The sequence below is a fragment of the Macaca fascicularis genome, chromosome 1 (assembly GCF_037993035.2).
Source record: "Macaca fascicularis isolate 582-1 chromosome 1, T2T-MFA8v1.1".
NCBI classification, from domain to species: Eukaryota; Metazoa; Chordata; class Mammalia; order Primates; family Cercopithecidae; genus Macaca; species Macaca fascicularis.
In genome coordinates, this window is record NC_088375.1 from 52,121,958 (window position 1) to 52,410,315 (window position 288,358).

Genomic DNA, 288,358 nt, shown 5'->3' on the forward strand with positions numbered 1-288,358 from the left:
AATACTGCTGCCAGTAAGATAAATTAGAATGTGTGCTCTCTTAATTTGTCAGTAGTAAAGTCATCTTTCCCAATTATTTGGATAATAATAAGAAAAAAAGGAAATAAGAATAGCAAGGACGATTACAGATTGGAGTTTTTGAATATGAATGAGTATTATGTACTAGATATGATTCTAAATGACAAACTTGTAATTTATTGCTCGTTGTTATAATTCTGTGACATTTATTATGAATACCATTATTTAACAGGTGAAGACACTGAGACACAGAGAGGGTAACTATTTTTCTTAGGCCCATACTGGTAGTCACTGAATTGGTTTTGGCTCTTGGTAGTCTGGCTGCTGGGTTCAGGCTCCCAACCAGTATGTAATAGTGTTGGTTAGCATGTTAATAAATATTTCTGAATTAACAATTAAAATGATTTTTGTGAAATAAAATTTGGTCTTAAGGCTTCATCATCACTGACATCAGTGTTTACACACCAGATATCCTCATTTCATTAAGTGTATAATAGATTATAAAGAAAAAGATATTTTTCTCATGCCCTTAGTTTTTCATTACCCTGAGGAAACAGTCATGTGGATCATGGTCATGGATTTCTCCCTTGTCTGTCTCATGATCGTGAGTGAGTTCTTATGCTCCCTTTGTCTGCCTTGACAGATGTTTCCAACCTTTCACTCAAGTCTTTGCTCTGCTCTTCCCTGCACACACCTGTCCAGCTAGAGACTACATGCTCAGCCTCTATTCCACTCAGGCATGGCTGGGTCACTATTTGCCTACCATGTGGACATGGGCAGAAGTTCAGCAACTTCTATCTTATGTTTTAAAATAATATTTGCACATGTCATTCCCTTCTCTGTTTCTCCACCTGCATGCATCTGGGCATGATTGGAGCCCTCTTACTTTTAGGTGTGTAAGGTAGAGCTGCCCTGCTGGCCCAGATCCCTGGGTCTTTGTGTAACAGAGATTCCCTATCCATATTGATTGGCCACATTAGAGAGAAATAAATTATGTCCTGTCTGAGGCACCATGCTTAGGTGCAGTTTGTGACTATGCAAAAATAAGCAAATTTAGTAATTATCCTGACTAATGTGTAGGAAATCATGAATCTCCTCAGAGATTTCTACACATTTGAATACTTCCTCTTGCCCTTGAAATCAAAAGAAATGGCAGCTCTAGAACACCAATAGATCACGGCTTCTAAAGAGGTAGAAATATGTAAATTTTCAAGGGGCCTTCTAAGAGGAGTTCTTTTATTGCTGCACTATTGTGAGGCTCCATTTCAATTATTCAATGTAACATCTGCAATTTTCTTAATTTATATTAATGTTGTGTAAAGATTTAAGACAAGTTTTCGAAGTTTACCTTTTGTGAGGGTATTCACATTCATGATTTAAAAACAAAACAAAACAGAGTCTTGCTCTGTCGCCCAGGCTGGAGTGCAATGGCATGATCTCGGCTCACTGCAATTCCACCTTCCAGGTTCAAGTGATTCTCCTGCCTCAGCCTCCCGAGTAGCTGGAATTACAGGCATGTGCCACCATGCCTGGCTAATTTTTGTAATTTTTAGTAGAGACAGGGCTTCCCTATGTTGGTCAGGCTGGTCTCAAACCCCTAACCTCAGGTCATCCACCCACCTCGGCCCCCAAAAGTGCTGGGATTACAGGTGTGAGCCACTGTGCCTAGCCACATTGATAAATTTAAACTTAGCATTTCTTTTTTGTTTTTTTTTTGCTACATAGTATTGAATTTTTTAAATAAAGAATAGGTTTTATTTAAGCAAATCATGTCTGTCTTGAATAAGACAAGTTATGTTGATCAAATCAAAATATATTCTATACACTTCTTATTGAAACCAACTGTATTTCCTGTACTCAGAATTTTATATAATAATGTTTCATAATATATGAGTTACATTATTAAACTGTAATGTGTTTCTTCTAGGACTATCATTTTTATATTTATACAGCTGTGCAGAAAGCTACAAAATGTTTTTGGGTTTTACAAATCGGTATTAAAGTATATACTCATTGAAATATAAAACAAGGTACAGAATATAATAATTTTATTTTCATTACATTTACCAATTATCTAATACAGCATTTATCTGTTGAATAGTAGGGTTGTAGAATATGTGCTATAGTTTTACTACCAAATAAGACTTGTGGTAAGGAATTGATGTCTAGGCTTAGACTTATCAGAATTTTGTCACATCCATTACTGATATTAAAATTGAATAAGTCAAAATTGCTGAAAGTAAATTAGAATCGTTATACTTGTTATGAAAGTACATAATAAGCATGAATAACAGTAAGCTAAGAGGTTCATGTTTTTAGACTTCACAAAAATATTTCATATAATTTTAGAAATTATTTTAGTTGCCTTTGATTTTCCACCCTTACGTTCTATGTCAGGATCAGCAAGACTTTAATTAAGATAATTCATGCAATATGGTACTTATGATATAGACATGGAGTATTTATTTTTATATTTATTTATTTATTTATTGAGATGGAGTTTGCTCTGTTGCTCTGGCTGGAGTGCAGTGGCAAGATCTCTGCTCACTGCAACCTCCGGATCCCGGGTTCAAGAAATTCTCCTGCCTCAGCTTCCTGATTAACAGGGATTACAAGCATGTGCCGCCACGCCAGGCTAATTTTTCCTATTTTTAGTAGAGACAGGTTTTTGCCATGTTGTCCAGGCTGGTCTCAAACTCCTGACCTCAGGTGATCCATCCGCCTCAGCCTCTCAGTGCTGGGATTACATGCCTGACCACTGTGCCAGGTCAGCACGGTGCATTTAAACAACAAGGCTCTGAGATCTTCCTTAGATACTGCTTCTGAGAGACACGTAATGGCATGGCACAGGAAGTCCTTGGCATGGCAAAATCTGTTTTATGTTCATTCTCCATTTTTGAAAGATTTTAAACTTTGTACCCACAATGTATCATAAAAAGGAAAGTGATCCCACAGAACAAACATGTAGCTACCCCAGCAAAGGATCAAAGAGAATACAGATGTGAAAGATTCAATTTAGTTAAACTGAGAATAGTAACAATACATTATAGCCATAGAGAACATGTGGCATTACATACTGAAAGCATGGGCTTCTGAATAAATCAACTAAAAATCAACTAAAAATCAACTAGTATTTCTGTAGAAATTAAAAGGCAATGGTATAAAGCATATAACTAAGGGTTACAGAACTGGAAAATACTATGGAACCAAATCAGTGAAGGATAGAAAAACTTAATTCACTCAAGAACACAAATATTTTCATAGCTGCACTGATTAAACATCTTGGACGTTCCCTTACTGAGGAACCAGAGCCCAACATCATACCCATTGCAGAGTTTTTACACTGTCATTCATGAACATATTTTATAAGTTGTATATAATTCTTTCAACAAGTAGAGGTTCAATCATTTTAATAAATTCTTGTGTGTTTATAAAGATGTATGTTTATACTTTGTCTTCTTTAAGACTCAAGTTTTAAAAATCCCTCTAAGAGCAATTAAACACAGGAACGGCTAGACTGTGCAGATTTCTTGATTTTCAAAATAAGACATTATGTCAAAACAATACAATTTAAATACATTCCTTTTTTATCTTTTTTAATGGAACACTTTATGAATTGTACTGTAGGGATATTTAAAAGTGATAATTCTTATCTTCAAGGTGCTTTCAATTTAATTAAGAGTATGGGGTAATATTTAGTATATAATTAAAACATTTTTTTTAAAAGTGCTAGTAGTATTCAGAAAAAAAATACAGAAATTGGGCATTTTCCATGGAGAAAAATAAGATAATAGATTAGGTAACAACTGATTAAAACCTGAAAGAAATTTTGAGAATTAAATAATCAATAAGAAGAAAATTGTGAGAGTTAGAAAATGTGGTTTATCTGATCTTTCACAAAGTTTATTTTTTATTTTACTTTTGCTAGGACCTAAATTACTGAATTTTTATCATGCTGTAAACCTAAACAATTCTATTAATTACTAATAAGAAGAAGGTCTAAGAATCATGCCATTTACAAGAATATAAATCATGGAATGTACGTACTCGCTTACAAGTACAGATATTTAACCATAATGTCTTAAACCTGAAAGGATTTTTTGTCTTGTGAATGAAAATACTAGTCCATGCTTGGCATAGGGCTGTGTGAAATTGTCAGAACCCAGGCTCCTTTTGTCTATTACTTGTGATTTTCTTAAGCGTGGTTACCACAGGTCCTACTATTATGTACACTCCAGACAGTAAGAAGGAGGAAGAAAAGAAAGAAAGCTCAGTTTTATCTCCTAAAAGGTGCATTCCTGAGATTCCCACATGAATCTTTTACTTAGAGTGTATTAGCTAGGATTGAACTTTATGTCTATTTTCATCACACAGGAGTTTTAATTGTGGGCAGCAAAGCGTAATTCCTTTTTAAGTATCAATGTGTTAAGTGGGATATTGGGGTTCTTATACAAACAAAGATGAGGGGAATGAGCATTGGAAAGCTACTTGCCATTTCTGTCTGCAATAAGCCAATATCAAAGAAAATAGTTGTATCCATTTCAAGCCTATTAGCAAGAACCAAAGCCTCAAAGCCTTCAGATGGTTGACGATCAACTTGTAAGTATCATTCATGTGCAAAACTGAGGCTTGAGTGGGTCTAAAAGAAAATCCTTTTAACCCAAGTTCAGAAACAATGTAAATTTAGAGAAAGAAGCTAAATATATGGAATTCAAAATTGAACCTCAATACGGATGAAAACTATGTTGCAGAAAGGCATGAGTGTAAAATTAAATGCCTTCTATCTCTCCTGCAACTTGAGACCTTGATACTGTTTTTTTGGAGCCAGTGGTTTGTTTCACAGGACAAATATACTTTTCCTTAATTGTCACCTATTATTGGAAAGGTTGGAGTTAAAAAAAAAAACAACTCCAATTTTTACAAATCTAGGCTAAATGAGAGCTATGTAAAAGAAGAATGTGGACAAATTACTGCAATGTGTCTATTGGTAAACCTTTTAGTATAACATTCATACAGAAAACTGCATGTATATGATTCAATTAATTATCACGAAGTGGGCAGATCCGGGTCTAGAAATAGAAGATGGAAAACACTTTGTAAGTTTTCTACCTCATGTCTCTTCCTCCTCACTACCCACTTCCTCCCGAATCCTATTTATGTTCCTGTTGATAATTTTTGCCACTTTTTAACTTTATAAGAATGAAATCATTCAGTACGTATTATTTTCTGTTTTGCCATTTTCACACAATATTTTCTTTGTAAGATTCATTTATGTTGCTTAAAGCAGTAGTTTATTTGCATTGTAGTGTGCTGTTATGATGTATAACTATACCACAATATTTTAAAAATCAATTTTCTGGTTGTTTTCAAATTTTGCTATTGAAAATTACACCGTTTTGCAATTCTTACACATTTTTGTATACATATACACACATTTCTGTGTCTCTATGACTAGTTTTGGAATTAATGAATCATTGTGTACATGTATATTCAGGTTTGAACCTGGCAAACAATTTTCTAAAGCATCCTATCCATTTATACTCCCCATACACACTTGTGTATGTATACACCTCACAGATGCTGTCACTATTTTACTGACATTTTCAGTGTCTCTTGCAAACTTCAGATTGCTTGTATCTGAATTTTTATGTCTGAAGGTTTTTTAAAATGTGGAGATGGGGATGGTTAGTTGAGGGTTAGGTGGGTATTATTACCCCCCACAGCCACCTTTCACCTAATGGTTCAGAGGAGTTGGTCTATAACTCCAGTTCACTGGTCCCTTAGAGGAGTTAAAAAATTTTCAGATATGTGTTGTACCATTTTTCAGAGTTTCTTCACTAAATCAAAAGAGAAAGTAAAACATATCTGAGACTAAAAAATTACCTCTTTTAGTGACTACTTGTTTCTTACCAATGACAAGCCAGCACCCAATTTACTCTCATCTATAGTCACTACTTAATTCCTGCTTTGAAAATGGCAACCAATTCCGAACTGGTTGATCTCTGCTTCTTTTAGATGTTACTCAGAATCCTTCAGTAGAACCCAAATCTTACATAAGATGCTTCAGTGCCCCTCTTCTTTAACAGTTCTTCTTGGTTCCTCGCAAGTTCCTTCTTTTACTGCATAGACTCAATAATGTCATTTTGTCACATTACCGATTGTCCCTGTGGTCTTTGACTGATTAAATTTTACCAGGATTGAACTTCAGTTACCTATTATGGTGGCTGTCTAAGTTTATGGGCCGTCTATCAGATGTTTCCCTTCTCTAAATCACTTTCACATTCTCCTACTGACAATTCTCACCTAAAAGCACAAACATCTTTTTCTAGAATCTTTGTCTCAGGATGTGCATCTGGGAACCCAAATGAAGAAACCATGTGTTTAGATAAGAAAAGAAGAGACTGTATACCTGTCCCAATGACCTATTGAGAAGTATCCTCTTAAAACAGTAGACAGGGAGTGGATAATAAAAATCATTATGTATCTGTGCCCATGGGACTAAGATAAAAAAGAACAGCAGCTACTTACATTTTGGATACATAGGAATAGAATACTGAAATATGTATAGCATGGAATAAATAATGTATGATTAAGTGAGGTAGAATTTACATGGTTCAGTTTAGGTAAGGGAGGTTGTACATATTGCCTGTCATTTGAGAGATTCTTAGGGAAACCCCAGAGAAAACAAAACATTTAGAGGAAAGTCAGGCAGAGCTTTAAGGCCAAAATTAACAGCATGTAATCATAATATAATTATCTATTATATGATATTATAAAATCAAAATATAAGCCTATACGATTTTTTCTTCAGTTATAATAATGCAATGTAATATATAGATGGAATTACAGTTGTTTAATCAAACAAAGTGCATAAGGCATGGATTTCCTTTAGTAAATGTGTATGTATTCATTAATAGCTACATTTTTACAGCTTTGGGGAATAATCACTATCTCAATAAAAACCGTATCTCATATTCAATATTTCACATATTTTACTGAAATTAAATATATAATGCTAATCACTAACTTGTCCTGCAGCTACCACTTAATTATATTGTTTGTTAATAGTAAATAAAAATTATTAAACAACTTAAAGATAAAATTTTAAAATGTGGTAAGTGTATTATTTTTCCAAGTTATTTACTGCTGTCCCCATAAAGGTTATCTATTCCTGCCTGCTGATTTGTGACTTTCTGTGCTTTCCTATGCCGTTACTATTGAACTTGGGCTGTGAATTTTGCTTGGACTGATGAAAAGTCAACAGCACAAGGTAAGCCATGGCAAAATAGAAGTTTTAAGGGTCATTGAAATGTTTCATACACTCTCTTGGTTTTTCCCCCACTCTGGCATAGTAATGACATATATGAATTGTAAGAATTTTTTCAGTCTCGATCTGGACTAAAGAAGGGATGTAATGTGTAGCTGCACCTGCAGCAAGTCAATCAACAGGCCAAGAAAGAGAGAGAGAGAGTAAAAGAGAGACACACACACATGCTATTGAAGCCAACAGAGAGCTGGTGTTTACGTGATATAATAGCATAACCTGGAGTAAACTCAATAAGTAAATGATGTATTGGGATGAATATTTAATGATGCTAATGCACACAGATATGAAAGACATCAAATACAATTTTTATATGCACATTTCATCTAGTCAATCTTGAGGCATTTGATTTTCTTTGATATATGTGACATATAAAACACAAACAAAAAATAGCTTTACTAACCATTATTAGCTTAGCTTCATTTTATTTTCAAAAGGAAACATGTAATAGGTTGGTGCAAAAGTAATTGGCATAAAATGCAATTACTTTTGCACCAATCTAATATATAAGAAAAGTTTTGGGTTTCCTGAGTTAACATTAAAGGAAACTTCTCTGAAAACCATCTTTTCATTGTCACTTTGTTTGGTGCTTGGCAACGCACCATGGTAAGATGGCAGGTGGATAAGGAATGTGTCTTTCTTTTCTAAATGGAAAACTGTCTATTGTCAAAGGGCAAATTGTAAATATAAAAGGGAAGAGAAAATATAAAACAAGTGTCACAGAGAAAATAATCTTGACTCTTTCTCAGGCTGATAGATTTTATAACTGAATTATGCAGGAAAGTTGAATTTCTGTCAATATGTATCAATGTGTTTGTGTATGCATGTGTATGTACTTCAGCCTGGCTACATTTTGGAGTGTCTTCTCACAATCTCAGGGACATAAACACCAATTTAAGACTTCTATTCTACCTTATATATGCTTAAAAATGGAGTCTTTGGGTCAAAGAAGTACAGATCAAATAATATCCACCTATTAGTTATGTCAAACTATTTTCCACAATGATAGTCATCAGAGTAGCAATTCATGAACATACCTTTTTCTCCTAGAGGAAATTGGTTTTCTCAGTCTCCTAAGAATTTCAAAACTCTTGTTTTTAAATCAATATTTTGGTTATAATGCTGTTTTATTTTCTCCAGTACTCAAATAATGAATCTTCTTAGGAATATGGTTTATGTTGAGGATCTCCTGCCAATTGTTTGTCCTGGTTTAATTGATATGTTTTCTCAATTAATGTTATTTTTAAGTCAAGAGTTCTCAAGTTCTTTTCTGTATTATCTGGATTTGGGGGATTCGTTTATATAATTCAGAGATACAGAACTAAAATATTTATAATGCTTCTATTTTCACACCATAATTCGTTGCAGCATGGTCATCTTTAATGATATGTAGTAATAACATAAGTAGTCATTAACCAATCCATGATGCAACTTGAAACATAGAACAGTGACAATGACTTTAACGTATCTGTGTTTGTAGCCCATCTTATCATCCTACTTTCTTTCACTGAAAAAATAATTATTACTTAATTATCCTGAATTTTTTATCATGACCTTGCTGTATAAATGTGTTTTTCTCATTAACACATATACACACATTTTCATAAATATATATACACATTATGAATATATATTATTTATTACTAGTTATTTTAAACTCAAAATAAATAAAATTATAATTATTAAACTGTTCTTTCCCATTCAATATTATAAAGATTCATGCAATAGCATGTTGTTACATTTCACTCATTTTCAATGCAGTGTTATGTCCCAATGTATTCATATATATCTCTGTTTCTGGATGATATTATTGTTTCCAGATTTTTGCTATTACAGGAAACAGCAATGTGCTCCTAAATACATATTTAAATAAACAAAAACCAAAAGAGGTTGCCATTAACACTAAGATACCTTCTTGAAGCAAAATTTAAAATTTATAATGTGTTTTTGGATCTAAACATTGACATAAAATAGTAACATATTTTGTGAGTATAAAAATTCAATAGAAATCACAACTCTAGAAAAATAGTATATCAATTACAAAATTGGATGCCACATTTCAAGCATATTCTGATTAAGTAATAATAGTGATTAAAATTAGGCTTAATTAAACATTTTGTAATTTCTAGCATAATAATGAAATAAATTATAGTATAACCAGATTTCCAAATAAATGTTTTATATGATCTCCTCATAATTTATTAAATTCAGTATACTGTCGAACTTGCTCAGAATACAGATACATTCTTTGAGCTATGGGTAATATCTAGACCTCAATATAGCAGGTTTGGTCCAGGTAAGAGCCTAGTAGGGAGTAATATAATACACATTGATTTATAATCAAAATCTGTGTTATGATTTACAAAGAGAAATGCATTTTATTGGACAGCATGACTTCTCCAAAGTTTTGATCTATAATGTTTCTTTTTTTTTTTTTTTTTTTTTTTTTTTTAATTTATTTATTATTATTATACTTTAAGTTGTAGGGTACATGTGCATAACGTGCAGGTTTGTTACATATGTATACTTGTGCCATGTTGCTGTGCTGCACCCATCAACTCGTCATTTACATCAGGTATAACTCCCAATGCAATCCCTCCCCCCTCCCCCCTCCCCATGATAGGCCCCGGTGTGTGATGTTCCCCTTCCTGAGTCCGAGTGATCTCATTGTTCAGTTCCCACCTATGAGTGAGAACATGCGGTGTTTGGTTTTCTGTTCTTGTGATAGTTTGCTAAGAATGATGGATTCCAGCTGCATCCAAGTCCCTACAAAGGACTCAAACTCATCCTTTTTTATGGCTGCATAGTATTCCATGGTGTATATGTGCCACATTTTCTTTTTATTTTTTTTTTATTTTTATTTTTTTTTTTTTTATTTATTTTTTTTTATTTTTTTTTTTTAATTTATTTATTATTATTATACTTTAAGTTGTAGGGTACATGTGCATAACGTGCAGGTTTGTTACATATGTATACTTGTGCCTTGTTGCTGTGCTGCACCCATCAACTCGTCATTTACATCAGGTATAACTCCCAATGCAATCCCTCCCCCTCCCCCCTCCCCCTTCCCCCCTCCCCCCTCCCCATGATAGGCCCCGGTGTGTGATGTTCCCCTTCCTGAGTCCGAGTGATCTCATTGTTCAGTTCCCACCTATGAGTGAGAACATGCGGTGTTTGGTTTTCTGTTCTTGTGATAGTTTGCTAAGAATGATGGTTTCCAGCTGCATCCATGTCCCTACAAAGGACACAAACTCATCCTTTTTTATGGCTGCATAGTATTCCATGGTGTATATGTGCCACATTTTCTTAATCCAATCTGTCACTGATGGACATTTGGGTTGATTCCAAGTCTTTGCTATTGTGAATAGTGCCGCAATAAACATACGTGTGCATGTGTCTTTATAGCAGCATAATTTATAATCCTTTGGGTATATACCCAGTAATGGGATGGCTGGGTCATATGGTACATCTAGTTCTAGATCCTTGAGGAATCGCCATACTGTTTTCCATAATGGTTGAACTAGTTTACAATCCCACCAACAGTGTAAAAGTGTTCCTATTTCTCCACATCCTCTCCAGCACCTGTTGTTTCCTGACTTTTTAATGATCGCCATTCTAACTGGTGTGAGATGGTATCTCATTGTGGTTTTGATTTGCATTTCTCTGATGGCCAGTGATGATGAGCATTTTTTCATGTGTCTGTTGGCTGTATGAATGTCTTCTTTTGAGAAATGTCTGTTCATATCCTTTGCCCACTTTTTGATGGGGTTGTTTGTTTTTTTCTTGTAAATTTGTTTGAGTTCTTTGTAGGTTCTGGATATTAGCCCTTTGTCAGATGAGTAGATTGCAAAAATTTTCTCCCATTCTGTAGGTTGCCTGTTCACTCTGATGGTAGTTTCTTTTGCTGTGCAGAAGCTCTTTAGTTTAATGAGATCCCATTTGTCAATTTTGGCTTTTGCTGCCATTGCTTTTGGTGTTTTAGACATGAAGTCTTTGCCCATGCCTATGTCCTGAATGGTACTACCTAGGTTTTCCTCTAGGATTTTTATGGTATTAGGTCTAACATTTAAGTCTCTAATCCATCTTGAATTAATTTTCGTATAAGGAGTAAGGAAAGGATCCAGTTTCAGCTTTCTACTTACGGCTAGCCAATTTTCCCAGCACCATTTATTAAATAGGGAATCCTTTCCCCATTTCTTGTTTCTCTCAGGTTTGTCAAAGATCAGATGGCTGTAGATGTGTGGTATTATTTCTGAGGACTCTGTTCTGTTCCATTGGTCTATATCTCTGTTTTGGTACCAGTACCATGCTGTTTTGGTTACTGTAGCTTTGTAGTATAGTTTGAAGTCAGGTAGCGTGATGCCTCCAGCTTTGTTCTTTTGACTTAGGATTGTCTTGGAGATGCGGGCTCTTTTTTGGTTCCATATGAACTTTAAAGCAGTTTTTTCCAATTCCGTGAAGAAACTCGTTGGTAGCTTGATGGGGATGGCATTGAATCTATAAATAACCTTGGGCAGTATGGCCATTTTCACGATATTGATTCTTCCTATCCATGAGCATGGTATGTTCTTCCATTTGTTTGTGTCCTCTTTGATTTCACTGAGCAGTGGTTTGTAGTTCTCCTTGAAGAGGTCCTTTACATCCCTTGTAAGTTGGATTCCTAGGTATTTTATTCTCTTTGAAGCAATTGTGAATGGAAGTTCATTCCTGATTTGGCTCTCTGTTTGTCTGTTACTGGTGTATAAGAATGCTTGTGATTTTTGCACATTAATTTTGTATCCTGAGACTTTGCTGAAATTGCTTATCAGCTTAAGGAGATTTTGGGCTGAGACAATGGGGTTTTCTAAATATACAATCATGTCATCTGCAAACAGGGACAATTTGACTTCTTCTTTTCCTAACTGAATACCCTTGATTTCTTTCTCTTGCCTAATTGCCCTAGCCAGAACTTCCAACACTATGTTGAATAGGAGTGGTGAGAGAGGGCATCCCTGTCTTGTGCCAGTTTTCAAAGGGAATTTTTCCAGTTTTTGCCCATTCAGTATGATATTGGCTGTGGGTTTGTCATAGATAGCTCTTATTATTTTGAGGTACGTTCCATCAATACCGAATTTATTGAGCGTTTTTAGCATGAAGGGCTGTTGAATTTTGTCAAAAGCCTTTTCTGCATCTATTGAGATAATCATGTGGTTCTTGTCTTTGGTTCTGTTTATATGCTGGATTATGTTTATTGATTTGCGAATGTTGAACCAGCCTTGCATCCCAGGGATGAAGCCCACTTGATCATGGTGGATAAGCTTTTTGATGTGTTGCTGAACCCGGTTTGCCAGTATTTTATTGAGGATTTTTGCATCGATGTTCATCAGGGATATTGGTCTAAAATTCTCTTTTTTTGTTGTGTCTCTGCCAGGCTTTGGTATCAGAATGATGTTGGCCTCATAAAATGAGTTAGGGAGGATTCCCTCTTTTTCTATTGATTGGAATAGTTTCAGAAGGAATGGTACCAACTCCTCCTTGTACCTCTGGTAGAATTCAGCTGTGAATCCATCTGGTCCTGGACTTTTTTTGGTTGGTAGGCTATTAATTATTGCCTCAATTTCAGAGCCTACTATTGGTCTATTCAGGGATTCAACTTCTTCCTGGTTTAGTCTTGGAAGAGTGTAAGTGTCCAGGAAATTATCCATTTCTTCTAGATTTTCCAGTTTATTTGCGTAGAGGTGTTTATAGTATTCTCTGATGGTAGTTTGTATTTCTGTGGGGTCGGTGGTGATATCCCCTTTATCATTTTTAATTGCGTAGATTTGATTCTTCTCTCTTTTCTTCTTTATTAGTCTGGCTAGTGGTCTGTCAATTTTGTTGATCTTTTCAAAAAACCAACTCCTAGATTCATTGATTTTTTGGAGAGTTTTTTGTGTCTCTATCTCCTTCAGTTCTGCTCTGATCTTAGTTATTTCTTGCCTTCTGCTAGCTTTCGAATGTGTTTGCTCTTGTTTCTCTAGCTCTTTTAATTGTGATGTTAGAGTGTCAATTTTAGATCTTTCCTGCTTTCTCTTGTGGGCATTTAGTGCTATAAATTTCCCTCTACACACTGCTTTAAATGTGTCCCAGAGATTCTGGTATGTTGTATCTTTGTTCTCATTGGTTTCAAAGAACATCTTTATTTCTGCCTTCATTTCGTTATGTACCCAGTAGTCATTCAGGAGCAGGTTGTTCAGTTTCCATGTAGTTGAGCGGTTTTGATTGAGTTTCTTAGTCCTGAGTTCTAGTTTGATTGCACTGTGGTCTGAGAGACAGTTTGTTATAATTTCTGTTCTTGTACATTTGCTGAGGAGTGCTTTACTTCCAATTACGTGGTCAATTTTGGAGTAAGTACGATGTGGTGCTGAGAAGAATGTATATTCTGTTGATTTGGGGTGGAGAGTTCTGTAGATGTCTATTAGGTCTGCTTGCTGCAGAGATGAGTTCAATTCCTGGATATCCTTGTTAACTTTCTGTCTCGTTGATCTGTCTAATGTTGACAGTGGAGTGTTGAAGTCTCCCATTATTATTGTATGGGAGTCTAAGTCTCTTTGTAAGTCTCTAAGGACTTGCTTGATGAATCTGGGTGCTCCTGTATTGGGTGCATATATATTTAGGATAGTTAGCTCTTCCTGTTGAATTGATCCCTTTACCATTATGTAATGGCCTTCTTTGTCTCTTTTGATCTTTGATGGTTTAAAGTCTGTTTTATCAGAGACTAGTATAGCAACCCCCGCTTTTTTTTGTTCTCCATTTGCTTGGTAAATCTTCCTCCATCCCTTTATTTTGAGCCTATGTATGTCTCTGCGTGTGAGATGGGTCTCCTGAATACAGCAGACTGATGGGTCTTGACTCTTTATCCAGTTTGCCAGTCTGTGTCTTTTAATTGGAGCATTTAGTCCATTTACATTTAAGGTTAAGATTGTTATGTGTGAACTTGATCCTGCCATTATGATATTAACTGGTTATTTTGGTCATTAGTTGATGCAGTTTCTTCCTAGCCTCGATGGTCTTTACATTTTGGCATGTTTTTGCAATGGCTGGTACCGGTTGTTCCTTTCCATGTTGAGTGCTTCCTTCAGGATCTCTTGTAAGGCAGGCCTAGTGGTGACAAAATCTCTAAGCATTTGCTTATCTGTAAAGGATTTTATTTCTCCTTCACTTATGAAACTTAGTTTGGCTGGATATGAAATTCTGGGTTTAAAATTCTTTTCTTTAAGAATGTTGAATATTGGCCCCCACTCTCTTCTGGCTTGGAGAGTTTCTGCCGAGAGATCTGCTGTTAGTCTGATGGGCTTCCCTTTGTGGGTAACCCGACCTTTCTCTCTGGCTGCTCGTAAGATTTTTTCCTTCATTTCAACTTTGGTGAATCTGGCAATTATGTGTCTTGGAGTTGCTCTTCTCGAGGAGTATCTTTGTGGCGTTCTCTGTATTTCCTGGATTTGAATGTTGGCCTGCCCTACTAGGTTGGGGAAGTTCTCCTGGATGATATCCTGAAGAGTGTTTTCCAACTTGGTTCCATTTTCCCCCTCACTTTCAGGCACCCCAATCAGACGTAGATTTGGTCTTTTTACATAATCCCATACTTCTTGCAGGCTTTGTTCATTTCTTTTTCTTCTTTTTTCTTTTGGTTTCTCTTCTCGCTTCATTTCATTCATTTGATCCTCAATCGCTGATACTCTTTCTTCCAGTTGATCGAGTCGGTTACTGAAGCTTGTGCATTTGTCACGTATTTCTCGTGTCATGGTTTTCATCTCTTTCATTTCGTTTAGGACCTTCTCTGCATTAATTACTCTAGCCATCAATTCTTCCACTTTTTTTTCAAGATTTTTAGTTTCTTTGCGCTGGGTACGTAATTCCTCCTTTAGCTCTGAGAAATTTGATGGACTGAAGCCTTCTTCTCTCATCTCGTCAAAGTCATTCTCTGTCCAGCTTTGATCCGTTGCTGGCGATGAGCTGCGCTCCTTTGCCGGGGGAGATGCGCTCTTATTTTTTGAATTTCCAGCTTTTCTGCCCTGCTTTTTCCCCATCTTTGTGGTTTTATCTGCCTCTGGTCTTTGATGATGGTGATGTACTGATGGGGTTTTGGTGTAGGTGTCCTTCCTGTTTGATAGTTTTCCTTCTAACAGTCAGGACCCTCAGCTGTAGGTCTGTTGGAGATTGCTTGAGGTCCACTCCAGACCCTGTTTGCCTGGGTATCAGCAGCAGAGGCTGCAGAAGATAGAATATTTCTGAACAGCGAGTGTACCTGTCTGATTCTTGCTTTGGAAGCTTCCTCTCAGGGGTGTACTCCACCCTGTGAGGTGTGGGGTATCAGACTGCCCCTAGTGGGGGATGTCTCCCAGTTAGGCTGCTCAGGGGTCAGGGACCCACTTGAGCAGGGAGTCTGTCCCTTCTCAGATCTCAACCTCCGTGTTGGCAGATCCACTGCTCTCTTCAAAGCTGTCAGACAGAGTCGTTTGCGTCTGCAGAGTTTTCTGCTGCTTTTGTTGTTGTATAGTTGTGCCCTGTCCCCAGAGGTGGAGTCTACAGAGACAGGCAGGTTTCCTTGAGCTGCTGTGAGCTCCACCCAGTTCGAGCTTCCCAGCGGCTATGTTTACCTACTTAAGCCTCGGCAATGGCGGGCGCCCCTCCCCCAGCCTCGCTGCTGCCTTGCAGGTAGATCACAGACTGCTGTGCTAGCAATGAGGGAGGCTCCGTGGGTGTGGGACCCTCCCGGCCAGGCGTGGGATATGATCTCCTGGTGTGCCTGTTTGCTTAAAGCGCAGTATTGGGGTGGGAGTTACCCGATTTTCCAGGTGTTGTGTGTCTCAGTTCCCCTGGCTAGGAAAAGGGATTCCCTTCCCCCTTGCGCTTCCCAGGTGAGGCAATGCCTCGCCCTGCTTCAGCTCTCGCTGGTCGGGCTGCAGCAGCTGACCAGCACCGATCCTCCGGCACTCCCCAGTGAGATGAACCCAGTACCTCAGTTGAAAATGCAGAAATCACCGGTCTTCTGTGTCGCTCGCGCTGGGAGTTGGAGACTGGAGCTGTTCCTATTCGGCCATCTTGCTCCGCCCCTGCCACATTTTCTTAATCCAATCTGTCACTGATCTATAATGTTTCTAGTGATAAAATGCATGCATATTCATCATATTCTAAACAGTGCAAACATAGCACCTTCTATGCAAGCAACACAAGTATTGATCATACCCAGACTGAAGAAAAGGTCACATGACCATAAATGTCTTGAATTATTTTTCAAAGCAGGCTGTAAATTCATTCAAGCTTAATAGCAACTTGTTGATTTTTCCTTCAGAATTACTGAAGGAAACGTGCAAATAATAAACTTAAAATTAAAGATTGGGTGCTTGGGTTACATTTACATAATTTCAGACACATGAATTAAGCTGTGAAACTCTTCATCTAGAAACAAAGATGAATACTTTTTACACATTTTCAAAGCCAGTATAATCATATTTTGATATATTTGAATGATTCTTGGATGTTTATTAGCCACAATGGAACTCTATATATTTGTAAGCTCTTTTGACTTGATTATTTATGACTCTGCTAGAAAATTTGTAACAAAGTTATAGAACTTTCCTCTTTCAAACTCATTATTTTATTGAATTATGTGTTCTCACATATTGTTTTTCCTCAAAATGAGAATGTCAGCAGTTTGTTTCATTTTCATAATGAACTGCAATTATCCTACATTAGAAAAAGAAGATTTTTACTTTGAGATGTTAGGTTATTTTTTAAAAAATGGTTTCCAACTGAACACTAAAGGATATAATTTAGTTTTTGCTGACATCATAAACTATATAAGTTGAGCATAAGTAGTTTGTGAATAACAGGAAAACAATTAATTTAAATTATATCCTAATGATTTATTTCAACAGAATAAAAGGTTTTTACAAAAGTGTCTTCCACTGAACTTCAAATAATTGATTTTCTTCATAATGGCAGTAAAGCAGAGTATCTTCCCTACTCAGTTATTTTTTTAAGTAAGAATTAGATAATGTTAAAGATATTTACGGCTTGGCATAGTGGCTTAGGCCTGTAATCCCAGCATTTTGGGAGGCCGAGGCAGATGGATCACTTGAGGTCAGGAGTTGGAGACCAGCCCAGCCAATGTGGTGAAATCCTGTCTCTGCAAAAAATACAAAATTTAGGCGGGTGTGGTGGTGCATGCCTGTAATCCAGCTATTCAGGAGGCTGAGGCAGGAGAATTGCTTGAACCCGGGAGGCGGAGGTTGCAGTGAGCTGAGTTCATGCCACTACACTCCAGCCTGAGCTATAAAGACTCAGTCCCCCACAGCGCCCCCCCAAAAAATATTTATGGCATAATGTGAAGAATTATCACATAATTATTATGTGGTTACAGTTTCTATTTTAAATATGTATTGCCCTTTTATTAATTTTTACTATTCAAAGTCTTCCTAGAATCACAAAATGTATTATATAGTGTTCTTTTTCATACTGTTAATTACAAAACAAAAACATCATAACACTCATACTGTTTAACCTTGACATTATAGTAGATGGTAAGTAGATTACATAAGATCAAGGAAAAATTAAATCAAATGATCATGTTCTAAATAAGGAAGGCACCTTGGCTTCTTTGGGGATTATGTTAAATCTATTTGTTCTTAACTAGCAATGAACACTTTTCCATATGGATTGCATTAATTTCTCAATGTACTTACAACAATATTTTCTTTGAATGTAACAATTCAGCTCTTGCATCAAACTAGAAATCTCACTGTGCCAATGTCTTCTTATAAAAATCTTTCAATTTTACATCCTCCTCTTGATTTCAATTTCTACTACTTTAGTTTGATCCGTGACACACCTTTCCTAGGCAAATCGTATCTACTTTGTCCTTCATTGTTGTCATTTCTCTTCCTAATACACATTATCAGGTTTGCTTAATATTCATCAATGTGCCCTTTTTTCCCATGTATAAATCTAACACTTGTTAGTGGGATATATAATATAATTGAAAATATGTTTCTAATACTTATTACAAGTCTAGTCTTCAGTAGCTCCATGGAAGGGGGAAAATGCATGCTAATTACAAGACAGTCAATATTATGAGTCCTGATAACCTCTAATCAGTCAACTAGTGGGTGCTGAGTACCTTCTCTCTTCTTCTCAGGCCTGAATTAATCATGGGCATTGAAGAATGAAAGGAGTGGCCAGATAAAAGCAGTATGCATTATATCCCCTATTCTTTCATTAGGCCCTGATATGGTTTGAGTCTGTGTCCCCACCCAAATCTCACCTTGAGTTATAATCCCTATGTTTCAAGGGAGGGACCTGGTGTGAGGTGATTGGAACAGGGAGGCCATATCTCCCATGCCATCCTTGTGATAGTGAGATTGTTGTCACGTGACCTGATAGTTTGAAAGTGACAGATTCCCCCCCAAAAAATGTGACAGTTTCCCCTGTGCTCCCTCTCTCACCTGCTGGCTTGCTTCCCCTTTGCCTTCTGCCATGATTGTAAGTTTCCTGAGGTTGCCCCAGCCATTTGGAACTATGAGTCAATTAAAAACCTCTTTCTTCATAAATTACCCAGTCTCAGGTAGCATATAGCAGTGTGAAAATTGACTAACACAGAGAATTGATACCAGGAGAGTGGGGTAGTACTATAAAGATAACCTGAAAAATGTGAAAGCAACTTTGGAACTGGGTAACAGACAGACGTTGGAATAGTTTGGAGGGCTCAGAAGTAGAAAGGTAGATATGGTAAAGTTTGGAACTTCCTAGAGACTTATTAAATGGTTTTGACCAAAATGCTGGTAGTGATATGAACAATGAAGTCCAGGTTGAGGTGTTCTCAGATGGAGATAAGGAACTTACTGGGAACTGGAGTAAAGGTTACTCAAGCTATGCTTTAACAAAGAGACTGGTGGCATTTTGCTTCTGCCCTGGAGATCTGTGGGACTTTGAACTTGATACAAATGATTTTGCGTATCTGGTGGAAGAAATTATTAAGAAGCAAAGCATTCAAGATGTGACCTGGCTTCTACTAGAAGCATAGAGTTATATGCATTCACAAAGAGATGGCTTAAATTTGGAACTTATGTTCAAAGGGGAAGCAGAGTGTAAAAATTTGGAAAACTTGCAGTTGATCATGTAGTAGAAAAGAAAAACCAATTTTCAGGGGAGGAATTCAAGCCAGCTGCAGAAATTTGCATAAGTAATGAGGAGGCAAATGTTAAATCACCAAGACAATGGGGACAATGTCTCCATGGAATTTTAGAGATCTTCAAGGCAGTCCCTCAAATAACAGGCCTGGAGACCTAGGAGCGAAAAATGCTTTAGTGGGTGAGGGCCAAGGCCCAGCTACTCTGTGCAGCCTTGGGACTTGGTGCCGGTATCCCAGCCATTCCAACTCCAGCCATGGCTAAAAACAGCCAAAGTACAGCTCAGGCCACTGCTTCAGAGGGTGGAAGCCCCAAACTTGGTGGTTTCCATGAGGTGTTGGGCTGGCAGGTGCTCAGACAAGATTGAGCCTTGGGAATCTCTGCCTAGATTTCAGTGGATCTATGGAAATAACTGGATGTTCAGTCAGAAGTCTGTGCATGGGTGGAACCCTCATGGAGGACCTCTGCTAAGGCAGTGCAGAGGGGAAATGCATGTTGGGGTCCTGCCTAGTGGAGCTGTGAGAAGAGGACCACTGTTCTTCAGACCCTAGAATGGTAGATCCACTGGCAGCTTGCAAGTGTGCTTTGAAATGTTGCAGGAATTCAACACCAGCCTGTGAAAGCAGCTGCAGGAGCTGTACACTGCAGATCCACAGTGGTAGAACTACCCAAGACCATGGGAGCCCACTCCTTCCATCAGTGTGCCCTGAATGTGAGAGACAAGTTAAAGGAGATTATTTTGGAGCTTTGAGATTTAATGAGTGCCCTGCCAGGTTTCAAACTTGCATGGGACCTGTAGCACCTTTGCTTTTGCCTATATCTCCCATTTGGAATGGGAGCATTTAACCAATCCCTATACCCACATTGTTTCTTGGAAGTAGCTAACTTGTTTTTTATTTTACAGGCTCATATGCAGAAGAGACAAGTCTTGTCTCAGATAAGACTTTGGGCATTGACTTTTAAATTAATGCTGAAATGGGTTAAGACTGAGGGAGGAACCATTGGGAAGGCATTATTTGCTTTTAAATGTAAAAAGGACATGAGATTTGGGAGGGCTTAGGGACAGAATAATATGATTGGGCTCTGTATCCCCACTCAAATCTCATCTTGACTTGTAATACTCATGTGTCAAGACCCTGGTGGGAGGTGATTGAATCGGGGGTTGAGGATATTGCTGTTCTTGTAATAGTGATGGAGTTCTTATGAGATCTGATTGTTTAAATGTAGCAGCTTACTCTGGTGCTCTCTCTTTCCCCTGTCGCCATACAATGCGCTTTACTTCCCCCTTGCCTTCCGCCATGATTGTATGTTTCCAGAGGCTTCCCCAGCCATTCAGAACTATGAGTCAATTAAATCTCTTTTCTTCATAAATTACCCAGGTTCAAGTATTAGTAGTATCTTTATAGCAGCATGGAAACATACTAATACAGGTTCTAAGGTTAAAAATGTCAGATGTGCTAAGCATTTTCACATTATATCATTAATCCTGCCTTTATATTCTACATGATTAATGCAGAAGGTGTTGCAATAACATAATAAAATAAGCAGCTTTGTTTCTAATCTACATATTTGCTGTTCTAAATACTACAGATTTAGCTTCTAACCCATCCTATACTCTCTGAGGTGCACATCTGGAGCAATCTCTGCTATCTTTGTCACAACTCTCATTATTCCTTGTGATCACTTCCTATTTAATTTTTTATCTCTCTTGCTAGTGCATAAGCTTCCTGAGGCCTAAAACCTTTCATGTTTTGTCCATTGTTTTATCTCTACCACTGGACTGTGCCCGGTCTATGATAAACATCTAATAAATATTGGTTGAATAAATAAACAAGCTAAGTACTAATTATACACTGCCAAACACACTGAGCGTTTTAAATCCTGAATAAAAGATCACAAGGTCATGGTTCTGCATTCTAACAACTCATATTGTATATCAAGTATCTAAAATTTTGTATGTTTTTCCTATGTTGTAGTCTATCATTTAAGTGTTGACTGGTAATTTGGGGTGCCATACTGAGTGATGTACTCCTACCACTTGTCTAGGTATCAACTCTATAATCTCAACTGTGCTTTAGCTTATAGAATTAGCAGAAAAACATCTTGCTTAAAAATCTAAAATACAATGATACTCCCTCATATGATTTTATAAGTAGGTGATCATGTGTGTTACAAATACTCTCTTTATAAAAGCTGCATTCTAATACAATGGTTAAATATACTCATAATTATAGCTGTTCTAAATTTGTAAAAATCATTTAAACATTTAACTGACATCAGCCACATTGTGAGTAATCAGTTATTTTAATGTTAAAGAAGAGAGCAGAAAGAAAAAGTAATTTAGAGATGTGCTTCTGTCACAGAGAGAAAAGTAATGCCTGAGAAATCAAAGGGATGATTTTGAATAGTTGGAGTGAAGACCTCTTGCTTCATTCTTTCTGATTTATGTATAAATCTTATTCCTCAGTTATTCCTAAAGTTTCCCTAATTATACGCCAAATTTCATGTAAGGTATATGAACTTAAACAATACATAAGATTATCTTTTTTCCAGGGACAATACAAAATCAACTGGAAGAAGTAGACATATATAATAGTGATTAAAATAAAGTGATAAACAGAATAATAAAATGTACATTATATGATATTAAAGAATGGAAAAAAACATGACAACTCCTGTGGATATGTGGGCAAAGTTAGAGAGGGCTTTCTGAAAGAGCTGGCATTGTAGAATAACCTAAATGACACTTGACTAAGAGAAGGCAAGACATAAAACACTGGTGGCAGAGTGGAGAGGTGCATTGAGCACTCCCAGCTGCTTTACTCATCTCGTCTCTCTTCTTTCCAGGATGTGACAGAAGCCAGGGAAGAATCCCTGAGTTATGTCTAACCTTAGTGCCTGCAATTGCTGGGATGTGGATGAGTGTGTGCATAAGGGTTTGTATGTGTGTGCATGCACGTTTGCTAAGGAGTTGTGGTTGTTCCATGTTCTGACTTACGGCAATTGATTGCACTTGGGGCCTGTCTGTAAGTTACTTACATCATTGTAGTGATTTCATTCTTAACTGTGACATTTTAATCAAACGTGTGAATAAATACATAAAGATTTTTTTTTTTTTAAAAAGGCTGTTCCTTTCTTTGACAAATTCTCTGATGTATAAACTGACTTTAATATTCTGAAGCATGTCTGTGATCAATCCAATGACTGCTCAGAATGTTCTGTGTTCTTGTCTTCACTTTGCCTACATGTCACAGTTTTTGGTGGACTGCCTCTGCAGTTTTTTCACCATGACTTCATATGTCCCATCACTCACCTTTGTAAAACTTCCACTTACTGCAAAACGAAATACTCACTATTTCTCAATATTCTATGCTTTCCTTTCCTTATTGTGTTCATGCTTTTAATTTTCTCCTCAAAATGATCTTTAAATTTTTTTTACATGAAAAATCTTGATCATTCCTGATGGTCCATCCCAAAACACATTTTGTATACAATTTAATCTGATCCAATCCATTTAAAGCACTATTTCTGAGTTATTAAATGACAGCATTTGTAAATTCTTACTTCTGTAGTGTTCTCTAGTATATATGTAGATCCATTACCTCAGCTAATAGCTGTTTAATTCTTTGAGGAAAGTCATAAATTTGTTTTTTGATTTGCTATAAGAAAATTACCAGTGAGTCTCAAGTCAAGAGATATTTCTTTGTGTATCTCATCCTCTTCTACTTGTATGCGTTTTCAAAAGAACTTTGTAAGGGAATATGTGTTATTTTATGCCTCAATCATCATTATTGTAGATTTCTCATGATTATCACCTTCATACATAACATGTTTTTATGAGTGTACAATGTACTTTACTAAGTGCTTTACCTGTAGCATAACTTACAACTGCTGATTTGTTTTCATGTACTCTTTCTTTCTTCTCTTAACAAACTCGTATTTAAGCCAATAATGCTTCCTCCAGGTTTTACTCAGGTCTTGTTTGACTTTTTAGGGTAGTTTGGGGTTTAGTCAAGAGGTATTTCTAGGCATTAAGTGTTAATACTATGTTTTGATTGTTGATCTTAACTTTAAAAATGAAAAGCACATCACAAATTTTTATAAATATTTATTTTACCTATATGTTCTCTGGATTTGTCTGTTTACTATATATTAGACTTTATCTCTCTTGACAGACAATGACATAGATATGTATGTAGAGATAGACTCCATATCTATCTATATTTGCATGTATATCAATTCCTTTTTCTTGGCTGAAAGAAATAGAAATAGATGTTTCGATATTTTTTTCTTTCACATCCACTAGATTACATTTGCAATACTGTGTTTTGCAGACCATTGAGTAAATATGGCCATTTAACAAATATGGATATCTTAAGCTTCATTTTTATACAGAATCCAAAGAAGATTCAAGAGAATTTTAAAAAGAGGAGAAATAAAGTGAAATTTTAAGTGAGTCACTTAAGGCTAAGAATGTGCTGTTCCAAGCCCCTATAATCTTTTTCTAGCTTTTACTCAGGGTTCACTTGACCCAAAGGCCCAGGCAAGAGCTGCCTCTATATTGGACCCTAACGACATTCTTCATATGGCATAAAGGGGAGTATAATGTAAACCTCACGAAATAAGAAGAACTTTGTTTTAATTAGCATTAAACAATATACTTTAAGCTCAAATAAATCGATGAGGTGAATGGATATGTTACTGAGCTTCATTGAATCTTTCTATATTACATAGATAGATCAAAACATTGCACTGTGCCCCATAAATATATACAACTATTATTTATCAGTTGAAAATAAATTTTACGTGGGTGTAGTGGCTTATACCTGTAATCCCAGTACTTTGAGAGGCCAAGGTGGGAGGATTGCTTGAGCCCAGCAGTGCAAGACCAGCCTGAGAAGCATGGTGAGACCCTGTCTCTACAAAACGTTCAAAATTTTTTTAAAAAATTAGCTGGACATGATGGTGCGTGTCTATGTTCTCAGCCACTCAGGTGGCTAAGATGAGCAGATCACTTGAGCCTGGGGGGTCCAGGCTGCAGTGAGCCATGATTATACCACTGCACTTCAGCCTAGGCAACAGAGCAAAAACCTGTCTCAAAAATAAAAATAAATAAATAAATATTTTTTAAACTCAGAATTCATCTAAGTAGTCTTTTTTTTGTCTACAGTATTTTTTTGTGAACTAGTTGAGTTCTAACTTTATGTTTGTTAATTATGTTAAAGACATGTTTAAATTAATCACACCCAAATAATTATAAATTGCCAGTTTCAATAGGAATCTGGGGACACCTATCACTTACATAGTACATTTGTACAGAAGAATTGCTCAAAAATGTAAAGCTTAAAAATTACGGACTGCTTATGCTGAAGTATGAACAGTAAATGTGAGTATGGTTACCTAACAAAAAATGTATATTAAACAGGAAGAGGTTTGAAAATTTGATCTGACTTTTGTGTTTAAGTTAATAGAAAAAGTTTATTTCATGGGAAACAAAAACATGAATTTAAAATATAGCAAATAAACTTATATTTATGAAATAAGAAGGATAAAATCACAAGTTACTACATAAATGATGTGTACTTTGTAAATTTCCTAATCAGACTAACATTATTTCTTGGTCTTGACCCACTTTGTTGTGGCAAGATAGATCTGATGCAGATTAAATATTTATTGTTATTTAAAAAATACTTTCTTGTATTATTCATCTTTAGAATGCAAATTCACTTGTGGTGATCACAGAAACTCTTTTTCTTAAACTCCTAAACTCTATCACACATATACAAACACCATGAATTCCAATATCGTATTGTAGTAGAAAAGGAGTGATACAGCTTTTCAAAAACTGGAAATTCTTGTGTAAACAGAATCCTTTATCTCTGCTTAGTCTATAGGGAAGTGTTACAATGATGAATGACTTTCAATTCTCCTACTTTTTTCTTGTTAGCATTACAAATTTTCATTCAGTACCCAACTTTCCTGTCTGACATATTGTACCTCTCAGATTGAAAAGTCCCATTATGGGAATATTTGAAACTTCCTGTCAGTAGTAAATCAGAGGAAGTTTAGTCTATTTATAATTTCTGTCATTTTTTGACTTGTACATCACATTAATGTAACTAATGCTCTGACTTAAATAAATAATGTTCATATGTTCACTGTCGAAAAGTTATCTCACATTAAATGACTAATACCTCATTATGAACATAGAAAATTGCCTTTTGTGAAGTTATGAGCCCTCAAGGACTAGGAACTAAGAATCTAGAATCCTGAATTTCACTACCTAAGCTTTAATTTAAATTCAGAGTGGCGATTCTTTAGCCAATAGCATAAGAATCCCGGACAAGGCACACTTATTTTGTCAAGCTAAAACATAGATACAACAAATTTTGTCCCTTCTCTCATTTTCCAAGAAATTCAACAAGTGAAGGAGAAGAGATATTTTTTTCTTTCACTTAAAACAAGCAAAAACTAAAGATAATGATTTTTAAGACATAAATAAAAATGTGTGCTAATAATTTTAAACTATATTTTAAATTATATATTGATTTATTTGATCTCCAGCCTCTTCCTCCAAAATTAATGAGGTATATTTGTTGAGTCAATGGGGATCCTGAAAACCCAAAGTGCTTCTTGATATACCAGAAACAGAAGTTTAGGAAGTAGTCTAGTATATTTCCGTTTTGGAAAATCACTTGCGTAGAAACGAAGAAACTAGCAACTCTTAAGTGCACCGTTTCTCGCATCCTGAGAAAACGAGATTTAAAATCTTACTTACTACTTGGGAAAGGAAAGGAACTGTAAACAGCTCAGGAAATCCATGTAAGGGTAATGGTCGTACATCTCCAGCAAGACTATCACAGTGAAATTTCCGGCAATGCTGGCTTTAGCTCACAGAAACCAGAAAAAGCTCAGAAAACACACATGCACATGTAGAGAATAAATTGTCTCATGAACCAACAAAAGTGTAAAGAAAACTCATTCCTGTGATCAAGATTGTGTTATCTTCTTGGACCATGCCTAGTTTGAGCAGAATTTTCTCCATCCCGTAACTTTTTTCTCCACCTACTTGCTTCTGAAATAAATTGAAAACAACCACATGCAGAATATTCAAGAAGAAAGCAGATTATTTTGGAGCAGAAACTCATGAAGTCAGTTAGAGGTACATCAAAACTGGCAGAAAAGATGGCAATTATGATATAAACCTTTCTTTATGTGTTAACCAGAGAGATAAAATTGTTGTGACAAGACATAATAACTGTGGGGCTCATAAAAATGCATGGCTGGGTGTGGTGGCTCACACCTGTAATCCCAGCCCTTTAAGAGGTCAAGGAAAGAGAATTTTTTATGATCAGAAATTTGAGGCTAGCCTGGGCAATATAGTAACATCCTGTCTCTACAAAAAAAATAAAAAATAGAATTAACTGGGCATGGTGGCAGGCAACTGTAGTCTCAGCTCCTCAGGAAGCTGAGGTGGGAGGATCTCTTGAGCCCAGGAGGTTGAGGATGCAGTGAGCCACGATTCTGCCACTGAACTCTAGCCTAGGCAACAGAGGAAGGCCCTGTCTCAAAAGATAAAAAAAAATAATAATAAATGCATGGATATCCTAGTGAAACATGCCTACATCTCAGATATCACTGTTCGAGAACAGGCCAAGAGTAGTAGCCTCTGCAACACAGCTTAACAGTGTCATAACGTACAACTTGATTCCTTGTCTTGATCACTGTGATAGCAAAAGGTAAGGGAGAATGTTAACCTTCTTTTGCAGGTGGTAAGTCCTTCTGGAACAGGATTTATCAGACCAAGAGTTGGATGTATTTTTGTGCAGTTGATTAATGTAGTTGCAACTATAACCTGCCCTGAGGAGCTGGATCTGTGAATATCGTTCTACTTATAGCACAAGAAACAGAATTTGTAAAATAAAACAAAACCAAAACCAAAACAAAATAAAACAAAAAAATTCCCTTTAAGAACTCAGAAATGACCATTTATGTATAAGACAGTTTCAGTTTGTATGAGAAAGGCTTGCAATGGGTGATAGTTTCAGACATTTATAACTAAACAATTGATGATAATAAACACATTCTTTACAAGCAAATACTAAAAACATTTACATATTAACCTAATATAATATTTTCTCTTTTACCCAGAAAGTGTTTATTTATTATTACGCGCACACAAATTGAACAATTACCACAGCTCAGGCTGTGGACAAGGTTCAAACCCAGGCTTGGCCATTAATCTGGGGAAATTACTTACTGTATCTATCCTCCTTGCTTTTCTCATCTGTAAGTGCGATTCATAATAATTCCTCACTCACACGTTTGTTGAGGGGATTAATTTGTTTGTTAATGCATGTAGGCCATTCAATAAATGTTAACAATTAACATTGCTATTATGAACAACGTTTTGTAAAAATTATAATGTCCTCAAAATGCTCGACACAGAATACTATGTAAAAACAAACAAAATAAATGATGAAAAGCCTACCTATAATATCCATAGTATGATTTAATTATTTTAAATATGCAAAAGCATAGAATATCATGATGTTAGCAGTAATCCTGTCACTAACATGTAGTTAAATTAAATTAAAAGTTTTTTATGTGTACATAGTGTACTTGTTCCTTGTTATTCTTATAATTATGTAACAATAAAAATTAATTAAAAACCATTAAAATCAAAGACATATACTTTAGTATGTATATGTTTAGAGGTGCAAAAATACAAGAAAATCCTAGAAACTACTCAAATGCGCTATTATCATAAAAGCAGTCATAGAAAAAACCTATAGGCATGTCTTTTGGAAAAAAAGAAGAAAAACTCATTTACAAAACCAAATGTCACACTGATGTGGCCTATGGGCCAGAATTTGCTGAGTTTTAGGATACAACATGTAATGGGAATGCAGTGATAAGAGAAACATATGGAGAGGAAATCACTGAACTAGCCACTAGCATAGAAAGCCAGGGAGAACTATCCTCTCCAAGAGGTATTGAGATCTGAAGTATCAGGAGTTAGAAATGTGCTGAGGGAGGAGGGGCATTTCAGGCAGAGTAGAACATGCAGACAATGTGCTACAGTTGGCCATTTTGATTCGAAAAATGGACAGAGCACCAATGAGACTAGAGTTGAAGTCAAGAGATACAAACAAGGGAAAATCCATGTCATGAAGAGCACTGTAAACCATATTGATGGATTCTATTTCTGTTTTTACTTAAAACAATAGACACATTTGATGGCTTTCAATATTTTAAAATGAGGGTGTGTTATAATGGCTTTCTAGGAAAACATACATAGATGGAGGATAAAAGAAGAAAGTTTTTTTGTGGTGTACTCTAAGGAAAGAAGAAGGCAGGATTAGGCACAGAGAGAAGTTGAATTACCACGCAATTCCAACTGAGTCACAGCCTATTTTACAAGAAACCTTCAGTCTGGCATGGCCCTTCAGCGTTGTACTACATTCTGGCAAGAGAAAAGAGTCTTTCAGGATTGTATCAATCAGTCACTAGTCAGGGCTTTCTTTCTGGGAGAGGGCTTGTTTCCTGGGAGGTGCTGCCAAGGTTAGGGAGGCACTTCACTTAGACCAAGAGTAACTTCCTAGGTGGGACCCAGCTCTGTGCTGAAAGCAGAAGCTATTCTGTGATTGGGAATATCTCCTAGCTGTTTCATCTAACTAGAAGGTATTTGGGAAGATTATCACCAAATAGATTTATTAGCATTTTGATGAAATTATTTTGGTTGTGTTGTAGAAGATGGATTCGTAGTAATCAAAGATGGAAACAAACAAACAAACAACAACAACAACAACAAAAACAGAGGAGGAAATACAGTGGTTCAGATCAAAGCTAATTGAAGTTTGAATTAGGATAATGTTAGTAATGGGAATGGCTAATAACATCTCCTTGAGAGATTAATTTGAAGATTCAATTGTTGGGTTTGGGAATATATTAGGTATAGAGAATGAAAGAGAAAGGAAGATCAAAGAAAATCTTGGTTTCTGGCCTGCAGAATGCTGGAGTGACTGGGCCATTCCTTGAGATTTTGAATACTGGAAGAGAGACAGGTTTGGTGGAAAAATCATGAGAGTATCTGGGCATGCTGAGATTGGAGTAACTTTTGCACATTCAGAGGGTTATTATAAGTAGTATGTAAGATTTAATGAGTTCGAGTTCAGGGCTTAGGATAAAACTTAGAAATCATTGGTTTAGTCAATGACAACTGCAGTGATGTATATGAATATGGATTGCCTTTGTGAGTCATAGAGATAAGAAGAAAAACTTGGGAGATGTCTCCATTAAATGTTATGAATATTTAATAACTAAGTAGAGGGTATAAGAATAAACCAGAATAAACCAGTCTAGTTTAATGGAAGTAAATTTCAGAGAGTTTTTAAAAAATGAAGGAATAGTCAACAATACTGGATTATTACCCAGTTAATACTGAGGCAGACATCAACTGAAATATGATAGCAACATTTCAGTTGGACTTAGCAACAGGTTTCAAATACAGGCTAGAATGTATTGAAAAATTGGAGTGTATAAAAAGCTAAAAAAAGAGGGAAAACATTTGAAGAATTTGGTTTTGATGGGGGTGGAAGAACACTATCTCCATTATAGATGTACAGTACAAAAGTTTTCATATATTAAACAAACCTGTTCATCAACCAGAACATGAATCAACATACTAACAACAAATGAGAAATCTTCTCTTCTCTCTTTCAGTCACTGCTCCTACTGATAATCACTATCCTTATTTCTAAAAGTGTAGATTAGTTTTTACTATGTACTTTGTATGAAGGAAATTATATAGAACATACTGTGGTGTCTGGATTTTATTTTTCACTCAACGTTATATTTGTTAGAAATATCCCTCAGATGATGGGTGTAAGTCATTCATCCCTAATGCTCTATAGTACCCTAAACTATATATATTTTTTCATTTTACCATTGATGGATATTAGGTTAGTTTGCAGTTTGGGGCTATTTTGAAAATCACTGCATGGGACAAGCAAACATTAATCTTTAAATGAATATGTATATATTTCTGTAGGCTATACATTGAAAAAGAAAGGAAGTCTGTGTCATAACTTACACTAACGTTAAGCTTTAGTAGATATGGTCAGTTTTCAAAAGTGGTTTTACAAATTTAAATTCCCTTCAGGAGTGAATGGAAGTTTCAGTTGTTTCCTATTCTTATCCACACTTGGTAGTTTATTTATTTGGTCAGTTAGCTATTGCCATTCTGGCAGAGTGGAGTGAAAACACATTGTGGTCATTCCATTACCTGGAAAAGCACCTAGTCATATGTTTGCTAGCAACTTGAATATCTTTTTTTTGTGAAGACCTTTTTAAGTATTTTGTCAATTGTTTAAAGATGTTACCTGTCTTTTTCATATGGAAATGTAGAAATTCATTATATTTTTGAGATTTTTTTTTTTTTTAGTAAATGTCCTGGGAATTTTTGTCTCATACAACTTTAGTTGCATGTTTTTTTCTCTCTAAGCAGTGTCTTCTTGATAAATTATTGCTTTAATATAGTTGTATTTATTTTAATATAATTATATGTATTTTAATATAATTTAATTTGTAATATTTTTATAATATGGACTTTTGTGTTCATTTAATGTTGCATACTCCAAAGTCAAAAGATATTTTCCTGCACATTATACTAAAAGCTATATTTTTGCTTTTCATTTTCAGATATGCAAGCTATCTAGACTAGACATTGGGTAAACTAGGGGTCATATACATTTTTTTCATATGCTTATCAAATTCACTCAGTACTATTTATTTTAGAGGATATTATTCTCCACCCCATCCTCTACTCTCCTACCCTGACTGAGCTTGCACTTGTCGTTACTCAGGTGATATGTATGTGTGGCTCTGTTTTCATTCTCTATTCTATTCCATTGATCAATTTCTATATCTTTGTGCCAGTACGACTTTGCCTTGTTACCAATGCTTTATAATAGGGCTTCGTTTTGGTACTTTAAGTTTTGTACCTTATTTTGTTTGTTTTGTTTTGTTTTGTTTGTTTTGTTTTGTTTTGTTTGGTTTTGCCTTCAGTGTTACCTGTTTTTAACTTCATGTAAATTTTAGATTCAGCTTGCAATTTTGGACAAAACCTCCCACCCCCACAAACCCTACTTATATCTGGATTTGAACTGGGTTGAATCTGAAGGTGAATTTGGGGAAAACTATCTTTTTAAAATTATTTGGAAAGGAGTGTTTTATTTTTCATAAAGGGTTGCAGCCTGCAGGGTGTCCATTCTCATGGGCTGGGAAGCATAGCATCTCCTGGAAACAGACACTTCAAGGGAGAGGCAAAGGGATCAGGAGTTTACCTTGAACATGGTAGCTAAATACACATATTTAATAAGCTGTAGGAGTCATCATGACTATTTATGAAAGGGGAAATATGCACATGCACGATGGAGCTTCATGCCCCTTCATGGGTCTCATGTATAAAATGGCAGCATCAGCACCATCCAGGGTGGAGTCTTAGGTGCTCTGATGTCAAAAGGTGAAGCAGAGGACACAAAAACTCTTACTGCACATTCTCCATAGGCTGGCCAGAACCACCTCATGGTTAGTGGCCTCTTACCCGGCAAAAAAGGAGGGGCAGCATCAGACAGTTGTTTCATGTCAGTGGTGCAGTGTTTTGAAAGGGCTTGTTTCTATTTAGCTCTTAGAGCAGAAAGCCTAAAGGTGGTTAGTGAGGGAGGGGTATAATGAGGTATGGTTGACCTCCTATCCCATAATGACTGAGAATGCAGTTTTCAAGGTTACTCTGGTGTCCCCTCGGCCAAGAGATGGTCTGTTCAGTCATTTGGGGGGCTGAGAATTTTACCTTTAGTTTACGTTCTTCCCCTTTTAGTCAAGATGTGCCAGAGGCAGCATCCATGGTCAGACTTATTTTGTTGCATATCATTGTGGAGATGATGTGACGACCTGCCCTGAGTTAACCTTGTCCCTCAGTGGGATCCCTATAGCCAAGGGACTTAGAGCTGAACAACTTATACAACCAGTTAAACATTCTAGGCCAGATAGGAATAGAGGTGGGTGGGCACTCATCAACCCTTAAAATTTAAAGCAACATCAGATCCAAAACACCAAAGCCAAAAATCAAGGTTACAAAATTGACTTATCTGTAAGTTCTACACATGAGCTACTGCGGTCTTGGTCTTTGTTACAGACTTATAGCCGTTAGCTATATAAAAATAAGCATTTTTCTAAAACCCTTTAGGCTGAGAAATTTAGTTAATTTTCTTATGCAACAATGCTCTTTGTAGTCTCTTTAGTAGTTTGTCCTAAGTTGGCCAAAATTTTTTTATTGTATCTTTATTTGCATAAACTCCATAACTGGGAGCAATTCTACCAGAAGGCTCTGTCACCAGGTATCTTGATATCTTGTCAGCAATTCTCCTACAATATTTTCTATAGGGAGCAGAAAAATTCTTATAGTTGAGATGAATGGAAAGGGGCCACATAATGGTCCAGGAGGCAAAGTTCCTCAGTTTGCCAGCTGTTCCATTATCTGTGTACCCATTCTTGATTTGGAGTGTCTAAACGAATTCTATCCCTGAAAATTGGCCCTTATAGTCTCATATGCCGACTCCTTTCATCATAGTCCCTGGGCCCAGAGGGAAGGTGTTTGTATAGTTTTAGCAGTATGGCATTGACAATTTAAAACAGATCAGACACAGTGGGATTACAAATGAGGGAGATTCACAGGCTTCATCAAATCACATCTAGTCTTCACAATACCATGATTCTGGTTTTCTGAGAAGTAAAATAATAAATGGTAAATGAAGCTAACAATTTTATCACCAGAAAAATTTGAAAAACAAAGATTTGTATGTCATAACACAAAAATAAACCTATTCCATTGGGGCGCAAACTACAAACATCATGAAGAAAATTATAATCCAGTTCTTCTTTAGAGACTTATTGTAACCAAGAAACAATGCACGATTCAATCAGAACACAAACAGAAAGATCAGGGCTGGAATCCAGTAACAAGTGTGTTATAGTTTTCCTTTGAAACAATTTCTCTCACTAGCCCTCCTTTGCTAGCAAGAAAATACTATATTACAACCAATTTCTGTACAAAATAAGTTTTAGGCATATCGTACTTGGTCTGATTATTTGCATAAAATGCAGTAAGATTTCATTGGCCGTATAAGTTCTTTTTAAGCTGACTAGGCTGGAATTTTACCTGAACATATGTTCTTCTAGCAAAAGCCTTGATAAAATAAAGACTGTCTCCAAGTGTGTCCTGTTTCAAAAGAAAACAGATTCTTACTGAATATATATAAATAACTATATTACCATAAAATAAGCAATTGCAAAGATATGGCATCAGTTTAAGTGTACATCACCTAATGAATAAATAAAATAAAATGTTATACACACATACACAGAGACACACACACACACACACCATAGAATACTACTCAGCTATTAAAAAGTACAAAATCATGTGTTTTGTAGCAACTTCACTGGAACTGGAAGCCATTATTCTACATGAAGTAACCCAGGAATGGAATACCAAATACTTTATGTTCTCACTTATTAAGTGGGAGCTAAGCTATGGATACGCAAAGGCTGACAGAGTGATATAATAGACATCAGAGACTCAGAAGTGGGGAGAGGGGGGTGGCAGTTAGAGATAACTGACTACTTATTGGGGTACAATGTAGACAACTCTGATAACGGGTGCACTAAAATTCCAGACTTCACTACTATTCAGTTTATCCACATAACCAATAACCACTTGTACCTCTAAAGCTATTGAAATTTTTAAAAATTTCAAAGAAGAATACTTATGAATATTTTCCAAATTTTAGAGACCTCAGCCAGAGAGAAAGATAAATTCTGCTCCAAGAGTATACTTTGCAATCAGAGTAGCAGCCTTCCAAACAGAATGCTGTTCTTTCACCTTGGAACAGCCATTCACAAATCAAACAACTCTTTGTTGGTCAGCTGAGTGCTTGTTTTTAGGCACTATAGAAACCAGCAAATCCTAACACAGTTCCAGAGTCAGTCCCAGCCAAAAAGTGGCTCCCTGTATGTGAATGTTGGCTTCTTGTTTTCGTCTGGTAGCATGATCCTACATAAACTAATTCAAATTAATCATGGAACTATGGGTACTTCTGGGCACTACTATCTCCATTAGAATGTTTCTCTGACATCACCCCAGACAGCATGGGCATTTCAGGTGACAAGACTATTTTCCATCCTTCGTTCGTAGAGGTAGCTTCAGTTAGTGTCCCATAACAAGGCAGTAAATGCCATTTAAGTGGAAATTATCCAGCCTAATGTCCCGGTAGTCATCCTTGGAAGGTGTTCATAGGCTTTCGCATAAGCTGAATTTGGGGAAAACTAAACTCAGTTTTCCAATCATAAACATCATCTATATCTCCCCATTTAAGTTTTATAATTTTGGATATAGTGGTCTTACATATTGTTAAAATTATTTCTAGGCCTTCAATATTTTTTCATCCTATCATAAATAGTAACATTTTAAGACATTTTGTTTGTTTATTGATAGCATTTATACATTTTTTTCCCTATTGGCTTTATATCCACGGATATCATTAAGTAATATATTTACTTAGTTAAGTTTATTTATAACTTCTTTCTTATTATTTCTTGTTATCCAATTATGTTTTATGGTAATATTTTTTCCTTTCAAACTTCCATGATATTTATTTCTTTTCTCGGCACTATAATTATAGTGGCTAGGCCTTCCATTGTAATGTTAAATGGAAGGGAAGATAGTGGGCATTCTTGTTTCATTTTCTGTGAACATTTTCAATACTTCAGTATTTCACCATGAGTTCAAGGATTACAATAGATTTTTATACATAGTCTTAGTTAGATAAAGGAATTTCACTCTACTTTCAGTATGGTTAAAGTGTGTACTTATTTAAATTATGATTTGCATGTTGTATTGAGTCAAATTTATTTTCTTCATTTATTAAGAAAATATTTTTTTCTTTTTTTTCTGTTAATGTGGAGACTTACATAGAGTGGTTTCCAGGTGTTAATCCAACAAAGCATAATTAGAATTAAACCCCTTTTTATGTTGTAATATATATCTAATATATACTACATGTGATATCTATTATATAAATATAATATCTAATATATTAATATATCTAAGATATTGCATATAATATGTGATATTAATACATATAATGTTAATATATTAGATATATTAAATAAATATATTAGACATTAGAAAATTATATTAGAAAATTATATTAGATATATAAATATATTAAATAAATATATTAATTTATCTTATGCAATATATAATTATACCATATATTACATATTTTAATAATATTTAATCTAGTATATATTACAATGTATATTATATAATATGTATCTACATAATATATAATATATATCTACATAAAATCTAATATATATTATATACATAAAATATTTGATAGTATTTATTAAAATTCTCCAGATATGTTCATTAGAGAGGTTTTTATTACCAGAACATAATTAATAGGGCAATTATGTTCTTGGTGATTTAGAAATCCAGGTTTCTTACCAAGATTATTCCATCATCTGAACACATGACTTACAATGTCACTGTGACAGGAAAAGAGATAAACCGAGGACACACACAATTTTTAACTGATTCCAAGCAAAAGTGGCATATGTTTATCATAATACCATTCTTAATAGCAAAGATATAGACCAACCTCAGTGTCCACCAATGAAGGATTGCATAAGGAGAGTGTTATATGTGTATACACACATGCATGCACACACACACACACACACCATGAAATAGTGCTCAACCATAAAAAGAATGAATTATGTCTTTTTCAGCAACATAGATTGAACTGGAGGCTTTTATTCTAAGTGAAAAATATCAGAAAAACAAAGTCAAACACACATTCTCACTTATCAGTGGGAGCTAAACAGTGGATACACGTGGACATACACAGTGGAATAATGAACATTGGAGACTACGGACGGTGGGAGGATGGGGGGTGCAAACACTGCAAAATTATCTGTTGGGTACAGTGTTCACCATTTGGGTGATAGGTACACTAAAATCTATGCATGTAAGAAATCTGAACCTGTACTCCTTAAATATACAAAAAATTTAAAAAATGTTAAAAGCGACATATCTCAGAAGTTGGAGAGGCTATTAACCAGAAACAGTTCCAATGACCCAAACCCACCTGCAAAGAAGGATAGTAATCTAAACAGGCATCTAGTACTCAGTGAGCATTGTCTCTGTCTGAATCTTCCCACTCCCTATACTCACCCCAAACTCTGGTCAAAACACCCATTTTACATATTTCATCAGTATTACTAAATTTGCTCAGCATTTATATTTAAATTGTCTGTATCTAAAGATATAATTTTCTTAAGTAGCATAATCAAACTCATTTTAGGTGGCTAGATATTTCTTAACATCTTTACAATAACTTTCACTATATATGTAAGAAATGAGTAAAGCATTGGATGAATCTTGAACTTAAATCTTTATTTAATATGTCTTCCCTATATTACCTAGTTTAAAATCACTTTTCTTGGGCATATAAAAATGCAACATATATCTCTCTAAATAGCTCTTAATTTTCAAAATATCATACAAATTTTAAAATATTAAAAGGTAAGAGGTTGGGTGCAGTGATACACACGTGAAGTCCTAGCTATTCAAGTGATTGAGGCAGGAGGATCACTTGAGCCAAGGAGCTTGAGGCAAGCCTGAATGCAAGGCCCTGCCTGTAAATACGTAAATACAAATTTAAAAATAAAATTTAAGAGAATTATGCTCAAGCTACGAATGGCAATGCATTGATTTCATGAAATTCATCTTCAAAGGTTATTGGGGCCATGTACTACTAATAACCTTTATTTTTTCTTTATCTTAAACATTGTAATTTTTGCCTCTTTGAAATTATATTAGGGGATATTGGCTTCCTTCTGTTAATCCTAATTAGCAATATATTAGTTTCTTTAATATGAGTGTATGCCATTAAAATATTCTGTTTAATGAGCTTGCTGAATTAAAAGTTTCAATACTTTTGTAAATCATGCTTTCCTGAAGAAAATATTCCTCTTGAATTTATTTAAGTATCAAAATATGACTTAAATTAATTTACAGTATTCTGTTATGGGTATAGCAACAACTAAACAAACCAACAAACAAGAATATACAGATGTCTTGTAGATAAATGAAATCTACTCTTTAAAAATGTAATTTTAGAAATGAGCTCTTAAGAATAGCTATTCTGCTGCTTCTTGCATTCTCACACATGCATTCTGTAAAACTTTATTCAACATCTTTTAAATTCTAGGTGCTACAATGGACACTAGGGTAAATATATATAAAATATACAATCTCTCTCCTTAACCAGGTATTGGTCAGGAGAAAAATATTCAGGTTTTTCACAGAGACACTAATTCAAAGCTGCACTGAATATAGAGAGTCCATTAAAGTAAGAGCTTGGAAGAACCAAAAAGATAAACAAGAAAACACATTTCTTTTTATGACTGGTTGCATTTTTCTTTTTCTCCCTCTCTCTCTCTTTTTTTTCTTTTTTTTTTAACATTTGGTGTCTTTATGAACTTTTCCATCACTTCAAAGAACCTGAAGTTTCAGGGCAATTCTTATGATCACTTTGTAATTCCTCCCATGTACTCTATTTTTATTGCTATTGTCTGCCACTAAGTGATTAATGATTGTTCATTAAGTATAGTTACTGTGGGTAGACTTTTCATGCATAATCAGCAAAGGGGAAAATACATATTACTGTTTAAAAAATTAATTGGTTCTTCTTTTTACTATATATATGTTTTATATGTTACACAAGTTACTTAGTTTCAGTTTCTATATAGACTATGTAAATGTATATTATAAATGTTAAAAAGTAGCAAACAATTCTCAGATCAAATTGTGTACCTCGCCACTAATTTATACAGGGATCAATTTCTTCTCTATGCACTTAAATTTATCTTTCTTTAATCTGCATGCTTCCCCACAACATGTGTTGGGTTTGTTTCTATTTTTCTCTGTTATTTTTCTGCCCATTTCCAGTGGTTAGTTCATAATTCACCGTTTAGTTATTCAAAATTAAAAACTAATCTGCAGTGTATGACATTGTTCTTTCTGTTTGAGTCTCTGAATATTAGTCTTTATTATTTCCTATGTATATTCATCCAGAAAATTTTATCATGGTATTAGGAAAATTGTTAAACTCTTTTACTCTGAAAGATTAAAAATTTACACCAGGCCTTAATTTTAAAAAGAGTCAGGTTGTAAGGTCTAACAAAAATAAAGAATCTCAACAATTTTAAGTATTTTAATAATTTCACATATACAAGTGATTGCAAGACGCGGGAAAAGCGGAGTCTAGGATATTGATTTCTTCTCTCAGATCCTTTCTTGCGATGTTTTAATGGTTTCTGGCCCAGATTTAACATATGGAGTTCCTGACTGAGACATGCAACCCTCACTTACACAAAAGGGAGCTATTTCACTAATGAAACACCTCATATTTTCACTCCAATAATTGCATTGCTTACGTGAAAATTTCAGGGAGCTATGTTCCATAAATCCACAGACTCTGAGTTAGTTTAATGTAATCTAAACTAGATAGACCAGATAAGGACACTCTATAGTAAATAATATTACGTGTTTTTCAAGAGATGTATCATTAGCATCTAATAAAAGGTTGTGACTAGATCATCTTTCTTACTTTCCCTGGTTGTCCCTGATAAACACAGAGAATGGATTGCAGAGCCTTAATCCTTTTGCTCCCAAGTGTAAGGTAAGATGAAAGAATACTAACTGATCTTTAAAAACAGGTAATTACTATATTAATTAAACTAGTCAAGATTAGAGATATTGAAGGAAAGCTTACTAATTGACTTTATGAGGTGGTCTTTTATGTGATACTAACTGCTGACAAGAATATTACACAGATGAGAATACCAAATATATACATATGTGTTTATACAACATTCTAGTTGGCATAAATATTGATTAAATCATTTTATGGTTATCTTTCTTTGAGAGATAAAGAGATACAGAGAAAGTTATCAATCTGCATTCAGAGATTTTCCTATTGAAGATATATTCTAAGTATATATAGCCTAAAAAAAGACAGGATTCTGAATAATACTAATTCCATCTGGTTTAGGTATAAATTGTTTTGTTTTAAATGGATTTGTTATTAAGTATATGGTTTTATTCCTGGTATTCATTTTTAACCAAAATAATTTACAGAACTTAAGAAAATTGAAACTTCTACATTTTTAGTAGATCATGACATGAAATAAGTTAATGAGAAATGAATCTACTTTTAAAATTGTAAATGGAGCCTTTCAAGAAGTTGATCACTGTGTCAAATGCTGCATTAAGATAAGTTAAGATGAGGACTAAGAAGTAATTGTTGAATTCAGCAACATATTGCTGACTGAGACAAAACAGTTTCAGTAGAAGTGGGAGTCCAGGGAAAATATATGTATCTGTAAACCCAAGCATCCAGAGGAAGTCATTGCCCTTAGTTTAGTAAAGACTTCCCAAGAGTTTTGCTGTAAAGAGAATCAGGGCAGTAAATGGAAGAACATGCAAATTTATAGAATTTTATTTGAAAACAGGAGATGTAGGCCACATGTGATTGCTCAACCCTGTAATTCCAGCCCTTTGGAAGGCTGAGGCAGGAGGATCTCCTGAAGCCAAGTTTAAGACCATCCTGTTCAACAAAATGAGACCCCCATATCTGTTTTGTTTATTTGTTTGTTTTGTTTTTTGAGGAGATGTAGGATATTTATTTCTATTCTGAGAGAAAACATCCTGTAGAAAAAAATCATAATCTAGGAAAGAGTATAATTAATCAGAGGAGCATAATCTTGGAATTGGTGCAAAGGATGAGATCTGCAACAGAATTAAAGGAGAAAAGAGTAGTAGAAAGAATTAATCCATTTAGCTGGAGGAAAGACAGAACAAAAGGGTAGAGCTTGTATGAATGGGTAAATTATGTGATAAAATGATACTGCATATGCCTTCTCATGCTTTTGTTTTATTCAATGTAGAAGGAAGCAAGATTGTCAGCTTAATGTTGGGCCTGCGAGTTTAGAGAGTTGAGGGAAGAAAAGAAGGTGCAAATAGACTGAGTCTGAAAGTCAATTGCTCAGTGAAACAGGATAATCAGGCAGCATTTTTCATGGAAGGGGGAGAAATCTATGTATCATATTGATAGATACTCATAGAAATTTTAAAATTTTATTCTAATAAAAGGAAATAAAAATATTGAGATTTCTGGCCACCAGTTAATTGAACAACCACCCTTCCCATGAATGAGAATGAACTTTTTCTTGGTCAGCAAATAGAGTCCTTTGAAAGTGATATGATCTGGCTTTTGTGGGTAGGTAATTAAAGGTAATAAAAGTTTCCACATGCTGTCTGTAATATTTGCCCTTGAAGCTTTCAGGTGACAAATAAACAATGTAAATGTCCTAAGGATGCTCTTTCTCTAGGAAAACAAACTTGTTAATGTAGACACACCATATGGACAGTATAAGAAGACAGAAAAATCTGCCCAGGCTCCAGATAAATGCTCTTCACTGCCACCACCACTCTTGCTTCTGTGAGCCAACACTGACTGCAATTAGTGCTCTAATGCACTGAGCACTAATGCATTAGAGCTCTCAAGCCAGAAACATCTACACAAAGCTTTCTTAGATTTCTGACCCATAGAGATTGGGAAAAATAATAAAATAATTTGTATAACTTTGAACCCCTAGGTTTTGGGCAATTTTTTTATGGAACAATGAATAACAAGAACAACATCATAAACTCAGAAATAAGACAGCATTTATTAATCTTATTGTTCTCTCATTTAAACATAAGAAAAGACAACAAATATATGTATATTTATTGTCTTATATATATACATATCTGAATATAGATATATTTATTGTCTTATTTACATACATATCTGAATATAGATATATTTACTATATTATTTATAAATATGTATTTATATGTAATAAATATTTTATATATAAATCTCTCCTCTCTTGCTCTCTCTATATTCACACATATGTATACACACATGTATATATGTGTATATGTATGTGTGTGTATATATATGTCATTGAGTGTGTGTGTGTATATATACATATATATGTGTACACACACACACACACAAATATCTATAAATATCTGCTTCCATGAGTTTGGCCATTTTAACTATATATGTATAGATAACTCTATATATAGATATATCTATATATACACACACTCCTGTAGATACCACATATGTGCATATATGTGTGTGTGTATATACCATATATGTGTGTGTATATATATATGCTCACACACACATACATATATGCATATACACATATATACATGTGCATATAAATATATGTGTCTACAGAGGGAACAAGAGAGAGGAGAGAGCGAGATTAGACATAAATATTTTAATGCTTTCAAAATTTCTAACATTTTTACCTGGAAAATCCAAACAAAAAAACGAGAAAGAAAACTATTAAAATAAAAAAGAAGTTAGTAAGATTGCCAGATATAAGAAATTAAATAAATGTATATTAATCAGTGTCAATTTTCATAATTAAAAAACCTTATCACAGGATACAATGAGAAATTAATACAACAATACAATTGACAGAATATTTCAAAATAAATTAACAACAAATAAATAAGAAATATAGTAAGATAACATATCACTGAAGACATAAAATAAGACCTAAATCAATGGAAAAACAAAACATCTTTCTAAAAGTTAAGCCCCAATAATTTGATGATGTTCATCCTTAACAAATTAATGTAATTCTTCAATGTAAACTTATAATGAGATCATTTCATTCATTTGGGTTAATGAAGGCATGAACATAGTAATATTTTTAAGTAGAATAATGTGGATAGGCTTTCCCTAATAAAATTCAAATCATCCTCCTATATTTTAAAGTAAGAACTGATTCTCAAAAGACTTTATATCTTTTAATAAGTTACTTTTTTATTGTAGTAAAAACAGCATCATATAAATGCTCTTAACAGCCTTTTTAGTGTACAATATAGTATTGTTGACTATATGCATAATGTTCTACAGCAGGATCTAGAACTTATTCATCTTGCATAACAGAACTTTATACTTATTTATTAGAAACTCCCTATTTTCACCTTTGCAATCCCCCTGGAAGCCATCTTCCTTCTGTCTGCTTCTATGAGTTTGGCTGTTTCAGATACCTTAAAAAAGTGAATTCATCTAACCATTAGCCACTGACTTATTTTACTTATATTGTGTTCAAGATTCATCCATGTTGCATATTACAAGATTTCCTTTTTTATGGCTAAATAATATTCTCTAGTATGTATATGCCATATTTTCTTTAGTAATTAGTCTGTCAATTGATATTTATGTTGTTTCGACACCTTAACCATTTTAAATAGTGCTACAATAAACATGGGAGTAATATCTTTTCAAGGTCCTGATTTTAATTATTTTTGGATAAGTAACCAAAAGTTGGGTTGCTAGATTATATGATAGTCCTATTTTTAGGAATTTTTGGGAAACCTCCATAGTGGTTTTCACGGCAGCTACACCATTTTCTTTCTCACTGAAAGTATACAATGGTCTAATTTATCCATATCCTCCCAACACTTGTTGTCTTTCGTCTCTTTGAAAAAAGCCATTCCAACAGACATGGAGTGATACCTCATTGTTGTTTTGAATTGCATTTCCTTGATGATTAGTGACATTGAGGCTTGTCCCATATAACAGTTGGCCATTTGTATGTCTCCTTTAGAGGTGGAAAAATAGGATATACACATGCAAAAGAATGAAGTTGGACTGTTATCATTTACCATGCACAAAATATTAAAGCAAACTAGATTTAAGACTTAAGTGTTTAACCTAAAACTGTACAACTCATAGCAAACATCATGGAGAAAAGAACTGCAGAGTATTATTATTGGCAATGATTTAATGGATGTAACACTAAAAACACAGACAACAAAAGCAAAAATAAACAAGTGCGACTACATCAAACTAGAATGCACAGGAAAGGAAACAATCAACAAGTGCGACTACATCAAACTAGAATGCACAGGAAAGGAAACAATCAACAAAGTGAAAAGGCAACCAGCAGAATGAGAAAAAATATTTGCAAGTCATATATCAACTAAGAGGTTAATTTCTAAAATATGTAAGGAACTCTTCCAACTCAATAATAATAATAAAAATAACTAACATCTTAAAATAAAAATGGGCTAACGACTCGAATAGATATTTCTCCAAAGAAAACATTTATCTTCCTTAGGTCCTAACTCTAAAAGTTATAGGCCAAAAAAACCTTGGTATTCATCATATGTAGGTTTTCAATATACAACATACGAGATTAAATGTCAATTTGTTGAGAAACATGAAAACACATTATGTTTTACTGCAAAGTCTTATAAATAATGATCAAATACATAAACAAGACTTTAAACATTTAAGAATGACGTTCAACAGGACTTCTAAGACTGATGTTATGCACTCTTTTAAATATTCATTAATCTCTACTGGTCATTGTTAGGAAATGCTGAATGAGAAGAACATAGTTAGATATAGGAACTAAGCCATATTTCTGACTGGAGTAAACAAATCACTATATTTAATGTTAAGAAAGTGCCATACCCTTCATATTGTAGAGTATGTTTAGTTAAATTATGTGAATGAAGATTCATAAATATATTTTCATATTGATAGAAACTTTATTTCCATTTGAAGTGAGAATTTACTAATGGACTTCTTATTTCATTTTTAATATAATTTATTACATACTAATTAACAATCAAACATTCTTATTACACAACAACTTTCAGCCTTCTGAAATCCTGGCTTCTATTTATTTAATTTCATAAACATTAGAAAAATAATTTAAAGCTTTAACTCCTGTGAGGTTACATTTATGATAATGCTCCCAAGATTATTTTATTTCATGCTTCATAGATGGCAGTGGAATGTTTACTTTCAAAATATGTTTTAAAGTTAACATTGCATTTTTATTTGATTTAATCTCTTATTCTACAGTGAAGAATTTGCAATGCCCAGGAATTTGCATCATGAGTATTATGAGAATCATGAAAAAAAAAAGACATAGACTTTTCAGAAATTATGTCAGTTGAGTTATATTTTGATCCAGATGTATTCACATGTGAAGTGTTCATAAGATCAATATCCCATTATTCCGTGTTTCATAAAAGCAGATAAATCATTATATGTGCATATTGAAGTAAAAAAATCACTTTTCCGTACAGATGCACAGATTTTTATGTCAAAATTTGGATCATTTTTGAATGGAAATAATATGAATATTGTATTTGAAACTGGTGTTATCGGTACAATATTATATTGGTATAAAATTCTACTGGTAAGTTAAATCCATACCCTAGTATACTAAAGATAATACTCACTTAGCACTTCTTTTATGCTTGGCACTGCTCAGTGAGAAGGAAAAAGTGGCTATAACACAGCCCCTAATCTCTGCCTTCACAGTTATTTACTAGTTTATAAAAGAGACATATATATTATGTGTAATAAACAGCATTCTCAGCAATCCGTTTTCTTCTAAATATTGATATGTATGAAAACATGCATATGTATTTATACCTTTCTAAAGGAATATATGCAAATTATATATATGTTATACTTTATACATATAATGTGTTCAAGAATTATAAATGTCTCTGGTACATATATATATCACCATATATACACACACAATAAAAATATAAAATATATTCATTCTTTAATGATCACAAATTTGTGATTAATACTTAATGGACTTGTCATGATTTTCACTTGATCTAATATTAACTTATTTATTCATTTAACCAAATAATTGAAGAACTTATGAATAAAACAGAGTTAAATATTTTAACTCCATTGGCAAGACACACTGTTGTATCTAGAGCATAAAAAGTATTAGATTCATTTCATTATATGTAGAAGCTATTTTTTTAAATTATGATTGGTAGCAAACTCTATGGTCTTCCTTATTATAAATTACCTGACACAGGTCAGTCTAAGCACAATTAGGTATTCCTCAAAATAATACCTTATATAAAACTCAATTATAAAAACAATCATCTATTTATGAATTTACTAATAACAATATAGACAGGATAGCACCTAAGAAACATGATTTAATAATATAAATACTAATGAAAAGGAACAAAATGAAAATAAGACTTAAGAGTTAAAACAGAAAATATTAATGCTAGAAAATAAAGCCATCCCTTTGGTCAGGTAGATGCTTATACAAAATGTTTCATGGTATTCAACATTAACAATGGAGGAAGATATTTGTAAAACTAATACAGAAATCTGTTATGGACATAAAATGAACACATTAATTAAAATTTCAGTTAAAGATTTATTGTTTCTTATTTTTAAAAAAGCTTTCATTAAAATAATTCTCTCATGCTTATCTTTTTTTCTTATTTTAACATTTGAATAGTGACATTTGCAGATTTTAATACATAAGGAATATGCATGAAAGTTTCCATTCGTACAACATGTAATTACCTGGTGTTTTAAGGCAGTAATTCTGAAAATAACCTGTGGGCTTTTAAAAATTATTGCCACCTGTGATCTGTTAAAGGAAAAAATTAAACTGGAACTTTTACAGGTGTTTTTGAAAAGCGTCCCATGTGATGATTTTGTTTGCCAGGTCTGGGAGACAGGTCTGCTACACCCTCATCAGATTCAATCTACGAGCCGAACTTGTGTCCTCGTGAAACAGTCTTTTCTCAGTAGCCCCTCCAACAAACAGAGAACTATATCTTCCATCTTATTGTGCAAATCAGCAAACAGGGAACTATATCTTCCATTTTATTGTGCAAATCAGTCAGGGAAATAGTCATCATGCTTGCCTCCTCTTTCACCTCCTATATCTGAGACAACACTGAATTCACTTTACCTTCTAAATATTTTGCACATCTTGCACTTGTTACTTGTTGTGCATCTCTACCACTAACTAATCCAGCCTCTCATGACTAACTACTAGAAGAGTTTCCTTCCTCTTCTCATTGTTTTACGTGTTACCTAACAAACAATTCTGCAGACTGTATTCAGGGTTGTCCTTTGAAGAAAAATAAAACTTCTGATCATGTAACTTTCCTTGATAAAAGTGTATTTCAAACATAAATTTCAAATAAATCATTCCAATTTCATTGGCATTACAATTAAGTCGTAATTTTCATATCATGAAGCAACATATTCTTTTTCTAGAAAAAAATAGAGAGGCCTGTCTTAAAGTTATATGAGCAACTGTGCCCATCAAAACATTATCTTTAATAGAGAGCTGTGGTAGGCTACTACATTATTGCCTATTGATCCAAATGATATCAAAATGACCTATTGCATATAAATACATACATACCCTGCGTTTCTATGTTTTTAAGAGACTGGGGTCTTAAACAATTTTGATGGTTATACAGTATCATGAATAATCATCATTTAATGAAAGATAAAATTAATAGTTTTACCTTTTTTCATAAAATCAAATATTTATGTTGGATATATTCAGAGTTCCTGATGAGTTTACAGGACATAATAATTTTAGGTATATGTGAGCTAGCTCTCTAGAATTTTTTTTTTTTGTAAGAAAGATAACCAATGCTAAATGTGATCTGTTGATTTGGCTGCTTTTTTTATTTTAATAATTAAGATAATAATGCCTTAATGAAATATATGCATTTGCTCTATGTCAAATATATGCTTTCCACTCCCCTGATAGCAATTTGCCTTTATCATCTTATAAGCCTTGTGGCTTCGGAATTTGGAAAGGTAATTAAATTATATATACAGCAGAGGGTATATTTTTCTGGAGAAAGCACTTAATAATATAGGTTAATTAGCTGCTCGAATAGCAATAGAACTATAATGAAAAGCCACAAAGGAACACAAGAGCAATTAAAAACAGGATTTGGGTGCCCTTTATTTTTTTCTCTTGTCTGATTGCTCTGGCTAGAACTTCCAGTACTATGTTGAATAGAAGTGGTGAGAGTGAGCATCCTTGTCTTGTTCCAGTTCTCAGGAATGCTTTCAACTTTCCCAATTCAATATAATGTTGGCTGTGGGTTTGTCATATATGACTTTCAGTATTTTGATGTACGCCCTTTCCATTCTGATTTTGCTGAGGGTTTTAAACATAAAGCAATCCTGGGTTTGGTCAACTGCTTTTTCTGAATCTGTTGAGATGATCATAATTTTTATTTTTAATTCCATTTATGTGGTGTATCACATTTACTGACTTATGCATGTTAAACTATCCCTGCATCCCTGGTATGAAACCAACTTATTCATAGTGGTTTATATTTTTGATATGCTGTTGGACTTGATTAACTAGTATTTTGTTGAGGATTTTTGCATCTATGTTCATTAGGGATATTGGTCTGTAGTTTTCTTTTTTTTGTTACGTCCTTTCCTGGTTTTGGTATTAGGGTGATACTGGCTTCATAGAATGACTTAGGGAGGATTCTCTCTTTCTCTGTCTTCTGGAATAGTAACAATAGGATTTGCTCCAATTCTTCTTTGAAAGTCTGATACGATAGAATTCAACTGTGAATCTATCTGGTCCTGGACTTTTTTGTTGGCAATATTTTTATTACCATTACAATCTTGTTGCTTGTTATTAGTCTGTTCAGAGATTCTATTTCCTCCTGTTTAATCTAGGATGATTGTATATTTCCAGGAATGTATCCATCTCTTCTAGGTTTTCTAGTTTGTTCACATAAAGGTGTTCACAGTAACCTTGAAAGATCTTCTGTATTAATGTGTATCAGTTGTAATATTTCCATTTCATTTCTAATCGATGTTATTTGAATTTTCTCTCTTCTTGGTTCATATCAGTGATGGTCTATCAGTTTTATTTATCTTTTTAAAGAAAAAGCTTTTGTTTTATGTATCTTTTTTTTTTTTTTTCAATTTCATTTAGTTCTGCTCTGATCTTGGTCTTTTCTTCTGCTGCATTTGGGCTTGGATTTTTCTTGTTTCTCTAGTTCCTTGAGTTGTGACTTTAGATTGTCTATTTGTGCTCTTTCAGACGTTTTGATGTAGGCATTTAATGCTATGAACTTTCCTCTCAGCATTGCTTTTGGTGTATCTCAGAGGTTTTGATAGGTTGTGTCACTATTATTGTTCAGTTCAAATAGTTTTTTAATTTCCATTTTGATTTCATTATTGACCATTATTTATCATTCAGGATCAGGTTATTTAATTTCCATGTATTTGCATGGATTTGAGAGTTCCTTTTGGAGTTGATTTCCAATTTTGTTCCACTGTGGTCTGAGAGAGTACTTAATATAATTTCAATTTTCTTAAATTTATTGAGGCTTGTTTTGTCACCTATCATATGGTCTATCTTGGAGAATGTTCCATGTGCTGATGAATAGAATGTATACTCTGCCATTGCTGGTTGGAATGTTCTGTAAATATTGTTAAGTTCATTTGTTCTAGGGCATAGTTTAAGTCCATTGTTTCCTTGAAGAGGAGTATTGAAGTCTCTCACTATTATTGTATTGCTGTCTATCTCATTTGTTAGGTCTAGTAGTAATTGTTTTATAAATTTGGGAGTGCCAGTGTTAGGTTCATATATATTTAGGATTGTGATATTTTCCTGTTGGACTAGTCTTTTTATCATTGTGTAATGTCCCTCTTTGTGTTTTTTAAACTGTTGTTGCTTTAAAGCTTATTTTGTTTGAAATAAATGTTATAAATGGCAGTGGAATATTTACTTTCAAAATGTGTTTTAAAGTTAACGTTGCATTTTCATTTGATTTAATCTTTTATACTACAGAATAACTATTCCTGCTCACTTTGGTGTGCATTTGCATGGAATCTTTTCTCCACCCCTTTACCTTAAGTTTATGTGAGTCCTTATGTGTTAGGTGAGTCTTTGAAGGCAACAGATACTTGGTTGGTGGATATTTATACATTCTGCTATTCTGTATATTTTAAGTGGAGCATTTAGGCCATAACATTATTATTGAGATGTGAGGTACTATTCTATTCACTGTGCTATTTGTTGCCTGATACATTTTTTTCCATTGTGTCATTGTATTATAGGTCCTGTGACATTTATACTTTTAGGAGCTGCTATTTTGATGTATTTTGGGGATTTGTTTCAAGATTTGAAACAAATTTTAGCAATTCTTCAGTGCTGACTTTGTAGTGATGAATTATCTCAGCATTTGGTTGTCTGAAAAAGACTGTGTCTTCATTTACAAAGCTTAGTTTTGCTGGATAGAAAATTATTGACGATAATTGTCTTTTTAAGGAGGCTAGAGGCAAGACCCCAATCCCTTCTAACTTGTAGAGTTTATGCTAAAAGATCAGCTGTTAATCTAGTAGGTTTTCTTATAGGTTACCTGATGCTTTTGCCTCACAGCTCTTAAGATTGTTTCCTTCGCCTTGAATTTAGATAACATAATGACTATGTGCCTAAGCAATGATCCTTTTCTGAAGAATTTCTCAGGTGTTCTTTGAACTTCTTGTATTTAAATGTCTAGGTCTCTAGCAAACCTGGGAAAGTTTTCCTTGATTATTCCCTCAAATATGTTTTCCAGATTGTCATATTTCTCTTCTTTCTTAGGAATGCCAATTATTCTTAGGTTTGGTCTTTTAACATAATCCCAAACTTCCTGGAGGTTTTGTTCATTTTTCTAAATTATTTTGTCTTTGTCTTTGTCGGATTAGGTTAATTTGAAAGCCTTGTCTTCAAGATCTGAAGCTTTCTTCTACTTGTTCTATTGCTGAGATTTTCCAATGTATTTTGCATATCTGTGTGTCCTTCATGTCCAGAAGAAGTGATTGCTTTTCATTTATGTTATTTATTTCTGTGGAGATTTTTTCATGCATATCTTGTAACATTTTTAAAATTTATTTAAGTTGGTATTCACCTTTCTCTGGTGCCTCCTTAAGTAACTTAATAATTCACCTTCTAAATTCTTTTCTGGTGACTCAGTAATTTATTTTTGCTTTGGCTCAATTGCTGGTGAACTACTGTGATCTTCTGGGGGTGTTAAATAACCTTGTTTTGTCATATTACTGGAATTGTGGTTCTGGTTCCTTCTCATTTGGGTAGACAATGTCACAGGGAAGATCTATGGCCCTGGGTTGCTATGCAGATTCTTTTGTTCCACGGTGTGCTTCCTTGATGCGGTGCTCTCCCTCTTCCCCTAGGGATAGGATTTCATGAGAGCCAGACTGCAGTGATTGTTATTTCTCTTCTGGATCTCTCCACCTAGCAAAGGTACCCAGCTCTGGGTTGATACTAGGAGTGTCTGCAAAGGGTCCTGTGATATGAACTATCTTCAGGTCTCTCAGCTGTGGATACTAGCACCTGCTTCAGTGGAGGTAACAAAGGAGAGAAGTGGACTCTCTCAGAGTCCTTTGTTGTCTCTGTGTTTAGTTTGCAGGTTTTGTGTTTGTTGGCCTCCAGCCAGAAGGTGAGGCTTTCAAGAGAGCATCAGATGTGGTCACATAGAAAGGGTACAGTCTTGCCCTAGGGTCACCTGAATAAGTTTCTCTGGCAGTGGACAGGACCATAGAATTCCCAAGAGATTATGTCCTTTGTCCTTGGCTACCAGGGCAAATAGAGAAAGACCACTACGTAGGGGCAGGGTTAGATGTGTCTGAGCTCAGACTCTCCTTGAGTGGAGTTTGCTGAAACTGCTGTTGGGGATTGGGGTGTGGTTTTCATGCCAACGGAGTTATGTTCCCAGGAGGATTATGGCTGCCTCTGCTGTGTCATAGGGGTAGCCAGGAAAGTGGGGGAAAGTCTCACTAGCTCCCACGCACCTAGCTCCTACGCACCCCAAAACGACAGCCTCACTCCCACTGTCCTCCCTCAACAGCACCAAGTTAATTTTCAGGCAGCCAGTGAGCACAGCTTAGAACTTGCCCCAGGCTACCAGCCAGTGTGCTGAAACAGCAAGCAGGGCTTTCAAGTTTTGTGTCTTCCCGCCAGCCATGGCTTCTGTGTTGTATCTGCACTCCCGGTTTGCCCTTTCCCCCAGATTCTGTCCAGGAAACTTCACATTTGGTTAAAATTGTTACAAAGCTCAGCTGGAAGTTTCCTCCTTTCTTTGTTCTTTCCCCAATTCCACTGGCAGCCCTCCCCAAGGATCCCTGCGAGTTCAAAATGGCTTCCCTGTGGACTGAGAGTGCCCACAGGCCTTTTCCTCCTGCTTCCTCTACCCCTGTATTTGCTCGCATCTCTAAATTCATCTCAGCTTCAGGTAAGGTCAAATCCTTCTCCTATGATCTGGACCTTCAGGTTCCCAAGTAAGGATGTTTGTTTGGGGGTCGATGTTCCTTCTTTCACCCTTTGGGCACACAGTTCTCGACTGTCATAGTATAAAGTTTTAAACTGCATTTTTTCTTTTCTTACTGATGCAGGAGTTTTTCCTCCTTAGTTCAGCTAAATCTGTGTTCTTGTATCACAACCAGGAAATAATTAGGCATGCAGACCCATTGAAGGGTGAGGAGGACGGAATGTATGAAGTGAAATGAAAGCTCTCAGCAACGAGAGGTCCTGCACGCAGACTTCCACCGCACAAATTGAATACCACGGCCACCACAAATGAGTTGAAGACAGCAGGATCCTCCCCTGCATAAGACGCAGATTTCTGGTGGCTCCACCTAATTCCCCCAGTGCATGTGGGCCTCCAGCCTGCTGAGAGCATGCCCAGGCAAGCTCCCTGTGCAGGTTCTCTTATCTGCACAAAACATCTGATGTAACACTTGTGAAGCTGGTCAGAGATTCTCCGGAAACCCTTCCCTATTTGCCTAGGCATTTGGCTGTCTCCTGCCTCTATCATTATTATTGTATCGATTCACTGTGTCTTTCTGCAAGTGAACCACCAGATTTCTATAATGAAAATTCACAATGGTTTAAATTACTTCTAGTACTCTTTAACTAATACATGTATAATTCTTAAATATCAATAGCTCTGTTGTAACTTATTAGGTGAAATAGAATTCTTAGATTATTTTTCTTAAATTTATCAAAATGAAACTTTGTACTGACAGTTTAATAACTAAAAACAAAAGAACATCATATTCTAACTAAAGGTGTAATTTAACAGAAAACCAAATTTGCAAGAATATCTTGAAAGCAAATGTAAAAGAAAGATAAGCATAAGAAAATTGTTTTCAAGAGGTTAAGAAATAGAATAAAAAGTAATGTAATCTTATTTTTAAGTTAATTTATTTCCATTTTTAAAGAAACTTTAAATTTTTAAGGCACTTGTAGATTTTCAGAAAAATAGTGAAAATAGTGGAGAGGTCCTATATGCTCAACATCTAGTTTCGTGTAGTATGAATACCTTATGATAGTATATGTTTCATACAATTAATGAACCTATATTGACATACTATTATTAACTAAAATCTATAGCTTTTTCAGATTTATTTTGCTTTTAACTTATTTTTATTTTTACTTTATCATTTTACTTGTATTGTTTCAAGCTTCAATCCAGGATACTGTATTACATTTAGTAATTACATCTCCTTAGGTACCTCTTGGCTATGACAGTTTTTTAGACTTTCCTTGTTTTTCATGACCTTGAAAGTTTTAAGTACTTTTCAGATATTTTGTAGAATGTGCCTCAATTGGGAATTTTTCTGATATTTTTCTCAGAAAAACTATGGGTTTTGAAGAGAAATACCACAGAGGTCAAGTGCTATTTTCATCAAGTCTTATCAAAGATACAAACTATCAAGTGTATTTATGTTAATGTGTTGGTGTTGACCTTGATCATGTGGCTAAGACAGTGTTTGCAGTCTTTTTCTGCTGTAACATTATTCTTTTCTTCCTTCTTGCCACACTGTACTCCTGGGTAAGACATCAGTATGCCTGCAATTAAGTATAAAGAGGGTCCCTCACCTTAAGAGAAGAGTACCCACATATTTTGTTTTTATCTTCCAAAGGAGACTTGTTTTTTATTATCCATTTATTTATTTATTAAATAATTTATGTTAGTATTAAATAACAGATATTTATTTATACTTTGGGTCATAATAGAATACCACTTTACTTTGTGAAATTGTTTCAGTTTTGTGCATTGGGAATTCTTTCACTTTGCTTCTGTGTTCCTTTGACATGTGTATTCGATCTGTGTGTGTGTGTGTGTGTATGTATCTGGTTTATGAATACTGCCTTACTTTCTGATACTGTAAGATACTCTAGGCTGGGTGTGGTGGCTCATGCCTCTAATTCTAGCACTTTGGAAGGCCGAGGCGAGTGGATTGCCTGAGGTCAGGAGTTTGAGACCAGCCAGCCCAACATGATGAAACCCCTTGTCTACTAAAAATACAAAAATTAGCCAGGCGTGGTGGCGGGTGCCTGTAATCCTAGCTACTCGGGAGGCTGAGATAGGAGAATCGCTTGAACCCGGGAGGCAGAGGTTGCAGTGATCAGAGATTGCACCATTGCACTCCAGCCTGAGTGAGGAGAAACTCTCTCTCAAAACAAACAAACAAACAAACAAAGATACTCTAGGCTCATCTAGTATCATTCTTGCCTCAGTCCTAAGATCAGCCTTCTCTAGCCCCTGGCTCTTTTTCATAAAGAATGGTATTGGAAGCCAAAGTCTTGGTGCTAGGTGTGTTTGTTTTACTGGATTATCACTGATTTTCATTGCTCTAAGTTGACAGAACAAGGAAATACATGTGTATACTGGCCTCTGTATATACACACAGTTTTAAACATTTCTATATATTACCCTTTGTAACTGTATGAATCTAAAAATGACTTTATAATGAGGTCTTCAAATCTAATAAATCACCACATGGATCACTCTACACTCTTACCCTTGCTTATTTGTAAACTCCCATTCCTATAGCAAGAAACCTGGCTTCCACCATCTGCTGTTTATTAAAGTGTTCAATTCCAGAATTTGTATAGCAGTATCAGTATTGTTAAGCTGTACCTAGGTGAAATAAAACTTCATTAACTAGAATACAATGCTCTGTAGACGTCTCCATTCATTTTTAATGTTACTTAGGTAAGCAACTCTTCTCCCTACTCCTGTTGATGAGATTGTTTTATACATTTTGCCACACTTTGCATCACATCCTGATACTCTCCAGACCTCCTAATTTTTTCTTTAGTTTGCCCACATATGGTTTCTATCTTTATAATTTAAAGTTGTATTAAGGGAGGAGACCACCCCTCATATCGTCTTATGCCCAATTTCTGCCTCCAAAGACAGAAGAAGTAAAAACTAAAAGGCAGAAATGAAATCCACAGGCAGACAGCCTGGCGCCACACCCTGGGCCTGGTAGTTAAAGATCGACCCCTGACCTAATTGATTCTGTTATCTTTAGGTTACAGACATTGTATAGAAATGCACTGTGAAAATCTCTATCTTGTTTTGTTCCGATCTTAATTACCGGTGTATGCAGCCCCCAGTCACATACCCGCTGCTTGCTCAATCAATCACAACCCCTCTCACACACACCCCCTTAGAGTTGTGAGCCCTTAAAAGGGACAGGAATTGCCCACTCGGGAAACTCAGCTCTTGAGACAGAAGTCTTGCCAACACCCCCGGCCAAATAAACCCCTTCCTTCTTTAACTCGGTGCCTGAGGAGTTTTCTTTGAGGCTTGTCCTGCTACATTTCTTGATTCCCTGACTGGGAAGCGAAGTGAATGGTGGATGGTCAAGGCAGCTCCTTAGGCAACTTAAGCCTGCCCTGTGGAACATCCCTGCAGGGGACTCTGACAAGCCCCAGCTACGCGGATTCTGAGAGCGCTCCCGGGTAGGCATTTGCCCCGGTGGGATGCCTCACCAGAGCAGTGTGTGGCAGGCCCCCATGGAGGATCAACGCGGTGGCTGAACACGAGGAGGGAATGGGCACTTGGAGTCTGGACATCTAAAACTTGGTAACACTAGTCTTTGAAACTTGCCCACTCCGTTTGAGTGGAAGCGTGGCTTGATCACCCATGGTGTGCCTTTACTGGCACTTTGGTTTTGGTTTTGATTTGGTTTGAATTGCTTGACAGGACCGGTCTTGGGAACTTGCCCACTCCATTTGAGTGAAAGCGTGGCCTGATCACCCACAGCGTGCCTTCATCAGCACTTTGGTTTTGGTTTTGACTTGGTTTGAATTGCTTGACAGGATTGGTCTTGGGAACTTGCCCACTCCATTTGAGTGAAAGTGTGGCCTGATCACCCATGGTGTGCCTGTACCGGCACTTTGGTTTTTGTTTTTGACTTGACGTGGATTGCTTGATACTTTAGTTTTGGTTTTGACCTGGCTTGGATTTCTGGATACTCTGATTTTGGTTTTGATTTTGGTTTGGTGTAAACTGCATACATAGGTATGCAAATCCATCTACAGTCTCAGTCCTGCAATGTCAACATTCATATTTACATTTTCTGCAATTAATAAAGTCCCATTTTCTGCTAAATGAAAGAATAAGTGACTGGTAATAATCATGACTTAGAGATAAAAAATCACATCAAATCAAAGCTTTTCTTAGTTATTTAACGTTATTAACTCCTCGTCTAAGATTTTGACATCCTATAGAATAACAGGAACTGCAAGAGTAATAATACTAGTATATGAGTTTTTTATGTATTTTGTGAAGTTATTTATTAAAAAAAAAATAAAAACCCTGCAAATAGCAAACAACTATTGTTCAACAATGGAAAGTTAATGTTTTATGTTTATTCACCTCTTTACTTTTATGCAGGGTGTAAAAGTATTATTCGTTTTTTAAAATAGCTTTAGCTCCATTGTCAGCTAAAGTTTTAAATAATGCAGTTATAAATTACTTCATTATCTTCTTAAATTATTTTCTTTTCTGATATGAAGTCCAGATTAAATCACAAACAGCACAATTGCTTTCTCTAGTCATAGACTTGCAAATATTCATATCTCACAAAAATATTCTATTTGTTAACAAAGGGTATGGTTGTGTGGATTAAGATTGCTCAAGGAAAAATGTTAACTTTTACTGACAAAACAACTAAGGGTGCTTGCCCAGTTGATGGCTGATAAATAAAGTCATCTTGATATACAAAGGCAAATCATTAATATACAGATAGAATTGATATAGCACAAATAAAAATGATTATTGTTTTAAAGAGTAGAACTAGCATAGGTATTTTATATATATATATATATATATATATATATATATATATATGATGTTTGCAGAGAACTTCATTAAAATGGAAATTGGATTTTCATTGAGAGTAGAAAAATAATAATTTCAGGCAAATTCATTGTTGCATATATCTATGATGTGTGTTTGCAGCATTATTTTAGCTACATAATTGGTTTTCTTCCCAAGTCAAAGGCCCCAATTTTCATTCAGTACAAAGCAAATAAAAATATATATATTATTGAGAGTTGTGAAAAACAAATGCATGTAGCATACATGTTGTATGTATGTATGTCATGTGTGTGTGCATGTAGCATTCATGTTGTATCCGTGTTGCATGTATGTAGCATGAACATAGTATTCATATAGCATGCATGCAGTATGCATGTAGGATACATTTCAAATGTACTATGCATGTAGTGTATGTGTAGTATACATGTCGTTTGTGTGTAGAAGCAAGGGTGCATATAGTAAACACATAGAATACACATAGCATACATGTAGCATGTGCACAGTATGAATGTGATATGCATACTGCAAACATGTTACATGCATGTGGCTTGTATGCAGCTTGTATGTAGTATGCATGTTTCTGTAAATAAAATTTCTTATATTTATTAATTTTTCTACCATTATTTAAATAATCATATTAAGTCTCCTTTCACCTATTTTAAGGAATAATAATTATATATTCCAAATTACATATTTTTAATTCAACTCACCTGATCATGGCTATTAGATTATTAATGGATAATTATACCTTAACTATTCCCTAATAGTTTGTTAGAGATTTGTGCAACTGGAGATGGTCAAGTTCAATAGTGGCTCATGAAAAGCAGGTAGCATAACTATTCATTCAGGGTCATCTCTGTAAAAAGGGACCACCAAGTAATCTTATCAGTTCAGGGGCTATGAAAAGACATTCTGTCTTCAGTATTAACAGAGCGAAGAGAATAGACATGTTCCCAATAAATATTTCTTGAATAAATGAATAAAATGAGATGTATACACTGATGCATGCAATTTGCGGTTCTGGAACACCTACCATGCCTTACTTCATTTAGAAAAGCAGAAATACTCTAAGCTGAAGGTCAGAACAAAGATTGCACACTAATAATTATCTGGCATTACTAGACCCAAAGTTTTTCCCTTTTTTTTTTTTTTTAAGTTCTGGGATACATGTTCTGAATGTGCAGGTTTGTTACATAGGTATAAATGTGCCATGGTGGTTTGCTGCACCTATCAACCTGTCATCTAGGTTTTAAGCTGCATGTGCATTAGGTGTTTGTCCTAATGCTCTCCTTCCCCTTGCCCCCCAGTCCCCAAGAGGATCTGGTGTGTAATGTTCCCTCCCTATGTCCATGTGTTCTCACTGTTAAACTCCCACTTATGAGTGAGAACTTGCACTGTTTGGTTTTCTGTTCCTGTGTTAGTTTGCTGAGGATGATGGTTTCCAGCTTTATCCATGTCCCTGCAAAGAACATGAAACCATTATTTTTTATAGCTGAGTAGTATTCCATGGTGTAAATGTGCCACATTTTCTTTATCCACTGTATCATTGATAGGCATTTGGGTTTGTTCCAAGTCTTTGTTGTTGTAAATAGTGCTGCAATAAACATATGTGTGCATGTGTCTTTAGAGTAGAATGATTTATAATCCTTTGGGTACATACCCAGTAACGGGATTGCTGAGTCAAATGGTATTTCTGGTTCTAGATCCTTGAGGAATCGCCATACTGTCTTTCACAACAGTTGAACTAATTTACATTCCCACCATCAGTACAAAAGCATACCTATTTCTCTGCATCCTTGCCAGCATCTGTTGTTTCCAGACTTTTAATGATGACCATTCTAACTGGTGTGAGATGGTACCTCATAATGGTTTTGATTTGCATTTCTCTAATGACCAGTGATGATGAGCTTTTTTTCATATGTTTGTTGGCAACATAAAATGTCTTCTTTTGAGAAGTGTCTCTTCAGTCACTTTTTAATGTGTTTGTTTTTCTTGTACATTTGTTTAAGTTCTTTGTAGATTTGGCATATCAGACCTTTGTCAGATGGAAAGATTGCAAAAATTTTCTTCCATTTTGTAAGTTGCCTGTTCACTCTGATGATAGTTTCTTTTGCTGAGCAGAAGCTCTTTAGTTTAACTAGATCCCATTTGTCAATTTTGGCTTTTGTTGCCATTGCTTTTGGTGTTTTAGGCATGAAGTCTTTGCCCATGCCTATGTCCTGAATTGTATTGCCTGTGTTTTCTTCTAGGGTTTTTATGGTTTTAGGTCTTATGTTTAAGTATTTAATCCATCTTGAGTTAATTTTTGTATAAGGTGTAATGAAGGCATTCAGTTTCCGTTTTCTGCATATGGCTAGTCAGTTTTCCTAGCTCCACTTATTAAATAGATAATCCTTTCTGCATTGCTTGTTTTTGTCAGGTTTGTCAAATATCATATAATTGTAGATGTGTGGTGTTATTTCTGAGTCCTCTGTTTTGTTCCATTGGAGATGAGAGAGGGCATCCTTGCCTCGTGCCAGTTTTCAAAAGGAATTATTGCAGCTTTTTTCCATTCAGTATCATATTAGCTGTGGGTTTGTCATAAATAGCTCTTAATATTTTGAGATATGTTCCATCAATACCTAGTTTACTGAGAGTTTTTATCATGAAGGGGTGTTGACTTTTATTGAGGGCCTTTTCTGCATCTATTGAGAAAAGTATGTGGTTTTTCTCATTGGTTCTGTTTATGTGATGGATTACATTTATTGATTTACATATGTTGAACCAGCTTTGCATCCCAGGGATAAAGCCAACTTGATCGTGATGAATAAGCTTTTTGACGTGCTGCTGGATTCGGTTTGCCAGTATTTTATTGAAGATTTTTGCATCGATGTTCATCAGAGATATTGGCCTGACACTTTGTTGTTGTTGTTGTGTCTCTGCCAGGTTTTGGAATCAGGATTATGCTGGCCTCATAAATGAGTTAGGGAGGAGTCCTTCTTTTTCTATTGTTTAGGATAGTGTCAGAAGGAATGGTACCAGCTCCTCTTTGTAACTCTGGTAGAATTCCGCTGTGAATCCACCTGGTTCTGGGTTTTTTTTGATTGGTAAGCTATTAATTACTGCCTCAATTTAAAGAAAAAAAGAGAAGAATCAAATAGACTCAATAAAAAAATGATAAAGGGGATATCACCACTGATCCCACAGACATAGAAACTGCCATCAGAGAATAATATAAACAAATAAACTAGAAAATCTAGTAGAAATGGATACAATCCTGGACACATACACCCTCCACGACTAACCCAGGAAGAAGTCTAATCCCTGAATAGATCTCAAGTCTTCAAATAAAACTTTGAGAATAGTTTGCAAACATGGGATAATTTTTCTTTAAAATAAAAATAAATATTAAAAATATATACATCAATTCCTTTCCTTTTGACCTGTACCATTAAAAAAATGGTCATTTAACTAGTCAACTATAACCCAGGAGAAGAAAAAAATCTATAAAATAGTTTGGATTATTTTAATATTGGCTGTTAAGTAAACTTATTCCTGGGACTGTTGAAGGCAATCAGGGACTGTGGCAGCAAGTCATTTCCCGAGTGAGACCTCAAAATTACTTTGCTACTATTCCTCCAATTTCAAGTGTGCACACTATATGGCTGGTCTAAAAAACAACTAATATATTTTTTGTCCTTTTTTTTATTAAAAATAAATTAAGGGAATGATCAACAGTGTCAAATACTGTTGAAAGGGAAAGCATCCAGTCACTAAAATACATCCATTTCATTTACTTACATGGAATTAATTAGTAAGCTTTTTGAGGCAATTAGGGATGAAAATAAAACAAATTTGTAAAGACAGAATATAGAAAATAGAAACTTGAGTTTAGCCAGTTCTTCCAAGGATGACTGTGAAACTTAGGAAAGGAATAGAATTCCAGTTACAGGAAGTTTTGTTTATGTGTTTCTTTTATTTGTTGTTTATATGTTACATTTATGTATTTTTTTTAATTTTTAGGATTTGTCAGTATCTAGTAGGTGTATGTAATTATGGGGTAGATGAGCTATTTTGATACAGGTGTACAATGCATGATAAGCCCATCAGGGTAAATGGGTAGCTATCACCTCAAGCATTTTTCCTTTCCTTGTGTTAAAAACAATTCATTTACATTCTTTTAGATATTTTTAAATGTACATTAAATAATTGTTGACTGTATTCACCCCGTTGTGCTGTCAAATACTAGATCTTATTCATTTTAACTAGCTATATTTTCATACACAGTAACTATTCATACTCCCCTGACCCACCCCTGACTACATTTCCTATTCTCTGGTAACCATCATTCATTCTATTTTCTCCATGAGTTCAATTGTTTTAATTTTTAGCCCCCAGAAATAACTGAGGGTTTGTGAAGTTTTTCTTCCTGTCCTTAGCTTATTTTATTTAACATAATTTCCTCCATTTCCATCCATGCTGTTGCAAATAACAGGATCTCATTCTTTTAATGGCTGACTAGTACTCCATTGTTTATCTGTACCACAGTTTTTTTAATCCATTCCATTGATGAAGGACATTTACGTTGCTTCCAAATCTTGACTGTTGTGAGTGGTGTTGCAGTAAGTATGGGAATGCAGATACCTCTTCAACACATAATTTTCTTTCTGCTCAGTACATACCTAGTAGTGGAATTTCTGGATCTTATGGTAGATCTAATTTTAGTTTTTGTGGAATCTCTAAACTGTTCTTCACAGTGATCGTATTAATTTACATTCCCACCAAAACTGTTCAAGATTTCCCTTTTCTCCACTTCCTCATTTGTTATTGCCTGTCTTTTGTATAAAAGTCATTTTAACTGGGGTGAGATGATATTTCATTATAGGATTGATTTGCATTTATCTAATGATCTATGATTTTGTATCTGTTTTTACATATCTGTTTTCCATCTGTAGATCTTCTTTTGAGAAATGTCTATTCAGATCTTTTGCCTATTTTTAATTGAATTATTATATTTTTCCTATTGAGTTATTTGAGCTCCTTTTTTATTTGGGTTATTAATCCCTTTCCAGGGGGAGAGTTTGCAAATATTTTCTCCCATTCTGTGGGTTGTCTCTTCACTTTGTTGATTGCTTCCTTTGCTATGCAGACTCTTTTAACTTGATGCAATGCCTTGTATCCACTTTTGCTTTTGTTACCTGTACTTGTTGGGTCTTACTAAAAGAATTTTCACCCAGACCAATGTTCTGGAGAATTTTCCAGTGTTTTCTTTCACTAGTTTCAGAGTTTGAGGAACTTGAGTTGAGATTCAATTCATTTTGATATGATTACTGTATATGATGAGAGATATGGATCTAGTTTCATTCTTCTGAATATGCATATCCAGTTTTCCCAGCACCATTTATAGAAAAGAGTGTACTTTCCCTAATGTGTGTTCTTGGTACTTTTGTCAAAAATGATTCACTGTGAATGTGCGAATTGATTACTGGATTATCTATTCTGTTCCATTGGTCTATGTGTCTATTTTTTATGCCAATCCTATACTTTTTGGTTACTATAGTAGGAGAAGGATTTCTTGAAAAACAAGGCACTAATGATAGAACAATTGATTTAAATTAATTCATAAAGAGTATGAAATTACAAGCCATATAATAGTATGAATTGAGATTGTAAAAAAGAATAAACACATAAACACCCACACACACACGAAGTGTTTCTACACATTTACAAAACTACTATCAATTTAGTGGAATTCATGTTGCTTTATATTCTTGCCAATAGTTGATATTTTTATTATTCATTCTACCTATATATTATCTATTATCTATCTATCTATCTATCTATCTATCTATCTATCTATCTATCATCTATCTATCTACTATCATGTTCATTTTAGCCTTTCTGAAGGGCATGTAATTTTTTTATCTTGACTTTAATTCACACTTTGCTTACAAGTAATGATTAGTAGCACATTTTCATATGTCGATTAGCCATATAAGCCATTTTTTCTTCAACATTCTGCTGTGTTATCTTTCTTATAACAAGTATACATATGGGTAGAGGTCTGTTTCTGCCTCTTTATTGTATGTCATTCTTCTATTTGTCTGTTCACTCTGATGATAGTTTCTTTTGCTGTGCAGAAGCTCTGCAATTTAATTAGATCCCATTTGTCAATTTTGGCTTTTGTTGCCATTGCTTTTGGTGTTTTAGTCATGAAGTGTTTGTCCATGCCTATGTCCTGAATGGTATTGCCTTAGTTTTCTTCTCGGGTTTTTATGACTTTAGGTTTTACATTTAAGTCTTTAATTCATTTGAGTTAATTTGGGTATAAGGTGAAAGAAGGAGTCCAGTTTCTGTTTTCTGCATATGGCTAGTCAGTTTTCCCAACACCATTCATTCAATAGAGAATCCTTTCCCCATTGCTTGTTTTTGTCAAGTTTGTCAAAGATCAGATGGTTGTAGATGTGTGGCATTATTTCTTAGGCCTCTGTTTTGTCCCATCGTTCTATATATTTGTTTTGGTACCAGTACCATGCTGTTTTGGTTACTACAGTCTTGTAGTATAGTTTGAAGTCTGGTACTGTGATGCCTCAGCTTTTTTCTTTTTGCTTAGAATTGTCTTAGCTATATGGGCTCTTTTTTGGTTCCTTATGATATTTAAAGTAATTCTTTCTAATCTGCAAAGGAAGTCAATGGTAAGTTGATGGGGACAGCATTGAATCTATAAATTAATTTGGGCAGTATGACTATTTTCACCATGTTGACTGTTTTTATCCATGAACATGGTATGTTCACTAACCTAAATATATATGCACCCAATACAGGAGCATCCAGATTCATAAAGCAAGTTCTTAGAGACCTACAAAGAGACTTAGTCTCTCCACACAATAATAGTGGGAGACTTTAACACCCCACTGTCAATATTAGACAGATCAATGAGACAGAAAATTAACAAGGATATTCAGGACTTGAACTCAGCTCTGGACCAATAGACATCTACAGAACTCTCCACCTAAAGTCAACAGAATATTCATTCTTCTCAGCACCACATCATACTTATTTTAAAATTGACCACATAATTGGAAATAAAACACTCCTCAGCAAATGCAAAAGATTGGAAATCATGACAAGCAGTCTCACAGACCACAGTGCAATCAAATTAGGACTCAGGTTTAAGAAACTCACTCGGCCAGGCACAGTGGCTCACGCCTGTAATCCCAGCACTTTGGGAGGCCGAGGTGGGCGGATCACAAGGTCAGGAGATCGAGACCATCCTGGCCAATATGGTGAAACCCCATCTCTACTAAAAATACAAAAAATTAGCCAGGCGTGGTGGCGGGCACCTGTAGTCCCAACCACTTGGGAGGCTGAGGCAGGAGAATGGTGTGAACCCGGGAGGCAGAGCTTGCAGTGAGCAGTGATGATGCCACTGCACTCCAGCCTGGGCAACAGTGAGACACTGTCTCAAAAAAAAAAAAAAAAAAACCTCACTCAAAACTGCACAACTACATGGAAAGTGAACAACCTGTTCCTGAATGACTGCTGGGTAAATAATGAAATTATGACAGAAATAAGTAAGTTATTTGAAACCAATGAGAACAAAGACACAATGTACCAGAATCTCTGGAACTCAACTAAAGCAGTGTTTAGAGGGATATTTATTGCAATAAATGCCCACAAGAGAAAGAGGGAAAGATCTAAAATGGAAAACCTAATATCACAATTACTCTTTTTATATATTGATTTAACATGGGCTGTTTCCATTTGCATTTATTGTTTTATATATATTTCAGACTATTATATAGGACGTATCAGATTTCTAGTTGTTTTACATTCTAGAGGACTGACTCTTAGAATTACTAATTTTTATTTTTTTGTTAGTGATGCCTTCACCTTAATGTTGACATTGTTTCACAGTAATATGGCTACAATAGCTTTCTTGTATTTTATGTTTTCAGGGCATTTATTTTTTATTCTTTTGGTTTTGAAGTTTCTCATATTAAAAGCATGTACCCTGTAAGAAACATAGAATTGTTTTAATTTACTTTTGTATCTATTCTGACAAAGGTTGTCTTTTAATTGTAATATTAATTAAGCGTATTTTTATTTATTTCATATTTCTATGCTTAGATTTTCTATTTGCTGCGATTTTCTATTAGCTACTAGTTTCTATTTCTCCTGTTTCTAGTTCTATTTGGTTTTCCAATCTGAAATTTATTTTCAATTAATTATTATTAATAATAATTTATATATGTATACCTTTTCAATGTTTTTTCCTATTAACTTGAAACTTTAGTTTCAAGTATCACTATAATATGTCAGCAGTTCTGAAAAATTTGCCTGCATTTTTTAATCTAAGAAGTGCATCTGTTACATTCTCTTTCTTCTGTATTTTAAAAACTCTCATTATATGTATGATTGTAATTTGCCGTTTTCCATACACTTCTCATGCTTTTATGCTTTTTTTCTCTATTTTCAATTTATTTCAATATGTGCATAACCATCTACATTTTTTATTTACCAATCTTCCAGTTGATTAAATTTTTCTTTAGCTACTTCTAATATAATATCTATCTACTGGGTTAATAATTTCAGTTATTTAATTACTTTTTAGAACTTCCAAATTTCTTCTCAAGTTCTCAATTTTATTCTTTATTTACTAGAACAATGTAGTCACAATTATTTTTATCACTTCATGTAATTCAAATATCTAAATTTCATGTGGGATTATATTATCTGTTTTTCTTCTTTTATCAACTCATGCATTTTTATGAAACTGGTTAGTTTTGATTAGACATGTAGGATGAAACATATTTGCTATCATGTATAAATCTATAGGGAAAATTTGAAGTGCAGATAATTTTTGAATTAGGTTATCTTCAACTAGATCACAGTTTTTCTGATTTTAGAAAAATAATACAAGTGGAGACAAGTAATATTCAATCAAATTTTTAAATGAATTTGTTAAAAACAGTTTTAGTTTTATGATGAGTTGGCCTATGTTGCTTTCCCCTTTATGGTCCAATTAAGAATCCTGAAGTATTTATCAGTTATCTTGTTCCTTAGTGGGTCTTAAACTCCAATTTTGTTCCTATGAACCTATAGAACTGTCAAACATTTTGCTGAATTTCTCAGACTCTCCTCAGTCTTTATATAATTAGTAAATACAGTGAAGATAAACTGAAACCAAATATTTTTCTTATCTCAGTGTCTTTCCTTTATCTTCAGGATTTTGGTCCCTGAAATACTTGTTATGCTGGTGGTTTACTGACGACTTCAAAGAAAAATATCCTTTTTTTCAGTTTTTCTAGTTTTATTGATGAGTGAACTCATGAGATGCAATGTTGTTCATTATAGGCAAAATTTAAAGCCTTCTGTACTACTCTCGCCTATATATATATTCTAGATCATTATATTACAGATGTATTTATAATTGAAATCATAGAGGTTTATTTTAAATTTTACTTAAAGTTATTTCATTTTAATGGGAAACTTAAATTTATTTTAATCTGTTTGTAAAGCATGTATATTACTTGCACATCATAATATTTTGGTATATTTCTATGTTTTTTATTTTGCTTTTCTTTTATCACATATAACATATGTTCAACAATTGATTTAATTTTAAAAATCCAACAATTTAGGAAGTATTCAGCATGTTTTTGCATTTTATTTTATTTAAATTTAATGACAGTAAAAATTAAAAACACTTGAAATTGATTAACAATGTCAAAAAATGTGCAAGCAGATTGGCAAAACAAAAAATCACAAAGTTTATTTTTTAAACTGTTTTCTATTATATTTCTCCAGTAATATGGAATATATTATATATATATTTATAATTATACATGTAATTATTATAAATATATATTATTATATATAATTTATATGTATAAATTATTTTAGTTGTGAATATGTTTAGTTTCAAGTACTAAAAGAAAATACTGATGGTGGTGTCTCACCTGTTGAATATGGATTTGTAGGCAAAAATCAGATGTAAGCATACTATTTCAGAGCCATCAACATATTCTAAGTAAATATCAACATAAGTTTGAATTGACCCAGATGGCTAAAACCTGAGAAATAGGCAAAGGAAGGAACATTAGGAAACATCAATATTTCAGAAGTGTTCAAGGATAATTGGTTCCAAGGAAGAAAAATGAGAATGGGAGGTAGGAGAAGCTAGAGCGCATGACCTTACGGAAGACAAAGATCTTTCCTAGAAGAAAGGAAATGCTAATATTTTGGAGTAGTGTTTGATTTATGTATCAGACACTGCCTGAATATAGATAAGGTAAAAGCCAGAAGAACCTCATTGGACTGGGATATAGGAATGTTACTGAACACTAGCAATTGAAAATCACATTTCTATATTTCAAGTAGTAGATTTACAATTTAAATTATTGTACCTTTATTTACATAATTTTAGTGGCAAAGAAAAGCATATCTGTAGGTAGTCACGTATGCATTTTCAAAACCTCTAAGTTCTTTATTTCCTATGCCCTTGTAAAACTCTTATTTATTGGCAATATGTGAGACATCAAAAACACATTGCAATATTAAATTTTTATTTCGTTTGACATATTTTTATTCAAAAATTATGTATGACTTTTCTATTATGCTTTGTTTCCACATTAATGGCATGTATTCAGATATACTACAATGTTTACTTCTTTTCAATGGTTACTGTATGTCTTTTTATACTATAATTTTTCCATTCTAAAATTCTTTAGTATTGCCTACTCTTATAAACAGATGAACTAAATCTTTATTTTTTTCCTCTGAAGAAATGTAAATAGGGGCTATGTTTCTTCAATTATTGAATCTATTATCATATATTTCTTTTGTTTTATTACATATGAATGGCATATGGTTAACTTTAAAACCTAGGGATCACACATCTTTATTCCAATCACTCTATACCAGTATTTTCTGATATTTAATATTTAGAGGTAAGTGATGAAGTGTCTAATTTTTAAATTTTTCAGTAATTCTCTTTCCATTCAAAGATGCTTGAATGATTTTTTTGCCTATTTTAATTTCGACACTTTTAATCTCTAATTTAGGAGAATCACTTTTGTCAGATATAAATGTGAAAATTATAGCAATTAATTTTGATAGCTATTCTCTTGAGAGTCAGATTTACTCTTTATTTTTACAGCATCCTCATAAATTTATTTGAAATAATGATAGACCTAGCTAGAAGAATTCAAGAAACAGTATTAAATACTGAAAATAAAGTGATGTCTTAACAAAGGACAATGAAAGACTCAGAGAATTTCTCTCTCCTTCTTCATGACTTACCTTGAATTGTTTCCATCATAAAAGTGGAAGTTAAATTCTAGCACTAATATTGGTTGTTGTTGCTGTTGTTACTTTTAGGGCCTGTAAATGAGGTCTCTCTTGAATGAATTCTATGTTGCCTTGGGCTTCATGCAAGTAACACTATTACCGCACTGCCTTGCTATTGTGAATTCCTAAAGTTGGAGTCTTCTTTCCTTGTATTGTGATCCTAATTTCACTTATTTTGCTAGCATTCAGTATATAATCTAATTTGACATGTGAAAAGTGTTATAAAATATACGATATTTTAAAACAACTATAGAATGCTCTCTCTCTCTCTCTCTCTCTATATATATATGTATACGTGTGAATGTTAAATTTTATTTTTAAAACACTTTTGTATCCTTTATGTTGCTAAGGTAGTTATTGGGCATATATGTGGACTCTAATGTTTGTGATAGACAGACTTTAAGGCTGTCCCCAAAGATCTTCTTTTACTGGGACCCTTATAATTCCCTACGACCTTAGTGTGGGTTAGACTCTTCTTTCTTTCTCTTTCTTTCTTTCTTTCTTTCTCTTTCTTTCTTTCTTTCTTTCTTTCTTTCTTTCTTTCTTTCTTTCTTTCTTTCTTTCTTTCTTTCTTTCTTTCTTTCTTTCTCTCTCTCTTTCTTTCTTTCTCTTTCTTTCTTTCTTTTTCTTTCTTTCTTTCTTTTTCTTTCTTTCCCTTCCTTCCTTCCTTCCTTCCTTCCTTCCTTCCTTCCTTCCTTCCTTCCTTCCTTCCTTCCTTCCTCCCCTCCCTCCCTCCCTCCCTCCCTCCCTCCTTCCTTCCTTCCTTCCTTCCTTCCTTCCTTCCTTCCTTCCTTCCCTGCTTCCTTTATTTTTGAGTCTCAATCTGTTGCCAAGCCTACAGTGCAGTGGTGAGAGCTGGGCTCACTACAATCTCCTTTTCCCGGGTTCAAGAGATTCTCCTGACTCAGCTTCCCTAGTATCTGGGATTACAGGTGCATGACACCATGCCTGGCTAATTTTTGTATTTTTAGTAGAGATGGGATTTCGCCAGGTTGGCCAGGCTGGTCTCAAACTCCTGACCTCAAGTAATCCACTCACCTTGGCCTCCCAAAGTGCTGAGATTAAAGGAGTGAGCCACCGCGCCCGGCCTCATTGATTCACTTCTAACAAATAAAACATGGCAGAAATTACAGGATATAATTCCAAAATTAGGTTATGCAAAAATGGCACTTTCTGTCTTGGCTGTTTTCTCTTCTTTCCCTTGCATTGCCTGTCTGAGGGGAAGTCACTTGCCCTGTCATTAGGCAACCCCTGGAGATGCCCGTATGATGATAAATCAGGGCCTGCCAATAACCACATGAATGAACTAGGGTGCAGATTCAGACTACCAGTGAAGTCTTCAGCAAACATGCAAGCCCTAGCTGACGAATTACCTGAAACTTCATGAGAAAACTTGAGTCAGTGCTGTTTAGCTAAACTGTGTCTAGTTTCACATTTCACAAAAACCATGAGCAAATGATGTTGGTTATTTCAACCTGCTGTGTTTTAGAGTAATTTTTCCACAACACTAGATTTAAAATAAAGTATTTTTCTTACTTATATTGTTCTTCTCTCAAACTAAGTAATCGTACTAATCTTATACGTTGGGTTTGGGGAACCTATCAGAATACACAATTGCTGATTTAATCGTTAATAAATTATACCACAGAGAGAAATGTTATACTTTAAAAAAAATGTACAATTTCAGGAGTGAGTTCCACAGAATAATAAAGGCAAAATGACACTTTTTAAAGTCAAAATCATTATTCAAATGAATCATGTCAATAGATGATATCATGTAGCAAAAATATTCTAAATTCAATTCTGAATACTGCCGTGAATCGACTTTGTTCTTGAGTTCCCTTTACCATTTTAAATATCGCGTGTTGTTTTTATTGTTGTGTTGTTATTCAACTTTATAGAACTTCATCAGAGGCTATGCTTTTTTCACATAATTAAAAATAGTTACAGTTTACTTAAGTCCTCTTTATTTCTAGCTTTTATAAACAATGAAAATGTTTATACTAATACATTTCAGGATGCATTTTTTGTTTATTGTTAATAAGTGTAAAAATATTTGATTTGCATATATTTTATGTGTCATTTTGGGGGGTCAGTTACACAGGCAGCAGCTAAATCAATCTCTTTATGAAGCTACACTGGCACTTTGAAGTCATTGCCAAGACTATCACGTAGTGTCAAAGTAAAAAAAAAAAAAAAAAGAGCACTAATTGTGATTTAGGATGATTCTGTGTTTCCAAATTTATTTTTATAAATAATTTTTATCCTATATTACCCTTGAAAGACAGAATTTTTCAGTGTTTATGCTGTTGCTTTAAAACAACCCAGAAGGGTATTATCATAACAGCTTTCAAAATGTCATAAACTTTTCAAACAATATGTCAGATAGGAAGCTCATGATGTCAAAAAGGTGAGGAATTTAAAAGCTGCTAGACTTACTACGTGATACATGTTACAATGTTGAGTGAAAAAAAATCCTTGAAGATTTTTAAAATTTAAATTGGTTTTAAAATACATACATTATTAATTTTCAATTTCATTGGAACTAGAGTAAGTTAGACTACGTAATACAAATAATTTTTCTAACCACATGATTTTATAAGGAAAGCAGATCTTAATTTATGTTGAATTTCAAAACTTCCAAGGCTTGTTGCATTCTCTTAAAAATCTTTAGGAAAGGTTTCAATCACTGAATAGTTTTTAAGTCTTGGAAACATGTATAGTACTTTGACTTATCCTGATATAAATCACTATTACACAAGAGACCAATGTTTTTATGTGCAACACTAAGATGTAACACATGTAGATATAAAATATTATTAAGGATTCCTCTGCTCGCTACATACTAAAAATGTTTGATCATTATTGAGCTAACTATGGTAACTTACCTAAAGTCACCAACATGGTCAGTTCTGGGCAGAGAGATACATGGAATTAAAAAGGAATGCAATTTAGTATTCATCATCAAGGATATTTTCCACACTTGCTGAACAGGCATGGAATTGAAACCATTTTCACAACCCTTTAAAATATTTTTTTAAAAAGTGAAGATATTATTAATCCAGTGTCAGTCCGTTGTAAAGACATCCTCATATCAAAGAAAGAAAATTAGAGTTAGATCTGGACGGGGCCTGAGAATGTCTCAGTATTCCACAAGTGGGCTAATTTTCCACTTGATTACTGCTTAAAACAAAGTTTGTATTAGTTCACTAGGGATGCCATTACAAAGAACCACAAGCTGAATGCTTTAAACAACAAAAATTTACCGCTTCACAGTTCTGGATGCTAGAAATCCAAGATTAAGGGTTGGAAAGCCTGGATACTTTTGTTGTGAGGGAGAGTGTGTTCCTTCTTCCTCTCCTAGTTTTTACTGTTTGCTGGTGATCTGAGTGTTCCTTTTTTTTTTTTTTTCTCTGCATCAACCCAATTTCTGCCTTAACCTTCACACGGTGTTCTTCCTGTGTGTGTGTCTATGCCCAAATGTTTCATTTTTATGAGGTCACCAGTCATATTAGATTCAGGGTCTATTCTTCTCCAGTATGACCTCATATTAACTATTTACACTAGCAACAGCTACATTTCCAAATAAGAACACATTTTTGGATACTTGACTATCAGAACTTCACCATATGAACTTTGGGATTGCACAATTAAACCAATAACAGTGTTCTCATTGCTTTAAAATCTCATTGAATAAATGGAAGAGGAGACGTTTTGACTACACCTGAGTTATAAAGGAGAGTTTTAGGTTATTAATGGGCAATGAGGTGGTAAGGCAGCCACACAGGAAGACCCTTAGATGCTTAGAAGACCCTTACATCTTGTCCATTTTATTTTTTAACCTTGGAGAGCGAACATCTTTCTTTATATTTAGGCCTGAAGTCTCTCCACTTTTGAATGTGAGTTTTCCACATTTATTTCCCTTCAGCTTCACATAATTCTAGTATAATTTAGTTTCAATAATTAAGAAAAAATAAACAAAATAACCATAATCTACAAAATGAAAGTAAAAATATAAATTCTGTGAACTCTTATGGAAATCTTTCTGTGTTGCACTTGGTGAAGACTGAATCTTGATCTCACGGAGGTTTTATTACTGTCGAGACTTTATTATATTGCATTACTTTTTCCTTATTTTGATCCAGATAGAGGTTAGGGGATATAAAAGACTGACTTTGGATTACCAATGAGAGAACAGAATGTGGTGAAAATGTAGAGAAAATGCATAGATTATGTTATAAACAAAATGTGCCTCCCCAAAATTCATATGCTGACGCATTAACTCCCAATGTTATAGCATTATAAAATAAGGTATTTGGGAGGTAATTAAGATTAGATGAAGTTAAGAGGGTAAGGCTACAATGATGAGATTAACATCCTTAGATAAGAGTGAAAGACACACCAGAGCTTTCTCTCTCTACCTTGCAGGGATACAGAAAGAAGGCAGTGGTCTACAAGCCAGGAAGAAGAGCCCACCCCACAAGCTGACCACGCTGGAGTCCTTAGGCTATGAGATATAAATGTTTCTTTTAAGCCACCCAGTTTATGACTTTCTTTTTATAGCATTCCAAACTGACTAAGACAGATTAATACTTCAAGTACAATACAATCAACATCAGCATTTAATCACATGAATACGTTTTCTGAGAGATCTTCCTTAGGTTCGCCACACATAATTGTGATTGGCAACGTGTGTTCTATAGAACGGAAGCAGCACAGCTGCACTAAAGAGCCTTTCAATCTAATGTTGGGTAATGACATCAGATCATAGTATCAATATGAAAAAGACACTAGAGAAAATTATTTCTAAATCTGTTGGGTTTACTCAGGAATAGAAATAAGGATTATAATCTAGAATGCATGAAATGGCATGCCACTAGTGCATTTGGTGAGGGAAGAACAAAGGTGATTTTTCATTAGGAAAAAGAGATTTACACAAGCTGCTTAGAAACTGAGTTCATTGGTTTCAGAGGTTGAAAGCCAGAGTTGTCAGTTTACGAAGATGCCATGAATGGGCAAGCGTTCTTCAGAGGACATTTGATCTGAATTACTGCAGTCCTGAAGAATGTCTAGTGATAAACATTATCAAAGCAGGAGGATGCCAAAGGGTTTTAGAAAATCCTTGGAAACAGTTCTTAAGAAACAGTTCTTATCTCACACTAGTAAACCGAGCATCCTCTCTTTCAAAACTTCTTGGCCCCATTATATCTAGGTCTAAGAAAGGTGCTTTCATTTGGTATTTGCAATTTTCACAAGAGCATAATAAATATTTCATTTAATATTTAAATATTTCATTTAAAGACAAGTACCTGGGATTGTTGAAACCGAGGCCATTATTTCATGACGTCCTATGCATTGAACTATAGTAATGTCTTGCTGAATGTCTTGAAAAACAAGTATAGCTTCTGTGTCTTTTTTTTTTTTTTGCAGGGTCTCACTCTGTCACCCAGGCTGGAGTGCAGTGACGTGATCTTGGCTCACTGCAACCTCCACCTACTGGGTTCGAGAGATTTTCCTACCTCAGCTTCCTGAGTAGTTGGGATTACAGGAGCATGCCACCATGCCCGGCTAATTTTTGTATTTTTAGTAGAGATGGGGTTTCACTATGTTGCCCAGGTTGGTCTCAAACTCCTGATCTCAAGTGATACACCCTCCTCGGCCTCCCGAAGTGCTGGAATTACAGGCATAAGCCACTGCACCCGGCAGTGTCATTTTTTAAAATTATAAAATAGATGAACTATGTTTACAATTATGATGAAAGAAGCATAATAATGCTTCATTTGTAAATGGAAACCCAATTAACCAAATACAAGTAACATCTGAATAATTACTTCTAAAATTTAAATAATTATTATATAATTACATAATTTCAAATGGACTAAACTGCATTTTATTAAGCCCATCAATAAACAAATGGCAAAGCATCTTCACATGTATAAATATAGCACTGTATAACCTTTTTGTTTTATTTATAGACAATTACATGACAAGTATTTTACTTTAACTGCATCTATCAGTTTATAGAACTAGTTCTTGATGTCAACAGATAAACTCTCTAATGAGTTATGATCAGAAAAAGGAATACAGATGTACTGTACATCAGATTCTCCTTTCCTCATTAGTACAGCAGCTGTTTGGCTGACAGTTTGAATGATGTTTTAGAGCTTATTCTAGATCTCTTTATAATTTATGGAAGTTTTGGTGAAACCTTCTCACATTCATCTTTAGTTTACTGTCTAAAAAATAAGATAAAATTATCGTAGACAAATTACCTCTTATATTATTAAAGCATGATTATCCACACAAGGACCAAATAACCAAATAACCAAATAGCATGAGCGATATAATACAAATGCATCCAAAACATATAAGATAACAAATTATATTTCAACATATAAATGCAGTACAATTGTGAAAACTCACATGAGGACTATCATAACACTTCACAGAACACGAAGAGAACCTATATATCTTATTTTTTTCAGGTGTAATTATTTTTTAATTTTATTTTTTATTGATGAATAATAACTATATATTTATAATATAAAATATAATGTTTTGATATATGTTATAATGTAAAATGATTAAATCAAGCTAATTAACAAATTCATCATTGCATATATACTTTTGGTAAAAACATTTAAAATCTACTTTTTTTAACAATTATGAAATATACATGCATTATTACTTATTATAGTAACTGCAAGAAGCAGTTAATTTTGTAAGAAGACAGCCATGAAAAATAGGAAAAAAATAGGTGAACACTTGTCAGGATTCATTAGCTTAATTTTTTTTTAAAGAAAAAGATAGAAAATGGGAAGATGTGACCAACAGGAATTTAGCATTTCCCTCAGCTTGACTTTAGACAAACATCTCCTTTACAAAATAGCCCACCGATCTACTTTTCTTAAAACATTTACTTTAGAAAAAAGTGTAATACAATTTACAGAATCTCCAGAATAAACAGCTTTAAAATGTATGTGATATAATATGCATCTATATATGTAATATATCATATAACATATAATATATTATTTGATATATTATATGATATATTACATATATAGATAATATACCTATATTACATGATATATTACATATATAATATATCAGATATCATGCATATGTTATATATGACATACATGTTATATAAGTTATATATACCACAGATGACATATATGTTATATAAGTTATGTATACCACAGATAACATATGTGTTATATGGTATACATGTTATATGTTACATATACCACAGATAACATGTGTTATATAAGTTATATATACCACAGATAACATGTATTATATAAGTTATATATATCACATATAACATATGTGTCGTATAGGTCATATATCACATATAACATGTGTCATATATCGCATATAACATATGTGTCATATAGGTCTTATAGCGCATATAACATATATGCTATATAGGTCATATATCGCACATAACATATAACTATGATGTATATCATATATTACATATATATCATATGTTTTGAGACCTTGTCTCAAATATATTTGTATATAAAAATACAATTTTATACACAAATTGATATACAGTATAAATAATGATATAGATACATTATATACATTACATTTTTGTGTTTATATAATGATTTTATATATACATAAATATGTGTATATAAAACCATTATATTCTTAACATAATATCCTTAATCTACCTCATTTTATATATTTACATATGCAATATGAATAATAAAACACGTAATAAATATATCTCATCACAGCACTTTATAATGTATTTCAAATGTGGAAGAAGGATACAAATGACTAGGAAACTCTATGTTCCTAGAAAAACGACACACACACACATTTACATACATTTCCTGGAGTAGCAGAGGAAGTTGCAATTGGCCTGAATATCCGTACTACCCTGATCACTTCTTTAAAGGCTATTATTCAGAACTTATTTTTCTTCTTCTACAGGACATGCAGTTTAAATAATAAATGTACTTATTCTAGAAAAAAACTCAAAAGGAACTCAAAGTTATGTCAGTATTTGTGGGAAAGTGTGTGTGTGTGTGTGTGAATTATATCTCTAGTTGACTTATTCACATTTTGGCTGAGCAACAAAAATCTGCCCTTGGCACAGGAAAGGACTACTCATATTTGTATAAGGGTGGATTCTCTCCAAATATAATTTGTTATTTGTCCAGTATACTGGCTAACTTGGAATTTCTGAACTCTTCCAATGGGGAAAGGGCTATAAAAGGAAAGTGTATGAAATGTTAAATGAGAAGATGAGAGTTGGAGTGTTTTTTCAGGAAAATGAGAATTCTGAGTTTTGGAGATGGTCATATCTAGGTTCCTAATTTTTCCCCAGGGACAGATGTATGGAAAAATTTGATGCTAATATGAAAAGCAGTTTGTCAAGGTGGAAACAGTTGTGAATTAGAAATCAGATGGCCTAAAATCATGTCACCTATTGGTTAGTCAGCCACAGAATTTGGGGCAGCTTTATTTTATTGCTATGCCTTTTTGTTTAGGTGTTTGTGTTTATTTTTTTACATGACAATTATAAGATATAACTGGATGTAATGTTGTCTCAAGGTTATGGAATAGGAATTAGAGTGAGGGAGAAGTAAAAAGCTTTATTTCACCAGAGTCTGGTAGAAATGCAAAGTGCTCCCTGCTTCTCGTCTCCAAGAAGTTGCCAACAGGTAATGATAACGCTTAATGCTACTGGAGAGTATTTAAGTATCTGTGTTCCTTCCCTACATAAGCATCTGTGTAAGGAAAGTGTTGTCTGTTGCCTCTGTCTAATCACTGTATATCTTTGTCTGTTGAGTCAACCAGACAATAATTTATTAGTAATTGGAAATAATTACATTGTAGGTCTAACCTGTCATCTATGACTAGTTCCATGTGACTAGAAAACCAGCTATAGGTGAAGCTCCCTTTTCCTTTCTCATCTTTATTTGGTCCCTTTTCATCTAGAAGAATTTTATTAAGCTGCTGGCAGATGGCAGTTACTGGGGTAGGTGCTGGAGATTCAATAATATGCAAGACAGATCTGGCCTCCCAGGGATTTTTATATTCATGTGGTCATGCACAGCTCCCTTTTTTGGAGTGTCTGGTTATGTGCACACAAGTGCAAACAATTGTTACTGTCCCCACTTGTTGAGTGCTTTCCTGAAAGGCAGAGCTACTTGAAGATGATTTTCTAGGCTGACCAACTCGCTAGCCTGAACAGGTGACTTCTATTCCTTCAGCTATGATTCACAGAGGTGTGAACAAATGAAATTGAATGACAAATCTAGATAAATCTTCCATCTAAAGCTAAAATAAATGTAAAATAAGTTAAAGGCAGGGGAAATGTAATGTATACATTGATTAAACAAGTTGGATGGAGGCTGGTATAATAACGAACGTGGATTGACTAAGTCTATTACAAAAAATACTCTTAAACAAATAAACTCTATATGTGTCATAATTATGCGCTAAGCTTAAACTTATGACTGACAAATTTCTATGAGAAGCACCTTAACTGTTCAATTGCTTTAGTTAATCAGACTTCAATCTTAAAATAATAATAGTAATTCTTCAAGATGTTTCTTTCAGAATATTTATCTAACACCAGGCAATGATAAGTAGTCATAATACCTTATTAGACTCCTAATAAAAAATCACAGCATCCCTGTTTGTTCAGAAGCCATGGGTAATTCTTATGTGAATGAATACCTATGAATATACTTCTCAGATAAAGTGCTATGATAGCATTCTTTCTTCTTCACTTTATACATCTTATAAGACTCAGACCACTTTTTTCATTAATAGCTTTATATACAGTAGAAGCAAATACATTTCTATACCATGATATTAAAATACTGAAATACTTTAATTCATTCTAGGAAAGGGAGATTCAATGACTCCTCTTCTGCCAAAATTTGCAATTCTATTTCAACATACTTAGTACACTGCATCTTTCAAGTATTATGACAGAAAATTAATCGTATTCATAAAAGAATAAAAAGTGAAAAATTTCTTGAATAGTCCCTTGAGGAATCGCCACACCGTCTTCCACAATGGTTGAACTAGTTTACAGTCCCACCAACAGTGTAAACGTGTTCCTATTTCTCCACATCCTCTCCAGCACCTGTTGTTTCCTGACTTTTTAATGATCGCCACTCTAACTGGTGTGAGATGGTATCTCATTGTGGTTTCGATTTGCGTTTCTCTGATGGCCAGTGATGATGAGCATTTTTTCATGTGTCTGTTTGCTGCATAAATGTCTTCTTTTGGGAAATGTCTGGTTCATATCCTTTGCTCACTTTTTGATGGGGTTGTTTGATTTTTTTTCTTGTAAATTTAAGTTCTTTGTAGATTCTGGATATCAGCCCTTTGTCAGATGGGTAGATTGTAAAACTTTTCTCCCATTCTATAGGTTGCCTGTTCACTCTGATGGTATTTCTAGTTCTAGATCCTTGAGGAATCACCACACTGTCTTCTACAATGGTTGAACTAGTTTACAGTACCACCAACAGTGTAAAAGCATTCCTATTTCTCCACATCCTCTCCAGCATCTGTTGTTTCCTGACTTTTTAATTATTGCTATTCTAACTTGTGTGAGATGGTATCTCATTGCGGTTTTGATTTGCATTTATCTGATGGCCAGTGATGATAATTGGAATCCCAAATAAACTTCAGGGTTTATTTCCATGTGAAAAGGGGAGAATAACTATTGGGTAGTCATTGAGGCCCTTTGTCTTAATAGTGAGTTCCTGAAACTTCCATCTTCTCTTCTCCCCAGATTTAAATAGCAGAGATCCATGAGCTAAATAGAGAAATAGAGATTGAGACAAAAACAGAGAGATAGACAGACGTAAATAGATATGTTGTAATTTAGAGATGGACACCCAATCTCAGATTGATAGAGGTAAAAATTGGCTTACTCATTATTTGGACTTCGGATGAAAATTGCATGTCTATCCTGAAAATGTTTTACCTCAGGCCTTCTCTCGCCCGAGTTTGGACTAGGAAACTCAAAGTTCATGTAGAGACAAAGATAGAAAGAACATGAGGAACAAAAATATGAAGGTTGGAACATGAGTGCCTAGACATGTATCTAATTAGTATTCCAAAGGGAGTAAATAGAGAGAATGGGTAGAGTCAGTATTTTCAGTTACATACTAGTACATTTCCCAAAGTAGAATGTCATAATTACTCACATGAAGATCCCTCAAAAATCAACAACATACAAAATATAAAAATCCTGCACTTATTTTTTTCTAACTGCAGAACACACACATAAGTGAACATAAGCACAAACATATGCACACGATAAAGGAAGAATATATTATCAGAAAGCTAGAAAAAACATTTTAACTAATAGGAATTAACATCCAAAAATTAGATAACTTCTCACCAACAAAAATGAAAGCCCCAAAAGTGTTCGATACCATAAAATTTTTGATAAAGTTACGGTCAGCCTCTATATAATCAACAAAAGTAACTTTTAAGGATGAGAACAAGTAAAGACATTTTTAAATAAAAAAGATGCATTTTGTCCAAAAATACAGGTTCTAATAGAAATTCTACAGGTCTTATTTTCAGAAGAAAAGTTGTCTCAAGAGAGATTCCTCTGAGATGCAAAAAGGAAAAGCCAGTAAAGAAAATGTGAATAAGCTAAATAAATATTGCACATTCAAAACAATTTTGACTAAAAGCCTGTAATTCCAGAGGTGTTATAAAATGAAACTAATGGAGAAACAATTAAATAACAACATTAAATATAGAAGTGGGAAGCAATGGTATGAAGACGAGCACACCAAGTTTCTTTAGTTATTCAAATATATGATTAACTGCAGAGTTTCAAAACTACCACCACAAAAGTTAACTTTTATGTAATATAATACAGTATTTAACTCCTGCAATAATAGATGGACAAACAGAAATAATAAAAAAAAATCACTCCAAAAAATGTGAAAAATGAGAAATAAATTCCAGAGAAAATCTAAATATAATGTTCAAAATAGGGGACTTGGCTTACTGTACAATCTGTCCCCTGGGTTCAGCAGTTCTTGAGCATCAGCCTCCTGGGTAGCTGAGGCACAAGACACAGGTATGTACCACCATGCCCAGCTAAGTTTTATATTTTTAGTAGAGACAGGGTTTCACTGTGTTGGTCAGGCTGGTCTTAAATACTTAGACTCAAATAATCCACATATTTTCTAGTTTATATAAGTGTAATTTTTATTGAAAGTTTCAAAGATAATTTGTTAGTTTATTTATCATAAGGTTTTATTTGATTATACATATTGACAACCTGATTACCTGAAATAAACACTTCAATTTTTAAAATTCTGATTATTTTTTCTTAGTTATTTATTTTTTGTACTATTTTTGCTTCCCTTGTTTTATTGTAGTATCTATTTCATTAGCTCACTCAGAATCATCCATGAAAATAATATCTAGAGCACTGACATGCCATCAATTATTTTTATTATAACCTCCTGCATACTTTCTAGCTTGGCTCAACATTGTTTCTCAACCTCATACTATTGACAGTTTTGGAACGGATAATTTTTGTGGGAGCCATTCTGAACATTGTGGGATGATCATCCATATCTCTGGCCTCTATCTACTAGATGCCAGTAGCAACACCTTCAGTTCTTATTCTCTCCAAAGCTTTCAGTGCCTGGAAAGAGGAGGTTAGGAATTGAGAATCATTCGTGGTTGTATGAAATTCTCCGTTCTGTATGATAGCCGGTCTCCAATAGGGCTCCCAATGATTCCTGTCTTCTGCTGTTCACATCTTTGTTTAATTCTCTCCCATATTGTACCATAGTTATTTGTGACCAATAGCGTTTGGCAGAAGTGATGGTATGTCTACTACCAGGTATGAAAAGAAAACTTTCATTTGGATTCTCTCTATTTCCCTTTCTTGGAGCTGTTGCTCTAAGGGAAGCAAGTTGCCACGTAGTAAGCAGCCCTATGGAAAGGCTCACATGATGAAATCAGAAGACTCAGCCAAAATTCGACGAGGAACTGAGGACACCAACCACTGTGGAAGTGAACAAAGAAGCAGATTCTCCAGTCCCAGAAGAACCTTGAGATGACTGTAGACAAGGCAGCTTAACTCCCACCTTGTAACAGACTCTGAGTCAGAATCATTCAACTAAGCTGCTCCCCAATTTCTAATCCACAGTAACAATGATATAATAAACACCTGCCATTTAAAATTGTTAAGTAGTGGGATAATTGCTAAGTAGTGGGATATTTCATTGCACAGTAGTAGATAACTAATATTAGCAACATCCCTAATTCGCAGAGGCATAGTTTTTCAGATGTCTTTGCCTTTACTCAGTTTACTGCTTTAATGTCTTATGTTCTATTTCTGTCTGTAGTTATTCAAGCTATTCTTCAAGATCAAGATTTAATGACAATTTTTCCATGAAGACTACACCCCATGAAGAAGCCTGTTTAAACTTCTATTATGTAACATCACAGTTATATTGTTATTTTAATATATTTGGTTGTTATTTTTATGCATATCTGTCTTCACACAGACCTAATTGGTGAATGTGTAAGAATTATAAATTAGTATATTGTGAAAAATTACATAAAGGAAAACATATAGTAATCTCAAATTCTGAAAACAAAGCAATGGCTCTGCCAGAAAATATAAATCACTTTATAATCACAACATTCTATTTTAAATGTAAACACAAGTAATAAGTCAGTAGCTTGAGTCAGTAGTAAAACCAGAATAGCAGTTCACAGGTACACAAGCAAGTACTGAACCTAGATTGGAATCTCAGTGCAGGCAGCCACTTCTCAGATGTGTGGGCTTGGAAGATGCATTTAGATTTTAGTGATAACAATAAACAACCCTACAGGAGTAATACATTGCTTGGGATAGTAGGTGTTGCTCAACAAATTTAGTTTGCTTTCCCTGGAGTCTTTTTGTTAAATCATATTATATACTTAACATTGTTCTTCAAATATCCTTGGCCGAATGCAGTGGTTCATGCCTGTAATCCCAGCACTTTGGGAGGCCAAGGCAGGTGGATCACGAGGCCAAAATTTCGAGACCAGCCTGGCCAACATGGTGAAACCCTATCTCTACTAAAAATACAAAAATTAGTAGGGCGTGATGATGGGTGCCTGTAATCCCAGCTACTGGGGAGGCGGGGGCAGGAGAATAGCTTGAAACTGGAAAGTGGAGGTTGCAGTGAGCTGAGATCATGCCACTGCACCCCAGCCTGGGCAACAAGAGCGAAACTCATTAAAAAAAAAAAAAAAAAAGAAATAAAGTTCCTAACACTGAACTTTTTGCTATGCATTCGTATTTGTTTGCTCCCAATATAAAACAGTCTCACTTTCTCTGCCTAGTTCTAACAATTTGCAATGTTCCAAGTATTAATTTTTACAGTTATTTCAGCCTGCATATTGTTAGCTATTCTCTGAAAGTCTAAGATCCTTGTAGACCCTTTAACATAATGTAAAGCATATTTTGGTCTTGAGTTGTTCTCCTTTTCAACTATGCTTTAAGTTCTTGTCAAGTTGTTTTATAATGCTTTTTTCTTATTCTCACCCAATAAAATGCCATTCAGCACAAGATATATAATCAATACATATAAACATTCAGTAATTTCTATTTTTTATGGTGTATGTACCTGTAAGAGGTAAGCAAGAACGGACCCTGATCATATACTTCTTTTCTTGGATCAAATACTTGATAACTCAAAAGTAAATATTTGACCAAAAAAATCATTTTACCAGAAGAATAGTATTTATGGCTCTTTTTATTTTACGTGAAATAGATTTTACTAGATTTTCTGTTGATGGTAATATATAAGCAAGAATCTAAATGTATCATTTTCTAAACATGGTAAATGTAATGTTATTCTCACTCTATACTTCAAGATTAGAATGACATTTTCAACATTCGAAGGTCAGATACATTTGGTCACTGGTGTTATTTTAAAACATCTTCAAGGGTGCCATCTTTAAAATTTGTTCGCTTTTGCCCTAATCAAAATATTCAATATTTTTCTAAAAGCAACTTCATGTAATAGCACCAGGTATAGAGCCATTCACATTGTTAAGCTCGGTGTGGTGATATTTAACACAACCTATTAAGCTCAAACAGTTTCAGAGCTTTTGTCAGAAAAAAAATATTTATATTAATCTATCTAATTACCAGGTGATTCAAAAGTTCAATTAATTCCCCTTCAAAAATGCCACTTTACTTTAGAAAGCCTTTCATCTTCTGGGACCCAATTCAGAAGCTACTTCCACCTAATCTTCACTGATTTCCCAGTTTAATAATGAACAATTTTGTCTCTGTATGCTTAGTGTAATTAGGTCTAAATTTGAGTGTTTTCCACATTTATCTTCACAAAAGTTGTTGCTGTTTATATATCCCAGCTCTCTACACTTTAACTTATATGCTTTTGTGCTTTTGTATGTGTTTTTATATGTAAAAGCAAGTTTTAATTATGCAGTATCTAATTATTATAGACTGAAAGGATTTTGAAGAAGTTTATTTTATTATTAACAGAAGATTCATTAATGTATTTTGTATTATTTGCATTGTAATACATATTACAGTAAGTCTAGAAGACATTTAAGAATAGGAATTGAAATATGAAAATATCTGCATAATATTCAAGTTAATAAAGTTTACTTAAAATAGATATTTTTTTTAATTTATTTATTATTATTATACTTTAAGTTGTAGGGTACATGTGCATAACGTGCAGGTTTGTTACATATGTATACTTGTGCCATGTTGCTGTGCTGCACCCATCAACTCATATTAACAAATACAAATTTTGTACATAGATTCAGTGGATTTAAAGGAAATTTTTATTTATATATTTATTATTTGTACAATAATTATACATGTTTATGGGGTACTACATAATGTTTTTTGCTTGTTTGTTTGTTTTTGAGATGGAATTTCACTCTTGTTGCCCAGGCTGGAGTGCAATGGCACGATCTCGGCTCACTGCAACCTCTGCCTCCCGAGTTCAAGCGATTCTTCTGCCTCAGCCTCCCCTGTAGCTGGGACTTTAGGCATGCGCCACCACCCCTGGCTAATTTTGTATTTTTCGTAGAGATGAGGTTTCTCCATGTTGGTTGGGCTGGTCTCAAACTCCTGATCTCAGGTGATCCACCCATCTCGGCCTCCCAAAATGCTGGGGTTACAGGAGTGAGACACCACGCTTGGCCTATGTTGTTTTAATACATGTAAACATAGTATAATAATCAAATCAAGGTAATTATCATATTCATTTATTTAAACAATCATTTTTTCTGGTGACAACGTACAACTTGTTCTCTTCTAGTTATCTTGAAATATGAACAACATTATTATTTGCTAAAGTCACCCTACTGTGTAGTAGAACACTAACATTTATTCTTTCTGGCTGTAACTTTGTGCTAATTGACTAACCTCTCTCAGTCTTCCTAATCCCTCCCCTCACTCTGGTAACAACCACGCTAGTCTCTACTTCAATGAAATCAACATTTTTACATTCCACATATGACTGAGATATGTGGTGTTTGTGTTTCTATGCCTGGATTATTTCAATTACCATAGTGTCTTCCAAGTTCATCCATGTTGCTGCAAATGATAGAATTTCATTCTTTTTTATGATTGACTAGTATTCCATAGTGTGTGTATGTGTGTATACTCTTATTTATTCATTCATCTGTTGATGGACACTTAGGTTGATTCCACATCTTGGGTAACGTGAATAGCACTGCAGAAAACATGGGTGTCCAATGTGTCTTTGAATACTCATTTCATTACCTTTGAATATATCCTCAGTAATGGAATTTTTATGTCATAAGTAGTTCTATTTTTAATGTTTGTAGGAAACTCCACAACATTTTCCATAGTAGCTGTACTAATTTACATTATCACCAAAAGAGTGTAAGGGTTCCTCTTCTCTGTATCCTCACCAGCCTTTTTTTTTTTTTTGTCTTTATGATAATAGCCATTCTAACTGGGGTGAGGTGATATCTCATTGTGGTTTTGATTTGCATTTTTCTGATGATTAATGACGTTGAGCACTTTTTCATATACCTGCTGGCCATTAGTATATCTCCTTTTGAGAAATGTCTACTCAAATCTAATCTATCTTGTCAGATTATTTTTTGCTATTGAGTTGTTTGAGTTCCTTATATATTCTGGGGGTAAAATAACCTTGTAAAATCTAGCCACTCAAAAAAAAAAAAAAAAAAAGTAATTTCCTTGAGATAGTATCCAAATATCTAAAACTCAAACTCATTGTTAAAAAAATTATTACTATAAATTATGAAAATTTTCATTGTTCTCTGGAGTATATAATGCACAATGTTTCAATGCCTCACTTATTTCAATATAATGCACAGTAGTCTGGAATTTTGTCAACTAAGATGATATAAAATTAACACGTATATTATTTTCTGAGTTATCCAGCTCTGCATTTAACTTATTACTGTGTGTTTTTTAAAATGTCTCCTTTAAAAGACAAGTTATCTGGGATTTTAATTCTCTTCTTCTCTATTTTAAGGCCTCTCTGTATTAAAATAAAAGATGTAGAAAGTTATTCTAAAGGAAATTGGATGAAACTGTAGTAAAGAAATATGTTCTCAAAAGCAATGGAGAAACCACAAAGAAATGAAGTGACTATCTGGTGAAAGAAGCAGCAAATAAAAAAGGGCGAATTTAGATAGCAACTGTTGCAAGGAAGTGGGTTATGGGGGATGCCTCTACAGCAGGCTGCTTTTGTTAGTTCTCCCACTCCTGGAGTTTATGTGGCTTACTCAGAGGGTTGACAAAAGAGGTAACAGACTGTAAGTGGTGATGTAGGAGGTCCAATGTGCAAATGTGAGTGCAAAATAGGAGGTAAAAGCAGGAAGTGTGCAGAGAAAAACTGCCAGTTAATTTGAAGCCGAGTTAAAAGGAAAATGTTATCTCTTTCCAACATTTGACTTATACCAAAATGGAGTTCAACAAATGCCAGAGTGCTTAACGTAGAACTGAATACATCTCCAGTAGTGACCATTTCCAGGAATAACCTATCAGTTGTTGTGTAGATGCAATAAACTCATTAATTGTATTTTCTGAGAATTTCTGTTTTTAAATGCAATCTTTCTCCTGACACTTTAATATGATCAAAATAATGTCTCTATTAATTAAACATGTTAACATACTTTGTGGCACAAATACTTGTTTGGCATTTTAACTATCTGCATTAGTAATGGAATGGGGAATTTTGTTTCTACTTCATAAAATTTCAAGGAAACCAGTCATTAAAACATGAATGCATTACAGGTAGTATGTTTATTAGAGTGAAATTAACATACTATTCTTCAAAATTTTTGTCTTATAGTTTCTAATTTTATAGTATATTCACAGTTATATATGTTATAAACAAATTTAGCCTCTTTGAATATGGTTGTAAAAACAGTAAAGGCTAAGCAATAACTAAACAAGGAATTGAGGATGACAATGATAACCAGAGCAAAGTGCCTGAATTTCATGTGTGGCTGCTGGCAGATCCTAAGGATATTGTTAGGGAATGTTATTTTATTTTTTTAGAAGGACAATTTTACTTGCTGCTACTTGGCAGCAAGTACATTTTCTGGAAAGATTCCAAGGATAGCAAACAACAATGACAAATTATCTCGGACAAAAATAAGTGATACCTATTAATATATTAGATTTTCATAATTCTAAGAACAACCAACATACACAAAGAGTAAAAGAAAGCAAATTAATGGGAAGAAAAAACATTGAGTATCAATTAGCTGAAAAATAAATTAAAAGTTTTTAGAAAAAAATTGAGTTGATAATGAGAAATAATATGCTAACCCAGTAAACAATGAACATTTCTTTAATGTGTATTTAGAAAGTATATTGCTTTCAACATATTTGGATCCTAAGGGTTTAAAATGCAAGCAAAGTACTTATATCCAGCATTTTTTTTTTCATTTATCCACTTCTATTAGACATTCTCTGTTCCATAATTTTGCCCATAAAGTTAATATTCAAATATATAAAACTGAATCGACTCTAGAAATACGTCAACCCAATAAAAGCACAATTGAGACCTTCAAAAGTAAATGTTATTTAATATAAGCGAGTTTGATTCCAGACCACCAAAATAAAGTAAATCTCACAATAACACAAGTTGAACAAATTGTTTGGTTTCCTAGTGCATATAACAGCTGTGTTTACACTACACTGGATTCTATTAAAGGTACAACATTATTATGTCTATAATATACATGCCTTAATTTAAAAATACTTTATTGCTAAAAAATGTGAAAAATCAACTAAGCCTTCAGTGAGTCATAATCTTTTTGCTGATGGAGAGTCTTGCCTCAATGTTGATGGCTGCTAACTGATCACAGTGGAAGTTGCTGAAGGTTGGAGTGGCTGTGACAATTTTTAAAAACAAGACAATGAAGTGTGTCATTGACTCTTCCTTTGAAGAAAGATTTCTCTATTTAGCATAGAATACTTTTCCAAGGTACTTTAGCCACAGTAGAACTTCTATCAGAAATAAAATCAGTCTCTCAAATCTTCCTGCTACTTTCTCAAATAAGTTTATGAAATATTCTAAATTCTTTGTTGCCATTTCAACAATGTTCACAGTGTCATTATCAGAAGTAGATTTCTTCTCAAGAAACAACTTCCTTTGCTCAGCTGTAAGAAGTAGATTCTTATTTCTTCAAGTTTTATCATGAGATTGGCGCAGTTCAGTCACATATTAAGACTCCACTTCAATTCTAAATTTCTTGCTCTTTTCACCCCATCTGCAGTGACTTCCTCCACTTAAGAGATCTCAAACCTCTTAAAGTCATCCATGAGCATTGAAATCAGCTACTTTCAAGTTCCTATTAATGTTGATATTTTTACTTTCTCCCATGAATCACAAATATTTTTAATGGCATCTAGAATGGTGAGTACTTTCCAGAAAGCTTTCAGTTTACTTTGCTGAGATCCATTAGAGAAATCATTATCAGTGGCAGATACAGCTTTATGAAATGTATTTTGGTAGTAGTAAGACTTGAATGTTGAAATTACTATTTAATTCAGAGGTTGCAGCATGGATGTTTTGTTAGCAGGAATGAAAACAACATTAATCTCACTGTACATGTTCATCAGAGCAACTGGGTGACCAGATGCATTGTCAACGAGGAGTAGTATTTTGAAAAGAATCTTCACTTTCTGAGCAGTAGATATCAAAAGTGAGCTTAAAATACTCAGTCAACCATGCTGTAAGCAGATGTGCTATCATTCAGGCTTTGTTGTTCCATTTCTAGAGCACAGGGAGTAGATGTGGCATAATCCTTAAGGACCCTAGAATTTTCAGAAGGGTAAATGAGGATCAGCTTCAACTTAAAGTCACCAGCTGAATTAGACCCTAGAAAGAGAGTCAGCCTGTCCTTTGAAGCTTTCAAGCCAGGCATTGTCAAGAAGCTAGGATAACTATCTTAGCTATGTAAGTCCTAGATGCCATCTTCTGCTTGCAATATAAGGCTGTTACATCTTCACTGTAAATCTGTTGCCAAGTGTAGTCACTTTCATCAATTATCTTAGCTAGATCTGGATAACTTGCTGCAGCATCTACATCAAGGACTTTTTTCTTCTCCTCACATTTTTATGTTATGGAGAGAGGGCTTCTTTCCTTAAACCTCCTGAACCAACCTTTGCTAGCTTCAAATGTGTGTTCTTCAGCTTTCTCATCTCTCACAGCCTTCATTTAATTGACAAGAGTTAGGGCCTTGCTCTAGCTTAGGTTTTGGCTTAAGGGAATGCTGTGGCTGGTTTGATGTTCTATCCAGACCTCTGGAACTTTCTCCATTATTAGCAATAAGGCTGTTTTGCTTTCTTATCATTTGTGTGGTCATGTGGTCACTGTAGTAGCATTTTCCATTATCTTCAAGAACTTTTCTTTTGCATTCACCACTTGGCTAACTGTTTGGCGCAAGAGGCCTGATATTTGGCCCATCATCTCAGCCTTAGGCATTCCTTTCTCACTAAATCATTTATAGATTTTCATTTAAACTAAGCTTATCCAACCCGCCTTATTTTGTTGTTGTCATTGTTCTGTTTTGTTTTGTTTTAGGTTTTTAGCAGCCTGAAGCCATGGTTTTAGCTTCTGTCTCTAGTGATAAGTGGAAAAGAGGGATGAGGAAGGGGCCTTATTGGCCCAACCAGGAACAGAAACTAAACACATATGACTATTCTCCCCCTTGGACACTCCCGATTTAATGTGAGAGAGGTATATTCTTCCTTTCCCTTAAACACTTAGAAGCCTTTGTAGGGTTATTAATTGGTCTAATTTCCATATTGTTGTTTTTCATAAATAGGGAGGCTTTAGGAGAGGGAGAGAGTGGGAAAATGGCTGGTCAGCCAAGCAGTTATATCACACACAGCATTTCCTATTTAGTTTACCATTTTATATGGGTGTGGTTCATGGTGCCACAAAACAATTATCGTACTAACAACAAAGATTACTGATCACAGATCACCATAACAGATACAATAATGAAAAAGTTTAAAATATTGTGAGAATTATCAGAATGTGACACAGAAACTCAAAATAAATACGCTGTTGTGAAAATGAAGCCAATAGTCTTGCTTAAAGCAAGCTTGACACAAACTTCAATGTGCAAAAAAAGCAATGTCTATGAAGGATAATAACATGAAGCACAATCTAATGAGGTGTGCCAATGTATTTACAGTCTTATACTACACAAACTTTGTATTATATGCCTAGTCTATGAGCATATTACTTGTAAAAACAGAATTAATATGGTAATGTACAAATTATTATTACCTTACTAGTACATTTCTCACTAACTCTAAAATATCTTACTATTGTGCTGCTGCATTTCTTTATCAGTTATTTTTTAAAATTTCAAATGGGTAATTATACCCATGTATTGTGAATACATTTTAAAGCTGTTTATTCTGGAGATTCTGTAAATTGTATTACACTTTCAAAAAAATGCCTAAACATAAATAAAACGGCTGTCACCTGCAGATATATAGTCTAATGAGATAATCACTGCCAACTTGCTCTGGGTAAGTAATTTTTATTATTGCTTTTATCTGTTTTTAATTTAAAAGTCTGTTGTAGAAAAAGAAAGAAATGACTTTCTCTGCCTAGCGAGATACCAGAGATTGGAAGTAACCTTCTGTCTCTCATTTTAGAGAAAATGAAGGCTTCAATCAATGAGTTTGACAATGGCAAGGTAACTAGGAACATTTTGGCAAATTGTGTATATATATGTAATGAAGATACCTGTTTAGTATTATGTATAAAATGTCATTTTAATCTGTGTGTTAATGATACAAGGATAAATCTTTATCAGATAAACAAAAATGAAAGCATAGTAGTACTTATGCTAAGAAATACCTTGATCTCTGCAGCAATATAAAAAGTTAAAAGATAAGTAGATCTTGATTTCAATTCTTTTGGAGAAACACCTGTGAAATGGGATTGTTGAATAATACAATAGTTATATTTGTAGTTAAATAATCCGTCGAACAACAATGTGAATATGCTTATCATTACTGACCTGTACAGTTAATATTATATTCAATAAGGAAAATTGAAAGCTTTTTCTCTAAGATCAGGGAAAAGGCAAGATGCTCACTTTTGCCACCACCATTCAACATAATATTGGATTTTTAGCCAGAGCAATTAGACAAGAAAAAGAAAATAAGACATACAAATTAGAAAATAAGTAAAATTATCTCTATTTGTAGATGGCATTATCTTATATGTAGAAAACCAAAAGGAGTCAACAAAAATCTATTAAAATCATTAAATAAATGCAGGCCGGGTGCAGTGGCTCATGCCTGTAATCCCAGCACTCTGGGAGGCTGAGGTGGGTGGATCACCTGAGATCGGGAGTTTGAGACCAGCCTAACGACAATGGAGAAACCCCGTCTCTACTCAAAATACAAAATTAGCTGGGCATGGTGGTTCATGCCTGTAATCCTAGCCTGTTGGGAGGCTGAGGAAGGAGAATTGCCTGAACCCAGGAGGCAGAAGTTGCTGTGAGCCAAGATCACAACATTGCACTCCAGCCTGGGCAACAAGAGAAAAACTTCAATTGCAGTACTTTTTTGCCTATACCGTGAATATTTAACTACAATATAATTTCTAGCTCAATTTATTTTTTAAATATTCTTTGTTTTTAAGGTTTTTACTTTTTTATTCTTAATCATTAATATATTCAAAATAACCCTCTTAAAGTTCTTATCTGTTGATTCTACATTTTTGTCATTTAATTGCCTCCTTTTATTCCTTCTCTTAACCAAACTTTGTCCTGATTATGGGCCATATAGTCTTGCTGCTTCTCATATTCACTATTTTTTGTTCCAGAAAAGTGTGATTTATTTACTATGATAAAATATAGATACAGATATAAATATGTTTATATATAAATATATCTCACTCCAGAAGAATGTGATTTACTTTACTAAAATAAAATATAAATATGAATTTATTATAAATTATTACTTGAAATAATACATAGATATATTATAAATACTCTATAATATAATACACTATAATATGTTATATTATATATTATTGCACATATATATAAAATTACACACTATTATACTATTTATATATAAATTTTATAATCTAAATATTTGATTCCAAGTAGTTATTTAACATGCAGAACAGCTTGATTCTTTCAAAGTGTTTTATGGTTGAGCTGGAGTTACTTTGCTCTAGGGCTAGTTTAGATCTACTGTTAAATTGCAACTTTTTTGGATTACTATAAAAGGCTTCGTATTTGAAAAATCACTACACTAGGCCAGATGCGGTAGCTCACACTTGTAATCCCAGCATTTTGGGAAACCGAAGCAGGCGGATCACCTGAGGTCAGGAGTTCAAGACCAGCCTGGCCAATATGGCTAAACCCTGTCTCTAGTAAAAACTACAAAAATGAGCTGGACTACTACAAAAGTAGTCCTAGCTACTTGGCAGGCTGAGACAGAAGAACTGCTTGAACCCAGGAGGCAGAGGTCGTAGTGAGCCGAGATCGCGCCACTGCACTCCAGCCTGGGTGACAGAGCAAGTCTCTGTCTCAAAAAAGCAAAAAAGAGAAAAAAAAGGAAAGTCACTGCTACAGATGACTTACTCTAGTTTTTTGTGGGTATCGTTCTGCATATAGTATCCCTGTAGTTTTAGTTTTCCTGATAGTCTTTTGTTGTTTTGTTTTGACCAGGCTATAGATTCTAACCCAATGAGTGCATCTACAGCTTAGTATATATCCTAAGGTGAAGTGAACCCTTATTCATACTTCATGAGTTCGATTTCTGTGTATCTTGCTTGTTTCAGGTACTGTGTCACGAAATTCTAGCCTCCTTCACCTCTCCGAACTCTGGTGTGTGTGTCTTTAACTCGGTGAGGTCAATGGGATCTTCCTGTGTTTGCCCTGCCATAGAAGGCACCATGTTTTGTAATGTGCCTTCCTGCAAAAAGCTGTGATTATATCAGTCTCAGTCTCTGCTTTTTTCCTTTCTCTCTCTCTCTCTTTCTTTCTTTCTTTTTTTTTTTCCAGGCGGAGTTTCGCTCTTATTGCCCACGGTGGAGTGCAATGGTGCAATCTGGGCTCACCACAATCTCCGCCTCCCTGGTTGAAGCAATTCTCATGCCTCAGCCTTCCAAATAGCCGGGATTACAGGAGTGCGCCACCACGCCCGGCTAATTTTTGTATTTTTAGTAGAAACGGGGTTTCTCCATGTTGGTCAGACTTGTCTCAAACTCCTGACCTCAGGTGATCTGCCCACCTTGGCCTCCCAAAGTGTTCCCTTCTCTTGAGATCATGGTCTAGTGACACCTCTTATCCAGTTTTCGAAAACAATTGTTTGATCAATTTTTGTTGTTTATGGAAGTTGGACAAGTTTGGTACCAGTTACTTTCTATGGCTAAAATAATGTTGCTGTTTTACAAGCTGTAGTTTTGTCTTTGAATTCTCAGTAATATATAACTATTCTTGAACTTATGCCATTAGGAAAATAAACTCAATCATGACAGTACATAAGCCAGAATTTCGTCAGAAGGAAGTGCAAGTTTATCAGATGATTAATCTCAAAGAATTGACCAATAGCCAAAAGTAAAGTATCACCAGAAAATGGAGAATGTGTTGGTTCATAGATCAGCATACTCCTAGCAGGTATGGTATGTGGAGAAAAGCTAGCTCACAAAGTTAATTTTCCATGTACAGTAAAGACACAAAAATGTTTTTATAAAGGTTAAAAATAATTCCTTTGGCAGTTATGCAAACGATGCCAATCTGATAAGAGAATCTTAGCTTGCTATTCTTTGAGACAAACTCAGAAAACTAAGATACTGACTTTTTTTCTGTCTTTTGACAGGAACTTATTTCAATAGACATATAACTATGTAGCCAACAGGTAGGCAGGTAGAACCATAAGTGGCAAAGGAATATTTCTGTAGACATTCAGTAAAGAAAATAAGTATAAATCTGATTATACAACCAACAGGTCATCAGGGCCTTTATTCATAAGACAATGTAAATAAACAGAACCTTGAAAGCCTCAATGAAATATCCAAAGCTTTGGTTCAGCATAATACTTGTGATGGATAGGCTGGCCTTGGATAGGCTGGGACTTGCAGACACAAACCTTATTACTCAGCCTATAACAATGAGGAGCTCAGGCAAATTTAATAGAATATTCATTTCTTTGAAAGCTCACCAACCAATTGTTACTAAAACATACGTCCTTTCGAACAGAGTTAGTTTTTGCTTATTGAAGCAATTAAGAATTTGGTGAAGTAGAGTCAGTCAATGAATAGTCCTGGCAGCGTGGCTCTGTTTGCAAATCAAGACGGTTGCTTGAACAGTAAGTAGAATCCGTAAAACAGTTAGAAATTACTATTAGATTAGTTTGCCTGTGTCATTCTAGAAATACGGCTCAGAATGCTTAAACTGGTTTAAGAATTGTCGTGCATTTTGTGATTTGGTTTAACTTAATGTTTTGTAAGTTATTGTACAGTTTGGTAAATTTTAATTTCTCTTTCAATTCTATATAAAAATTGAAGGAGAAATTCTTCTATTTTGTTCAAATCCAAGAACAATTCATATATATAGAAAGATAAATTCTTATATTTTTTGTTATATTTTATATTTTATTTGTTATTCTTATATTTGCTTGTCATATTATATACAACATTCCTACATGTTAAATAGTACAAACTTTTTATTTCACAGGATATCTCATTTTAAATATTACTAGAAATAGAATTGTTACATTATTTTGAAAATGACAAGTAGAAAAAATATCTCTAAATATACAAAAACCTTTCATCTGCTTGCACTGTCAGTGAAGGTTTCTGGTGATGGATTTTAGGCATCTTCCTCTTTCTTAACATCAAGGCATACCAGAATAAGTAGGATTATTAACTCAAACATATTATGTAAACACAGATTATATTTAAGTAAGCGTGAAAACATTGAACAACCAAATCTCTGATCCCTGAAGTAAAGAAGATTATTCAATATTGCATAGTGTGAGTAATTTTGAATATTCTGGAAAAATGATTTGGTGTGCCTTCAACTTAAAAATTATTCTCCTCTTTCATAAATTCATTTCAGAATAATACATATGTTCTACTTCAAAATAGCACAGAGAGAGAAGTCATTTTAGGCATGTATAGCAGATGCAATTTCAAAGCACATTTAAAAGAAAAGTAAACATTATTGCATGAAAGTATTCAAGATTTAATAGTTATATAATATGTAATGAGTATACATAAAATGTGTACTTTTCTATTACAGGCAAAGGTAATAATAAATTTCTACTCTTAGTAAGTATATCAGTTCTATTTAAAACCTGAGCTATTGAAATCCCAAATTACATTGTCAGCAAAGAATCCAGTGGTCATCATAATTAAAATCTGTGACTTTCATTAATAACAGAGGATGAATTTTTTCTGCTTGGGATGACCCATGTAATAGTATGAATAGAGATTCAAAAAGAAAAGATTTGATCAATTTACGTGTGTGTGTGTGTGTGTGTGTGTGTGTGTATGCATATGTGTGTGGCCTGTGCATATTTGTACATTAGATAAAAAGGTGAAGAGAGTTTCCTTGACTAAAGCCATATGATCATTTGCGAACTAGATGAATTTGTAAAGCTCCATTATTCTAGCTGTGATATAAACAATAAAGATAATGCTAGATAGTTTTAACATACAATAATAAATGAAAGAGGAACCAAACCTTATTAATATCCCAATGCAATTTACTTTATATGTGTTAATATAATTTGAAATGGATATTTTTTAAGTAAATATTTGAAAATGTATTTATAACTCTATATTTCTCTAAAAAAAATACTTGGGAATAAGTGAGGGTTTATTCGCCAGAACGTTAAAGAAAGAAATGAAAGTTGAGTCGTTTGTTATTTTCGGGAATATATTTGTATTTGTTTCTTGAAAATTATTTTATTATGTATAACAAAATATATTCTATAGAAGAAGCCTTCAATTACAAATAAATTAGAATGAATGATAATATTTCCCAGTAATTAATAAGGTATTTTAAATATGAACACATAATGAACTTACAAATTTACCTATTTTTAAAAAAATTAGTTCCATCAACAAAGAGAAAAGAATACGATTGAAGTAGCCTGCCAAAAAAGAGAGTCAAAGAGAGAAAGCTCAAAAATGAAAACCTGTACTGGTATAGATAAGCTCAAATGCAGAGGGAAAATAATAATTTGGATTTATTTGTTTCCCTTCCATTTCAAATTGACACTCTGAGATGTATTTCACCAAACCAACTGATGTGCTATAGTAGAGAAAGTAAAGCACCAGAGGAATTATTTCCTGATTATGTCAAGATTAAAAACAGCAGTTTTCAAAAATGGTCTGTGTGTATGCCAGTTTCAACATGTCAGTTTCAATATGGTACTATGGATAAAAAGGAGAGGAGAATGACATGAAGCAGCAAGTTCAAAAAATGAGAAAAATAACTAGAAATAATGAATATAAAATTTTTAATATGAAAATCTAATTATTCATATCTAAAATACACATTATCTCCCAAATATTAGTTTGTTTTATTCTGTTTTTCATAGTTTACATTAAAATTTCCAATTTAATAAGTGAAATACATATTCTTAAAAATAGATCTTATAGTTATATTAATCCTTCCATGGTTATTTAAAAGTAAACTCAAGATACTTGCATAAGGTTTAGTAAGTATTTAGCGTGCAATATTTAAATGACATAAAGGCTGACAGGTAGGATTGATTTTAGCTTTCTGATTTTTATCTATCCAAACCAGAGAAGTTAAGTCAGTGGCCCAGATAATTAATCTTATCACAATAATTTCATATTTTGTAGAGAGCACATCTAATTACTGTATTAATATCGTGTTGTATTTTACATGTTCAAATTGTGTTATATTTGGACTGTATTATATCTTTTCGGATGCAAAATTTATCTACTGAACATTGATTTTAAATATTTGTCAGTGTTTTGAGTGGAGCTTTAGAAAATTTTATGAATTACTTAGAACAACTTCTTAGAGATTTAAAAAAAGTGTTTTACATTATGGCTTTTAATTCTTTTCAATATTTTACATTTACAAGGCAGGACATATAAAACTTAATGAGTAAAATAAATGAAAATATTAGAAGTGATGTCAAGAAGAACAATATCAGACTGGCCTATATATTACAGATACTGTGGTATACATTCTTACTAATATTATTATAGAGTTGTGTTTAGAAATTAAAAAAAAAATTGCTCCCAAGTAATTTCTAAAAATTTAGAGAAAGATTTACTGAAAAGAAGAGAGCCTCTCTATTTTAGCCAATTATGTTCTTTTGGATTTTTCTTCATCTTAGCTATATGGCATGTTCTTTCACCTTCTATAAAAATCATATTCTCTGTGTTGTTTGAATCTAATATATTGCCTATCACCAGGCCATCTATTTATTTTCTCATTCAGTGTATATATATTCGGTGTCAAACATGCTTGACCTCATGCCAGGATGTACAAAATAAGTCAGACACAGATATTGAATTTGAAAATTCACTTCACCTGCTAGGAGAAATCCCACTAAGCTAAGGACCACTAAAGATTACTCCCTTTGACAAGACTGAAAAAATGTCATATCAATTCTGCACTTATTATGTGTCAGATAGGTATTAAGCAGGGTGATTTCAAAACAATCACTAGAGTGGTGGTCTGGTATTGCTTTTTATCAGGCAAACATTCTCGGACAAATTACAACTTCTCTGAGAAGTATGTCTTATTAAAAATGATCCTCCCTTTAAGGTGTTGTGAAAAAATATTTAGTTATCCATAGACTGAGGAACATGGCAGTTACATATAAAAATGTCATCTTATTACATTATGAATATAAATCTTATCACCTTTCTCTAACAAATTTCTCATAAATGCCTTAGAGAACGAGGCTGAACTACATAACCACCTCATGGTGAGAAGTACATGACTTAAACCATACCCCTAAGGCAAGTCCAAATTTGAAGAATTGTGAGAATGATTACTCACATTCAGGTGAGTTTATTTAGACTTAATTTTACTACAAGCTAACAAGAAAGCAGTGAAAAGGACATGTACAAGATCAGCAACAGATGAGGTTGGAGCAAATTAATCTATATTGTGTCCTCCTTTACATCGTTAAACACCTCAGTATCTGTGCTTTTAGCAGTCACATAAAGTTAGAAATATGCTAGGTCAGAAGAGCCCAGGGTCACCAACCCCCTGACTTTTATAGTGATTTAAATTGAGATGAGCTGTCAGCCCTCCAGGGTGTACCTTATTGCCACAAACGAAATTTCATTTTATGTATGCTTACACATTCTCAGTTTATTTTCTGTTTAACCACTGGGCCTGATCAAGGTTTCAGTGCTAACTGGTTGCAGTCTGCTCCCGTACAAATAAGTGATTTAGCTACTGGAGTGCAACAGAGAGGAACCAAGTAGACAAAAAACCTGATTAGATGCCAAGAATGAAGAAAAAAGTAAAGAGGTTGCAATGGATTGCCCCTCAAAGGGCAGGAGGGAGTCGAGGGACTGTAGGTGGAGTGGGGTTCTCTTTCTCCACTGAGAAAGAAAGATACAGAGAGAGAGAGAGAATGAGTGAGAGAGAGGAACACACAGTAGTCACTCATCCAAGTGGTAAGCCAAAGAATGAAATGAGAACATACTTAGGATGGCTGGGACACTGGAATTGGGTAACAAAGCTAAGCCAGGACAACTTATTTTTAATTTTTAAATATTTAATTGTTTGTTTGTTTATTTATTTATTTTGAGACAGAGCCTCTCTCTGTTGCTCAGGCTGCAGTGCAGTGGCAGGATCTCTGCTCACTCCAACCTCTGCCTCCCGGGTTCAAGCGATACTCATACCTCAGCCTTCTGAGTAGCTGGGATTACAGCCGCGCGCCACTACCCCTGGCTAATTTTTTGTATTTTTAGTAGAGACTAGGTTTCGCCACGTTGGCCAGGCTGTCTCGAAATCCCGACCTCAAGTGATCCGCCCACCTTTGTTTCCCAAAGTGTTGTGATTACAAGCGAGAGCCACTGCACCTGGCCCAGGACAATTTTTTTTTTTTTTTTTTTTTTTTTGCCTTGCTTAGAGTCAGTTTATTGGTATTCTTTCTTTCTTTCTTTCTTTCTTTATTTATTTATTTATTTATTATTATTATACTTTAAGTTCTAGGGTACATGTGGTGAGATCCCCGCAAGCCAGGTATTGAAAAGTGTTTCGTCAAAAACCAGAGGAATTAATACAAAAGTTACAAGCAGAAGTTTGTAAATGAGGTTTAGAGGAAACAAGCAGGAAGGAGAAGAGCAACGCTGTGTATTCACAGCTGTCAAATTAAATCCTGGCAGAGAACCGGGTGCTTTCATGTTGCAAACTCTTTTGTTTTTGATTAATACGCATGCGTATTCTGAGTAGGCAAGCACTAAAGACTTGTTAATGCTTCATTATTAACCCTCACGATTCAATGCTCTCTCAATGCTTTTCATTTTTCATAGGTCGGCTTTATCTAACAAGAGTATTATTTGTATTAAATGAGAATGTTTTCTAATCCAAAATCTTGTAAAAATGCTCTCGAAAATTACTATGATTTTTTTTTTCAAAGTAGTGGTAGGAAAAAGTAATTGATCAAGGAAAAGTTTGCTCATAGTCATAAAAGCGTATTTGTGATGGGTGGGCGCGGTGGCTCAAGCCTGTAATCCCAGCACTTTGGGAGGCCGAGGCGGGTGGATCACCTGAGGTCGGGAGTTCAAGACCAGCCTGATCAACATGGAGAAACCCCATCTCTACTAAAAATACAAAAATTAGCCGGGCATGGTGGCACATACATGTAATCCTAGCTACTCCGGAGGCTGAGGCAGGAGAATCGCTTGAACCTGGGAGGCGGAGGTGGCGGTGAGCAGAGATCGCGCCATTGCACTCCAGCCTGGGAAACAAGAGCGAAACTCTCTCAAAAAACAAGTACGTGAATAAATTTCTTTTAAAAAGCATATTTCGCATTTGTATTTGGCTAATATGTTTTAGTTATGTAATGCACGTTGCGAATGGACCTTTGTGTATGAGGTCGTCAGATGAGGAAGATTCAATATTACCTCCTCAAAGAGTTGTCAGTGGTCTGACAATAACCCCATTCAGAGAAGTGAAAATATGTCATGGTCACTTACTATGCTCTACACCTGATAGCATTACATTTAAAGGACATTAGAATGAATGATTTGTATAATACACTTCGATATAATACATTTGGACAGCTACAAATACATTAATAGTAGTAGATAATGCTTATATAAGTCATCACTTTTGTTAGGCACCTTTGTAAAATATATACATACATATATAGTTTCTCACATTTAATTTTCATTACAAATATATGGAACAGGTGCTTTTAACATCTTTAAGAAAACTGAATTGCAAAGAAATTGTTTTATCTTCACAGATGAAAACAGCTAATTTGTGTTTGAGTTGCTATTTGGACAGTGACTGTATGGCTCCATAAACCTGCTGTAAACTATCAGTGTGTACTAATTTTCTTGAAATATACATAAATCTGTAGATGCCAGTATAAACATAGACAATATGCCTGAAAATATGAAACATAAATGTACCTGAAGAAACAGATATATCGTGCCGTTCTCCTAACCAAATTGTCCAGGGTTGTCAAGAAAAGATCTATCTGAGGAAGACTCAAAATAAATGTATTAGGCCTAAGATAGAGAATTGGGTTAAATTTAGATAAATAAAAACATTTTGCAAAATCATTCACTGGCTTAGTGTGTGTATGTGTGTGTGTATGCACTATATAGATATATTTTAACAAAATTAATGATTTTAGTCAACATCAAATGAAATAGTATTTTCCTTATGTTATATAGTCAGTTGAATCATTCCTGTACAAAAATAATTAAAGCAGTGTGTTTAACATCTTGAACCTATGTCAAAACCCTTACAGAAAAGAAAAACATGTTTAATCCAATTTTGAATCATACTCAAGACAGAAGTACACCTACCCCTAGTAAAAGTATACATAATTTCTTCAAACCAAGAAACATGTATACTTTTGCCCTTTTTTTTTGAGTTTTATGAAAACAGCAGTTGCCTGCATTTTATAAATTCTTTTTAGATTCATGAGAATTTTCCCAGTGTGTTTTATAAAAATGATTTAAAATGTAGCATATTTTCCATAAAAGCCTTCTCATTTATTTTTAGATTGGACCATGTAACTGCTTTTCTAGCATAGTTTTACTGCAAACTTACTATTTTATATGCATCAAAAGAATGGGCAAGAAGTTGATTTTATTCATCACTGTATGTTTAATAGCAATAGACTTGACAATAAATAACTATTGAACTGAAGTAAGTTAATTAATTACGCTGTAAGTAAAAAATAATAATAAAAATAAAAAATCCAGGGGAATAAACAGTGTACCTGATTTTCACTTTGAAGGAAGTAGATGTCCTAAGTATGAAAATTCTGCCCAGCTGTTAGTATCAATTTAGGCTGATCCTCACTTATATGCGATCATAAATCCTGAAACATAGGAGAAAGTAAATATTTGATTATTTATTTATTCTCTAAATAGAAATGAAAGAATAGAACAGAAAATTTTAAAATATTTGATTCTTAAGCCTTATACGTAGCATATTTTGTGAAGACTATGAAAAAGTCAGGAATAACTAATGAAATACATTTTAACTTATAATCAAAATATAAAAGAAAATATATTTTATAAATGAACTCATAAGAAAACTGAAAGAAGTTCAAGTCATGTAATTTTGCATTTTAATTTAAATATAATAAATTACAAACATAAAAGTATTACCATATGTTTTAACCATTCCCATTAGGGTTTCTAATTTTCCACTAGGTTTAAGATAATGATTTTTAAAAAATAATGAGAGAAGAAAATAAAGGCATATATGTTATACAGCTAAAAATCCAAAGAAAAAAGTCAAGCGGAGTGATAAAATGTTTCAAAATCCTCTTTTATATTTTGTTATTAATAACTCAACCTGATAAAACAAGTTTCTCTAGCTACACGATATATGAGCAGTTTGATCATATACTTTCTCCTGACAAGAGCTAAAGCTTACAAAGAAAGCTTTTGCCTTAGAACTTCTGGAAGGTTGTTTTTCACAGACTTGAGCCCTGCTTAACAAGCTTATTCCAGCCTGAGAGCCTGCTCCCTGCCATTCTTACATTAGCCTCACATCGGGCACACGTTCCCCTTTTGTGCTAACTGGGTTCCTTTGATTGCTTCATTTGGGCCTGAAATCAGAAGAGTGATGCTGACATAACCCAGGAGACTCCTGTGTCATCTCACACCAGGGATAATCAGGTAAAACCAATGCAAAGGAGTCTGCTGCCCTGATGGAGCAGTAGGAAAGATACAAAATTGGTCCTTGCTCTCCCTTCATATTTTGATGTAGAAAAATGCTACCAAACTTGTAATATGCATGTGTGTGTGTACGCATATGTATATATATGTGTGTGTGTGTTTGTATATATGTGTGTGTGTATATATATATGCATATGCATACACACACACACAATTTTGAAACTGATAGAGAAAAGCAAAACTTATTTTGAAGGAGATTTTCAAAATAAAAATTTAAAAGGCATCTCAAAAACAAAAGTATTTAATTTTAACTGCCTCCTCAAGCCTCATCTTTCCGTATTTCTGCGATGTAAATATCTACATCACTTAGTCACCCAAGTTAGAAAATGTGCCTGCAATATCTTCCCTGAATACCTTCTATTAGAATTATTCTCTTTGTTAAAATGCCATTCTATTTATTTATTTTTTATTGTAATTTTTTTTTTTTTTTTTTTTTTTTGAGACAGAGTCTCACTCTGTCACACAGGCTTGAGGGCAGTGGTGTGATCTTGGCTCACCACGATCTCCACTCCTGGGTGCAAGTGATTCTCATGCCTCAGTCTCCTGAGTAGCTGGGATTACAGGTGCCCACCACCATGCCCGGCTAATTTTTGTATTTTTAGTAGAGATGTCATTTTGCCATGTTGACCAGGCTGATCTCGAACTCCCGAACTCAGGTTATCCACTGCCCAGGATTACAGGCGTAAGCCACTGCACCTAGCCCATTGTAATTTATTATAAAATTAAATTTTAGAATTCCCACACTAATCTGTGCATTTTTCATTTAGAGCCAGTATAATTCCTCTAGGGACTAAGGGTCTCATATATCAGTATTTGCATCCTGTATAATCACTTTTGCTACTATTAAATGCATGCTTTTTTTCTGTAAGAAATTCTCATTTTATTAATATAAGTAATTTAAAACTATTGCATAAGGAATAAGTCATTTTTTAATGTGTTACTTAAAAATAAACAGTGTTCTTACTCTTAGCTGCAGAAGACTCTGATTTTGCCTTTGCTGTCTTAATTTGAATATTAATAAGCGTTAGTGTTGTTTTAAATATCTTTTCTGATAGAAGTAAACAAGATAAAATTGGAAAAATGTAAAGAAGAAAACATCTAGGGACACACCGTTACAGTTAAGGAGAACTTTCGCAAGATTGGTGGTATAAAATCATTTCTCAGAATACAAAAATCAGCATTCTACCAGCAATCAATTGTTAGAAAACATAAACTTACTTAAAATGCATTTTAGAAAGGCACCAAAATGTAAATAATTTAGGAATAAATTTACTAAAATATGTTTATGGATTTTAAGGAGAAAATAATATACTATTGAGAGAAGTTGAATAAGTGTAAAATAAATCAAAATATGCAACCTATTCACTAGCTGAAATACAGAGTGCCATAAAGATATTTATTTTTCCCAAATTAATCTATAGATTTAATTCATTTCAATGTCAATTTTCTGTATGTTGAGTATGTATATATGTGTGCATGTTTGTGTGTGTGAACATTGACAGATATTATAATATGTATGTAAGTGGAAAGGACCAAGAATGCCCAAGATACTTTTGAAGAATAACATGGTGGGACATCTTGATCTACTAGATGTACCCTCTAAATTTACTATGCTACATGCTTACTCTTGGATATTTAACGTAGAAAACTATATATGCACCAGGAAATGTGTGCAAGATTATTATCAATTTTTTATCACCTCTAATATGTATAATGTATTTGTGTTAGGATCATTTCAAGTCCTCTATTCCAGCTATTTTGAAATGTATAACACATTGCTATTAACTAAAGTCACCTTACTCTGCTATTGAACATGAGAACTTACTCCTATTTAACTGTTTGTTTTTACCTATTAACCAACTTCTCTTTATCCCTCTGTTCTCATCCGCACACCCTTTTCAGCCTCTGGTATCTACTTCTATTCTCTGTCTTCATGAGATAATCTCCTTTTGCTCATATATTTGTGTGATAACATGATATTTGTCTTTCTGTGCCTGGCTTATTTTACAGGAGTGTTTTATTTAAAAATACCAGCCACAGTCTCCAGAATGGCCACAGAAAGTGGCTACAGTGTTGTCTTGCAAGACACACAATGAAATGTGTTTATATTTTAGGTTCAATATGATGCTAAATTTTCACTTTTACAGATTTACAAATGATATTGCCACTATTCTGTCTGTACCCATAGATCTTACATAAGCTATGTCAATATTTGTTCAATGTAACTTTTTTTCTCTAGATAGAAACATGCTAAGACGTAATATTTAGGTTGAGTTAGAAATAAAGCTAGAAGAGAAATGGAAAACTAGAAGCTGTGAATTCTGAGGCTAATAAAAAAAGTAATTTGGACCTTACGATACAACTAGGTTAACTATTTTGAAATGATACTGTATTACTTTCTGGATAGGGATTAAATGAGTGGGCCTGTTGTGGTACTTGCGATTATTTCATATTAGTGGGATAATATTTGAAACAATGTGATTTAAATAAAAAACTATATGTGTGTTTTTAACCAAATATCTGTTTAATGTATAAAATACTAAGAATAACTGCTTTACATATGGCATATTGAGTAATTTCTAACTCATTGTCTCTATTGTTTTAATATGACTAAAAAACTTATTTTTTTCTTTTCTTTTTAATTTTTTAAATTATTTTGTGACTCTGATTCCGATGGACATAGATGATAGGCTACATGTAGTTTCCTGACCCCCCCAAAACAACCTATGTGCTGGCCAGCAAATTAGGAGGTGAAACCTAGTATAAAAACCTAGTGTGACAACACAAACAACAACAAAATTTAAAAATTAAATAAAAAAACAGCACTACAATTGTCTGTAAAACAGGGATAGCTTTAATTTTCTATGTCATTCAGATTTTATTTCTTTGGAGAATACAGAGAAATATTAAATCTATAATAAGATTAACAATAATGGAAACAGAGGAAAGCAGATTTCTGGAGAGTTCTTCAGCTCGATTGAAAACGAAACACTTGAGCAACGGTTTTCAACCCTTACTGTGGTATTAGAATCACCTAGGGCTTTTAAAAAATACTTAACGCCACTTCTCTCCCCAGAGGTAATGATCGCTCTTCGATGGCACCTAGATAACAGAATATTAAAAAAAAATCTCCAGGTGCTTCTAACGTGCAGTCCACATGGAGAAGTGCATTAAACTCGACAAATACTTTTAGCAAAAATCCCTAGATTGGTAGGCTTCATATAGTTGCAGACTCCAGGAAACCTGCTGTATTAGGGCAAGTTTCAGCTGTCTGTACCGCATAACTCCCCACATCTAACACACAAAGTGTATCTTTCTCTCATGCAGAAGTCCAGAGGTAGGCAGTCCAAAGCTAGTAAAAGTGACTTTACTGTTAGGGACTCATTCTCCCTTATAATAAAGAAGAATAGAATAAATGCTGGAGAAGAAACCAAAACTCAAACACACTGAATAGTGCTATTTTTCTGCTCTCAGATCCTTGAGCAGTCCCCTTTCAAATGCCTTTAGAAAATCTTGTGTTAAACCAATTTGAACAGTCTTTCTTCACTTCTTCCTCCCTTTCCTTCCTCCCTTTCCTTCCTTCCTTCTTTCCTTCCTTCTTTCCTTCCTTCCTTCCTTCCTTCCTTCCTTCCTTCCTTCCTTCCTTCCTTCCTTCCTTTTCTCTCTCTCCTTTCTTTCTCTTTTCTCTTTTTCTTTCTTTTCTTTCTTTCTCTTTCTTTCTTTCTTTCTCTTTCTTTCTTTCTTTTATTCTCTTTCTTTCTCTCCTCTCTTTCTTTCTCTCTGTCCTCTCTTTCTTTCTTTCTTTCTCTTTTTTGTCTCTCTCTTTCTTTTTCTTTCTCCTTTTTTTTTCTTTTCTTTCTTTCTCAGGGTCTCTCTGTCGCCCAAACTGGAGTGCAGTGTCAAGATCTTGGCTCATTGCAACCTCTACCTCCCAGCTCAAGATATCCTCCCACCTCAGCCTCCCAACTAGCTGGGATTACAGGCATGTGCTGCCACACTTGGCTAATTTATTTTTATTTATTTTATTTTATTTATTTATTTATTTAATTTTTGAGATGGAGTCTTACTCTGTTTCCCAGGGTGGAGTGCAGAGGCACGATCTTGGCTCACTGCAACCTCCACCTCCCTGGTTCAAGCAATTCCTCTGTCTCAGCCTCCCGAGTAGCTGGGATTACAGGTGCACACCACCACGCCTGGCTAATTTTTTTGTATTTTTAGTAGAGATGGGATTTCACTATGTTAGCCAGACTGGTCTTGAACTCCTGACCTCAGGCAATCTGCCCTCCTCGGCCTCCCAAAGTGCTGGGATTACAGGAGTGAGCCACTGAGCCTGACTGGCTAAATTTTTAATTCTTTGTAGAGACAAGCCCTCTCTGTATTGCTCTGGCTTAAACACATTTCGTTGTTAAAGAACGTCTCGTCCTTCAATATACAGAAAACCATTCTGAATTTCAAAGGAAATAGAATATTGGTTATCAAGTTTATTTGAAACGAGACTCTAAAAATAAAAATCTGTGTCTTTGTCTTTACAGTGCAGTCTAAGTAGGCAGAATATTAGTTTGGAAACACTATAGTACATATTTCATTATGGTTATACATATATACAACTATACTTTTTGCACTTATTTCTACTAATAATTTTAAGTATAAGATTTAAATATTTCAGAATATCAAAATAAATTTTAAAATGGATAATTATTTGCATATTTTTTATATTTAGTTATAATTTTACAGGAATCAATTAAGTCTGTTCTATTTTCACATAACCCCAGGGAAGGATGTTGCAGTTAATCACACATCATACCAGGCTTTCTTCAGCCCTAACACTGCTATTTGAATAGGAGGATCTGGTTAATAAATTAAATAAGAGCAATTAAGATATCCTATTATGAGATATTAATTTTCATGTTATGCCTCAAAGGAGATATATCTCTCCCCGTGGAAAAGGACTTAAAATATCTCTTCTTTCATGTAAGATTCAGTTTCATGGTGCTTATTCCAATGAAAATATACTCTAATATTATGGTAAAAATGCAGGACAAATAAATGTTTAGGGTTCCTAATGGCTTTCACATTTTTAATCAAATAAACTCAGAAACTAACACTTCATTTAAATATAAATGATTAAACTCAGAGGCTTTATGCTACCTTCATGCATTACACACCATTAATGGGAACAAAGCCTCTTTTGAACTGAAGACTCAGCACACAGAGATGGTATTTTATGTTCGCACCCAAGAAAAAATATAAAACCTAACATTTTGACATTAAGAACTCCAAAACCAGAGCACATGAGATTTCAAGCACTGAAGAAATCTAGAGAAAGAGAGAACTATTACTATAGTTCTATACAAAATTAAGGATAGTTACCTGTTCCTTACTTTCTAAGAATTAGGTTTGTCATCATATCTCTGATTATTATTAGAGATTGTTCAACATGTGTACACTGTAGATCTAGTTGTTTTCAACAAAACTTTGTTGTTTACATAATGTCCTAAGGTAAAGAGTCCTATAAGATGTAGTATACAAAATGCCCTGGCCTAATTGTTTATTATTTCACTCTTTAAATCAAGTTTCTGGTTTTAACATTAGTGAAGTAAGAAGAAAAGAAGACGTTATATAATTAATGAGGCTTATCCTGCCTATGCATGTTTTATATTTCAGTGTTTAATTCTTATTATAAATTAGACTAAATCAATAAGATTGTCTAAAATTTTGATATTTTATGGTTTTTTTTTTTTTTTTTTTTTTGAGACGGAGTCTCGCTCTGTCGCCCAGGCTGGAGTGCAGTGGCGCGATCTCAGCTCACTGCAAGCTCCGCCTCCTGGGTTTACGCCATTCTCCTGCCTCAGCCTCCTGAGTAGCTGGGACTACAGGCGCCCGCCACCGCGCCCGGCTAATTTTTTGTATTTTTAGTAGAGACGGGGTTTCACCGTGGTCTCGATCTCCTGACCTTGTGATCCGCCCGCCTCGGCCTCCCAAAGTGCTGGGATTACAGGCGTGAGCCACCGCGCCCGGCCTATTTTATGGTTTTTAACATATAAATATCTAATGATAAAACAAAATCTTAACCAAAAGTTCTGTAGAGTATAGCTGTAGTTAACTAAATACATTTTCACTATTTGACACGTATTATCTATTGGACACTTGTTATATTAATTTTGTCATGAAAACTAAAAATACATTGGACAATATAGATATTTCGATGATTAATAACTTCAGAGAGATTTTAGTATATTCACTCATGATCAAAATATAACATCTATAAGTATGGACAGGATTAAAAATTCTTGAACCCTGATGTAGGTTAAATCCAGAATAGCTTCAAAGAAAATTTATTAGTTTTTAATATATCCATGAAAGTATTCATTATGATTTTGTGCTTTTAAAGACAAGCATCGTTATAATTTAAATATATTATTTGATTAATGTCTATCATTTTTAGAGGAATTAAAGCTTTATGACAACAGATTTTATGCCTCCTTCAAAAATCATTATCTTAGGCCTATGATTATGTATGTAATAAAATAAATTAATTAAATTGATAAAGTAAAATCACAGAGAGCAAATTTAGTTATAGAAGGCCTTTTATTATACAGAATCTAATTTACTAAAACTTTACTACATTAAAATATTGCATTATGATTTTATGTTACTTTAATCTTTCTAGGAAATACATGTATTTTATTATGTCATTTTATAACAATCTAGAAACTTAAGACTAAATATTATTTTTCATGTTAAAGTTACTAAACTTGATTTATAGATGGTAATTTTTATATTCCCCAGGTACATATTTGGTTAGTGGCAAAGTGTTGACTAACCTAGAATCCTTGAATCTCTTGCACTATTCTAAAGTTTGCACTTGAGTAAATATGGCTAAATCAAGTGAGAGAACTAATAGAATTCAAACTCAGTTTGAGCCATATATTAGGAATTCACACACTGAAAAGTGAACATTAGATTACTTACTCAAAATATATATACATTTATAAAACACTCATGATGACTATTAAGTGTTAGGTGGAATTTATATAGATTCACTTGATTAAATGATGAAACCCCCCTCTATTACTAGTTTGTTAAGCATTCTTATATGAATAGCTATTGACTGTAACAAATTGCTGCTGCTTCATCTTGTGAAATGATTATCAAAATTCTATTAATGGGATGTATAACATTATTTACTTTTTATATGATAAACCAAACTTTATTCCCTGGAATACGTCAAATTTAGTCATATGTTAACGTTTTTATATATTGCAGAATACATTTAGTTAATATTGTATAGAATTTTATATCTAAATGAATAAATTTGACCAATAAATTTCTTTCTTTTAATATCTTTACCATGTTTATGCAAATATTATATTCACAAAATATTGTTTTGCAATACTAATAGCAAATAAAATACACTTACAGATAAAGGTCATTACTGGGGATAAAAGAATATCTCACAAATGTTATTGCTAATTAACAGGAAAAATACTGAATTTCTGTAAATCTAAATATATAACCTGAAAATACATTAAGCAAAGTGACAGAACAAAAGGAAAAAGAAGCAAATTCACAAAATAGGTTATGAAATACTGTTCTCCTAATAACTAGCAGAAAAAAGGCTAAAATTTATTAAATATATAAAAGTTAAAATACATAAAAATTGTAAACATGAAAATAAAAATAGATGAAAATAAAAATATTATTTTCATAGAACTCTGCATTGAGCTGTTATCAGGAATTTTTTTTTTAATTTATTTATTATTATTATACTTTAAGTTGTAAGGTACATGTGCATAACGTGCAAGTTTGTTACATATGTATACTTGTGCCATGTTGGTGTGCTGCACCCATCAACTCATCATTTACATCAGGTATAACTCCCAATGCAATCCCTCCCCCCTCTCCCCTCCCCATGATAGGCCCCGGTGTGTGATGTTCCCCTTCCTGAGTCCAAGTGTTCTCATTGTTCAGTTCCCACCTATGAGTGAGAACATGCGGTGTTTGGTTTTCTGTTCTTGTGATAGTTTGCTAAGAATGATGGTTTCCAGCTGCATCCATGTCCCTACAAAGGACCCAAACTCATCCTTTTTTATGGCTGCATAGTATTCCATGGTGTATATGTGCCACATTTTCTTAATCCAATCTGTCACTGATGGACATTTGGGAAGACACATGCACACGCATGTTTATTGCAGCACTATTCACAATAGGAATTTTATTGTCTGTATGCTTCACATTCATAAGACATTATCATTGCTTTATAGAAGCAGTTTAGATTTGTCCATACATCTATGTCTTCAGTGCTCTTCATTGTTTTCTGAATATCTGTGTCTTTTTCTGTCTCAAGTCTACTATTTGCTACATTGTTCAGCACAGTTATTTTGGTGAAAATATCTCGGATTTTTTCAGAAAATGTATGCTTTTAATCTTCATTTTCAGAAGGGGAGCACGTTTGCTACAAATAGATTCTACATTAGCAGTTATTTTATGTTGATATCTAAACATGCAATTCTATAGTCTTGTGGCTTTGTTTTTTTTTTCTGGGGAACCCATCCAGCTGTGAATCTTATTTTTGCTTACTCTAATAACATATGCGTATCCTACCCTCATCTGGTTGCTTTTAAAATGTGTCCTTTGTAGGGACATGGATGCAGCTGGAAACCATCATTCTTAGCAAACTATCACAAGAACAGAAAACCAAACACCGCATGTTCTCACTCATAGGTGGGAACTGAACAATGAGATCACTTGGACTCAGGAAGGGGAACATCACACACCGGGGCCTATCATGGGGAGAGGGGAGGGGGGAGGGATTGCATTGGGAGTTATACCTGATGTAAATGACGAGTTGATGGGTGCAGCACACCAACAAGGCACAAGTATACATATGTAACAAACCTGCACATTATGCACATGTACCCTACAACTTAAAGTATAATAATAATAAATAAATTAAAAAAAAAAATTTACCCTTTAATGTCCAGTGTTTATGATTTGCCCTAATATGGGCTGATATATACTCATCATGATTTGGATTTACGGAATTTCTTAAACATGTGGCTCTACGCCTTTTTGCAAATATTGCTTCTATTCTTTTCCTTCTCTCTGTATTCTCATTTTTTGACTCAATTGTAATATGTTAGACCTTTTTACCATGTTTCCTACATATTTTATGTTATTTTTAAATTTCCCAATCATTTTTTCTCTGTGTGTTTAAATCTAGGTTTCTTTGCTGTGCTATTTTTTCAGTGACTTTTTTTGTTTGTTGGTTTTTGTTTTTGCTTTGTTTTGTTTTTAGAGGGACTCTCACTCTGTCCGCAGGCTGCTGTGCAGTGATGCGATCTCGGCCCACTGCAACCTCCACCTTCCAGGTTCAAGTGATTCTCTTGCCTCAGCCTCCAGAGTAGCCAGGATTACAGGTGCGCGCCACCACGCCTGGCTAATTTTTGCATTTTTAGTAGAGGTGGGGTTTCACCTTGTTGGTCAGGCTGGTCTCGAACTCCTGACTTTAGATGATCCGTCCTCAGCCTCGCAAAGCGCTGGGATTGTAGGCGTGATTCATGGTGCCTGACTCCAGTGACATTCTTTATTCACCTGTGTTTCAAGAGTTGTCAAATACATCTATTGAATTCTTAATTCAGTTGCTGTCTTTTTGGGTTTTAAAATTTCTATTTGAAAACATTGTGTATATTCCAATTATCTTTTTATATTTTTCAGGTTGTCATTAATTTATTGAATTTATTAATCCAGGAATTTGGCTTACATGAAAGTAGATTTGAGTTTTTGTAAAGACTGTTCCTTTTATAGTTTCTTCTATGCCTATATTTTAGCTTATGTGAGCTCCAACTTTTGAGTTTTTAATCAGTAACCCTTCTTTTTGCTGATCTCTGAACTGTGGTTTTATCTACCTGTTCTCTTTGAACTGGTTGAAGCTCTGTTCAGTTCCTCAGCCTTTTATGTTTTTGGCCCTAACTTTACAATTGGCCAAAGCCTTAAGGGAAATAGTGGATCTAAACACTTTGCTTCCCTTATCTTCAGATTCTAGACACTTCAATTTTTTTTATTATTCTTTAAGTTCTAGGGTACATGTGCACAACGTGCAGGTTTGTTACATATGTATACATGTGCCATGGTGGTGTGCTGCACCCATTAACTCATCATTTACATTAGGTATCTCTCCTAATGCTATCTTTTCCCCCTTCCCCCACCCCACAACAGGCCCCAGTGTGTGATGTTCCCCACCCTGTGTCCAAGTGTTCTCATTGTTCAATTCCCACCTATGAGTGAGAACATGCAGTGTTTTGTTTTCTGTCCTTGCAATAGTTTACTCAGAATGATGGTTTCCAGCTTGATCCATGTCCCTATAAGGGACATGAAATCATCATTTTTTATGGCTGCATACTATTCCATGGTATATATGTGCCACATTTTCTTAATTCAGTCTATCATTGATGGCTTTTTGGGTTGGTTCCAGGTCTCTACCATTGTGAATAGTGCTGCAATAAACACACGTGTGCATGTGTCTTTATAGCAACATGATTTATCACCCTTTGGGTATACACCCAGTAATGTGATGACTGGGTCAAATGGTATTTCTAGTTCTAGATCCTTGAGGAATCACCACACTGTCTTCTACAATGGTTGAACTAGTTTACAGTGCCACCAACAGTGTAAAAGCATTCCTATTTCTCAACATCCTCTCCAGCATCTGTTGTTTCCTGACTTTTTAATTATTGCCATTCTAACTTGTGTGAGATGATATCTCATTGTGGTTTTGATTTGCATTTATCTGATGGCCAGTGACAATAATTTTTTATGTGTCTGTTGGCTGCATAAATGTCTTCTTTTGAGAAGTGTCTGTTCATGTCCTTTGCACACTTTTTGATGGGGTTGTTTGCTTTTTTTCTTGTAAATTTCTTTAAGTTCTTTGTAGATTCTGGATATTAGCCATTTGTCAGATGGGTAGATTGTAAAAATTTTCTCCCATTCTGTAGGTTGCCTGTTAACTCTGATGGTGGTTTCTTTTACTGTGCAGAAGCTCTTTAGTTTAATTAGATCCCATTTGTCAATTTTGGCTTCTGTTGCCATTACTGTTGGTGTTTTAGTCATGAAGTCCTTGCCCATGCCTATGTCCTGCATAGTATTGCCTAGGTTTTCTTCTAGGGTTTTTATGGTTTTAGGTCTAACATTTAAGTCTTTAATCCATCTTGAATTAATTTTTGTATAAGGTGTAAGGAAGGGATCCAGTTTCAGCTTTCTACATATGGTTAGCCAGTTTTCCCAGCACCATTTATTAAATAGGGAATCCTTTCCCTATTTCTTGTTTTTGTCAGGTTTGTCAAAGATCAGATGGTTGTAGATGTGTGGTATTATTTCTGAGGGCACTGTTCTGTTCCATTGGTCTATATCTCTGTTTTGGTACCAGTACCATGCTGTTTTGGTTACTGTAGCCTTGTAGTATAGTTTGAAGTCAGGTAGCATTGCCTTCAGCTTTGCTCTTTTAACTTAGGATTGTCGTGGCAATGCGGGCTCTTTTTTGGTTCTATTAAAGTAGTTTTTTCCAATTCTGTGAAGAAAGTAATTGGTAGCTTGATGGGGATGGCATTGAATCTATAAATTACCTTGGGCAGTACGGCCATTTTCACAATATTAATTCTTCCTATCCATGAGCATGGAATGTTCTTCCATTTGTTTGTGTCCTCTTTTATTTTGTTGAGCAGCAGTTTGTAGTTCTCCTTGAAGAGGTCCTTTACATCCATTGTAAGTTGGATTCTTACGTATTTTATTGTCTTTGAAGCAATTGTGAATGGGAGTTCACTCATGATTTGGCTCTCTGGTTGTCTGTTATTGGTGTAAAGGAATGCTTGTGGTTTTTGCACATAGATTTTCTATCCTGAGACTTTGCTGAAGTTGCTTATCAGCTTAAGGAGATTTTGGGCTGAGACGATGGGATTTTATCAATATACAATCACGTCATCTGCAAACAGCGACACTTTGACTTACTCTTTTCCTGATTGAATACCCTTTATTTCTTTCTCCTGCCTGATTGCCCTGGCCAGAACTTCCAACACTATGTTCAATAGGAGTGGTGACGGGGCATCCCTGGCTTGTGCCAGTTTTCAAAGAGAATGCTTCCAGTTTTTGCCCATTCAGTATGACATTGGCTGTGGGTTTGTCACAAATGGCTCTTATTATTTTGAGATATGTCCAATCAATACCGAATTTATTGAAAGTTTTTAGCATGAAGGTCTGTTGAATTTTGTCAAAGGCCTTTTCTGCATCTATTAAGATAATCTTGTGGTTTTTGTCTTTGGTTCTGTTTATATGATGGATTATGTTTATTGATTTGTGTATGTTGGACCAGCTTTACATCCCAGGGATGAAACCAACTTGATCGTGGTGGATAAGCTTTTTGATGTGCTGCTGGATTCAGTTTGCCAGTATTTTATTGAGAATTTTTGCATTGATGTTCACCAGGGATATTGGTCTAAAATTCTCTTTATTTGTTTTGTCTCTACCAGGCTTTGGTATCAGGATGATGCTGGACTCATAAAATGAGTTAGGGAGGATTTCCTCTTTTTCTATTGATTGGATTATTTTCAGAAGGAATGGTACCAGCTCCTCTAAGATGTTCTTTGAAACCAATAAGAACAAAGACACAACATACCAGAATCTCTGGGACATATTTAAAGAGTGTATAGAGGGAAACTTATAGCACTAAATGCCCACAAGAGAAAGCAGGAAAGATCTAAAATTGACACCCTAAAATCACAATTAAAAGAACTAGAGAAGCAAGAGTAAACACATTCAAAAGCTAGCAGAAGGCAAGAAATAACTAAGATCAGAGCAGAACTGAAGGAGGTAGAGACACAAAAAAAACCCTTCAAAACATCCATGAATCCAGGAGCTGGAAAAGATAAACAAAATTGATAGATCGCTAGCAAGACTAATAAAGAAGAAAGAGAGAAGAACCAAATAGACACAATAAAAAATGATACAAGGGATATCACCACAGACCCCACAGAAATACAAACTATAATCAGAGAATACTATAAACACCTCTATGCAAATAAACCAGAAAATCTAGAAGAAATTGATAAATTCCTGGACACATACACCCTCCCAAGACTAAACCAGGAAGAAGTGGAATCCCTGAATAGACCAGTAACAGGCTCTGAAATTGAGACAATAATTAATATCCTACCAACCAAAAAAAGTCCAGGACCAGGCCGGGTGCAGTGGCTCAAGCCTGTAATCCCAGCACTTTGGGAGGCTGAGACGGGGGGATCACGAGGTCAGTAGATCGAGACCATCCTGGTGAACACGGTGAAACCCCATCTCTACTAAAAGAAATACAAAAACCCAGACGGTGGCGGGCACTTATAGTCCCATCTACTCGGGAGGCTGAGGCAGGAGAATGGCGTAAACCCGGGAAGCAGAGCTTGCAGTGAGCTGAGATCCGGCCACTGCACTCCAGCCTGGGTGACAGAGTGAGACTCCGTCTCAAAAAAAAAAAAAAAAAAATAAGTCCAGGACCAGACGGATTCACAGACACTTCAATTTCTTGATACCTTGCTAGAACTTTGATGCCTTTGCATAGACTTTAATTTTCATTTCTATTTTTTTTTCTAGATGGTCTCAGTGGGAGTGTGTCTATGTTAAGCTTATCCAGTAATTGCTAAAAGCAGAATTGTTTTACTTCTCACCTAGATTTTTTGATGATAAACTTCACTGCGATAGAAAAAAATGTAGTAGGTAGAATTTCTAACCAATTCTGTCTTGAAGAAGATGAATTTGAGATATCAATGGGAAACACTAATAATACAAATTTCCACATGTCAGTTGGAGACACATTTTGATTTTTCTGTGAGTTTCATGTCATGGACTTGACTTGATTATTAAATCCAGTAAAATAGATAAATTCTAATAGGAATACAGCTTTGGAGGAAAACAAAAATCTAGAAAAAAGCTCTGTGGAATTGCAAAAGTTTAGAGTTCAGTGAGAGCAACATTGGTGAAAAAGAAAATGCTAGCAGCAAGCAAAGAGAAAGCAATAAAATCCAGATAATGTTTTGCTCTAAAATCTAAAAGATGAAAAATAATTTAAGAAAGGGAGAATATTCAATAGTGAAAAACAACTTATACGTTTGAGTAAGATGAATCCAGAAATGTATCTACTGGGCATGGAGTTATGGAGCTATTCCACTAGAATTATGGTACAGGACAGAAACGAATGGAGTAAAAGTGAATACTATAATTCCATTATTTCTTGCAATTTTGTGAACGACAAAACCTTAAAAAGCTTCCACCTTAAAACACCAAGTAATATTGTACACAACATAACACATATCGTTTTAAATGCATAACTGCATTTACAGGAACATAAGAAAAAATTTCTAGAGGCTAGAAACAAAGAAAGCACTGGAAACAAGGCTATGGGTTGAAACATAAGCTCCCGCTATCAGTCTCTGTAATAATAAAGCTTGCATTTTCAACACTGCATAATAATGTTACAAAATACAATACATATTACACAATGTTGAAAGTAAATGATACAATTACACAAAACAAACATGAGGTATAATTAAAACAGAAGTTAGAATAGAATGTTTAGCAGATGCATATATTCAAACAGAAAGACTGAAAATTAATGAACTAAACATAGACATAGGAAATAAGAAAAAGATAAATAGAACAAATCTAAAAGGAGTAAGAAAAGAAAATTAAAGAGTTCAAAGACAGAATTGATAAATAGAACATAACTTGAGAGAGTCACCATAGGTAAAAACTGGTTCTTTGAAAATGTGAATAGAAAATTCTCTGTTGAGTTTGGACAAAAAAGTACAGAAAAAAATGGTATTATGAAATTTAAAGAAATAGGGAAGAATATGAACAACTTTTAAACAATAGATAGACATATTGAAAGTTAAATTTCACAACTGAACAATTTCATAGAAAATTTGTAGTTAACAGGAATGATTCATAAGAAATAGGAATCCTAAATGAACATATAATAATTATAAAATGATGTAGTAATAACGAGCAACAACAATAAAAAATGTAAAAATAAACTACGATTTTGTAGGAGGTTTTATTAAACATTCTAAGGAAATATTATTTTACTCTCATACAAACTTTAAGATGAGATTCCAATTTTATTATGATTGTATATCTTTGACTGCAAAACTACTAGGGAGATGTAAAGATGCAAATTGCAACCATTTTTACTTAGCAGATATATCAATATGTTAAATAAAAGAAAAGCAATATAAATCAAGCAAAGTATGAAAAAAACAGTATATATTGATCAAGTTTGGTTGTTTCAAGGAGTAAAAGACTGATTCTACACTTAAAACTCTGTCAACATAATTTACTATATGAACATAATCAAAAGAACAAAAAAAGATTCATCTAAGTAGATGTAGTAGAGAATTTAATAAAACTGAAGTCATTTACCTTTTAAAAATAGTATTTGTAGTAATTAGCTACTGGTCCACTCTTAGTCAAGTAGCTCCTGGAAGAGCCTCAGTTTCCCTCTCTGAGAACTGCCTCATAGGGTTGTTGTGTGGATGAAAGGAGAGAAGGTGGGTTCAGTGCTTACTCCCAGAAGCTGACATATGGTGGCACCCAGGTAGCTGTGATGCAGGATAATGAGTGGTGAGTGCCACCTGCTTATGGAAGCATAGGAAAAAAACGGAAATTCTGCTTGGGCATGATCAGGGAGAGCTATGGAGAAGATGAGTAATGTGCTTGGTTTAAAAGATGCACAGTCTCGGACATTAGCTCTCTTTGGGACCATAAAAGAACACTAGTGTTCAGAATATACTGAGGACATCCTTGTCATCACTGGAGTCACTTTCTGAGACATTTACATATATTTCCAGAATACACCATCTTCATGTCTATCTGAAATGTTTGTGCTGTATCTTCTCCTGAATGTATGTATTATGTTGTCATTGGAAACTATAACCCAACCCTCAAGAACCTACTCATATATCCTTAAATAGTTTTTTAAAAACTCCTCTTTGAGTTTTGTGTGGATCTCTACAGTGCAACCACTTACCTTACTATGTTTCATTAAGAATGATTTTTAAAGAACAGTTACTGAAAATGGTTAAGTAGCTGAACAAATGTGAATATATAAAAATGGTTACGTAAGTACTTGTTTGTGAGTCAATCAGACGAGCCATTGTAACATGAATAATAAGTGACAGCTTCTGTAAATTAAATTTCTTTATAGAAGTTTATCTCATACAATGGCACTTTAATTCAAGATAATTTACAGTATTATTTTATATAGCCATTTTTTTCATTTTTAAAATTCTAGTTTAAATGCCCCACAATGTACAGTACAATTTTTGCATTATTTTGTTTACCTTGAATAAATGTTGCTTACAGTTATTTGTCTCTAACTTGCTTTTTACAGGAATCTTTAAAGGACCTGTTTACAGTGACTTAAAATACTAAGAATTGTGGAATTTAGCCTTTGGTTAACAGTTACTAAGTCTGTTACAATATATTTCTTCCTTTTTATTGTTGCCAAAAATGGCATTGTTTCTCTTTAGAGCTTATGTATCTTTCCCAAATGGCATTTTTCATTTTTTTTATTTTTAATTGACAAATAAGAACTGTATATATTGATAGTACACAACATGATGTTTTCAAATATGTATATATTGTAGCATGGCTAAATCATCCTAATTAACATATCAATGACCTCACAGGCTTATCACTGTTTTTTGTTGAGAACACTTAAAATCTCCCATCAATTTTCAAGTATATAATACATTGTGATTAAATATAGTTACCATGCTATGCAATAGCGCTCCTTAATTTGTAAATATCTGTCCTATTTCAATTTGTTCAAAAAATATAATCTGGAAGATAAAAATATGCACATATATCTATATTTGATTAAGCAAGGAAATCCCCAATTATTAAAATAGTTGTTAGCTGAGAGTTTATAGATACTCCATACATAATGTCCAAATACAAAAACCATTTCCTTTAAAACCATAAATTACTTAGAATGTTTAGATTATCACTTCTCTTATTGTTCTACAAGTCTTCCTAGCACAGTAAGACAGAAAGAGTAGAAAGATTAATAAGTCTGAATCAATGAAATCATTATTTTCATTTTATCTTTCCTTTTTCACATGAAACATAAGAAAACATAAGAAAATATTTTTTTTCTGGATTAGTCATGTTATTGGATATATAACCACATACTGAGATAAACTTCATTCTTATATACTAGTGTCAGATAATTCTGAAATGTAATTATACAAAATGTATTTATAATAGGAGCAAAGAGTAAAACTAATGAGAAACATCTATCAGAATATATTTTCATAAGCATAATTATAAACAACAGGGATCCCAGGGACATTCCAATACATATATAGAAACAACATATTAAAATGTTAACATTTCAGATCTTGAAGTATCATTCAACAAATAATTTGAGACAGATGACTGTATTCACAACTATTTATCCTACATATTAAAAACTGGTCTAGAATTTAATGCTTAAATATAAAGGTCAAATTATTTATACGCACACACACACATTTATAAAGACGGTTGACAAATTAGCTGAAAGAAGAGATGTTTCTAACAGCACACAAAGTGAAAACAACAGAGGACAGAGGAAAAGATTAATAAATTTAATTACATTCATATTAAAGGTTTCCGGTTATGGAAAATACAAGTTTCAGTATCAACGTTGTTGTCCACTTATGTAAATTATAGTAACTCAATATTTAGATTTTCATTGTATAAGGAGAGTATATATTAAAGTGACAATATCTTAATGAATTGCAGCTGCGTAACATGAACCCTTCAGTAAATAGTCATACACTGATAAGCAAAAGAAAATGAGAAACGCTCTTGGATAATTTCGGCTGTCACATTTTGGGCCTTATGAAATGAATCCTGGATATGTGATTGAGTTGAAAGTCACTGACTGCCATTTTATTCATCTTTTTCAATCTCTGGTGAGCAAAACACTCAGGTGCCAACAATAGGCTACAAGGTAGCCAAAGTTTACTTTTGGTACAAATAGCATGAAAACCATTTACAACATATGTTTTAGTGGCAGGGATGTGAGTTTCACTCCACTGTAAATGGTTGAGTAAAATATGAAATCAACCTAGCAGAAATTTTTTTTCTAGTTTGTATTACTCTATGAATGACACAGTGGGATTTTTATGTATTTATTTATTTATTTTTATTGAGACAGGGCCACACTCTGTCACTCAGGCTAGAGTGCAGTGGTGTGATCTTGGCTCGCTGCAACCTCTGCTTTCTGGGCTCAAGCGATTCTTCAGCCTCAGCCTCCTGATCCTCCCAAAATGCTGGGATTACAGGCATAAGCCACCATGCCTGACCTCCCATGGTAGCATTTTTAATACTTCATGTTCTCATCATAAATTCTTGTCTTAAAAATTCTATTGCTGCTGATACAGATGCAGAAATAACTTCACTCAATATTTAGTAGATTATACATTACTGGTTAAGTAAAGATTTTCACAATGCTGAATATTGCAAGAAAACTGGTTATATTTATAGATACATTCTTAATTTTAAAATAAAGATGAGATAATTTCCATGTCAATTCACTCAACTACCATTTAATGAAGGGGAAAAATGCATTTTAGAAATTCATTGATCCTGATTTCCATCAATATTTAACATATTTTGACATTGATGGAAAGCTATAGTCTAATACAAATAACAAACTGACATGTAAAGATTATACAGAGATAAAATGCATAGTTACACAATTGTGAAAAAGATATTGTGATAGCCATCATTCATGGCCAATTAGTCTCTCAGGAAATTGTGACAGTGAGACAGAAGTGGAAGTTGAGAGCTTCCCTCATAAACAGGAACAAATAAAGTAACAATAGAAAAAATAATTGGTGCGGAAAATATCAGAAATTAAAACCTCAAAGAATACATTTTTCAAAATAAGAGTGCACTGAGCAGTAGATGATTGAATCTAAAATGGGAGCATTTGCATTGGTCTTAAAATATTTAACCCAAAAGCCACACACACACAAAAGTATAGAAAGAATAACGTCATATTTTAAATATAAAGAGCAAACCTGAAAGCGATCCATGAAATAAAATCAGATTGTTTCAAAACTGTCTTATCTGCATAATCTGTGTACTTCTGACGATTAATCAGAAAAATATCTTAAGCTTTTAGATTAAAAATCTACATTCCAATGTTTATACTGAATATTAAACCAGTTTTGTACATTTGTATTTGAACGTAAGTGGAGCTAAAATAGACACAGTATTCATGCACATGAAAGTATGCAAGAAGCAATGTATTTCAGTATCTGTCTGAATAAAATAATCAATAACAATTTTTCAATACGTTTTGAACGGCAATAAAGAACTCTCAGGATTCCAAAAGTCTTACAGTGAATACCTAAAAACTAATATGTTGCTTGTTTTACATATTAGTCTAAGGAATCAAAAAAAGTATACTTTTCAAGAAGCTTATGAAACAATATAAGCCAGATCAAAACTAATTACATACTATAGAAAATTTAAATATACAAGATATGTTCATAAGGCCCTTCAAATTGGTGGTACATTGGATACAATAAGTTTAGTAAGCTATTAATATATTAATCACAAAATAAAACAAACTGAGGTTAATGGGGAAATAAAAATTTTAATGAGTTCATCTATAAGTCAAATATAAAAGTGACAATATAGTATAAAGAACCCCAGACACTGACTTCATCACCACATCAAGCTAGCACATACTCCAGACTCCAGTGCTCACTATTCATCTGCACATGACGGTGCCCGCACTCATGCTTTAGACTCCAGTTTCCCAAATGTTTGACAGGCACCCACATCTTGCACATGGTTTTCAATGCAGGAGTGGGAACTCTTTACACTAGGCACTGGTGCCACGGCTACCCCAGAACCCAGAGTCTTAGTCTCTTTGTGCATGACCATGCTTCACACCCTGGTTCCATGGTCACTCCACAAGCACTATGCATAAAATACTAGTGCCACCAACACTGCGAGTATGCTTGAAAGCCAGATCCAGGGCTGAGAAGAACTCCCTTGGTCATAACTTCCTCGGTTGGAGGAAAAGAGATCAGGGGAACCCCAGCAGCCATTACTACTGAAGACACAACAGCCCTCACTGCCCCTGTGCACACCCACAGCCTTGGCTGCTGAGATTTCCTTCAATCTTCATGAATGTCTACTAACCGCTGACAGAGCTCTGCAGAGATTACACATATGCACCTTCACCAGAGTCAGAACTGCCACCCAGCCAGTGCCTTCATACCCGCTCATAGAGGAAAGTCTTTCTCCACCAAAACCAATTTAAAAATCTTGAAGATAAGGACCAGGCACAGTAGCTCATACCTGTAATCCCAGCACACTGAGAGGCAGAGGCGGGTGTGTGTCTGGAATTGGTTCCTTCCGGTGGGTTCTTGGTCTCGCTGACTTCAAGAATGAAGCCACCGACCCTCCCGGTGAGTGTTACAGTTCTTAAAGATGGTGTGTCCAGAGTTTGTTCCTTCAGATGTTCAGATGTGTCAGGAGTTTCTTCTTTCCAGGGGGTTTGTGGTCTTGCTTGACTTCAGGAGTGAAGCGGCAGACCTTAGCAGTGAGTGTTGCTGCTCTTAAAGGTGGCGCCTGCAGAGTTGTTTGTTCCTCCCGTGGGTCCACAGTCTTGCTGACTTCAGAAGTGAAGCCACAGACCTTTGCAGTAAGTGTTACAGCTCATAAAGGTAGTGCGGACCCAAATGAGCAGCAGCAAGATTTATTGTGAACAGGGAAAGAACAAAGCATCCACAGCTTGGAAGGGGATGCCAGCCGGTTGCTGCTGCTGGCTCTGGTGGCCAGCTTTTTTTCCCTTATTTGGCCTCACCCACATCCTGCTGATTGGTCCATTTTACAGATCTTTGATTAGTCCATTTTACAGAGTACTGATTGGTGCATTTTTACAGAGTGCTGATTGGTGTATTTACAAACCTTTAGCTAGACACAGAGCACTGATTGGTGTGCTTACAATCCTTTAGCTAGGCCCAGAAGTTCTCCAGGTCCCCACCCCACCCAGAAACCCAGCCCGTTTCACCTCTCAGGTGGATCACTTGATGTCAGGAGTTCAATACTAGCCCTGTCAACATGGTGAAACCCTGTCTTTACTAAAAATGAGAAGTGAAGCCAGCTGGACTTCCTGGGTCGAGTGGGGACTTGGAGAACTTTTCTTACAAGAGGTTTGTAAAATGCACCAATCCGTGCTCTCTAAAAATACACCAATCAGCACTCTGTAGCTAGCTAAAGGTTTGTAAAATGGACTAGTCAGCACACTGTAAAATGGACCAATCAGCACCCTGTAAAATGGACCAATCAGCAGGACATGGGCAGGGACAAATAAGGGAATAAAAGCTGGCTAACCCAACCAGCAGGGCAACCCACTTGGGTCCCCTTCCACACTGTGGAAGCTTTGTTCCTTCACTTTTTACAATAAATCTTACTGCTGCTCACTCTGGGTCCGTGCCATCTTTAAGAGCTGTAACACTCACCACGAAGGTCCTCAGCTCCATTCTTGAAGTCGGCAAGACCACAAACCCACTGGAAGGAACCAACTCCAGATACAAAAATTCAAAAATTAGCTTGTGTGGTGGTGCATGCCTGTAATCCCAACTACTCACTAGGCTGATTAAGTAGAATCAATTGAAATTGGGAGGCAGAGGATGCAGTGAGCCAAGATCATCCCACTGCATTCTAGCTTGGCAATAGAGCAAGACCATGTCTCTCTCACACACACACAAATTAAACTTGAAGATACGATTTCTCCATTAAAAATGCAGATATGAACACAAGGCAACAAGACATCAAAAAATAAGAAAACATGCCACCACCAAAATAATACAATTTTCTAGTCACTAACACCAAGAAAATGGAGATCTATAAATGCTTAATAAAGACTTCAAAAAATTGTTTTAAGGAAGTTCAGCAAACTACAGGAAAATACAGAGAGATAATTCAATGCGACCAGTAAACAGTACACAAAATTAAAAGTTTGAGATTGAAACAATAAAAAAAAAAAAAAAAAGAAAAGAAAACAGATATTCTGCAGTTGCAACAATGAATAAATGAAAAATGTCACAGGGAGTGTCAATGGCAGAATTGATAAAGCAGAATAATCTGTAAATTTAAACACATTTGAAAATGTGTGGTCAGAGGAGAAAAATGAAGAAAGATTATAAAGAAATGAAGCCTATAGAATTTACTATACAGCATCCTGAAAGCTAACATCTACATTGTGAAATTTCAGAATGATAAGAAGGAAATAAGGGACCTAAAATTTATTACAAGAAGTGATGGCAAAAAACTTCCCAAATCTGTGGAAAGATATAAAGTTCAGGCATGGAAATCTTAAAATTACTCAATTAGAATCTTGAAAGTATTCAATTAGACTCAACCCAAGCAGATCAAACCCATGCTGTCCAAGGATCAACTGTGTGTGTGTGTGTGTGTGTGTGTGTGTGTGTGTGCATACACACCTACCTACATCTACATACAAATATGATACATATATACATACACATATACACACATATAAACATGTATATAGTCCATATATGTATATATAATGGAATATAAAAAAGATGAAAATCTTTTCATGTGGATGAAACTTAATGACATTATGTAAATTGAAATAAGCCAGTCAAAAACAGACAAATATTTCCTGATCTCACAAGAGTATTAAATTTAAAGCTTGAACTATGAAATACAGAGTAGAATGGTGGTTATCTGGCATTAGGGAGGGATGAGGAGATATCAGTCAAAAGTACAAAGTATCGCCCCGCGGGGTGGCTCACGCCTGTAATCTCAGCACTTTGGGAGGCCGAAGTGGGTGGATCATGAGGTCAGGAGATAGAGATTATCCTGGCCAACGTGGTGAAACCCCATCTCCACACGCACAAAAATTAGCCAGGCATGGTGGCGGGCGCCTGTAGTCCCAAATAGTTGGGAGGCTGAGGCAGGGGAATCGCTTGAACCCGGATGGTGGAGGTTGCAGTGAATCGAGATCGCGCCACTGCACTCCAGCCTGGCGACAGAGGAAGACTCCGTCTCAAAAACAGAAAAAAAAAAAAAAAAAAAAAAAAAAAAAAAAAGAAGAAGAAGAAAGAAAAAGAAGTGTCAGCCATAAAGTATCAGATCAGTCATACAGGAGGAATAAATTTTGGCGACATATTGTATACTATGATGACTAAAGTTAATGATAATGTATTGTATACTTGGAAACTGCTAACAGAGTGCATCTTAAATGCTCTTACCACAACAAAATGATAAGAATGCAAGGTGATGGATATGTTAATTACTTTGATGTAATCATTTAAAAATGTATACATGTTTCAAAACATTATATTCAACACTATAAATAGATAAAACTTTTATTTGTCAATGATAGCTTAACAAGGCTGAGAACTTTTTTTAAATAATAAAGAAAATACATTTCATAAAGTCTACTCAGCCAATTAAATATGTTTAAAACTAAAATGTACACATTATAAATATTAAAATAAATAGTCTATACTTAAAAACATCATACCTATAGAGAAAATTGAAGAAAACATAAGGTAGGCTCATTGTTTTATATAGTTTGACTACTTAATTTGAATTTTATTGTACAAATATTATAATACATTCCTTTTTATTTTATTTTTTATTTCTCACTCCACATTTTCCTCATTGTTATCTCTTCATTCCATCTCACCTGGACAAGTTATGCTCATAATCTGATGTTTGTTTTTTCAAACAATGAAGTAAAGTATGTCTCTAGATTTACCTTAATCTCTGTTTTGTTTTTGTTTTTGTTTTGTTTTTAATTTACTAAATTGTCTGAAAATATACCATATATTTGTTTCAACTACAATTCAGGCAGAGAACAAAGACCATAGCAGCTATTTTAACAAAGATAATTTAATATTAATAACCATTAACTAAGCAGATAACATTGTGAATTTATCAAAAAAAAAAAAAGGAGAGAGGGAGAATATTAGCATATTACAGAAGTAGCAAGGATTGAAATCAGCTAACACTCCTAAGCCTAGGGAAACGAAGGAATTATGTTGAAATTATCAAGGATTAAGATCTTAGAAGAGGGAATATGTGAAGGGCAGTGTTGTCTGAGTTTGCAGGAAGGTCATTTGGAGCTGGGACCAGGCCTACAAAGAGATTTCCAGATGGATGATTCTGAAATCCCTGAGGGGGCTGAGCCTGATTTCTGAGTTTTAGCAAAACTCCAAATTATACTTAATTGTTTATACAAAAATGAACTCTGACACCCGGGAAAATAAAAATGTAAAAATGTAGAAGAAAATCAACAGAAACATGGTGATGTACAGTCAGCCAACAGGAGATAAACAAGAGGGATTAAGTTCCCTATTGACCAACTCAAGAGGGAGAGACCTGTAGAAAACCAGAAATGTAGTTTGTGGAGCAGCAGTCCTCAAGTCATAAAGTAGACTGTAGAAGTTTTGTTTTTGAGTTGAAAGACAAAATTGTAATAAATATTACTTTCTTTTTTTTTGCATGCCCAACATCCATGAATATCTTCCCATTACAAAAACAAGCAAACAACTCTTTCCTTACTTCTGACTTATCTTTAGCAAGAAGAAATGAGAAACAGTATGCATAGCTCTAAGTTCCGAACTACAAAGATTTCTTTCAACTTTCTTCTTCAGGAACACCTGTGAATGAGTCTGTAATGTTGCCAATTGTTCACATCTTGTTGGTACTAGTGAACGGTGCAGAACTGTGTGTAAAATATGCCACAATTATTTCATCGTCTGCTGGTCATAATGTCTTCCCCATGAGCCCATCAGTGTCTACTGAATGAAAGGATGTAAGCATCAGGAGTCAGTCTAGCCGTCTGCTATGACCTTTCAAACCTACTCAAGTCCGATCACTTCTATGCCAATGGTACCAATAATAAGTTGCTCCTACACATGATGAACCTTATGGTTTCATTAGTCAGATGGCACCCAGTTATTGTGGATCCCTTTACATTCCATGAATAGGCTTTCAGTTTTTTACCATGGCCCAAGAGTAAGTAAAGATCTTTTGCTCCAAAAAAAAAAAAAAATGGTTATATGCAGAAGTGTGCATAGATTATTTCCAAAATCCTAAAAGTTTACACTGTGATCCTTTATTGGTGCTTGCTAGAGGATCCAGGTAGCATCCTTATTTGCTAAAGACACTACAAGTAACATCGGATCTGCTGATCCAGACCTAGACTTTCTGCAAAGCCTTCTGTTGTTCTGTAACCTCCTGAAACCCCTAAGCATTCCTTGATAAATGAGTAAGGGATGTCCATTCGAATGTAGTATATATTGCCTATCTAATCTAAAAATAGCACATAGTGTACTGTTTTAATTAGTTTTGCAAGATGTAGCATCTAGCTTCTAAATGATGTTGGTAGTCCTCTTACTGATTTATTTCTAAATGTATTAATGAAGGAAATGTTCTGTGGGTTCTCTAGATAGATTTAGTATAGAGGGTTCAGTCTATAAGTTACTTAATAAATCCACTTCAATATTCCTATCTTTCCAAGCCTTTGGTCTACTTCCTCTACATGATAACAGAAAAAATTCTGGCATCTGCACTCCATTTAACATATGCATCCATTGAATCCACAATTCAGGCAACCAACCAAGTAAACCATTATGACTGCATGTAACTTCATGAGCAAACACTTTATATTCAGAATCATCAATAAGACGTGCATCTATATTAAAAAATTTAATTAGATTTGGTACTATGTTCCATCATCTTTGGGCTCTTATAATCCATTCCACATGTATTCCTCAGGATTCTGATGATATAAGTTCACAAAATCTTGCATTTATTTTGATGTAACTTATTTTATTTTGAGTAAAACCTTTAACTCCCCATACTCCCACGACCCCAGACATGCTAATACCTGACTTTGTCATTCTGTCAACATGGAATGGTTGGAGTTTGTCTTGAAGATAATAGGCTTTCTCTTGGAAGGCAATTACTCACAGTAAAGTTATGATAGAGCCTTTAAGTGTAATAAAGTGAGTGTCCTGAGAATGGGTTAAATAAAAGAAGGCTACTTTGAGTGACAAAAGTGGCTTCTAACGACACAGAATTCTAGTTTCTTCCAAATCAGTCCTCTCACTTTCCTATGAGAGACTTAATAAGGCTGTAAATTCAACTGATATTGTAATTTTCAACCCACATAATAAAATATTTAGTCAATTTCCAGCAATATTGGTCCAGAGGCTATAAAATAAGAGACTCTTTTAACTGATTTGGTAGGTTAATGATCTACACTTGTAAAAGAAAAACAAAATGTAAAAATCTTGCTCTTTGATTTTCACCTTATCAACAGATTTATTCCAATTTTATTTCTAAAGGAAAAAGTTTTATTTTGCCTTATTTTTGAGTTTCTTTTTATTTATATTTTCATTTATTTCTCTGTGAATACACAATTAAGTTTTATGGATAACACTACAAAAATAGGTAATATTAGGAACATAATTTCAACCAAATAGGGCAAAAATGTTTTACTAACCTTGTAAATTAGAAATCCAGATTTGGAGGGAGTTTAATTCCAGGATCCTAACAACAATTTCGTAGAACACTTTATTATTTTGTACACACAAAACTTGTATATCAAATAGACAACAATAAAGACAACCTTGTAATTTATCAGATTAGCAATATATAACTTGAATGGTGTCAAAAACTGAGGAAAATTGAAAAAATGGGAACTCTCTTGTCCTGCTGAAGAGAATAGAAAGAATTCTAAAAAGTCTTTTTGTGTACATTTAAACATAAATAAAAATGTAAGCTTGATGAATTGGTATGTATGTTGTATCAGGTAGTGTGTGATATTTTGGGTCTGTATATGAGTATAGAGTTACTGTTAGGATCTTTGGACAAAGATGAATACAAGCAAGTGGAATAAAATATAAGGTAATTAAGTTATTTCAATAATATTTAATAGACGGGAAAATGTATAAATGAAGGATAAAATTAGAGGAGAAATGTACATACATATCAGTATATTTTGTACAAATTAAATTTATTAGGAAATATTCTCATTTACTTAAGAGTTCTACAAAAACTACATGTTTTAAAAGATCTCAATATTTAATAAAAACTCAAATAGACTAATGCTGGTTTTAATGTATTTGCATGGAGAGTCTTTGTTTTGAAGAGCAATTAATCCTCTCAAGTGCTTGAATTCCAAGAGAAGAGACCACACACACGTATTTAAAATGTCATAAGATTTTTTCTTTAGTATTTTTTTTTTGCTTGTTTTCTACTATTTTGCTTTGTATTTCTTATCTCTTCCAAAAGGATAACAATGCTTTGGATGATGTCAAAATAAATATAGGTTCATGAAAAATTATATTAATATAAAAGCCCTGCAAGTTAATATCTCAAAATGGTATTACTTCTTGAAAATTATTAAGCTATCTGATATGACAGCATTTAAGTAAAGGGCAAACGGTTGTAAACATTAATTAACTTAAGCTAAAAAATGTAAGATTAAATCTGCAAGAATAAATATATTCAAATTAAACCTTGTATTTTGAGAATATTTGATCATATTAATTATATGTTGTTAACAAAAGCTGAACAGAAACTCATTTTAATTTTTATTTGAGATCTTGAAAAGTTTGTGGAAGACTAGTCACAAAGAATTTTGTTTCCTCTTATGGATCTCAAAAAATGAAAGTTCATTTTATAGACGAAATTCACATAATTCACAATAAGAATATTACTTGGCCAATAATAAACAAAATGTAGGTGAGCAGCTGTAAGGTTATGATAATTTGCTTACATCATTTGTAATTATATTCCCCATGTTGTTCTAGATTTTTTGTTGGTGTTACACCAGAGGTTTATAAATTGATTATATCCACTTCGTTCAAAATCACATTATGGAAAATACTTGTGTATATCAAAGGAAGTATAAAATAGGAAGTTTATAATATACAATATATTTTCATTAAAAACCTAAAACATGATTTAAAGGTGAATTTGAATTAATAAAATATACAATACATATGAATGAATTTAACCAAATAGATAGAGAAACTTTACGAATCTAAATGTATGTCCATTGTTTTCCCCTGATGGTTCCCTGCTGGGGAGACTGGTCTTTACCAGGGGGAATTCCCCACAGCCAGCACAGCGACAGGGGCAGAGCATGGCCAGACTGCTTCTTTAAGTGGGACCTGGATATATCCCTCCTCACTGGGTGATGCTTCCCAGCAGGAATTTCAGCAACTCCAGCCAGGGGTTTAGGGACAGAACTCTGATCTCCCTGGGATGGAGGCCCAGTGGGGGTAGAGGTGGGGGCTACTTCAGTCTCCTGTTCAACGGACTTAGTTGTTCCTGCCCATTGGCTCTGAGGAGTCCAGGAAGTCCAAGCAAGTGGAATTCCCCACAGCACAGTGCACCTGCTTCACCAACGGGCAGCCAGATTACTTCTTCAAGCAGGTCCCTGATCTTGTGCCTCCTGATTGGGTGAGACTCTCCAACAGGGGTCAGCAGATACCTCATACAGGAGAATGTCCAAAGTCATCATCTTGGTGCCCCTCTGGGGCAGAACTCCCAGAGGAAGGAGCAGGCAACCATCTTTGCTGTTCTCCAGTCTCCACTTGTGATACCTCCAGGTGCAGGAAGGATCCTGGCAAATAAGGTCTAGAGTGGACCCCCAGCAAAACTCAGCAGCTCTGTGGAAGAGGGACCTGACTGTTAAAAGGAAAACAAATGAAAAGCAACAACATCAACAACAGCATCAACAAAAAAATGCCCCACCCAAAATCCATCCAAAGGTCAACAGCCACAAAGACCAAAGGTGGATAAACCCATGAACACGAGAAAAAAAATCAATGCAAAAAACACTAGAAATTCAAAAGGCAGAGTGCCTCTTTTCCAAATTAATGCAACACCTCTCCAGCAAGGGCACAGAACTGGGCTGAGGCTGATATGGATGAATTGACAGAAGTAGGCTTCAGAAGGTAGGTAATAACAAACTTCACTGAGCTAAAGAAGTATATTCTAACTCAATGCAAAGAAGATAAATCCATAATAAAACATTGTGTGAGTTGTTAACCAGAATAACTAGTTTAGAGAGGAACATAAATGACCTGATGGAGCTGAAAGACAAAACATGAGAACTTAACAATCCAACCAAAATCATCACTAGCTCAATAGACCAAGTAGAGGAGAGAATCTCAGAGCTTGAAGACCATCTTGTTGAAGTAAGACAGCCAGACAAAATTAGAGAAAAAAGAATAAAAAGGAATGAACAAAACCTCAGAAACTATGGGATTATGTAAAAAGACTGAACCTATGACTGATTGTAGTACCTGAAAGAGACATAGATAATGGAATCAAGTTGGAAAACGTACTTCAGGATATCATCTAGGAGAATTTCCCCAACCTAGCAAAATAGGCCAACATTCAAATTCAGGAAATGCAGAGTACTCCAGTAAGATACTCCATGAGCAGATCAACCTCAAGACACATAATCATCAGATTTTCCAAGGTTGAAATGAAGGAAAAAATGTTAAGTGCAGCCAGAGATAAAGGCCAGGTCCCCCATAAAGGGAAGACTATCAGATGAATAGCAATCTTCTCAGTAGAAACCCTACAACTAAGAAGAGATTGGGGGTTAATATTACACATTTTTAAAGAAAAGAATTTACAACCCAGAATTTCATATCCAGCCAAACCAAACTTCCTAAGCAAAGGGGAAATAAAACTCTTTTCAGATGAGCAAATGCTGAGGGAATTCATCACCACTAGGCCTGCCTTGCAAGAGCTCCTGAAGGAAGCACTGAATATGGAAAGGAAAACCATTACCAGCCACTACAAAAACACATTGAAGTATAGAGACCAATGACATTATGAAGCAACTACAATAACAAGTCTCCAAAACAGGCAGCCTAATGATGACAGGATTAGATTCACACATAACAATATTAGCCTTAAATGTAAAGGGGCTAAATGCTCCAAGGAAAAGACACAGAATGGCAAGCTGGATAAAGAGTCAGTGGCCATTGGTGTGCTGAATTCCAGACACCCATTCTACATACAAAGACACACATAGGCTCAATATAAAGGGATGAAGGAAAATTTAGCAAGCAAATAGAAAGCAGTTAAAAGCAGGGATTGCAATACTGGTTTCTGACAGAACAGGCTTCACACCAACAAAGATCAAAAAGACAAAGAAGGGCATTAAATAATGATAAATGTTTTAATTCAACAAGAAGAGCTAACTATCCTAAATATATATGCACCCAATACAGGAACACCCAAATTCATAAAACAAGTTCTTAGAGTCCTACAAAGAGACGTAGACTCCAGTACAATAATAGTGGGAGACTTTAACACCTCACTGTAAATGTTAGACAGATCATCGAGACAGATAATTAATAGATATTCAGGACTTGAACACACCCCTGAATGAAGTGGGCCTAATAGACATCTACAGAACTCTCCATCCAAAAACAATGGAATATACATTTTTCTCAGCACCACCAGGCACTTACTCTAAAATCGATCACATAATTGGAAGTAAAACACTCCTCAACAAATGCAAAAGAACTTAATTCATAACAAATGATCTCTCAGACCACAGCAAAATCAAATTAAACTCAATATTAAGACATTGACTCAAAACCACACAACTACATGGAAATTGAACAACCTGCTCCTTAATGACTTGTGGGTAAATAATAACATTAAGGCAGAAATCAAGAAGTCCTTTGGAAGCAAAGAGAACAAAGAGACAATGTACAAGAATCTCTGGGATGCAGATAAAGCAATGATAAGAAAGAAATTTACAGCACTGAATGCCCACATCAAAAAGCTAGAAAGATCTCAAATGGACAACCTAACATCACAACTAAAAGAATGACAGAACCAAGAGCAAACAAACCCCAAATCTAGAAGAAGATAAGAAATACCAAGATCACAGCAGAACTGAAGGAGATAGGGACACGAAAAACTCTTGAGAAAAATCAATGAATCTAAAAGCTGAGTTCTTGAAAAAAATAATAAAATAGATAGACTTCTAGCTAGATTAATAAAGAAGAAAGGAGAGAAGAATCAATAGACATAATTTAAAATGATAAACGATAAAGGGGACTTCACCACTGACCCCATAGAAATACAGATAACCATCAGAGAATACTATAAACACCTCTATGCAAATAAACTAGAAAATCCAGAAAAAATGGATAACTTCCTGTACACATACACCATCCCAAGACTGAACCAGGAAGAAGTTGAATCCTTAAATAGACCAGTAATGAAAATTTGCAAATTAAGGCAGTAATAAATAGCCTAACAACCAAAAATAACAACCAAAAAAGCCCAGGGCCAGATGAATTTACAGCTGAATTTTACCAGGGGTAAAATTCAAAGACGAACTGGTACTATTTCTTCAGAAATTATTCCAAACAACGGAAAATGAGGGATACCTCCTTAACTCATTTTATGAAGTCAGTATCATCTTGTTACCAAAACCTGGCAGAAACACAACAAAAGAAAACTTCAGGCCAATATTCCCGATGAACATCAATGCAAAAATCCTCAATAAACTACTGGCAAACTGAATCCAGCATCACATTAAAAAACTCATCCACCACGATCAAGACAACTTCATCCCCAGGATGCAAGGCTGGTTCAACACATGCAATTCAACAAACATAGTTCATCACATAAACAGGTCTAAGGACAAAAAACCACATGATCATCCAAATAGATGCAGAAAAGACCTTCCATAAAATTTAACATCCCTTCATGCTAAATACTCTCATTAAAGTAGGTATTAATGGAACATACCTCAAAATAATAAGAGCTGTTTATGACAAACCCGCAGCTAATATTATACTGAATGTGCAAAAGCTGGAAGCATTACCCTTGAAAACTGGCATAAGACAAGGATACCCTCTCTCACCTCTGTTATTTAACACAGTATTGGAAGTTCTGGCTAGGGCAATCAGGCTAGAGAAATAAATAAAGGGTATTCGAATAGGAAGAGAGGAAGTCAAACTGTGCTTGTTTGCAGATGACATGTTTCTATATCTAGAAAACCCCATCATCTCAGCCCAAAAGTTTATTAAGCTTATAAGCAACATCAACAAAGTCTCAGGATACAAAATTGATGTACAAAAATCTCAAGCATTCCTATAAACCTACAACAGATAAGCAAAGAACCAAATCATGAATGAACTCCATTCACAGTTGCTACAAAGAAAAAAAATACCTAGAATTACAGCTATCAAGGGAAGTGAGAAAACTCTTCAAAGACAACTACAAATCACTGTTCAAGGAAATCAGAGAGAACACAAACAAATGGAAAAAGAGTCCATGCTCATGGGTAGGAAGAATCAATCTCGTGAAAATGGCCATACTGCCCCAAGTAATTTATAGATTCAATGCTATTCCCATTAAACTACAAGTGACATTCTTCACAGAATTAGAAAAAAAAAGTACTTTAAAATTCATATGGAACCAAAAAAGAGCCCATATAGTCAAGACAAATCAAAGAAAAGGAACAAAGCTAGAGGCATCATGGTACCTGACTTTAGACTATGCTACAAAGCTACAGTAACCAAAACAGTGTGGTCCTGGTACAAAAACAGATACATAGATCAATGGAACAGAGTAGAAGATTCAGAAAAAATACTGCACATCTACAGCCATCTGATCTTTGATGAACCTGACAAAAACAAGCAATGGGGAAGGGATTTCCTATTTAAATTAAATGATTTATTTTAATAAAAGTGGCTAGCCATATGCACAAAACTGAAACTGGACCCCTTTCTTATACCTTATAGAAAAATTAACTCAAGATGGATTACAGACTTAAATGTAAAACCCCAAATCATAAAAACCCTAGAAGATAATCTAAGCAATAGCATTCAAGACATAGGCACAGGGAAGGATTTCATGATGAAAACATCAAAAGCAACTGTAACAAAAGCAAAAATTGACAAATGAGACCTAATTAAACTAAAGAGCTTTGACAGAGCAAAAGAAACTATCATCAGAGTGAACAAGCAAACTACAAAATGGGAGAAAATTTTTGGAACCTATCCATTTGACAAAGCTCTAATATCCAGAGTCTCCAAGGAACTTAAACAAATTTAAATAAAACAAACAAAAAAGAACAACTCCATTTAAAAAGTTGATTAAGGACATAAACAGACACTTCTCAAAAGCAGACATATTTGTGGCCAACCAATAAATGAAAAACCTCAACATCACTGATCATTAGAGAAATGCAAATCAAAACCACAATGAGATACCATCTCACATCCATCAGAATGGCAATTACTAAACATTCAAGAAACAACAGATACTGGTGAGTCAGTGGAGAGATAGGAATGCTTTTAGACTTTTGGTGGGAATGTAAATTAGTTCAATCATTGTTGAAGACACTGTGGCCATTCTCAAAGACCTAGATTCAGAAATTCCATTTGACCTAGCAATCCCATTACTGAGTATATACCCAGAGGAATATACGTTATTCTATTACAAAGATGCATGCATGTATATGCTCATCACAGCACTATTCACAATAGCAAAGACATGGAATCAACCTAAATACCCATCAATAATAGACTGGATAAAGAAAATGTGGTACATATACACCACGAAATACTATGCAGCCATAAAAGGAAAGACATCATGTCCTTTAGAGGGACATGGATGGAGCTGGAAGACATTATCCTCAGCAAACTAACACAAGAACAGAAAATCAAATACCGCATGTTCTCACCCACAGTGGGACCTGAACATTGAGAACACATGGACACAAGAAGTGGAACAATACACACTGGGGCCTTTTTGCAGGGGTTGGCAGGAGGGAGAGCATCAGGAGTAAGAGCTAATGCATGCTGGGCTTAATACTTAGGTTATTGGTTGATAGGTGCAGCAAACCACCATGGCAAATATTTACCTATGTAACAAATCTGCACATCTTAGGCATGTACTCAGGAACTCAAAATAATTTAAAAAGACAGAAGAAATTTAGAAATTAAGAAAGAAGGAAGGAAGGAAGGGAGGGAGGGACGGAGGGAAGGGGAAGAGAGGGGAGGGGAGGGGAGGGGAGGGGAGAGAGTCATGAAGAAACATAACCCATTACAACAAATCACCCAGGAACAGAACCTTAATATAAAAATGTTATTGGATCATCTGGCCTCCCTTTTGCTCTTCTGATATTCCTTTTGCCCTTTGGTAACCACACTAGGTCAGGTATTTTTGTATGTGGTTGGACAAAAAATAATCTAAAGATAGAGCCTCACAAACAACAGATATATGTAAAATGCATATATAAATAACATAAAAGGTCCACGGATGATTAGCTTTTACTCTTCTAATTTGACAGACTTTATGATGATTCTATTTTGAAGCAGAACTTTATCAGTATTTGCTGTGGGTCAACAGTTTTTTCCCACACTTCTCTACCTCAAAATTATATCCTTCCTGTTTAAATCATTTATAACTGGATTGAATGGGAGTGAAAATCCAGATTATATGAGACAACATCAAATATACAATTGAAATATGTATGAGAATGGTTAAATTACTATTTAAGAAAAAGTAATGTTATTAAATAATTGATGTTTACTTGAAAACACGTTACAATCAAAATTGTGCAAAATAATTGCAGAAAAGCACCACTAGTGTCATATGTGTAGATTTGAAATAGGGTTTTTTGTTTTCAGAAAAACTATGAAATCAAGTAATAATTGAATACAGACAGTCCCCAAAACTCTCTTTCTACAACTTAGATTTTGTTTTGCATACTAGCCAATGTTCAATAGAAAGTGCTTAGGGTGGAAGAGGGCCAGAGACAGCTGCAACTGTGCAACAATTAAAGCAGAGAGGTGGCCTTGTTAAAATAAGGAGACTGAAATCTAGTAGAGGGAGTGAGTTAATTCACACATGTGGAGCCAGTTCTCTATTAAATTACCAAAAGGAGGGAGGAGATAAGCCTACATTATCAACCATATTTGTCTGTCCTTATTAAAATTTTGTTAAATGCATCAAATACTCAAATGTAAAGAAGAAGAACATACACCCAAAGGAACTGAAATAAATATAAGTAACTTTTTGTAAGCTCTCGGGGTAAGACAGGATCTCGTGACTACAACACATTAGGTATATAACTAGGTGAAAAAGCAGATGCTAGGTAAACATGTACCTTATTTATTAGATGAAATATTGCTAAGGTATAATGAAAACTGTAATAATATTATATTTTGGGGTCCTTTTCTCTGTTTTACATAATTGCCTATGACTAGTATTTTTCTTGTAATTGTGGAAATAAAATAGGCAGTGCTTTTTGTATGTTTAAATTTAAGGGCTATTTCAAAATTTCTTGTCCTGCATTTTTTCCAAACTTTCAGAGGACAAATAATTCTCATGTTACACATATGAAGCATAAATTTAAACATAAAAAATGGTCATGACATTCCAAAAGTGGTAATTGCAAAGGAAAGAAAAAATAGAAGCAATATAATTTGGCATAGGGAATCTATTATTTCGGAATCAGCCCGGCACAAATTGGAATGGTACTTGTTCTTTGAAAGATTGTCCCTGTTTCTTCTCACTCCAGCCATACGAGAGCCATATGGTTCTAATTTTCTTCAGATATTTGTTAAATGTCACCTTATCAGGGAAGCCTTTCCTCACCACCCTATACTGCACATTACATCACTCTCTCATTCTTCATGCTTTATTCTGCTTTATTTTCATGATAACATATCCCAACTTGACATATTTATTCTATTCGCTTACTGTCCCTGTATGCCACTCAATTTTAAATAAGAGCAGAGTTTGTGTGCTTTATTAGCTGTTTTATCCTCAATGAGTAGAAGAGTGCAATGGATGTGATGGGAGCTTAACTAATGTTATCAAATGATTAAATGAATATGAAAATGGTATGCACACTTATCACATTTTAGTTTAGGAGCTGTCATATGAATCTTTTAAAGGCTTTACAAGGTCTTCCTCACCTTGCTTATAAAGAAGGGCCATTGAGTCTTACTATGGCAAGAGGGTCACATGCAAAGTTGCAGAACATTGCCAGCTCTATTTCCAGTAACAGGGTAAGTATAGTTTAAAATGAGACTGAAACAAGAACAAAGAACCAAAGATAAGACATTAATATGAGGAAGTTCAAGTCAGAATTGAGATTCTAATGCCAATACTTAAATCTGAGCTGCATGTGTCCTTATCATGGTTTATTTATGGTTTCTGTCATTTTCAACTAAAATTCATGACTGATTCTACTATAATTATATAACAAGTTATAATAATGCAAAACTACAAGGCTTCAAATAATTTTTAGTAGATTTGAAAAATGAAAATTAAGTAAAAGTTTTAGCTGATAACATTTTCTCAACTGAAGAAATAAAGGAAGAATCCTGTGTTTCAAGAGACAAAATTATCATTACAGTCTGAAATTTGATTCTAATACCAACTTGTATCTCTTCAATATTAGTGATAGAGTATAACCTCAAAGCAATCTGGTCTAAAATTGTAGTAAATGTTCTCATTTCTTCCAAACTAGATTTGTGTAAAACACATGGGGAGAACTCAGAAAATGTTACCTATCATTATTTCTAGAGTTTTTTTCCCCACACTTTGTCATTGTAGTTCTTCAAATATAATATGAGATTGTTGAAACTTTACTTATTTAACTTCAAAACATTGCTTCTTTTTAATTTGCTTTACAAGGTATCAGCTATTAAAGTTATTTTTAGAAGAAATGTCTGTATGATGTTACTTCTCTCTACTTCAATTTCTAATCTGAATATAGAATACTGAGTAGATGTGTTCTAAAAGGTGTAAGAGCAAAGATATTTCACATTATTTATGATGAATGATGTTTTCCTCATAAAATCCTAGGTGAAATGCTGCGTTTATTGATCAGCACTAAGGTACTTTGTGGAACTATTAAACCATTAAAGATCCCAATTATCAGCAATAAATGCAGGGATTTTCTGATTGCATATTTAATGATAACTGCACTTTACTCATCAAGACACCTCTTATAATTAAACTAATAATCCTTCTAATTACAGATATATGATTTACCTTTTGCTATGGTTTGAATGTGTTGCCTCCAAATTTCAGGTGTTGCTGGTGAGATAGTATTAAGAGGTGGGGCCTGTAAGAGATGATCAGGCTGTGAGGGATCCTCCCTGATGAATGGGATAAGGCCATTACAAAAAAACAAAAACAAAAGACTTCTTGCTCTTCCACCTTCCATGATTTGAGGACCCAATGTTCCTCCTCTCTGAGGATGCAGCCCTTACCAGCCAACTGAAGCTGCTGGTGCCTTGATCTTGCATTTCCCAGTCTCTAGAACTATGATAAATAAAGCTTTATTCTTTATAATGACCCAGTCTCAAGTATTCTGCTATAGCAGCACAAATGTACTAAGGCACCTTTTAACTTAGTACTTTACAGAGTATGGCACACAGTAAGCATTTGGGAAATATTTCTTAAGAACACCTTTGGACTGACTAATCATCATTAAGAAACTAAACATGTTTGTGAACACTTAATGTTAGGGTAGTTTTTCGATTTATAAAAATAAATTTAAAGTTGGCACACATTGCTTCCATAAAACCCATACTCAATTTCCCCTATTATTAACATCTTACATTAGCATGGTTCCCTTGTTACAATTAATGAACCAATACTGATACATTATTATTTGCTAAATTCCACACTTAATTCATATTTTCTTCCTTTTTACCTAATGTTGTTTTCCATTTGAGTATCCCATTCCGAATAACACATTTCATTTAACCATCCTGCCTTCTTAGGCTCCACTAGGCTTTGACAGTTTCTCAAACTTTCCTTGTTTTTGGTGACCATAAGTTTTGAGAAGTACTGGCTGGATATTTTGCAAAATCTTCTTCTATTAGAATGTTTCTCATGATTACGCTAGGTTTTGTGTTTTGGGAAGAAGACCACAGAGGTTAAGTACCATTTTCATCTAATCATATCCAGGGTACCTACTATAAACACGACTCACCACCTCTGATGTTAACCTTGATCACCTGGCTAAGGTAGTGTTTGTCATATATCTTCACATTTCTGTAAAGTTACTTATTTTCCCTACTCTACATAATATTCTTTTAGGGAGAAGTCACTATATGCAGTCTACCTGTAAGGAATGAGGAGTTATTCTCCACCTCCTTGAAGGTGAAAATATCTACAGAAATTACATAGATTTTGTTCCACAAGAAATTTTTCTATTTATTCCCATTTATTTATTTAATCATTGATTTGTATCTGTATTAATACAAAAATATTTGTAATATATTGGGTTACAGCCTAATGCAAATTAATTTATTTTGCTGCTCAAATTGTTCTACCTTTAGAGTGGCAGCTCTTTCATTTGATTCCTGTGTCATTTCCACATGCCCCCATCATTGTTTGTTTAGGTGTGCATATGTTTGTCTCCTTTTTAGCATTTCCTCATTTCCAGTACTAGTAGTGCCCAAGTACATCTTATATATTTACTGTCCCAAACTATTTCTCCAAGGAATACTGATTCCCTTGATTGAAGAATGCTATTATAAACCATACAGAGGCACCAGTGTTCCCATCAGTACTAAAGTGTTGTTGCCATTAGGCATTCTCGAGTGACATGAATAGAATTTATTTATTTGACTACTAAAATGTGTATACACACTTCTATAAGCATATCTGTATGTAAGCATCGGAATCTATATTAAGCAAAATATGAGTGCATACTGATATCTTCACCTCTAATCCACTGACACATTTATTAGTCTAGCCTCATTACCTTGTTCCTCTCCAACTGTGAGAAACCTGGCTCCAGCCTTCTGCCGTCCAGTCATTAAAACGTCCAGTTTCAGTATAAATGCAAAATAGTATCAGAATCATTTTCCAATGTCACTATGGGAAATTAATTTCACAACTAGACTACATTTTTATGTATACTTCCTTTTGCCTTTAGTCTTACAGAGTCCACTTTCTTCCAGTGTTACTTAGATCTGCAACTTTTTCCCCCAGCCTCATTTAGTGAGATTGGTTCAAACATTTGCAATACAGCTAGATTGTTTTTGTCACAAAACAATTGATAACATAACAATAATTGTTATTTCATCCTGGAATATCCCAAACTTCTAAATGTTTTTTATTTTCAAACTTGTACACAGTAAGTTTCATTCTTTATGCTGTAATGTTCAATGGGTTTTGGCAATGCGGTGTGATGTATCCACCATTACAATATTATAGAGAATAGTTTTATCACACTTAAAAATCCCATGCATCACCTATTCAACTCCCCTCCTTGGAATCTCCCTATCATCATCCATTTTGAGCATATCTGTAATTTTGTCTTTTTTAGAATATTACATAATTTGAATGAGAAAATATGTAGCTTTTTCAGTCTTGACTCTTAACATAGGAATATACATTTACGATTGGGCTGTCTTTTTATGGCTTGGTAGTTAATTCCTTTTAATTTGACTAATATCCCCCTGAAGAGATGTATCACAGTTTGTTTACCCATTCCCCTATTGAAGGACAGCTTGGGGGTTTCCATTCTGACAATTATAAAAAAGCTGTGTGCAGATTTTTGAGAACACATATAATTTTAAATCTACTGAGTATTTAGAAGCACAATTGTTAGATCAAATGATAGGTCTACGTTTAGTTTTGAATAACTATCCAACTGTTTTCAAAGTGACTATACCTAATTTTTGAATTCCCACCAGGAGTGAATGAGAGTCCTGTTGCTCTGGATGCCTTCCAGCAATTAGCATTGTCAGTTTTGTAATTTTTTGTTATTTAAATAAGTGTGCAGTGGTATCTCACAGTGGTTTTAATTTGTATTTCCCTAATGATAATTGATATTGAGCATTTTTATACGCTTGTTTTCCATTTGTATATCTTTTTTGGTGAGGTGGGTGTCTGTTCAGATCTTTTGTTCTTTTTTTAATTATGTTATTCTTTGTTGCAATTTAAGAGTTCTTGATGTAAACAAGTCCTTCATTGACAGTTTTGCAAATGTTTTATCTTCATCTTCACTGACTTTTTTATTCCATTGACATTGTCTTTCACAGGGCAGAAAATTTCCATTTTAATGAAATCTAAATTATCAATTTTTCTTTTATGAATCATGTTACTGGTGTTAAATCTGGAAATGCATAACCAAACCAAAGCTCATGTAACTTGTCTACTATTTTTAAAGAAATTTTATGATTTTACACTTCATATTTATAATCGTGATCCATTTTGAATTGTTTTTGGGTGTGAAGTAAGCCATTTTCTAAATGTGTTGGTGTGTGTGTATATCCACACGTACATACATACAAATGCTTCAGTTCTATTTATTAAAAAGACTATCAATTTCTCCCTGGCATTACCATTTCTCTTATGTCAGCAATCAGCTGACATATTTTTATGGGTCTATTTCCTAGCTATTTATTCTGTTTGATTGATATTCTGTTTGTTTGTACTATGCTGACTTTATTACTGAAGTTTCATACTAAATCTTGATATAAAGTGGTGTTAGTCTTACAATTGTTTTTCCTTTTCAACGTTTTCTTTGTTATTCATTTTTCTTCCCATATTAATTTTTAAATCAGTATTTCAAGTCTGCAAATTAGCTTTCATAATTTTGGTTGGATATGCACTGAATTAATAACATTGGGAAAAATGGACATCTGTACAATTTTGAGTCTTCCAATTCATATACTTGGAGTCTACATCTACTTACTCATTTCTTTAGATTTTCTTTGATTTTTTAACTGCAAATTTATAGTTTTCCACATACATGTTTTGTCTTTATTTTCTTAGATTTATATCTAAATTTTTATGTCTTTTTTGTGCTATTGTCAATGTAATTACTAACACTTTGCATTTGAATTGCTCATTGCTCATATATAGGAAACTAGTTAATTTTTGTATATTAACCTTGCATCATATGACCTTGCTATAGTCATTTAATACTTCCAGGATTTTATTTGTTGATTTTCAGATTTTTCTACATATACAATCTTATCATAGGCAAATAGAGACATTTATTTTTCTTTCCAATATGTATAAGTATTTATCCTGTGATTATTGCACTAGGTGATATTTCCAGTCAATGAGGAATAGGAATGCCAAGAGAAGACACAAATAGAGAGTTTTAATTTTTCTTTCCTATATGTACAGCTATGTATCCTATAATTATTGCACTAGATGACATTTCCAGGAAATGAGGAATAGCAATGCTAAGAGAAGACAGCCTTGTCTTTTTTTCTGATCTTAGGATGAAAATATTGTTACTCTTCATAAAGTATGATATTAACTATAATTTTTGTAGGTACTACTTACAAGTTGAGAGGATCTGTTTGAATACTGGATTGTGGAGAGCATTTATTACAAATGGATGCTGGATTTTGACAAATTGTTTTTATGCATCAATTTAGATTTCTTCTTTAATAAGTTGGTATAATGAATCACATTGATTATTCTTTTAATGTTGAAACATCCTTGCATATCTGGCACAAATCACACTATGTCATGGTATGTAAATCATTTTTATACATTGTTAAACTTCACTTGCTAATATTTTGTTGAGAATTTTTTATTTATATCATTGAGAGACACTTGTCTATAGTTTTTCTTTCTTCTGATGTCTCTATTTGGTTTTTATATTAATGTAATGTTTAGCTGAGAATTAATTACAAAGTGTCCCCCCATTTCAAACTTTTGCACAAAATCGTGGAGAACTATTATAATTTATTCCCTTTTTTTGGTAGAATTGTCAGCAAACTACCTGTTTGTGCTTTTATTCTGGGAGGATACAAACTACTGACCGGATTAATAGATACAGGGAAATTTAGATTACCTATTTGTCCTCTATGTCTTGGTATAGAGAATCTTTTAAGGAACATGTGCATGTCATCTATATTGTCAAACTTGTTGGCATAGAATTGTTCATAGCAATCCTTCATTATCTTTGTAATATCCATGGGTTTAGAGTTGTGAAATGGTAGTACTCACCAGTAAAGCATTTAGAACTTTGGTTTTCCTTTTGCAAATGCTTTTCATTAAAACATAATTAATTTCTTTAATACATTTAAGTGTATTTAAGTCATCTTTTTCTTTGACAAGCATACAAGAAACTTTGGCATTTTCAGCTTCTCAAAAGTTTTGTCTATTTCATCTAACTTATTTAATACATTGACAAATATGTTATAAATATTTTCCTGTTTTATTTTTATACTTGTAGAATCTCTGGTAAGGTCTCACCTACAATTTTTTTTTTTTTTTTTTACTTTTATTTTAGGTTCAGGGATACATGTTCATTTTTGTTATATAGGTAAATTGCATGTTGGGAAAGTTTGGTGCACAGATTACTTTGTCACCCAGGTAACAATTATAACATCTGATAGGTAGTTTTTTGACCTCACCCTCATCCTTCCTCCACCCTCTAGTAGGCCCCAGTGACTGTTGTTCCTTTCTTTGTGTCCATATGTAGTCAAATTTTAACTCCCACTTATAAATGTGAAGATATGGTATTAGATTTTCTGTTCCTCTGTTACTTTGTGATATAGTTTGGCTGTGTCCGCATCCAAATCTCATTTCGAATTGGAGCTCCCGAAATTCCCATGTATCATGGGAAAAACCCAGTGGGAGGTGATTGAATTATGGGAGTAGAGCTAGTGAATGAGTCTCACAAGATCTGATGGTTTTAAAAATGGGAGTTTCTCTGCACAGTCTCTCTCTTTGCTTGACACTATCCATGTAAGACGTGAATTGCTCCTCCTTGCCTTCCATCATGATTGTGAGGCTTCGCTGCCCATGTGGAACTGTAAGTCCATTAAACCACTTCCTTTGGTAAATTCCCCAGTCTTGGGTATGCCTTTATTAGCAGTGTTAATATGGACTAATATGGTAAATTTGTACCAGTACAGTGGGGCACTGCTGTAGATACCGAAAAGGTGGATGCAGCTTTGGAACTGAGTAACAGGCAGAGGCTGGAACAGTTTGAAGGGCTCAGAAGAAGACAGGAAAATGTGAGAAATGTTGGAACTTCCTAGAGATTTATTGCATGGCTTTCTCCAAAATGCTAATAGAGATACGGACAATAAAGTCCATGCTTAGGTAGTCTCAGGTGGAAATAAGGAACTTATTGGGAACTGGAGCGAAGGTGACCTTTGCTATGTTTTAGCAAAGAGACTGACAGCATTTTGTCCCTGTTCTAGAGTTTGTGGAACTTTAAACTTGAGAGAAATGATTTAGGGTATCTGGCAGAAGAAATTTCTAAGCAGCAAAGCATTCAAGAGGTGATTTGGGGGCTGTTAAAGTCATTCAGTTTTATAAGGGAAGCAGAGTATAAAAGTTGGGAAAATGTGCAGCCTGACAATTTGATAGAAAAGAAAATCCCATTTACCGAGGAGAAATTCAAGCTGGCTGTAGAAATTTGCATAAGTAATGAAAAGCCAAATGTTAATCCCCAGGACAATGGGGAAAATGTCTCCAGGGCATATCAGAGGTCTTCAGAGCAGCCCCTCCCATTACAGACCCTGAGACTGAGGAGGAAAATATTGTTTTGTGAGCCAAGTGCGGGGACCCCGTGCTGTGTGCCACCTAGGGACTTGGTGTCCTTCATCCCAGCTTCTCCAGCCATAACTGAAAGGGGCCAATATAGAGCTTGGGGCATGGCTTCAGAGGATGTAAGTCCCAGGCTTTGGCAACTTACACATTGTGATGAGCTTGTGAGTGCACAGCAGTCAAGAATTGAGGTTTGGAAACCTCTGCCTAGATTTCAGAGAATGTATGGAAACGCTTGGGTGTCCAGGCAGAAGTTTGCTACAGGGGCAGAATTCTCATGGAGAACTTCTGCTAGGGCAGTGCAGAAGGGAAATGTGGGTCAGAGCCCCCACGCAGAGTCCATACTGGGGCACCACCTAGAGAAACTGTGAGAAGAGGGCCACCATCCTCCAGACACCAGAATGGTAGATCCACTAACAGCTTGCACTGTGTGCCTGGAAAAGCCATAGACACTCAATGCCAGCCCATGAAGACAGCCTGGAGGGAGGCTGCACCCTTCAAATCCCCAGTGGTGGAGCTGCTGAAGACCACGGGGACCCACCTCTTGCATCAGCATGACCTGGATGTGAAACATGGAGTCCAAGCAGATAATTTTGGAGCTTTAAGATTTGACTGCCTCTCTGGACTTTGGACTTACATGGGGCCAGTAGCTTTTTTGTTTTGGCCAATTTCTCCCATTTGGAATGACTGTATTTACCCAATGTCTGTATCTGCATTGTAAATAGAAATTAACTAACTTGCTTTTGATATTACAGGCTCATAGGTGGAAAGGACTTGCCTTGTCTCAGATTTTGAAACTGACTGTGGACTTTTGACTTACTGTTGCAATGAGTTAAGAATTTGGGTGGCTGTTGAGAAGGCATGATTGTTTTTGGAATGTGAGGACATGACATTTGGGAAGGTCAGGTGAGAAATGATATGGTTTTGCTGTATCCCCACCCAGAACCTATCTTGGATTATAACCCCCATGATTCTTTTTTTTTTGAGACGGAGTCTCACGCTGTTGCCCAGGCTGGAGTGCAGTGGCGTGATCTCGGCTCACTGCAAGCTCCGCCTCCTGGGTTCACGCCATTCTCCTGCCTCAGCCTCCTGAGTAGCTGGGACTACAGGCGCCCGCCACCGCGCCCGGCTAATTTTTTTTTGTATTTTTAGTAGAGACGGGGTTTCACTGTGGTCTCGATCTCCTGACCTTGTGATCCGCCCGCCTCGGCCTCCCAAAGTGCTGGGATTACAGGCTTGAGCCACCGCGCCCGGCCATAACCCCCATGATTCTTATGTGGTATGGTGGAAGGTGACCGAATTATGGGTGCCAGGATTTCCTGCATTGTTCTCATGATAGTGAATGAGCCTCACGAGATCTGATGGTTTTAAAAATGGTAGTTTCCCTGCACAATCTCTCTTTTTGCCTGCTGCCATCCATGTAAGATGTGACTTGCTCCTCCTTGCCTTCCACCCTGATTGTGAGGCTTCCCAAGCCATGTGGTACTATTAAGTCAATTAAACCTCTCTCTTTTGTAAATTTCCCAGTCTTGGATATATCTCTATTAGTAGCATACATATAGACTAATACTCTTTGCTTACAATAATGATCTCCAATTCCTTCCATGTTGCTGCAAAGAACATGATCTCATTTCTTTTTATAGTTACATAGTATTCCATTGTATACATATACCATATTTTCAAACCCTGTCTAACATTAATGGGCATTTAGGTTGATTCCATGTCTTTGCTAATGTGAATACTTCTGCAGTGAATATACATGTGCATGTGTCTTTGTGATGGAACAACTTGTATTTCTTTAAGTATACACCCAACGATTGGATAGCTGAGTCAAACGGTAATTCTGTTTTAAGTTCCTTGAGAAATCTCCAACTGTTTTCCTCAATGGCTGAACAAATCAACATTCCCACCAGAAGTAGCCAGCATCTGCTATTTTTTGATTGTTTAATAATAGTCATTCTGACTGGTTTGAGTGTGTCTTTCGTGGTTTTTACTACATTTCTTTAATGATTAGTGATGTTGAGCATTTTTTTCATATGATTTTGGCCACATATAATGTCTTCTTTTGAAAAGGGTCTGTTGATGTCCTCTGCCCACTTTGTAAAGGAGTTGTTTTTTGCTTGTAAATATTTTCAAGTTCCTTATAGATTCTGAATATTAGACCTTTGTCAGATGCATAGTTTGCCTATATTTTCTCCCATTCTGAAGGTTTTCTATTTACTCTGTTGATAGTTTCTTTTACTGTGCAGAAGCTCTAGTTTAATTAGATCCCATTTGTCAGTTTTATGCTTTTGTTGTGATTTCCTTTGGTATCTTTCTCATGAAATCTTTGCTTGTTCCTATGTTTGGGATGATATTTCCTAGGTTGTCTTTCAGGTTTTTTTTATAGTTTTGGGTTTAAATTCAAGTCTTTAGGCCATCTTGAGTTGATTTTTATATATGGTATAAAGAAGGGGTCCAGATTCAATCCTCTGCGTATGGCTAGCCAGTTATCCCAGCACCATATATTGAATAGGATGTTCTTTCCCCATTGCTTATTTTTGTCAATTTTGTCAAAGATGAGATGATTGTAGGTGTGTGGATTTATTTTGGGATTATCTATTATATTTGATTGTTTTATGTGTCTGTTTTTGTATCGGTACTATGATGTTTTGGTTCCTGTAGCCTTGCAGTGTCGTTTGAGGTCCAGTAATGTGATGCCTCCAGCTTTTTTTTTTTAGCTTGTTTGCCTTGGCTATTCAGGCTTTCTTTTAGTTCCATATGGATTTTAAAATCGTAAAAAAGTTTATGATTTTTTTCTAATTCTTTAAAGAATATCATTTTAAGTTTGACAGGAATATCATTGAATCTGTAACGTTCTTTGTGAAATATGGCCATTTAAAAATTTTGATTATTTCTATCCTTGAGCATGGAATGTTTTTCCATTTATTTGTGTCATCTCTGATTTATTTATGCTGAGTATTGTAATTCTTGTTGTAGAGGTGTTTCATCTCCTTGGTTAGCTGTATGTTTTTTTCTTTTTGTGGCAATCTTGAATGGGATTGTGTTCTTGATTTGACTCACAGCCAAACGTTGCTGAAGTTGTTTATCAGATCAAGGAGCTTTTGGATTTTTGCCTCTATGTTCATCAAGGATGCCAGCCTGAAGTTTTCTTGTTTTGTTGTGTCCCTGCCAGGTTTTAGTGTCAGAATAATTCTGGCCTCATAGACTGAGTTATGGAGGAGTTTATTCCTCTCAATTTCTTGGAATAGTTTCAGTAGAAATGGTACTAGTTCTTTCATATACAGCTGGTAGAATACAGCTGGGAATCCTTCTGAACAATGGGGAAAATGTCTCCAGGGAATGTCAGCCCCTCACATCACAGGCCCAGAGGCCTAAGAGAAAAAAGTTGTTTTGTGAGCCAGGCCCAGGCTTGCCATGCTGTGTGCAGCCTACGGACTTGGTGCCCTGCATTCCAGCCACTCTAGCCATGGCTGAAAAGGGTTAACATAGAGCTTGGACTATGGCTTCAGAGGGTGCAAGCCTCAAGCCTTGGCAGCTTCCACTTGGTGTTGAGTCTACAAGTGCACAGAACTCAGGAATTGAGCTTTGGAAACCTCTGCCTAGATTTCAGAGAATGTATGGAAACACCTGGATGTCCAGGCAGAAGTTTACTGTAAGGGTGGGCTCTCATGGAGAACCTCTGCTAGGGCAGTGTGAAAGGGAAATGTGGGGTCAGAGCCCCCACACAGAGTCCCTACTGGGGCACTGCCTACTGAAGCTGTGAGAAGAGGACCATAATCCACCAGAGCCCAGAATGCTAGATCCACCAATAGCTTGCACTGTGCACCTGGAAAAGCCACAGACACTTGATGCCAGCCTGTGAGAGCAGTCGCAGTCAAGAGGAGGGCTGTACCCTGCAAAGCCAGAGGGGTGGAGCTGCCCAAGACCATGAGAAGCCGCCTCTTGCATCAGTATGATCTGGATGTGAGACAGGGAGTCAAAGGAGATCATTTCGGAGTTTTAAGATTTGACTGCCCAGCAGGATTGCAGACTTGCATGGGGTCAGTAGCCCCTTTGTTTTGGCCAATCTCTCCCATTTGGAATGGCTGTATTTACCCAATGCCTACCCTCACGGTATCTAGGAAGTAACTAATCTACTTTTGATTTTACAGACTCATAGGTGGGAGGGACTTGCCTTATCTCAGATGAGACTTTGGACTGTGGCCTTTTGAGTTAATGACAAAATGAGTTAAGACTTTGGGGGACTGTTGATAAGGCATTATTCATTTTGAAATGTGAGGAAGTGAGATTTGGGAGGGACCAGGTGAGGAATGATATGGTTTGGCTGTGTCCCCACCCAAGTCTCATCTTGAATTCCCATGTGGTGTGGGAAGGACACAGTGGGATGTAATTGAATCATGGAGGAAATCTTTTCCATGCTGTTTTCATTATAGTGACTAAGTCTCATGAGATCTGATGGTTTTACAAAGAGGAATTTCCCTGCAAAAGCTCTCTCTCTTTGCCTGCTGCCATCTATGTAAGATGTGACTTGCTCCTCCTTGCCTTCTGCTATGATTGTGAGTCTTCCCCAGCCACAGGGAACTATAAGTCCGATTAAACCTCTTTCTTTTATAAATTGCCCAGTCTCAGGTATGTCTTTATCAGCAGTGTGAAAATGGACTAATTCACACTCTATCTTTCATCAGTGGGAATAATATGTATCAATATTATTATTTCATAGAACTAATGTTTGATTTTATTCACTTTCATGATATTTTGTTTTTGTTTTCTCCCTCCCGTGTTTCTATTATATTTATTAGTTTTTCTCACTTACGGTTTTTTTATTTGTTTATTTTTTCCAATAGATATTTTAGTGTAAACTTAGATTATAAGTTTGAAATCTTTTAATTAAGTTTCATAAGTTTCTTTCTAGTCACAGCTCTAGTTGCATTCAATGAGCTTTGGTACATTGTGCTTTTGTTTTCATTTAGTTCAAAATAGTATCTATCTTGCCTTTAATTTCTTCGAACCATTGACTATTTGGTTAGTATGGTATGTAATTTTCAATATTTTGGTATATTCCAAACTTGGTATTGTTATTTATTTGATTGTTGTAGATTCAGAGGGTACATGAGAAAGCCTGTCACAGGGATATATTGCATAAGGTAAGGTTGGTTAGTATGGTATGTAATTTTCAATATTTTGGTATATTCCAAACTTGGTATTGTTATTTATTTGATTGTTGTAGATTCAGAGGGTACATGAGAAAGCCTGTCACAGGGATATATTGCATAATGGTAAGGTTGGTTTTCATGTGTACCCATCACCTCAATAGTGAACATTGTACCCAACAGGTAATTTTTCAACCCTCTCCCTCCTACAAACCTCACCCATTTTGAAATCCCCAGTGCCCTTTTTTTTTTTACTCTGCATGTCCATATGTACTCATAGTTTAGCGCCCTCCTATTATGACTGAGAACATACAATATTTGCTTATCTCTTTCTGTATTTTTTTGCAATCAAATTTCTGTATAATTTTAATTATTTACAATTTGATAAAAATTGTAGTCTTTACAGAGTATGGTATATCTTGATGACTATTTTACACATACTTGAAAGTAATGTGTGTTTACCTGTTTTGAAGTATAGTTTTCTGTAAATACACACTAAATCATGTATCTTAATGAGGGAAGTATCAAGTCTTGTATTTTATTACATGATGATTTTTCTGTCCTGCACTATAAATTTCATAACGGATATGTCTCAAATCTCCAACTGTGCCTTCTGTATTTACTTCATTGATTTGGTAACTTATTTTTAGAAATGTGTGTGTGTGTACAAGGGTTGTGTGTGTGTTATTTTTGTTTTTATTTATTTTTTGCTTTCTTGGTGGATTGGCCCTTGAACATTTATATCTCAAAATACTGTTAGTACTGAAATCTACTTTTCCTAATATTAATATAAACCACTGCAGCCTGCTTTTGATTGTTATATGTTTGACATTGTTTTCTTTTTTTTTTTAATTTATTTTTTGTTATTATTATACTTTAAGTTCTAGGGTACATGTGCATAACGTGCAGGTTTGTTACATATGTATACTTGTGCCATGTTGCTGTGCTGCACCTATCAACTCGTCAGCACCCATCAACTCATCATTTACATCAGGTATAATTCCCAATGCAATCCCTCCCCCCTCCCCTCTCCCCATGATAGGCCCCGGTGTGTGATGTTCCCCTTCCCGAGTCCAAGTGATCTCATTGTTCAGTTCCCACCTATGAGTGAGAACATGCGGTATTTGGTTTTCTGTTCTTGTGATAGTTTGCTAAGAATGATGGTGTCCAGCTGCATCCATGTCCCTACAAAGGACACAAACTCATCCTTTTTTATGGCTGCATAGTATTCCATGGTGTATATGTGCCACATTTTCTTTATCCAGTCTGTCACTGATGGACATTTCGGTTGATTCCAAGTCTTTGCTATTGTGAATAATGCCGCAATAAACATACGTGTGCATGTGTCTTTATAGCAGCATGATTTATAATCCTTTGGGTATATCCCCAGTAATGGGATGGCTGGGTCATATGGTACATCTAGTTCTAGATCCTTGAGGAATCGCCATACTGTTTTCCATAATGGTTGAACTAGTTTACAATCCCACCATGGTGCTGGGAAAATTGGCTAGCCATAAGTAGAAAGCTGAAACTGGATCCTTTCCTTACTCCTTATACGAAAATTAATTCAAGATGGATTAGAGACTTAAATGTTAGACCTAATACCATAAAAACTCTAGAGGAAAACCTAGGTAGTACCATTCAGGACATAGGCATGGGCAAAGACTTCATGTCTAAAACACCAAAAGCAACGGCAGCAAAAGCCAAAATTGACAAATGGGATCTCATTAAACTAAAGAGCTTCTGCACAGCAAAAGAAACTACCATCAGAGCGAACAGGCAACCTACAGAATGGGAGAAAATTTTTGCAATCTACTCATCTGACAAAGGGCTAATATCCAGAACCTACGAAGAACTCAAACAAATTTACAAGAAAAAAACAAACAACCCCATCAAAAAGTGGGCAAAGGATATGAACAGACATTTCTCAAAAGAAGACATTCATACAGCCAACAGACACATGAAAAAATGCTCATCATCACTGGCCATCAGAGAAATGCAAATCAAAACTACAATGAGATACCATCTCACACCAGTTAGAATGGCGATCATTAAAAAGTCAGGAGGCAACAGGTGCTGGAGAGGATGTGGAGAAATAGGAACACTTTTACATTGTTTTCTTTTTATGTATTTTTATATTTAAAGTGGATCTTATGTAGATAGTATTTATGTTTTCCTTGCATTTTGTTTGTTTTCTGTCTTTCTAAATAGAATGCAGGCTCAATAAAAGCAGGAAGGTTTTATCGTTTTCCACTAGAACAGTACTTTACAATCTGTGATCGATAAAATACTTGCTGAATAAATACAATTCAATAGCTTCTTCATAAATTAAACTAATTAATATTTTAAAGCATTTAGAACACTGTTTGGAACATAAGCACTATATTTAATAATATAAGCACTATAATTTAATGTAATGGTATCTGAAAATACAGCTAGTATTCATTCATTTAACCAAAACCATTTTGTACCTTATATTTGATAGACAATATGGCAGGTTAACTTTGTGGCTTCTAAGATAAATTTTTCAATATTATTTATCATCTTCTAGAACCAAATGATGGATTTAATTTCTCTGAGCCTTAAATTCAGGCTGATCTTCAGACTTATTAGAAAGTGTGAGAAATGACATTGTTCCAGTTGTGATGCCTAAACAGATCTTCAAGCTTCTTTTCTCCTTACTGGAATTTTGCTTCTAACATGTGAACAAACCCATATTAGGTTGTTCTAATCTGAGAACAATGAGAGGGAAGTGGAGAGAGGTGTAGTATACCAAGCTGCTCTCTGCCATCACCCAAACACCTGAGAGAATCTGCCCTAAGATGAGTCATGTACCCCTCTGACACCTGACCACACCACAGATGCATGAGGTAAGCCCAAACATGACCAGAAACCCAGTTAACCTGAATACACTGAGCCAAACAAATGGCTGTATTTTTAAAGTGCTGAGTTTTCAAGTAACTGTTTTGCAAAAATAGCTAACTGTATACAAAATATAAATTCTCCAGTACATCATATAGGACTTCAGCAGTGCCAGGTGTCAGACTGGAGAATGGGACCACTGGCCCTTAGGCTCTAAGATTTTTAAGACTCATGATTTAGAGAAGCACCAGCCCCTCTTCTGCTGGGATGAGGAATTAGGCCCAACAAAATATTAATAATCAAACCATCACCTATATCCAAGTTCCATCATCCCAATATTTGTTGTTGGGAACTTACCAGGCCCTAATCTTTTATCATCAGTAGCACACATCTTTGGTGTTTGAACAGAAGCATCAATCTGATTCATTATTAATGTTATTACTAATAGAAAAATTATATTAAATTTTAGGACATTTTGCATATTATTTTAGTAACATTAGAAAACTTCGGGAATTTTTAGTGGTATAAACAGTAGTAAATGTTATATTTTCCTTAAGGTTACAGAAGTATTGAAATAGACGAAAAAGCAATAAAAGACATTCAAGAAGTCTTAAAATAAAAATTTTCAGCAAAACCTTAGGCCATTAATTTTGTATTTTATAACAAATACTGTCTCATGATTTAGCCTATTTTAGTAAAAACCTTAGAAAAATATTATAGCTTATAATAAAAAGAAGAGACTCAATTACAGAAAGGCAAAGAAGGGGGTTGTGTGAGAAAAGGGAAAGAGACATACTATGAAACTTATGGTAGCTTTCAGAGTGAGTAAAAATGAGGTTATGAAATTCACAAGTCTTGGTGACTAAGTTCAGAGAAAGTTGGGAGACATCATCTTTACAGAGGAATTAGGTAGAAATCCAATCCAAGACAGGCTAAAGACAGCTTGATGGCCAGGCGCGGTGGCTCAAGCCTGTAATCCCAGCACTTTGGGAGGCCGAGACGGGTGGATCACGAGGTCAGCAGATTGATACCATCCTGGCTAACACGGTGAAACCCTGTCTCTACTAAAAAATACAAAAAACTAGCCGGGCAAGGTGGCGGGCGCCTGTAGTCCCAGCTACTCGGGAGGCTGAGGCAGGAGAATGGCGTGAACCTGGGAGGCGGAGCTTGCAGTGAGCTGAGATCCGGCCACTGCACTCCAGCCTGGGCGACAGAGCAAGACTCCGTCTCAAAAAAAAAAAAAAAAAAAAAAAAAAAAGAAAGAAAAAGACAGCTTGATTAGAAGAGAATGTTTATGTCTTCTGGCATTCGCATTCAGAAGAATTGTAAGGGAGTCTGCAACATTTTAAAATGTTCTTCTTACTAAAACAGTTAAGCTTTTCAAGATCTATTATTTTCCTTTCAATCTAATCCCATACTCGAAGGTAATTCTTTTTAGCTTTATTGAGTTATAGTTGATGTATAATAAATTCCACATGTATACATCTGACTAGTTTGGATATATGCATACATCTGTGATAACTATCACCATAACCAAAGCAGTAAACAACTCCATCACTTCAAATAATTTGTTTATGTTTTATTGCTGGATGTTTTTGCTTATTTTATAAGAACTTTAAATATGATATCTATATTCTTATATTTTTAAATGAACAATACAGTATTGTTAACTATAGAGACTATATAGGCAGCAGGTATCTCGAATTTATTCATCTTGTATAACAAAAATTTTATGTCCATTGAAAACAAATTCCTCATTTTTCCCTTCTGCTAGTTCCTGGCACCACCATTGTATTGTCTGTTTCTGTTATTTTTAGTATTTAGATACCTCATAAAAGTGGAATCGTATTTGTCCTGTGACTAGTTTATTTCACTTAGGGTAATGCCCTATACATTTAAATATGTTGTTACAAACAGTAGGTTTTCTTCTTTCTTAAGGCCGAGTAACTTTCCACTGTGCATTTATATACCAAAATTTCTTCTTCTATTCATCTGTTGATGGACATTTGAGTTGTTTCTATATTTTGGCTATTGCAAATAATTCTGAAATGAACATGGTGGGGGCAGATATGTCTTCAAGATCTTGATTTTAATCCCTTTGGATATATAATGAGAAGTGTGATTGCTGAATCATATAGTAGTTCTTTTTAAAAAACTTTTGAGGAAATTCCATATGGTTTTCCATGGCGACTCCACTATTCTTCATTCCCAACATTTTATAATGGCTCCAATTTTACCACATCCTCATCAACACTTGTTATTCATTCGTTCATTTAAAAATGATAGTCATTCTAACAAGCGTGACGTAGTATTTTGTCTCATTATGGATTTTATCTGCATTTGCAGGGTGATTAGTAATGCCGTCGTCCTTTTCATGTACTTGGTAGCCATTTGTAGGTCTTACTTGGAGAAACATCTGTCCAAATCCTCTGTTACTTTTGTTAAAACAGGTTATTTGTTTTAAAGGGAGAAATATTATTTTGAAGCAAACTGTAATTTTACTTAGATGATGTATTTTGGGAATAACTTTTAGAATCTTTCTCCTTCAATTGCTTTGCAATAATGGAATTGTTTTGTGTTATGGATGATGCACAATGTATATTAGAAAATACATTATTTTCTAAATGAACTGGTATAAATTTAAAAAGCAGGATTTCTTGAGAAGCAAAATATATTTGTCTGAAAATTTTTGTACATTGAGAATATAAAAGTGTCTTAAAGATTATGATTTATAGAATATAATAATTACATTACTTCAAAGGACATGTTAGCATTAAAACTACATTCTATTACCTGAAAATGAGCAATTTTATGTCATTGTCATGACTAGATTCTTTTTATAAATTAGAGGATGTCATGCAGTAACTGCTGAATTTGCAAATGTTAAGAAAATGTGCAAGTTCACATAAGCATTTTCATCAAGCTGAGTAAATGTGTCATACATTTTATATAAAACAGAAATTTCTCCCATTAATGGTTCATTACTCTGCTGAACATTTTGTTTCATTAACATTATATGCTGGAATTTTTCTGTCTTACCTTCAATTTTGTAGGTCAAATAAAATACGAATGATTAAAAATAAATACCAAGTTCAAATCAGTACCTGGCACATTGACTAGCACTGGTAGATATTCAATGTTTTGAATGCTTAATGAATCAACTGAATTACAGTTCCATTTTTGGCCACATTATAGAAACTGTATATCTCAATATTTATGTTTGTATTTTAGAAAATGTTGGCCTAATTAGAAATGTGGGTAAGTGCTGGCTGTCCTGTTGTGTGCCTGTGGTGCCAGCTATTAACACTAGGGTGGTTGATGCAATAGGACTGCATGAGCCAAGGAGTTCTAGTTTGGGCAATGTGGTGAGATGCTGTCTCTAATTTAAAAAGAAGAAGAGAAGGAGAAGGAGAAGGAGGAGGAGGAGGAGGAGAAGGAATGTGATATTTCAGCTCCGTATTTTGTTTAAATCTTACAGCCAGGCACTGTGGCTTATGCCTATAATCCTAGCACTTTGGGAGGCCAAGGCAGGCAGATCATTTGAGGTCAGGAGTTTGAGACCAGCCTGGTCAAAATGGCAAAACCCCATCTCTACTAAAAATACAGAAATTTGCTGGCATACTGTCAGGCACTTGTAATCTCAGCTATTCAGGAGGCTGAGGCAGGAGAATCTCTTAAACCCGGGAGTCAGAGGTTGCAGTGATCCAAGATCATGCCACTGCACTCCAGCTCGGGTGACAAAGCTAGATTTGATCCTAAAAAATAAAATAAAATAAAATAAAAGTATATCACAATATATGTGTTATATGAAAGAAAACAAATACAAAAATTAATTATTCCTATAGTTTATGATTAAAATATAATTATATGTCATTTCATATTTCCCATTTTGAGAGGCAGTTTTTATGCTTAATTTTACAGAAAAGGATTACACATGTTACTTCATTTGCTCAAAAAGATATGCCCAGTTATTTTAACTGGGCTTGGATTTGAATCAATATATTATTTCCACAGTACTTCTTATTCTGTATAAAAAAAGTTGTTCATATAAGAATTACAAGTGTATATCCAACCCCTTTAAGTTATAGTATGAAGAAATATATTTAAATAAAATATAGATTTAAAAATTGAGAAACCCTAGGAATTGCTAAGAATATGAACTTTTGAGTGGATTTTTAAATAATTGTGAATTTATATGAAATTCATTGTTATAATAAGCACATTTTGTTATCTGAACTTTTTAAAAAGTGCTGATTTTCCTCAGATAACTCCCCATATGCTTCTCTTTATTAAAGAGTCTCTGGGTTTATGAAAGGAGAACTATATGAACAACATGTTATTGTGACATTAAGGGTGAGAATACTCCTAAACTCATGCTGGGCTTTGGGAATACCTCAGCTGGCATGAATTAAAATCTGGTGTTATTTCCTTGATCCAGTTTTTAAACATGTAGAATTGTATATCCCCTTGTCTTTCACCTCCCGCTGGCTTCAGTCTGTATGGTCTTAGCTATACCCTCTGTCCACATTTGAATAAGCCACCCAATCTCTGTTTTCCAATATACGGTCAATATTCACTATGGTGAGAATCATGGTAAGAATCTTGTCTTTCTTTAGGAAGAAACTGACAATCAATTATGTTAAGAAGGAAAAGGTAACTCTGTTCTGGCCTCTATATTATCCCAGCACCTGCCAGAGAGTCTGAGACTATAAATATTTGCTGAAGAATGAAGTGGATGTGGATCTTAGCTTAGAATATAAAGAATGATAGTACTAATAAAAATGAAGCATAGTGCATAGTGCAAAGTGCTGCCTCGTTAATTTGTCAAAGAAAGAAAAGAGAAATGGGTTCTAGAGATAAAGATTAAAATACTTTTATGTGGGATATATATAATTGAAAGTTGAGAATGCAGAATGAAAAAGAACTCCAATATCAACATGGTAAAGGTATATTAGACTATAAATATTAATGTTAAAAATAAATGAAAATATAACTGTTCTATTGCCCTAAATCAATATCTAGTGAACTTTTTTATTTTGTATTGCTATTTTCTATTGTATTGTAGAATGTGTGTGTGTGTGTGTGTGTGTATGTATGTGCTCATGGTATGAAATATTATAATTTACTTTTGAAGGCTTCTTAATAAAATATTTTATGTTATACCGTAACAAAGATGTGTAAAATAAACATTAATTCTATAGATTTTTACAAAGAAATATATGCTGTAAACTTTGGCAAAGGCCATCTTATACATTGGTAGGTTGTTCTCCTATTTATCCTTCATTATTTGTTTGACAAAATTAATATATTTCTAGAAATCATAAAGACACTTTTCAACAATTAATGCATGTGAACTGTCTTTATAAAAAGAGAAGTGTTCTGAAAGTGGCATTGTTATCATTATGATTAATACATTAGAAAATATATACATATGGTAATTAAGCAATACATTCTTGAACAACCAATGAGTCAAAGACAAAATAAAATGGAAATCAAAAAATATCTTGAGATAAGTCAAAATGAAAACAAAACATACTCACACTTACTTCATGTAGTAAAAGAAGTTCTAAGAGAACAGTTTAACAGCAATAAAGGCCTACACAAAGAAAAAGGAAATCTCAAACAACCTAACTTTACACCTCAATAAACTAAAAAAAGAACAAGCTAAATCCCAAATCAGTGGAAATAAGGAAAGAATGAAGATCACAGTAGAAATAAAAGAAATAGAGACTAGAAAGGTAATAGAAAAAATCAATACAACTAAGAGTCCTTTTTTTTGAAAAGATAAAAAATATTGGCTGGGTGTGGTGACCCATGCCTGTAATTTCAGCACTTCGAGAGGCCTAGGCTGGCGAATCACGTGGTCAGGAGTCCCAGATCAGCCTGGCCAATATGGTGAAACCGCGTCTCTACTAAAAATACACAAATTAGCCAGTCGTGGTGGCACGTGCTTGTAGTCCCAGATGCTCGGGAGGTTGAAGCATGAGAATCGCTTGAACCTTGGAGGCAGAGGTTGCAACGAGCCAAGATTGTGCCACTGCACTCCAGCCTGGGCAAGGGAGCGAGACTACGCATCAAAATAATAATATAATAATAAATCAAAGATAAAATTGACAAATCTTTAGGGAGACTAAGAAAAATAAAAGACAAGTAAAATCAGAAATGAAGGAGGAGACATTAAAACAGGTGCCAGATAAATATAAAGGAGCATAATAGACTACTATATACACCAATAAAATGGATAACTTAGAGGAAACATACATAGTAGACATATAAAACCTACTAAGACGGAATCAAAAAGAAGTTTAAAATATGAACAAACCAATGACAAGAAAGTAGAGTGAATTGGTAACGAAAAACTCCCATGAAAGAAAATCCCACTTTCCAGATGACTTCATTGGTGAATCTACCAAAATTTAAGCAAGAATAATGCCAATCCTTTTCAAACTGTTTCTAAAAACTAAAGAGGAGAGAAAATTTTCAAACTTATTTAGGAAATACTTCCAAACTCCAGCAGTGATTTTTCTCATTGAGTATGTTGCTACGTGTGGGTTTATCATACAGGGCTTTACTGTATTTAGGTACGTTGCTTCTTTACTTAATTTATTCAGAGTTTTTATGATGAAAGTGTGTTGAAATATATCATATGCTCTTTCTGCATCCATTTAGATGATCATGATTTTTATCCTTCATTTATTAAATATTGTATAATCCATTTATTAATTTACATACACTGAGCCATCCTCATATCCCAGGAATAAATCACAACTGGATATAGTGTAGTTTCTTTACATGTGCTGTTGTATTCTATTTACTAGTATTTTGTTCAGGATTTTTGCGTCTACGTTCATCAAGGATATCTTCCTGTAATTTTCTTGTCTTTTCGTTTTCTTGTCTGGCTTTAGTATCAGGGTAAAGCTGGAGTTTGGAAGTATTCCCTAAATAAGTTTGGAAGTATTCACTCCTCCTCAATTTTGAGTGAGGGTTTCAGTTAGACAGGGGGAATAAAAAAACACAGAAAGTAGAAGGAAACATCAGAGGTTTCTGATGCTGATATATTATTTTACCTGATCTAGGGGCTGCTTACAGTGTGGTCCATTGATCAAAAATCATCAAGTTGAATACTTTTATATGTATATTATTCTGATACAGGAAGTCGAAAAGAAAAAAAGAAGTGGAGAAAATCATCATTCATTTTAAGGGTACAGTTTAGATATTAGATGTCTAATATTTGCTCTCAAATTGGGTACCACGTAATATCCATATCCTAGTCATGTTTAGCTGAAAGAAAGGCTAAAAAATGTGGTCAACTTTTTGTTAACCATGTGTTCAGTAAAAATATGATGTTCTATTATAAAAGTGCAAAAGAAAAACTGGAAATTGAGGGACAACTGGGGTTTCTGCCATCAAGAGTTGGGCCTTGTTTCCAGAAATGATGTTAAAATGACAGTTCTGTTCTAGTGACTTTCCCTAGTATTAAAATATATTATAAACCAAAGTAAAATTTAAGAAGCAATGAAGAAAAAATTTTTCATGGAAAAACCTAATAAAACATTAGCAATATATTTGGATCTTAGTTAAAATAATCAAAAATGTATATTACTTTATCTGTAGATGCAGTCTTTTAAAAATTGTATCAAAATGCCTATATTTGAATTATTTTGTGTTTATATACAACTCAACTGAAAAACTATTTTATGAAGATCATTTAATGTCAATGCCATCTGTGCATAAGAGCTAACAACTCGTTTCATTGAATGATGCTTTTATATGGCTTGAGTGCCAAAATCATCATTTATACAAAAGATTTCTACATTCCGTTACTAGATAGTGGCAGCAGACTGTCAAAGAAAGTGTTTTTTAAAAAAATACTACTTTATAGTTTTAATTTCCTTTTTTAATTCATTATAATTTTTAATCCATGAATCTTACACCTTAGATCATCAAAATACTAATCTATTAAGTATCAGCTATAGTAGTAATCATTTTAATTGTTAATTCAGTCTTAAAAACTGAATGACAAAATGTGTTTTATTATATGACCATGCTATAGTCCAATAAAAAATTGTAGTCAATGATGAAAAAATTATTTTAAGGGCTAAAACTGGATTATCTTTATCATTTGAATGAATATAGCTATGTAGGAACCTATGTTGGTAATCATCTGGCTTTTACTCATAAATAGTAGATAACATTAAAATCTGGAATATTTCCACAATTACATCTTATAAGTTTACTTAATCAATTCACTGTTTGATCAAATAAGAAATATGAGGGAAAAACAGATAGGCCATATGTAACACAGGACAAGTGGCAAGAAAAGTGGACATTCTAGGGTACCTGACCCATATAGAGGGAACATCCATCCCACTGGCCAATAATCAATAAAACAAAATGTGAGTCTCTGGATTCTCAAAAAGATGAAAGAAAAAACAAAAATCCGACAAACAAAAAACATTTTCAGGTACTTGTGAGATATCTCTCCATTAAAAATAAAACAGAACAAAAAACCTAACAAGTCAGTTTTTAAATAGCTGCGCTAACTGTATCTAAAAGCCAGATCTCACCTATGGACCACCAGATTACAAACTTTCCATTAGAGTTTGAAATGTATCAATGTATTTCAGGTTAAAAATATTATTTCAACAAATGTGAACTACAAATTTTCATTATCATTTCTTAATTTTGTTAATGACAAGCTTTATATTTGAGAAACATTTTTAGAAAACTTTTTAAAATAGGAAAAATGAAAAAAAAACCTCTTTTATTCAACGAATGAGAGGCAAGTAAATGATGAAAATTTATAGTGAAAAATAGGGGGAAAATATAGACATCACATTGATTAATTTTTACAAAAGGTGTCATATTCATACTACAGAGCAATGGGATATTTATAAACAAACCACTGTTGTGAGTGCCCCATCCATATTCAATTAAGCTTTCTAGGTTCAAGAACATTTAAAATATCATACTTAACCTAGACATGACAAATTTAAACATAGAACCCAGTCATTTAAAACTTCTCAGTAAGTGCCTGAGTAAATATTTCTTTCCCTAGCATTATTTTTGACCTTCAGACTTGTAAGATATTTGTGTCTTTCTAGAATTCTACATATGCAAAAATATATCATTCAAAAAGTGTTCTTATTAGAAAGTCACCCTATGATCTAAATGTGCTGTGAACATTTTGAAACCTATGGCAACTTTATCCTAACTTTAAATTTCTTCTTGAGAGTCTTGGTCTAATTTTCAGGCTTGGCAGAAAAGTTTTAAATCATTATATTATCATTGAATTTATTTAGTACCATTAGCTTTTTAAAAGATTACTTACTGTGTTATTTTTATTTATGTTTTTCTTCACATATGCACAACATAGTGTCCAAAAATGTAGGAAGCAACAAATCATGGAGACAGGTGAAAGGCCAGGAACTAGAAGAGTGAAAAAAGGGGACATTAGACAGGAAATGGGTTAGGAATGGGAATCGACTACATCAAATTAGCAGCTTCAGTAAGTAAAATAACAGAGCCAGGATTAAAACAAAGAATCACAAAATAGGCTAAGTAGGCAAAACAGATATTAAAAGGAAACCCAAGAAGTTTTCTAAGGAATAAGTAAGACATATGTAATTAGTACATCAGGGCGAACAGTATGTTCATAGCAGGCACATCTTGCAGATTCTGGCAGTTATTAAAACTCAGCTAGGTAGGAGTTCCAGAATCTAGAAGGAAAATCTGCTCTTCATACATCAGAGTCTGAAGCACTGAGATTTGTCAATACATTCAAGAGCAATAATGCTAATTACTTACAATAAAAACAAAGAAAACCAATAGCTTGTTTTGAAGAGTGCTTACTGTATCATTTGACAGATAGATTTCACACATAATTTCATTTTTTATGATACTTGTGAATGGAAGACATTGTGCCTATTTACAATTGAAGAAACTTGTGCACAGAGGTTTTAAGACGAGCACATCATGCTATTAAATGACTAAGCATCAGAGCTAAAAGCTCATTCCATGTTTAATAGGGCATTGCATTAATTTCCTCTCCCTACTATAACAAATTGCCACAAATTAGTGGCTTCAAGCAACACAAATGTATTACCTTCCAGTTCTAGATGCTGGGAGTCTAAAACAGATGTCACTAGGCTATAATCAAACTTCAGCAAGACTACATTCATTTTTGAAAACGCTGGTGGATGATCCATTTCCTTACATTTCCCAGTTTCTAGAAGCTGCTCATATTCCTTGGCTTGTGGCCCCATTCCTCTACCTTCAAAGCCAATTACTAACTGTTTTCTACATTCTCACATTGCCATCTCTCTAGTTCTCCATAGTCACAGCTTCCTCTAGCTCTTTTAAGGACTCTTGTGATTATGTTGGGTTCACCTGGATAATCCAGGCTACTCTTCCTATTTTAACATCATCTGATCAGCAAATTTACTTCCACCTACAAACTTACTTTAGCTTTGCTATGTAATGTAGGATATTCACAGGTTCCAGGCCTTAAAGAAGGAACATCTTTGAGGGTGGGGAAGATTCTTCTACCTGCCACAGCCAGCAAAGCTTTTATTCTTAATTCTGAGCTCCAGGGTCTCACCCAGCAGCAGACTTGCACATGCCGTACAGATCATCAATGTAGTACAGGCTCTCCCCACACTCCCCCTTTCCTGACTAACTCTGAATCTCAGCACTAATTCTCAAAAGTGTCTAATACAGAAGCAAGAGCTAACGATAAGTATGAGCTCATGGTCAAGAAAAAGAAATTCCTCTTCACTGATGTAAAATAATGGATATGACATATATTATATACAGATCATGGTCAAAATAAAAATTATGTTTTCATATGCAAATATTCAACTTCTATATTTTTAGAACATTAAAAAATAATGAGAAGAAAACTGTGTGGGAACATTTTTTTTTAATTTAAGCCTTAAATAGCTAAGAGGACATTGTGTAGAATACAAACATGTTGTAATTGCTAATCTACTCAGAGTTCTCTTTAGCAAATTCCAGCAAAAATTTTGTGAAAATGATAGTATGATTGAGAAGATATTTTAGGATAATTGAGAGAAGATAGAGAGCCTTTTAAGTATTTAGAAATTACATAATGAGGAAAATGACATTAAACTGATAAAATTATAGAATCCTGATGTTAGAGCTGGATCCAGAGATTCTTAAAACTTTTGCAATGACATTTTTTTGTTTTGTTTTGTTTTGTTTTTAGAGACAGGGTCTTGCTCTGTCAACCAGGCTGGAGTGAAATGGCATAGTTGTAGCTCACTATAACCTTCAACTCCTGGACTTAAGCCACCCTTCCAGTTAATTTTAATTTTAATTTTTTATTTTTTATAGAGTGGGTCTCCCTATATTGCCCAGGCTGGTCTTGAACTCCTGGCTTCAGGTGATAATCCTACCTTGGCCTTTCAAAGTGCTGGGATTACAGACATAAGCAACTGTGCTTGACTTGCAAATGACAAATGTAAGAATAAAGATTTCCCTTATTTCATCCAAGAATTATGCTGAATTAGGAGTTCACTGCTTTTCAGTAGTTAATAGGCCATCTAGACAGAAGGAATTTTTTTACTCTATTGACCATATATGCAATAAAGAAATTGAAACTAGATGGTGACATGGGTAGGGAGAGGAAAAGATGGTGATGAGGTGAGAGTGGGACATTGTTTGGAGATGATAGCCTAGATGTCATTCAGTGGCTAGGCAACACAGAGACACTGAGCTAGATTAGATTTTAAGCAATTTACAAAATGCAAAAATCTATAGTTCAAAAGAAATATGCTTAAAATAAAACAATGAAGAAAGCTAACTAAAAAATAAAAATAAACTTATCAAACAAATATGAACCAAAATAAAGTCAAAGTATCAATCTTGTCGCAGATGAGAAAGACTTTCAAGTGAAAAACATTATAAAAACAATAGCAATTTAATATATCATTTAAAAATCATATTTTTTCAATTGCATGTCATTTGATCCAAAGAGAAGCAATTAACAAAAGTATAGTGAGAATAACTTGTGTGGAACTTGAAATACATTTTAAAAATATATTAATGTACTTCTCTCTTTTATTAATTGCATGAAATTGCAGTCATTTAATTACATGTGTGAAGGCAGACAACCTATGATAAAGACTATGTGATTAAAAATTTACGTTATCATTAAAAGATATATTAGTAAATCAGTCTGATATTGGTATTCAATATGACGTCATCTTTAAAAAATCAATATTTACATAGGTATACACTTGCCTATGTGGTTTGCTGCACCTTTCAACCCATCACCCGCATTAATTATTTCTCCTAATGTTATCCCTCCCCTAGTACCCCAGAACTTAAAGTATAATAAAAATAAAAAAATAAAAATAAAAAAAACTGGGAGAAAACTTAGTTGAAGATGTAAAAAATGTCCAACAAAAATTAAAGATGTAAATGAATGAACATATACACCATGTAGATGAATTAAAAGACTCAATACCATCAACACACACAAATAAACAATATTTATCAATTGCCTCCCAGGTGAAAAATACCAAGGAAGATGATGTTAAAATGTTGATACCTTTTAATGGTACTTTGCAATACTAAAGTAACAGCTATTTACTAAAGTGTTTTAATATGCAGTTTTAAAAATGCGTTTCTTACAAAGGCTTTGTTTGAATAGTGTGTCTCGGATGCAAATACAGATCAGTAGCTACATGAAAACCATAAAATATATTGTTGTAAATCTCCTGTGGTGAACACAATCTAAAGTAATGGTTAAGTTACTTTTGGATGGCAAAGGTGGTAGGCTACCACTACTTCAATTACGTTTTGTAAGAGAAGACTTTATCTTAGCAGATTAGAGGGTGAGATTATCCTGATGACCATGAAGAAGCAAACAGCCAGGTTGCACATGTCTATTGAGAGGGACATGTGATAGTAAATGGCTGGCAGCCCTTAGGACCTAAGTATTGCACTCAGACAACATCCAGCAACAAAATGGGGACTTAATTCTTATAACTACAAGGAGATGAATTCTGCCTAACAACGTGTGGGAGCTTAGCAGAGGACTTATGCACAGTCAAAACTCTGGTAAAACCACAAACTTGACAGACATCTTCCTGCAGCCTTGTAAGACCTTTAGCTTAATAGGCTGCTTAATAGGGTGATCTGTGCTTAGACTCATCACAGAAACTTTCAGGTAGTAAATAGGTGTTTCAGTCCTCTACATGTGCAGTCATTTGTTTTGCAACAAGATAAAACTAATACAGATACCTGGGATTAAATTGTGAAGGATGAAAGCTACCCAAAGCCTAAGAAGTAATTCTCATGATTTTTGGAGGTATGTGAAACCTTAAAACATAGGTATGACTCAAGGTTCAGGATACCTTATGATACCAGCCTGAAAGTTCTGAATGTCATGGACAGAGATTGTGGTCATGACTCAGCATACCGCAACCTGTAAGTGTGATGTGAATTTGAGCACATTTATTGGGCATGTTAAAATGAATGCCTTGAGAGTAAGATTCCAAATAAATTTGATAAAAATAACTCAATTAATGATTTTCATTAAGTTTTTCACTTTGTTTCCATTATTAAAAGGTTAAGAAATTATTAAATGCTGTTACCACACAAATAACATGTACAGAGCATATAATATAAAAATTAACAGAACTAAACTCTTACCTGCTAATAGAAAATATAAAAATAGTGATGCAAATATAATGAGATTTAAGCATTACACAATCAACTCAGGAACATAAAATAGACAAAAAATGCAATTTAAATATTTGAACAACATAGTTAATAAAATGAGCATGAAGTGACAGCAGGCAATTGGCTTTACTTTCTCCTTTTTTTTAGTAGCCTTTTTAAAACTTTAATAGACTTTCTTAGAGCAGTTTTAGTTTTACAGAAAAATTGAGCAGAAAATAGAGAGAGTTCCCAAATAACCACTCTTCCCACAACTTCATGGTTTCCACTATTATTAAATATTCCATGAGTATGGTACAAATGTTACACTTGTTATCGATAATTAAATTAATCCAATATTGATACACTATTACTAAACAAAATCTATCATTACATTAAGATGTACTGTATATATTATACATTCTATTAGTTTTTGCAGTAAACTAAACATGATGTCATGTTTCTGCCATTGTAGTATCCTAAAGAATGGTTTCACTGCCCTAAAAGTTCTCTCTGTTCTACTTATTCTCCCAGAACTGTGGCCACCACCAATCTTTTCGCTGACTCCATAACTTTTCCTTTTCCAAACTGTATCATATCTATAATCATACAGCATGTAAATTTTTAAACTGTCTTCTTTCACTTAGCAATATGCATTAACCATTCCTTCTGGTCTTTTTGTAGCTTCATAGCTCTTTTTTTTTTTTTTTAAATCCCTGAATAATATTCCATTGAGTGGATGTATCAAAGTTTGTTTATCCATTCATCTACTGAATGATATTTTGTTTGCCTTTCAGTATTAGTGGTTAGAAAAAAGCTCTTACAAACATTTGCATACAGGATTTATGTGGACGTTAATTTTCAACTTATTTGGTTAAATTCCTGGGCGCAGGATTGTTGAGTTATATGGTAACACTATATTTAGTTTTATAAGAAACTCTTTCCAAGTGGCTATACTATTCTGTATTTCCACCAAAAATGAATGAGAGTTCCTCTGGCTCCACATACTATCCAGCAGTTGTTAACATTGCTGTTATTTACTTTAGCCATTCTAATAGATATAGAGTGCTTTCTCATTGTTTTTAGTTGCAATCCCATGATGACAACTCAAGTTGAGCATATTGTCATAGGTTTATTTGCCACCTGTATATCTTCGTTGGTGAGATACCTGATCAGATCATCTGCCCAATTTTTTAAAAAGTTTTTTGTTTTATTATTGTTGAATGTTAAAAATTACAGACCTGTAGCAGAGGTGCCTGACTGTTAACTAACAAATAGAAAGGAATAGCATCAACATCAACAAAAAGGACATCCACACCGAAATCTCATTCAATGGTCACCAACATCAAAGACTAAAAGTAGATAAATCCATGAAGATGAGGAAAAACCATTGTAAAAAGGCTGAAAATTTCACAAACCAGAACGCTTCTTCTCCTCCAATGGATCACAACTCCTCACCAGTAAGGGAACAAAACTGGATGGAGAATGAGTTTGATGAACTGACAGAAGTAGACTTCATAAAGTGATTAATAACAAACTCTTCTGAGCTAAAGGAGCATGTTCTAACCCAATGAAAAAAAAAATGGAGGAATTCCTAACTAGAATAATCATTTTAGAGAAGAACATAAATGACCTGATGGAGCTCAAAACCACAGCATGAGAACTTTGTGAAGCACACAGAAGTGTTAGTAGCCAAACTGAACAAGCGAAAGAAGGGATATCAGAGATTGAAGATCAACTTAATGAAATAAAGTGTGAACACAAGATGTGAGAATAAAGAATGAAAAGGAATGAACAAAGCCTCCGAGAAATATGGAACTATGTGAAAAGACAAACCTACATATGATTGGTATACCTGAAAGTGATGGGGCAAATGGAACCAAGTTGGAAAACACTCTTCAGGATATTATCCAGGAAAACTTCCCCAACCTAGCAAGACAGGCCAACATTAAAACACAGGAAACACAGAGAACATCACAAAGATATTCCTCAAGAAGCGCAACCCCAAGACATGTAATCATCAGATTCACCAACGTTGAAATGAAGGAGAAAATGTTAAGGGCAGCCAGAGAAAAAGGTTGAGTTACCCACAAAGGGAAACTCATCAGACTAACAGTGGATATCTCTGCAGAAACCCTACAAGTCAGAAGAGAGTGGGAGCCGATACTCAACATTCTTAAAGAAAATAATTTTCAACCCAGAATTTCATATCCTGCCAAACCAAGTTTCATAAGCGAAGGAGAGATAAAATCCTTTACAGACAAGCAAATACTGAGAGTTTTTGTCACTACCAGGCCTGCCGTACAAGAGCTCCTGAAGGAAGCACTAACTATGGAAAGGAAAGACCAATACTAGCCACTGCAAAAACATACCAAATTGTAAAGACTATCGACACTATGAAGAAACTGCATCAAGCAACAGGCAAAATAACCAGCTAGCATCATAATGACAGGATTAAATTTGCACATAACAATATTAACCTTAATATTGTTAAGGTTAATGTAAGTGGGATAAATGTCCCAATTAAAAGACACAAACTGGTAAACTGGATAGAGTCAAGACCCACCAGTGTGCTGTATTCAGGAGACCCATCTCACGTGCAAAGACACATATAGGCTCAAAATAAAGAGATGGAGGAATATTTACCAGGCAAATGGAAAGCCAAAAAAAAAAAAAAAAAAGAAAAGAAAAAAAAAAAAAAACAACCAAACAACAAAAAAGCAGGGGTTGCAATCCTGGTCTCTGATAAAACAGACTTTAAACCAACAAAGATCAAAAGATATAATGAAGGACATTACCTAATATTAAAGGGATCAATGCAATAAATGCACTAACTATTCTAAATATGTATGCACCCAACACAGGAGCACTTAGATGCATAAAGTAAGTTCTTAGATATCTAAAAAGAGACTTAGACTCTCACACAATAATAGTGGGAGACTGTAACACCCCACTGTCAATATTAGACAGATCAACAAGACAGAACATTAACAAGGATATTCAGGATTTGAACCCACCTCTGGAGAAGCAGCCCTAATAGTCTGCAGAACTCTCCACCTCAAATCAACAGAATATACATTCTTCTCAGCACCACATCACACTTATTATAAAATTGACCACATAATTGGAAGTCAAACACTCCTCTCCTCGGCAAATGCAGAAGAATGAATATCATAACAAAACTGTCTCTCAGACACAGAGCAATCAAATTAGAACTCAGGATTAAGAAACTCATTCAAAACTACACAACTACATGGAAACTGCACAACCTGCTCCTGAATGACTACTGGGTAAATAACAAAATTAAGGCAGAAATAAATAAGTTATTTTAAACCAATGGGAACAAAGACACAACATACCAGAATGTCTGTGACATAGCAAAAACAGTGTTTGGAGGGAAATTTATACCACTGAATGCCCCCAGGAGAAAGTGGGAAAGATCCAAAACCACCCCCTAACATCACAATTAAAATAATTAGAGAAGCAAGAACAAATAAATTCAAAAACCAGCAGTGGATAAGAAACAACTAAGATCAGAGAAGAACTGAAGGAGATAAAGATACGAAAATCCCTTCAAAAAAATCAATGAATCCAGGAGCGAGTTTTTTGAAGATTAATAAAATAGATAGATCTCTGGCCAGACTAAAAAAGGAAAGAGAGAAGAATCAAATAGACACAATAAAAATGACAAAGAGGCTATCACCACTGATCCCACAGAAATACAAACTACCATCAGAGAATAGTATACACACCTCTACACAAATAAACTAAAAAACTAGAAGAAATGGATAAATTCCTGAACACGTACACCCCCAAGACTAAACCAGGAAGAAGTCAAATCCCTGAATAGACCAATAACAAGTTCTGAAATTGAGGCAGTAATTAATACCCTACCAAACAAACAAACAAAAAAAGCACAGGACCTGATGGATTTATAGCCAAATTCTACGAGAGGTACAAGGAGGAACTGGTACCATTACTTCTAAAACTATTCCAAACAATAGGAAAAGAGGGACTCCTCCCTAACTCATTTCATGAAGCCAGCATCATCCTGATACCAAACCTGGCAGAGACACAAAAACAACAACAACAATAACAACAACAAATTTCAGGCCAATACCCTCATGAACATTGATGCAAAAATCCTTAATAAAATACTGGCAAATCGAATCCAGCAGCACATCAAAGAGCTAATCCACCATGATCAAGTCGGCTTCATCCCTGGGATTCAAGGCTGGTTCAACACATGCAAATCAATAAATGTAATCCATCGCATAAACAGAACCAATGACAAAAAAACACATGATTATCTCAATAGATGCAGAAAAGCCTTTGATGAAATTCAAAACCCTTCATTCTAAAAACTCTTAATACAGTAGGTATTGATGGAACTTATCTCAAAATAGTAAGAGCTATTTATGACAAACCCACAGCCAATTTCATACTAATGGGCAGAAGCTGGAAGCATTCCCTTTGAAAATTGGCAGAAGACAAGGATGCTCTCTCTCACCACTCCTATTCAACATATTTTTGGAAGTTCTGAACAGGGTAATTAGGCAAGAGAAAGAAATAAAGGATATTCAAATAGGACGGGAGGAAGTCAAATTGTCTCTGTTTCCAGATGACATGATTGTATATTTAGAAAACACCATTGTCTCAGCCCAAAATCTCCTTCAGGTGGTAAGCAACTTCAACAAAGTCTCAGGATACAAAATCAACATGCAAAAATTCCTATATGCCAATAATAGATAAACAGAGAGCCACATCATGAGTGAACTCCCATTCACAATTGCTACAGAGAGAATAAAATACCTAGGAATTCAACTTACAAGGGATGTGGAGGACCTCTTCAAGGAGAACTACAAACCACTGCTCAAGGAAATAATGGAGGACACAAATGGGAGAACATTCCATGCTCATGGGTAGGAAGAACCAATATTGTGAAAATGGCCACACTGCCCAAAGTAATTTATAGATTCACTGCCATCCCCATCAAACTACCACTGACTTTCTTCACAGATTTAGAAAAATCTACTTCAAATTTCCTATGGAACGAAAAAGGAGCCTGCAAAGCCTGAAAAAGAGGCAGAGAAAAGATACAAAAAATCCTGAGCAAGAAGAACACCTAAGCAAGAAGAACAAAACTTGACGTGGCTCATGTCTGTAATCCCAGTGCTTTGGGATGCTAAGTCAGGAGGATCATTTAAAGCCAGGAGTATGATGAGATCAGCCTGGTCAACTAAGCAAGACGCTTCACATTATTTTTTTTTTAAATTAGCAAGACATAGTGGCACACACCAGTAGTCCCAGCACTTTGAGAAACTGAGATGGGAGGATAGCTTGTGGCCAGAATTTGGAGGTCATAGTAAGCTATAATCCCAGCCCTGAACTCCAGCCTGCATGACAGAGTGAGACCCTGTCTTTAAAAAAAATTGTGAGAAAAGTGTAAAATAAAATTTAAACATTGACATTCAAAAATAATTATTTTAATATATAATATAGGGTCAATTATAAATTTTGGTATATAATATAGGGTAAAATACCATTATATATGATGCCATATAACACAGGGTCAAAGGGTCAGAAACATTTGGGTTTAGAAACAAATATGGTCAGTAGATTGATATTTTGGGTCAGCACTTTGCTTTAGCATTAGGAATTAATATTCTTTCAATCTGGTTTACATTTCCCTATTTGTCTAAAATTCTAACATTCCCTATTTTCTTACATTTGGCCATATTTCACTTATTTCATACATATCCTTATAGGCATTTGATTTCCCTAAAACATACTGTTTTTAATTATTGCTGACTATCATCTTCCCTGAATTCCTACCTCATCTTTCATGGAGGTAGAAGGTACATAATATCATGAGCTAAATAGCATTAGAGAATAATCCTTGGTTGATAATTCAGTCACTCACAAAAAATGTTTATTTTTAAATTTAAGAAGATAATGTTAGAAAAATTATACAGCAACCATGAAAACTACAGAAATATCAAAATATTAGCATTTAAAAATATGTATAAAAACCAGGCACATTAAAACTTTTGTATAGGTAATTGTAATAGTAAAGTAGAGCAGAGTTAACTTTTAATCACATGAGAATAAGATAATACACACAGTTGTGAAATTATTGGTACTTATTAAACAGGATCGGTTGACCTTCAAGATAGAGATTCTGCGTTTCACAATTATTTATCATAACTGAATTTTAGATTCAGAGGAAGACTTTTATGATACATATTAATAATTGTACATATGGGGTACATGTGATATTTTGATATATGCATACAATATCATACAATATGGGTAATAATCAAATCAGGGTAATTGGAATATCTACCACTTCAAACATTCATCTTTTCTTTATGTTGGGAATATTCCAATTCTTTTCTCTTGGCTATCTGGAAGTACACAATACATTATTGTTAATTATTATCTTTCCACTGTACTTTTAAACACTATAGCATATTCCTCCAATCTAACTTTATTTGTATACCCATTAACTGACCTCTCTTCATCCATCTATCTCTCCTATCTTTCTCGATCTCTGGTGACCATGAATCAACTCTCTACTTCCATGAGATCCACGTTTTTGGCTCCCATATATGAGTGAGAACATGTAGTATTTGTCTTTCTGTGCCTAGCTTATTTCCCTTAACATAATGATCTCCAGTTCCAACTATATTGCTGCAAATGACTGGATTTTATTATTTTGCATGGCTTCATTGTTTATATATACCATATTTTCTTCATTCATGCAGCCATTGATTGACACTTATGAGGATTCCATATATTGACAATTGTGAATGTTACTACAGTGAACATGAGAATGCAGATATCTCTTCAATATACCAATTTCTTTTCCTTTCACTCTACAACCAGCAATGGGATTACTGAATCATATGGTCATTCAATTTTTAGCTTTTTGAGAAACCTCCACACTGTTTTCCATAATGACTGTATACTATGCATTCCAACCAATAGAGTACAAGTGCTCTTTTCTCTGCCTCTTTCTCAGAGTCTGTGATTTTTTTTGTCTTTTTCATTGAAGGCATTTTAACTGGAGTGAGATAGCTCCTTATGGTTTTGATTTGCATTTTTCTGATGATTATTAATGTTGAGCATTCTTTCATATACCTACTGACCATTTGTATGCCTTCTTTTGAGAAATGTTTGTTTAGATTTTTGGCTCATTTGTTTGTTGTTTTGTTTTGTTTTTGGTGTTTTGTTGTTGTTGAGTTCCTTATATTCTTAATTTTTTGCAGGGCGGATAGTTTGCAAATATTTTCTCTCATTCTTTATGTTGTCCCTTCACTATCTTGAGTACCCCCTTTGCTGTGCAGATTTTTAGCTTGATGTAATCCTGTTTGTCTTTCTTGGTTTTTGCTGCCTCTGCTTCTGAAATCTTACCCAAGAAGTCTTTGCACAGACCAGTATCCTGAATTATTACCTCAGTGATGCTGTTGTTTCTTTTAAGGTAGTTTATTAGCTTCAGGACTTAGATTTAAGTCTTTAATGCATTTTGATTGTTCTATGTGGTGAGAGCTTTATTCTTCTGGATATGGATATTCAGTTTTCCCAGCACCATTTTTGAGAAGACTGTGCTTTCCCCCAGTGTATGTCCTTGAAGGCTGGCTTCTTTTCCTCCTGTAAATTGTGTAGCATTCAAAGAAAGAAAATATATATATATATATATATATATATATATATATATATATTCATTAAAATAAGGAAATGATTAGAAATACCATTTTGTCAATAATAGTAGATAACATGGACCATGGTAAGAATTATGTGATTTTAAAAACATTGTTGTTGAAACTGCAGTAAATGACTCTAATATGCAGAATCCAAAACCACCATTGACCATTATATTGCCCTATAAAATAGGTTATAAAATTTTCCTTTTAAATTTCCTTTTATTTTCCCTCCATTTGTAAAGAGTTGCTATTTTTAAGTATAAGACATACAACTTTTATTAAATTTGATCACTAGGAATTTTTTTAAAAAAGGATATTTCTGTTACTGCTTTAAATTACTTGTTATCCCTACTAAGAATAAAAAGATAAAAATGTGTTATCAAAGAAATACAGATTGAATATTCTATATTTTAATACTTTTGTGAGTTTAATATAAAACATTACAAATTCTTTAATTCTGCTCACCTTAGAGACAAAATCTGAAAACAGTTTATGTTAATTTTAATTTAATACAGATACTAAAGTTTACTATAACCGATACAGAACACTTTTATGTACTGATAAAATTGATAGCTGGATTATATATGGTTTTTTAGTCATGTTTACTGAATTAAAATTTACATATAGCAAAATAAATCATTAATTCCATCTAGTTCTCTGGATGTTGACAAATGCTTCGTGGAAAAACAATCATGATATATGTTTCCAATACCACAAAAAGTTCCCCAATGCCCCTTTGTGTTACATCACTTCCCTGAGCCTGTGTACCAGCAGCAACTGATACATTTATTGCCTCAATAATTTTGCCTATACTAGCATGTTTTATAAATGGATTATAACAGTATGCAGTCTTTTGATTCTGGCTTCTCTCATTTAATGCATTTGAGATTCATTTCTGCCACTGAATGTATCAAAAGTTTAATCATTATTTTTATTGGTCAATAACATTCTAGTATATGTGATTATATCACGGTTCCTTCATCCATTAAAAGTTAAAGACATTTGTATATATTTATGGGGTACAATGTTTTGTTTCAGGGTTTGTATACATAGTGTAATTGTCATCCCCTTAAACATTTATCATTTATTTGTGAGGATAACACTCAAAATCTTATCTTTTAGCTATCTTGAAATTGACAGTAAATTGCTATTTTCTCTGGTCACCCTACTGTGTAATAGTATACCAGAACTTACTCTTTCTGTCTTATGTAAGCTTTTGATCCACTGATCAACTTTTTAGGTTCCTCTGGTAACCAATATCTACTCTCTACTTCTCTGAAATCAACTCTTTAAGATTCCACGTGAGAACATGCAGTGTTATGTGCAATTGTTAAGTGTCAGTTATATAAACAATGTTTTTAAAAGAAAGGAACACACCTCACCAAAGATGAACGCCACTCAGCTAACCAGCCACCAATTCTTAAGAGAATTCTTACTTAATTTCCAGTCCCTCCCCCACTACCCAGAAATAACCCTCTCGGGGGAATCTCTTAGAACTACACTTCTGGAGATGATTCAAAATATCCTTACGCCTTCTCTCTGCCCTTCTAGTTGGTGACATAGAATTGGCAGACCTGGTGCTAAAGTCTCCCAGAGACTATTTTAAAAAGAAAATACATATTTCAAAAATTTGCAATACTATAATCATAATATAATCAATGTTAATATTTTGATATGCTTCCTTTTTTCTTTATATGGCTGTAATAATTGTGAAACATCTTTATTCCAGCTTTTTTTGATATATATATATATTTATATTTACTCTTTCTTTTATATAGCTGTAATAATAGTGAAACATTTTTATTGCAACTTTTTTTCAGCATATATATACACACACACACATATATTTACACATTACCACAGTATTCCCATCTATCACAATTAGTCATGTCGTATTTTATTGACTGAAAGAATTTTCTTAACCATTCCTCCATTGTTGAACATTTAAGTTATTTGTATATTTTTAAATAATGAACAATATACTTTATAGTATGTAATTCTCCATATTTTGGATAAGTTACTTAGCATAGATATATAGAACTGAATTATTTGGTGCCACAATATTCCCATAGACTTATGTTTCCAAAGTGGGTTATATGATCATTTAGATCTAGTTCTCTATTTAAAAAAAAAACAGTGCCCCTGGTCAACTGAGGTTGGATATTATTGTGAATTATACACAACTCTTGGAGATTTATCAGCACAGTAGCTAATTAAAGATGGAAGTATTTTATGAAAATATATCTATTTAATATTGTTTAAAAAAGACATTTTGATTGTTTTCATTTTATATTTAAACCACTCCACATTTGCATTCAGATTTTTATGTGGATACATATTTTCATTTTTCTTGGGCAAATAGCAAGACAGAATGTTGGGTTGTATGATCAGAATAAATTAGATTTTATAAGAAACTCCCCAACTTTGGTGCCATTTTATATTTGCCTTCACACTTGCTCTGCATCTTTTTCAGCATTTAATTATCCAGGTTAAAACTGCATCAGTCCAATTTTAATATTGGTTTATAGTTCTTTAAATATCAACATATAAGTTTCTTGTTTTTCATACTTCTTCTTTCATGTCTTTAGTGGTTTTAATAGTTTTTAAACAATTCATTGTGGTCATTAATATTTCATAATATTAGACATCAGGATATTTAAAAACTCAAGCTAAAATTGCCCTATTTATGTATAATGTCATTATAATGAATTTTACTTCATTTATACACATTTATTTATCCACATAAACCTACTTAACATCTTCAACATTTGCTTCATAAGAACCAGAATTTTTTACAATGCTTGGCCCTAACAACGAGGCTCAATAAATACAAATTTAATCCATGCAGTTGTTCAATTAAAACTACTTGTGTCTCATTCTTTACATATTGCGTTTTCTTTGTAACACACATCCAGCTCATCACCAAATCCTGTGAATTAGAACTACACAATCTGTCTCAATTCTTTGCATTTCCTTCCTTCTCTGCTGTCACCTTCATAATCCAACTTCCTCTAACTTCTCCAAAATTATTGAAAAATTTATTTCTCTTTCCCTTGCATTTTTTGTTTGATTCTAACCAGTTTTTCAGACAGAATCATGAATAGCATTTCTCAAATGTTAATAGAGCATCCACTAGTTTAGAATTAACTCTAAAGTCTTTATCTACTAGTTCAACCTCAAGTTACGTATAACCTTTTTCAATCACTCAACTATGGCTCCATGGCATTGCCAGTTCCTTTAAAAGCTCAGTTTTTTCCATTGAGATTGTAGTACATGTTGTTATCCCTCATTTGAGGCTTTGGCTTCCATTTTTTATCCTGCAAACTCTTACTCTTCCATCAATAAGCAGGTGAGTTTTCACTTCCTCACCAGAAACTCAATAACCTTCATAAATAAAATTATGATGACCTCTGTATTCTAATATTGCCTTGGCATATCTTCCTCACCACAGCTTTACATACCATTTTGAGGTCCCTTTTAAAATTTGCTCCTAAAATACTTGCCTAGTAACTTGAAATATGTGTTAAAAAATGTTTTATAAGAAAATAAGATGCATCAACCACAAGAAACCTTTTAGATTAAAAAAAGAACTTATTTCCCTCTACATCTTTTACAGCAAACTTAATTTATATTAATAAGAAAATTTAAATAATTTACATGCTAAAAACTTTAAAAATGGAAACGCATGCACGCACACACACATATATGTATATTATATATATGTATTTCCAACCTGGGTACCAGTTTTTATCAGTCACACAAATCTACAGCACATTTTATCAGTCACATAAATCAGGTAAGACTATTTTATACTCTTAACTGTGTGCAGGTAATTTCATAATGGCCAAGGGGGAAAATATTTTAATTAACTTGTGCTCATTCTGTTGGATTTACTACAGAATAGTAGTAAAATTTTATGTTTTCCCCACAAACAGTGGTGACCTTTACATAATTTTCTTTTGGAAGAAAATGTAGAACAGATAAAAGATATGAAAGGATCATTACCATATGTTAACAGTTTTAGGGCAGATCACTGCTATCTGAATGTAACGTGTATCATCCATCCATTGCTTAAAACTATTAATTCAGAGGGACAAAATTAGTTTAAATCTACTTCATTAACAATGGTAGATTTTTATTAAATACGTACTATACAGAAATTCTCAAATTTATTGTTCTCCACATTTTCAAGAAACTGAAATGAGAGTATACTTTAATTAGCTTCATCTATCTTTGAATATAAAATATTCAGATAAAGTAGCACTTATTAAACAACCTTTAGTAAATGATCATAGAAATCTTTGAACGAAATTGTATTGAATTAACTAAAACACACATATTTGAGTTTTATATCTCTAATTTCTATATACTCATCTTGAAGAAGAGATGAGCCACCACAAAAGGACAAAAGGTCTTCCCCTTGGCCTGTTTCGGTCCTTTCTTCCTGGCTTTTGCTTTCCTACCTCCTTATTTCATTGGTTCTGAGGCTCTAAACATTTGCTCTTAGGACCTTATGTTTTTTTTCCTTTATCCTGCTGGGCACTTATTCTCATTTATCCTACTTTCACGCTGTACTTTATTTTGGACATCATTTGGTAAATGGCTGGCCATCTACTTAGGTTGGCATGGGACAAACATCAGGTAGCCCATTCTTTCTGGAAGGGCCTGGAAAAGATTCCAAACATAAAGAGGCATCAAGCTATTACATAGCGTGTTATCATTATACCTCTTACTGATGTCAAAAACTGTAAGAAGTATCTGTATTCTATTTTAAAGAACAGTTCCACTGATAGCTCAGTGTAAGTAAAAAAATGATAAGATGATGTTTCCCTTCTCTTTTGCCAGAGAGCTATAACTGATCTCTGATCTATAGTACATGAAAAGAAAAACTGGAATTTTCTCAGATACTCTCATCAACATCTGCCGCTCCTCATTTATGTTTAACAAAAAGCAACTTGAAGCTTGAAACATCTTTTCTTCCTAGGCAACTCACAATATATTACAAGTCTAAGCTATGAAAAAATTTCTCAACACCTGAGGATATTGTGATCTGAATGATATAAATTATTTTATATAGTGTATAATGATACAAATAATAAAAATCTGTATTTTTCCATTCTATATATTTAACAGGAATTCATGGAAGCAAACAACACTCAGCAATTACAGGATAGCTGAGCATTAACATGTCACCATTTCATTCATAATAAAGAGTGAGTTAAGGGAGAATAACACTGTTAACAGAAGGGGCAGGGAAAGTTAGACTGAAAAATCTTGTTTCTGAAAGTAACTTTTATTCCTGTCTTTCCAAACTGCTTTTATAGTCAAGTAACCTGAGGCCTAGATTATTACATAATTTACCTCAATAGAAAATGTATTAACAGAGTCAAGATATTTCTGATAAAACAAGAGCAGTTAAAAGAAGTGTGTAAAAGTTATGAACACTATTCTGCTTTATGCTATTAGGAGACATCTGCATTAGAATAATTCTGTTTTACGATAAAGGCAAATAGCTGTCCATAGGTTTCTGTTAATGAGAAAATGTTGACTTTTGTCTCTGAAAGTATTTATTATCCTCTATGACCATTAAAATAATGGTCATAGAGACAAATACATTTAGAAAGGATAGCATCATAGAGAATGAGTCTAAACTTCTGACTTTTGAAAAAGAAGATCTGTTTCTAAATTCAAAGAACACAAGATGTTTTATCAAACAATAATCAAGCTAAAATGCTTTAAACCATATTAAACACAAGTTACGTCTCTGTATATATTACTATATACAATGTTTCTAAATTTTTATTGTCAAGTTTATGTAACAAATATCATAACATCATATAGAATTTTGCAGCTATATATTTCATTATTTGATTATCCTTTTAGTATTTTTTTAATCTTGGTGTTCCATCAATGGCACAGTGTTTTATGCCTCCATGAGGACAATGAATCTTGGAAGACACTTTGTCAGAGAAAAACTTAGCTCACCAGGTTACATGTGTTGTCAAGATTTACTCCGAAAGTGTGACAAAACATATACAGTGTATTTGTACTGTGAAAGTTGCAGATACCAGGATGAAATCATTTTTGTATTCCCAAACAAAATAGAATATGAAAAGCCCCGAAGGTGAGGAGACTCATGTTTATGTGTTTGAGATAAGAACTGTTTCTAAGGACATTCTAAAATTCCTTTTATGTCCTTCACATATCTCCTGCATTGATAAAGGTTATCACTAGGCATTCTTTAGGACTTATGTCATTCAGGTAAGACGTTCTTAGAAAAGCACTTGCCCAGTAACAGCATCTCCACCAATGAACTGACAACATCTCTGACTTTGAACCTCTGGGACCAATGAAATCTATTTCTAAGGAACTTACGTAAATCTCTTTTGGCTAATAAAAGTTCTTCTTACCCTTTCCCTCACTGAATGCACTGGGAATTTTATCATTCCCTGCATTCCAGATTATAATCCTCATTTCTTATCCTTAAATAAAACCAACATATTTAGAGACAATTTTCTCTAGTGTATTTTTTTTTTAGGTTGATAGTATTCTCATATCTACTTTTCAGCACTTCTCCTTGTAACGCTGTGGCTTCTGAGAAGGTACTTCAGAAAGTATCTAGTGATCTCAGTATTTCTTCTCTTAGAAATCTAAATCCAGAGTTGTGGATGGGTTGGAGAAGGGTGGAGAAGAGTATAGCAAGGACACAGTTTAGAAACTGTAATCAAGATTTTAGTTCCAATTAACTGACTCTTCAAAACAAGGAGAGACATGTCTGAACCTAGGTACATGAAAGTAAATTGAAGAGAGAAACAATGGTTAATTAAATCTGCAAAAAACAAAAACAAAAATCTAGACAAAAACTCTAACAAATCAAAATAGTGGTAAACCAAGACTAGGGAATCCAAGAATTAGAAGGTGCTAATGAATGTATAATGTTTTTAGAAAAAAAAAAAAATGAACAAGTATTTCCAGAAATGTTTAGGTACACAAATGCACTGTGAACCATTCAGGAATATGTTCATGGTTGTGGTGTCTGAGGTTTGCTTTTGAAGGTTCCATTGTAGAGTCATTACTTTGGAGCCAATTGACTGGAGTGGGATGGCAAGAGAACAAGTTTTGCTTTTCTTACTGAAGGGTTTCTCCAGGCATGCGGTCCTTCAGTGCTACAGTTTTGAACTTCTCTCCATGTATTTTCTGATCTCTTTTTTCATTTTGTGTGAAACTAAGAGTTCAGAAATGATTGTTTCAAGTTGTCTCAAATAAACTCCTTAAATCCTTATGATTTACATTAAAATTTAATAGCAATAATAGTAATAACTCTTACTAAAAGTTTAATATTAAATAATAATGGATATCTAGTATTAAATCATCTGAGTTTTTCCAGAATGCTTTAATATATCACACCAAGAAAAAGTGTATATTCCTCTTATTCATCTGATAAGAGCTAAGCGAAATTATTGTTTTATTTTAATTTGTATCACTAATTTTTAAAATGTTTATATAGAAAAAATACACATAAAGTCACGATAGTACAGATTTAAATTGAAAAAAATAACCTGATGTGATTATTATACATTGTATGCCTGTATCAAAATATCTCATATAATCCATAAATATACATGCCTACTATGTACCCATATAAATGAAAAATAAAATAAAACATTTTTTAAAAGACAAATGAAGATATATGCCCCAATTAATTATTTCACAAACAATCATATTTATAAGATTCTAATCCCTTGTTTTATATGTCCTATCTAATCTTCTCTCTTAGATTGTGAATGCAACTTGTGAATATGATATGATTATATTACCTTGTATTATGACAGGAATTTTTTTAAAAAGATTAATTGTTATTTAAATACATAGAAAGATTAATTTCTCTTTAAATACATAGAGGGGATTTTAAAGATGTGATCAAGGCCCCTAATCAGCTGAGTTTTAGTTAATCAGAATACAGATGCTCCTCTTTTTATGATGGCTACATCCTGATAAACCCACCAGAAGTTGAAAATATAAGTCAAAAGTACATTTTCTACTTAACGATATTTGCAGCTTATGATGGGTTTCTCCAGACATAGCCCCACTGTAAGTAGTGGAGCATATTGAATGCATATTTGTTTTGCACCACAGTAAAGTCAAAAAAATCTTAAGTTGAACCATCATTAAGTCAGGGACTGTCTGCAGTAATTAACATGAGTAGACCTGAAATAACTTAAAATAAGTCGGATTCAGTTGAAGTGAAAAATATTCTTTTGTTGTCCTTATGGAAAAAACCTACTATGTTGCAGAACGTGTCATGGGGTAGACTTCAGCAGGCAGTCTCTAGGAGTTGAAATGGTCCCAATTGATAGGAAGAAAAAAAAAAAGTTCTCAGTTCTACAACTGCAAGCAACTGAATTATGCCAACACGCTTCTTGTTGTTCTAAACTTAGAATTGGGCTATAAACCTTAGATGAGATGTCAGCCCCCATTTACTCTTTGATCACACCCTGTGAGGTCCTGGTCGGAGAACCTACCTGTGCTGTGCCCAAACCCCTGACCTGGAGTAACCCTGAGAAAATAATGAAGGTTGCATTAACTGGCAAATCTGTGATTATTTACTATTCAGGAATTGAAAATGAATGAAGTTGTGCTAGGCAGAATTCTAAAATGATCCAAATCCCACTCTCTGATACACACACCCCATATTATGTCTCATGTTGAGGGTGAATGGAACCTCTGAATAGATGGAGATCACCTTTGTGACAATGTGGGAAGCATGAAGGGAATTTCCAGATGAGAATAAGTTCCTATATTTGCTGTTTTTGAATTACACAAAAGGAGAATTATGCCAGGTGGGCCAGAGTTAATCAAATGACACTCTAAAAAGAGAGACACTTTCAGATACAAAAAATATTTTTCTACTGTAAGCGCCCCAGTTGTGAGAGTGTGTGTGAGAAAGTTGTGTGTTCAGGTGTGGGAGCTGAGAACAATCCCCACTGAGAGGCAGCGAAACAAAATCAATTAAATTCTGTTAACAACCATATGAGCTTGGAAGAGGAGCCTGATCTCTGCCAAAGAATATTGTTGAGCACACATCTTGATTGCCACCTGTGAGACCGTAAGAAGATTCAGTTAAATCACGCCCAAGTTACTGTATGTCATTTGTTATGCAAATATAGAAAAGGAATGTGTATGTTGAGATTAAAATTAAGATATATGAGAAAAATAAAATATTATATTTGGATTACATTATTCTGAATGTTTATCTACACAGTTTAAATAATCTGGCTATATTGTCCACATGGCTTCCAACTTTGTTCATATAAGCAAAAAGGATTTATAAGAACTATTGAATTCAGAAAAAATCATTTTTCTCTCAAACTACTTGAAAAGCATATGATTAGTTATTCTTGTATACAGCAGTTCAAATGAATCTTTCCTGAATAATCTTTTTCCTCATTACAAATATCTTTTTGGATGAAGATGTTAGCCATACTCTGCATGATTCCAAATTTTAATATTTAATGCTACCTCCTTTTTTTTCTCATTCTCTACTGCTAAAACTTTTTCTACATCATCTGTGAACATAAATTTGCTAGTTACAAGAGCATATTTGTGGTTTATATCATTTTGAGATTTGAGGAATATCTGTGTAACCACATTTAAATTATTCAGCAGTAAAATTAATGCTCTATTCACAGAATCTTCAGTTTCCAGATTGCCTTTCTGATTGGCATAACTGAGATATGACTAATCTGAAAGCTTCATATCTGGCAAGAGTTTTATTCATTTTAAAGAAAATTATCAAACCAAATAGCAATGCACAATAGTCATCTCCTATCAAATACAATTATCTTAAATATAAGCATTTTCATTTCAGTGAAGAAATGGTCTAGACAATTAGTAGAGAGAAGTTTCTTATCTTCATTTATAATGTATATGTAATGGGTTAATTTGAATAACCAATCAAGGCATGGATACATATGTTTGTACGTATTAAATTGTTGAAATTCACAAAAGTACATCTATTAATAAACACAGATACATATCTATTTATGTAATTATTATGTTACTTATCAAACCTTCCTTAGTTCAGCATCCATTGTAATTTATAAGTACATTGTTCCTTCTTTTTTACTAGATATCAATTAGCTCCTATCCCATTTATTTATTCTTTTATATGTATACATCTATCCATCCATCCATAATGTGTCTCAGTATAGAATCATAAATTCTGATTTTATTTAAGGAGATAAGTAATATAATCCAACATAAACAGAGCCAATTCTCCTACTATTGTTCATTGAAGTTGTTAGTTTTCATAATCCTTGTTCCAATCCAGCATTATGCATTTTATTTAGATGCCAAGGCTTTTTATTCTCTTGCAATTTGTAGCAGTGTCTTACACTATTTATCTGTATCTTTCTAAATAGAAATTTTGGAAGAGTAGAAACCAGTTATTTTGTAGAATGCCTCTCTAGTTGGAATTGGACACAGATTCTTCTTAATAAGATTCAGGTGATGTGACGTGGGGACAAGAAAGAGAGAACAGACTGTTACTGTGTCTATATAGAAAGAAGTAGACATAAGAGACTACATTTTGTTCTGTATTTGAGATGCTGTTAATCTGTGACCCTATCCCCAACCTTGTCCTTACAAGAGACATGTGCTGTGGTGACTCAAGGTTTAACGGATTTTGGGCTGTGCAGGGTGTGCTTTGTTAAACAAGTGCCTGAAGGCAATATGCTTGTTAAAAGTCATCACCATTCTCTTAATCTCAAGTACCCAGGGACACGTACACTGCCAAATGTCACAGGGACCTCTGCCTAGGAAAGCTAGGTATTGTCCAAGGTTTCTCCCCATGTGATAGTCTGAAATATGGCCTCGTGGGAAGGGAAAGACCTGATCGTCCCCCAGCCTGACACGCGTGAAGAGTCTGTGCTGAGGAGGACTAGTGTAAGAGGAAAGAAGGCCTCTTGCAGTTGAGATAGAGAAAAGCATCTGTCTCCTGCCCGTCCTGGGGCAATGGAACATCTCGGTGTAAAACCGGATTGTATGTTCTGTTTACTGAGAAAGGAGAAAACCGCCTTAGGGTGAGAGGTGGGACTTGCTAGCTCAATGCTGCTCTTTATGCACTAAAAAGGTTTATGGAGATGTTTACATATGCATATCACGCAATGCTGCTCTTTATGCACTAAAAAGACTTATGGAGACGTTTACATATGCATATTAAGGCACAGCACTTTTCCTTAAACTCACGTCACAGAGATCTTTATTCATATGTCTTACTGCTGACCTTCTCCCTACGATGATCCTATTATCCTGCCATTTCCTTTTTCTAAGATGGTAAATATAATGATCAATAAATACTGAGGGAACTCAGAGACCGGTGCCCGCGTGGGTCCTCTGTATGCTGAGCGCCAGTCCCCTGGGCCCACTTTTTCTTTCTCTATACTTGGTCTCATTTCTTTTCTCAAGTCTCTCTTTCCACCTAACGAGAAACGCCCACAGGTGTGGAGGGGCAGGCCACCCCTTCAATGTGATTTTCAAAAATGGCAATAAACTGATTTATCCTTCACAGTATATCCTGTTTGGAAGTATGTGATGTTGACTTACCCTAAAACACTAATGTTAGTTTTGATGACTTGTTAAGGTAGTGAAAACAAGTTTTCTACCCTGACAAGTCACTGCCTTTCAATTTACAATTAATAAGTAATGTGTGGGGGATACTTTATGTCTATGTAATATTTTGTTAGTTTTCAAACTTTAATCCATTGGGTTGACTATCCATTATAATTTTTAATACATTATTCCTTATTTCCTCTTTATTTACTAATAGTCATTTTGCTTTTATCTCATTTATTTATTCTTTTATTAATCAGTATATACATACATGTGTACTTTAAAATGATGAATTCTTCTTTTATTCAAAGAGTTACAATCTATGACTACCTTATTCATTTTTATACTCAAACTGTCACAGATTTACCAATGAAAGCAATTCCTGGCTGACTTTCCTGTCCTTTTGACACATTTTATGATTCTTTGAGGTCTTACTTACTTTCTTTCTAAAACAATGTTTTAGGTTCATTTTGTATTTTTTTTTTTATCCTATCCTTGAAATATCACACAGCAATCTTTGTTTCTTTTCTCTTCTCTTCTTTTTTTTTTTTTTTAGACAGAGTTTCCTTCTTCTTCCTTCTTCTTGAGGTCATGGAGTGCAATGGTGTGACCTCAGCTCACCACAACCTCCACCTCCCGGGTTCAAGAGAGTCTCCTGCCTCAGCCTCTAGAATAGCTGGGATTACAGACATGCGCCACCATGCCCAGCTAATTTTGTATTTTTAGTAGAAATGGGTTTTCTCCATGTTGATCAGGCTAGTCTTGAACTCCTGACCTCAGGTGATCCGCCCACGTTGGCTTCCCAAAGTGCTGGGATTATAGGTGTGAGCCACTGCACCCAAGCAATCTTTGTTTCTTTAAATGAGGAATATTAATTAGAAATCAAGACTTGGGCATTAGCTTTCCTTATTGACACCAGAGTATCATGCTATTAGACCCTGTCATGAGATAAAGCTACCATTTTATGTACACTTTTATGACTATCTATCTGTAGATTGATATGTAGATCAATCTATCCATCAAAAAACATGAATTCTTACTCTTTCTTCCTATCATAATCCAAATCCATAGCACACATTAAACAAGAGAGTACATGTAGCAGGAGGAAAAGAACCTTGGAAATTGTCTTCTTTGTTTGATAATTCAATATGATTAGCTAAATCAATTAATGACTATCATGAACTTTCAATTTCACTTTCACATAAAAATACAAAGAGGAAATATTTATGGAATTTGATTTGGCACACACACACACACACGCACACCATGGAATACTACTTAGCCATAAAATGGAAGAAAATACTGGAATTTACAGCAACTTGGATGAAGTTGGAGGACATTTTATTTATCTACTTAGTTGATGGGGACTTAGTTTGGTTCCAACTTGTTTTCCTTTGAATAGGTATCCAGTAGTGGGATTATTGTATCGAACAGTAGTTCTACTTTTACTTCTTCAAGGAATCTCGATACTGTTTTCCATAGTAATTGTACTAATTTACATTCTCACCAGCAGTGTAAAAAAAGTTCCCTTTCACCACATCCACACCAAAATGTATTATTTTTTTACTTTTTAATTCTGACCATTCTTGTAGGACTAAGGTAATATTTCCTTGTGCTTTTAATTTGCATTTCCCTGGTGATTAGTGATGTTGAGCATTTTTTTCATATGTTTGTTGGTTACTTACGTATCTTCTTCTGAGAATTGTCTTTTCATATTATTTGCCTACCTTTTGATGGGATCTTTTGTTTTTTCTTGCTGATTGAGCTCCTTGTAGATTCTGGATATTAGTCCTTTGTTGGATGTATAGTTGCAAATATTTTCTCCCAATCTATGGGTTTTCTGTTTACTTTGCTGATTATTTCTTTTCCTTTGCAGAAGCTTTCTAGTTTAACTAGGTTCCATTTATTTATTTTTGCTTTTGTTGCATTTGCTTTTGGAGTCTTAGTCGTGAACTTTTTGCGTAAGCTAATGTCTAGAAGAGTTTTCTGATGCTATCTTCTAGAATTTTTAGGGTTTTAGGTCTGAGATTCAATCCTTTGATCTGTCTTAAACTTATTTTTGTATAAGGTGAGAGATGGGGATCCAGTTTCATTCTTCTACATATGGCTTTCTAGTTTTCCCAGACCTATCTTTAAAAAAATGTTTTGACCACTTGGAAATAACTTTAGATATGTAAGTTTAGTTTAAATTTAAACATTCAAAAACACAAATATGTAATCCACCATATTAATGGAATAGTGGAGAATAAAATATAAGATATTGAAATAACACTTCAAAGTCAACCCAATTCCTCATCATAAAGAAACTCTCAACGATTAGGAATAGAAAAGGATACCCTCATCTGAAAAATGGCTCATCTCAACCAATGTTACACTTAGTAATGAGACATTGAAGGCTTTCTCCTAAGATCAGGAACAAGATAAGAATATTTTTAAATATTGCACTGGATGTCCAGGCCAGTGCAACAAGGCAAAACATAAGTAAATAAAATAAAATAAAGTAGGATGTCATAAATTTATCAGGGGAAAAATAAAACTTTTTTTGCATATTACATGATTGTGTATGTGGAAAATCATGAAGAAATTAGAAAACATTTTTACTAAAACTAATAAATGAATTTGTCAGTATCATAGGACATATGGTCAATTCATAAGAATCAATTTTATTTCTATGTAATGTGAGCAAACAATTAGAAAATAAAATATTTTTTAAAATTACTCTTATAATATCAATAAAATTTTTTATGTGTGTGTGTTTATATATATATCTGAGGAAATATGCTATATCTTGACTGATTTGTTGATTATAATATGTATGCACTTGTTAAAACTTAGAATTATACACTTAAAATTTGTGCGTTTCACTGCCTAGAATTTCACTTAATTAAAAAATTAAAATATGTAAAACTCAATCAACCCACACTTGGCTTTAGTTATTTTTATTTGCAACCACCACCTTTTTAATTTGGAAATTTAAAAAAATCAATGTTTATTCAATCCAGAAAACTTAATCCAGAAAACTTGTTATAGTTCATTTTAGTCACCTTTAAGTGTAAAACGAAAAAAAATTATGTGTATCTTGGTATAATGCACATATTAGAAAAATAGATTTATTGACCAAATTATTAATTTACTCATAATAATTTTGTATTACTATTCAACATTCCATATATTTTTGTATCTCAGATAGAAATAAATTATCTTTACTTCTTTTCATTGCTGATACTTCTACCTCTACAAAAATAGAATACTGTTACTTTTTTCAATTAGGTTTTTCTGTTGTATTATTTTTACTGAATATCTCTGGTATGGCTGGTCTCTTCATGTGAGACAGACATAATTTCTAAATAACATATCATTATATTTTGTATGCTTGGTATTTCTTCAAATATAATTCTTAAAACAAAGGGTGTCTGCAAATTCTAAGTAATATTTCTCCCCACAGTTTGAAGTTATGTTAGTCTAGATTCAGGCTGTATCTTACTTATGAAACCAATTCTGTCATTATAGGGGAGGAGAATTTCTTCCTTCCATAGACATTGTAAAACTCCAACTTGTCTTATCTATTACATTTGTGGTAAGGACAATGGACTTCATGTTATCATGTTCAAAGTCAAAATGATTATTGCTCAAGTCTCTGTGTACCATACAAATAAAAGCATGTTTGTCAGGATAATAAATGCTAGCTATCATTTCAACAAATGCTGTAAAATATGGGTGGTTTCACTCATTGTAATTTTATTTCTTAGTCAAGTAAATCCTGATACGAATCAGGAAAGCCTTTTTTCCATTTGTAATTCTATCTTGTGAAACGTTTGGTTTCTGAGGTCTCAGTGGGAGCAAGGGGACAAAATGAAGTAGAAGGAAGTAGCACAAGTTATTTTTCTTCACAGTCATTGAACAGAATTGACTCCAACCAGACTGCAAAGAATGCTGGGAAACACAGGAGAACTGGAGGAATATTTGTGAGTACTATCTCTCACAGCAAGTAGCAAAGTTATTACCATATCATTTCCTTCATGCCCTAGATAGTGGTTCAGGCCCTGCAGACTTGGCAATGCCCACTGTCTAGGTACACACTCAGTTCACCCTTGTGGGTGCTCCAATCCAGGAACGCTCTGGTGAAGCAAGCTATGTATTCCACTCCTTCTCCTGAATACTCTCAATTTAGAAATTCAATTTTTCTGAATTTGTATTATATTGCTATTTTCTATTTCTTTATCTTCCTCACAGGACATACAATTTTCTACTGCCCAATCATTATTCCACATCACATCAAACCCACCTAGTATATAATACATCAGGGAATGCTGTGAACTCTACTCTACCAAGGGATATTTAAAATCTGTGTGAAAAAAATATTTTCACAAAATTTACACACACACGCACATATTAATAGATAAACACAGATCTATGTTTAAAATTCTTAAACTTTAGGAAAAAAAAATTTTAACATTTCCCTGATGCCTGAAAAGTCAAGAAAGACAAAAAATGTAGGACCTGATACCATGGTTATGCTCTTGAGTGAGAAAGAAAAACATTTCTCCCATTGCTTTTTGTAAGTTTACATCTAAGAAATAGAGTAAATTTTTTGTGGGGGCAGGGCAGGGTTGTTTTGTTTTGTTTTGAGATGGTCTGGCTCTATCACCTATGCTGGAATGGAGTAGCAGGATCACTGCTCACTGTAGCCTGGAGCTCCTGGCCTCAAGGGATCCTCTGACGTTAGCCTCTGGAGTAGCAAGTACCGGGGACTACCTGCAGGCATCACCGCACCTGGCTAATTTTTATGTTTTTGGTAGAGACGTTTCATCATGTTGCCCACTTTGGTCTCGAACTCTTGTGCTCAAGAGATCTGCCCACCTCGGCCTCCCGAAATGCTGGGATTACAGGCTAGAATAATTGTTAATTGTTCTATCAGATTCTCCTGTTACTTTATTTTTTGATATCTCTGGTAGTTCCCTAAAAGGCTATATTGAACTCTGTATTAAAAGTTCACTGTTCAACAGAAAACAGTGATGTTTAACTCATTTTATTGAGACATAGGCATGTATTTATTTTTGAAACGTTTGATTGTGAGGAATTTATGGGAAAGCCAATATAAACACTGACTCTTAAGATTTTCTATGTTAAAATTGAGCCATAGTATTACCGCTCCATCAGAATATATTCTGCCTCTCTGAATATTGAGTGGTATTTTTTACTTAAAAGAATTGTTTTTAATTTAGAGTACAATAACCAGTTTAAGTCAAAATAATTCAAGCGATACAGAAGAACACATAATTAAAATCATTACTTGAATCTGGCCAAGTTTTCCACACCCCCTGAATTAGCGACCCACTCAGTAAGACCGTCTCACTTTAAGCCTCTCCTAATTTCCAATATTTACACACACATATTTGTACCTAAGTGGAATAGTCCTATAAACCTATTCCTAACTTGTATTTGTATTAACAGATATGTTGGTCTTTACTGCACATCAGTGCATATAGATAGCTCTCTTTTTCTTTTTCTTTTTTTTTATTATTGTTATACTTTAAGTTCTGAGATACATGTGCAGAACGTGCAGGTTTGTTACATAGGTATACACGTGCCATGGTGGTTTGCTGCACCTATCAACCCGTCATCTGTATTGGTTATTTCTCCTAATTGCTATTTATCTGTTGACAATTGCTTTGCTCCACATTTTTTATTATTCCAAACAATTTTGCAGTTCTTATACGTAATAATTACAGCAATGAACTCTTCATTTCCCAGTCTTCTGAGTCAATAGTTGCGACTTTTCTAGATTGCTTTCTGCTTCAAGCACACAAACAAAAAGAGAAGAGTTGTATTTTTAAAAAATATACCATTAAAATAGTATTGACTATAGTCACCCTATTGTGTTATCAAATAGTAGCTCTATTGATTCTTTCTATTTTTTTTGTGTGTGTGTGCTCTCTTGTCCTATCTTGTCTAGAAAGTTTTTCTGTTCCATTGTGTATTCCCTAATCACGATCTACCTTGTTGGTCTACCAACATTTGTATATAACAATACAATTCTTGTAAGTTTCTTTTTAGTAATAATTAGCTATCTCATTAATAATCTTATTATTCTGTTTTGGTAACTACACATTTATTGATTTTTCAGAAAATGATCTGTACAATATTTATTCATTCCATGTCATCGGTAGCATCAACATTAAGAGATGGGGAAGTACTTGAAATCTTTGGTAATTTATTTTCAAGTAATGATTCCATTAAAATAAAATTTTGTGTGTTGAAATTCCTATCAGATAAATTGCATCAGATCAATAGGTCACAACAGAATACCAAATTATTACTTCCTTTTGAAATACCTGAGTTATTTAGTGAAAACAAGTAAAAATCTTAAACAAGGAAGTTTAAATAGGTAACATTGAGGAATTTGTGGATTTTATGGACTTCCTCTTCCCCATAGACTAAGATATTTAATGCATTGATAGCTATTTAATTATTTCATTTAACTCTGGGGACTTTTGGGGTACCTATTGCTCTATGCAAATAAAAATAACGTGTCCTAACAAATACTAAATTCAGCTTTACCAGATTTATTCAGAGCTACAGATTTACAATCAGTTAAGAATGTATTAGAATAATTAGAATTATCAAATGAGTGACTTGAGATGCTTAGAATCTTGGAATTTTAAGTAGCAATGATAGATACTAAGGAGCAGGATGTATAAAAGTGTGGCATTTTCTCTGACCTCCAGGATCAAACAATTAATGAAACTTATTATCTGCCCCCTTATGCTTTCTTGAACAAATATGTGTTGCTTTTTTAAAATTACCTTTTGTTAAAATTATTGATTTATCACATAACATAATTCTTCTTAATTTTGTATATGAGCTGGTAAACCATTTGATGCATTAGCTTTGAATAAATAAGAACAATACCAGCTATATATAGTATCTGCTTAATGATGCATTTTAACTCAATTTTTGTAAGTGATACCAGTTTGCACATGATTATTATAGGTTATCAGGTTATGTTAATAATTATGGTCTGAATGTTCCTTAGATTACACATTGGCATGGACACTAGAAAATAACTTATCCATCTAAAACCACAAACTATGTCAAGAATAGTAGCAAAATGCTTATTTACATTAATCATTCATGTCTCTATCAAGTGTCTCTCCACATTTATCTTTAAAATATTTGAGAGATTGAAAATTAAGCACAAACTATTGCACAGTATTTTCAAATTGAATTATATGTCATGAGTTTTATAACTGCCATCAAATTTAAGGCAATAAAGGCAATACTTTTAATTTAAACCCGATATTGGTGGGAAACTGGCTTTTGGAATGATGTATTTCTGTGGTGGTGATAATTGTTTGCTTTACATATTTATGCAAAATATTGAGAGCAGCAAGGGGCTTTGTTTATGAAAAATAGGTCAAGCTTTAGAATTCCAGAGAGAAAACTGTCCATTACATTGGAAAGACTTTACAAATACTTTAAATATTGTATCTTGTTATATGCAAACTTTACCATTTCAGTTGGTGCAAACATAGACTATATGTGATCTGTTAGTGATGATACGAAAAATTTCAATTTTCATGATGGTTAGTCTGAAAATAGTCTCAGGTGGTTTTGTGTGTCTATTTATTGATATGATTTTTAAATTTATATCATCTTAAATATTAAAAATTAACTTCATGAACTTTGATCTCCTTTCACCAATGTCTATTGAACAAATTGTTGATCAGAATTTTTCATTATCATTTTGGAGATACTGCTGACTATGTTAGAACAATTACATTCTAATTTGCCATTAATAAGCTAGTATTCCTAAAAATGAGGTATTTTATATTTTTAAAACTGTTTTTTATTTATGCTTTAGGATTAAAATTGTCTGAAATTTTCTGAAGTTGCTGTTAAAAGCTATTGAGCATTATTCAGTCTCAAGTAAACAAAGGAAGGGTCATATTGAACCCTGTGAATAAACCATTGCTTAGAATTAGTGGAACAGCACTACACGTCAAAATGTTTCCTTCTGTTTTGAAATATATTATGAATTTATTCTCCCCTATGTTTGCTTTGCATATTGAAAATATGAAATGAGAAGACAAAATGTCATGTCTGATGCCCTTAGCACTGAGAAAGGAACAGATAACTTAATTCAAATTCTAAGCATTTATTTGCTAAAACACATTACTGATTTTTACAAGAACATTTTTCAGTTTAAAAAAGAAAAAAAATGTTTCCTATATCTTGCCATTTAAGTAGAAATATAAGGGCAAAAAGTTTTGGGGTTAAGTCTTTTTTTTCACACATTTCATTAATAGAGAGTATATTTGAAAGCATTATGGTAAAAATAAGGCAGCTCAATAATTGAAACATTAATTCTATAAACATCTCCTTTTGTATTTTTATGTTAAAGTCAAATTGAAAATTCATGATAGTCATTATTTGATTTAGCTAATCGTATTGAATTAGCAAATACAGAAGACAATTTCCAAGGTTATTTTTCTTCCTGCTACTTGTACCCTCTTATCTAAATTCATACAGCTTTCAGCCTGAACAAGCATTTGAATTCACTCTTCAAATTATGTATGTACACTTGACTTAGCTCCAATATGGGAATGCAACATACACAGGAAATTCTGTACAACAAACTAAAATCATCTTTTTGGTTTCCTATGTTTTCTAACAAGAAGAATAGTAACTTTAAAATTTAATAATATATACTAAACATGTGCTTTTTAATATAGTAAGGACATGATTTTTCTGTAAAGAATTTTTCATTTGCCATAAATGTATTTAAAGGAGGCCACGATTTTTAAAAAAGATGCATTCTAGAAACTTGTAACTTTATCAAAATGATCCCAAGTAGAGTCCTGGTAAATTAAATTTTCTTTAACAGAAATCAGAGAAAGAATTGAACTTAAAATCTCTTTTCTATTTATGTGAGTTCTGTTTTAAGATGGCCTCATATATTCAAAAAGTTATTGTGTAATAATTTCATAAGAAGTTGCAGGAGTGATGATTTAATTGGTAAGTGATGCTTTTAAAAGGTCACGAAGATATTGTTGATTATGTAATTCTAAACTTTCTCTGACTGCTCATCTGTTCAGTCAAATCTGTTAAGGGCACTTCTCCAGATCCATATTAGCAATACATCTGTTACACTTGATCAGGTTGAAATAGAACAGAAGTAAACAGCATATATTTGCCCAAGGCAGGTTGATTTTAATTTATTTTTGGGAAGAGTGGTCAGTTTGTGAAGTTCTAGAGACACACAGTATTTTTATTTGCTTAGTGAAATGTGGTCTCTGTATAGAATCAAATGCTCTCCTAACCAACAAAGTAAAACAAAAAAATAGAAAGGAATGAAATAATTAAAAACGATTTTATTGTTAATAGTACAGGCTGTTGGTATAACAAAAATATCACTAACACATTACAAATATTTTGTCATCATTATGATACTATTGAAAATAAATTACTTTCCATAGGATCCTTTTTTTTTTCTGTTATAACAGTATTTACAAAGTAATAAAAATGTTTGGGAAACTGGCATGCTACTAAATGTGTACATCTTTACCAAATAAAATAGCTCTTAAACTTGTCCACACATATTTAACTACAGAGAGTAACGTAGAAGATGACAAGGTGTCTTGGAGCTTGCCTTGAAAGCAAGTTGACTTTTGAACTACAAAGGAAATTTACTTTACCTATGTTTAAAAGTTAAAGCGTGGCATAATAAAATTGCATAAAAAATAACTACAAACTGCATGAGAAACAACCATATTCAAGACAAAATCAGAAGTCAGCTCCACTTAAGGCACAAAAAGCTGTATCATTGCTTCTCTACACACTTTGGGCCTCCATCTGACCTATTCCAAAGCCTAGCTATGTCCCAGATTGAAGAGAAAAATATGAAGTGCTCAAAGTGATTCATTGTGGTGTCAAAATGTATTAGAATTCCTATTTATGTTTTTTATCTTAAAAAGAACAACAAATAACTTTGCTCATATTTCACATATAGATTGACATTGGAACCTCCACTCAGTCATATGTACAGATAGTCCTAAACTGATGGTGGGTTACGAGGCTGACTTCATGAAAGAATGAGATTTCTCTAGCATTTGAGTAAAGAAGGTAGGGAGACATACAGAGGATGAAGGAATATAGAAGATGAGGAGACAAAATACAGCATTTAATTTATAATCAGAATCAGGTCAGGACATGTCTGAAATAAGGCTCCGTTAATATTCAAACCAGTATCCGTATAAATCAGTACTGTTCTGCAAACCAACTTGTATAGATATGATAAGATGGAGCAGAGAGTTTTGCATTTAATGCCAGTTTATTGAGACATGGAAATTTACATGCACTAAGTCCAGTGTACTAAGAATTACACAGGTAGTTAATTATTTTTATATTTATTTCTTAAATCAGTCCTTGAAAATTAGACAGGAGTTTGATAAAATAGTGTTTCTTGATGTTTAGGTCCATAATTGCTTATCAGAAACATCTCAGGGGCTATGCCTTCCAAAACTTAGAATTTTCAGGTTTTATAAAATTAGTATGTACCTACTATCCAAGAATGTTTTGGGGAAATTATAAATGAAAGACATTAATATGCTTTCCGTAAGACATACATGCAATCACACTGAAATGAAGGCCATGAATTGGCATGGGGTTATCTGTTGCCAATGCACATTGCGCTTTCTACCAATGGATTGTATAACTGTGGTTTCTTCCAGAATTTTGTGGATTTAAGAATTTTGGAAAAGAAATTGTAGACATGTAATATATACACAAGGTCGTATTCTGTAAAACTTTCTACACATTTTGACATTTCTAAGAAAAAATAGTTGATTATTAGGTTAGTATTAGACACTGGTATTTGCAGAGCTTTTATTATGCATTGACTTTTCAAAAAATTTTTAAAAATGTTATTTTTCTGTAATCTTAATGATTTTATACTGCATACGTCTATGGCTGACCATTCTTCTTTCAGCTCTTACTATTAACCAAAGGTACATTTTTTTCTAATATCTATTGTCAATCAGGAGTAATCTTTAATATTGTTCATATATGTTTATATCAAATTGAGTAAGCCTACCAAATCTGAATTTCTCAATATACTGGGATTGAAATTTTAATCCTAGTCAAGTGCAAGTTATCACTACAATCATTAGTATGTTTTGCACATGTATCTAGAGTGTAGATAAATTCTAAATAGATTTTCAATGATTTGTTGTCAACCATAATGCACAGTGCAATTAAAGGCTCATAAATGGCAATCACATACTCAGATGATTCAATGCTATGATAGATGTTCTCTCTTTTATTAAATCATTTTTCATATATCTTACTTTACACGTAGTTGGAATTAGATAATGACTAATAATTTTATACCTGCACAGAAGACAAAACCAATGAATTAATTTGAAGCATATTGAGATAAGACAGAGACAAAGAATAATTTATTTAGATTTATTTAAACTGAAGCAGATGTATAAATCTTCAAATGAATTGATGAGTGAACTATGAACTTTTTCTATAGAACCTTTTAAACAAATCTATAACTTCTTTTCTGACTTTTAAGTGTTTAAAGGTTTGAAAAGCCCCTTAACTATAAAATTTTGTCAATGAACTTTTCATAAACAAAAGGATAATTAGTCTAGTACATTTTGGCAAAATACATTATTGTAGAAGAGAAATTTAAATTTTACACTTATCAATACAGAAGATCTAAGTCTTTAATTCAATATGGATGATCTGAGTCTTCAATCAATCAATTAAGATGATGAGTCTTTAATTTGAAAGATAAAGGGATTAGGGATAGTATAATAACAAGTATAATCCATATACTTATTTATAAATTGACTCATAGCACTATAGTAATGAATAATACTATAATAATAATAAAGGAATCTTCTGGGTTTAGTGCTACTGGATTGACTCTCCCTCAACAGTTGCGAATTTTTGTAGAAATTCGCAGAATCACATTAACAGTGGGGTTACCTATAATAACACACTATTTGCTAGTGAACAAAGAATGTGAAGTAAACACACTGAATGATATACAGTATCAAAAGACATCATGAGATAATGTGTGCTTTGATCTCTATTATGGAACAGCAGGACCCAGTAAGTATGACTAGAAAATAAAAGAACCTTAAAATCCATCCACTGAGATGAATTCAAGGAGATTCTGCTTGAAAACGAAATAAATACTTTAAGATGTTTATAGCTTGGGCCTAAATTAAATATCCAACATTAAAAGGAAACATTGAGATAAGTAAGAAGAGAAAACAATTGATCATGATCAAAAAGGGAGTAGAAGGCATTGGATAAAAAACATAGATTAGTTTTAAATGGAGGAGTATTAACTTTTCTTCTGAAACTGTTGTAAAGAAAGAAAGGCCAGGCGTGGAGGTTCGTGCCTGTAATCCTAGCACTTTGGGAAGCCAAGACGGGCAGATCACTTGAGGTCAAGAGTTCCAGACCAGCCTGGCCAACATTGTGAAACCCTGTCTCTACTAAAAATACAAAAACTAGCTGGGCGTGGTGGCGGGCGCCTGTAAACCGAGCTATTCTGGAGGCTGAGGCAGGAGAATCGTTGGAACCCAGGAGGTGGAGGTTGCAGTGAGCTGAGATTGCAGCACTATACTCCAGCCGGAGTGACAGAGTGAGACTCCATCAAAAAAAAAAAAAAAAAACCACGAAAGGAAGGAAAGGAAGGAAGGAAGGAAGGAAGGAAGGAAGGAAGGAAGGAAGGAAGGAAGGAAGGAAGGAAGGAAGGAAGGAAGGAAGGCAGGCAGGCAGGCATTGATAGTACAATGGTATTTCTTTCACAATATGAAATCAAGGCCTGTGGTGCTCAGCACTAGTAAAGCAAAACGTATATCTCTTTTTTTTATGTCTTTCTTTTTTGAGGAATATGCAGTACCAAGAAATGTAAGTATGAGAAGATACAATTATAGCTACTTCCTGAGCTCTGCAACTCTACACCATGTGTTCTTTCTTATCGCTTAGGCACTGCTGCTCTAGACAGGCCAGCTGGATACCTGTTTCCAGTGATGCTGTCCTTGATGACAGCGGCCCTTTATGGCTGTTTTCAAGCCTACAGCTCTTGATGTTCAGACTCCAAAAGCTTATATATGCACTTTTGAAGCCTTACCACACATAAAGGACACAATGTTTTACCTTTTCAGGGCCCTGAATGTTATCTAGTTTTCATGGATTATTAGAAAACACTTTCAGACTTCAACTGTTTTCATTTTTCTTGAGTCTTGCCTCTGTTCCTGAGTATCTTGCATTAGGCAAACTAGTAACTTCAAACACTTATTAAATCTCCCTAAGTAAGAGAAAGTCAGATCTCTAGGACTCTAATGACTGGCTAGGATGTCACAAGAACTTATATTAAAAAAAAAAAAACACCAAATTTCTTATTTATGAATTCATAGTATCAACATATAGACACATAAATGCAGCCTCTCATTCCACCTGCACATATATACATGGAATGAGTTCAAACATCGTTGAATATCTATTTGGATAGCTATTTGGATTAGCTCCCATATTATTTTATAATTAAAAACCTTATTCTGGTACATTTTGGTTTCATAAAAAATGATATTTTCAGTGACTCAGAAAAGCACCAATTGTGATGCATAAGTTTAAAGTATGCTTAACAGAATGTACCAGACATAACCTGAAATTAATTTCAAATTAAAATTATTTAACCATAAAATAATTACTATCAATTCAGTGTATCTTACAACAATTTCTGACATGTATTATGTAATTTGTGACATGAATAGAGTATTTAATTCAAGTTTCAAAATAGAAAGATTATATGTCTGATTTATTAGAAAAACACAGGAAGCAGAGACAATGGGGAAGTTGATAAAGCCAATGGAATCCAAAGCAGTAGAAAAATGAAAATCTACTATTCGTAATTCATCCTACATTATGATTGGTCTGAAAATATTGACAGAGATTTTATGTTTATACCCAGCAGGTAAGGAAAATTATAGACACACACATAGCATAAATGATATTCTGTGATCTACCGAAAAAAAACTTGTATTTTCATTATTCATTTTTGAAGTGAGGGCTTAATTAATATGTATTTTAAACAGCGTTTGGGAAGATCAGTGTTTTTCTATGTCTTGGTAATTCAGCGTTATAAAAGAAATTCCTCTGTATCTTTTAAACTTGTATTATTATCTCCATGTAAGGAAATTCAATCCCAGGAACTTAGTTTAAAGGCAGAGATAATCCTTATTTTCCATACAGTTATCAGGGATAATAACACTGACACCAAAATACCATTTATTCTGATGTGCACAGAGGAAAATTCAATGTTCATTGCATGAAATCAAGAAGATATTAAATATAACTTTGTTCTTACTCTTAAAAAGATGCCCAAAGGCAAAAGTGCCATTTTCTGTCAAGCACGACTCAATTGATAGTTCACTCTTCATTCTGCACAAATGCCTCTTTTAAAATGATTCAATTCCTCTACTACCTCATCTTCTCTGGTCAGGCAGGAGTCATCGAGAGAGAAGATTGGCCTATTATCTTCCCACTATGTCAGAAACAGCAGCAGTAATGGTCATGATTCTCTCATATGCTACCAGTTCAATGCTCCATAAAACATATGAACTATGCTATCTAGATTTAATTGTGCCTAGAGGAAAATAAAATGAAATGAGGTGGATAGTTAAGTAAAATGTTGGTATATATGTTAATATCTCTCTGTGTGTGTATCTTAATTCTTTAAAATCCACATTAGTATGTGAATTCAGTATCTTATTAGAAACTCACAAATTTAAATACTGAATTTTTATTTTATCTAAAAGTTGAGTTGGTTTGGATATTCTTACAATGAATAAACTAAGCTGCATTTATATACTATATTAAGTTCACTTTTTTATCCCTTTAGAAATTAAAAAAAAAAAAAATTACCAGGTGTTATTTGTCTCTTAAATCAATTAGTTTTTGAACATATGGACAAAGCTTTGAGACTAATTGAAAGCAACCCTTCCTCCTTTTTTTCTCATTAGCTGCTGAGAATGTGATTTTATCATTCTACGTATGTACGTGTATGACTATGTGTCTGCATGAGTTCAGAAACCAGCTGCAGTAGAAAATATCCTGTGTGACAGTTTACTCTTCAAGGCATTTCTGATCTTGCCAGTTAGAGAGTGAAAAAGTTTCATGAAGTTTATTCCTGTCAGATTTTTCACTTTTTTCCAAATCAAGTTCTTAGAGAAATACAGATAAACTACAGATAATTTTTTTAAGATCACATACTAAAATAATTGTATGTAGTAATCTGAGAACCCACAAGATCTCTCCCTTATGCATTTTAATGATGATCTACAGAAAGTTATTAGTCCCTTAGGAAAATTTTACTATTAACTTTGGTGTGTTCTATCTGCAACCCTCAGTCATGGAGACAGATATGAGTAGGAGAACTATGATACCTCCCCCAAAATAAAAAATAATAATAATAATAATTGCAAGGAACTAATAGAGATTGAAAGGTGGAACAAACCTCTCTGGGTAAAAGGGTTCTGAACTAACGTTAGTGGAAAGTTCCAGGAAGATCAGCAGAGGACTAGCACCAGATGAAGCAGACGAGAGTGATGCCAAGTGATGAGAGCACAGCTGGGGTGATGAACAGATGGCAAGAGGTGCAAACCTGCCAGCTCATGCATTTTCTAATCTCTTTTATCTGGTGAAAATGATCAGAAGAAGGAGCAGTACATGGAAAAGTATTAATAGCACATTCTACTGGGGCGAGATCAGTGAATTTGGGCATTTAAGAGTTAATTGTGGTTCAGGAATATGTCACTTATTGGAGATGTCACCTTGAACTTCAACCAACCAGAGTGGTCCCAAGTTACTGATGCACTTTAGTATCATCCAATGATCAGTGTATCATTTTTAACAAACTCTGTCCTCACTCCTTCAAATACAATCAGTGAAAGTTCCTGTCTGCCTTATACCTTCAGATTTCCAAGGTAAGTCACAGAAATTATTTGTCTTTACATAAAACTGAATACTCTGGGGAATAAATGTTATGTTTTCCAAGAACTCACTATTCTCCCCACCATGAGCATCATGGCAGGCCTCCCTTCCAGTAGCAGCTCAAGTATCCTCTAACCAAGGAGTAAGATGGCGGTCCCCCATACTTAAATACATTCCTGATGGGTCTCTTCCTACTTTGATTGACACAAGATAGTGTTCCTTACCTTTTCCAAAAGTTCTTTTTAAGGGGAAAAAATATAAGTAAACTGAGGAATTCGAGAAAGATGCTTTTAAGCTTCAGCTTGATGGACAAATGGAGATTAGACTGGCTAATGTCTATAAGGGATATAATAACAGAGAAAAGGAGACTTTAGATAGAGGAAGAAACATGAAGACAAAAAAGTCTTGATTTATTCAGAAAACTAAGGCAATAATGATAAAGATAAAAAACAATTAATGGGATGTAATAATTGATTGATTTGTATAAAAAGAAGAAAATTAGGAAAAAGGCAATTTTAATTTAGAGTAAATAGAATTTATGAGACATTTGGTTTACTTAATTTAACATTTTTTTCTACCTGTGTGTTTTATTCTCAAGTTTTTATTTGTTAGCTTTTTCAGTAGATGTTTGTAATATTTAATTTTAATAATTACTGAGAAAAATTATGTGACAATTTTATGCATATTTTATTATTGTGTTTAAAACTGAATTTAGTCTGTATACCATATGAATTATATGTGAGTATGCATGTATATGCAACCAGAATATCTAAATAATATTTTTATACATCTTGGGGGAGTTTTTGCAATGCTTTAAAGTTGGATCTTTAATCTCATACTGTAGCAATAGGAATTGGTAAAGACATAAAAGGAAACATAAATATCAACAAAGCTTGAGCACATTTCTTTCCCTGAAGCACTTCATAATATTTTTAATTAAAAGTCACACTCCAAACACCAATTAATCTTATGAAAGCTTAATTTTATCTTATTGATATTATATCAATGAATTGGGTAAGTCCAAAGATTATAACACCATGTTCTCTATTGACCATATGATTAATCACTTTAGGTTTTAGTATTAGGTTGCCATTACATTTGAAGTAGAAGCCTTTCTTTCACAAGACTAAACAACAGAAAATTAATATAACATTTAAGAAAGTGTCCATCTTTGCTAAATTTTCAGTACATGATAACTAGAAAATGTACTTAGAGAGAAATTAATTTAATTATGTAGTAATAATATTTTTAAACTAAACTAATTAATGTACATGAATTATAAGATACAATGGGAAGCTATATAATTTAATTTTGGGTCTACTCATTGACTCATATATGGAATCCCAGCTATTATATTCAAATTATTATTTTCTAAAAATAATAGAACAACCAGGATAGAAATGACTTTGACTCAACCTTCCCTAGATATTCAGGGAGATTAATGTCAAATAAAGACAGAGAACTTATTTGCAAAGAGGAAATTAGATATCCTAAGCAATAAATTATTAAACAATAGACAATGTATTTTGGCACTTACTTTATTACATCCACACCATAAAAATTTTGATGAATACAGAGAGTTATGACTTTTTATCATCATTAAATATCAAAATTTATATACTAAAGGTGCTGAAAATTCTTGAGGGTACAAATTATATTTATAATTAATAGGAAGTGTTTAATTCTTAACATCTGTTAGGTCGTAACAGACGAATTAAAGAAGTGTGAAGTAAGAGACTCAAGATTATAAAAGAAAGGCATAATTTCTAGGTCTATGTTTGTACTTTGTTGTAGTTTTAACTAGATTTTAATGCTGCTTTTTTGTATTAGAAAGGAATATTTAATAGTATTATATATTCTTAGGTATTTTAAAATAAGAATCTAAATATTATTTAAAAAATCTTGAGTCTACAAATCTAAGCAGCAATCTGAAACACAGCATTTGTAAAAGTGTATAAACATCTATAATGATGACCTTCAGTGTTTAGATAGAAATGGTGTTATTTTCACGTCATACATCAGGTAATTAAAACCAAGAAACATTAACAATTTACATAAAGATACACTACTTTGAGCTTGGATTTAAACATAGATTAATCTTTTACAAAGACTTTTACAAGAATATATATACATATATATGAATATATGAATATATATATGTATATATATGAAGAAAGAGGGAGAGTTATAAAATTTAATTACATTAGAAGGGTTTCTCAAACTCAATAATTATACAGAAATGTCATGAATTTATCAAGGTTGCTTCATGGAATTTTTTTGTTGTTGTTACAGTGAGCATATGCCAGATTTTCTTCATACATAGATTTAGTATTTTTACATAAAAAATCTTTCAACTGTTTCAAGTCAACATTCTGAAAATTGTATTTTTGAACATCTTACATTTTAAAAAACATTATCTTACTGAAATATGTAATTCTTTTCCCCTAGTCAGGAAAATCATATTGTCTGCTACCACAGTAGGCTTTGTTGCTGTTCAAGTTATTAAAAAAAGAAATGTCTGAATGTAAAGCAAAGTTAGCAGCAAACATCCCCCCAAATAGTATAAGTCTAGACTTAAAGAGTTCATTAATTAGTAATATTTTATTTCATTTATTTATTTTTTATTTTATTTTATTTTTTACTCTCTAGTGTACTCAAATCCCAGATATCTGTTTATGAAGGAGAGGAACTTAGGTAGCAAGCAATTATTGAAGATACAGAATTATAATCTGTCTTGAATATTCACAGTTTTAAATATGACAATATAATATTGATAGGACTTAAAAGCAGAGTTTGTAACTTGCACATTTAAAGTAATAATCAGAGTTGAGTGATATATAAATAATATGTATATATACATAAATTACATATATATGATATAGACACTGAACACTATTTATTAGTCACCTAAAGAGCCATTTTTGGAAGAAAATTAACTCTATGATTGAACCTAATTGATAAAATACTATTCATTACTCATTCAACAATTTTATCATACAGTTACAGTCTAATCCAACTGATACCCTATTTGGCAATTAAGGTATATTAGCAAGCTAAAATTCATTTAACGTCTACAGAGACTACATGCTTGTGAAAAAGAAAGAAAGAACTGAAATGATTGCAAAATACATATAAAGATAGGATGTGGGAAAGCCCTGTGAAGCAAAGTTGCATAGTTCTGAAATAGAAAGCATGACATGTAAGTAGCACAGAAAAGAAGCTCTCGGTGTTGGAAAAAAATACAGAGATGAGGGCTGTATATGTGGAAAATGAGAGTACAGAGATTGTGAAGGGCTATCTCTTTGAATGGCATTAAAGCTATTTTATAGTGATTTGCTTTTATAATAATGAAAGTAATCAATTGTGTAAAGTCTGTAGATGGGAGGTTAGTTTAATTATATTTTGCATTTCAAAATACCACTGTAATATGCAAAGTGGATTGGAGGATTTCTATTGACTATAGATTAGGCAGAGCAGGAGACCTGTCCAAATCTGTTGAAAACAAAACTGGTGCAAAAACTTTCTTTAAAAGATTCTTTAAAACCGTACTGATAATGCTTCCAACTTCACTCTAAATACCTGAAAATGGAATTACATGGCACAATAAGTCTATTTTAGCTATTGCCGACCTGATGTGAAAATAAAAACTGTCAATAGGATATTTAAATGATGTGCTTGTCACAAGTGAAATCACACATGGTTTAGTGAACTAACAAAAGTGTTGCTTGTATTCAAATAGGCATGAAGGAAAAAAATGGGATGTGAACATACACCTAAGTCGATAAGTAATCCACAGAAGTCTAGAGAATATATACTTTCTGAATGTTAGTTAAAATTGAGTAAATCATCAGTAAATAAATGTGCATCTGAATGTTCTTTTTTTCTTTTTGCCACTATTTAATGCATGTTTTATGATAGTTGAATGAAAGATTCTTGGTTTTTTGTGAGGTCAAACTTTATATGTATGTAGTTTTTTTTTTTCAAAAAATTCATTTAACATTAGATAGTCATTAGTAAGTAAAATTTCAAGATTATTATTTTGTTTTGATTTTGGGTAGGGAAGGGGAGGAGGATATGTTTGTTATTATTTGGTAGGGCTGTGTCCCAAACTATAGCAGAAAAATACTTTCTTTGAAAACAGAGTCAGAACTTTTAAAAAAAGAAACTAGCTTAAAAGTTTTCTTAAGTTCATGAGTATACAAATAATACTAATGAAGTAAATGTAATATAAAATAAAACAATGCAAAAAATAACATCAAATTACTACTAGAAAATTGCATTTTTATGAAGATGAATAATAAACTATATGATGTTTATTTCTTATATGAGATTATTACTAGCTAGACAAAACTAAATGTATATAGAAAAATATGATATAAAAGATATAATTAAAATGTTACATGTAATAACATAGAAGTATCTTTTTTTCTGTAAAGATTTGTATAATTTATAAAAAAAATGGAGTGAGTAGAATATCTGTCAAAACTTCACAAAACCAAAATTTGTTCTATGGTGGTGACCCCAATTTTTAAATGTTAGCCAAATGAATTAAGCACATTTCAGCGACTGTGCTGAATAAAGAATTCGATAGATGGGCTGGTTATTTCTTTTCTATTATTTGTATCTAATTTCAGAATCAGGTTTTTACTAGCAACATTAAATAAAAAAGTCTTTAATTATCTATTTTCTGGAAGAACTTGTATCAGAAAGGAGTTATATTTCCTTTATTAAAAGTATAAGTTTGGTAGAACTTACTATAATAATACTTTAATTAGGTTTCTTTTTAATATAATGAAGATTTTCAGATTTTTAAAACCATTATCTGTATATTGAAGTTTCCTGTTTCTTCTTTAACCAATTTTAACATTTTGTAGAAATATATTTTCTCAATTATGGATTTAAAATCATATTGACGTGTACTTACACTTCACTTTAAATAATTTTATGTCTATTGAGTTGGACTTTTGAAACTTTGTCATGAGGCAGGATAAGTAAGATCAAGAGGCTGTGCTGTCTTGTCTCCTCGTAAGAAGCTCTGTGGGCTCTGCATCTCTTGCACACGCTTGCATCAGCACTCAACTGTTTCGCAAGGTACGCAATCCTACAAGAAAGCAGCAGACAGTCAGAGGGTTACAGGCTCCTGATACCAGATGTGGACCCAGAAAGAGAACAAAACTGCCTTCTTCCTGATGTGACTCCCTCAATTTCCAACCAATTGGCACCAAAAGCCCATGAAGCTATTAGCTACAAATTTCTGCCTTGGGGGTCTTGGGGTTTCTATGGGGTCTTGCATGGACAGCTAGGCTCAAGGTTTAGCTTTCCTTCATTTTAATAGCAACACACAAACACACACACACACACACACACACACACACCCCTCTAGGTGGAGATTTTACATGCTAATGATATATCTGATGGGTATTGCAGCATGTATAACTGAGTGTATGAGCCAAACCGCGGTCTGTCTTTCCATACATGACCTCATCAGTATTTTATGAATATACATGTACATTTCTCATAAAGGGAGTTTCCCTCAAAGCACCAGGGGTTGTGTCTCCCTCTGAGCAGCCTGCTCTACCTCTCACTTGTCCAAAATTCAAGTGGCCACGTTGATTGGCTTTGCAATCAACTTCTTTGGTTACTCCTACTTTGGATTTTATTTCTAATTCTCTTGTGTTAAGCATTCAAAACCCTGAACCAGCCCACCCATTATTACTACTTATATCTCTTGTAACCTAACTTTGATATTATTTTCTACATTTTTTTTCAATTTGTACTTTACATATTTGGAATTTACACTCCAGTTGTATTTTTACTGCTTGTTCCTCCTTAATCTTTTAAAAAAAATTTACAAATATATAATAATTTTTCCCTTGTGATTTTTAATTTTTTTTATTTAGCATTTTCTCATTTCACTGCATATTTACTTTGTTAATTGACACATATTAAATATATGTATTCTCAGGGTACATGTGCTAATTTGATACATTCATATAATCAAATCACAGTAATTGAGGTATCTATCATCTTAAAAATTTATCTTTAAGTGAGATACATTTGAATTATTCTCTTTTAGGTATTTTGAAATATAATGATTAAAAATTTGAGGATTACCTTTTTTGATTTAAAAAAAACCCTATGCTGTCTTTTAATTTGTATTTTTGTTTTTGTTGTTTTATTAAAAAAATATTTTCAACATCAGTACAATATTTAGATAAGAAGTGCTTCATTCCAAACAGTACATTGATTGTAGAGTGCATGAAAAGTTCATTGTACTCCTTGAGAGTGCATCCATTATAAGGTTGCTTGGGCAGTGAAGGGTGTTTCATGATCAGAGTAAAGTCCCCTGGGCCATCCAAAAGCACAGCATAAATTCCTCTCATAAATATCCACATGTCAAACTAGAATCAAAATACCACAGTCTGAGCAGGTGTTAACTAATGGCAGTGAGGTACTCTCAGTTGCCTTACTCCATGTGGTCAATCTATCAGACCCAGGTGAGCCCTAGCCTTCAGTTAATATGTCCTAATTCTCCTCTTTGGATAATCTGTGCCCATTGGAAAGAATCACACAATTGTACAGCATTCTTAGTCTCAGCATCTTCTACAGTCATCTCTTAAGCCTTTGCCCAGTCTTGCATCTAAAATGTACTTCCACATCAGTTATATATCCAGAAGTAACTGTTGCTACCTGTTGGGCACGAGCTTGATTAGCATGAGAATTCTATTTATGTTCCATTTTGAAAGGTTCTTTGCCATCAGCATCCACATGAGTGACATATATTTGTCCCCTCCAAGCAGCAAGCCTGCTTCTACTGTCTTTGTTGCATATAAGGGATTCTTTAATAGTCTAGTCACTCAATTGACATTCTACTGACCAAGTGGCCAGGCTGTTAGCAATGGTTTGAGTCAGTGAAACGGTAACAAGATATGAAGGTAGGAGTGCCCTGCACAGGCATCAACACTGTATAGTTCATCTCATTGGGTGAAACATCCATGTTCAGTCTCAATAAAAAGATGGCTATCTACTGGCCTGACGGCATCCTTAGCTCAGTGGACCCCATCTGCTTTTAGTTTCACGGAGCCATCAGTAAATCATGTCATCTCATTGGCAAACCTGTCTCTAAATCTTGATCTCCAAGTAGCTGCAGAAAGAGCTACAGCATCCCCTATGATTTACTTGGTCCCTTCTGGCAGGTTAGTCATTTGTTCACAGAGCCTACTGGTCCCTTCATGGCCTAGCTAGGCCTGATCATGAATGTAACATTTCTATTTGATAACTGAGCTCCGTTAAGGCTGCTCAATTTTATTTGTGGTATTTGTAAGCACCTGAGTGAGAACAGACAGTTCAGGTCACAGTGTCATATGAGACACTTAGTCTTCACCAGTGCCAAATAGCAAGCAAGGAGTTTCTATTCAAGGGAGTGTATCTGTTGGCTACCTCAGGCAACATTTGTGTCCAAAATTCAAGTGGCCAGTGGCAGTTTCCTAATGCCAAAGACTCCAATCAGCATGCATGGTAGTTGTAGATACTTGTAATTTAATTGGGTTAGCAAGCTCTAAATATTCCAAAGGTAGTGCCTGGGCCATGGCTCATGAATGGTTTATAAGGCATGCTGCTGCAAACAGCTTCATTCAAAGTTGGTGGTCCTGTGAATCACCTTGTACTAAGTGGGTCAGAAGAGCCCCCAGGTGGGGTACATGCTATCTCCAGTACCCAAAGAGGCTTATGCACTGTTGGGTCTCCTTTCTATTAGCAGATGCTTCCAGAGCAAAGGATTTTTACTTGATTGAATGTGGGATATATCTTTGGTTTCCCACCCAGGCGGCCCCTGGGAATTGCATCTGTTGGGCCAGGCTGTAGACTTTAGCAGGGTTGAAGCTCTAATCTGCACTAACCAGTACATCAGTGGTTCAGCAGAGTACCACAGACACATGTTTTGTGATGGGCTTACTTTTAGGATTTTATTGGTGTAATACGGATGACTAAAACTTTCGTGGGGCTTGGATTTGTTGAAGATCAAGTGCTACCCACAGGCTGTATATTGCAGGGGAATTGAAATATTCCTGAAGAAGCAGAGTGAAACTATATTGTGGGCCATTCCATCGAATACAAATTTGTGTTGATCCTCATCCCATACAGGGATTGAAAAAAAGGCATTAGCTAAGTCAGTAACAATGTACCAATCTTACACATAGGTTGCCACTGTTTTAGTGACAATATATTTGGCATCTCAGGGGCAAGGGTGCAATGTTGGCATTCAGCCTGTAACAGTCCATAGTCTCCAGGACCCAGAGACCACTTAATTTTCATAAGAAATATTGGCCTGTCATTTTTTATTATCTTGTGATATCTTTTCTTAGTATCAGTGCAATATTGGCCTCATAAAAGAAGTTAGTAAGTGTTCATTCCTGCTGTTTTTGGGAAAGGTTGATAAACTTTGGTGTTAGTTTTTCTTCAGATGTGTGGTGGAATCTACCAGTGAAGTGATTCACAAAAAAGACAGTAAGGCAATAATAGACCTGAACGACACAATAAAACAACTCTATCTAAAGACCTATGGGGAACATTATGCCCAGAAACAATAGTATACACATACTTCTCATGTGCGTATGAGACGTTTTCCAGGATAGACCTTATGTTAGGCCATAAATAAGCCTCAATAGATTCAAAACAATAAAAATCACACAAAGTATTTTCTCTGACAATAGAGAGATTAAGCTAGAAATCAACAACATAAGAAAAGCTGAAAAATTTACAAAGCTGTAGATATTAAACAACAAACTCGTAATCAATGGCTTAAAGAAGAAATCATAAGGGAAATTAGAAAATACTTAGAGATGAAACAAAATGATAACACAACAGATCACTCCTTATGAGACACAGCGATAGCTCTGCTAAGTAGGAAATTTATAAATATAAACCCTTACGTTAAAAAAAAAAAATCTCAAATTAACAACAAAACTTTACAGTTTAAGGAAGCAGTAAAATAAAAGTAAACTAAACCGAAAGCTAACAGAAGAAGGAAAATGATAGATTAGAACAGAGGTAGAATAGAATAGAAAATAGAAAAACGATAGAGAAAATCAATCACACTAAAAACTGATTCTTTGTAAAGCTCAACAAAATGTATAAGCCTTTAGCTAGATGGACAAAAACAACACAAAAAGAGAAGACTTAAAACTGTCTTTTTATAAGTTATAAAACCTTTAAATGTCCAAATAGAGTTATCAAAACATAAAATAATGGAAAGTACTAATTTCAGCAATGAAAGAGGATACCTGACTGCAGGTATACTGATAATAAAATAATTTAAAATGAATATTAATACAACTTTATATCCATCCATTCAACAGCCTAAATATTGGACATATTACTTTAAAGACACATGTTACAATATCTAAATATAGGATAATTAGAATTACTAAGTATTTCTATAGCTACCAAAAAAACAACAAACAACCCTGAATAGATAACTTAAAAACTCTGTCTACAGGAAACCTCCAGGCTCAGATGGCTTTACTGGTGAATGAACAAAACATTTAAGAAACAAATAGCACTGATTTTTTTTTTTAAAGGGACAAATAACGATAATAGAAACCTTTTTATAAAACAGAGAAGTAAACAATTTTCCACTTATTTTTTGAAGTTGTCATGACGATGATATAAGAATCAGACAATTTTAATATTGATCTCCAGATCAATATAAATCTCAGTAGGATTTATATAAAATTAAAAAAAAAAAAAAACCTGAGTCTAAAATTTTGCAGGTGAGAAAGGGACGTAGGATATCTCACACATATTTTAAAAAAATAGCAATGTTGAAAACTTTTCACTATTGGATTTCATGACATATATATAGCTAAAATAATCAGCAGAGTTTGATGTTAGTATGAGAATAATCATATAGATCAATGGAAAAAAAACAGACTCCAGAAACAGACATACATATGTATGACCAAATAATTTTGAAAAATATATCAGGATATTTCAACAGGAAAATATAATCGTCCTAACAAATGGTATTAGAACAATTGGAAATTCATTTATTAAAGTAACAAACCTTAACTTTTTTCTCACAGCATAAATACAAATTGCCTTGAAATGTATCATAGCTCTAAAGGTAAGAGTTAAGACATAGGAGACGATCCTTGGAACCTGGGAGAAGGCAAAGATTTTTTTAGAAAGACTACAAAGAGAAGGCCAGGCACGGTGGCTCACGCCTGTAATCCCAGCACTTTGGGAGGCCGAGGTGGGCAGATCACGAGGTCAGGAGAGCGAGATTATCCTGGCTAACACAGTGAAACCCCGTCTCTACTAAAAAAATACGAAAAAAAATTAGCCGGGCGTGGTGGCGGGCGCCTGTAGTCCCAGCTACAGGAGAGGCAGGAAAATGACGTGAACATGGGAGGCGGAGCTTCCAGTGAGCCGAGATCTTGCCACTGCACTTCAGCCTGGGCAACAGGGCGAGACTCTTGTCTCAAAAAAAAAAAAAAAAAAAAAAAAAAAAAAAGGTTACAAAGAGAAGAAACCATAAATAAAACAAAACATATGAAAATAGTTGGGCTGCAGTTGTCAGATTGTCTTTACCCAACATGTAATCATTTTATATAAGTATTAGAAAAATCAATCATATATGGTATTTTATTGAAGATCAATGAGGAATACTTTAAGTCTTTAAATCTTTAATATTAAAAAATCTCTTAGCTAAATGAAGTATGGAGTGGTTGAGTATTCATTCTCTATTTCATAACAAATTAAAACAGTGAAGCTTAGAAACTTTTAGTATGATATTCTCTTTGGTTTAATTTTTGCCTGAATACTAAAAAAAAAAAAAAAAACTTCATCAATATAACTTTCCATAATTTCTGTACTCCTCTTGATCCAAAGGAACAATAATATCTGAATGATTCACTGAATAAATTGATGACCAATAAATATGACTTAGTATTCCCCAAATTCTGAAAATAAAGTGATAAATTAAATGCATCAATATGTAATTTTACATAAAGCTCCGGCTATCTGTCAAGAAATGTTGAAAATATTCATCATGACATCACATTTTCTGGAACATAAATCAAATGATAAGGTATTCAGTAAAATATGTTTTAATAATATCATGTTTAAATTTGATGATACTTTAAAAATGGTTCCATGTGTGTTCTCTTGGGTTATTTCACAATCAATAAAATGTCTGCAAGTGATGAATGCTATATATGTTTTTCTCCACTTTCAGTGAAGGCATTGAGTGAAATGTTTACAAATCTGGTATCACTGGATTGCTGATTGGTCGGATTTTCATCTTAACCTTGTACAAATTTGAAAATAGTCTTAGTATTTCTCAGAATCTTGCCTGAAGGATCCAAAGAACTACGCAATCTGTTTCTAAATTTTCTGTTGTCTCAGCCGTAAATACTGTACCATCTTTACAGTCAAAATATGAGACCCAAATAAATAAAATAAGAAATGAAAAAGAAGACATTACAATTGATACCATAGAAATACAAAGGATAATTAGAGACTATTAGGAACAACTATATGTAAACAAATTGGAAAACATAGAGGAAATGGATAAGTTTTTGGATACATACAACCTACCAAGATTAAACCAAAAAGAAATAGAAAACCTGAACTGACCAATAATGAGTAACAAGATTGAATCGGTGATAAACATTCTCCCAACACAGAAAAGCTAAAGACCGAATAGCTTAACTGGTGAGTCCTACCAAACTTATAAAGAAGATCTAATATCATTTCTTCTCAAACGATTTCAAAAAGTTGAAGAGGGGGAAATTCCTTCTAACTAATTCTATGACACTAGCATTATGTTGATATCAGAAACTGAGGACAAGACAAAAAAAAACTACAAGTCAACAACACCGAGGAACACAGATGCAAACATCCTGAACAAAATGCTTGCAAACTAAATTTGATCTAAGAGCACATCAAAAGACAAGATTAAGTGGGTTTTATTACAGGGAAAAAATATATATGTATGACATCTTTTTATATAAGTATTAGAAAAATAAACTATACCTATGTAGAAATGATATATATGTAGAAACTATATATAGTTTCTTCTATACCACACACCCAATTCATTAGTCTATCTCTGAACACATTCACAAATACCGCTAGTTTTCCACCTCCATATCCACTGTTACTACAGTATAATGGGTGGTACAGTAGATAAAAATATAGGTAGCCTGAATTCAAATCCTAGTTCTAATATGTACTAAACTTATTGAATTTGGGAACATATATCAACTATTTAGGTTTCAAAGCTGAAATATAAAGAAAATAGTAACTCTGAGGTAAATTACTTCTTTTTTCCCCCACTTTTATTTTAGGTTTAGAAGTACATATGTAGGTTTGTTATGTGGGTAAATTGCATGTCACTGAGGTTCAGTTTATGTATTATCCCATCACTCAGGTACTGAACGTGGTACCTGATAGGTAGTTTTACAATACTCTTCCCTACGCTTCCCCCACTAGTCGTCTTCAGTGTCTTTTTTTTTTTTTTTTTTTTTTTTTTTGAGATGGAGCCTTACCCTGTCACCCAGGCTGGAGTGCAGTGGTGCGATCTCAGCTCACCACAACCTCCCCTTCTGGGTTCAAATGATTCTCGTGCCTCAGCCTCCCAAATACGTGGGGCTACAGGCATGCACCACCATGCCCGGCTAATTTTTGTATTTTTAGTAGAGATGAGGGTTTTTCCATGTTGGCCAGACTGGTCTTGAACTCCTGGCCTCAAGTGATCCACCCACCTCGACCTCCCACAGTGCTGGGATTACAGGCGAGAGCCATGGCACCTGGCCCTCCACAGTGTTTATTGTTCCAGTCTTTACATCCATATCTACTTAATGTTTAGCTCCCACTGATAAGTGATAACATATGGTATTTGGTTTTCTGTTCCTGTGTTAATTCGCTTAGGATAGTGGCCTCCCATTGCATCCATGTTGCTGCAAAGAACATGATTTCATTCTTTTTATGGTTGTGTAGTATTTCATGGTGTATATGGATTACATTTTCTTTATCCATTCTCTCACTGATGGACATCTAGGTTGATTGCTGTCTTTGCTATTGTGAATAGTGCGTCCATGAACATTTGAGTGCATATGTCTTTTTGATAGAGTAATTTATTTCCCTTTGTGTATATTCCCAGTAATGGGATTGCCGGTTTGAATGGTAGGTCTCTTGTAAGTTCTTTGAGAAATCTCCAAACTGCTTTCCATAGTGGCTAAACTAATTTACATTCTTACAAACAGTGTATAAGCATTCCCTCTTCTCTGCAATTTCGCCAACATAGGTTATTTTTTGACATTTTAATAATTGCCATTCTGACTGGTGTGAAATGGTATCTCACTGTGGTTTTGATTTGCATTTCTCTAATGGTTAGATGACTAATGATTAGTCTCTTCTTTTGAGAACTGTCTGTTCATGTCATTGGCCCATTTTTTAAGAGGGTTATTTGGTTTGTGTTCATTGAATTGCTTACATTCCTTATAGATTCTGGACATCAGATCTGTGTCAGATGTGTAGTTTGTAAATATTTCTCCCATTCTGCAGGTTGTCTGTTTACTCTGTTAATAGTTTCTTTTTCTGTGCAGAAGCTTTTTAGTTTAATTAGGTCCCTCTTGTCAGTTTTTTGTTGTTGTGATTGCTTTTGGTGACTTAATCACAAAATTGACAGTAACAAATAGTGGAGAAAGGACCCCCTATTTAATAAGTGGTGCTGGGATAACTGGCTAGTCCACATGCAGAAGATTAAAACTGAACCCCTACATTTCACCATATGGAAAAATTAACTCAAGACAAATCATAGACTTAACTGAGACCCTAAACTATGAAAATCCTAGAAGAAAACCTAGGAAATACCACTCTGGACACGTCATGTATATTGAGAGCTAAAAGGTGTTTATTTTTTCTCTGAAATTTTGCCAGTGCAATAAAAGCAAGTATACAATAACTATTTATTTAAAAAATTATGTTGATCCATGGCTAAAGAACCCACAGAGAGGACAATTGGTGTGTCTGCCACTCAGAGCTTTCTTAAAATAAAGCAATGAGCAGTGGCACTGACTACATGGCATGCCTGTAAGTGGCAAGGAATGTTATACAAAACTCTTGTGTGTTTGAACCCATTAAAAATAAATAATGTAATTTTGTCAAATATACACACACACACACACACACACACACTTATGTATATACCTGTATGTATACTTGTATATATTATACTTCCATATAAGTATATTTGGAAATATACATACAGGTATAAAATATATATATGTACATTCAAAAGGTGAGGGGAGAGAGAGAGAGAGTTGTACAGGCAATCTCCTACCATTTTCTTGTCTGTGTGAGCTTTTCCCAAATAAAGTATCAGGGTAGTATAAATAGTTATTAGTTGATTTAAGATTAAACAGAAAGAGAAATGCCAACGGAGTAGTGAATTTAGAATTCAACAACTAAGCTCAAAAGCCATCAAAATTCATTGTTGTATATGCATATCACTTTAGCTGTTTTTTTTTTTTTTTTTTTCTGGTAATATCTGAATTTAGATGGAGCCATAGAAGAACTGCATAGAACATAGTCTATATTAAGGAGTTAGATTTTATTCCCATGGAAACATTTTGGCAACGAGTTATGCAAAAGAAAATGACTAAGCATTTTAGAATCTGATGCTGCTCTGTTTGTTTTTAAAATGTTCAAGAGTCTTAGACAGTTTAAATGATCGAAATTCGAACTGTTTAGATGAACTGCCTAATAAACTACATTTCAGTTGGAAATTTAGAGAAAAGAACACTTCCTGATTCCTTAGTTTCATTTTTAGGCACTTTGAAGGAAGGTTAATGAGGGAATGTCTATCCATGTGAGTTTCTGTAGATTTTATAATACGCATTACATTTTAATCAATTTCTGATTATTTGTACTTATAGACAATATCTTTTATAATTTTGTGAGTATTTTCAATCATTTTTATCATTTTTCTCTAAATATGGAGAAAATAGAAATTTAGTAAACAGTTTGACATCACATAAGAATATTTCAACTCTCCAAAAATTTATTAAAATATTTTTAAATTTTTCATTTCCTTTAAAATTAAATCTTATAATTTACAAAAAAACAAAAAGAAAGTACAATTCATGAACAATATTCATGTTTGCCATATCTCTTCTTCTTTATGGAAATGTTAAACTTTATAAGTTCTGGAAATACTCATAAAGTATTCTAATTGAAGCTGTAATTAAAATTAATTCAGATTGTTTTTGCCCTGGAAGAGCATGCTAGAGAGGCTCACCCCTCAGCAAGGCTATGTGGGGGTCTTTACAACAAGCGCCATTGGTGGTGGTATCTTTCAAGCAATTAAGTTTTCACAATTCTCCAGTAGGAGTAAACCACAAACTCCAAAGGAGTTTGACCGCTATTAAAATCCAGGTTCCATAATTGGGAGGTAGCTTTGCATTCAGGGAGGTCTGTTTCTCATGACTGACTGTAGTATGGCTCAAGTCAAAGGAAAAGAAGATCCCTGGAACACAATTACAAGTGTTGCCTTAACGGGAACCATACTGGCAGCAAGAAATGGACCAGTGGCCATAGTTGGGTCAACTGCGATGAGTGATATTCTTCTAGCTTGAACTGAAGGAGATATTATCTTGTTCACAAAATTTGCTTCTGAATATCTGCTGAAGAACTCTTCTAGATGTCTTCAACCGAGTTACCATCCTCACTTTTTGGAGACTGTGGACAATATCAGTAGGACTCTTTTCGCAGAATTTCTTTAACATAATGAGCTATAATTCAAGAAGAATTTCAGAAAATCTGGCTAAAGTCTATTTTTAAAACCACAGATGCGACAACTACGGCCAAATGGACTATGAAGACACATTTAGCACTTTTTTTTTCTATTGAAAGAAACACGGTAGGGCAAAAGGGTGGCTACATGATAATATATTTATTAATACTTGAAGTATATTTCTGATCAAAATAAATGTCCAATAGCATTAAAAGAAAATATAAAGATGCTTAGAAGATGAAGGACCAAAGGGCAAATAACACTGAAATGTAACCATCATTTCCTTGGACACGTCTCTGCCTAAGTTTGTGTGTTCTGTTACTGTAATAATAAAAAAAAGCTTCTGGAAATTAAAATAAATAATAATCTAAAGAATTACTTTGCTTTAGAAAATCAAAGTAAACTACTTTTGCAGTTTCCATGCTAAATCAATATGTTATTCAATGTACATTTTCACTTGGTTCTTTTATTTCTGCCTAGCCTAATAACTATATACCTTATAAATAAAAAATATTCCATAATTTTGTCCTAAATAAATTTGAAAGTTAAGGAAAAATTTTTTCTGTATGTTATTTTTCCCTTCTTTAACACTCTTCTCTACCCCTAAGAATAACCACAAACACATACGGTAATGCACACACATACACACAAACACATTCACATACACTCCTAAAAATAATTATTACACTTGAGATCCCTAGACAGAAAAATAATTCACATATTTTTTTTCTTCCCTTTTTTTTCAGTCCCGTTGCTATAGACAGAAAAAAAAAAACAAACAAGCAAGCAAACAAAAATCACTCTTGATAATGCTGGTCTACAGTTTCTGTCTTTCCTATCTTTTCCCTTTTATGTATTTCAAATGTTCATGAGAAAAAAAACTCATGAATTCATTGGTGGTGTGTAAGTTTGGAAGGATACAAATATTTTTAAAAAGTCAAAGAGAAAGAAAGATACTAGAAGAGGAAAGGTAAAAGAGATTCAGAAATTAAAAGATAATACAATTTTTTAAACTAGCTTTGTAGTTATGGCAGGTAAGCATGTCACTGTATACAGGACAGCGTAGTCAATCTTTCATGCCAATTCATTGTGTGTGTTATTTCTCTTTATAAACATAAATTTCTTGGTCCTAATCTACCAAGTGAAAATTGTCACAGATGGAAGTTAGATGTAACTGTGAATACTCTGCTTTCCCATGTTCAGTAGAATACAGGTCCTAATAATGAACATAAGGTAAGATTAGCTGTCATTTTCTTTTGAGAAGACCTCAAAGAAAGATCAATTTTTGAAGATACTCACCTTAATGGATTGTGCTAGAAATTAAATGTTCTGAAGTCGATGGGCAAATGACCTTTTATAACTTCTCTAAAATGAATTTGAATAGAAAGTTGTCTAAAACCCAGGGTGACTTGAAGGATTTAGGTTGTAATTTTCATTGCAAAATCACATTATTAATGGAGTATACATAATTAATGGGTTATACTAAAACGTCAATCTTTTTCAGCTCAAGAAATCCATTTCAGGTAAGCAAAGGCTAATTAGCTACTGAAACACAATAATTATCCCCTAATTGTTTGTAATTTTTCCCTAGATTATTATTAAATTTTACTAATACTTAAAATAGGAGAATGTAATACTTTTTCAGTAACATAATGTCATTCTGTACATATGAAATGTTCCATTTTCTAATAGTTAATATCTCAGAGTTTGAATTTATATGAGTCTAGTTTTTATATCAAATTCTAATTGTAACTATGCATCTTAAAATCAAACACTATTCATATCTAATGCTTTCTAATATTGTTATATTTTTGTTGAATAGCTGTGATGTATTTTTAATCTGTAATAATGAGGTAAAATACCTGTTTTGAAAATAGTTTAATATTCATTATATGCAAATAGCTATGAACTAGAGTCAGATAACTTTTAATATACATACTAATTTATGTATATTAATTTAAAATGTAAAACCAGGGGAAAAAACCACACCATTTACATTTACTATTAAGACATGTATACTTCTGCGATAATTTTTAAATAACTTACATCACAACTAACACTTCTTGGTTAGTTTTTATCAGACCTTTATAGAGAATTTCAGAATTACCTGAAATATACTTTAATGTATTTCAAAAGCATGAAAAAAGAGAAAAAAGGAAACATATAAGATGTATATTTGAAATTAATTTATAATAAACATGAATATGTTTGTTTCCTCTAATATGTATCTTTCTTTGCCTAATTTGGGTATGCATCTATAATAAAAACAATTAGAACACACTTTCATTTTATCTTTAACCTACAAAGCAACCTCAAATATTTACAATTATGAAGTATAATTATATATATAGATACCACTCAATACTATCATATACACACACACGTAGGAAATATAAAATACATAGAAATAGACTGCATTGAATTTAAGTCAGACTTACGTACACAAAAGCTTATTACTGAGGAGTAGCAGAATATGCCTCTCCAAAGTATGCCACTTTGGCCTGACGATTATTTTGAGCTGAAGGCAATTGAAAAGATCCAGATACAAGAAAAGCTCTCTGCTCACCTCGAATTTGTGTAAAAGCATGATGTAAGTTTATAAAGGGGCCCTTCTTGCCCCCTCTACCAAGAATGACAAAGTTCCATCACCAGAGAGGACTTCAGACCCTTATGACCCTGGAAACAGCACCAGGGGAATCTACATAACACACGTGACTAGCTAACTTTTATCTACCACCAATTTCCTATTTAGCTGCCTTCCTGCAATTGGCCACCTCTAAAAACACAAGTACCTTTACTTTAATCTTGTAACGTCTGTTTAAGCCAGAGTTCTAAGCCACCTCTTTGAGAACTACTCCTTCCTTATCGCCCATGTATATAGAAATATATATGTTGATAAACTTCTGTATTTCTTGTCCTAAACTGTCTTTTGCTAAAGGACTCCAAGCTGAGAGCTGAGAAAGGTAGAGGGAAAATTAATTTTTCCTCCCCTGTGCTATTCATTTCAAAGATAATGGAGCAGACTGGAGGCATTTTAACACATTAATAAGATTTTGAATCCAAATTTCACTATTAACTATCTGTAGACCTGACCAGTGGCTCTCAAAGCTTAGTTTTCTCATCTGTGAAATGTGTGATTAATATCTTCCTTACAAGGGTGTTTTCAAGAATGATATATAGCATATAGAAACTCAGCACTTTTTCTAACACATATTTGATATTCAATTAATGTTAACTACTATGTTTTTATTTTAAAGAACATTGGTCTATGCTGTGTTATTTGTTCACTTTAATTCCCAGCACTCAGCATGGATCCTGGCAAATATCAGATATTCAATAATTATTTATGGATGAATAAAAAATACTTTGGGGCTACATATTTTATTTATATTTCAGAGAAGTGACATTTCTAAGAAATAATTGATATTCAATGGAAAGAAAAAAGTTATAACCTAACTTTTCATTTTGAAGGTCACCAAGTAAAATAAGCAGTATTTTATACTAAAGTAGGAGAAATGGTTACTAAACTTTGTAGATTGAACTGTGATCCTTATTTTGGTTAAAGGGATATCATTTTAGAGCATTTAAAAAAACCAAACACCGCATGTTCTCACTCATAGGTGGGAACTGAACAATGAGATCACTTGGACTCAGGAAGGGGAACATCACACACAGGGGCCTGTCATGGGGAGGGGGGAGGGGGGAGGGATTGCATTGGGAGTTATACCTGATGTAAATGACAAGTTGATGGGTGCAGCACACCAACATGGCACAAGTATACATATGTAACAAACCTGCACGTTATGCACGTGTACCCTACAACTTAAAGTATAATAATAATAAATAAATTAAAAAAATTATTTTTAAAAATGATATATAGTATTATATACATTATGTACAAAGTAATGTTTTGAAGTATGTGTACATTGTGGTATAGTTAAGCTTAGCTAATTAACAAATGCATTACCTCACATAACTATCATTTTTGTGGTGAGTGCACAACATCCACTCTCTTGGCGTTTTTCAATAACACAATATATAGTCATTAGCTATAGTTGCCCTGCTGCACAAGAAATCTTGGGAAAAGTATTTCTCCTATTTAACTGTAATTGTGCATCCCTTGACCATTGTCTCCCCATTCTCCTTTTCCTCCTAAGCACCCTCTGGTTATTAGCCTCTGGTAATCACCATTCTATTCTCTATTTCTCTTAAATGAACTCTTTCAGGTTCCACATATGAGTGAGACAATTTGTCTTCCTAGAGCATGTTTTTCTCTTCAATTCAAGGATCTTCTATATGTTTTTTAAATATTTATTATATCATTCAATGCTCTGTTCAAATACATTCTATGAGATAAGTTCTGTTGTTGTCCCTATTTTACAGCAAGGGGAAACTAATGAAGTTATTCTCCCAAGATCATTCAGTTGATATGAGTCATTTTGAATGTTTAATTTCCGAGGGTTTTGTGACTAATGTATGTGAGTGCGTGTGTTAGTGCATGTGCATGTATAGAATCAATTACAGTTTGTACATTTATATTGGAATTTAATTGATTAACATTATAAATCCAAAAACTTAGATTGTTTTAAATTGTTTTATAATTTAAATTTGAAAATCATATTTTATTTCCCTTGTGATTTAATTAAGATTCCATTGAGCAAGTTAAAATATTAAATTCCTCTAAACAATCATTTTCATTTACAAACTTAGCCAATTGAATTACCATAGCATTTTATTCTATATTTTCACAGTTAAAAAGATATTCTCAAGCACTTTAATTACTTTAAGATTTATCAAGTAAATTATTTCTATGCATTTAAATAAATCTTGCAAATATGTAAAAATACCAAGCAGAGTAAATTAAATTGTCTTACACATTCCAGTATTGTTTATAGACCATAGCAATGTTACTATTCTATATAATCTAACCTTACACATTTAGTAGTTCCACCTGCTTCTTTAAAAAAAATCATGCCTAAAACATAAAAACTTTTATGTTTCTTAAAGATTAGTCTTTAGGATTAATCTTCAATAATAAACACAATAAATATGCTGAAGATAAAGCAACTTATTTCTAGATTGGAAACAAATACGTTAATACTGTGGGTTTTAAGGATTTGAAATATTTCATCATTTTATTCTAAAACTTATTTATCTCTAAAATGTCTGGGGTTATAAAATCACTCATGTACCTGCATAGGACAGTTGCACCATTTCAATTGTTCTAAGGTTCCTGGGTAAAACAAATTAATCCGCAATTGCATATATGCAATAGGCATATATTGAATATTGAAATTTGGAACCAGTGTACCACAGACTGCCACACTGATTTACCCGAACAACTACGAACCAATGGAGTCGTTTTTTACAATCATGCTCTGTAATATCTTCCACGTCAGCAAACATTATCAAACATTCTGTAAGATAATTTTGCAGATTTTACCTATAGTTGGAAACAATAAACATTTGCTAATGAATGAAGATCTGAATACACTCAATAGACCGTCTTGACTCCAATAAATATATGGGTCTTCTCAATAAATTAGCTAACACTTATTCAAGTTTTGGATCAATATATTGATATTGATAGGCAAAACTTTACAATACCACAGTCTAAAATTTGGTACAGGAAGCCTTTTCAAAGTTAAAGGTGGGAATATAGATAGTGTTATAAAAATTAATTTCCACATCTGTAATCCCCCTAAATTCATTTTTACTAAATTCTGTCTGCCTGATAAATGACCTATATATGTCTACTGATTCTTCTTTCCCATACCCTTCCCTAATACCTTGTGCTTTACAGAAGAAAAATATATCTTCTTGCTCTCTTTAATTTTTTTCTGATGTATTGCTTAAGGTGGATTGCACCTGGGATGCAACAGGGAGTGTCAATTAGAATTATTGGTTCTTATGGAAGCCCCTTTTATGATTTATTACACCATAAAACATTCCTGCCTCGTTTCATATATACTTTTGTTGAGTTAATGAGGCTTTAGAAGCAGAATATTTGGCCCTTGTTGAGATATTTTAAATGCAAATTTAGTGTAGAAAAGTTGGTGAAACTGTTTTTTCCCTTTCCATCCTTCATCAATTATTGTCAAATAACACATTATTCCTCAGGAAGGGAGTTTTAAGAATAAATCCAAGGAAACATCAGAAGGAAAAATGGTGAAGCCATGTTTAAAGGGAAGCAATGCTTTTGAGCTTTCTCACAACTCATTATTATGAGTGAGTAATTAAAATGAAAGCCATTAAAAAATTCAAAAGCTAAATTTGTATATGATGCTGAATCTTTTAAATGTCTCTGGAGTATTGTCAGAACAGTCAAAATTCTTGGATATACTGAGTGAAAAATGTGTGATTTGTTTTATACTAATTACTCAAAATTTAATGAAATAGGTAATATATAATTTTATAAAAATAATTTCATTAAATATTTGTTCCAATTATGGGCATTTCTTATTTTTTTCTCATGATATGTTCTACTTTCTACTCACAATATTAGCTATTAGTTCACCTGATTTTAGCACTATTTAATTTTATCTTTCCATCATACAAAGAATTTGATAGTGATTGTTAACAAATGTATGAGTTTCTTATTTATTATGTTCCTATTTAATTATGGCCTAGATCTCAACATCGCATTTCTGCATACACTGCACCAAATAACTTGGAAATAATACCCTGTATTCCACCATACACCTCACTTCAGGAATAACTTGTAGTGTTTTTGTTTTTGTTTTTTTGTTTTGTTTTGTTTTTTTAACATTTAAGTTCGGGGGTACAAGTGCAGTTTGTTACATAGATAAATTTGTGTCATGTGGGTTTTCTGAACAGATTATTTCATCACCCAGGTATTAAGCCTAGTATCCATTGGCTATTTTCCTTGATCCTCCCCCTCTTTCCGCCCTCCACCCTCCTAAAGGCCCCAGTGTGTGTATTTCCCTTCTATGTGTCTATGTGTTGTTATCATTTAACTCCCAGTTATCAGTGAGAACATGCAATATTTCGTTATCTGTTCCTGCTTCACTTTGCTAATGATAATAACCTCCAGCTCCATTCATGTTCCTGCAAAGGACACGATCTTGTTCTCATTTAAGGTTACATACTATTCCAAATTGTAAATGTACTACAAGTTCTTTATCCAGTCTATCATTGATGGGCATTTAGGTTGATTTTATGTCTTTGCTCTTGCGAGTAGTGTTGCAAGGAACATACACGTGTGTGTGTGTTTATTTTTATTTTTTTAATTATACTTTAAGTTCTAGGGTACATGTGCACAATGTACAGGTTTGTTACATATGTATATTTGTGCCATGTTGGTGTGCTGCACCCATCAACTCGTCAGCACCCATCAACTCGTCATTTACATCAGGTATAACTTCCAATGCAATCCCTCCCCCCTTCCCCCTCCCCCCTCCCCATAATAGGCCCTGGTGTGTGATGTTCCCCTTCCCGAGTCCAAGTGATCTCATTGTTCAATTCCCACCTATGAGTGAGAACATGTGGTGTTTGGTTTTCTGTTCTTGCGATAGTTTGCTGAGAATGATGGTTTCCAGCTGCATCCATGTCCTTACAAAAGACACAAACTCACCCTTTTTTATGGCTGCATAGTATTCCATGGTGTATATGTGCCACATTTTCTTAATCCAGTCTGTCACTGGTGGACATTTGGGTTGATTCCAAGTCTTTGCTATTGTGAATGGTGCTGCAATAAACATACGTGTATATGTGTCTTTATAGCAGCATGATTTATAATCCTTTGGGTGTATACCCAGTAATAGGATGGCTGGGTCAAATGGCAATTTCTAGTTCTAGATCCTTGAGGAATTGCCATACTGTTTTCCACAATGGTTGAACTAGTTTACAATCCCACCAACAGTGTAAAAGTGTTCCTATTTCTCCACATCCTCTCCAGCACCTGTTGTTTCCTGACTTTTTAATGATTGCCATTGTAACTGGTGTGAGATGATATCTCATTGTGGTTTTAATTTGCATTTCTCTGATGGCCAGTGATGATGAGCATTTTTTCATGTGTCTGTTTGCTGCATAAATGTCTTCTTTTGAGAAGTGTCTGTTCATATCCTTTGCCTACTTTTTGATGGGGTTGTTTGTTTTTTTCTTGTAAATTTGTTTGAGTTCTTTGTAGGTTCTGGATATTAGCCCTTTGTCAGATGAGTAGATTGCAAAAATTTTCTCCCATTCTGTAGATTGCCTGTTCGCTCTGATGGTAGTTTCTTTTGCTGTGCAGAAGCTCTTTACAGAACAGAGTTCTCAGAAATAATACCACACATCTACAGCCATCTGATCTTTGACAAACCTGACAAAAACAAGAAATGGGGAAAGGATTCCCTATTTAATAAATGGTGCTGGGAAAAATGGCTAGCCACAAGTAAAAAACTGAAACTGGATCCTTTCCTTACTCCTTATACGAAAATTAATTCAAGATGGATTAGAGACTTAAATATTAGACCTAATACCATAAAAACCCTAGAAGAAAACCTAGGTAAAACCATTCAGGACATAGGCATGGGCAAGGACTTCATGTCTAAAACACCAAAAGCAACGGCAACAAAAGCCAAAATTGACAAATGTGTCTTTATAATAGAATGATTTATATTCCTTTGGGTATATACCCAGTAATGGAATTGCTTGGTCAAATGGTATTTCTGTCTTTAGGTCTTTTAGGAATTGCCGCACTGTCTTCCACAATGATTGAACTAATTCACACTCCCATGAACAGTGTGTAAGCATTCCTTTTTCTCCACAGCCTCACCAGCATCTGTTATTTTGCCTTTTTAACTGGTGTTTTCTGCATTAGATTAGTACAATTTAGATGAGAAATGATATCATCCTCTCATAGTGTATTACAAACATGGACAAATTAATTACATTACCTGGAAATGATGTTGCCCATAACTTTACTGATTTTAATAATATATCTTAAAAATTATATAATTTATATTTGTACTATTTTAAAAAATATTTCTTCAATGTACATTAATATGTTATTTAAATTGAAAATGAAAATAAACATTCTCTAGACAAAGAATATAATTTGCCTGTTTAGGTTGAATGTAAGGATTGCTTTTGCTAAATTGTTAAATTATAAACAACTTCAATAAAAAAGATATAAAATTCAATTGAATACTGGCAAGAAATATTTACATTATATGAAAGATTAAAAAGAACATTTTATTTAAAAATTGTAATAACAAATGTGTATTGATATCATTTTTCCCCAACATTGTTTGTAAATATAATAAAATAAAAGTTCTTTACATGAAGGTGTAGTAAGTATATTGCTAGTTATATGAAAGGACTTGCTAAAACTTTTAGTAAACTTTCAAGAAATTGAAAAAGTAGATATATCTAATAACAGAGAAATGAATTTCATTACATTTCAGATGGTTTCCATTACATTTGATTTCAACAAAATTTGAAAAGAGCTTAATCTAGGTATTAGTTGATAGATTATTGCCTATATTTCGTGATGCTACATTATTTAAATTTTGGCTTGTAATTTGAAATGAGTTTGAATAATTACACTATAGACATGTTAAAACTCCTCTCATTTCTGTCTTCTGTCACCAAGCTTTCTCATAGTTTCGTTATACCTACAAAAATAAAATACTAGTTTCAATAAAAGAGTAATCCTCAGGGATATAAGACATACTTGAAAGCAAACAAAATAAAACAGCTCCATTCATCTTAATAAGAAATACATTTCCAAACTAATTTTATTTTTTGGACTTTAAAATTATTCATCAGTACAGTAAAACATTCATTTTGACTTAATTGCATACTAAAGAGAGTCATACTAAAAAATTAAATAATTGGACTTGGTACGATAATATTTTGTTGGCAAGAAATATGACAGTGATCAATAAAAGACTTTTAATCTACAAATATAAAATACTGGGAACAAATGTAAGTCACAAATGGCATAGCAGTACAATTTCATAGAAATAAACAATCATGCAAAATTTCTGGCTACTGAAGATGTCTTTTTATACTTTAAATTATGCCATTGTCAAATTGCTAGGTTATTTTAATTTCAGTGGATGAGTTTAACAACTGTACGTTAAAATGTCAACTTCTTAATAGTACACTAGAAATTATTTCTCTTTAAGAATATAAATTTACAAATTTATTACAAAAGACTTCAGATATTACTCAACAAAGCATACAGCAATACCTAGATTTTTATTTTTATTTATTTATTTATTTATTTAGAGACAGAATCTCACTCTTGTTTTCCAAGCTGGGGTGCAGTGGTATTATCTTGGCTCACTGCAGTCTCTGCCCCCTGGGTTCAAGTGATTCTCCTGCCTCAATTTCCAGAGTAGCTGGACTACAGGCGTGTGCCACCACACCTGGCTAATTTTGGTGTTTTTAGTAGAAAGGGATTTCACCACATTGACCAGGCTGGTCTTGAACTCCTGACCTCATGATCTGCCCACCTCAGCCACTCAAAGTGCTGGGATTACAGGCATGAGTAAAGGCCCAGTACCTAGACTTTAAAATTAAACTTAAGAGATGCAGAGGAAAATAGTGGTTGAAAGTGTCTAATAATACAAAAAATTAGCCGGGCGCGGTTGTGGGCGCCTGTAGTCCCAGCTAATCAGGAGGCTGAGCCAGGAGAATGGCGGGAACCCGGGAGGAGGAGCTTGCAGTGAGCCGAGATCGCGCCACTGCATTTCAGCCTGGGCGACAGAGCGAGACTCCGTCTCAAAAAAAAAAAAAAAAAAGAAAGTGTCTAATATTATAACTACCATTTCAGCTCCCTTTTTTTAGAAAACCACAGATGCAGAGCTGCAGGTACACATCTCCAACAGAGGACACTAAATGTCACCACTAATCCAGCGAAGATAGATTGAGAAGTGGGAGTCATATAGAGTAGGTCCTCAAAGATCACAATGACTGATGTGAGATATAGTGTTTAAAGAATAAATATTCTTGATTATATATAGGATACAAAGAGACTTTTGTAAATCATCTAACACATTAATGAAGAAACAGTAACTAAGGAAAACAGGGAACTTTAGGACTTCCATCAAAGCAACAGCCAACTATAATATTTTAAAATCAAATATAAATACCAGGTAGGCAATAGAAATGCAAAACAAACAAACAAACAGGAGATGACTTATAATAAGTATATTTTTTAGGAAAAATACTTGTGCCCAGGGATAAGATATTTAGGGACAATTTTAAATCATATAAATGCAAACATGTAACCACATTTGGTCTAACTTAAACATGGGTTTCCAATCAAAGAAAAAAATCAATCAGAAATCTAGGAACAATTTAAACTGTGCCACATCTTTTTTATTAGCAGCAAAAAAGCCAATAGGAAAGGAGGATCTGTGCCTGTATTATTTTGCACGGTGCACGATGATGCATCCCATTGCATAATAATTATTACAACAGATAACCAATGAAGGCAGAAGATAAGACCTTGTCTGTATCTGTTACCAACATATTTAACAACTTTAAGAAACATGAATTAAGGAACTGTGAGGTCAGAAAAGGACTAATTAAAGTTGATAACACTTAAAGTTCAAAGAATGAAGAAGCTGGTAGAGTTTAAGAATTCCTAGGTAAGAAGAAGAGGTGGCAATGGAAAGTACGTGTGTAACATTGAGACGCACATCAAGAAGAAAAGTCAGGTCCACGTTAAAGTGAATATTAAGATGTAGAAGGAAATGCAGTTCAAAAGACACAAATATATCCAGGCGTCAGTTCCCTTTCACACTTAGCTGAAATCACTGGAGTTTACATTGCTCCCAATGTAAATAACTCTATAAAATAGAATAAGGGCCAGAATATGGATATATTTGGATTTTAAGATAGGAGTTGTTACAGTTACTCTGGCTGGAGGACGTGAATGGAAGAATACTATATAGACAAATAATTGTTGACAGTAGTGAAATCCTTCCCATATTTTGATTCTATTCACTTAGCTACATATTTGCTGACAAAATGCTTGTCAATTCTATGATTCATTCTCACTGAGACTGCTGTAATATATTTCTATTGGGTTTTAGTCTACTCCTTCCCTCATTCTTCACCAATGAAATGCCACACAATAGGCAGTGTTTGTTTGCTTATTTGTTTTGCTTTACCTACATTCTCGAATAACTTTTTGCATATGTTATATGCCAATCTTTTAACATTTTCTGTAACCTGAATTGTTATATAACTGTGTAAAAAGGATAAGAGGAAATACTATTTATAATTAAACCAAAACAATAATTATGACCTCATTTTGGACATACTGTAATGCATGGTTGTCCTGTCTATAATGACCCACGACATCTGCTTCCTGCCTATATATTCAACCTTATTGCATTTCACTCTCCAACTGTATTTCTCCACTTCAACTGCAATGTCCTTCTATGTATGTGTTCAATACAATTATTTCTATCAGTTCAATACAAATGGTATTGTAAGTGTTCCAAGGTTGGGTTTGGTGGCTTATGCTTGTAATCTCAGCTCTTTGGGAAGCTGAGGCAGGAGAATTGCTTGGGGCCTGCAGTTTGAGACAAGCCTGGGAAACACAGTGAGATCCTGTCTCTAAAATAACCAACTAACTAACTAACAAGAACAACAAGAACAACACATAAAAAACTGTGTGTACATTCCCTTTGCTTGACCATCCTATTCAAAGTTGTCCTTATTTTCCCAGTTACTGCTGCCTAGTAATCATATTTCTGTTTTGTTCTTGTTTTTGAGACGAAATCTTGCTCTGTCACCCAAGCTGTAGTGCAGTGGCGCGATCTCGGCTCACTGCAAGCTCTGCCTCCCAGGTTCATGCCATTGTCCCGCCTCAGTCTCCCCAGCAGCTGGGACTACAGGCGCCCACCACCACGCCCGGCTAATTTTCTTTTTTCTGTATTTTTACTACAGACGGGGTTTCATCGTGTTAGCCAGGATTGTCTCGATCTCCTGACCTCGTGATCTGCCCGCCTCGGCCTCCCAAAGTGCTGGGATTACAGGCGTGAGCAACCACGCTCAGCCCATATTTCTGTTTTTATATTACTTCTTTTCACTTCCTGACTTTTGTTTTTGGATTTAATTTTCTGTCATTTGTCTTCTGTCACAAGAATGACACTATTTAAAAGGAGCTACTTTTATGCTATCTCAGTACCTAGACCAATGTGTCACACATACAGGGCACTTAAAAATTCTGAAGTTCTCAGTCTGCTCTCGCATTGCCAAAAAAGACATACTTGAGACTGGGTGATTTATAAAGGAGAGAGTTTAATGGACTCAGTTCAGCATGTCAGGGGAGGCTTTAGGAAACTTAGAATCATTGGGGAAGGTGAAGGTGAGGCAGGCATCTTCTCCATAAGGTGGCAGGAAGGAAACATTCAGGCAGGGGAAATGCCAGACACTTATAAAACCATCACATCTCGTGAGAACTCATTCACTATCACAAGAACAGCATGGGCGAATCCATACCCCATGATCCAATCACTTTCCACTGGGTCCCTCCCACAACACGTGGGGATTGTGGGAGCCACTATTCAAGATGAAATGTGGGTGGGGACACAGCCAAACCATATCAGGTGTATATACCTGAATGATGGAATTCATGCAACATTTGGGAAACATTGCAGTAGAACAGCCAAGATCCTGTGAGGTACTAAAATAGCAGTTGGTATTAGGGATCAAAAATAAAAAGCCAATATAAGAAATATTGCAGCAATAGAAGAGGGAGAACCAGATTCACTGTAAAAAGCACATTGCTTTTCAAATAGGTCATATTGACATTTGTGGAAGAATAATTCTTTATTTATTATAATCTTGTGTATTCCAAGATTTTAGTATATCTGGCTGCAGTCTATTACAAACCAGCAATACTTCTGTGTTTGTAGAAATAAAATACGCCCTAACACATTTTAAACACGCCTTAGAGAAGTAGTATAGTTTGAAAACCATCGATAGCCAAAGTGTTATCACAAACATTCAGTAACAATAAATCTGTCTTAATTATAAATCCTTGATCCTCTGCAATGTGCTTGACAACACAAAGCTTTTGGGCTAAAAGCTTTAACATCTGTTAGGAAGAATTTGTTCTGTGGGTTTGGAATCTTGGATTTTCCCCCTGTATTAATTGTACTCGTTGTTGACCACCAAATACCTGACTGCAAATATCTTTTCTTGTATTCCCATATATCTAGACAATGATTTTGTAAGACAATAAATTTATTCACTATAGAAAAAAAACTTAATGACTTTGAGATTTATGATCTCAACAGCGAGTCTGATGCGGATGACAACCTAAGAGAAGAGCATTGGTGGAGGGACAAATCTTATAGGAGGTTGTAAATACTTAAGCTTTTACATGTGTACAAAGTGTACAAGCAGTTTTGTTTTGTTTTATTCAAGTAGATATTTGACTAAATTGGATATAGAAATCTGAAAATTGACAGTATTATAACGTGTTTGAGCAGGTTACCTTCTCCAGTGATAATACAGAGTGGAAAAGGGCAAGCATGGTGTGGATAGAAACCAAACCCAGGATCCAGGAACATCATGTATCATCAATACCCAGGAACCAGAACAAAGACGTTCTCAGAAAATACTGAGAAGAAACAGTCAAACTTGGGTAGAAATCTATGAGAACATTCTCTGCAAAACCAAATTTCTTTGTACCAATAAGCATTCATTTCATTACTCTTCTGAATTAGAAAATAATAAAATTTCTGTTTGGAAACAAGTCTTTTCTTAGCTTTGATCCTTTCCGCCATGAAATTGATATTAAATGATAATAACTTAGTGGCATATGACTGTCTGTCAAAATGAAATAAACAAAATCATGTTCGAATGAATTTCAAGTTAGATAATTTGATTTCCTAAATGGAAATTTAATGTGTGATGTTTAAAGAATACTAAAAATATAAGATAATGAAAGATGGGATACATAACATCTTCAAACTATTGTCATTCTAGAAGTGTTCATTGTAGCATAATGTAATTCAAAGAATATTATTTTAAATCCATTTGAGTATCAATCATTTTATTTCCATACGAGTTTCTTGAAATTATTTATTACTATAGAATATTTGTGCCCACAATTATTACGCTTCTGGAATGGAAATGTGATTGGCTGATTTTAGCATTTCATTTTGAACAACAAAAAAAGAGACTTTAACATGGATGAGTGGAGTATATAATTTTTTCAACTCTTAACCACACAGATGTGAGTATAGACAACTCACCATTTATGTGTAGGTTACAATGTAGCAGTATATCTAGTGGTTCACCTTCAATCATGAAATTTTTAACCCACTAAAGCTTGTAGCTCAAGAGATTTCTGACATTTGAACCAAATTTCCAGATTCAGAAAACAGTTTAGTCTATATTGTTTTCAGTATTTAATTTTCTTTGAGATATCGTAATTATACATCCATTTATAATTCATTTAATAAATGTTTATTGTTATGCATAATAACTGACATTATGCAGTCATAATGTCTGCCTTGATTATAAAGTGATAAGCAAGGCGGACATATTCCTGCCCTCTTGTGCTTAGTATCTAGGGAGTCTATCAGAGCTTACAGGAAAGTAAATAGAAAATTTTCGCTTTTCAATATAGAGTTGAAGAAGGTTTTTCAAATGTATTAGGGCAGCCAGATCATATGTTTATAATGAAGTCCAGAAATCTATAGGCTTTTCTAAACCCTATATGGACAATCTTTCTGAAAAGAGAAGATACAGAAATTTGGGAATATGTGTCAGATACAGAAATTTTGCAAGTTAATTTTCTTAATATACAGTTTATCCACCTACAAAATAAAGATAATAGTAATGCCTAGGCCATACTTTTGGATGAAAATTATATTAGATATTACCTGTCATACATAGTGCCTAGAATATATGTGTGTGTCTGCATGAAACTGATATATTATCGATATTATTATGTATTCAGTGGAGTTCCCAATGCAAATCATGAGAGAAAGGCTGAATACCAGAGAACAGGCATAAGGGAGAAAAAGGGAATAAAATGTGACCGTCTATTGACCCTGAATAGTTATAAATCCTCAGTTGTTGGGAGGACAAAAGAACTTCAAAGAGTGAGCATATACTAATAAAATAATTTTAAAAGCAAAGTTGCATTTTAATGAGATATTCTGACTCACTCCACAAGTCTCTCAAATTCACAAATATTTATCAAAATGTCAGTGCTTTGTGCAATATATATATACATACTCACATGAATAAATATAAAAATGGATATATATGTATTTATACTTCATATATAAAGTGTCTACTTATATATGTATACATATAAAGTATGTGTGTATACATATTTTATACACACACACACACACACACACACACACACAAACACACACATATTAATGCAAACCAGTAGGTAAGAAGAAAACTGGTACTAGAGTGTATAATGAAAATGTTTCTTTACTTCTTCCCACAGATATCAGCAAAAATCTTGGTCTTGGACAGGACATTTTTCTTCCACATAGTATGCAATTGGGTTTGCTAAACCAAATTTCTACAGATTTCAAGCCCAAATGAACTTCCCATCTCATTTGCATTTGCATAGGTTTATATTATTTATGAAATCAGACATATATTTGAAGAATACATTTTAATTAATACGTTTATATATTTTAATTAGGTTTTTGATAAATTCCTATCACAGTATCTGTTTAATAATAAAGACCACAGAAACAATTTTTAAAAGAAATTAGAAAAACAATTAAAGTGGCCCAAGTACCTTAAAGACAGGAAATCAATTTAGATATATATTATTGTAATAAAAGGATTTCTGAGAAAAGAGGAAAAATAAAATAACCCCTCGAGTGTAATACACATTTATATTTGTAATTTTTAAATTTATTTATTTGTTTCTTTTAACTTTTCAAATTCAGGGGTACAAGTGCAGGTTTGCTTGATCATTTTCTTGTTAAAAAATTTAAAAAGACAGAAATTATTAGGGAGACTGACTACTTTTTGTATGAAAATGCTCAGTCTCTGTAAAAATCTTACCATTAAAAATGAAGCTTGCCAATATCTGCCCGCTCTTGTGGTCAATAATATCTATGATGTGACCACGGTGTCCTAAGCAAAGTGCTAATTATATACACATATAAGATGAATAATTAGAAACCAGAAAATAACTTTAGAAGGAGAGTAATATAACATTTGGAGTATCAGCAAGGTGCATTGGTAAATATTTTTATTGCTAGTCAGATACGTTGATCAAGTACGTAGGAGAGACATATGGAGTTAGATTTCAGAATCTTCAGCAATTTACCAATGATTATAGATTTGTATATAGGAAATATTTTTTAGGAGGAGAATTTTAGATATTTGCTTTCTATTTGCTTTTCCAGCATCTGAATATTTTTTCATATATATAAGATATTCTCAATTATTGTATAAACTCAAATCCTTGGTTTCTCCATTTCAAATGCAACGTCCCAGGGCACAGACTTATGAACAAGTCTCTATCAGGTAGAGACTATTGATTGGCTCATGCTCCTGTATTCTACAATGTCTTTTTTTTTTTTTTTTTTTTTGGCAAAGGCTGAATATTTGAATATTTAAAAATTACATTTTTCTGAAACTATTGCAACTAGCATTCAGATATAAAAAGATTCTCCAAACTGTATGCACTATCCTAATTTCTGGCAATTAGAACTAAAGAGATGTGAGACTTGCCTTCTTATTATTTTTTAATTATTTTTTTTTTTTTTCTGATTCAAAGAATTTTCAACTGAACATGTACTAGCCAGGAGAAAGGGGAGAGAAAAAGAGAGAAAATATAGATTTCTTCTTAGAGGCATTAAAAGACATATTTGCATAGTTTTCTAGGTCTAACTTGTTTCTAGCTAGCCATGTGCCAAATAGAACCCGGGAGTGGTATTGTTACAGAAGGGTTCAATAAATATTTGTGAACAATCAGTAGATGAATTAGCAGCAGACTTTTTTTTTTTGGAAGCCAGTAATTTCAGAAGCATGGAGATTAGAACACATTCCAACAGCGGTTCGGTTAATTGTTGCTGTGAACTTTAGTTTCCAGCCCAGAATTGACAGCAATGGAAAGTACAGTTATTAGTGCCTGGTGAGAATTGCTGCAGATTATTACCAGACCAGTTCTGTATGGTGGTTGGTTGATTGATTCTGGCTGCTTTGTCTCAAGCCTTTATTGCCAGCCCTCCCGGTGAACTACATGATATCCTTTAATGAAGTCATTGTCTGCTTAAAGCAGCCAGATTCAACTCTTCTTGTGACTAAGAATTTTGACTGTCACAGTGATTATTCAGACAGATGGCCAGAGGTCCAATAACAGAATCCAGGCTTTTTTTTTTTTTTCCTAAGGAGAATTAAGCACTAGGGATAGAAATCTATTCAAACGAATGTGATTTAATATCTTTAAAATGTATTACAAAGATAATGTGAGAGAGTTCACTTTTAGCAACCTCAGTTGTAGGAGTTTTTGAACTCTCCTATAAGAATGTGCAAGTGCATTTCACACACACAGTCATTTTCTGTTTTAATAAGCAATTTAGGTTAACGGTGTCCCATTTCCTAATTTCTTGTAGATAAATCAGATTAACCAAACATACAACTTTTGTCCAGTAACATGCAGGTGCTCCACCGTCCCCTTTTTTTTCCTCAATCAGTTCTGACACAAGTTTTCAGGTTTTGATATCTCACTGTCTATATTTTAAAAACACCATCAACTATGATAAGGAATAAAAAACTCTAAGCACTTAAATAATATAGCTGTATTTCCCACTTACACAAAGTCTGATGTAAATGTTCTTTGCCACACGCGTCTCTTTGGTGGATCCTCTCCAAACGATAAACTCCAGGACTCATGCTTCTTCCACTGAATACCTCTGTGAGCATCACTTACTTAGATTCCAGTCATGCATACCAGAAAAGAGAGACAGAGGAAAGATCATCATCAAAATCACTTCTTCCCATATTTCGCTGGTAAGATCTCAGTCACATGATCCCACATAGGTGGAGGGAAACCTGGGAAATGTATCTCCCCATATTCCAAGAAGAAAAATAAATTGTTTCATAAACATATCACATAATCTCTGCCCACTGGTGGAGCTTATTGAGAACGATCAGGTTCTCTGAAAAATATATATGGATAACACATCCTATAAAGCATTTCTAATTTGATTACTATGAATGTGTTTAGAAATAAAATGTATTCTCAAATCTCAGGAGAAATGAAAGATATTTTAGAAGTCATTCATTTATAAGGAAAGTTAGTAGATACAAAAGCATAAATAGTCACAGTCCTCATTAAAAAATATTTAAACAGAAAAGCAACTTTTTCTTTTTCTAGCAGAACTGGAAATAATGTGGTCCAGAAACAGGTTGATTAGGACTCATCAATAGAAAAAAACCAGGAAATTAAAAGAGAATTCTTTTCCACACTCACTGAAGAAAGAAAACCGCGTATGGCAGAAGCGGAATATTTTTTAAAAAAAGAAGAAAAAAAGGAAAATCACATGCAAAGGCAAAAGAAAAAATCATTCACACATTATTTTAAATTCATTTGCTTTCTTAAAAATTCATTCATAAATTCTTAATTCCACAAAGCAGAAGAATGTTTGAGACAACAGCAATGTTCCATACATAAAAAAATTTAAAAGATTATGGTGATCAAAGATGATACAACAAAGCTAAAGGGATACTGTGGATAATATAATATTACTGGAGAATCAGATTTGAAAAACTGAATCAACCCACCAGACAACCAAATCATTGCTAGGAAAGTTTAGGATATTCATTCATTATGAACAGATTAAAAGAAGAAGGTAAAACACACAGAAAAAACAGAACAAAAGATAAAGATTTACAATTACCTACATATTTAGGATTTCTGAATTGGATAACCAAGATAGAAGATAAATACATTAAAATATTAAACAAAATTTGCCCTTAAACCTAAAAGTCAAATGGACATGAAATAACTTCTATTCATCTCTCCTTCACCTTTGTAAGTTTTTTGTAATTACCAATATTATAATTTGACAGAAAGAAATATCAACTAAAATGTAATGCAGTGAATGAGGAGGATTGAAGTATCCTTATTTGAGAGAGGGAAGGAGTGTGCTGTTAATTCTTTTGGAGTCTAGTTGTCTTTTTGGGCTAAATTGATTACAAATCGTGGTTTTTTTTTTAAATACTGCTTTGTTTTATATTAAATATGTTAAATAGACCAAAATGCAGCATATGGCAGATATCAAAACCTAGGTTACAATATTCCCAAGCACTTTTTCATGATTTCATATCCATATTGGTTGAAAACCTAAACCTAAAAACTAAATTTTTCAATTCTTTTTTTTTTTTGTTTTTGTTTTTTTTGAGATGGAGTCTTGCTCTGTTGCCCAGGCTGGAGTGCAGTGGCATGATCTTGGCTCACTGTAACCTCCACCTTCTGGGTTCAAGCGATTCTCCCACCTCAGCCTCCCGAGTAGCAGGGACTTCAGGCATGTGCCACCATGTCTTGCTAATTTTTGTACTTTTAGTAGAAACGGATGGGGTTTCACCACATTGGCCAGACTGATCTTGAACTCCTAACCTCATGATCTGCCTACTTCAGCCTCCCAAAGTGCTGGGATTACAGGCGTGAGCCACCGTGCCTGGCCTCAATTCTATTTTTACTTGACTACCAACATTTGATGGAGAATTTACCAATGAAGTATATAGAAGACTTGACAATTAAAGAGAGTATCTGAAGAACAGAAACAGAGTCATTTGGGTTTTATAGAGTATCTCTAATAGTATTTTAGAACTCAACCCTTAACATAATAGCTGTTCAGGATCATGCTGGAGCAAAATAAATGTTTCCATGTAAAAGCTTCATGATGACTTTTTGCTTTCCTTCTAGCAGGAATATTTTTAGTTGTTCTGACTCCCCAGGGATTCTGTGAACTCTCTAATACACTTCCAATCAGCCCTTTTGCTTAAATTATCCAGAGTGGTTTCTCTTGTTTGTAGCTAAAAACCTTGACTTATATAGGGCAATGGTTTAGGAAATACTAATGTTAATATTTTAAGGTGAAGTTATTTTTTGAAGTGCAGCAGATTTAACTGGAAGATATTGGAATCCTGGAGTCATATAGGCCAAAGAGGTGCCAAACGATTTACCATCATAGTAACAGTATTTCACCTAACTCTCAGAACAAGTCAGTCCAAATACACAGATCCTTTTGAATGGAGAGCATGATGTATCATATGCTCTTGACAAAAGACCTAACAATAACTTCTGAAATATCACTCTAAACCTCCTCCCAAACATTCCCAGAGATATATGACCATTTTCCAGGATAATGTACCCCAGAAAAAGAGGTAAATCCAGAAGTTTCAGGGATAATTGGACTCTAGGTCTCATTTAATGCTAATCTGTGAGAAACAAGTTGCCATTTGCCCATATGGTCAAAATGGAGGCCTTGGTGGAGGTTAATCGATAAATGACATTTAGACATGACTCTTAGAATTGATCCAGTGGTCTGTTACCCCATTCTTTAGTTATTTCCTAGGCTTCTGAATTGGTGTAGATATACTCATCAACTGATAGAGTCCTCTTATTAGCTCATTAAAGCATGGGAAAAAAATCATGTTATAAAAGCAGGGCCTTCTTTCCTGAACAATGTGTAAATTAAAGGCCAAATGTTATTACTAAAGAAAAGTGATAACATCATTGAAATATTGAAAGATGAAAGAACACTGATCCAGGGATACCCCAAATTAACTGAACTATTGGCCTAGAGAGAAAATTTGCAAGTCTTAGAACGTTAGAAGAAATAATTTTGAGCTTACTTATTGGGAGTGGCAGTAGTATATATTAATAAGAAAAAATAAACACTACTCTTTCTATTCTTTGATGTCTTTTAAATGTATATGGTTTTTTTTTCTTTTTTTTATTATTAAACTTTAAGTTCTAGGGTACATGTGCATAATGTGCAGGTTTGTTACATATGTATACTTGTGCCATGTTGGTGTGCTGCACCCATCAACTCATCAGCACCCATCAACTCGTCATTTACATCAGGTATAACTTCCAATGCAATCCCTCCCCCGTCCCCCCTCTCCGTGAGAGGCCCCAGTGTGTGATGTTCCCCTTCCCGAGTCCAAGTGATCTCATTGTTCAGTTCCCACCTATGAGTGAGAACATGCGGTGTTTGATTTTCTGTTCTTGCGATAGTTTGCTGAGAATGATGGTTTCCAGCTGCATCCATGTCCCTACAAAGGACACAAACTCATCCTTTTTTATGGCTGCATAGTATTCCATGGTGTATATGTGCCACATTTTCTTAATCCAGTCTGTCACTGATGGACATTTGGGTTGATTCCAAGTCTTTGCTATTGTGAATAGTGCCGCAATAAACATACGTGTGCATATGTCTTTATAGCAGCATGATTTATAATCCTTTAGGTATATACCCAGTAATGGGATGGCTGGGTCATATGGTACTTCTAGTTCTAGATCCTTGAGGAATCGCCATACTGTTTTCCATAATGGTTGAACTAGTTTACAATCCCACCAACAGTGTAAAAGTGTTCCTATTGCTCCACATCCTCTCCAGCACCTGTTGTTTCCTGACTTTTTAATGATTGCCATTCTAACTCGTGTGAGATGGTATCTCATTGTGGTTTTGATTTGCATTTCTCTGATGGCCAGTGATGATCTTTTTAAATTTTTTATTATTACACTTTAAGTTCTAGGGTACATGTGCATAATGTGCAGGTTTGTTACATAAGTATACATGTGCCATGTTGGTGTGTTGCACCCATTAAATCATTTACGTTCGGTATATCTCCTAATTCTATCCCTCCCCACTCCTGTCACCCCACGACAGGCCCCGGTGTGTGATGTTCTTCACCCTGTGTCCAAGTGATCTCATTGTTCAATTCCCACCTATGAGTGAGAACATGCGGTGTTTAGTTTTCCGTCCTTGAGATAGTTTGCTGAGAATGATGGTTTCCATCTTCATCCATGTCCCTACAAAGGACATGAACTCATCCTTTTTATGGCTGCGTAGTATTCCACAGTGTATATGTGCCACATTTTCTTAATCCAGTCTATCATTGATGGAAATTTGGGTTGGTTCCAAGTCTTTGCTATTGTGAATAGTGCCACAATAAACATATGTGTGCATGTGTCTTTATAGAAGCATGATTTATAATCCTGTGGGTATATGCCCAGTAAGTGATGACTGGATCAAATGGCATTTCTAGTTCTAGATCCTTGAGGAATTGCCACACTGTCTTCCACAATGGTTGAACAGTTTACAGTCCCACCAACAGTGTAAAAGCATTCCTATTTCTCCACATCCTTTTTTTTTTTTTTTTTTTTGTTTTTTTTTGAGACGGAGTCTCGCTCTGTCGCCCAGGCTGGAGTGCAGTGGCCGGATCTCAGCTCACTGCAAGCTCCGCCTCCCGGGTTCCCGCCATTCTCCTGCCTCAGCCTCCCGAGTAGCCGGGACTATAGGCGCCCGCCACCTCGCCCGGCTAGTTTTTTTTTTGTATTTTTTAGTAGAGACGGTGTTTCACCGTGTTAGCCAGGATGGTCTCGATCTCCTGACCTCGTGATCCGCCCGTCTCGGCCTCCCAAAGTGCTGGGATTACAGGCTTGAGCCACCGCGCCCGGCTCTCCACATCCTTTCCAGTACCTGTTGTTTCCTGACTTTTTAATGATCACCGTTCTAACTGGTGTGAGATGGTATCTCATCGCGGTTTTGATTCGCATTTCTCTGATGGCCAGTGATGATGAGCATTTTTTCATGTGTCTGTTGGCTGCATAAATGTCTTCTTTTGAGAAGTGTTTGTTCATATCCTTTGCCCACTTTTTGATGGAGTTGTTTGATTTTTTCTTGTAAATTTAAGTTCTTTGAGGAAAAAAACACCAGAAGCAATTTCCTTTCATATGGCACAACAAAAGTATATTTTTACTGTCTTATTATGTAAGTATTACATGTCTCACATTCTGAGATATGCTGAAGAGGTATTGGTCTTCTTACTCTTCCACCAGAAATTACATTGTCCTACTACATGAACGGGATCATTCTCACAGGGCCTAGTTAGCAACTTGTCTCATGTACTACAAATGTTTTGTTAAGACATAGCATACTACAGCATAGGAGAAAGACTCCATGTAAAATTCATGAGTGAATCCTGCCCCTAAGTGTTGTTTTCTTGGTTTAAGTCAGGTCAGAATATTTTTTCTAAAGTGAAATAAAAGTCATTTCACCTATGAGTCTGTTTGAGTTTCAGAAAAAAATGTTTTTCAAATTTGGTTACCGTATTCTGATCTTTTTACTGTATAAATCGTAAGACTGTCAGTATTTTTACAGGCTTAGATAAGTGCTCTAAACAGGTCTGTTACTTGACGATTATGGCATAGTTGGTCAAATAATGCTTGTAGTGAGTGTGTCTGACTGGAATCCATTATGGAGCCTATATAATTACCTAATTGCATTAAGAGAATACTTAGGTTTCAGAGCAAGTCTCTGTTCTCTGTAACAGGGAAGCATTCCCCTTTTTAGAATCAGTTTTTAGCTTGGTGTAGTGAACTCCAACCTTGACTCATCATCTGGTTCCCATATAATTCTGCATAATATTCTTCCACAAGCAGAAATAAAATGGTTTTAGTTGCCAGACAATTTAGAGGTAGCCTTGAAGGAGAGTAGAGATAGAGAGAACTCGTGGACAGTGCATCAACCTGCACATGTTGTTTTCACTTCCTCTGAACAGACAGTTGCTCTTTTTTTTTTTTTTTTTTTTTTTTTCCTCCAGAAAAGCAGAGATCCACTACAATGTATGAACAAGAGTTAAGGCATTGTGAGAAGTACTGAATAGCTAGAGACTTAAACAAGTATTATTGGAGGACTTTTTTCAAAAGAAATTTTGGGGAAAAATAATCTAATGTATCTTTCAGAACAGACACTGAGTGTGAAGATATTTTTCTCATATATTAACGCTCATTTTTTACTCTGTTACAAGGACAATGATTAATCATGTGGAAATCTAATCTACCTCATGGAATCAGTGAGCTTCTCCCTCAAATCAACCCAGTATTTACTCAATGGCTTCATGATCAAAGTGGCTATTATATAAGTTGTGAACACTCTCAAAATCTTAATTTTAAGAAAGGCAATCAAGCTATTGTCAATACTGAATACGATTCAGTCAGCAGTAGAGACCAATGTTTAATCTTCAGAATGGTGCTATATATCAAAGAAACCAGTTAGTCACTGGACTTATCCCCTCAAGGAGTAAGTAACAATAGTTTCTATACAGAATACAGTAAATATAAATACAAAAAGAATTTGTTGAGCTAAAGTAGGAGGAAAGAAAAGTTTGATAATAGATGATCAGAGTTGAAAAAAATATTTAATGTCATTTAAATTTTCAAAAAATATTTAATAAAAATCATTTTTAGGAAGTCAAGATGAACGATCATTTATTCTTATGTTTTATCTTGTTACTTTTATTAAATATTCTTTCTTTGTAAAGAGGAAAAAAGAATGTGATAATACTTATGCATTATTGAAAGTTGTTTCAAATATGTTCAATATATGTCAGGATTGTGACAATATCTAATAGTCTGTATTTTATTGTTATGCAAAATCCAGTCACACAATTAACAATAAATTATAACTTTAAAAGTGCCAAGTAAGAGATGCAACATGTTCCTTTAATGCATTCAAATTTTATCAGTACTTTTGCAAGTACCTTCCTTTTGGGGAACCATTCTCTGTACTAAGGAGGAAGATAGATATAAAATCTTTTACTGAAACATACTCAGAGTCTACTTGGATAAGATAAACAGATAGACTGTTCTAAAATAATGCAATGTTTGTATGATAAAGTTCTGCAAGATTAATGCTTATGCATAAGCTTTTAGCTTTAGATTATTTATCTCTCCACTTTTGCTTTTTCCTCTCCAAAATGTAAACTTAAATAAATGCAGCACATCCGTGCAAAAAAATTGTAAATACAAAATAAACATCTCAACAGATATACCAACTAGAGCATATAAACCATGAATCATTACAGCAGTCAGCTGGAACCTCAAGGGTAGAACACTAGTGTAATCTATCAATAAAAAAAAAAAAAAAAATCTCTTATCTACAAGGTTAATCATTGTAGGTGTGGGACGCTGCTACCTAAGTTGAAATAAGTACCCTCTCTCTGAAAAAAAGGAAGGACTTGTGATTCTGATATTTCTAGTCCCATCAATGCAGTGGACTGATAGCTAATTTAACAGAAACAAACAAACAAAAGACACAATTAAATGTATTATGCTTATAGAAAATTTGGGGTTGCTTATAATTCACCTGTACTTTACAAATGTTATCCACATTTAGGTTTTTTGATATCATGAAGAGCATTTTTGCATACATTTACTTAAAAATAGATAAAGCAATGCCATCTGGACACTTTATAAGTTCGTCCTGTACTTGATTCATCTTTTATTTTTTCATTACTATAAAAATAAAAAAGAAATGAATACAATATAAATTTCTGGTAACAAAATAGCTACATGTAAATTAATAAATATTTTAACCTTGAATGCATTTTAGTGCCATAAATTATTATATTCTTGGTTCAGGCAAACATGATAGAAGAGTTTTCTTTTGTATCTAATAAAAATCATAAGTTGCATTTTTGAATGACCCAATGTTGACATCTAGAACTTTTATTTCAAACACTGTGCAAAACAACTTTAGTAAAATAATGCTAATTCTTTATTTATGGTCAAAATTAGTTAGAAAAGGTTCAAATAGAAAGGGAAGTAAAGAATGATGTTACACTGTAATTTATGTACATTCTTTTTAATTCTATGACTATTTTATACTGAAAAATCGCTTCATGGGTATACACAAGTCATTTTAGTATTTTCATTGAATCTGCAATCACGTTGATATGTTAGAAATTGTGCTGCAGAGGGTGCCATTTTGCTCAGTGTTTTTTGAAAGTTCATCTAGGGCAGGACACTCTTCTAATTTATTTATAATTTTGACTATTTGGACCAAAATTACTTTGGATAAATGATGTAATATAATATATGCAAAACAGAGTTAAAACGTCTGTCTGCTTGAATTTTTATATCTTCATTAAGTGTTAGTATTTCCAAAAAGTCATACACAAATAGTATATTTACACATTAACCCATGAATTTACTTATTTTTTCTACTTTTTAATATAATATTGAGATGTTACTCACTTTTTTTTTCTTTTTTCTTTCTTTCTTTTTTTTTTTTTTTTTTGAGACAGAGTCTTGCTCTTATCATCCAGACCGTAGTGCAATGGCAAGATGTCGGCTCACTGCAACCTCTGCCTCTTGGGTTCAAGCGATTCTCCTGTCTCAGCCTCCCGAGTAGCTGAGATTACAGGCGCCAGCCACCATGCCTGGTTAATTTTTGTATTTTTAGTAGAGACAGGGTTTTGTCATGTTGGCCAGGCTGGTCTCGAACTCCTGACCTCATGATCTGCCCTTTTCGGCCTGCCAAAGTGGTAGGATTACAGGTGTGAGCCACTGTGCCTGGCCCTGTTATTCAGTTTTTAAAACATTTTAAATTCTTTAGTTTTTCTCTTTTGATTTGTTTGATCATTTTTGACTTTATTTTGAAGCTCTTGGATCTTTGACTTTACAATTATTAAAATAATTATTTTCTAGTTTATTTTAATTGATCCCTTTAGCTATATTTTTATTAATTTTAAGTCTCTATAAATTATAATTATTTAATTACCTAAAATCTAGTCTTTTAATTTTAATAATTTTTATCTGAAGGTAGTATGATTTTATATATTAAAAGTTTCCTTGTGGTAAACATCACTCAAAGTTAAAACATATCTACCATTTTAGCACTTATATTCATTAATATCAGTATAGTTATATTTTGGAGCTACTACATTATATAATTATATTATTAAATTTTTAATGGACTTTTTTTCCTATCAATACATATAAATTGCTTTGGCAATAGCTACTATTCTACTGAGCAGTTACAAGCCTAGAATTTCAATAATCATTAGGATGTTGCTACTAAGAGTGATAACAATTTTTAACTGTAGTTGTGATCTCGACACCAGGAAGTCTGAATGAATGAGCAGTTTTACAATGAGTTTACACGAATTTTGACTCTCAGAATGGTGAATGTTTCATCAGTTTTGCATCCTCACAACTAACGATATCACTTGCCTTTCTGTTACAGCCCTTTTGGTGGTTATATAGTGGTAAAATATTTTGGATTTAATTTGAATTTCCCTCATGACTAATGAAATTAAACACATTTCAGTATGTTAACTGAACATATGGATACCCTCTTCTAGGTGCCTGTTCAATTATTTGCCTATTTTTCTATTGAATTTCTTGTAATTTTTATGGAATTATATTTGATGTCCAATAATCCTAAATAGCATTTTTCAGATGTATTTATCACAATCATCTTTTCCCACTTTGTGACTTTGATTTCCACAGAATCTTAAGTATACCTGAAATTATATGCATGCATGCATATAAACATATATTCTCTGTATATGTATAAGATACATTATATATAATTTCATATAAATATATTAGTTTTTCTTTGTGTGTATATGTGAGAGAGATTGCTTTGCTTTCCACCAATGAATGAGATATTTTATTTCATTTTTCTTTTATAAACTTTTTAAAATATTTACAACTGAATCTATGCCCATCTGTAATTGATTTCTATGTATGTTGTGAGGTAGGGGTCAAGATACATTGTTTTCATATTTTTGAGAACCTTCACTCAAAATTTAATTTGGATGTCAAGACTGATGACACCACCCATACACCAACAGGGTATGAACAGATTTATCACATGTATAACCAAGACTGTGGGTATAACTGCATTACCTCCCTCCACTAGCTGATCCAAAACTGAATTTGGTAAGCAGAGAATAGAGACGGGCTCCAGGTTTTCACTGTGGATAGGTAGTGGGGCTGAGGTGAGGGCTTCCATATGTAGGCGGGTCTTGCATGATTTGAATGCCATCCTTTTCCAGTCAGAGGAAGCACTCAGGTTTTTCTAAATCAACTTGCCCTTATGTGAGGTACATGCAAAGGAGGAATGGGGTAGGCTTTTTTGTATAATAAATTATATGCATTGTCATTTTTCCTGGGTTCCTGGGATGAAGCTTCTATGCCCTTGGAAATTCTCCAGTGATAAGAGTATCTTTATTAATCATGGTGGGGACCTCCTGATTTTACGCTAATTAGGCCACTCATGGTAGGCCCATAAATAATCTCAGAATGGGGATGCCATGAGGAAGAGACCAAACATGTAATTAAATGGTGGCTTCTAAGCCAGATTATAACAACAAATTTAGGGAGGGGAGGTTGGCTAGATATTGAGTTCAGCTACATGGCCAATCATTCCCACCAATGAAACTCCAACAAAAACTGTGGACTTAGAGTTTGGATGACATGATTTGTTGATGAGCACATTGATGTACCAGTAGGGTGATATGTTATGATTACATGAGAAAAGGACAGGGAAGCTCCACTTTCAAAACCCTCCTAGACCTTACCTTATTTGTCTCTTCATTTGGCTGGTCATAATTTCTATCCTTTATTATAATATATAACTGTAATAATAAGTATTAGCATTGTTCTGAGTTCTGTGAGTTTTTCTAGTGAATTATCAAACCCATGTGGACGATAGAAGCCTCTAAATTTTTATCCACTTAGTAAGAAGTGCCTTCGGTCTGGAGCTCCCTAAAGTAATAGCTGTTATTTGAAGTGAAGGCAGTGTTGCTGGGGAATGTATCCTTAAACTTGTGGAATGTGCGGTGACTCTAGGTGGTTAACATTAGGAATCACATTACAATATTGTAACTTTAAAATCTGTAATTAGTTAAGTGTCAAATAAGAGAGTCAAACTTTCTCATTGCAAATATGGATAGCCAATTGACCCACCACTGTTTATTTAAAAGATAGTAATTTGCACATGACAGAGCAATGTGACCCTTGCCATAATTTAGGTCACTTTACATATATGATCTGTTTCTACACAACCAGATGTTTTCAATTTGTTTCTCTTTTCCTATACCTCAAACAATCTTAATTACCATAGCTTTGTATGATACCTGTTAGTCTAAGTCACCATATTCTTTGCTTTACTTCTTCCAAATTTGACTTTGCTAAGCTGGTAATTTGTATTTCAATATATGTTTGTAATCAGTTTATCATTATCCCCTAAAATAAGAATGGGATAATGGTTAAGGGTTCATTGAATCTATAGACTAGTTTAAGGCTAACTTCTATGCTACAGTACTAATACCTCCTACAGTGAACATGGTATAACCTTCATTTATAGTATTCTATATTTATTTATGCCAATAACATTTTTTATATTTTAATACAGCTATGTTGCACATATGTATTTATATTCATTCCTAATATTTTCTATAGTTTGGCATCATCAGGTGACATAACTTTAAAATTTATCTATTTGTTTGTGGTGATATGGATATGACTGCACTGTGGTCTACAAAATAGTCTCAACAGTATCAAACTTTGAAATTTTTTCTGATTTATTTTCAAAACCCAATACATGGTCTCTTTTTTTGGTGAAGTTTTCAAGTATAAAAAATAGTGTGTACTGTTAGGTGCAAGTGTTCTCCATTTCATGGTAATACAATCATTTAAAAACCCTATAATTATACCATTTCATTTTCAAATTTTTTTGCAAGGCCCTGTCTAAGTGCTTAGATTTTTAAGGAGTTTTTTTCACATTCTTAGTTTTAGATTATTGTTAATTTTCTCCTTGTAGAATGTCATGGACATAGAGAGAAGAAGGATGATTATCAGAGCCTGGGAAGGTTTGTGGGGGATTTGAGGGAAAGTGGAGATGGTTAATGGGTGCAAAACTATTTAGGAACAGTGAATAAGAACTACTATTTGATAGCACAACATGGTGACTGTAGTCAATAGCATTTAGTTCTATATTTTAAAATAACTAAAAGAGTACAATTGGATTGTTTGTAATACAAAGGATAAATGCTTGAATTGATGGATACCTCATTTACCCCAATGTGATTATGATGCATTATATGCCTGTATCAAAATATCTTATGTACCTTATAAATATGTACAGTATGTACCCACAAAATTTAAAAATTAAAAAAAAATATCAAATAGAATATAGTTTAAAAATGTCCTTTGTATTTCAAGAATATCCATTTATTTTTAAATTTATTTTAAATTTTCAGATACTTCATAATTATCCATCAATATTTACAAATTTATTTATATTATACAACATAGCAATTTAAATTTATAATACATATTTATTTATATGAATAGAAAATGCACATAGTGGTTTACTTAATCGTTTTTCTCTTCTCTATGCTTACCCTCAGCAAAGTTTAAACATATATATTTAAAATACGTTGTGAAATTCATTTTACTTAATTTGTACCTTGATATTTATATTATGCTTGAATTCTTTCATTGAATTCTTTTCTTGGATACTTTCTTTAAATGGAGTAAACAAATGATTATGTTCTGAATTTTTTTTTTGTATTTGTAAATGTGGCTCATTTTTAATGTTATGTGGGTGAATGACAGTTCAGCTAAGAACAGACTTCCCGGCTGTGGGTTTTCAGAGGTTTGCACGTGCAACTGCCCTCTCCCCTAAAATTTCCTATGGCAAATAAGAAATGTAGCAGGATGATTTTTAATTATTTGTGAGTCATTTGTCCTCACTCTCTTGAGCTTATTATCTCAGCTCAGGGATATTATGAGGGTAAACCCATATTATTATAATAGCCTTATTATTATTTCTGCCTACATTTGAATGGTGGGATCCTTTCAATCTAAGGAATAAAGTTACATATTTTATTTTAAATTAACTTTACTTGAACTATTATGGGTATTCACAGGATAGACAAAATGATTTAATATACAATCATAAGCTCAAGTCTTAAGCCTTAGAACAGCTTTGCTACCATTCAGTCTTCAGAACTGGTCAAGCTATTGTGTGAGATTGAAATATATATATATTTATCTGCTTGCTGTCCATGACAAAGTAAGAGTAAATTCTGTTTCTTACTGATTTGAATTGAAAGCACTGATTTTGTGGTTTAAAATGACATATCCATCCTTTTAAGGGACAAGATTTCTTATAAAGCCTGTGTTGACTCACACCATAATGTAAAATGTTGGAAAAGGGGAAGTTATATAAACACAAAAACATTTTATGTTGAGCTGTGTTAAAATGAAATCAATGTTGTTGTTTTCAATAGGAAGCCCACTAATCGTTATTGTGTAAAGTACAACTCCTCTAAGAAGGAAATATTCATTAGAAGGTAAATTTTATCTCAATTAGCTGAGTGGTTGTTTGATGATCCAATCAATAAATTCAAATCTCTCACTCAAATCAATTAAAATATAGTTTGTGCACTGCTGAATACATGCATTCCTGATGCATTTGCTTAATTTAAAGGAAAATGTCATTTCGTAAAGAACAAAGTATTATTAAAATATCATTGCTTTCATGGAAAGAACTGATATATATATACTATTTAATGTATCCTAAAAAAGTAAATATTCTAAACCTGACAGAAACATAAACCTGTATTTTCAGGAGCTCTATACCACTCCACTCTCTCTTTCCCCAGTTGGATATGATGCTATGAGAGCATTTGGAAGAATATTTAACTAAGTGAAATCTCATCAGGAAGCACTTCAAAGAAGTGCTTTTAAATGTTCAAATATAAATGTACTTTGATGACCTTCCTTTTATTGAGCCTACTATTAAAATGCTCTCCTAATACTTCCTTTCCCAAAGTCTGGGACAGTTAATCATATGATCTCTTTGAATAACCTTTGATCCTACAAGCTGATTAAAACCAAATTTGAAAAGAATATACAAGATATTGAGGCAAGTTGACCTTGGCAAAACTATAAACTAAATAAATATAGCCATCGATATCCCCTCATGAAAATGTGATTTTCTGTCTTAATTTATTGATTTTGCAGTTATCCCTTGATGGCGTCCTTCACTTCTTTGAGTGTTCTGCAACCCTATCGTAGCTTTCTACAATGATTGCCTGTCTCAGACAACGTAAACTATGTACAGACACAGAATCTTTAGGAAATCCATAATTAAATTCTCACTTCACTACATGTTGGTGGGATTACCATAAGCTATTCTCTGTTTGAACTTTAATTCATGCATGTGGAACATTAAAAAAAAATTGTGATGCCACATAGAATTTAAATGAAATAAACTTATGCTGCATGTTTTCTTCTTTATATACAACATGCTATAAATTAGTATATTACTATGTTTAAGATCATGCCTTTTTTTCGTTGAAGCCACTGATTCCTTTAATATATCACTTTTTGCTTTGTTTTGTTTCATATTCTGTGAATAACTCAGTTTGATAAACACATAAACTAACTTGAGGTAAAAGTCTTCCAGTTGATAGTAAACTTGTTCACTGCACACAAGAAGGTCTAGTTAGGCAGCATACTTAAGAAAATGAGCAAACTTAGAGTGATATGGATAACTACAGCAATACTATTTCAAGTATTGTCAACAGCTCTTCCTTAGAGTCTTCTTAGAAAAAAAAATCTCAAAATATTTCTCTATTCTGTTCCTAAGAAAAATAATGTACAGTCTCATTGATTTTGATGTTTTTGGATGACTAAGGGTACCTTTTAGTAGCTATTTGAGTAATATCAACAAAATTTGATACTGATAAAACAATATTAATGTATCCAGATAATTTCTTGGCAATGTCTACTCTGCATTCTAATAAACATTGTATATGCCAAGCAGTGGCCAGCTAAGTTGCAAAGCTCCTGTGATACAATTCACAAGTTCCAACTGTGGAAATCTTTTTCAGAAAGAGGGATTTGTGATTGAGTTTTCATGGTATTATGAGGAGACGTGGTTGTGTTTGTCACGTGTGGACCCTTTGCTCAGTTTCAGTGTCATGAGTATACATTTTTTAGAGTTTTGATTAGCCCTAAAATTTACAGCAATATTCGTAGTAATATTGTTTGACTTATAATTTCCTAAGAAGGCAAAACATAATTTTAATAAAAATACATAAGAAATATGTACATAAAAATCTCAACTACAGAGCTATTTTTTCCCATGGAAAATATAAACATATGATATAGTTGAACCAAAGGGAATAACCAAACTGAGCAGTGTAAAAGTGAAATTTCAAAAATATATAGTTCTAAAATTTACAATCCATTAAAAAAGAAGTACAGGTTGAACATCTCTAATTCAAAACTCCAAAATTGAAAGGCTTCAGAAAGTGAAACTTTTTTAGTATACACATGAAGCCACAAGTAGGAATTCCATACCTGACTTCAAGTGATGGCTTTCCATCAAAATGTGTCCAAACTTCATTTCATGCATAAAATTAGTTTTAGACTATGTATGAATATATAACAAAAATTTTATATTTAGGCTTGGATCTCATCTCCAAAATATCTCTTTATTATGTGCAAATATTCATACATTCAAAATCATCAAAATGTGAAAAAACTTCTCTTCCTAAGCATTTTGGATAAGGGATACTCAACTAATATATAAAGATTATTTGATAGCAGGAAGAGTCTTCTATGTACAAGCTAAATAATGACTTAGCTATAAGCATTTTGTTTTACTAACTTCAAGGCAGGGCACAGTGGCTCATACCTATAATTCCAGCACCTTGGGAGGCTGAGGTCAGTAGATTGCTTCAGTTCAGGTGTACAAGACTAGCCTGGGCAACATAGCAAGACCCTGCCTCTACAGAAAAAGGTTTTAAAAAATTAGCTGGGTCAGTGGCATGCACCTATAGTTCCAGCTACATGGGAGGCTGAGGTGAGAGAATCAATTGAGCCTGAGAAGTCAAGGTTGCGTGGAGCTGTGATCAGACCACTGCACTTCAGCCTGAGTGACAGAGTGAAATCCTGTCTCAAAATAAATATAAAAATAAATAATAATAATGTAAATACTTCAAATCTCTCATTCAATTAAAATATAATTTGCGCACTGCTAAACACATGCATTTCTGATGCATTTGCTTAATTTAAAGGAGCATGCCATTCCATAAAGATCAAAGTATTATTGAAATATCATTGCTTTCATGGAAGGAACTGACATATATGCTGTTTAATATAGCATAAAAAATAAAGTATTCTAAACCTGGCTAGAGTTCACCTTTAGTAAGTATTATTTGATATAAAACTTACTTTACCTATCAGTTAATCAAAAGTATGCATTGTGCATTTACCTCTTTATCAGCCTTTTAAAAATCTTCCCACTATAGAACATTATATTGTTTCTGTATGGAAATCTGTGTCATTATATAAAGTAAAATGTTACAATATAACTGAGTGTTATGGCTAAACTCTAAAATTTCTAAAATTTGACAAAAATAAAAAGTTTATTGAAAGTTAAACTTAAGTGTTAATCACCCCTTATCTTCATATATTTTTCCAGAAACAGTTCACTTTATGTTATATTTAAGAATGAAGAAGACAGCTTGATGTATACTACTTCTGTAAGTTGTAAATCATTTTAATAAAGAAAGATAAATAATAGCTAATTTTCGACATTTTATAAAAAGGTATTAGAAAAAAAATTGCAATGGTTTCTTTGCACGGGTAGGGGGATGGTGCAGGGGATGCTATTATTTATTTATTTTTATTTTTTTGAGAGCACTGTAAAGGCCCTAGGCAAATACTTCAATTAATACCGATTCTATCTATCATTTGAGTTCCCGCAAACTCAATTATCCACTTGAATGGTTCTAAACTTCCAGAATAAACCTTGGAACAACACAGTGGAATTATCAAAAGTGAGAAAACCAAATTAATGCCTTTCCTGAACAACACGGTTATTTATTTTGATATTACAGCCTTAATGAAAACAATAAATGCATTTTTCTTCATGTAAATTATGCAATAATGTGGTTACATCCTTGAAATATATTTAACCATATAGATTGTTAACTCACATTTATTGGATGTTTTCAATCTTTGAATAGCACTTTATTTAGAGTAATTCTTATTTTACAACAAATGGTTAGGCAAGAATGAAATTAATTATATTACTATAAATAATTTTCGCTCATAGACACTGAATTTTCACTTCTAGCCACTGATTTCATTAGAAAGTTTGCTGTAACATAATGTAAAGTGCATAAGTATTTCTAATAATAAATTATCCATTAACTTTTAATTTAGGATGGTTAACAGAAAAGCTAAGTTATCAGAACATCATTTTTATCCCATTACTAATCTCTCTAAAATAAGCCCCTTGCTTAAACTGTCTAAGGTTGGTCTGCTTACTCAGAAAAGAGATTTGTTGGAAGGGTTAAATGAATTTACATCTGCAAAAAATATTAAGCATAGCATGTCGTACATAGTCAATATTTAATAACTTAAGGAAATATTGGTGTACCCTACTTACAAAAATTTTTCCTGTCTTAACATGTAAAAAGTTATTGAAGGCATTTTTTTTTCCATTTTATCAGCATACAAGTATTTTATTTTTCTAAAATCCTGGTTCATTGAACATATATTTTTGTTTCATATTAGAGTTGTATTTCACATCAATGCAGTAAGTATAATTGCTTCAATTTATACAAACTTAAAAGTTTGACAGATAAAATATAATGTAAATATTTAAAAACTATTAACATTTCTAATTCTGAAATAATTATGGGAAGTGATAATCCCCGAACCTTGATCAGTTTAGATTTTCACATTCTTGATTATTTTATGTAAAATATAATCAGGCCAATTTATTTTTGTAATAAAGCAAACCTACCTTTTAGACCCAAAAAAATTAAACAAGAAAAAGTTGTACTGTATAACAACACAAATCTGTTCCTGGTCAATAAGTTGCTCAAATATGAAAGATTGCTTATTATTTTTGGGTGTCCTTAGGGACTTTAAAGACAAAAAGTTCTTCCTACAAACTCCAGGAAGTCAAGGAGTTAACAGAAAGTATATTTTTCTTTGGTCCTCCCTCCCTCCCTCCCTCCCTTCCCTCCCTCTCTCCCTTCCCTCCCTCCCTCCCTTCCTTCCTCTTTCCCTCCCTCCCTCTTGCCTTCCTTTACTAATGTAATGGGGTTAATTTCTAGGGATTTATTCACCAAATATCCTCTTATTCATAAGTTAGGATTCCTGGAAAACAAAAATAAAAACAAAAAACAAAACAAAAAACAAAACAAAAACTAATAAAACATCAGGTGCACAAAAAGGAAGATGCAATCCCAATCAGAATAGCAGGCACTGTTTTCAAAACAGAAGTCACATGTGATTTTAGAATTACCTATATTGGTCTTCTGAATGTTAAACAATTGAGGACAGAGCAACGATTTTCTGTAATCAAGAGTAATTCCTGATGAATCAATTATTGAATTAATTATAAGATATTAAGTAGGATTATACATCCACTAACAGTATAATAATAAAGGAAGTAGTATAATAAGAAAGGATAAGTGCATGGCACATCACAAGAGAGAAAAAAAAAAAGAAGATTTAGAAAGAACAGATCCTAAAGTATACAACCTGTCAAATGGTTTTGTGAAATATCTAGTGAGAATGGAACAGAGCCCAGGGTTCAACCTGTAAATTGTTTGCATTGTGTCATGATTAAGTGTGGAAATATTGTTTTTCACCTCAATGGACACTCATTCTCTTTTTGAAAGTAGTGTGTCAAGTTTCCTCTGAAAGACACCCCTTTCTCATTTTCTATCCTTATATTTGGGAAGCATTGACTTCATGTCTGAGTTTAAGATTTATAACCCAACTCTGTGATTGTTTAGGGGCCTCATAATCATATTTTCTATTTTCTGCTAGGAATCATCAAAATAAGTATGATGTGAGACTGGAATTGCCAGGAGCATCAGATGGAAGGCAATAGAAAACAGATGAAGGGAAAGCCAGGGCATATAATATTTGAGCCTTAGACTCAAACCATGACTAATACAAGATCTCCCCTGACGTTTTCCTTTAATTGAGCCTTTTTATTTATTTATTTTTTTTTTTTTGAGACGGTGTCTCGCTCTGTCGCCAGGCTGCAGGATAGAGTGGAGTGCAGCGGCACAATCTCGGCTCACTGCAACCTCCTGCCGCAGCCTCCTGAGTAGCTGGTTCTACAGGCAACTGCCACCACGCCCAGCTAATTTGTGTGTGTGTGTGTGTATTTTTAGTACAGACGGGTTTTCACTATGTTGGCCAGGATGATCTCGATCTGTTGACCTCGCGATCTGCCTGCCTCGGCCTCCGAAAGTGCTGGGATAACAGGCGTGAGCCACCGCGCTTGGCCCCAAATATATTTCTGTACATACTTCAGACAGTATATGTCTGTTCATCAAAAGAGTACTACTAGCACATACGTGTGCAAGTAGAAACATTCACGCACATGTGCTGTTCACATAACTGTAAAAAACTGGATATTTTCTAAATGTAACCAATGTTTAGGTTTTAAATAAAACTAAGCATAAAATTATTTAATAGGTTATTTATATTAAAGTATGAGAGTCACTGATTTGAAAAATAAGTGTTTTGCCTCATCTTTAGGATAAGTACCCTAAAGATCTTATGGAAATATAAATAGCTATAGAAAACGAAAAGAAAGCCGGGCGCGGTGGCTGACGACTGTAATCCCAGCACTTTGCGGGGCCAAGGCAGGCGGATCACGAGGTCAGGAGTTCAAGACCAGCCTGACCAACATGGTGAAACTCCGTCGCTACTAAAAACACAAAAAATTAGCCGGGTGTGGTGGCAGGCGCCTGTAATTCCAGCTACTCAGGAGGCTGAGCCAGGAGAATGGCTTGAACCTGGGAGGCGGAGGATGCCATGAGCTGAGATAGCTCTATTGCACTGTACTTCAGCCTAAGCAACAGAGCAACGCTCCGTGTAGAGAAAAAGAAAAAATAATAAAAATAAAAAAGGGAAAGAAAATGGAAAAGAAATTATTTGGTGGTTTAAAAGAATTCTGGCTGTCGTACATTATTTTTTCTTATACTAAATAACATTGTGACTTATTGCTTATATTGTCCCCAAGACACTACTTCCTTAGACTTTGATTTTAGCCTTCAGTCTTTATTCATATTATTAATTACTTGAAGTAATAATTACCCCACATTTTTTATTTGCTGGTTGAATGTTAACAGTCATACTCTCAGTTTATGGGAAGTATAGTGCATTAAATAAAATTAACATTCCGTTTCCTCATATAAAATCAGCAGCAGGCATAAAAAGTTTTCTCTGCCCACCTTTTTCAACATACAGCAAGGATGCATAGAGAAGACTGTTAATCTTGCTTAGATCACTATTTTTCCTATCAAGTAAAACATGATACAGAATGGTTATAAAAGTTACCTCATACTTGCATTATACTCTGGGCACTAAAATATGAATCATCTTGTCTCTACTGATTTCTCTTTCACAATGATGCTCCCAATCCTCCAATGGTCTCTTTAGGAAGCTACTCCTGGAGATTATCGTGTGAAAAGTAAATCTGTTATGCTGTTTAACTGCATTTCAAGCATTTAATTAATTTCACTAAAAATAATAATTTTCAAATAGTTGTCTTAATGTAAAACGAATTAAAAAGTCTTTCCAAGCATATTTAATAGCGTAACAACTTTACAAAAAGCAATCCTTATTTTATTCCACAATAAGATAATATTGTCATAAAAACTTGAAAAGATATATGATATTCAGAAAATTATGTCCATATGGCAAGATGGTTGGTGACTCATGGCCCATAATATCGCTCATTTTGCATGGCTAAGCAGTTAGCCAAATGTGCAAATATAATTAGCCACATGCCTCATCTGTGAAAGTGTGTCTTCAAAACGAATCTGGTTCATGGAGAATATTAGGTTCATTAACTCTTTGGGGCCCTTTGGGTGCCATTTAAAAGGCATTTGTTCTCCCTGACTTAATTCTCTAAATCATACTCTAGTGACTAGTCTTGTGTATTCATTTACTTGCAGAAACTAGAGAGTGGGGAAAAAAAGAGAGAAAGAGAAAGAGAAGAAAAGAAGGAAGAAAGGAAAAAAAGGAAGGAAACAAGGAAGGAAAGGTTCTAACTCTCACATTATATCTCTTTCCACAATAAGGCATGTTCTCAGTTTGCTATTCCCAGTTTTTGCTAATGAACGATCTTTTTTGCATTTTGTTTAGAAACATCTGCACATTATTTGTGAGTACATTAATAAATAACTGTAAAATGTTTATGGAATATTTCTGAATCACCGTAATTAAGGTAAAACAGATTGTATGTCTTTTGACAGGATAGGTCTGAGATATCTGTAAAGGATTGCTTCCCAACTATTCATTTATTTATGTGAGAAACAAATCCACTTCACTAGGATCTTTGCAGTTTTTAGAAAATATGTAAAACTCAAACATCAAGCATATGCTATATTATGGGAAAATGTGTACTCTAGAGATAGGAAAACCTCATTGGTGTTATAATTGTCTTTGCCAGATACTTCTGAATTCTAAGCTATTTAATGGTTAAGATAATTTGGAAATATTATATTCACTTTTATTGATGTTACCTTTTTCTAATCATAAAAATAAAGTACAGCCATTTCAAAAATTGAGAAAATTTTGCACTGTAACTGAAAGAGAATTTTTGATACTTTTCCAAATATAAAATTGAAAGGTCTATTATTTTATCATACTTATAAAATGCAAGACATTGCTGATTTTTGTTCTATATGTAGAACTTGAGTTTTAATTTTGTGATTTGTGATTGTTCTATATATTGTCACTTGAGTTTTAATTTTGTGATTTCTGACCTCCAAATGATTTGTTTTGTTTTTAAATCTAGTTTCTATTTATCTAACGTTTGCTAATATGGTTTCTATAATTAATTTTTTCTTTGTGTTTTATTCTTTTTAAAAACAATTTTATTACACATCAGTTATCTTTCTATATCCCAGCACACTTTTCTTTAAATGGCAATTTCATTTTGCAGCGTTTATATGTTTCTGTTTCCAGATCTTTCCTTTCTAAATTCCATTTTATCTAAAAGACTTTCCTGTGTATCTTTGTGGACCACTATTTGGCACAATAGATGAAACATTTCTAAAATGTTTTTACCTTTTGAAATTAGTATTCCATCTGCAAGAATTCTATTTCATCAAGTCAATGCTCCAACTTAATTTCAACGGAATATCAAACTGGGCAAAATAAATAATAAACCCAAGCACAGAAACTGAAGTGAAAATTTTGATAATCCTATGAAATGTTAAGAATTGATTGTAATCTTTCTTATGGACTCTTGAAGAGGTTACATTGTTTGATTCGTAAGAAAATAATTTATCATGGCTCTTCACCTCATTTTCAAAGATTAATTCATTACATTCACTCCACAGAATCCCTTTTCTTTTCTGCTCCCACCAACTTTACTTAAAAAAATTAATTTTTGCCCCTCCTTCCATCTTCCTGAATAAATACACACATATATGTATATATAGATTATCTCATCCTCTTTCAATTTTTATTTTTTTTCTTTACACATTAATTAGTATAACAAAATCTCAGAAACAAATAAAAAAAACTATTTTATGATTATGAAACCAGTTGTGAAAATTGGCATTTTTATACTTTTGCTCCAAAATGTATATATTGATACATTATAATTGTATGTTTGTTTCTACATTTCTATATTTTTGCTTTCCAAAATAAATAATTATTAAAATGACTGTTTCTTGGGAAAGAAATTACAGATAATAAAATAGTATTAATAATAATAACAGCAATATTTTACATGATAGACATGACCCTGTATGCCACATATACTACTTTATCATAAGTGTTGTAAGACTTTACAGATGTAGAAACTGAGGCTTATATAAGTTAAATAACTTGACCAAGGAAGAGATGCAATTACAATGTAAACAGAGGCAATATGTTCCCTAAATAATTATTGCTAATCCTATACCCTTTTAGTATATATGCTATATTTCTTAATTTTCTATAAAGGATAATATTTTCATAATTAGTATCTATGTCTAATCCAATTTGTATACAGGAGGATTTTTTAATTAAGAGATATTTATTGTAAAGATTCACGGAAAGGTAAGGGAAATAAGTTTCCGTAGCTACACAATCATACTCGAACATAGATAGTGTTCAGAATAAACATTAACCTTATTGACCAAAAATAATTTATGTTCGAGTATGATTGTGTATCTATGAAAACTTATTCCTATTTCCATTACCTCTCCATTAATTTTTACAATAAATACCTCTCAATGAAAGGGGAACCAAAAAACAGCCCAAGTAGCTAAGGAAATCTAAGCCAAAAGAACAAAGCTGGAGTCATCACACTACCCAACTTCAAACTATAGTACAGGGCTACAGTAACAAAACAGCATGGTACTGGTTCAAGAACAGACACATAGACCAATGAAACAAAATAGAGAACCTAGAAATGAGACTGCACATTTACAGCCATCTGATCTTTGACAAATATGACAAAAACAAGCAATAAGAAAATGATTCCCTATTTAATAAATGGTGCTGGGATAACCGGCTAGCCATATGCAGAAAATTGAAACAGGACTCCTTATTTACACCATATACAAAAATTAGCTTAAGATGGATTAAAGACTTAAATGTAAACCCCAAAAGTATAAAAACCCTGGAAAACAACCTAGGCAATACCATTCAGGACATAGGCACCGGCAAGATTTCATGACAAGACACCAATAGCAATCGCAACAGAACAAAAAATTTGTAAATAGGATATAATTAAACTAAAGAGCTTCTGCACAGCAAAAGAAACTATCAACAGAGTACACAGATAAGCTAGCGACTGGGAGAAAATTTTTGCAATCTAGCCATGTGACAAAGGTCTAATATCCAGCATCTATATGGAACTTAAACAAATTTACAAGAAAAAAAATAACAACACCATTAATAAATTGGCTAGGGTTGGAACAGAGATTTCTCAAAAGAAGACATACATGTGGCCAACAAACACATGAAAAAAAAGCTCAGCATAACTGATCATTAGGGAAATGCCAATCGAAACCACAATAAGATACCATCTCACAACAGTTAGAATGGCTAATACTAAACAGTCAAAAAAAAAAAAAAATCAGATGTCAGCAAGGTTGTGGAGAAAAAGGAACACATTTAAACTGTTGGTGAGAATGTAAATTAATTCAAACATTATGGAAGACAGTGTGGTGATTCCTCAAAGACCTAGAGACAGAAATACCATTCAACCCAGCAACCCCATTAATAGGTACATACTCAAAGGAATATAAACTGTTCTGTTATAAAGATATATGCATATATATGTTCATTGCAGCATTATTCATGATAGCAAAGACGTGGAATCAACTTAAATGCCTGTCAATGATAGACTGCATAAATGTGGTACATATACACCATGGAATACTATGCAGCCACAAAAAAGAATGGATGGTGCGGGAGGCCATTATCCTTAGAAAACTAATGCAGAAACAGAAAAATCAAATAGTATATGTTTTCACTTATAAATAGGATCTAAATGATGAGAACACATGTACACAAGCAGGGAAACAACATACACTGGGTCTTCTTGGAGGGTGTGAGTTGGAAGTGGGGAGTGGATCAGGAAAAATAGCTCATGGATGCTGTACTTAATACCTGGTTGATGAGATGATCTGTGCAGCAAACCACCATGGCACATGTTTACCTATGTAACAAAACTGCAAGTCCTTCACATGTCCCCCTGTATTTAAAAGCTGGAAATAAAAAAAACGATTAATTATAAGTCCTAAGGTTCGAAACTGCTGCATATACTAACAATGTCACCATACTGATTGAATTTTATCTGTCTCTTTTTCTGCATCAGATTTTCTTTAACTGATAATAGACTTGCATTACATTTTTCAAGTGATGATATGACTGGGTTAATCCACCACTAAACAGATCACTGAATATCATACAGATTGATACTCTGTGGTCTGGCATTACTCACTGATAAAAATAGTTGATAATAATATTAGACTTATATAAAACAACATGTTATATGCCAGTGAATATATTTTGTCAATTTTTATTAGAAGAGAGAAAAGAAGAAGAAACTATGCACATAACATTAATAAAGGTACCTAAAGTTTTGTACATGTAATCAGGAAATAACATAAGATCAAACAGTGAGCTTGATCAAAAATTCTAGCAAAAACAGTATATGCAACTCTGAGTCCTTCAATCTTGTTTACCATATTTTACTGTCAAATCTCCCTTTCATATAGCATAATCCCTAGGGCTAAATAGTTACTTTTTGAACTAATGAACATAGAGGCAGTGGAAAAAAGGAATCATGAGAAGTAACAAACAATATTTGTCAACTTATTGGAAGTGGAGGAGAGGATTCAGAATTAGAAATTTTAGACTTGATGTCTTACAAGTTTAAATTCAAGAAAATAGAGCAGGCAACAAGAATAAATACATGAAAGTGTCTATAGGAAATCTGGAATATGTCTATTTGATTCTTCTTCCTCATGCCCATCAAAATCAAAACCTCTCTGATAAATTAACATTTATTTGTGCCAATTCCAATGTGACACATCATTTTCTATATTTTAAAGCATTATAATAATTAGATTTATGCTCGTGTCTTATTTTCTCAGTATGTTTCTAAATTCAAGTATGTTTTGTTACATACTGTGGTTCTTTTCCCAGTGGAGTGATCCAAACCTTCATTCCTGAAGTGTCTGGGCCATTTGTAGTCCTGACTGCATTTGGCTGTTGTAGTTTCCCATTGACTTTAATTACAGGGCATGGTAATATTAAGTGATGCCCTGATGAATCTCCTGTGTTCCATGCTTACTCTTCCTTATTCTGTTGTGGAGTAGTAGACTGATTTCTTCTTGATAGTCCAGATCAATTACCCCAGCCAACAGTATGAATTTCTTCTTAGCATGTGGACTTAAAGGGAGGAGGAGCCCAAAGTGTCCAGGTGGCAATCTTAACTTCCACTTTAATGCAATCATTGTTGCCTCTCCTGGTGGCACCATTCCTCCCTCTGGAACTAAGACCTCTAGGCCAGCAGAATGTAATGTCGTGGGAACAGGAAGCAAAAACTTTGCTAGTGGATCACTAGGGGTGATGCTGAGTGGTGCCACTTCAACTTCCACCCCTTGATTCCTAGACCTGTGAGTCCTGGCTATGGGAGAAACAGTACCATATATTGGACACTAATTTAGAGCATATGTGGCCTTCTGAAGAACTTAGCCCCTGCCAGGCAAATTCTTGTCACCTAGTTAGCATTGTAATTTTGACTTCAAAAGGCCATTCCACTATTCTATCAGTCCAGCTGCTTCAGGATAATGGGGAATATGGTAAGACCAGTGAAGTCCACAAGCATGAGCCTACTGCCACATTTCTTTATCAGTAAAGTGAGTGCCATGGTCAGAGGGAATGCTGCGTGGAATACCATGACAGTGGTAGGAATGTGTTGCCTCCAAAATCCAAAGAGGCACACTAAGCATTGTGTCTCTTTCTAGATTGTAGGAGGAGCCAAGTGCAGCAACTTATCCTTCACCTTAGAAGGAATGACTCCACAGGCTCCACACCACTGTACCCCTAGACATTTTACTCAGGTGGAATGTCCCTGAATTTTAGTTGGATTTATTTCCCATCCTCTGGCACACAGATGTCTCACCAATGAGTCCAAAGTGTTTGCTACTTCTCCTTCACTGGATCCAATCAGCATAATGTAATAAATGTAACGGACCAGTGTGATATCTCATGGGAGTGAAAACAATCAGGTTATCTTCCAAAAAGGTTGTGACACAAAGCTGGAGAGTTGATATTCTCCTGAAGTAGGATGGCAAAGGTATATTGCTGGCCTTTCCAGATGAAGGTATATTGCTTCTAGTGGGCCTTGTGAATAAGAATGGAGGAAAAAAGGCATTTGCCAAGTCAATGGCTGCATACCAGGTACCAGAAGATGTGTTAATTTGCTCAAGCAATGAAACCCCATCTGCTACACCAGCTGCAAATGAAGTCACCACTAGGTTAAGCTTACAATAATCCACCATCATTCTCAAAGATCCATCTGTCTTTTGTACAGGCCAAATAGGGCAGTCGAATGGGGATGTGGTGGGAATCACCACTCCTGTGTCTTTCGAGTCCTTGATAGTGGTGCCATCAATCTCTCCAGAGATATGGTATTGTTATCAATGTACTATTTTTCTAGGTAGAGGCACCCCTAATGGCTTCCATCTGGCCTTTCCCACCATAACAGTGCTCACTCTACCAGTCAGGGAGCCAATGTGGTGGTTCTGCCCGCTGGTAAGTATGTCTATGTCAATTATGCATTCTGGCATCAGGGAATTAACCACAGGTTAAGACTCGGGACCCATTGGACCCACTGTAAGTCGGACCTGAGCTAACACTCCATTAATTACCTGATTCTCCATGAGCCCCTACTTTAACTGGAGGACCACAATGACAATTTGGGGCCCCTGGAATCAATGTCAGCTCAGGGCCAGTGTCCAGTAGTTCCCCAATTGTCTGATCATTTCCCTTCTCCCAATGCACAGTTATCCTGGTAAAAGGCCAGATGTCTCCTTGGGGAGGGATGGGAGAAAGACTAACAACGTAAATTGTCAGTAGAGTAGTGAGATCCTTCCTCAACAGGACCTGGCGTTCCCTTGATTCAAGTGTCTCTGGGCCTGTAAACTGGCTCAAATCTGGAAATTGATTGAGGGACTGTGATTCTTTGTTTTCTAATTCAAATTAGTCTTTTTTCCATTCAACTTGGAAGTTTCCTGCTTACATAAATTAAGTAGAAATGCAGTACGTTTCCTATCAATTATGCTTCCAGGTACACCATGATTAATTAGCCAATTCCAGAGCTCTACATGAGTCAGACTACTCTGAATGCTGCTTTGCCTCTGCTGTCCATTTCAGTAGCTACGTGCACCTTGCTGTTGATGGTTGAGTTCCGCCACTTGGCCCCTGCAACTTAGGGATCCAATTATTCCCATGATATTCAAATTTTGTGGTACAGTGACTGTGGTTGCCACTGTTAAATCTGACATACAGAGAAGAATGATTATAGCATTCTTCAAAGAAGGAGGTGCTGCCCTCACAAATCTATTTTGCAAAGCATTGGTCAAGGGTATATCCTCTGGACCATCCCAGATGGGATGAATAGGTCTAAAGTGACTAATCCTTTCCACCATCCCAATCTTCCTAAGCCTTTGGATCCCTTCTCTACATTAAACCAAGAGAGATCAGGCATTTCCAGCTTGCTCACAGCAGACCATCTTTTAATCAACATTTCAGCTAACTAAGCAAATAAACTATTAGAACCTTTTTTAACTTCTTGAGCTGCAACTTATTAAATGAGAATCCCTACTTAGTGGCCCCAAATCAATAAATTCAACCTGATCCAAACCTACGTTCCTTAAACCATTATCCTACACCCTTAATATCCATTCCCATGCCTGTTCTCCAGATTTCTGCTTATATAAATTAGAAATATCAAGCAGTTATTTTTCTCCTCATGGGTCACATTCTGAACCTCACCTCTAGGGGCCCATTGGGACTTTAGTGTAGTTATAGGTCTAGGAGCAATCAGGGGTCTTTCGGGTGGCTCCTGGGGAGAATCAGCATTATCTTACCTGGGAGCTGCCTCAGGGGAGGCTATCACTGTTGCCTGAGGCAGCACAGGATTTACCTCCTCAGGCAAAGGTAGAAAGGCTGATGGCAGCATGGGTCAGGGAGGGGATGTTGCCACTACTGGGGATAGGGAAGCTGTTGCTTCTGGCAAAAACAACAACAACAACAACAAAAAACAAAAGGTTCCTCAGAGTTTACAAGCTCAGTGTCCCCAGCTTCATCAGGATCCTTCCACACATCCCCATTCCAAGTTTCAGGGTCCGATTCTTTTCCAATCAATGCCCTCACTTTAACAGTAGACACCTGATGAGGCTGTGCATGCACCTTTTATTGCAGGCCAGCCATTCACATGATAAGTACTCATGTCTGTTTTTCCACATTTTCAGCTCTTTCTTTATAGGAGTTAAGACTCTCACTTAGGGCAATCTTAGCAGATTTAAGGCTCAATATCGCCTTCTGAAGCCATGAGTTAGAATCCCTGAGTTCATCATTTTCTTTCATCAGTTTGTCCAGTGAACTTAGGAGCAACCAACCAACTTCATTATGTTCCTTGGTTCTCCATATATAGTCAAAGGTATTATGTATAAACTCACTCAACTCCTTGCCTTTCACAGGCGGTGAATCAAAAGTGTCAAGTGCATTTATTTTGCATAACTCTTTAAACAGTCACACAAAGGACTATAAATGTTCTCCATACTATTAGACGTAGAATCCTTAGCATTTGGAGTCTATTCACATTAAGCAGCCAACTCCAGAAACCCCAAAACCAATGAATGACCTTCATCCTTAATATTATGCTCCTCCAAAACAACTCGTAGTAAAAAAAAAAAAAAAAAAAAAAAAAAAAATCTGTATTAGGATTCTTTAGAGAGATCGAACTAATAGGATATATATACATATATATATATATGTATATAAAGGGGAGTTTATTAAACAGTATTTTCTCACATGATCCCAAGGTCTGATAATAGGTCATCTGCAAGGTGAGGAGCAGAGAAGCCAGTCCAAGTCCCAAAGTTGAAGAAGTTGGGGTCCATTGTTCACGGGCAGGAAGCATCCAGCATGGAAGAAATATATAGGCTGGGAGGTTAAGTCAGTCTAGACTTTTTACATTGTTCTGACTGCTTCATATTCTGGTCATGCTGGCAGCTAATTAGATGGTGCCCACCCAGATTAAGGGTGGTTCTGCCTTTCCCAGTCCTCTGGCTCAAATGTTAATTTCCTTTGGCAACACCCTCACAGACACACCCAGGATGAATACTTCGCATGATTCAATCCAATTAAGTTGACACTCAGTATTAACCATCACAATACACAATGAAATATGACTGAGGCATAAATAATAATGAAATCTTACAATTTGAAACAGCATTAAAGACCTGTAAGACATATGTTAAGTGAAGTAAGACAGTCACAGAAAAACAAATACTGCATAATTTTGCTATGTTGAATCTCAAAAAAAGTAGAAATAGAAGAGTTGATATTGTAGAAACAAAGAGTAAACGATGGTTACCTGAAACTGGAAGCAAAGAGGAGAAGAGAGGGTTGGAAAAACATTGGTCAAAAGGTAAAAAGTGACTAAGGAGGTATAAGTTATTGTGTTCTACTGAATAGTAGGGTGACAGATGATTATTAGCAAGGTATTGTACATTACAACATAACTAGAAAAAAAGACTTTTGAATGTTTTTACCACAAATAAATGATAAATGTGTGAGGTGATGGATACATTATATAACTGATTTTATAATTGCCCAATGTAGATATGTATTGAAACATCAAATTAGATGTATAATTACAGTCTGTCAATAAAAATAATAATTAAAAAATATAACTTGTGTGTGCATTGTAGAGGTGTATGTGTCTGAGCACCGGCTCACTTTCTATTTTATTCTGCAATTTTGATTGTTTTGTTTTATTTTGGACAATTGTTTTTGTGACTTTATTATGATAGAGTCTTTGAGTTCCTGTGTTGCTCCGTACATAAGTATGGCAGACTATGAGATATCAATTTATCTTCAGATATTAACCATGTCATCATATTTTAACTTTACTGATCATTTTATTATTATCAGATGAAAAAGTTTATTATTTTAAAAAACTTTTTGATTCCTTCCAAAACTAATGCCTAAATAACATTTTTAATGGTTATGTTATCTTGAAGCAATATTAAATATGCAGGTTTAATTTCTTGTTCATTTATAGTTTTTTTAATTATACTTTAAGTTTCATTTATAGTTTTATCTTTAATTTCTTTGGGTTCTCAAAAATGTTTTTAAAAGATATGCAACTGCAGTTCTAAAGAGGGAAAATTAGTACTTTTTATACCTCAAAATCTTTTAATCTAATTGTCCCAGTGGCTACAATATAGACTGCATACACACACACACTCACACACACACACATCAGTTTCTAGAGTATATCGGTTTACTGGATGAACATTTTCACTTTAATTTTAACCCACTTAATGAACATTTTAGAGTGATGGCATAAAATAAACAGAATATGAACATTTTCAAAACTCATTTGCTCTGTTAAGTTTATAGTTAATATAATAGTCTGTTCAAAATTCAAAGACACATTTTCTTTAAATGAAAATCCCAACACAATACTTCAAGGAGCATATTAGGGGAAGTACATAGAAGGGAAGAAAGCCCTTTGTTACAGGATTGTTGAGGATTGTTTCCCATATAACATTTACTGTGAAATGAAAGTTATTTTTTTATGATCAATATGATCATATTTTAAGATAGCAAGCAGTATAAGTTAGAAGAAGTTGTTCTTATTTTTTCTATGTGGCAGATTTGATCAGTGTATTAAATTCAGCACTGAGTTGATTCTGGGGCTTACTTTAAGCAGCTAAGTCTAGAGAGTTGGCTGGTTGGAGATATTTTTAATAACATAAAAGGAGACAATCTTTGAATAATCCATCATAGCTCACTTTTATGTATTTCCTTTTCTTTTTTTTTTTTTTTTTCTCTGTATCATCTGGGCAAATAAATAATAAATCAGCTTTGTTTCATTTTGTCTTCTTTCCTCTTTCTTTATTTTCCCCCCCTCCCTTCCTTCCTTATAATTTGTAATACTAACCCTTTATGTTTATAATCATAGGCATGTTTTAGGTCCAGATTCTGACTGTTTCTTCACCTTACTAATTTTAAGATTAAAGCATATAAAAGTATACATGGAACTGAAAAATTGTGTAATTGTAATGTCAATATATAAACATGGAAAAGTCTCAAGATGTTACCTGAACCTGATAGTGGCAGTTAAGAAGTAGGTCTCTGGTTTCCTAATGCTGTTTTTAATTTAATTTAATTTTATTTTATTTTATTGATGTAAGCCATGTTATTTCTTATAAATATCTTTTGTATTTTTCATATCTTTATATTCTTTATAATGACAATTTAAATTACTTTGGTTATAAATTGGTACTAGTGTTAATACTTCCTGAAACAGTAAAAACAGAGTAAGTAGAAAAGATATGTGACATACAAATGAATTGAAAATAAATTACAGAATATTTTTACAGCCATACATTTATCATTCTAGTGTTGCACAAACATGGAATCTGTGTAAACAAGATTAGCATGAAAACTATGTAAACAAGAGGATTAGCATATTTGCCCTAGATCATTTTTCCCTTTTGTAATGACTGACCAGTGAAGAGTGCCTTGCCAATACACACCTCCCCCCCCCCCACACACACACACAAACACACACAGAGCATTAGGCCATTTGCGTTACTATAAAGGAATGCCTGAGGTTGGGTATTTCATAGAGAAAGGAAGTTTAATTGGCTCGTGGTTCTTCATGGTGTACAGGAAATGTAGTGCTGGCATCTTCTTCTGGTGAGGGACTAAGGAAGCTTACAAACATAGCAGAAGGCAAAAAGGGAGCCAGCATGTGAAAGTAGGAATAGAAGAGAAGGAGGTGCCACACACTTTAACCAACCAGATCTGGTGCGAACTCACTCACTACTGTGAAGACAGCAGTAAGCCATTCATAAAGAATCTGCCTTCAGGAACCAAATGCCTCCTACCAGACCCAACCTCCAACACTGGGGGTTACATTTCAGCATGAGATTTGCAGAGGACAAACTTCCAAACTATATTTGAGAGTTGGGCAAGTGGGAAGGAGGGAGAGGGAGAGGGAGAGAAAGAGAGAGACAGAAAGAGCCAGAGAGAGAGAGAGAGATGAGAAACACAGAACAGCAGACAAGATGGATATTAAACCCCTTCAGTTCTTCAAAGGTAAATCGCCTCAGTGCACACCAATCAATGGCATCCTCCCACTTCTGAAAGCCAACCAGTGGAGAATTCCCTCCAATAAACACACCTTTTAATGCCATTCATCTATACTTCCGTAAATGATGTCTACCCATTTTTACTTACGAAAGTTTACCATTCCCTGATCTTCATGCTTACCAAAAACCTGTTAAAATCAGCAGTCTTCTCTGAGTGGAATACTGTGATTGAGCTGCACGTATCTAACTCTATATAGTAAGCCTGTGACTTACTAGAGTAAGTCATAAATTCAGCTTTATTTTCTCATTTTAGATACTGAACTGTGGTCTCATCATTTTTTGAAAATACCGGAAATAGAACTGAAATTATATAAATATTCCTACATTTGGATATTCAGAAGGACATATCAGACTCCACAAAACATACGGGCTTTTACTTAAAGGCAAAGACTATGGTGCTGAAAGATAGACATACAGGAAAGCATTGAGGGTCCTTAAAACTTCTCCTGATAAACTTCCCAGGGTATTTATTCACACATGGTCTGCCCTCTATTTCTAAATTAATTCCTCAAGATTTATACTTAGAATTTTAGGTTTTGGAGGAGACCAACGCAGAATCTCATAACACACTTTTTATGTCCTTTTAGTCATGCAATCAAGCCAAGACTTTCTAGCCATTTAGATCAGTTGAAAACTATCAAGAAAGGAATTGACCTTATGGCCATTGTGGAAGTTTGATTTTAAACATCATCACATTATGAATCTCACAGCCTTTAATTTAGCCAAAAGTAAAAATACAAAAAACAAACAAAAAAGGGCCCCGCCAGACATGTACAAATCTCTAGAGCTTGTCCAGTCTATTTTAAAATAAACTATATTCTTCATAAATTATATGAAAAATCCTTGCCTAGTAGCAACCTGGGGAGGGAAAGTTTCTTTACCACCAACAGGTGCACTCATTAAATGTCATGAGCCTAAATTCCACTTTTTCTTCTGCTTTGCAATCATGTGATTTGGATTCAACTCTAAGCCTTAGGAATTTTATTTAGATCTTGATAAATTTAGGTTGGTCAGCATAGTATTTCTAACAAAATAGGTTTCTGTATAGGGGCTTTAGACCTAGGTTGTTGGGTTGGATAAGTAACCATAGATCTTTGTATAAAGTAATTAGACATTTTGGTGTTAAGTTGCACCATGTGGTAATTTGATTTGGTTGTTAGGATAATCAGGCAAAGGTTTTTGTATTAAGTGTGAAGACTTTTTAGTCTGAAGGTATCCCATTAATGTATTAAACATATTAAACATAAATATGTTTATTACTGTCTGCTTTTGCTATTACTCTTGCTTATCTCATTCTTAGGCCAACAAATTTTAAAGTGCCACATAATGAGTATTTTTGACCACCTACAACCTCTATTGCATATACTGCTTTTGCAACTTCTGCAAACATTTTTATATGTAAAACAAGCCTCAGCTCAAGAGTTATATAAAAGATATGGTCATATCAGCTTTATATTTATCTAAGTAAGATAGATAGATCATTAATAATTACATAAAATGTACTCAGTATCATTAGTCATTAGGGAAATGCAAATCTTTAAAAGACTGCCAAAGTCTTGGCACCCTTGTCAAAAATCATTTGACTATAAATACCAAGGCTTATTTCTAAACTTTTATTTCGTTTTATTTTAATTAATTTATTTTTTAATTAATCAATTTATTTTTTAATTAATCAATTTATTTTTTAAGGGACAGGGTCTCTCTCTCTCTGCTGCCTAGGCTAGAGTGCAGTGCAGTGACATGATCATAACTCACTGTGATTTGTAGCTCCTAAGCTCAAGGAATCCTCCCACCTAAGTATTTGAAGTAGCTAGAACTATAGACACATACAACCATGACCAGTTAAGCTTTTTATTTCAATTGATTTTGAGAGATGGGGTCTATCTTTCCCAGGCTGGTCTTGAACTTGCTATCCTCTTCCCTCAATTAAGTTAATTTATAAATATTGTATTAATTTTGATGCTATTGTAAAATGAATTCTTAATTTTTTTCAGATTATTCATTGTTACAGTATACAGAGGAAACTGAATTTTGCATGATTTGCATCCTACTATTTTTTAATGTATTTATTTCTATTAACAGGTTGTTTTTCTTTTGTGTGTATATGTAATCTTTGGATTTCCTACATATAAGATTACATGGAGGAAGATAGTGAAGTAGGAAACACCAGGTATCCCCACCTAGACAACAACTACATTGGAATAATCTATTTTATGTAACTATTTTTGGAACCGTGGAGTCTATTGAAAGTTTGCAACTCCCAGGGAAGCTTTGGATGATATATTGCAGCTACTTTTGGTAAATTTTATTTCTTAGCACAGTAGCAGCTGCCCATCTCCCACCCCTCAGCTCCCAACCTCCTATCCCTCATTCCCTTGGCAGGCAGCCTTGTATATGTTCCAGGAGCAGCTTAAACACAGCTTGGAGGGGCCTAGTTAAACAAAAAGCATCCTGTCCTGCAAATATCAGGGATGTGTGCTCTAATCACTGATGGCTGCTTCTGCTCATCAAAGTGAACGGAGCGTACTGGCCCATGTTGTTGCACCTTCCCCCATGTTGGCAATGACTTCCTTCAGCATTTCTTACAAGGCAGGTCTAGTGGTAATGAACTTCCTTAGCTTTTGTTTATATAGGAAGGTCCTAATATCTCCCTCATCTTTGAAGTATAGTTTTCCCAGATACAGGGTTCTTGGATGCAGACATGATTAGGATATTTAGAAAATTAAAAAAATATGCAGGTGCTCCCTTAATAATATGTGAATTTAGCAAAGTCAGTGGATACAATGTCAGTAATCAAACTTGTCTGTATCTGTATAAAATCAAGTAATTATAAGATAATTATAAATTGATTCTGATTATAACATCATCAAAATTCAGCAAAAAACCTGAGATAAAAACAAACAAACAAAAAGGATGTGCAAATACTCTATTTTAAAAACTACAAAATATTATTTGGATTTATTAAAGAAGATATAAATAAATGGATACTCAATTTGAATGCTTAATATTTGGAAGCCATCAGTTTTTTTCCAATTTTATCAAGGACTTTCCAAACAAATTTCCACCAGAGTTTTGTTAGGTTGTCTTATAGATGTGTATTAATGCATAAGATTATTATAATTGATACGAAAATTAAAATAGTAAAGAATTTTAAATAGATTTTAAAAAAGATAAAACAGAAGTGGAGTATGTACATTAACAAGGCTATCAAAGAAATAGAGTAATTTTCGTATAATATTGGCACAAGGATAGACATGTAAACCAGTGGAACCAAACTCAGCATCCAGAAAACAGACTCTCACATATTAGATGACTTGATTTATAAATATTTGAACAATACATTGAAAACTAGTGTCTTTAAAACAAATTGTAATAGCCTAACTTTAAGTGCACCTAGAAAATACGTATTCTGACCGGGCGTGGTGGTTCACGCCTGTAATCCCAACACTTTGGGAGGTGGAGTCGGGAGGATCATGAGGTCAGGAGATCGAGACAATCCTTGCTAACACGGTGAAACCACGTCCTTACTAAAAGTCAAAAAATTAGCCGGGCGTGGTGGCCGACGCCTGTAGTCCTAGCTACTCGGGAAGCTGAGGCAGGAGAATGGCGTGAACCCGGGAGGCAGAGCTTGCAGTGAGCCGAGATCGCGCCAGTGCACTCCAGTCTGGGTGACAGCGCCAGACTCCGTCTCAAAAAAAAAAAAAAAAAAAGAAAAGAAAATATAAATCCTGACTCCTTTGAGAAAGAAACATGCATATATTTATTTTAGGTAGATTATAGATATACTTTTTAGAAGGAAACATAGAAAACTATTTTTATAAACCTGTAGGTGTTTTTATAAAAAGGCACAAAATAGCGTTTAGTATAAATAAAAATTATTATTAATTAGATCACATGAAAGTTAAGCACTTTATAAAAAATTAGTATCTTTCGATTATCAAAAGATACCCTTAAAATAACAAAAATGAAACCCACAAAGTTGAAACAGATAATTGAAATACAAATCTTCACATATTTCTCCAATACAGAATATATGGAGAACTGAACTTTAATCAATAAAGCAGGCAATCAAATAGGAAACTAACAAACAAACAAACAAAAAAAACTATCAAAACTGAGGATATCAAAGAGGAGTGTCTGTGTGTGTCTATATTTTCAATTATATTAGTTACCAGGAAATCAAAAGTTAATATACTACATTCATATAAAAATGCAAAAAAATGGCAACCAAATAGTGATGAGGGTGTTGAGCCAGTAGGCCATTTTCACTACTTTTGTGTGTGCAAATTACCTTTACACTATTTATAAAATTCTTTGATAGTATTAACTAAAGTTGAATATACTGATATTTTATGACTCAGTAATTACTATTAGATGTATTTCTAAGATGTGTATATATGTTCACTGATTCTAGATATATTTCTGCCTGAAAAGTGTATTTATATTCACCAAATGACATGTTCAAGAATGTTCATAACGACACTATTTATAACAGCCTAAAATGGAAAACCACAAAGCATTAACAGTAGAAGGAATAAATTGCTGTACACACCACTGTACACTTTATGCTATGTTCATATTTCTGCATGCATGTGACATTTCAATAAAATTGTTTTTTTTAAACATACAATTTAACTTCTTTTTCAGTGATTATGAATGGCCTGAGAAATCAAAACCCAAATACAAAGTTAAATTTAAGTAGCCAGAGTCCAGTGTGATTTATGGGATGACATTTTGAAGCAGCAGCTCCAAAAGGACATGAGACGAATCTTTATAGCTGATAATTATGGTACAATTACTTCTGACCTTGCCAATAATTTTAGAAATAAATGAAATAGTCTATTTTGCTAACTAATTACAAAATGTCAAAATTATCCAAATGTTTGAAGTTCATCTCCTCTTACTTTTCTGCTAAGTTATATTTCATATTAATCAAAATCCATGATATTGTAACTGGAAAACCAGTAATACATATTACCTAATATTCCTCAAATGGCCAGAACAAGGAGCAAGTGACTTGGGAAATAATATCGCTATTTTTTTCTCATAAGGTAAAAGTAATTTTCTTATGATTCTTAGTTTCCAGAATACAAAAAAATCTTTGAAAAAAGCTGTATCAATGTAGCAATTTAAATATTTGATCATTTAAAAATATATAATTACATATTCTAGAACTTACTTCTTCAATTGATTATTTTTTAAACTTATAATTCCTTACAGTTATTGCACAATTCTTCAAAAATTTATATGTTCTATGTTTATAAAATTATTTTAAATATTATTTTGTTTAAAATTCCACATTAACAGGCAGTAGGTTTTAAAATAATGTAATTCAGCATAAGGAAAAAAAAGAATATTGAACATACAAATAGAGCCATTAATATAATTATCTAATCATGCCATTGTTTTCATCATAATGCAAGTTGTAATCTATCAATTCACATGGAGTTTTCTTTTTTTTTTTTTTTTTTGAGACAAAGTCTCACTCTGTCTCCCAGGCTGGAGTGCAGTGGTGTGATCTCCGCTCACTGCAGGCGCCCACCACCACGCCTGGCTAATTTTGTTTTTGTATTTTTGGTAGAGACTGGGTTTCACCATGTTAGCCAGGATGGTCTCAATCTCCTGACCTCATGATCTGCCTGCCTCAGCCTCCCAAAGTGCTGGGATTACAGGCATCAGCTACCGACCCCAGTCAGAGATTTTTTTTCATATTCCCAAATTTGCAATATCAACTTGCAATTTTATCTTTTCTTATATAACTTGATTTTGGTGGCTTATGACTTGGTAATCTACCAAATCAAGACCAGTGTTACTCAGTATTAATTGTCTTCTTCTTCTAACCTAAAACTTGACATATGATCTCCTAAGGGGATGAGAAAACTTTATCAGAATTTGAAATCATCCCTTCTTTGATCTTATGGAAAATGTCTAACAATAGTCTTTAATGTTATATCACTTTGATCTGGTACATTGTATGTGGAGCCCTGTTTCAATGAAACAATGAGTGTAATTTAGAGATTCTAATTTATAATTTAAACCACATTTCATTTAAGTATGGGTGTAAAAAATCTATAAAATCCTGAAAATAAAGTTTATTTTCCTACAATTTAAGAATTGGCTGATAACATTATAAAAGATTGATGTAAACAGAACTCCACACTATTCTAAATCCATGGCTCTATCTTTTTTTGGTGCTTTTACAAAATCACATTCAACATATTGGGCAGTAAATCCATCCTCAGCTCTGTCTAAATGAAACAGAAAAATATTTTAAAGTACAGTAGTGAAGTGCATGAGATTATTGAAGCTTGATGACTTTTGCCATTATTCTTGTTCTGTGTGGAAGTTTACTTAAAATGATTTCTGTCTTATAGTCCTTGCAGCTGTATTTTCCATAGTTCTACTGCATAACATATAGAATCCCAAAGGAGGAAAAAAAAAAAAAAAACCACAAGAATTAAGATTAGGTGTAACAGAAACATTATTGTTAGAATCAGTAAATATATGTATATCATATTAATTATATATCATTATATTATAATGGATATTTTACATACATATATACATATAATATATATTACAGAGATTTACATACAATATGTAGCTCATGAGTAAAAGGGGCTGAGAAAGAGAACATACCTATGTTTAACAAAATTAAAAATCTATATTTCTCTAGTGGAAATAAGATAATATATCTAATCTTTGGCTCAGAGTGTATTCAACCAGAAAAGTAAGTCCTCATTCCGCTACTGAGCAGGTTCAATCTATATAGTACTCTTCCACTGTTTTGGACTATTTATGCTCACCCTTTACCAAATTCATATGCTCAAATCCTAACCCCAATGTGATGTTATTAGGGGAGTGTTTGGGAGATAATTAGGTCATGAAAGTGGAGCCCTTATAAATGCAATTTTGAAAATTTCTTATTAAAGGGACCCCCAGCTCTTTGTTTTGCCATATATATATATATAGAGAGAGAGAGAGAGAGAGAGAGAGTAAGTTGGCAGTCTGCAACCTGGAAGAAGGACACCACCACAAATTGATCAGGCTGACACTCTGATCTTAGGCTTTTAGCCTCTAAAATGTGGTATATAAATTTCTGTTGTTTATAACCATCCAGTCTATGGTATTTTGTTATAGCATCCCAAACTGACTAAGACACCTATTTTCTGACTCTACAGCTATTAACATTTAAGAAAAAAGCAAAAGGGTAAATAGCATTGGGAAGGTTGATGATACAAGTTATAGTCTAGCAGATATCATACTCACATGGAAATAATACGGATAGAAACAGGGTAATATCTTAATAGAAGAGTATTAAAGATGATAGGTAATTCAAGAAACATATTGAGTATATAATAAAATAACTCAGATCTTAGTGCTGAAACACTTGATAAAAGTGTTGCCTACAATCACTTGGAAGACATATTGGATACCTAATTAACTTTTAAGTTTGGAAAAGAGGTGAGAAAAGAAAATTTTGATAATATGTGTCACTTGATTTTCGATAAGTTTGTCAAGAAAAATAGGGGTTCAAGACAATAATAGCTAGTTTGAAACCATTGATGACAAAGAATGACTGAGTTTTCAAACTCAGTGAATACCTGGGGTCTACCTCAGAAGTGGGCAAAATATCATGGAAAGGTATCAAGCATTCCAACAGGCATGTAGAGATTAAGCAAATGAAGATCATAAGGAGAAATGGACAGAAACTTCTTTAAAGGACAATCATTGGAAACTAATTGTTTTGATTGTCCACTAAGGTTATGGGAGTGACCAAACACATGAGGCCTAACACTGGGCACAAGAGATAAACAGTAGTTGGTCAATCACACATACTCACATCGTAGAGGAAGAGACCACCACATTATGTAGGTCACAGGAGTCTTTCACTCAGAAACAGAGTGAACAAGCACGGTCTTTGAGAAGAGCTTTTGTAGTGAGAAGAGGTTGAAGTTACCCCTGGTTCCCACAGGAGGTTGTGATTGGCTTGTCTGAATAACTATGTGGGCCTGCAGGCAACTGAAGCTTTTACTATATTGTAATAGTCCCTGTTTCTGGAGTGTTCTTGGTCAGCGGATCTTATTCACTGGAGTAGAGTCAAAGAGAGGAGTTGCAAATAGGTCATTTGAAGACCTCCCAGCTTCTACTGTCATGACAGCATGTAAGTTGTAGGCCTTAACTGTAGACTTCACACCACACTAATAAAGAACATTCTGTACTCAACAGGATTACAGTACTTCTATGAACCAAAGACTGATATGTCTGGAATTATACTGTGCAAGTTTCTATGGTAAATGGGATGTATCAGTGGGTATATAACTTTCCATTTCAGTTCTAAACATCAGGATTACAAAGAAGCCACATTGTACAATTGGCTTAATCTATAATGTAGATAAATCTACGATGTAGATAGAATATAAAAATACTTCATTTTCCAACATGATGATTACAATGCATCACCCAAAAGGACTGGACTTAGATCTTGATGATGTAACCATGTGAATTCTTGAATCACTTCTGAAAGAATTTGAGTGCATTTTATTATTACCAACTAGAGAGTGAATTAGGCTTTTAATGGTCTCTAGTAGCTACTAGTGATCTTCACAATTACTCATTTCCTTTTCCTGTTAAAGATAGTTCTGTCATATGACTTGTTTCAGCCAATGAAATATGACAAAAATGTTTTATGTGGCACAGTATTTACTCTGGTAATGCGATTCTATGTATCACAAGGTTTCAGTTGGATAGAATGTTTCAGTGTTTCCTGACCCATGCTGGTAACCACCCCCTGCTTTAAGGACAACTGTTGTAAACATTTTCAGGCATAATGGCATGGACAGCTGCATCACTTTTCTTTCTGGAGACAAGTAGTAGATCTATAGTTCATTCAAGACATAATTTTTGTTGTTTTAAAGAAGTAAAGTTTCAAGATTTAAAAATATAAGGCTTCTTTTTTTTTTTTTTTTTTAGAAAGAATGTGTTCTATAAATTTATTTCAAATAACTTTTCAGAACCACTTTTATACCAAGGAATATAGCAGAAATGTACACTTTTGCTTTAAATCTCAGTTGTGTTGGGGTGAGGTAAACACTCTCACGTTTCTTTTTTTTAATTTATAAGTTCAGGGATACAAACGCAGGTTTGTTACATAGGTAAACTTGTGTCATGGGGTTTATTATACAGATTATTTCATCATCCAGGTGTTAAGCCTAGTACTCAGTTTTTATTCCTGATCCTCTCCCTCCTCCCACCCTCCACTATCCAAAAGGGCCCAGTGTGTGTTCTTCCTCTCTATAGATTCATGTGTTCTCATCATTTACCTGCCACTTATATAAGAACATGCAGCATTTGGTTTTCTGTTCCTGTGTTAGTTTGCTAAGAATAATGGCCTCCAACTCCATCCATTTCCTTTATTGATATATAATTAACACAACTGTATGTATCAGAAGTGTACAATTTGATAAGTCTTGATATATGTATACACTCAGGAAACTACTATTACCATAAAGAACATTCTCCACCCCCAACAATTTTCTTGTCTTCCTTGTATATGAGTACGTCAGACACTGTGAATGTCACCTTCTGATGTCAAATCATACATGATAATTAGATACAAGACATTGAATTTTATTTTATTGGGTAGCAGATAATTTTTTATTGCTGTTGATATTCTTGATTTATTCTTCGATGTCTTTAAATCTTAAAAATTGTTTGCTTCTTTCCAATTTGCTTTTAATATTGTTCTACGCAGAAGCAGAAGAGCATTGTCTAGAGTTAATTTTTCCTAATGATGGAGGCAAGATAGTCTGAGTACTGTACTTGCTCCCTTATGAATGACTACAGCTCCCACTCCGGTGAGCAATAACAGGCAATGTCTTTGGCACTTTGTAAGCTCCATAGATTATTTCCCTTAATTATCTCTGTAATTCTTTCCATGTCTTTGGATAGTTTCCTTCCATGCCATGCACTAATCAACATTCAAATGAATACTTGAAGGTGCCCTTTAAAGCTCTTTGGGGTTCTCTTGGGAAGTTGCCTATTTCATAGTCTTTCCTGGAAATGTTGGTCACCTTATTCTGCCCAGATGTCTGTCTCTGTCTCCTTAACTAAGGGATACTTTCTGGCTCCACTTGGATTCCTGCTGCCTGTCCCCTGAGCCAAAGGCTGAATATGTCTTCAGGCAGTAAACTGGGGAAACAGTAGGATTCATTTTGCTTCCTGTTTCACAGAAATCATTATCCTTCATTGCCTGATGTCTCATGTCCTGAGACCCATTGTTTCATGTATTTTGACCAAAGTTTTAGTTGTTTCATACAGAACAGTAAATCCTGTCCCTGCTACTGCATTTTAGCTACAGCTGGATGTTATGATTATTTTTAATTACAGCATAAGTAGCCTTTCTTTACGTCTACAGGGAATATTATATTAGTATCAGTATGCTCAAAAATATATGCAAGACATATTTTAAAATTTTACATATGAATTCCAAAGAAGTTCTGAACACGGTGTGTGGTGTGTGTGTGTGCGCGTGTGTGTGTGTGCGCGTGTGTGTGCGTGAGTATGTGTGTGTGTGTGTGATATAACTAGAGAAGCGCAATACTAAACAAAATCGATTAGGATTCCATGCAAGACAAAAAGACCAGGTAGCCTGTTACGCAATTATTGGCTGGGCTAGTGAAGTTAACGTAGGTACCACTAAGTTTTGGTTTTAATTTCACAAGACTGCAGCTAGCATGAAGAAACCAGGATGCTATTTCTGTCACCCAGAGTTCAGTTAGAAGTTTTTGTCTCTTGTAACAGTGCTTCCACAGCCATCATTTTCTTGGCACATGAGGCTGGTAATTAGACATTAAGTCATTGAGTCCAATTTCTGCCATCACTAATTTCTGTCAGAGCCACTTTAACTACCCATAATATTCCAGAAATATGGATCTGCCTCATTGAAAAATATAATACCAAATTTTAATTCAGAACTTTAGTTTTAAGGGTATCTAAGAAATGGAATACTTAGCTTTCCAACCATATAAATACAAGGTCGTTAGTGTCAATCCACATATTCATCACACTATATCACTTTACTCAAATTCTATTCATTGCTTTCTGTGCATAATAAATGTCCACCTTTACTATGAGATGAAGCCAAAAGGGATAACCCATGCACCATCAGTTATAGTATCTATCTCAGAGTTATAACCATTCATTGCTTATTTGGCCAAAATTCTTCCTTGGTTTTCTGTAACCGAAAACTATTAATAGTCAACTACAAGAAATTCAGCATATATAAAGTATTAAGGGAAAGTAATAGCAATATCTATATAAATAATATGACAAAAAAGAAAATATTCATAGGTACTGCATTAAGGGAAAGTCATAGGGGAATATAGCTATAGCTATAAATATAGATGCATTTGAAAGAAAGGGAGAATATATTCAGTTACTAAAGTCATTTCAGTTCGCAAGGCTGTTGTTGATATTTGTATTATAATATTCTTATTCCACATATTCTGTGTTGCCTTTTCCCTTAAATGGCATTTCAGCACCTGAAATTTTATTACCTACTAATCTGAGCTATCAAGGTTTCTGCTTTTTCTCTGACTACAAGTTATGAAAGAATTGAACAATTAAAGGGAGAATCCCATGTGCTCCAAACACACTCCTCTCTACCTAGTTATGATGGTTAATTTTGTCACACTGATCTGGCTAAGAGATGTCCAGCTAGCTGGCAGAACATTTCTGAATGTGTCTGTGAGAGAGCTTCTGGAAGAGATTTACATTTGAAGTGGTAGGCTGAGTAAAGAATATCTGCCTTCACCAATGTGGGCAGGCATCATTTAATTCATTGATAATCTGAATAGAACAAAAGCTGAATAAAGTTAATTTTTCTCTCTCTGCTTGAGTTGGGACATCCTTCTTCCTCTTTTCTTGGACACCATCTCTCCTGGTTCTCAGGCATATGGACTCAGACCAGACTTAGATCATTGCTTCTCTGATTCTCTTTGGACTCTGAAGTACACCTCCAGCTTTCTTGGTTCTCTAGGTTGCAGATGGCAGATTGTGGGACTTCTTGGCTTTTGCATCCATAGGAGGTGTGAGTCTATAATAAGCCTTCTCAGATGAATACAGTTGTTCCTTGATATTAATGGGAATGAATTTCAGGACCTCCCACAGCCACCAAAATCCACAGATGCTCAAGTCTTTGATATAAAATGGTGTATTATTTGAGGACAACATATGCACATCCTGATGTGTACTTTAAATCATTTATAAATTACTTATGTTATCTAGTACAATGTAAATTTTATGTGAATGGTTGTTATACCATATTGTTTAGGGAATAATGAAAAAAACTGCATGTGCAATACAGACACTATTTTAAAAATATACAGTTTTAGTTGAATCCATTCAGGCAGAATCCACAGATATGGAGGGTCATAGAATTAGTTCTGCTTCTCTGGAGAACTCTAATACCTGACTTCTTGATAATGAGACTTAAGCATCCCACAAAGTACAATCAACATTTTCTTTCCTTTTTCGTTCAATGACATAGCTTTCCAAAATGGAATGATGATTGCATAGAACCAGGTTTAAGTTCTCTGGATGAATTTCACCTCTGCACAAGAAGAGCACAAACTTGTAGTAATGGAAAACAAAAATGTGTTGGTGGATCATTAGGAAATTCTACTTAAAATCTTCAACACCAGAAAAATATGTGTGGCCATGGGAAAAATAGAAGCAAATATTGCCTAGGGAAAACATGTTCTAACCCAGAATAATTGATTAGCACAGTCCATACAAACAGATACTTGCATGTATCACATACTACAGTACAATATGCTCACTGTTTGTAGAGAGGTGTTGCTAAGACTTCGCAAGGTCACTCTAACTTTACATGAAAACAATTTATTCTGGCTGAGAAAACTATGGTAAAACACATCCTTAGACATAAGCCACTCCATAATTAATGTTGTTATTATAAATTGTTAATTCAAAAATAATATTGTGTGTGATATCATAAAAGTGAATGAGCATTCAATAAATTCACAATTAATAGTGCTTAGATCCCACCCTCATCCAGGGGAAGCAATGGGTGGTTGTGTTACCCCACCCAGGAAACCATGCTTTTTCCGTGGATCTGTGCAACCTGCGGATCAGGAGATCCCCCCTCATGAGCCCATGCCACCAGGGCCTTGAGTCCAAAGTACAGTGCTGTGCAGATTCTCAGCAACCACTTGGCTGGAGATTGTCTAAGACTACCGAGTACCTCTAAGACTACCGAGTACCTGGGGAGAGGGACGGCCATCATCACTGCTGCTGCCTGTTGCCTAAGATGACTGAGTTCCTTCCTGGGGGTAGAGGCAGCATCCGTCAGTGCAGGTCCAGTCTGCTGTTTTTCCCCTGCTGGTGCTGGGGAGACTGGGTGGTTTGGACTTAGGAGGAATTACTCACAGCACAGCACAGTGGCTGTGGCAGATGATGGCCAGGCTGCTGCTGCTGCTGCTGATGATGATGATGATTATTGTTAGACAGAGTTTTGCTCTTGTTGCCTAGGCTGGATTGCAACTGCGTGACTCGGCTGACTGCAACCTCTTCCTCCTGGGTTCGACTGATTCTCCTGCCTCACCCTCCCAAGTAGCTGGCATTACAGTCGCCCGCCACCACTTCTGGCTAATTTTTTTGTATTTTTAGTAGAGACAGGGTTTCACCATATTGGCCAGGCTGGTCTTGAACTCCTGTCCTCAAGTGATCCACCCACCTCAGTCTCCAAAAGTGTTGGGATTACAAGCATGAGTCATCGTACCCAGCCCAGGCTGACTCTTTAGATCAGGCACTGACCTATTCCTCCTCACCAGGCGGGACCTTCCTGTAGGAATTTTAGCAGCTCCAACCAAGGGTTTATGGGCAGAACTCTGATCTCCCTGGGACCGAAACCCTGGGAGAAGGGGTGGCCACAGTCTCCATGGATCAGTGGACTTAATCTTTGGACTTAATCTTTCCCCCTGCTGGCTCTTAGGAATCTAGGCAGTCTGATTGAATGGGATTTCCCCTAGTGCAGTGCATCCCCTCTGCCAAGAGGCAATCGGAGTGCTTCATTAAACAGGTCCCTGATCTTGTGCCTCCTAACTAAGTGAGACATCCCCAACAGGGGTCATTAGACACCGTATAAAAGAGTGTTCCCACTGGCATCAGTTTAGTGTCCCTCTGGAATGGAACTCCCAGAAAAAGGCGGAGGTAGCCATTTTTGCTGTTCTGCAATCTCTACTGGTAACACCTTCAAAAGCGGGAGAGACCCAAGTGAATAGGGTCTGGATCAGCCCTACAGAAGAGGGGCTTGACTACTGAAAGACAAACAAACAGAAGGCAGCAACCACAACACCATCAACAAAAAGTCCCCCCCCACACACACACAAATCCAAAGACCGATACTAGATAAACTCACGAAGATGAGAAATAATCAACAACAACAGCAAAAGGCAGAAAAGTCAAAAAGCCAGAGTGCCTCTTCTTCTCCAAATGATTGCAACATCTCTCCAGCAAGGGCACAGAACTGGGCAAAGGCTGAGATGGATGCATTGACAGAAGTAGGCTTCAGAAGGTGGGTTATAACAAACTTTGCTGAGCTAAAACAGCATGTTCTATCCCAATGCAAAGAAGCTAAGAACGATGATAAAATATTACAGGAGCTGTTAATCAGAATAAACAGTTTAGAGAGGAACACGAATGACCAAAGGGAGCTCAAAAACACAACATAAGAACTTCACAATGCAACCGTAAGTATCAATAGTAAAATAAACAGAGGAAAGACTTCCACACAATAATAGTGGAAGACTTAACACCCCACTGTCAATATTAGAGAGATAATTGAGACAGAAAATTAACAAGGATATTCAGGACTGGAACTCAGCTCTGGGTCAAGTGGACCTGATAGATACCTGCAGAACTCTCCACCCAAAAACAACAGAACATACATTCTTCTTGGCACCACATGGCACTTAATCTAAAATTGATCACATAATTGGAAGTAAAATATTCCTCAGCAAATGCAAAATAACTGAAATCATAACAGTCTCTCAGACCACAATACAATCAAACTCAATATTAAGAAACTCACTCAAAACCACACAACTACATGGAAATTGAACAACCTACTCCTCAATGACTTCTGTGCAAATAATGAAATTAAGGGAGAAATCAAGATGTTTCTTGAAACCAAGGAGAACAAAGAAACAACATACCAGAATCTCTGGGATGCAGTTAAAGCATTATTAAGGGGAAATTTATACCACTAAATGCCCACGTCAAAAAGCTAGAAAGATCTTAAATCAACACCCTGACATCACAACTAAGAACTAGGGAACCAAGAGCACACAAATCCCAAAACTAGCAGAAGACAAGAAATAACCAAGATCAGAGTGGAACTGACGGAGACACGAAAAACCCTTCAAAAAATCAACAAATCCAGGAGCTGTTTTGTTTTTTTAAAAAATAACCAATATAATACATACACTGTTAACTAGACTAATACAGAAGAAAAGAGAGATTAATTAAATAGACACAATGAAAAATGATAAAGGGGATGTCACCACTGACCCCACAGAAATACAAACAACCATCAGAGAATGCTATAAACACCTCTGTGCAAATAAACTAGAAAACATAAAACAAATGGATAAATTGCTGGACACATGTGCCCTCCCAAAACTGAACCAGGAAGAAGTTGAATCTCTGAATAGACCAATAATGTGTTTTGAACTTCAGGCAGTAATAAATAGCCTACCAACCAAAAAAAGGCACAGTATCAGAAAGAATTACAGCTGAATTCTACCACAGGTACAAAGAGAAGTTGGTATAATTTCTTTTGAAACTATTCCCAACAATTGAAATGATGATCTTTTCCCTAAGATTCTTTGAGGCCAGCATCATCCTGATACCAGAACCTTACAGAGATACAACAGAAAAAAAAACTTCAGTCCAATATCCTTGATGAATATTGATGTAAAAATCCTCAGTAGAATACTGGCAAATTGAATCCAGCAGTACATCAAAAAGTTTATCCACAACGATCAAGTTGGCTTCATCACTGGGATGCAAGGCTGGTTCAATATACACAAATCTATAAACATAATTCATCACATAAGCAGAACCAAAGACAAAAACCATATGATTACCTCAATAGAGGCAGAAAAGATCTTCAATAAAATTCAACATCCCTTCATGTTAAAAACTCTCAATAAACTAGATATTGATGAAACATCTCTCAAAATGAGACCCTTATAAAACCATCAGATCTGTGAGAACTCACTCAGTATTACAAGAACAGCAAGGATATAACCATCTCCATGATTCAATTACCTCCCACTGAGTCCCTCCCAAGACATGTGAGGATTATAGGAACTATCGTTCAAGTTGAAATTTGGGTGGGTACACAGCCAAACCAGTGACCACTCACATAAAAAACAAATATGGTCTCATTCAATGCTTATTCTGAAATGGGTTTATGTACATCGTTCTTCCCCAGAACCCTTTTTGAGGAACCTACTAACCATTTTTAAATTGTCCTTATCTTGTTGCCATGTGGTCATCCATTGTTCATAAATCATTACAGATTTGTAACTCAGGTACTTCTTTAGTTCCATTTTTGATTGTGTGAATAAAATGGTTTAGCCTTCCACTTCTAGTTGAAGCCAATCAATGAGCAAAAACAAACTATAAATAGGTTTTGGATTTGATTTCCGGAGTTATCCACTTAATATAATCTCTCCATGAGCCTGTAGACATGTAAGAAACATTAGTAGCTTTAGGACATATAGTGAATCCTATCTCATTTATACCATTTTCATTTGCTAAAGGTGTCCTGCTTCAAAACTCTGGGAAGCTAAGACTATTTCTTTTAAGAATAAGGGCTCTAGGCCAGGCGTGGTGGCTCATGCCTGTAATCCCAGCACTTCGGGAGGCCAAGGTTGGGAGTTCAAGACCAGACTGAACAACATGAGAAACACTGTCTCTACTAAAAATAAAAAATTAGCCAGGCGTGGTGGCACATGTCTGTAATCCCAGCAACTCGGGAGGCTGAGGCAGGAGAATCACTTCAACCCAGGAGGCAGGAGTTGCGGTGAGCGGAGATCATGCCATTGTACTCCAGCCTGGGCGACGTGAGTGAAAGTCCATCTCAAAAGAAAAAAAAAAAAAAAGAATAATGGTTCTTAGTACAGCCTGTTCCACAAACTAGAGATCAGCTAGATGTTTCTCTGATTGAAGATTTCCATAGGCTCCAACCAGGGTCCTGATCCAACATAGAAACATTAAGCCTCTTTGGATCCACTGGAACAACAGGGTGAACAGCAGCCACAATGGCAACTAAACTTTCTCTAATTCTGTGTTACTTAGTTCATGAGTTAGAGCCAAATATTCAGCTAAATATTCTCTTACCTCTCAAATCTAAATAGATCCAGTAAGCATCAGGTCTTCTATCAGCTAAGAAATACAGCTTACAATAGATAAATGTAAAATCTCACTGAAAAAATAAAATAAAATAAAATTTAGAATTCGATAAGAAGAATCAAACACTTAGTAATCACAGGTTATATGATTACATACATAAAAACATTGAACATAATTAAATAAATTTTCAGAATAAGAGATTAGATATCCATTGTACACACATAAGCATTTTATTTCAAAATTAAAACAATAAATGGTTTTTCTTTTCTAACAGATTCTGCTATTTGTATGGGAATGCAATAGCCTAACCATAATCAAAATGCTAATGAAGAAGAAAATGGGAGGAACATATATTGTCATATATCAGGACTTACACAAAGGAACTGTAGGATTATTGCAGGAATTGATAACATGACAAATTGAGCAGAATAGCAAGCCCAGGAATAGACCCATGCATGTATAGAAGCTTGATATGTACAGATGTGGCCTTCCAGACAATGAAATGAGGATAA